General features: G+C 52.3%; 8 protein-coding genes, 3 long non-coding RNA genes and 1 pseudogene across 52 annotated transcripts; 7 read left to right on the forward strand and 5 right to left on the reverse strand.

Annotated features, from left to right (window-relative positions):
- Positions 1-2,052: 2,052 nt before the first annotated feature.
- LOC134735654 (short stature homeobox protein 2-like) lies at positions 2,053-55,796 on the forward strand (the record flags this gene model as incomplete). The annotated part of the gene is made up of 2 exons (XM_063632092.1): positions 2,053-2,288; positions 55,751-55,796. Coding segments are annotated over 2 exons (279 nt in total), but the record flags the coding sequence as incomplete, so codon positions are not given.
- Positions 55,797-59,063: 3,267 nt separating this feature from the next.
- On the forward strand, positions 59,064-113,732 carry GNB1 (G protein subunit beta 1). The gene is made up of 11 exons (XM_055261831.2): positions 59,064-59,419; positions 73,334-73,436; positions 81,535-81,573; positions 83,526-83,632; positions 92,438-92,501; positions 94,269-94,431; positions 105,657-105,723; positions 108,375-108,576; positions 109,712-109,928; positions 111,569-111,684; positions 111,953-113,732. The coding sequence occupies exons 2-10, from the start codon at positions 73,380-73,382 to the stop codon at positions 111,673-111,675; spliced, it is 1,023 nt and encodes a 340-aa protein (XP_055117806.1). The 5' UTR covers positions 59,064-59,419; positions 73,334-73,379; the 3' UTR covers positions 111,676-111,684; positions 111,953-113,732.
- LOC134735660 (uncharacterized) lies at positions 66,095-68,556 on the reverse strand. Its single transcript, XR_010118987.1, has 2 exons — positions 68,480-68,556; positions 66,095-66,763 (listed from the first exon to the last, which is right to left on the reverse strand). It is a non-coding gene; the product is annotated as an uncharacterized lncRNA (long non-coding RNA).
- A 5,028-nt stretch (positions 113,733-118,760) lies between the features above and the next one.
- NADK (NAD kinase) lies at positions 118,761-144,520 on the forward strand. Of its 10 annotated transcripts, XM_063632077.1 has the most exons (13): positions 118,761-118,930; positions 119,238-119,362; positions 129,699-129,917; positions 133,435-133,518; positions 138,251-138,380; positions 138,951-139,059; positions 139,215-139,300; positions 140,304-140,406; positions 141,049-141,203; positions 141,355-141,454; positions 141,530-141,687; positions 142,099-142,181; positions 142,692-144,520. In XM_063632077.1, exons 3-13 carry the CDS (start codon positions 129,739-129,741, stop codon positions 142,837-142,839), a joined length of 1,335 nt encoding a protein of 444 aa, XP_063488147.1. In that variant the 5' UTR covers positions 118,761-118,930; positions 119,238-119,362; positions 129,699-129,738; the 3' UTR covers positions 142,840-144,520. The 10 variants fall into 10 exon arrangements, with proteins under 10 accessions (XP_063488147.1, XP_055117793.1, XP_063488146.1 ...); XM_055261818.2 differs by having other exon boundaries at positions 118,767-119,362; XM_063632076.1 differs by lacking the exon at positions 118,761-118,930 and having other exon boundaries at positions 119,200-119,362; positions 141,530-141,714.
- A 6,653-nt stretch (positions 144,521-151,173) lies between these two features.
- On the forward strand, positions 151,174-190,771 carry SLC35E2B (solute carrier family 35 member E2B). Of its 5 annotated transcripts, none has more exons than XM_055261826.2 (10): positions 151,174-151,684; positions 152,689-153,095; positions 169,672-170,140; positions 170,319-170,454; positions 170,941-171,068; positions 174,863-174,983; positions 176,337-176,390; positions 176,749-176,821; positions 180,784-180,929; positions 185,266-190,771. In XM_055261826.2, the coding sequence occupies exons 3-10, from the start codon at positions 169,819-169,821 to the stop codon at positions 185,501-185,503; spliced, it is 1,218 nt and encodes a 405-aa protein (XP_055117801.1). In that variant the 5' UTR covers positions 151,174-151,684; positions 152,689-153,095; positions 169,672-169,818; the 3' UTR covers positions 185,504-190,771. The 5 variants fall into 5 exon arrangements, with proteins under 5 accessions (XP_055117801.1, XP_055117802.1, XP_055117800.1 ...); XM_055261827.2 differs by having other exon boundaries at positions 151,174-151,646; XM_055261825.2 differs by lacking the exon at positions 152,689-153,095.
- On the reverse strand, positions 172,084-174,643 carry LOC129472689 (small ribosomal subunit protein eS7-like; annotated as a pseudogene).
- LOC134735656 (uncharacterized) lies at positions 189,645-193,548 on the reverse strand. The gene is made up of 2 exons (XR_010118983.1): positions 193,358-193,548; positions 189,645-192,479 (listed from the first exon to the last, which is right to left on the reverse strand). It is a non-coding gene; the product is annotated as an uncharacterized lncRNA (long non-coding RNA).
- An 11-nt stretch (positions 193,549-193,559) lies between these two features.
- On the forward strand, positions 193,560-216,564 carry CDK11B (cyclin dependent kinase 11B). 18 transcript variants are annotated; one of them, XM_055261810.2, is made up of 20 exons: positions 193,560-193,858; positions 195,287-195,410; positions 197,584-197,699; positions 198,860-198,987; positions 201,164-201,302; positions 206,204-206,340; positions 209,307-209,429; positions 209,815-209,910; positions 209,996-210,154; positions 210,716-210,781; positions 211,368-211,558; positions 213,201-213,291; positions 213,910-214,031; positions 214,290-214,395; positions 214,602-214,723; positions 214,801-214,908; positions 215,003-215,119; positions 215,316-215,464; positions 215,672-215,861; positions 215,942-216,564. In XM_055261810.2, the coding sequence occupies exons 2-20, from the start codon at positions 195,300-195,302 to the stop codon at positions 216,032-216,034; spliced, it is 2,364 nt and encodes a 787-aa protein (XP_055117785.1). In that variant the 5' UTR covers positions 193,560-193,858; positions 195,287-195,299; the 3' UTR covers positions 216,035-216,564. The 18 variants fall into 18 exon arrangements, with proteins under 18 accessions (XP_055117785.1, XP_055117781.1, XP_055117783.1 ...); XM_055261806.2 differs by having other exon boundaries at positions 193,608-193,858; positions 209,307-209,468; XM_055261808.2 differs by having other exon boundaries at positions 193,608-193,858; positions 209,307-209,468; positions 211,383-211,558.
- Positions 216,565-217,125: 561 nt separating this feature from the next.
- On the reverse strand, positions 217,126-219,653 carry MMP23B (matrix metallopeptidase 23B). The gene is made up of 8 exons (XM_055261828.2): positions 219,407-219,653; positions 218,868-218,998; positions 218,661-218,800; positions 218,425-218,592; positions 217,863-218,027; positions 217,676-217,786; positions 217,447-217,573; positions 217,126-217,329 (listed from the first exon to the last, which is right to left on the reverse strand). The coding sequence occupies exons 1-8, from the start codon at positions 219,560-219,562 to the stop codon at positions 217,155-217,157; spliced, it is 1,173 nt and encodes a 390-aa protein (XP_055117803.1). The 5' UTR covers positions 219,563-219,653; the 3' UTR covers positions 217,126-217,154.
- Positions 219,654-221,167: 1,514 nt separating this feature from the next.
- MIB2 (MIB E3 ubiquitin protein ligase 2) lies at positions 221,168-236,427 on the reverse strand. 12 transcript variants are annotated; one of them, XM_063632045.1, is made up of 20 exons: positions 236,210-236,426; positions 235,229-235,335; positions 227,975-228,243; positions 227,729-227,900; positions 226,777-226,883; positions 226,479-226,673; positions 226,236-226,378; positions 226,011-226,106; positions 224,906-225,010; positions 224,639-224,801; positions 224,431-224,564; positions 224,194-224,342; positions 223,947-224,103; positions 223,609-223,769; positions 223,388-223,514; positions 223,065-223,298; positions 222,476-222,654; positions 222,221-222,402; positions 222,085-222,150; positions 221,168-221,482 (listed from the first exon to the last, which is right to left on the reverse strand). In XM_063632045.1, exons 1-20 carry the CDS (start codon positions 236,381-236,383, stop codon positions 221,244-221,246), a joined length of 3,159 nt encoding a protein of 1,052 aa, XP_063488115.1. In that variant the 5' UTR covers positions 236,384-236,426; the 3' UTR covers positions 221,168-221,243. The 12 variants fall into 12 exon arrangements, with proteins under 12 accessions (XP_063488115.1, XP_055117775.1, XP_055117776.1 ...); XM_055261800.2 differs by having other exon boundaries at positions 227,975-228,285; XM_055261801.2 differs by having other exon boundaries at positions 226,011-226,118; positions 236,210-236,425.
- Positions 236,428-236,449: 22 nt separating this feature from the next.
- LOC134735659 (uncharacterized) lies at positions 236,450-238,048 on the forward strand. The gene is made up of 2 exons (XR_010118986.1): positions 236,450-237,241; positions 237,401-238,048. It is a non-coding gene; the product is annotated as an uncharacterized lncRNA (long non-coding RNA).
- A 13,504-nt stretch (positions 238,049-251,552) lies between these two features.
- Positions 251,553-253,705, forward strand: FNDC10 (fibronectin type III domain containing 10). Its single transcript, XM_055261974.1, has one exon. It carries the CDS (start codon positions 251,689-251,691, stop codon positions 252,370-252,372), a length of 684 nt encoding a protein of 227 aa, XP_055117949.1. The 5' UTR covers positions 251,553-251,688; the 3' UTR covers positions 252,373-253,705.
- Positions 253,706-266,880: the final 13,175 nt, after the last annotated feature.

Here is a 266,880-nt window from a genome sequence, read left to right on the forward strand (position 1 = left end):
AAAAAGAAAAGAAAAAAAAAAACCCAAAATAAATAAAATAAAAATTAAAAAAATTTCACTGGGAATTCACTCCTTGCTCAACTGTACTAGGCAGGCAGGCGCCCCTGTGGGAGTGGGGCCTTGGTGGCCCAGTGGAGGTGAGAGGCCACACAGGGTGAGGAGAGGGTAGCATATGGTGGGTGGAAGCAAGGATGAGAGACTGGTTACACAGGAGATAATCAGAGCCAGGGTCCTCACTCCCAAAGCAGGAGGCCCCTCATTCGGAACAGGTTGAGCCCTGTAGTGTTGGCCTGGACTCAGAGTAAACACGTGGTGCCCAAGAAAAACAGACAAAAACGCCCATGAAATTGTGTGTATACATATGCGTGTGGGCACGTACATAGATGTGTTCCCTTGCTCCGCCAGCTGCAATGACACCCCAGTAGCAATGAGCACATCCGGAGCCAGATCCCGGGCTCTGCATGACATTCTCCCACAATGAACCAGGCTGCCAGCAGAAATAGCTGGGTTCAGGCTGGGGCAGGGAGAATACAACAGGGCCCTGGAGCATCTCGTGCCAGAAAGAAAGGGCTCCAGGAATGACGCGGACAGGTGAAGTGGGAGGGAGAGTGAAGGGTGGGACGGCGTGGGCTCCCTGTCTGGTGGAGGCTCCCCTAGGTAGGGGGAAGCGCCTGCGGGAGGGCAGGCGGCGGACGCATCTGGAAGTCGCACTTACTGTGTGTCCACTTTCTCACACAAGCACCATGCACACAAAACGAGAAGGAAAACGTCAGCTTAGAGATGCGGGTGGTGTCCCAGGGTGTGGAGAGAGTAGAAGGTGGGAAATAGGCGTTGGGGGTGGCATGGCCCCTTGAGGTTGTGGCCCTGGTTGAGGGGAGGCCCAGTGGATGAGGTTGGGTCTTTCTCCCCTTCAGCTGTGCTGGTGCAGGCCTGGAGGAAAACGGACGCCAGGTTTGGTGTGGAAGGGGAGCTCGGAGGGGATGAAGGCCCAGGCGGGTGGAAGGTGGTGGTTGAGGACCGGGGGGCAGGGCGCTGGCTGGGGAGGAGCAGAGTGAAGAAACCGGGGGTGAGGGGCGGCCGGAACTCAGCTGGAAAGACAGCAGGAGGCGGTGGGCACAGGGGCGGGTTCCATGGACGTTCTGGAGGCTTCTGAGGACACCAAGCCTGGAAGCCAGGACATGTGGACTTCTTGACTTCGTTCCCCTTCCTCACTTGGGGGTCTCCAGTCCCTGCTGTCCACTGCTCAGCGGCTCGGGAGGGGTCCGCGGCCTTCCCCCGACACTCCCGCCCACCGGCCCCCGCCCCTCCCAGGCGGCCCTGCCCGCAGCAGCGCGAGGAGCCACGGGGCGCTGCCCTTCTCCGCAGCCCGAGGACCACCTCACACGCACTGAGCCCAAGCGCGGGTCTCTGCCCGTCATCCCCGTCTGAGCTCGCCGCAGTCCCTGCTTGAGAGGCCGGGTGGCACCTGTGCCTGCCCGGGACCCCGATCTGCTAGCGAGGGCTGGTGCCTCCTCTGCAGGCAGCGATCTCGCCCGCGGTGCCCCCACCCGCCCCGTCCCTGGAGGGACCGCCCCCGCCCGCGGCCTTCCCTGCCCCTGCCCTGTCCCTTGAGTGCCCCCGCCCGCCGTTACCCCCCCTCGCCCCTAGAGGAGCCCCCGCCCACGGTTACCCAACCTTACCCTGTCCCCGGAGGGCTCCAAGCCCGCGTTCCCCCCGCCCCGTCCCAACTTCGAGGGCCCACTGCCCCGGTCCCCATCCCGCCCGGTCCCCGCAAGGCCGGGCCGCCGGGGGTCTCCCGGGGCAGCGGTCCCCGAAGGCAGCAGCACGGCCCCTTTAAGCCGCTCGGACACGCGCTCGGGGCCCGATGCGGTTTGGAAGCGCACAGGCGTGCGCGTGCCCGTCGGACCTGGCGAGCGCGCCCGACGCGCGGCGTGCGTGGTGACGCGAGCGCGTGGGGTTTCCCGAGGCTGCGGGCAGGGGCCCGCCGCGCCCATCCCGATGGCTGGAGGCGTCTGAGGGGCGGACGGAGGAGGAGGCGGCGGCGGCGGCGGAGGCGGCGGCGGAGGCGGCGGCGGCGGCGGCGGCGGCGGCGGGAGCGGGCGCGGGCGGCGAGTGGGGAGCGGGGCCCGGAGTGGAGCAGCCGCCGCGGCGGGACTGGACCGATCCTCGCCGGCGCGCACCTGCCCGCAGCGCCCGCGGAGCGCGCAGCGCGGCCCGAGCGCGACGACCTGCCGAGCGGCGGCCGAGGCTGCGGTGTGGGCGCGTCAGGCCGCGACGAGGGCGCTGAGGTGAGCGCGGCAGCCCCCAGCCCCGGACCCGGGTCCCATTCGTCCACTCGCCCGCCCTGGGGGCGCCCGCCCCGCCCCCACCCCACCCGCCGGCCGGGGCCGCGTCTTCCTCCTCCTCCCGGGTGCGGCGGGCGGCGTCCGAAGGCGGGGGCCGGGGGCTGGAGTCCGAGGTTCGGGTTGCAGGGTCGGGGTCGAGGGCGGGGTCTAGGGAGAGGAGCCGGGGTCCCAGGCCCAAGGCTGTGGGCCGAGTTTCGGCACCGGGGTGTGCGGGGCTGTGTGCGCCGCGGGCGCTTCCCGTGGCGGCGGCCGGGGCCCCGGGGGCGCGGGTCGGGCGGGGCCGGGCCCTGCGTGTGGAGCCGGACGTGGCGCTCGGGCCCGCGGCGCAAGAACAAAGGCCGGGCGGGCCTGCAGGCGGGGCGGTGTCGGCGGCCGGAGCCCCCGCGCGGGCCGCCTATCGGGGTGACTTTGAGGGCCGGGCGGCCGCGGGGTGCGAGCGCGCGGAAGGGAACAATGAAATGGGGAACCGGGCCGCGCCTCGCGGCCGGAGTGGGGATTTAAAGCGGAAGCCGGGCGCGGCGTCGGGAAATGGGAAAATAACGGTTTCGGCCCCTTTCGCTGTGCCGAGCCGCGGAGGCGGCCGCGCTCTGGCCTTGCCCTTCTCCTGCCGAGGCCCGGGTTTGGCCGGCGCCCACTGCGTGTCGACCCGGGGGTTGCGCAGACCCCGGCCCGGCCCCGCGAATGAATGGGCCCGTTGGCCGCGCCAAGATGGCGCTCCCGGAGCTGCCTTTGTGGGGCGGCCGCCGCCGCGCCGAGTTTCGGGGCCCGGTTTGCGATATTCCGAAGGCCCGAAGGTGGGGAAGAGGACAGGAAATACCACAAAGGCTGGGTGTCTTCCTTCTGCCTGGATCGGCTTTTCGGCTGGAAGCGGGATGGGGGTGGGGAGTGGGGAGCTCTGTTGAAAATTCCACAGGGCTGCCGGCTGAGGCTTTTGACTTTTAAGAACCTCCTATATTTTTTCTTGTGAATCGGTAGTTGATTCAAATGGTATTTTAACATTTTTTGTGTCCTTTAAATTACATGGTTAGCATACAGAAGCAGTATCAGCTTTGTTTGTTTAATTCATCTTCATGGAAGCCTTTTTCTTTTTTTTTTTTTTAAGAGATGGGATCTCTGTAAAAGAGATCCTGTTAACCAGGCTGGTCTCGAACTCTGGGGCTCAGGCGATCCTCCCGCCTCAGCCTCCCAAAGTGCTGGGATTAGAGGCCTTAGCCACCGTGCCTAGTCTGTCTTCATGGAAGCTTTTTGTTAGGATTGTGAAATGCGTTTACTGAAGGAAAACGCCGATGTTAAAATCTGTGTTTTGAAAAGGGAGTTGGTGTACATTTACAGTTAGGGTGTACAGTACTGGACTTATGGGTAAATAGTGTAGAAATCGTAACCTATGGTTTTCGTTTGGGGAGCATTGGTTCATTGTATTTTCATGTTGCTATCTGATAACAGTCTCAAATAGTATTAGATGATTAAGCAGTTGCTGGTGAGATTATTAAGAAAATATGAAGATTATTTTTCATGATTAGCAAATGGACGTATTAGTTTTGTGAAAAGTTCCAGTGAACTATGCATACTGAATAAGGTCTTTGGAGCAAGCATTGTTATTGATAAGGTTTTTGCATAAGTTATTTTCTAATCTGAAGTGATAGTCTTTTGGGAGAGGGAGGAGCTCTTTATTGAAAGTAAGGTTTTAATTTTCATGCTATTGAGATATATAGTCTATTCTGGATTCTTTGGGAAAGTATATATATCAAGAAAGTGAATAGGCGGTTCTTTCTTTGCTAACGCTGGGTGCGAGGCTGGGGATGGAGCTGGTGCCACTGACATGGAGACAGGTCTGAGAGCCTCCTAGGGTAGGACTGAGTGGTGGGTTTTGGCTTGGTTTATGGTAAGGCACAACTTTCTTTATTTTTTGAGATGGAGTTTCGCTCTTGTTGCCCAGGCTGGAGTGCAATGGCGCGATCTCGGCTCATTGCAACCTCCGCCCCCTGGTTTCAAGTGATTCTCCTGCCTCAGCCTCCCGAGTAGCTGGGATTACAGCTACCACCACCACACCTGGCTAATTTTTTGTATTTTTAGTAGAGATAGGGTTTCACTGTGTTGGCCAGGCTGGTCTCCAACTCCAGACCTCAGGTGATTCAAATCCCGCCTTGGTCTCCCAAAGTGCTGGGATTACGAGCGTGAGCCACCGCGCCCAGCCGGTAAGGCAGAACTTTCTAATGATTAGAGCTGCACAGAAATGAACTGCAACTGCAGGGTCCAGAGGCTGATCCTGTCAACCCTGGGGGAAGGCTGGACTGCAGGTGTTGGGCGGTGGTCCCAGGTTACGAGCATTTGGTTTCATCGGCACTGAAAGTGCTCCCCCCGCCCTGCCTTTTTTTTTTTTTTTTTTTTTTTTATGAGATTGAGAGTTTGGAAAACCAGTTAAATTCTGAGGTGCCTGTGCCCCCTCCCAGTTAAGTGTGCGCTGCCCAGGCCCAGTGTGAGGATGACATTTCATTTTCTGCGGGAACCTTTCAAGATGAGTCTTATAGAGGAAACTGTTCCAACATGAAATTTCAGCCTTGAATTGACTTTCTCAAAAGAGCACATCCACTGGCCAAAAGCTATTTCTCTCGCAAAATCTGAATTTATGACAGAGCCATAGTTACCTCATCAGAGAAGTACTGACAGTGCTCTTCAGTGATACCTTTAAAATATTTTTATTTTTCTTTGATATCTTCAGTTAATTCTGTTTTTTTGGTGGGTGGGAAAGTTGAAGTAAATTTTCTCAGATTTAATTTTAATCTTAGAAGATTCAAGAGGCTGCAGAATAGTGTGTGGTTTTTTTGTTTGTTTTTAAGAGTAAAACCCACTGGGTGTGGTGGCTCACGCCTGTAATCCCAGCACTTTGGGAGGTGGAGGTGGGCGGATCCCATGAGGCTGGGAGTTTGAGACCAGTCTGGCCAACATGGCGAAACCTCGTATCTACTAAAAATATAAAAATTAGCCGGCATGGTGGTGGGCGCCTGTAATCCCAGCTACTCGGGAGGCTTAGGCACGGGAATCGCTTGAACCCAGGAGGCAGGGGTTGCGGTGAGCCGAGATTGTGCCACTGCACTCCAGCCTGGGCGACAGAGTGAGACTGTGTCTCAAAAGAGTAAAACCTCTGTAAATCCTTTTGATGCCCAATGACTTTGATTTCAAAGCTTGTATCATCTAGGTAGATTTATATTGATCACTTGAGAAATAGAATTTGAGAAGTTAATTTATTTCTCAAAGGAGATGTTGTACTACCCTGCAAAAGTACCAGAGCTTTGTTCTCTTCCCTTTGCTTTGCTAAAAATTTCTGGGTCTTTTGGTTTATTTTATGTGTGTTGGTCCACTGGAAAAGTTGTAGCTTTGTAGCTAAAAACAGCTTTGATAAAAGGATGAAAAAGATCTTAAGGGCATCTCTAGACTCCTCTACCATCAGTTGACTTTTTGTACCTAATACTTTAATGAATAACATTGATATTATTTTAGAAGTGCAGTGTTGGCATTTATTATAGTTTCATCGTTGGATTGTTTTTCTCTGCCCAAAAGATTTGGCTCATGTTGGTTTCTAAATTGGATTACATTCTTACTGTCTGTGACTTTGGCTTTAGCATTAGTGGATTGGTAATAGATATTCTCAATTTTTAAATCTGGCTTGACCATATGGCAGGCCATGTTATTTTGAAACCCCTATTTAGTGTTTCAAAAATTTTTAGAAAATTTTAAACTGGTTTGACTGGGCGTGGTGGCTCACGCCTGTAATCCCAGCACTTTGGGAGGCTGAGGCAGGCGGATCTTGAGGTCAGGAGATCGAGACCACCCTGGCTAACACGGTGAAACCCCGTCTCTACTAAAAATACAAAAAATTAGCTGGGCGTGGTGCTGGGCGCCTGTAATGCTAGCTACTCAGGAGGCTGAGGCAGGAGAATGGCAGGAACCCAGGAGACGGAGCTTGCAGTGAGCCGAGATCGGCCACTGCACTCCAGTCTGGGCGACACAGTGAGACTCCGTCTCAAAAAATAAAAAAAAAAATTTTAAACTGGTTTACATTCTGATTTCAGGTTTGCATTTCTTTTTTTTTTTTTTTTTTTTTTTTCTTTTTTTTTTTTGAGACGGAGTCTCGCTCTGTCGCCCAGGCTGGAGTGCAGTGGCGCAATCTCGGCTCACTGCAAGCTCCGCCTCCCGGGTTCACGCCATTCTCCTGCCTCAGCCTCTCCAAGTAGCTGGGACTACAGGCGCCCGCCACCACGCCCGGCTAATTTTTTTGTATTTTTAGTAGAGACAGGGTTATCACCGTGGTCTCGATCTCCTGACCTCGTGATCCACCCGCCTCGGCCTCCCAAAGTGCTGGGATTACAAGCGTGAGCCACCGCGCCCGGCCAGGTTTGCATTTCTTAAGAGTGGTTGGAGAGATTATGAAGTAGACAATTCAGTTAAGTGTTTGGTTTAGGAACATAGAATGAGGAGATAAAATAAATTTAAAATGGAAACTATCAGAAATAGTTTATGAAACTGCAGTATTCAATATTACTGAAAGAAAAAGCAGGGCAAATGTATATGGGAGTGAGTGTGTATGAAGAGAGAGAGAAATGCAACATCACATCAGCTGCTCTGGGAGAGGGACAAGAGCACCACCTCTTTCAAAGCTATGCATTTTGTTCTAGAATTTTGATTGAGGAAATAGAGACAATCTATAGACATTTGAGTTTGCTAGTGGATTAGTGGAATGCTGAAAGCTTTTTTTTTTTTTTGAGACAGAGTCCCACTCAGCCACCCAGCCTGGAGTGCAGTGGCGCAATCTTGGCTCACTGCAACCACCGTCTCGCGGGTTCAAGTGATTCTGCAGTCTCAGCCTCCCAAGTAGCTGGCATTACAGGCACCTGCCATCAGGCCCAGATTACTTTTTAAAATTTTATTTTAGTAGAGACGGGGTTTCACCATGTTGGCCAGGCTGGTCTTGAACTCCTGACCTCAGGTGATCTGCCTGTCTGAGCCTCCCAAAGTTCTAGGATTACAGGTGTGAGCCACCGTGCCCTGCCAGAATGCTGAAAGCTTTTTTAAACCTTTTAGCCTCTTGTTCTTGTGGCAGTGCCTACCGTTGGGTGTCATGGTAATCAGTGGAAATTACTCCTAGCTTTCAATGGTAGAAAAGCTTTCTGTTTTATAGAGCAATGTTGCTTGCTTTCTTTTTTTTTTTTTTTTTTTTTTTTTTAAGATTAAGTGGGCCGGGCACGGTGGCTCACGCCTGTAACTGCAGCACTTTGGGAGGCTGACATGGGTGGATCACGAGGTCAGGAGATCGAGACCATCCTGGCTAACATGGTGAAACCCCGTCGCTACTAACAAATACAAAAAAAATTAGCTGAGTGTGGTGGCGGGCGCCTGTAGTCCCAGCTACTTGGGAGGCTGAGGCAGGAGAATGGCGTGAACCCAGGAGGCGGAGCTTGCAGTGAGCTGAGATCGTGCCACTGCACTCCAGCCTGGGCGACAAAGCGAGACCCCATTTCACACACACACACAAAGATTAAGTGAAAGTATTTCCTTATTTATGTCTTCTTAAATTAGAATCCTGAGGAAGACCCATTTTTTAAAAGCGTACTGATTTAAAAGACCAGATTAAGATTATCTAAGATAATTCCTTTTTTCTTTTTTTTTTGAGATGGAGTTTCCTTCTTGTTTCCCAGGCTGGAGCGCAATGGCGCTGTCCTGGCTCGCTGCAACTTCTGCCTCCCGGGTTCAAGTGATTCTCCTGCCTCAGCCTCCCAGGTAGCTGGGATTACAGGTGCCCGCCACCATGCCTGGCTAATTTTTGTAGTTTTAGTAGAGATGGGGTTTCACTATGTTGGCCAGGCTGGTCTCAAACTGCTGACCTCAAGTGATCCGCCCACCTCGCCTCCCAAAGCGCTGGGATTACAGGTGTGAGCCACTGCACCCAGCTTAATTTTTAAGTTTATTCTGTTGAACCTGTTTTGCCATTGATAAAATATTTTTATGATTTAATAATTTGTTGCTCCAAACTTACTAATGCATTTTATCAAGAGAGGACTTTATGTATTCATTCACCTATTAGAATTGGAATACTGGCCGGGCACGGTGGCTCACGCCTGTAATCCCAGCATTTTGAGAGGCCCAGGCGGGTGAATCACGAGGTCAGGAGATCGAGACCATCCTGGCTAACACAGTGAAACCCCGTCTCTACTAAAAATACAAAAAATTAGCTGGGCGTGGTGGCGGGCGCCTGTAGTCCCAGCTACTCAGGAGGCTGAGGCAGGAGAATGGTGTGAACCCGGGAGGCAGACCTCGCAGTGAGTGGAGATTGCGCCACTGCACTCCAGCCTAGGCGACAGAGCAAGGCTCCGTCTCTCAAAAAAAAAAGAATGGGAATACTAAGGGCATCAGTGGAATGTATTCTTGTTTACTGGTGGGTAATCATGTCTCCATGCATGTCTGTGGGCAGTCCTGTAGCACTTAGAAAATATATTCCTATGTTGATTACAGACACTCAACTTCTGCCGAGTGTTGTAGTTAATAAAACTTAAAAAATTCTGGGCTGGGTGTGGTGGCTCACGCCTGTAAACTGAACACTTTGGGAGGCCAAGGTCAGCGGATCACCTGAGGTCGGGAGTTCAAGACCAGCCTGACCAACATGGAGAAACGCTGTCTCTACTGAAAATACAAAATTAGGCCAGACGCGGTGGCTTACGCCTGTAATCCCAGCACTTTGGGAGGCCGAGGTGGGCGGATCACCTGAGGTCAGGAGTTCGAGATAAGCCTGGCCAACATGGAGAAACCCCTCTCTACTAAAAATACAAAAAATTAGCTAGGCATGGTGATGCATGTCTGTAATTCCAGCTACTCGGGCGGCTGAGGCAGGAGAATCGCTTGAACCCGGGAGGCGGAGGTTGCAGTGAGCCGAGATCGTGCCATTGCACTCCAGCCTGGGCAACAAGGGCGAAACTCCATCTCAAAAAAAAAAAAAAATAGGCCAGGCACGGTGGCTCACACTTGTAATCCCAGCACTTTGGGAGGCCGAAGTGGGCGGATCACGAGGTCAGGAGATCGAGACCACGGTGAAACCCCGTCTCTACTAAAAATACAAAAAATTAGCCGGGCGTGGTGGCGGGCGCCTGTAGTCCCAGCTACTCGGAGAGGCTGAGGCAGGAGAATGGCATGAACCCAGGAGGCGGAGCTTGCAGTGAGCCGAGATCGCGCCACTGCACTCCAGCCTGGGTGACAGAGTGAGACTCCGCCTCAAAAAAAAAAAAAAAAAAAAAAATTAGTCGGGCATGTTGGCACATGCCTATAATCTCAGCTACCCCGGAGGCCTAGGCAAGAGAATCGCTTGAACCTGGGAGGCGGAGGTTGCGGTGAGCCGAGATTGTGCCATTGTACCTCAGCCTGGGCAACAAGAGTGAAACTCTGTCAAAAAAATAAAAAATAAAAAAAAATAGGCCGGGCGCGGAGGCTCACGCTTGTAATCCCAGCACTTTGGGAGGCCGAGGCGGGCGGATCACGAGGTCAGGAGATCGAGACCACGGTGAAACCCCATCTGTACTAAAAAAATACAAAAAATTAGCCGGGTGTGGTGGCGGGCGCCTGTAGTCCCAGCTACTCGGAGAGGCTGAGGCAGGAGAATGGCGTGAACCCGGGAGGCGGAGCTTGCAGTGAGCCAAGATTGCGCCACAGCACTCCAGCCTGGGCGACAGAGCGAGACTCCGTCTCAAAAAAAAAAAAAAAAAATTCCGGACACTTTCTAATTAGATGAGCATATCAAAAGATTCTACAATAGGTTTCAGAAATTTTCTCATAGGAATTTTAAAATAATTCCTAAAATCTAGGGAGGGAGAGAAATTCAGTAGTTTTCAAAAGGATTGGCACTGTCTGAGTTAGAGCCCAGCTCAGCTCTGTCGCCTCACTGGCTGATTTGCAGTGTTAGGACTTTTATTCGCACTGAAAATCAAGATCAATTCAACTTCTGCCCTTCCACTCCACAGGAGCTTTCTGTCCTCCCTGAGCCTGCCTTAATTTAGGCCACCTGCAGTGTTAGGACTTCTGTGTCTGTCCTTACCTGTGAAACAGGCTCCTAGAGCCTCCTTCATGGGGTCATTGTGAGGATTAAATGAGTCCTGATGGGGGCACTGATAACAGCTCTGTGCAAGGATTAGCCATTTATGTTGCTGATGGCCTTGCTTTGTAAAAATTTCTTTTATGGCAAGGTTAAAAAATGTTATAAGATGACAGTTTACTGAGATTTTTCTTTTTTTCTCCATGGTTCCAGAAGAATATTAATTCAGGATGTGGAACATGCATATTAGCTATCTTTGCAAATCCCTGTCATTTATTTACTGCCTCACTTTCTGCTAAATCTCTCATATCCTTATCTTTTCTTGAAAGGTTTTCTTTTTTTTGAGACAGGGTTTTGCTGTGTCACTCAGGCTGGAGTGTGGAATGTGATGGTATGATCATGGCTCACTGCAGCGTGGATCTCCTGGGCTCATATGATCTTCCTGCCTCAGTCTCACAAGTAGCTAGGACCACGGGCACATGCCACCGTGCCCAGCTAATTATTGTTTGTAGAGACAGGCTGGTCTCCAACTCCTGGGTTCAAGTGTTCTCCTGCCTTAGCCTCCCCAAATGTTGGGATTATAGATGTGAGCCATAGTAACCTGATCTTAAAGGCTTTCCTTTACCTTTATAGAATAATCTTGAACTGTGCCTCATTTTTGAAAACTGGTAAGTTTATGTCCTTTTTTTTTTTTTTTTTTTTTTTGAGACGGAGTCTTGCCCTGTCACCCAGGCTAGAGTGCAGTGACGTGATCTTGGCTCACTGCAACCTCCACCTCCTGGGTTCAAACAATTCTCCTGCCTCAGCCTCCAGAGTAGCTGGGGTTACAGGCACCCACCGCCATGCCCAGCTGATTTTTGTGTTTTTAGTAGAGACGGGGTTTCACCATATTGGCCAGTCTGGTCTCAAACTCCTGACCTCATGATCTGCCTGCCTCGGCCTCCCTAAGTGCTGGGAATACAGGCATGAGCCACCACGCCCTGCCCATTTATGTTCATTTTTTAGATAATTCTCCTCCTCCCATTTATGAAGCTAGATTTTTTTGAATTTCACCAAAATTTGTTGATGTCCCTTGATTTGCTGACTAGGGACAATAATTAAATGTTTTCCACTTATTTTTATAAAAACCGTAATGGTGATTTGTTTAACAGATTTTTGTTTGTTTGTTTGTTTGTTTTTTTTTTTTGAGACGGAGTCTCGCTCTTTCACCCAGGCTGGAGTGCAGTGGCGCAATCTTGGCTCACTGCAGGCTCCGCCCACCGGGGTTCGCGCCATTCTCCGGCGTAGCTGGGACTACAGGCGCCCGCCACCTCGCCCGGCTAATTTCTTGTATTTTTAATAGAGACAGGGTTTCACCGTGTTAGCCAGGATGGTCTCGATCTCCTGACCTCATGATCCGCCTGCCTCGGCCTCCCAAAGTGCTGGGATTACAGGCGTGAGCCACCGCGCCCGGCTGTTTAACAGATGTTGACTTAGCACCTTCTCTCTCTCTCTTTTTTTTTTTTTTTTTTTTTTGAGATGGAGTCTTGCTCTGTCACCCAGCTGGAGTGCAATGGCACGATCTTGGCTCACTGCAACCTCCTCCTCCCGGGTTCAGGCGCTTCTCCTGCCTCAGCTTCCCAAATAGTTGGGATTACAGGTGCATGCCGCCACGCCTGGCTAATTTTTTTTGTATCTTAGTAGAGGTGGTGTTTCACTGTGTTGCCCATGCCGCTCTCGAACTCCTGAGCTCAGGCAATCCACCCGCCTTGGCCTTCCAAAGTGTTAGGATTACAGGCGTGAGCCACTGTGCCTGGCCCCAACTTAGCACCTTACTGGGTGCTGAGGCTGTGATCCATAATAGAAGGTATGTGATCCAGGGCCTTGCTGAATTCATGGTCTAATAGGGAGCCTGACACGCAGGCATAGAGTGGAGGGCAGTGGCTGTGGCTCCCAGGGACACCACCCTGTCTAGAGTTTAGTGGCAGCTTATAAAAAAGCTTTAAGTTGAGACCTGAATTGGAGTCTGTCTGGCAGGCAGGTGGGGATGGAGGGGAGGGGTGCATCTTAGGCTGATGAGATGGTGTGTTTTTCATCCGGCAACCAACTGGTCTCCTTCGCTGTCTCCAGCACCCCGCACAATGTTGTGTGCCAGGTGCTCAGTAATTATTTATCAAGCGCTTAAGAGCACAGCACATCCAGGGACGGAAGTTCCAAAGGGCTGGGAGAGTGGTTAGAACTGGAAGCCAAAAGGTTTAGAGCCTGGATAAAGAGCTTTTACCTTGAGGCCGGGCACAGTGGCTTATGCCTGTAATACCACCACTTTGGGAGGCCAGGGCGGGCAGATCACTTGAGGTCAGGAGTTTGAGACCAGCCTGGCCAACATGGTGAAACCTTGTCTCTACTAAACATATAAAAATTACTCAGGCTTGGTGGCGCACGCCTGTATTCTCAGCTACTCATTAGGCTGAGGCACAAGGATCGCTTGAATCCGGGAGGCGGAGGTTGCAGTGACCCAAGATCACCCTAGCCTGGGTGGCAGAGTGAGACTCAAAAAAAAGAAAAAAATGAACTTTTACCTCAAGAGCTCCAGGAAGCCTTGAAAGAGTTTTAAGGAGATCGATCTGATGGGGATCATTACTTGGTAGTTGAGCATAGAGTGCTCAGGGGAGGGAGGGGACTCTAGTCGGCAAAGCTGCTGTAGAAAAGGAAAGGGGTCAGGACCAGGGTGATGACTGATAAGACCTGGTGACCGAAGGGAAGGCAAGAGTGGCGAGAAAGATGTAAATGACCACAGGTTTCCGTCTGCCCTCGGGTGGCTGTGGGGCATGATGAGTTTAGTTTGTGCGTGTTGGGTTTGAGGACTCTCTGAGGCATTCTCATGTTTTGCATCGAGGGTACAGCAGGCCTTATACTTTCTCTTCCCTGTCCTTGGAAAACTGCTCCTGGCTGTGTGTTTGCACACAGTTCACTCCCTATCTCCATTCAGGCCTTTGTTCATGTATCCCTTTCTCCGAGGGTGTGCTCTGATCTCATTGATCTCTGCTGCTTTATCCCACTCTGTCTTCATAGCCTGATAATGCTCTTCTCACTTGTTCTAAGCTCCATGGACACAGGCAGTCTGGTTCACTGCAGACCAGCCCCTAAAACGGTACACAGTCATATGTTGACGTAGTGACTCCTGTACCTGTGAATGGGGAGCTCTGGAAGATAGGTCTGGATGGAGGCAGGCCTTTGAGAGTTAGCAACATTTGGGTGATGATTGAAGTCTTGGGAGCAGTGGTCACATAGAGCAGTGGTTCTCAAAGTGTGGTTGTGGACCCCTGGGGGCTCCTGAGACCGTTTCAGGAATTCACTTGGTCAGAACTATTTTCATAATCATATATTTTTTTTTTTGAGACGGAGTCTGGCTCTGTCGCCCAGGCTGGAGTGCAGTGGCGTGATCTCGGCTCACTGCAAACTCCGCCTCCCAGGTTCATGCCATTCTCCTGCCTCAGCCTCCTAAGTAGCTGGGACTACAGGCGCCCGCCACTGCACCTGGCTGATTTTTTGTATTTTTAGTAGAGACGGGGTTTCACTGTGTTAGGCAGGATGGTCTCAATCTCCTGACCTCGTGATCTGCCCGCCTCGGCCTCCCAAAATGCTGGGATTACAGGCGTGAGCCACCTCGCCCAGCCTAGAAAGTAGTTGTTCTTTATAAAAATGTTATGTATGGTAACATGCAGTGGGCTTATTTTCAAATGATAAACATTTTTAGGACATCTCAGTTTTAATTTATAGCATAGTAAATATTGATAGATCAAACCCTCATAAACAAAAGCCCCTGGGGTTCTTAATAGTTGAGGATGAGGCCGGGCGCGGTGGCTCACGCTTGTAATCCCAGCACTTTGGGAGGCCGAGGCGGGTGGATCACGAGGTCAGGAGATCGAGACCACGGTGAAACCCCGTCTCTACTAAAATTACAAAAAATTAGCCGGGCGTGGTGGCGGGCGCCTGTAGTCCCAGCTACTCGGAGAGGCTGAGGCAGGAGAATGGTGTGAACCCGGGAGGCGGAGCTTGCAGCGAGCCGAGATCGCGCCACTGCACTCCAGCCTGGGTGAGAGAGCGAGACTCCGTCTCAAAAAAAAAAAAAAAAAAAAAAAAGTTGGATGTAGAGGGGGCCTGAGCCAAAATATCTGAGCAGCACTGGTTTAGAGAGTGGGCCAGGCCCAGGGCACCTGTGGGGACCAGAGAAGTTCTCAGCTGGAGACGCACCCTGTCCCTGCCCCCGTGTGCAGTACTGTAGGATTGTGCCTTTTCCTGGGGAGGAGAACTGAAGAGATTTGTCAGAGGTGAAGACCCATTGGTGTAGCTTGAGAAGAGGCCCTTGTGTTAGGGATGTGCAGAGGAAGAGAAACACATAAAGGAGTGACCAAATGTTGGGAGACTCTCAGCACTAGTGTCGCGGAGCCCACAGAAGGTATTCTGAGAGCAGAGGGAATGGTCCGAAGTTGGACATGGATTCCTCAGTGGTAGAGATTGCTGAGGGCCAGTGAGTTCCAGTGGGGTGAAGAGAGTCTTCCAGGAAAGTAGTCGGAGAGACAAGTGTGGGGCTAGGGGAGGCTCTGTCTGCATGGATTTTAGATGGGAATACTGACAGGGCAGCGCCCATAAAGGGGAAGAGAGGAGAGATCTTTGGTAAAATGCGTATTCAGGGCCAAAGATGTGCCAAGGAGGGGCAGGTGATGGGCAGTGAATAAGAGATGCCAACTTGCCTTGGTGAGAGGAACGTTATGTATGCAACAGTGGAAAAGGCTGTGTGCCGAAAAAGATGGCGGACGAGTCTGCTGTAGGGCTCTAGGCGTTGCTAGTGCTTCCATGTTGAAAAGGATGGTCAAAATATTTGAGGAGAGAGTAGGAGGACGTGAGAAGACAAACCAGACAGACATCTGGGAAAAGAGGGTTCCAGGCAGGAGAAGCCCCAAGTCAGGGCTGTGCTTGGACTTGGAATTGAAATAAGTCCTGGAAAATTGGTTAATCCCCGCTTGGCATACATATTATGTAAAGTGTGTTGGGAGAGGTACTTGAAGGTTTTCCTGTTGAAATAAATTCCCTACAATCTTAGCCTTCCAGTCCCTGTGCCTGACACTCTCATGGCAGTTGGCGCACTTGGCATTTTGCCCTGTTGAAGATGCCTGTGCCATTAGCTTACATTTGTTGGGTATCTTTCTTGCACCAGGCACCATGCTGAGAACTATGCTATTACTGTGTGGTCCTCACATCAGCTCTGATAGGTGCTGTTAATAGCTCCATCTTACAGATGACTGGATCTACAGGGAGATTAGGCAGTTGGCCGTGGTGACAGTGAACTTGGTTCTTGGGTCATTGCTCCTGGAGCCTGTGCATTATAGACCTGCTGGTGTGAGCTCTTTCTCATTCATCTGAGAAGACTTCTGTGTCTGCATTTGCCTCTTCCTATGTTAGTAAAAGGAACATTTTTCCACTGGAAAACAGTTACCAACAGTTTTGTCAGTGGCTACTTCTATTATACCTTCAAACATGCCTAAATCGGCCGGGCATGGTGGCTCACGCTTGTAATCCCAGCACTTTGGGAGGCCGAGGCGGGCGGATCATGAGGTCAGGAGATTGAGACCACGGTGAAACCCCGTCTCTACTAAAAATACAAAAAATTAGCCGGGCGTGGTGGCGGGCGCCTGTAGTCCCAGCTACTCGGAGAGGCTGAGGCAGGAGAATGACATGAACCCAGGAGGCGGAGCTTGCAGTGAGCCGAGATCATGCCACTGCACTCCAGCCTGGGCGACAGAGCGAGACTCCGTCTCAAAAAAAAAAAAAAAAAAAAAAAAAATGCCTAAATCTTATATAACTCAACACCCAGTTAATCTTGCTATCTGTTCTAGCCATTCTTCTTGTTTTTCTCTCTTTAAACTCCCCAACAGGCAGTCTGTTTCCATTGCCTCCACCATCTATCCTATCCTCTTTCTCTGGAGATCTTGTTCCTGTTGTCTCAATTTTATTTTCAACTTTTTCATTTTGCTAATAAAAATATCTAAAATGTTCATTGTAGTAAATTAGGGGCTGGGCATGGTGGCCCATGCCTGTAATCTTAGCACTTTGGGAGGCTGAGGCAGGAGAATCACTTGAGGCCAGGAGTTTGAGACCAGCCTGGGCAACACAGCTAGACCCTGTCTCTATTTTTAAAAAAATAAATAAAATTTTATAAAAAGGGGAAATTAGGAACATAAAGCAAAAATCTGTAATCTCTCAATCAGGAAATAACCATGTAAGATTATTATATTTCTTCTAGTGTTTTGTATTTCTCATGCATGTGTGTATAGAGATGTTTTTCCTCGGATTGGGGGTCCCACTCTGTGTGTGTGTGTGTGTGTGTGTGTGTGTGTGTGTGTTTGAGACAGAATCTCACTTATTGCCCAGGCTGGAGTGCAGAGGCACGATCTCTGCTCATTGAAACCTCCACCTCCCCAGCTCAGGTGATTCTCCTGCCTCAGCCTCCTGAGTAGCTGGGATTACAGGCATATGCCACCATGCCTGGCTAGTTTTGTATTTTTAGTAGAGATGGGGTTTCACCATGTTGGTCAGGCTGGTCTCGAACTCCTGACCTCAAGTGATCCACCCACCTTGGCCTCTTGAAGTGCTGAGATTACAGGCATGAGCCACCACGCCCGGCCTGTATATATAGATTTTTAAAATTATGATTTTTCTACTTTGTAATTGTTTCCAGGTGTCATTCATCTTGGAAAACATGATTAGTAATTATGTAGATATCAGTGGTATTTCTTGTACCTGTATCCATGTGCTGGACATCCTGGTTCTGCCAACTCAGATTTGAGGTCTGGAGCAAGTTACTGAACGTCTCTACCTTAGTTTTCTTGTTTTACAGGATTGTTGTGAGGACTGAATGACATGCTACAAATAAAATTCTTAGCTTCAAGCCAAGCAAGACCTCAAAGTGTTAGCTACCAGTACCGCTACTACTGATGGTGTTTGACTCTTTGCCTTCATTCCTGAAATGCTTCTCCATTGACCAGGTGTGGTGGCTTATGCCTATGACCTTTATCACTTTGGGAGGCTGAGGTGGGAAGATTGAGACCAGCCTAGGCAACATAGACCCCATTTTTGCATGTGTGCGTGCTTGCTCACTGGCTCGTGCACGTGGGCGCGCATGCTCGCTGTCTTTCTCCGTCTCTCGTGTGGGCATGCGTGTCCTCTCTTTTGCTCTCTCTTTTTCTTAGCTGGGCCTGGTGGTGTACACCTGTAGTCCCAGCTATCCAGGAGGCTAAGGTGGGAGGATTGCTTGAACCCAGGAGTTTGAGGCTGCAGTGATCTGATTGTCCGACTGCACTCCAGCCCTGTCTCTTAAAAAAAAGAAAACAAGTCCTTCTCCAGGCTGATCTGTGCACTTGATTTCTACCCTTGTGGTTCTGGCTTAGTAGAGGTCTTCAGAAATGACACAGTTTCCTGTGGCTGCTGTAGCAAATCATCACAAGTTGGATGGCTCAAAATGAATTGATTCCCTCAGTTCTGGAAGACAGAAGTCTGAAATCAAGGTGTTGGCAGGGCCCCAGTGCTTCTGAAGGCTCCAAGGGAGGACCCTTCCTTTCCTCTTTCTGGCTTCTGGTGGGTGCCAACAGTGTGGCTTGTAGAGGAGTCACTCTCTACCTCTGTTTTACGTGGGCTTTTCTCAGTGTCTCTACTCTCCTTATAAGGACATAGTTATTAGATTAGGGCCACCCTAATTCAGTATGACCTCATTTTAACTTAACTAATCATACCTGGAAAGATGCTCCAAATAAGGTCACATTCCCAGGTTCCAGGTAGACATGAATTTTGGGGGGGACACTGTTGAACCTGTTACGGTTCCTAGAGCTTCATCCTTCGCCCCTTGTGTTTCTAGCTCTCTTGTGTTCCATGTCTTCCCATTCCCCTTGTGGCCAGCCTTGTGAAATGAAGTCTCTGTTGGAGGTTGAAGAAACTTATAAGATAATTTACATAGAAAAAGGGGCCAGATGCAGTGGCTCATGCCTGTAAGCTCAGCACTTTGGGAGGCCAAGATGAGAGGATCACTTGAGCCCAGGAGTTTGAGGCTGCAGTGAGCTATGATTGTGCCACTGCACTCCAACCTGGGTGACAGAGCAAGACCTCGCCTCTAAAACAAAACAAAATAGAAAAAGGTAAAGTGTCCTTGGCCAGGTGTGATGGCTCACACCTGTAATCCCAGCACTTTGGGAGGCCCCGGCGGGTGGATCACTTGAGGCCAAGAGTTTGAGACCAGCCTGGCCAACATGCCAAAACCCCATCTCTGCTAAAAATACAAAAGATTAGTGGGGTGTGGTGGTGCGCACCTGTAGACCCAGCTACTCGGGAGACTGAGGCATGAGAATCACTTGAACTGGAGAGGTTGCGGTTGCAATGAGCTGAGATCACACTACTACACTCCAGATTGGGAGGCAGAGCAAGACTTTGTCTCCAAAAAAAATAAAAATAAAATGTCTTATAAGCATGGGCCCCCAACTCCTGGGCCGTGGCCTGTTAGGAGCCGGGCTGCACGGCAGGTGAGAGGTGGGCAAGCAAGCATTCCCGCCTGAGCTCCACCTCCTGTCAGATCAGCAGCAGTGTTAGATTCTCATAGGAGCGTGAACCCCGTCGTGAACTGCACACGTGAGGGATGTAGGCTGTGCACTCCTTATGAGAATCTAATGCCTGATGATCTGAGGTGGAACAGTTCCATCCCGAAACCATCCCCTCTGTGTGTGGAAAAATTGTCCTTCACAAAACTGGTCCCTGGCCTCAAAAAGGTTGGGGACCGCTGCTATAAGGATTCTGGATGCTTCACAGAACGAAGCTCAGGAGGCACTTTTTTTTTTCTTTTTTGAGACAGGGTCTCACTCTTTGTCACCCAGGCTGGACTGCAGTGGCACCATCTCAGCTCACTGCATCCTCCGCCTCACAGGCTCAAGCAGTTCTCCTGTCTCAGCCTCCCGAGTAGCTGGGACTACAGGTGTGTGCCAGCATGCCCAGCTAATTTTTGTAATTTTTGTTTTTTTGGAGATGGAGTCTTGCTCTGCTTCCCAGGCTGGAGTGCAGTGGTGCAGGCTCGTCTCACTGCAACCTCTGCCTCCAAGGTTCAAGCACTTCTCCTGCCTCAGCCTCCCGAGTAGCTGGGGACTACAGGTGCACACCGCCATGCCCGGCTTTCTTTGTACTTTAGTAGAGACGGGGTTTCGCCATGTTGCCCAGGCTGGTCTCCAACTCCTGAGCTTAGGCAGTCCGCCCGCCTCGGCCTCCCAAAGTGCTAGGATTACAGACAGGCGTGAGCCACCGCACCCGGCCTAATTTTTGTATTTTTAGTAGAGACAGGGTTTTGCCATGTTGACCAGGCTGCTCTTGAATTCCTGGCCTCATGTGATCTGCCCGCCTCGGCCTCCCAGAGTGCTGGGATTACAAGCGTGAGCCACCGCATCTGGCCAGGAGGCGCGTTGTGTTTATACTTTGCTAGTCTTCTTTCTTTTGTGGGAACTGAAGAGTGTTGTCCTGGGTAGCTTCCCCAGGGATGGATCGAGGCTGCTGCTAGCATTTGTTTCACTGACTGTCCTTGGGAACCAGTAACCTAGATCAGAAGTCAATGAGAAGACATAAAGAATGCCTCCAAAGCAGGGAATCTTTCCTTCCCCTGTGAAAGAGGCAGGTATGTGTTCCCTCTTGTATTTAGTCCCCACGCTGCCTGCCTGGATACATTGGTGGTTGTCACAGCTGGGGTGTGCCACAGGGATCTTGCTCCACCATGGAGGATTGTCCAGTCCAGCACTCTCGGTGCCAAGTTTATTTAAGATGGAGTCTTGCTCTGTTGCCCAGGCTGGAGTGCAGTGGCACCATCTTGGCTCACTGCAACCTCCACCTCCCGGGTTCAAGCAATTCTTCTGCCTCAGCCGCCTGAGTAGCTGGGATTACAGGTGACCTGCCCACCTCGGCCTCCTGAAATGCTCAGATTGCAGGTGTGAGCCACTGCGCCTGGTCTCGGTGCCAAGTTTAAAAAGAGCATATTGCCATGGCCTTATATCAGTTATATACTCCTGGGTAACAAACTACCCCAAAATGAAGCGACTTAAAACAGTAACTCCTTGTTCATCATCATGTGGGGGTGTGGATGTGGGCAGGGCTCATCTCTGTTCACTGTGCTGGCCACACTAGCAAGGGCAATTAACAGTTGGTTGGCAGGTAGGCTGGCTTGTGCTTCGCATTGGCCTCACCCACGTGGGCTTTCAGCCAGGGTGTCTCTGATCTCCTCAGCCTGCCCCTCCAACAGTCTAGCTCAGGCTTCCTCCCATAGTGGCTGAATTCCATAAGGGCAGGAGCAGAGTTTGACAGGCTACTTGAGGACATGTTTAGAAGTCACAGTGTCACCTCTGTTGCATTCTCTTGCTTAATGCAAGTTATAAGGCCTAGCACAAGCCGGGAGCACTGCCTCATGCCTGTAATCCCAGCACTTTGGGAGGCCAAGGTGGGAGGATGGCTTGAGGCCAGGAGTTTGAAACCAGCCTGGACAACATAGTGAGACCGCATTTCTACCAAAAATGAAGAAAAAGAAAAAAGCAAGGCTTAGCACAGGCTTGGTCCTTGATGGTGGGACTTGCAGAAACCATGGCCATTTTTCATCACAGCCTTTCCTATACTGTGTGACCTCAAGAGCTGCCTGCTTTAGGATGCCCAGTTAATAATATGGTATCTGTGGGATAGAGTGAACTCTTTAACAAATATTTACCAAGTACTTACTTTGAGCAAGACACTGTGCTTGGTGATGGTTGAGTACTGAGAAGTTGCAGTTGATGGTTCATTCTCTGTGGGGAGATGGCGAACTGGAAGAAGCGAAGTTTGGGCCTGTGGTAGGTGCTATGAGCTGTTGGGTGGAGAGGGCACTTGGTTTAGGGTATTCAGAGAAGGCCTGAAGGATGAGAAGGAACCAGGTAGGCAAGGAGCCCCTATGCTTCAGGTGGAGAGGGCAGTGATTGCAGACGCCCTGCGGAAGGGACAGCGGGCGAAGCTCAGCACACAGAAGCAAAGTTGTAGGGCAGAGGTAGGGGTGGAAGCCAGGCCTTGGCCACACGGCCTCAGGCAGGTGCCAGAGGCCCAGTTTGCCCAGGACAGTCTTGATTTACACCGGGTGAGGGTCCTGGTGCAGATGATGCATTGTCTACAGTATCCACACTGGCAAAGAGATTGGATGTTTTCCTTGATGCAGTGGGAAGCCGTTGAAAGACTTTAAGCATCAAGTGACAAAAGGTGAATTTTTAAAAGATTGTTAAGGCTGGGTGTGGTGGTTTATGCTTATAGTCCTGACAGTTTGGGAGGTTGAGACAGGAAGATTGCTTGAGCCCAGGAGTTCGAGACTCTGTCTCTACTTAAAAGAAAAAATTAGCTGGGCATCGTGGCATGCACTTGTAGTTCCGGCTACTGGGGAGGCTGAGGAGGGAGCATTGCTTGAGCCCAGGAGTTGGAATTTGCAGCAGTGATCTATGATCACTCAACTGTACTCGAGTCTGGGCAACAGAGTGAGACCCTGTCTCAAAAACAAAAAAAGAAAAAAGATTGTTCAGATTGCTGAATGAAAAATGGATTGTTGGGGGCACAGATTGAGACAGAGGTCATTTTAAGGAGACTGTTGATGAGAAATAACGTGGTTTGGCTGAGGATGGAGATCAAGGAAATGGGAAGAAATGGGTGGTAGAGTCAGCCAGGTTGCTGATGCACCGGGTATAGGGGAGTAGGGAAAGGAAGGAAGCCAGGATGATTTCTGTGTTTGCTTTGCACATTTAGAGGGTGGTGATGTTGAGCACTGAGGGGAGGCAAGTCTGTTGGCTGTGCAGAGCCATGCCTTGAACATCTGAAGCTCAAAATGGGTATAGGGCAACTAAGTGCCAACTGCTGGCTAACAGCCTGTTGGCCTAGAGTCCAGTCTGGAAGTCTTGGTCTTTCTGTTCTTGCGATGGTTGGTGGAGGGGTTGTTAAAAGGAGAGGTGGGGTGCCCAGCTATTAGAGGTTAGATCGAGGAGACACGGAGAGGTGGGATGTGACAGTGTAGGGTGCATTTGAGGAGTCAGGTGAACGGGGGTGGGGAAGGGGTTCCTTAATTTTTTTTTTTTTTTTTTTTTTTTGAGACAGAGTCTCACTTTGTTGCCCTGACTGGAGTGCAGTAGCGCGATCTGGGCTTGCTGCAACCTCTGCCTCCTGGGTTCAAGCAATACTCCTGGTCAGCCTCCTGAGTAGCTGAGATTATAGGTATGTGTCACCACGCCTGGCTAATTTTTGTATTTTTAATAGAGACGGGGTTTCACCATGTTGGTCAGGCTGGTCTCTAATTCCTGGCCTTAAGTGATCCACCTGCCTCGGCCTTAATGTTATCCAAAATGCTGGGATTACAGGTGTGAGCCACTGTACCTGACCAAAGGTTCCTTACATTTAAGGACTGCAGGTGCTAGGTGGTCAGCCCTTTTGGTTTCACAGTAGGGAGTGAAAGCCAGATTGGAGTCAGTTGAAACATAGGAGATGGAAGAGGAGACCACCTGTGTAGATACGACTTCAAGAAGGTTGCTCTAGAGGGCTCAGAGAAGGAGCTCAGTAGTTGGAGGGTGATGTGGGCGACAGTGGAGAGTTCTGTTTTTATTTTATTTTATTTTTTATTTTTTTGAGATGGAGTCTCTGTCGCCCGGGCTGGAGTACAGTGGTGAAATCTTGGCTCACTCCACCTCCGGGTTCAAGCGATTCTCCTGCCTCAGCCTCCCGAGTAGTTGGGATGACAGGTGCTTGCCACCATGCCCAGCTAATTTTTTTTGTATTTTTAGTAGAGATGGGGTTTCACCCTGTTGGTCAGGCTGGTCTTTAACTCCTGACCTTGTGATCCACCTGCCTTGGCCTTCCAAAGTGCTGGGATTACAGACATGAGCCACGTTTTTCACTTTTTAAAACGAGAAAACATGACCGGGTGCGGTGTCTCATGCTTGTAATCCCAGCACTTTGGGAGGCCGAGGCGGGTGGATCGCTTGAGGCCAAGAGTTTAAGACCAGCCTGGCCAACATGGTGAAACCCCATCTCTACTAAAAATACAAAAATTAGCTAGGCGTGATGGTGGGCACCTGTAATCCCAGCTACTCGGGAGGCTGAGGCAGGAGAATCACTTAAACTCGGGAGGTAGAGGTTGCAGTGAGCCAAGATTGTGCCACTGCACTCCAGCCTGGGCAATAGAGCAAGACTCTGTCCCAAAAAAGCAGCTCTAAGGAGCTTGCAGGTGCCGCTGCTATTGCTGTTCCATGACCGCAGGGTGAGACCAAGCTAGCTTGATGTAGGTGGGAATCGGCTGGCAGAGGAAGTGGATGGCTTGGGGGTTCTCTCTAATCTATCTTTCTACTCACGGGCCTGGCTCATCATTGCTGCCAGCTATTAGGATTAAATTAAAATGGTCATGTGACCTTTTCTTTCAGCCGATTTTTGTGGCTTAAAAATTTGTTCTGCTCAGTATGCAGCTCTAGTCTAGTTAGCAATTTGGCTGTGACATGAAACACGTGATAGACCTATCTTTATTAACTCTCATGAGGTTAGACTGCAGTTTGAATTAGTATAAAATTGCCTTTTTTTTTTTTTTTTTTTCCCCGAGATGGAGTCTCGCTCTGTCACCCAGGCTGGAGTGCAGTGGCGCGATCTTGGCTCACTGCAACCTCTGCCTCCAGGGTTCAAGTGATTATCCTGCCTCAGCCTCCCAGTTAGCTGGGACTACAGGTGTGTGCCACCATGCCCGGCTCATTTTTGTATTTTTAGTAGAGACGGGGTTTCACCATGTTGGCCAGGCTGGTCTCGAACTCTTGACCTAAGGTAATCCACTCACCTCTGCCTCCCAAAGTGCTAAAATTGCTTTTTGTATCAGAAATGGGTTGAACTGGCTGGCTCTTAGCAGATGATTATATCTTACTGTAATTCCAGCAACACTAACATGCATAACAGTGCATAAGGAAGTGTCTGCTAAGCTCAGAATATTAGGTTTTGGAAAAGACAAAGCAATTCAGAAAGCTGAGTTTGATAGGGAGGGATTTGATTTTTCAACAAAACGGTCTGGCTATAGTGGCTCATAACTATAATCCCTGTAATTTCTGGATTTGGGGAGGTTGAGTTGCGAGGATCCCTTGAGGCCAGGAATTTGAGACCAGCCTGGGCAATGTAGTGAGACCCTGTCTCTACAAAAAGTTTAAAAAACAAAGTCTGGGCCAGGCACAGTGGCTCACGCTTGTAATCCCAGCACTTTGGGAGGCCGAGGCGGGTGGATCACCAGGTCAGGAGATTGAGACCACGGTGAAACCCCGTCTCTACTAAAAATACAAAAAAATTAGCCAGGCGTGGTGGTGGGCGCCTGTAGTCCCAGCTACTCGGAGAGGCTGAGGCAGGAGAATGGCGTGAACCCGGGAGGCAGAGCTTGCAGTGAGCCGAGATCACGCCACTGCACTCCAGCCTGGGTGACAGAGCAAGACTCCATCTCAAAAAAAAACAAAAACAAAAACAAAACAAAGGCTGGGTGTGGTGGCTCATGCCTGTAATCCCAGCACTTTGGAAGGCCGAGGCAGGCGGATCACAAGGTCAGGAGATTGAGACCATCCTGGCTAACGCGGTGAAACCCTGTCTCTACTAAAAATACAAAAAATTATCCGGGCATAGTGGCGGGCGCCTATAGTCCCAGCTACTTGGGAGGCTGAGGCGGAAGAATGGTGTGAATCCAGGAGGTGGAGTTTGCAGTGAGCCGAGATTGTGCCACTGCACTCCAGCCTGGGTGACAAAGCGAGACCCCATCTCAAAAAAAAAAAAAAAGTTTGAAAAACAAAATTAGCTGGGCATGGTGCCTGTAGTCCTAGCTACTGGGATGGCTGAGGCAGAAGGAGTTTGAGGTTACATTGAGCTATGATATGCCACTGTACTCCAGTCTGGGTGCCAGAGTGAGACCTTGTCTCAAAAAAGCAATAACAAAACCCCACAAACAAAAACAAAAGATTGTCTTTGGGCCTGGTACAGTGGCTCACGCCTGTAATCCTAGCACTTTGGGAGGCCAAGGCAGGCAGATCACTTGAGGTTCAGAGTTCGAGACCAGCCTGGCCAATATGGCGAAACCCCGTCTCTACTAAAAACAAAAATTAGCTGAGCATAGTGGTGAGTGCCTATAATCCCAGCTACTCAGGAGGCTGAGGCAGGAGAATCCCTTGAACCTAGGAGGTGGAGGTTGCAGTGAGCCTAGATTGTACCACTACACTCCAACCTGGGCGACGGAGTGAGATGTTGTCTCAAGAAAAAAAAAAAAAAGATTGTTTTTGAATCTGAAGACATAACAAAGCAGCATTACAAGTTGTGTTGTACAAGTGTGTTAGCGTAGGTAATCCTTGATAAATTGAATATAAATAGCTCTGAAGTTTTTATATATATTGACCTATTACAAAATCAGAGACTTTCTTTCGGGGTTGGGAGGGCAGTTTGAGGCTAATTGGGTCATCTGGAAGAAGAGGCAGAAAAGAGGAACCAGCTACATGATGAATAACTGTGATAAGACAAATAGGCTCCTCTACTGCCACCTCCTCGTTTTTTCCTGCTTACTATTTCTGTGGCTGTGATTGTTGGGATTCACGGGAGGAGAAAGCAGGGACAGTAGGAAAAGCTCCAGTTCCTGGTGGACCCTGTGTTGCTGTTGCTGCACCGCCTTTTCTCTGACTTCATCCCACCCACCTGAGAGACACTAAGGTGGGGGCTGAGGTCTGCCCTGTAATTAAGCTCTTGGGCATGAATTGTTAGCTGAAACAGACTGTCACTTTCTAGTGAAATTCTGTTTTTTGGATTCTTACAGAAGTCAGTAGTAAGTGTCTGAAATAATGAATGGTTAGATAACATAAAGGAGCAGTGGACTGACTAGAGCCTCTGGTCTTTGTAAGTTTGCGTTTCTTTTTTGTAAGTAACTTATTCTTGTTTTTTTTTTTTTTTTTTTTTGAGAAGGAGTCTTGCTCTGTTGCCCAGGCTGGAGTGCGGTGGTGTGATCTCAGCTCACTGCAAGCTCCACCTCCTGGGTACATGCCATTCTCCTGCCTCAGCCTCCCAGGTAGCTGGGACTACAGGTGCCCACCACCACACCAGCTAATTTTTTTGTATTTTTTTAGTAGAGACGGGGTTTCACCTTGTTAGCCAAGATGGTCTCGATCTCCTGACCTCGTGATCCTCCCACCTCGGCCTCCCAAAGTGCTGGGATTACAGGCGTGAGTCACCACGCCTGGCTGTAAATAACTTATTCTTTATAGAAATTAACTTTAGAAGATTTTTTGAGTTCTTAGGCAAATACATCAATGGCATTTGTTTCATGATTGTTAGGTCTAAAACTTTTTCACATTTTTTTCTTTTTTGAGATGGAGTCTCGCTCTGTCACCCAGGCTGGAGTGCAATTGCACAATCTCGGCTCACTGCAACCTCCGCCTCCTGGGTTCAAGCAATTCTCCTGCCTCAGCCTCCTGAGTAACTGGGATTACAGGTGCCCGCCACCACGCCTGGTTAATTTTTTTGTATTTTTAGTAGAGATGGGGTTTCACCATCTTGGCTAGGCTGGTCTTGAACTCCTGACCTCGTGATTCACCTGCCTCGGCCTCCCAAAGTGCTGGAATTACAGGCGTGAGCCACTGTGCCCGGCTGACTTTTTCACTTTTAAAAAGGGGAAAACATGTCCAGGCACGGTGTCTCATGTTTATAATCCCAGCACTTTGGGAGGCTGAGGCAGGTCAATTGCTTGAGGCCAGGAGTTTGAGACCAGCCTGGCCAACATGGTGAAACCCCGTCTCTACTAAAAATACAAAAATTGGTTGGATGTGGTGGCGCATGCCTGTAATCCCAGCTATGCGGGAGGCTGAGGCAGGAGAATTGCTTGAACCTGGGAGGCGGAGGTTGCAGCGAGCCGTGATCGCGCCGTTGCACTCCAGCCTGGGCAAAAAGAGTGAAACTCCGTCTCAAAAAAAAAAAAAAAAAAAAAAAAACTATATGAAGGAACCTTTAGATGCATTATTGAAGAGGTGAAAGAGAACTTGGATAGACATAAATACAGAACTTGAATGCAGTGTTCTTATATGCATGTGTTTGAATATTTTCAAGATGTCACTTGATTTGGAGAAGTAAATATTTGAGGAGAGTTCCAAAGAAAGAAAAGGGGGAACGTTTCCTAGTAGATTTTTTTATAAGTATTATAGGTAAGTGGAACAAAGCAGTCTAGATACTGATCTATAAATTAATGGGAATTTATGATTAATGTAGCATTTACAATTAGTTGGGAATGGATGGTTTGTCATGTAAAAGGTATTGGATCAACTGGCAATCCAGCTGTAGGTAGAGTTTCTTAGTATGACAGTAAGGCTATAAGCCATGAGAAGATATCTGCTTAAGTATTCAGAACATATCTACAGCAAAAGATGCCTGTTTGGGGACCTCTGAACTATAGTTCAAAGGCAGGCAAATTAGAAAAATGTTAGGAATATATATGATAAAGGGTTATTATTTTTAGTATAAAAGTAGCATTTCTAAAATAAATTGTTCCAGCAAGTCTATTTTTAGAAATGTATCCAAAGGAAGAAATAAGAGAATGCTTACTATAAAATTAGTTATAAAAGCAAAATATTTAAGACAGTCAGTGCTCAAAAACTCCCAGCTAGAATTTTTGGTATAAAAGCAAAAAATTGTCAGTAGCCACTAAAATATAAGCTCCGTGAGGGTAGAGAACTTCATGTTTTATTTCCTGATATATCCTCTGACAGTGCCTGGTACATAGTAGGTCTCAATAAATATTTGTTGTATGAATGCCTAGTCATGCTTGTCCAACCTGAGGCCTGTGGGCCGTATTGCAGCCCAACACAAATTTGTAAACTTTCTTAAAATTTTTTTTTTTTTGGTGGAGTTTCGCTCTTGCCAGGCTGGGATGAAGTGGCCTGATCTTGGCGCACTGCAACCTCCACCTCCCAGGTTCAAGCAATTCTCCCGCCTCAGCCTCCCAAGTAGCTGGGATTATAGGCGCCTACCACCACGTTTGGCTAATTTTTGTATTTTTAGTAGAGATGGGGTTTCGCCATGTTGGCCAGGCTGGTCTCGAACTCCTGACCTCAGGCAACCTGCCCACCTCAGCCTCCCAAAGTGCTGGGATTACAGGCGTGAGCCACTGCACTCGGCCTAGCATTGAGATTTTTTTTTTTTTTTTGAGACGGAGTCTCACTGTCGCCCAGGCTGGAGGGCAGTAGTGCGATCTTGGCTCACTGCAGGCTCCGCCTCCCGGGGTTCACGCCATTCTCCTGCCTCAGCCTCCCGAGTAGCTGGGACTACAGGCGCCCGCCACCTCACCTGGCTAATTTTTTGTATTTTTAATAGAGACGGGGTTTCACCGTGTTAGCCAAGATGATCTCGATCTCCTGACCTCGTGATCCGCCCGCCTTGGCCTCCTAAAGTGCTGGGATTACAGGCTTGAGCCACTGCGCCCGGCCGAGATTTTTTTAGCGATTTTTTTTTTTTTTTTTTTAAAGCTCATCAGCTATTACTAGTTAGTGTTAGTGTATTTTATGTGTGGCTCAAGACAATTCCTCCAATGTCGCCCAGGGAAGCCAAAAGATTGGACACCCCTGGATGAATCTAAATGTCCATCAATAGAGATTGGTTAAATTAAGGCAGACTTGGAATGACGTACTGTGCAGTTGTTAAAAAGATTTAAGGTGGCCTTTCTTTATTGGCATGGAGAGATGACCATAATACAGTAAATGGTTGGGCATTTTGAATATGTATAGTTCGAGAAATATGGTATCATTTGATTGACTTGTGAAAAATTATGCACATATGTATCAAAAAAAGTCTGGAAGACATCCCTGTGAAACGTGGTATCTCATGGAGTGAATGGAGGAAAGGAACATACTGTTTTAAGATACTGTTTTCTGGCTGGCGCAGTGGCTCACGCCTGTAATCTCAGCACTTTGAGAGACCAAGGCGGATGCATCACCTGAGGTCAGGAGTTTGAGACCAGCCTTACCAAGATGGTGAAATCCTGTCTCTCTACTAAATAGAAAAAATTAGCTGGCCGTGGTGGTGCATGCCTGTAATCCCAGCTACTTGGGAGGCCAAGGCAGGAGAATCAGTTGAACCTCAGAGGCGGAAGTTGCAGTGAGCCAACATTGCGCCACTGTGCTGCAGCCTGGGCAACAAGAGTGAAACTCTCAAAAAGAAAAAAAAATACTGTTTTCGAGATCAGGCGTGGTCTCAAAAAACAACAACCCCAAAAAAAAAAAAAAACTTTTCTCTTTATTTTTTGGAAAATTCGCCAAAGTCAGTGACAGAAAAAAGGAGGTATTTTTCATTTTGGAAGAAATGTGAAAGTAGATTATTTACATTTAAAAGTTTTAAAAGCTTTCTCAAAGTTAGCATGACTGAAATGAGCACATTACAGGAATTTGTTTAAATCTGCCTTTTTAGGTACTGTAGTCTGCTGTTTCATAGACCTTGTAGTCATGTTTTTTGCTGTATCTTGTCACTGGTTTTTGGATGCTGGTATTGTCAACATAACATAACTGTAATCCGATAGTTCTTTTTGAGATGGAGTCTCACTCTGTTGCCCAGGTTGGAGTGTGGTGGCACAATCTTGGCTCACTGCGACCTCTGCCTCCTGGGTTCAAGCGATTCTCCTGCCTCAGCCTCCCGAGTAGCTGGGACTACAGGCGCCCACCACCACGCCCGGCCAATGTTTTGTATTTTTAGTAGAGATGGGGTTTCACCGTGTTAACCAGGATGGTCTCGATCTCCTGACCTTGTGATCCGCCCGCCTCGGCCTCTTAAAGTGCTGGGATTACAGGCATGAGCCACAGTGCGTGGCCTGGTTTTGTTTTTGTTTGTTTGGTTTTTTTTTGAGATGGAGTCTCACTCTGTCATCCAGGCTGGAGTTCTGTGGCACAATCTCGGCTCACTGCCACCTCTGCCTCCCTGGTTCACGCCATTCTCCTGCCTCAGCTTACCAAGTAGCTGGGACTACAGGCACCTGCCACCACGCCCGGCTAATTTTTTGTATTTTTAGTAGAGATGGGGTTTTACCATGTTAGCCAGGATGGTCTCGATCTCCTGACCTTGTGATCCGCCTGCTTCAGGTTTCCAAAGTGCTGAGTGCATGAGCCACCGCGCCTGGCGTGGCCTGGTAGTTTTTATAACAGATACTAGATAGCAATACTCTTCATAACTCCGTACAAGGCAATCAGGCAAAACCAAAGGCCAAGTAAAATGTAATTGGTTAAGCTAATTGTAGCTGATGAAACCTTCACGTCTTGTAAAAGAGATGTGCATCAGCAGCTGTAAGTGAGCACTCTAAGATGCAGTGAGTAAAAGGTGTTGGGAGATGAGCAACTAAAATATAACCTCTTAGTTATAAATTGCAGAACGAAGAACTACTCAGAGTACAAACTTGTGGAAAAAGTCTTTCGTATACTGGGTTTTTCAGAGTTCTTTGGCAAGATTATATAGTTTGATTTAAAGACTCAAAAATGTACTTCCTGGGGTGCAGGAATGTCAGGTTTCTGTTAGGTGGGAACATGCTCCTCATGGCACAGAATTGGCTACATGAAGTTAACCTACAGGCCAGGTGGTAATCGACAAGATGGGTCGGCCAGAGGGAATAACTTGTGATGATAGTGGGAGAAGCCAGTATCATTGTGGCTGTTTTAACTACCTACTGTGTGCTAGGCCCTATGCTATGAGCCAGAAGTTGCCACGCTACAGCTTGCCATCTCTTTCTGTGGCCCAGGAGGTAAGAATAGTTCTTTTTTTTTTTTTTTTTTTTTTTTTTGAGACAGAGTCTTGCTCTGTCGCCCAGGCTAGAGTGCAGTGGCACGATCCTGGCTCACTGCAACCTCCGCCTCCCAAGCAACTCTCTGCCTCAGCCTCCTGAGTAGCTGGGATTACAGGTGCCTGCCACCACGCCTGGCTAATTTTTTTTGTATATTTAGTAGAGATGGGGTTTCACCATCTTGGCCAGGCTGATCTTGAACTCCTGACCTCATGATCCACCTGCCTCGGCCTCCCAAAGTGCTGGGATTACAGGTGTGAGCCACTGCTCCTGGCTGCCTGGCAAATTTTTTAAATTTTGTTTTTTTGTTTTGTAGAGACAGGGTCCAACTATGTTGCCCAAACTGGATCCACCCGCCCTGGCCTTCCAAAATTTTAGGATTACAGGCGTGAGCCAGTGTGCCTGGCCCAGACCCTCTTGTTTTCAGTCCCTGTGCAACACCACCTCCCACAGAAATACTGTTCTGTCCTATTCTTTAAAAAAATTTGTTATCAATTATGTGCTACCATATACTACACTGAGAGTGGGGATTCTGTGCTTAAGCATAGGTAGGTTTTCTGAATTTTTCCAACTTAAATCTCCTTTGGAATCTTACTGTGTGTGATATCTGAAATTTGGGTGTTTGCTCACTAAAAGAACCTTGGAAGGAGAATTCCTCTGTGGTGGTGTGCCGAAGATCTTAAAATGAGCTGTTTGTGGATGAAGAGTGAGTCCTGTGGGTTTTTGTTTTTTTATGTTCTTTTATAGTTAATAGACTAACAGCCTGTAGAAGGTGGTAGAACCTAAACACTGTAGGTTTAGCCATAGAAAGGCAGTTAGTTAGGTCTCCTAAGTAGACATTTCAGTAAAGGGCTTTGTTGACACTTTGCAATGTCTGGGGTGTATTTTCCCCACTCCCAAACCCCTTCTGTGGCAGCAGCCACGGTGGGCAAGGGATGACAGTGCTTTTCTGAATTGGCCAGGTTTCTTTGGGAGATGAGGCTCTAAAATCAGTCAAATTATCTCACATATTACTCAGGTTGGCTATAAATTGCATAACTTACATGATTGGGTGTTGTCATTTCTTTTCTTTTCTTTGTTTCTCTGTGGCCCTCACTGCTTCCATTTCTAGCCATCACCACCTCACAACTTGCCCATCTGAACCTCTGTTACTCATTTGTTTGGTTGGAAAACTTCTACAGCCCATTTGTAGACTTACGGCTGAAGAGGGGCAGTGACCAAGGATTCTGTTCATCCTGATGAACAGACGCCAGTGATGCTGTTCAGCACTCTGCAGCACCCAGGATGACCCCAGTGTCCACAGTGCTGAGGGTCAGACACATTCAGCCTGAGTCTAGCACTGTGCTCTTAGGTAGAGGGATGTGGCCTGGTGTGGGGCTGAACGAGGTTTGTTTTTCCCTCTTATGTGTGTATGGCAGTTATTTGTGTGGACTTCAGCACCACTGCAGTCCAAATTCAGCCACCTTGCCGCCTCCGTGGTATTTCCTAAGAGTCTCCAAGGTGTGATGCCTACGTGTAATACCTTACCGAGGAGCCCTCCTCAGCTTCCTTACCTTTCTGCTGGGTCTATTGGTTCTGCTTCCATACAAATAAAGTACTGGCCAGGTGTAGTGGATTGTGCCTGTAGTCCCAACACTTTGGGAGGTCAAGGCAGCCGATTGCTTGAGCCCAGGAGCTGGAGACCAGCCTAGGCAACATGGGGAAACCCCGTCTCTACAAAAATTAGGGGTCATCAGAGCACGGCTTGTAGTCCCAGCTACTTGGGATGCTGAAGTGGGAGGATTGCTTGAGTCCAGGAGGTCAAGTCTGCAGTGAGCCGTAATTGTGCCGCTCCAGCCTGCGCAACTGAACGAGGCTCTGTCTCAAAAAAAAAAAAAAAAGATTTAATAAAAATGAAATACTTTACACTACCGGGTAGTAGACTTAGGAAACTGATGGTGTGGCTCACTCAGTGGGGGGAGAAGTTAACGGGTGGACTTCTCACTTAGACAATTGTAATCATCTCCTAATTGACCTGACAAGCCTCTGAAGAGGAGGTCCCAGGAGTTACTTAGTGGCTCTTCATCCTCCAATTCATTGAACATGGGACTGCCATGTTGCTCTCCTAACACATACACTTTACTTATTTATTTATTTATTTGACAAGGTTTTACTCTGTTACCCAGGATGGAGTGCAGTGGCACAATCTCACTGCAACCTTCATCTCCTGGGTTCACATGATTGTCCTGCCTTAGCCTCCCGAGTAGCTGGGATTACAGGTGTGTGCCACCACGCCCGGCTTTTTTTTTTTTTTTTTTTTTTTTTTTTTTTGAGATGGAGTCTCACTCTCGCCCAGGCTGGAGTGCAGTGGTGCGATCTCAGCTCACTGCAACCTCCGTCCCCCGGGGCTCAAGCGATTCTTTTACCTCAGCCTACCAAGTAGCTGGGATTACAGGCGTGAGCCACTGCGCCCGGCCTCCCTTGAGGTTTTAAAGAGTACAGGCCAGTTATCCTGTAGGGCATCCCTCACTTTGGGTCTGGTGGCTGCCTCATGGAGGGATTCAGGTTTCGCATTTTGAGCTGAATACCCCAGAGATGTGTCCTGGGGCTTCTCTGGTGAATGTTTCCAGTGCTGTCTGTGTTGCTTGGAGGGTCCAGTTTGAGCTCTTACTGGAGCCTCAGCACCAGCTCTCTGTTTTAGCCACAGATTGAAGCCTCCTTCAGGGCTGCTTCCAGCTCTGACCTGTGTCTCTTACTTATATCCTTTCCTGCCCCTCCTTAACTCCTCCCCTACCACCAACCCCCAACCCCTTGAGGATATAAAATCTCTGAGATGTCTTTGTCTTCAAGGCTGCTTGCCAATCCTGCTTCCCTTGAGGGATGCCTTTCAATAAGCAGTTACTGAGTTCCTGCTGGTTTATTTTTTATTTTTGAGACAGTACACAGGGTCTTGCTCTGTCACTCAGGCTGGAGTGCAGTGGTGGGATCATAGCTTGCTGCAGCCTTGACCTCTGAGGCTCAGTGATCCTCCTACCTCAGCTACAGATGTGCAGCACCATGCCCAGTTAATTTTTTTATGTGTGGAGATGAGGACTCTTTATGTTGCCCAGACTGGGCTCTAAGTCCTGGCTTCCAGCAGTCTCCCTGCCTCAGCCTCCCACAATGTTGGGATTATAGGCATAAGCCACTGTGCCCAGCTGTGCTGGGTTTTGTTCTGAGACACAAAGATTGGGAAGTCAATTCCTTTTTTTTTTTTTTTTTTTTGTGAGATGGAGTCTCACTCTGTCGCCCAGGCTGGAGTGCAAGTGGCAGCATCTCGGCTTACTGCAACCTCTGCCTCCGAGGTTCAAGGGGTTCTCCTGTCTCAGCCTCCCAAGTAGCTGGGACTACAGGCTCGTGCCACCATGCCCAGCTAATTTTTGTATTTTTAGTAGACATGGAGTTTAGCCATGTTGGTCAGGCGGATCTCAAACTCCTGACCTCAAGCGATCTGTCCGGCTCGGCCTCCCAAAGTGTCAGTTCCCATTTTTGATGAGCGTGTAGTGTGTTAACAGCCTACTACAAAGTGGAGGGGCAGAGCAGTAGGTGAGGCTTTTGGGGTGGATTTAGATCTGAGCTGCAGTCTGGTCGGTTTGTGGGGACTCTTCCTCCCTCTTTTTTTGTTGTTGTTGGAGATGGAGTCTTGCTCTGTCGCCCAGGCTGGAGTGCAGTGGCGTGATCTTGGCTCACTGCAAGCTCCGCCTCCAAGGTTCACGCCAGTCTCCTGCCTCAGCCTCCCAAGTAGCTGGGACTACAGGTGCCCGCCACCATGACTGGCTAATTTTATTTTTTTTGGTATTTTTTATTTTTATTTATTTATTTTTATTTTTTGATTAATTTTTTCAACTTTTATTTTAGATTCAGGGTTGCATGTGCAGGTTTATTTCCTGGTTATGTTGCATGATGCTCAGGTTTGGGTATGAGTAATCCCATCACCCAGGTACTAAGCATAGTACCCAACAGTCAGTTTTCCAACTCTTGCCACCCTCTATCATGCCCCTAATAGTCCCCAGTGCCTATTTTTGCCATCTTTATGTCCACAAGTCCCTGATGTTTAGCTCCCACTTATAAATGAGAACATGTGGTATTCAGTTTTCTGTTCCTGTGTTAATTCACTTAGGATAATGGCCTCCAGCTGCATCCATGTTGCAGCAAAGGACATGCTTTCATTCCTTTTTATGGTTGCTATTTTTTACTTCTTGTTTACTTTTTTTGTTATACTTTAAGTTCTAGGGTACATGTGCACAACATGCAGGTTTGTTACATATGTATACATGTGCCATGTTGGTGTGCTGTACCTATTAACTGGTCATTTACATTTATGTTAAGTATATCTCCTAATGCTTTCCCTCCCCGCTCCCCCCACCCCACAACAAAAACTGAAAATGGATCCCTTCCTTACAACTTTTTTGTATTTTTAGTAGAGACCGGGTTTTACTGTGTTGGCCAGGATGGTCGGTCTTGATCTCTTGACCTCGTGATCCGCCCGCCTCGGCCTCCCAAAGTGCTGGGATTACAGGCATGAGCCACCGCGCCCAGCCTGCCTGCCTCTTCTTTCCCACCCCTCTCCCCCACCTCACTTCTCCTTCCTCTCCTCTTTTCTCTCCTTTAGTTTACCCTGCTCTCCCTTCCTTTCCATTTTCTTTCCTCCCCCACCTCTGCCAATCAGTCTCTGTTGGCGTCTCATCCCTGAGGGCAGATTCATGGCACCTTCATGTCTCCGGGTATTCACAGTGCCTTTAGGCCACAATACATATCTGAGATTCCCTTTATTGAATCTTTTTGTTTGCTTTAAGAGACGGGATCTCCCCATGTTTCCCAGGCTGGTCTCAAAGTGCTGGGATTACAGGCTCATGTGAGCCACCACGCCCAGCGCTTTATTGAATCTTTCCATCTAAACAGCTTAACTATTTATGTCCTAGGAAGTTAGGGTAGCCATTTGAAAACTAACACCCGTCGGGGCATGGTGGCTCATGCCTGTAAGCCCAGCACTTTGGGAGGCTCAGGCGAGTGGATCACTTGAGGTCAGGAGTTCGAGACCAGCCTGGCCAACATTGTGAAACCCTGTCTCTACTAATAATACAAAGATTAGCCGGGCTTGGTGGTGCATGCCTCTAATCTGGCTACTTGGGAGGCTGAGACAGGAGAATTGCTTGAACCTGAGTGGTGGAGGTTGCAGTGAGCTGAGATCGCGCTATTGCATTCCAGCCTGGGCAACAAGTGAAATTCTGCCTCCAAAAAAAAAAAAAAGGAATGAATACCCATAAATTGAAGGAAACTATATTTTATTTTTAAATAGCCACAATTGCTAATGGGTTGTACAGCTTCTCAAACTTCAGAATCAGATTGGACTCCGCCCCACCCCACCCCTTGTTTCCTGTTCCATGTTGATTTCATGCAGAGCTTGCTTTTTTATCACAGCAGCCACTGCAAACAGGGCTTTATTAGGATGTGACGTCATCGGGAAGGGTGTAGCGCCATCTGCTGTTGGAGCACGAACCCCCTCGAGCTGTGGCTCCCTTGGTGTCCAGCAGCTGCTGTTTTGCTGTGCTTCCCTTGGCTTTAAAATGTCTTTCGGTGTCCTCTGAGATGGCTGCAGTGTCCCTGGCATCTTGTCGTTTGTTTTGGGAGCTGAGGCTTTCATGGCTCACAGTCTGGGCTGGACTCACCACTGTGGTCTGGTGAGTGGGGGTACTGTATTCCCATGAGAAGGGGACCCACCCTCTGGAAGTACGTGGACAAGGGTGGAAGGAGGGATCTGTCCCTTTTTAAGAATCAAAATTAAGTCTTCGGGGTGCTGCCTGTCACCAGAGAGGAGGCCATAGGATGCCCAGGAAGAACCCAGGGATGGGGGACCACAAAGGGGCCTCTCCAACATGCATAATATGGCTTCTATGGTGCAAGTGGAATTTGTCATTCAAAAAAAATAAAATAGTTAAAAACAGACTTTTAGAAGACTGTTTTTCTTGACAGATGCGACAGATGAACTGAAAACAAATGACTTGTCAAAATAACAAGTGACTGCCTTTATTAGATGTCCATGATGATTCTGGCCATGGCCTTCTCTCCTGTTTTTGACATAGTAGGCAGCTAAGACAGTGGGGATATTCATGAATGCTTTTAAAGGAGAGAAAAATCACCAGTGACTGTGCAGTTGTGTTTTTATTTTGTGTGTTTTGGGGACTGGAATTGTTCTGGATTCTCCATTATGGATCCATGTGTGCTGCTTTATGGCATGTCCTCAGCTAGTGCAGTGCCAGAAGGAAGAATTGCAGTAGCCCCTGTACCCGTGGCCTTGTCTTTTGAGGTATGGCCTCTTAAAATATCACGGTACAGTACGAGAGAGACCACATTCCCATAACTTTTATTACGGTATGTTATGGTGGTTCTGCTTGATTATTAGTTGTTATTGTTAATTTCTTACTGTGCCTAATTTATAAATAAAACTTTGAGGCCGGGCGCGGTGGCTCACGCTTGTAATCCCAGCACTTTGGGAGGCCGAGGCGGGCGGATCACGAGGTCAGGAGCTCGAGACCACGGTGAAACCCCGTCTCTACTAAAAATACAAAAAAAAATTAGCCGGGCATGGTGGCGGGCGCCTGTAGTCCCAGCTACTCGGAGAGGCTGAGGCAGGAGAATGGCGTGAACCCGGGAGGCGGAGCTTGCAGTGAGCCGAGATTGCGCCACTGCACTCCAGCCTGGGCGACAGAGCAAGACTCCGTCTCAAAAAAAAAAAAAAAATGTTACAGGATTAAGTTCCTATCACTTGTATAGGAAAAAATACAGCATAAAGGAAAAAATGTAGTCTATATAACGTGTGGTACTATCCACAGTTTCTGGCATCCCCTGGGAGTCTTGGAGCATGTCCTTCTCAGATATGGGGGTACTGCTATATGTGCACATGTATTTTATTTTATTTTATTTTATATATTTTTTTGAGGCAGAGTCTTGTTCTGTCCCCCAGGCTGGAGTGCAGTGGCGTGATCTCGGCTCACTGCAAGCTCTGCCTCCCGGGTTCATGCCATTCTCCTGCCTCTGCCTCCCGAGTAGCTGGGACTACAGGTGCCCGCTACCATGCCCAGCTAATTTTTTTTTGTATTTTTAGTAGAGACAGGGTTTCACCGTGTTAGCCAGAATGGTCTCGATCTCCTGACCTCGTGATCCGCCCATCTCGGCCTCCCAAAGTGCCGGGATTACAGGAGTGAGCCATTGCGTCCGGCCTTTTTTTTTTTTGAGACGGAGTCTTGCTCTGTCGCCCAGGCTGGAGTGCAGTGGCGCAATCTCGGCTCACTGCAAGCTCAGCTTCCCGGGTTCACGCCATTCTCCTGCCTCAGCCTCTCTGAGTAGCTGGGACTACAGGCGCCCGCCACCACGCCCGGCTAATTTTTTGTATTTTTAGTAGAGACGGGGTTTCACCATGGTCTCGATCTCCTGACCTCGTGATCTGCCCGCCTCGGCCTCCCAAAGTGCTGGGATTACAAGCGTGAGCCACCGCGCCCGGCCGCGTCCGGCCTTATAAGTGCACATATAGAGAAGTTTGTTCTCGTGTTAAAGATATCGTCATTGTTTGGCCTACCCATGTTCCCTGCTCAGGCACTCCACCCATTGTCCCTTTGGCAAGGGCAGCTGCCCACAGGACTTGCTGTATCCTCCCCAGTTCCACAGTGCACCAGCCACCTGGCCTGTAGACAGTGAGGGAGTGAGTTGGTGCAGAGGAGACTCTGGAGACAGAGACATGGCTGACATTTGATGATTGCTGTGATGTGGAATCCTAGGACCCTGTACAAGATGACAGTGATTGGTTAAGAGAGAGATTCACAGAGGAGCAGAGAAAGCACACCAGAAGGAGAGAGAGAGGAGCCAGCCAGCCCTAAGAGCCATCTGAGACTGGGTTCTTGGTTCCTCTTTCCACTTTCTCGTTTCCAGTTTATCTTCCCTGGGACCTCTCATATTCTTCCTCTCCCCACTTCCCAGTGAGAGCCTTGGCTAAACTAGGTAGACTTTTGAAGTGAGGGTAAAGTGAAGTCAGGAGTAGTTTTAATTTTCCATTTCTAGAATTAACGATTTCCTAAAAGATGTAGTTAATACCAAATTTCCCATTAAGGGTTCTCATTAATAAGCAGGATTTTGAGACAAATGATTGGACAGCGAATTTAATTACCTGGTGAAAATATCTGAAGTGATTAAAATCATACTATGCTCTCCATGTACCTGGGCTCTTCTGAATGTCTTTACTGTATTACTGTTTTGTAGGATACTTCCCTCAGAAGAGTGAACAGTACAAGAGCCTTTTTCTTGGGCCTTCTGAATTAATAATATTTTTGATTTTAAATGAAATATCAACTGTTGTCAGAAATTAACATTCTTGGTTGTCCCAACATATCACCAAACTGTTAATTGCTACATTAGGTGGGATTGTGGAGGGGGAGAGAGGAACATTAAGAAATTCTAGGCCAAGCGCAGTGGCTCATGCCTGTAATCCCAGCACTTTGGGAGGCCAAGGCGGGCGGATCACAAGGTGAAGAGATGGAGACTATCCTGGCCAACATGGTGAAACCCCGTCTCTTCTGAAAATACAAAGGTTAGCTGGGCGTCCTGGCGCGTGCCTGTAGTCCCAGCTACTCGGGAGGCTGAGGCAGGAGCATCACCTGAACCCAGAAGGTGGAGGTTGCAGTGAGCTGAGATCACGCCCCTGCACTCCAGCCTGGCGACAGAGCGAGACTGTCTTAAGAAAGAAAGAAATTCCAGCCCAGTGCAGTGGCTTATGCCTGTAATCCCAGCACTTTGGGAGACCAAGGTGGGAGGATCGCTTGAGCCCAGGAGTTGAAGATCTGCCTGGGCAACATAGCAAGACCCCATGTCTAATTTAAAAAAAGAAAGCCCTATTCAGGAGGTTGTGGCAGGAGGATCACTTGAGGCTGAGAGTTTGAAAACAGCCTGGGCAATGTAGCGAGACCAGACCCATCTCTGAAAATATAAAAGTTAGCCAGGCGTGATGGCACATGCCTTTAGTCCCAGCTGCTCAGGAGATTGAGATAGGAGGATGCTTGAGCCCAGGAATTTGAGGCTGCAGTGAGCTATGATGGTACCACTGCACTCTAGCCTGGGTCACAGAGCAAGATCCCCATCTCTTAAAAAAGGAGAAGAAGAAGAAAGTCCATTGATTAAAAAAATTTGGGAGGCTGCTTTACGCCATGAGTCCTGAGAACACAGTGGTGAAAAGGTAAAGGGCCCTGCCCTGAGCTCCCCGCTTATCATCTTCCCCAGATCAGTGCTGTCAACTTCACTCTTAGGTTAAGAAGGTCATAGCATCTAGTTCTGTAGACAGTATATTGTCTCCTCCTTGAAATAGCCAAGGAAGCAAACACCAGGTGTCTCTTTTTCCCCAGGTTACTCTGATGGAAAACACTCACTGGAAAACAGTGGCTTAGTGTTTTTTCCTTTTATGGGAGTTATTTTTTTATTATTTTTTTTTTGGAGACGGAGTCTCGCTGTCGTCCAGGCTGGAGTGCAGTGGTGGGATTTCGGCTCACTGCAGGCTCCGCCCCCTAGGGTTCACGCCATTCTCCCACCTCAGCCTCTGGAGTAGCTGGGACTACAAGCGCCCGCCACCTCGCCCGGCTAATTTTTTTGTATTCTTAGTAGAGACGGGGTTTCACTATGTTAGCCAGAATGGTCTCGCTCTCCTGACCTCGTGATCCGCCTGCCTCAGCCTCCCAAAGTGCTGGGATTGCAGGCGTGAGCCACCGTGCCTGGCCGGGAGTTATTGTTTTGCTTGCTTTTTAAGTCATTGCTGGTTAACTTGGATGGAATTTGGGTTCTTTCTTTCTTCTTTTCTTTTCTTTTTTTTTTTTTTTTTTTTTGGACAGAGTCTTGCTGTGTCGCCCAGGCTGGAGTGCAGTGGGGGCGATCTCACCTCACTGCAGCCTCCACCTCCCCGGTTCAAGTGATTCTCTTGTCAGCCTCCCAAGTAACTGGGATTACAGGCGCCCACCACCACACTCAGCTATTTTTTTTTTTTTTTTTTGAGATAGGATCTTGCCCTGTTGCCCAGGCTGGAGTGCAGTGGAGTGATCTCGGCCCACTGTAACCTTTGCCTCCAGGGTTCAAGCGATTCTCCTGCCTCAGCCTCCCAAGTAGCTGGGATTACAGGTGACTGCCACTGCACCCAGCTAATTTTTGTATTTTTAGTAGAGACGGGGTTTTACCATCTTGGCCAGGCTGGTCTTGAACTCCCGACCTCGTGATCCACCTGCCTTGGACTCCCAAAGTGCTGGGATTACAGGCGTGAGCCACCACGCCCGGATGTATTTTTAGTAGAGACGGGGTTTCACCATGTTGGCCAGGCTGATCTTGAACTCCTGGCTTCAGGTGATCCGTCTGCCTCGGCCTCCCAAAGTGCTGGGATTACAGGTGTGAGCCACTGCACTTTTTAATTTTTTTAAGACATGACGTCTTACTATATTATCCAGTCTGGCCTCCAACTCCTGGGCTTAGGCAATCCTCCTTCCTCAGCCTCGCTAATAGTTGGGATTACAGGCATGAGTCAATGCGCCCAGTTTAAAAGCTTACTTAGGTAGGAATGTCTGGGACTAACAGGAGATGTATCTGTCTTCCTTAAAACAGGTTTTGTAGTGAGTCCCTCTTGCTGTGTTTCTGCTGCTTCATTGTGATCCCCTTCCTCTACCTTTTTTTTTATGACTGAGCTTTTGTACTGTCAGAGTTTAAGAGAAGGATAGCAGTTGGACTGAACATTCCAGGATGGAGACAATAAAGTTAATTTGTCTCTCATATTCAGAGGTAGAAGTGGCAGGCTTTGTCAGTGTTTCAGCAGGTAAGAAATCTTGACTAGTAGGAATAAGTCAGAATCTCAGGGACTCTTTATACCTGTTCACCCTCTCCTTGGGACCCCGCTCAGATTTCCCCACACCAGAGTGGCCTTCTCTGGCCACCTTCTAAGAGAGACCTCCCCCATCTCACCTGTTTCCCCTTCTTACGTAGTTTTATGTTTCCTTAGCAATGGATAGCAGTTGATGTATCAAAATAAAGACTTGCACCGTTCGCTTAATGCCTTCCTCGACCAACAAGCAAGTTCTGGAACAGCAAGTGCCGTGTCTTGTTTCCTGCGGACTCCCCTGAGCTGTGGTGCCTGGCACATGATTGGAGATGGGCAGGTCGTTGTTGAGTGAATGAATGAAGCCATACAAATACTAACCCCGATATTGAGGCCACTTTATTGTTAAATGTTTTATCAACAATTGAAACTTTTATCTCCTATTTTCATGTTGTTATATAATACGGCTATATATGTACTCAGACTCCAAGTAAATATTTGTGCTTACTTTACTCTGACCTAAACTGGTGCCTGGCACCAGAGTAGGCTCACAAAATGCTTTTCTCACAGTGACCACATAACAAACCTAGACGTTAGCTGAGGTTTACAGAGCACTGTGTCATTCTAAATAGCCTGAAGACATAGTTTCTATTATTCCTGTTTCCAGTTCTCTTTCTAAATCACAGATGATTTAGAATATGGGTTATAAAAACATTTCCAACTCAGGGTACTTTCTATATTTTGTAGTTTTTGCAGGAAATAAGCTAAGTTTTGGAAGCATGTCTTTTTTTCTTGCTTGGTGGGGAGATATTTTACCTTTAAAAATTGGCTCTCATTCTTTGAGGCAAAAATATGTTCATGTTTCTAGGATTTCTCTTTAAGAAACTAGTGGTCAGAGATCAGCAGAGACCACCAAAGTCGTCTGGGGTGTTTGTGCCCATGCGTTTGGCCCTTTCTAGGCTTACTTGACTCCCTGGGGAGGAGTACCTGGGAATACAGTCGGTAAGAGCTTTAAATTAGGCCAGGCTAAAAAGTTTGATTTTTTTCCGTAGGAGGAGTATTTGAAGACTTTTGAGCGGAGGAGTCGCATGTCAGAGCTGTCCTTCAGAAAGATAAATCAGGCAGTGCTGTTAAGGTGGATTGAAGTGGAAAAGAGGTGGGATAGAGACGCAGATTAGTAACGGGCCAGGCAAAGATGGTGAGCCATCAAGAGGCTGAAGCAGTGGGAGTGGAGCACAGGGGCAGGAGGGGAAAGGGATGGAACGGAGGCTTGAGTCTGTGCTGCAGGAGAGTTGGGAGGGACTGCCAGCGGGTTTGGAAAGGAAAGGGGTGCTGAGGCTTGCTTTACACTGGTGGAATCTGAAAGGATTGAGCCCTCAGAGCGCTGCAGTGCGTAGAGCTTTCTAGGAACTGGGGTACATTCAGGGAAAGGGATTAAGGAGTGGATCCTCGACTTGGGAGAAGAACCACAAAAGAACCAGTTGAGGGTTCAGAAGGGGGCATGATCGGGTGTGGCAGATGTGGAGCTGGGTTGGTGAGAGCAGGATGAGGGGCTGTTGCTGGCTCCTGAGTGTAGGGTAGGCCCATAAGTTGCACTCCACTTAGGGGCTGAGAACCTGTGTACATAGCAAGGCACACAAGACATTCACTTTTTTTTTTTTTTCCTTAAGAGACAGAGTCTCACTCTGTTGCCCAGGCTGACGTGCAGTGGCTCGCTGCTGCCTTGAACTCCTGGGTTCAACCAGTCCTCCCGTCTTAGCCTCTGGAGTAGCTAGGACTACAGGTATGCGCCACCATGCCAATTTTTTAAAAAAATACTTCGAGGCTGGGCACGGTGGCTGGAGCCTGTAATCCTAGCACTTTGGGAGACCAAGGCGGGCGGGTCACGAGGTCAGGAGATGGAGACCATCCTGGCTAACATGGTGAAAACCCGTCTCTACTAAAAATACAAAAAAAATTAGCCAGGCATGGTGGCGGGTGCCTGTAGTCCCAGCTACTTGGGAGGCTGAGAAACGAGAATGGTGTGAACCCGGGAGGCGGAGCTTGCAGTGAGCCGAGATGGCGCCACTGCACTCCAGCCTGGGCGACAGAGCAAGATGCCGTCTCAAAAAATTTTGAGAGGCAGGATCTTGCTATGTCGCCTAGGCTGGTCTGAAACTCCTGGCCTCAAGTGATCCCCCCTGGTATTACAGGCACGAGCCACCATGCCTGGCTCGTAACGTTTGGCATCTCTTTATATATTCAATCACAATATGTTGATTTTTTTTTTCCAGTAAAGTGAATGTCTCTTTATTTATTTTTTTGAGATGGAGTTTCGCTCTTGTTGCCCAGGCTGGAGTGCAATGGCGCTATCTTGGCTCACTGCAATCTCCGCCTCCTGGGTTCAAGCATTTCTCCTGCCTCAGCCTCCCAAGTAGCTGGGATTACAAGCATGTGCCACCACGCCTGGCTGATTTCATATTTTTAGTAGACATGGGGTTTCTTCGTGTTGGTCAGGCTGGTCTCAAACTCCTGACCTCAAGTGATCCGCCCACCTCAGCCTCCCAAAGTGCTGGGATTGCAGGCGTGAGCCACTGTGCCCGGCCGAATGTCTGTTTAACACTCACTCACTCTACTGCCAAAATAAAGTGAAGGCTTGTTCTCATGGCACCCTCCAAGACTGTTCGCATCTTCATGTGAAGCTGAACTTTCAGAAGAAGTTGTATGGCTCACTTTTCTGCCTTTGTTCTGTCCTCCTCTAGGTGTGAGTAGTGAGGTTTCCTCTTTGGCCAATATTTTTTTTAATTAAATTTAATTAATTAGTTAATTTTTGAGACACAGTCTTCCTTTGTTGCCCAGGCTGGAGTGCAGTGGCATGATCTCGGCTCACTACAACTTCTGCCTCCTGGGTTCAAGCGATTCTCCTGCCTCAGCCTCCTGAGTAGCTGGGATTACAGATGTGTGCCACCATGCCCTGCTAAGTTTTTTTTTTTTTTTTTGAGATGGAGTTTCGCTCTTGTTGCCTAGGCTGGAGTGCAATGGCACAATCTCGGCTCACTGCAACCTCCACCTCCCAGGTTCAAGTGATTCTCCTGCCTCATCCTCCCTAGTAGCTGGGATTACAGGCATGCACCACCACGCCTGGCTAATGTTGTATTTTTGTTTGTATTTATTTTATTTTATTTATTTTATTTTTTTTTTTGAGACGGAGTCTTGCTCTGTCGCCCAGAGACTGGAGTGCAGTGGCACGATCTCGGCTCACTGCAAGCTCCACCTCCCGGGTTCACTCCATTCTCCTGCCTCAGCCTCCCGAGTAGCTGGGACTACAGGTGCCCGCCACCACGCCTGGCTATTTTTTTGTATTTTTAGTAGAGACGGGGTTTCACCATGTTATCCAGGATAGTCTCGATCTCCTGACCTCATGATCTGCCCGCCTCGGCCTCCCAAAGTGCTGGGATTACAGGCGTGAGCCACCGTGCCTGGCCTAATTTTGTATTTTTAGTAGAGACGTGGTTTCTCCATGTTGGTCAGGATGGTTTCAAATCAAACTCCCTACCTCAGGTGATCCGTGCATCTCGGCCTCCCAGAGTGCTGAGAATTACAGGCGTGAGCCACCGCACCCAGCGCCCTGCTAATTTTTGTATTTCTAGTAGAGACGGGGTTTCACCATCTTGGTCAGGCTGGTCTCAAACTCCTGACCTTGTGATCCGCCCACTTTGGCCTCCCAAAGTGCTGGGATTACAAGTGTGAGCCACTGCGTCTGGCCGGCCAGTATTTTTTTGAGAAAAATACATGGTGCCACAAAGTTTAAGGCAGCCTTCCCTGAGGATTATAAAATCCAAACCCAACTAAAGACTAGATTGAATTAACCCCTCATCCCCACACACTAGTGGCTCAGACAAAAAGGTGTACCCAATTCTGGGTTTATTGAATATTGTCTAATATTCAATAAAAAAATTATGAGATACACAAAAAAGCGATTTCTTGTTAAGAGAGAAATAAATGGAAGCCAACTCAGAGATGACCCAGGTATTGGAACTGCCAGAGACTTCAAATGACTGTGATGGATTTGGTAAAAGATTGAGTTTGAGAAAGGTGTACAGCATGCATTATTTGTGAAAAGATCGAGAATTTCAGGAGGCAGAAACTCTAGAAAAAGTTAAATTGAAATGTTAGAGATTCTTTAAAAACATCATAGATGAATAATTTTTTCAGTGAGTTTGTCAGCAGATAGGAAAGAATCAGTGAAAATGAAGATAGGTCAATAGAAATCCAAAATGAAACAAGCAGAAAAAAATAAACCAGAACAAAAATAGCATTTAGGCTGGGTGCGGTGGCTCACACCTGTAATCCCAGCACATTGGGGAGGCCGAGGTGGGCGGATCACCTGAGGTCGGGAGTTCGAGACCAGCCTGATCAACATGAAGAAACACCATCTCTACTAAAAAAAAAAAAATTAGCGGGGTGTGATGGCGCATGCCTGGAATCCCAGCTACTCGATAGGCTGAGGCAGGAGAATTGCTTGAACCTGGGAGGCAGAGGTTGTGGTGAGCCAAGATCCCGCCATTGCACTCCAGCCTGGGCAACAAGAGAGAAACTCCATCTGAAAAAAAAAAAAAAAAAAATTAGCTGGGTGTGGTGGTGGGCGCCTGTAATCCCAGCTACTCAGGCTGAGGCAGGACAATCGCTTGAACATGGGGAGGGATTGCAGTGAGCCGAGATTGTGCCATTGTACTTCAGCCAATGTACAGAGCGAGACTCCATCTCAAACAAAAAAAAAAAGTGTTTAGTAGTTGTGAGACAATAGCAAACTGTCTAATATACAGATAATTGGAGCCCTAGGAAGAAAATGGGGCAGAAGAAATATTCAAAACTTTTTTTCTCTAAAAAAGTTTCTGTATGATAGCAACCTTCTATTGTATGCTTTAGTTTTAGTTCCTGTGCCATGAAAGGTCTGTGTCCTAAAGAAGTCAAGTGCAGTCTTGGGGAATGGGGACCTTCTGCCAGATTGCCCAGTGTCCACGTGTTTTTGGCACTGTTTCTACCTCATCGTTTGGCACCACTTTGGAAGTACTGACATCTGTCAAGGTGTCTTCTGTTAATTCCTCTGGTGTAGTGTCTAATAGCTCTTGGATTTCTCTAAGATCCACATGTTGAAGTCCTTACCCACCCCCCTACCCTTTTAAAAGCATATGCACAGTCTTTGCATGATTTCCTCGACTGGCTCTCATAAATCCTATGAGGTCAGGCGCAGCATCTGGACATCATCCTCTCCAGCAGGAATTGATTGTTTCAGGTTTCATGGCCTTCACAGCTTTTTCTGTAACAACCTTGGCATCTTCAGCGGGATAATCCTTCCAGACTTACACGATGTTCTGTCTATTGGGATTCTCTTATATAGCATTGACAATTCTTTCCGTAGAGTACTGTGTGTTATGAGCCTTAAAGGTCCTTATGACCCCCTAATCTAGAGGCTGAAGGAGAGGTGCTGTGTTTGGGGGCAAGTAGACCACTTTATTGCTATCAGTATTGAACTCACGGGGTTCTGAGTGGCCAGGGGCATTGTCCAATATCTAAAGAACTTTAAAAGGCAATCCCTTACTAGCAAAGTGTACTTCCTGACTGCAGGCAAAGAACATCGATGGAACCAATCCAGAAAAAGGGATTTTGTTGTCCCAGTCTTGTTCCACAACTAAGAGACTGGCAACTGGTGTTTATCTCATCCCCTTCAAGGTTCAGGGGTTACCAGCTTTATAGATAAGAGCAGTCCTGATCATAAACCCGGCTGCATTTGCACAAAGCAGTAGAGTTGGCCTGTCCCTGCCTGCCTTCACTGCTGGGTCTCACTTTTCTTCCTTACTAATAAGTGTCCTTTGTGGCAGTTTTTTCCAGAATAGGGCACTTTTGTCTTCGTTAAAAACCTATTCAGGAAGATTTTCTTTTCCTCAATGATTTTCTTCATGGCATCTGGGAACCCTGGTGCCTCTTGGTTGGCAGAAACTGCTCCTCCTGTTATCTTAACATTTTTTAAGCCAACCCTCTTTCTAAACTGATCAAGCCACCCTTTGCTGGCATTAAATTCTCTAGCTTTAAGTCCTTCACTTTCAGCTAGAACCAGTGGCTCATACCTATAATCCGAGCACTTTGGGAGGCCAAGGGAGGAGGATTGCTTGAGACCAGGAGTTCAAGACCAGCCTGGGTCACATAGTGAGACCCTCTCTCCATAAAGAAACAAAAAATTTAGTCACATGCAGTGTGGCACATGCCCGAATCCTTGCTACTTAGGGGGCTGAGGCAAGAGGATGGCTGTGCCCAGGAGTTCAAGGCTGCAGTGAGCTGTTCAAGGCTGTCACCCACTTGGGTGACAGTGAGACTCTTATTGATTGATTTTGAGATGGAGTCTCACTTTGTCTCCCAGCCTGGAGTGCAGTGGCATGATCTCTGCTCACTGCAACCTCCGTCTCCTGGGTTCAAGCAATTCGCCTGCCTCAGCCTCCCGAGTAGCTGAGATTACAGGTGCCAGCCACCACGCCTGGCTGATTTTTGTATTTTTAACAGAGATTGAGTTTCACCATGTTGGCCTGGCTGGTTTCGAACTCCTGAGCTTGGGTGATCCGCCTGCCTTGGCCTCCCAAACTGCTGAGATTACAGACATGAGCCACTGCGCCCAGCTAAATCTTACTCTTTCTATGTGTATTGGCATTCCTCTGTAAAGAAGAGCTTTGCTTTTCCTTTTTTTTTTTCTCTTTTATTTATATGTGATCATGTGCTTGTGTGTTCTTTTTTTAGATCCAGTAAGGTATATTCCATTACCATTGTTCGTCATGTTGACCCTCAGATTGTCCTAAATTTGGCCAGCAGACTTCCTTCAAGCTGGTGTGTTTTTGATATGTTCTTTTTAGTTTTCCTTGCTTTCAGATAGTCCGTGTTGTGCCTCCCTCCTCCAGTGTGAACCTTGCTCCCCAAATAACAACCATATCTTCGCTTATTTCGCTCTGGCATACATATCCATATTAATATTTTAAGCATTATTATTATTTTTATTTTATTTTATCATTAATTTTTTGAGACAGAGTCTCGCACTGTCACCCAGGCTGGAGTGCAGTGGCACGATCTCAGCTAACTGCAAGCTCCGCCTCCTGGGTTCATGCCATTCTCCTGCCTCAGCCTCCTGAGTAGCTGGGACTACAGGCGCCCGCCACCACATCCGGCTAATTTTTTGTATTTTTAGTAGAGATGAGGTTTCACCCTGTTAGTCAGGATGGTCTCCATCTCCTGACCTTGGGATCCGCCCGCCTCAGCCTCCCAAAGTGCTGGGATTACAGGCGTGAGCCACCATACCCGGCCTATTTTAAGCATTATTATGCCACCAATATGGCGCTTAAATTTCAGAACTCTCTTTGTCCTTAGAATATACCCCCATGTTTGTACAGTTAGAGTACTCTAAATTAACGTGATGTCTTTAGACCTTTTTTTGGTTGGTTGTGTTTTACAGGTATTGTCATCTTTTTATTGATACTGAACTCTAATTTTTGTTTGAAAGAAGGCATTTCTAGTTTGTTTTTATCCTGCTTATTAGTATAATCATATATAGTTGAAGATTATGATACAGAGTTGTCATTAAGTTCAGTATTATTTCACATTCTAGTTGTTCAGTGTGTTTTTGAATTAAAGAATTATTCGGAAGGGAGTTTACAGTAGTTTCTTACAAGCCCCTAGGCCTTTATGCAAAACTCTTGGGGCTGGATGTGTTCCAGAATTCAGACTTTTTCAGGGTTGAGAAAGATGCAGTGGTATGTATATTACATGTGCACCACACTTACAGCAAGGCTTTAATCAGATACTCCAAAGTTTGTAGTAAACATAAGACTGCTCACCCTGAATGTGAGAAAGGCTGCCTAATGCCCGTGTGTCCTATTCTGGTTTGGGGATCTCAGAATTGTAGATAACCAGTGGTGCACTTATGTGTGCTTCCTATCTTAGGATTATGTTGATAGAGAAGAAATTGTCCCCCACAAGTATACCTTTACTTGATTAGAAATATTAATGCAGCTTGTAGAGAAATTCTCTAGGTACGTCTCAAGGATTCAGTTTCTAGATTTTGAAAAATGCTGAAATAAAAGTATAAGTACTCAGATATATGTACAAAGAAGTCATATTAATATTTAATATTGCTAAATTAGCTTTATAGAGTCAGTTGATTTTATCAAGAGCCTTGAAAAAGTGCCTAATCTTTTTTTTTTTTTTTTTTTTTTTTTTTTGGAAACGGAGTCTCATTCTGCCACCAAGCCTGGAGTGCAGTGATGCAATCTTGGCTCACTGCAACCTCTCCCTCTCAGGATCAAGTGATTCTCCTGCCTCAGACTCTCGAGTAGCTGGGACTACAGGTGCATGCCACCGTGCCCAGCTAATTTTTTTATTTTTTAAATTTATTTATTTATTTTTTTTGAGATGGAGTCTCACTCTGTCACCCAGGCTGGAGTGCAGTGGCGTGATCTCAGCTCACTGCAAGTTCCGCCTCCCGAAGTCACGCCATTCTTCTGCCTCATCCTCTCGAGTAGCTGGGACTACAGGCACCCGCCACCACGCCCGGCTAATTTTTTGTATTTTTAGTAGAGACGGGGTTTCATCGAGTTAGCCGGGATGGTCTCGATCTCCTGACCTTGTGATCCGCCCGCCTCGGCCTCTCAAAGTGCTGAGATTACAGGCTTGAGCCACCGCACCCGGCCAGTAATTTTTGTATTTTTAATAGAGAGGGTTTCACCATGTTGGCCAGGCTGGTCTCGAACTCATGACCTCAGGTGATCCACCCGCCTCGGCTTCCCAAAGCACTGGGATTACAGGTGTGAGCCCAGCTCCTGATGTTCTTTAAGGGTAGCGCTACTGGTTTAGGGTTACATTATTGTGGGACCAGTAGTCCTGTCCTTAAGTGTGGGGTTCTATGAGCTGGATAGTCAGAAAAAGAGCATACATTTGGGTTATCTTGTTTTTAGCCAGAAATGGGTCCAGACAACTCTCCATGTGAGTCCAGGCTAAGGTGATTTGATAGCACTTTTAGCCCCTACTCCAATCTTGAGTCATGATTTGAGCCACAGGGCAATCTAGGCATTAAAATAGAGCAGCTGGGTGCGGTGCCGCATGCCTGCAGTCCCAGCACTGTGGAAGGCCGACCTGCAAGGATCATTTGAGCCCAGGAGTTCAAGACCAGCCTGCACAGTATGGCAAGACCCCATGTCTACAAATAATTTTTTTTTTTTAATTAGCTGGGCATGGTGGCGCACACCTGTGGTCCCAGCTACTCAGGAGGCTGAGGCAGGAGGATCACCTTAGCCCAGGAAGTCGAAGCTGCAGTGAGCCGTGATTGTGCCACCGTACTCCAGACCGGCTGACAGAGGGTGACCCTGTCTCAAAAAAATAATTAATAATGATAAAATAGAGCAGAATATGTGTAATTTTTTTTTAGTAGTATTTCTCTTCCTACCTGTCCCTTGATCTGGAAAGTACTTGAAAAGATTTATATTTAGTGGTTGAGATAATTGTGACAGTTAAAGAGTTCTCAACTGGGGTCAGTATTGCCCCTCAGGACGCCAGGTGGCTGTTACAGCTGGGGAAAGGAGCGCTACTGGCATGCTGCCAAATATCCTACTGGGGACACACACACACACACACACACCCCTGGGGACACACCCCCTGCCTAAAATGTTCATTGTGCTGAGGTTGAGACCCATGCTTTGAAGCTTGATTTGGTGGCACCTTTCAGGTGTGCTCATAGGACCTTGCCCCGGAGTGAGGCTTTGCTTCATGAAGTCTGGGGTAGTTTGCATTATTCACTGTTTACTCCTGTGTGCCCTAACTTTCACACCCAACGTTTTTTTCTGAGGTGAAATTCACATAACATAAAATTAAACCATTTTAAAGTGAATGATTCGGTGCCATTTAGTACATTTACAGTGTGTTGCAACCACCGTCTCTACCTAATTCCATGACATTTTCATCACCCCAAAAGGAAACCCTGTACTCGTTAAATAATTGTCCACTGCACACACATGTGCATGCACACGCACACACATGCAGCCCCTGGCAACCACCGCATTCTGTCTCTTTGGATTTGGGTGTTCTGGATATTTCACATAAATGGGGTTGTATATATGTGGCTTTTTGTGTATGGCATCTGTCACTTAGCATATTTGTGAGGTTTGTCTGTGTTCTAGCAGAGACAGGACCAGGACTTTTTTTTTTTTTTTTTTTGAGACGGAGTCTCGCTCTGTCGCCCAGGCTGGAGTGCAGTGGCTCAATCTCGGCTCACTGCAAGCTCCGCCTCCCGGGTTCACGCCATTCTCCTGCCTCAGCCTCCTGAGTAGCTGGGACTACAGGCGCCCGCCACCTCGCCCGGCTAATTTTTTTTTTTTTGTATTTTTAGTAGAGACGGGGTTTCAGCGTGGTCTCGATCTCCTGACCTTGTGATCCGCCCGCCTCGGCCTCCCAAAGTGCTGAGATTACAAGCGTGAGCCACCGCGCCCGGCCAGATGGAGTCTTGCTCTGTCACCCCGCCCAGGCTGGAGTGCGGGGAAGCGACCTCGGCTCACTGCAAGCTCCACCTCCCGAGTTCATGGCATTCTTCTGCCTCAGCCTCCAGAGTAGCTGCGACTACAGACGCCCACCACCATGCCCGGCTAATTTTTTGTATTTTTAGTAGAGATGGGGTTTCACTGTGTTAGCCAGTATGGTCTCAATCTGCTGACCTCATGATCCGCCAGCCTTGGCCTCCCAAAGTGCTAGGATTACAGGCATGAGCCACCACGCCCGGCAATTTTTGTACTTTTAGTAGAGACGGGGTGGCCAGGTTGGTCTTGAACTCCTGACCTCAGGTGATCCACCCACCTCACCTTCCCAAAGTGCTGGGATTACAGGCGTGAGCCACCACACTCGGCCTCCTTTATCTTTATAGCTGAATAATACTCCATTGTTTGGATAGACCACATTTTATTCATCCATTCATGCTCAGTGGATATTTGGGCTGTCTCCGCCTTCTTCTGGCTACTGAGTACTGCTGCTAAGAACATAATGTGTACGTGCATTGAGTCCCTGCTTTCAGTTCTTTTGGGAATATACCTAGGAGTAGAATTGCTGGGTTATGGGGTAATTCTGTGTTTAAGTTTTTGAGGAACTGCCAAACTGTTTTCCTTCCACACTCACTTTTACTGCCAGAAAAGTACGTGCTTGCTTGTACATAAGCAGCATAATTGCAAAACGAAACTACTTTAAGTAAATGAATTAGAATTCACAGTTCAACTGGGAGATATTTCAGTTTGTTGATTCATCTCCGGACTCCAGACTAGATGTCTGCATGTGAGTTTGCAGACTCACAAGACACTGAATTAATAGGCAGGTGGTGACCTGTGAAACCTCCACAAGTGGTCTTTTCACATAGTTTAATTTGAGGGAGTGATTACAAAAGCATCTTTAAATGTTCTGAAATCAGGCCAGGCTCAGTGGCTCGGGCCTGTAATCCCAACACTTTCGGAGGCTGAAACAGGCGGATTACGTGAGGTCAGGAGTTCGAGACCAGCCTGGCCAACGCAGTGAAACCCCATCTCTACTAATAAATAATAAAATATTAGCCGGGCATGGCGCGTGCCTGTAATCCTAGCTACTCAGGAGGCTCAGGCAGGAGAATCGCTGGAACCTGGGAGGCAGAGGTTGCAGTGAGCCAAGATCATGCCACTGCACTCCAGCCAGGGTGACAGAGTGAGAATCTGTCTCAAAAAATTAATAAATGTGGCCATGCACAGTGGCTTGTGCCTGTAATCCCAGCACTTTGGGAGGCCGAGGTGGGTGGATCATGAGGTCAGGAGATCGAGACCATACTGACCAACATGGTGAAAACCCGTCTCTACTAAAAATACAAAAGTTGGCTGGGCGTGGTGGCATGTGCCTATAATCACAGCTACTCGAGGCTGAGGCAGGAGAATCACTGGAACCAGTGAGTCGGAGGTTGCAGTGAACTGAGATCATGCCACTGCACTCCAGCCTGGTGACAGAGCGAGACTGCTGTCTCAAAAATAAAAAAAGTTCTGAAATCAGAAGAAATCTAGAATTGGACATATTTTCATTCCACCAGAAGTATGTCAAGAGGAGTCAGAAACCTCTCTTGTGATCTCTCTCACCATTCAAGCCACCTTCCTGGGCACCAGGGCCAGGCACTGGATGGGACCGTGTCAGCAGGAGAGGGACAGAGGGAGGGATTGGAAGTGTCCCAACATAGACTTGCCAGGACTCACAAAGTAGTTATTTAGTGGCTTCCTTGGTATTCAGATGAAATGCTCTCCACTGTCATGCCAAACAGGCAAAGTCTGGATTAAATTAATCTTCAGAATTTGTTGAATTGTATTAGTGTTGTGTGTGTGTGTGTGTATGTGTGTGTGTTTTGAGACAGAGTCTTGCAGTGTCGCCCAGGCTGGAGTGCAGCGGCACAATCTTGGCTCACTGCAATCTCCACCTCCCGTGTTCAAGCAATTCTCCTGCCTCAGCCTCCTGAGTAGCTGGGACTACAGGTGCCCGCCACTATGCTCGGCGAATTTTTTTGTATTTTTAGTAGAGATGAGGTTTCACCATATTGGCCAGGCTGGTCTCGAACTCTTTACCTTGTGATCCGCCCACCTTGGCCTCCCAAAGTGCTGGGATTACAGGCGGGAGCCACCGTACCTAGCTTTTTTTTTTTTTCTTTTTGAGATGGGGTCTTGCTCTGTTACCCAGGCTGGAGGGTAGTGGCGTGATCTCCGCTCACTGCAACCTCCACCTTCTGGGTTCAAGCGATTCTCCTGCCTCTGCTTCCCAAGTAGCTGGTATTACAGGTGCCTGCCATCACGCCTGGCTAATTTTTTTAATTTTTAGTAGAAACGGGTTTCGCCACGTTGACCAGACTGGTCTCGAACTCTTGACCTCAGGTGATGCGCCCGCCTCAGCCTCCCAAAGTGTTGGGATTACAGGTGTGAGCCACTGTGCCCAGCCTGTTTTGTGTTTTTGTTTTGAGACAGAGTCTTGCTCTGTCGCCTAGGCTGGAATGCAGTGGAATGATCTCGGTTCACTGCAACCTCTGCCTCTAGGGTTCAAGCAATTCTCCTGTCTAAGCCTCCCAAGTAACTGGGATTACAGGCTTGTGACACCATGCCTGGCTAATTTTTTTTTTTTTTTTGTATCTTTAGTGGAGATGGGGTTTCACCATGTTGGCCATGCTGGTCTCCAATTCCTGACCTCAGGTGATTTGCCTGCCTCAGCTTCTCAAAGTGCTGGGATTACAGGGGTTACCCACTGGGCCCGGCCTGCATTAGTTTTCAAATTGTTACTGTAATTTTTCTAGTAATAGGATTCTAACCTCTATCCCCATACTTTTCAGTTTAATTCAAGGTATTTTCCCTGGGGCATTTCTAAGGATTCTTAAAGAAATGGAGATCTGATTTCTTATTTTGTTCCCACGCTGAAAAACAAAATATGACAGTAGTGCTAAATAAAGCAATTTTGGGGGAGAAATAGTAATAGGGAAGGGTCAAATTTATGTGCTGTTGCATAAAATATAGCTACTAGCAAAATAGAATATTTTATTCACAACCTGAGTGCAATACAAATACAGCCTTTTCTGTTTGTTTCAGACAAGTTTACATGTATTGGAGACCAGACCAGAAGCCCTTCTGAATTAAGGTAATTTTGATATATTTGATCCTCATCAGTTTTAGAAAGACAATATATAAATTTCTTCAGAGTTTGTTTTTATAAATAGCTGGTGGGTTGGTTTTTTAAAGAGACAGTGTTTTGCCATGTTGCTCAGACTGGATTCTAACTCCTGGGGTCAAGGGGTTCTCTCACCTCAGCCTCCTGAGTAGGTGAGGCTATAGACATATGCCAGCATGCCTGGTCAATACCCTGGTTTTTGTTACAGTTTTTTTCTATCTCTTTTAAGCCAAAGTTGGTTTTCAAAACAATTTGATCCTCAAAAAAAGCTTCCATTTAGTGTCCCAGTGATGAGGATTTACCTTCTGAATGAGAGCGATACATTGCTAGCTTTTTTCGTTAGAAAGCAGGAGAGCCCTTTTTTCAAATCAAATCTTAGTCGAAATACCAATATATGGCTGGGCGCGGTGTCGGACGCCTGTAATCCCAGCACTTTGGGAGGTCAAGTCAGGTGGATCACGAGGTCAGGAGATCGAGACCATCCTGGCTAACACGGTGAAACCCTGTCTCTACTAAAAATACAAAAAATTAGCTGGGCGTGGTGGCAGGCGCCTGTAGTCCCAGCTACTCTGGAGGCTGAGTCAGGAGAATGACGTGAACCCAGGAGGCGGAGCTTGCAGTGAGCCGAGATTGCGCCACTGCACTCCAGCCTGTGGGACAGAGCGAGACTCTGTCTCAAAAAAAAAAAAAAAAAAAAGAAAAAAGTAAGGTGAACATGATTCAGGAAAAACAACAAAACAAAACAAAAAATCCTTTTTGTTTGTATAAAGTGGGAATAATGAAGCCATGTTCGTAGTTAGTGAGCCTAGGTGAGGGTACACAGTTTCTTTGCAACTCTTTGAAGTTTGAAATAATATTAAATTAAAAAGCAAAATTAAATTGAATAACAATTAGGGGCTGGAACAATTGGGTATTCTTTTTTTTCTTTTGAGACAGAGTCTTGCCCTGTTGCCCAGACTGAAGTGCAGTGGCGCAGTCTCAGCTCTCTGCAACCTCCCTCTCCCAGGTTCAAGCCATTCTCCTGTCTCAGCCTCCCAAGTAGCTGGGATTACAGGCGCTCACCACCATGCCCAGCTAATTTTTGTATTTTTAATAGAGACGGAGTTTCACCATGTTGGTCAGGCTGGTCTCGAACTCCTGACCTCAGGTGATCCACCCGCCTTGGCCTCCCAAAGCTGTGGGATTACAGGCGTGAGCCACCACGCCCAGTTATTCAATTGGATATTCTTATGCAAAAGGAGAACTTGACATCATGTACAGAAATTAACTCAGTCCAGGCAAGGTGGCTCACCTGTAATCCCAGCATTTTGGGAGGCCAAGGTGGGCAGATCACCAGGTCTGGAGATCGAGACCATCCTAGCCAACATGATGAAACCCTGTCTCTACTAAAATACAAAAAAAAAAAAAAATTAGCCACGTGTGGTGGCACACCCCTGTAGTCCAGCTACTCAGGAGGCTGAGGCAGGGGAATCGCTTGAACCCAGTAGGCAGAGGTTGCAGTGAGCTGAGATTGCGCCATTTTACTCCAGCCTGGCGACCGAGTGAGACTCCATGTCAAAAAGAAAAAAAAAGGCCGGGCGTGGTGGCTCACGCCTGTAGTCCCAGCACTTTGGGAGGCCAAGGCAGGCAGATCACGAGGTCAAGAGATCGAGACCGTCCTGGCTAACACGGTGAAACTCCGTCTCTACTAAAAATACAAAAAATTAGCTGGGCGTGGTGACAGGCACCTCAAGTCCCAGCTACTCGGGAGGCCGAGGCAGGAGAATGCCGTGAACCTGGGAGGCGGAGCTTGCAGTGAGCCAAGATGACGCCACTGCACTCCAGCCTGGGTGACAGAGCGAGACTTTGTCTGAAAAAAAAAAAAAAAAAAAAAAATTAACTCAATGGATCATATACCTAAATATAAAACCTAAAATTAGAAAAAATGAGATTTTGAATTAAGCAGTTTTTAGATGTGAGATCAAAGATACAATGCATAAAAGAAAACATTTATAAATTGAATTTGTTCAAAATTTAAAACTTCTGCTCCTTAGAAAACAGAGAACAAAAGACAAACCATAGTCTGGCAGAAAATACTAGCAAATGTGTTTTAGATGACTTGTATCCAGAATAGGTAAAGAACTCTCAAAACTCAATTTTGGCTGGGTACTATGGCTCACACCTGTAATCTCAGCACTTTGGGAGGAGGATTGCTTGAAGCCAGTCGTTCGATACCATCCTGGGCAATAAAGTGAGACTTGTCTCTTCAAAAAAAAAAAAAAACAAAAAAAAACAAAAAACAACTTAGCAGCTGTGCGTGGTGGCTCACACCTGTAATCCCAGCACTTTGGGAGGCCCAGGCAGGCAGATAGATCACCTGAGGTTGGGAGTTCGAGAACAACCTGGCTGACATGGCGAAACCCCATCTCTACTAAAAATACAAAAATTAGCTAGGTGTAGTGGTTTATGCCTATAATCCCAGCCACTTGAGAGACTGAGGCACGAGAATCACTTGAACCTGGGAGGTGGAGGTTGCAGTGAGTCCAGGTTGTGCAACTGCACTCCAGCCTGGGTGATAAAGCGAGACTCTGTCTCCGAAAAAAAAAAAATTTAGCCAGGCATCGTGTTGTGTGTCTGTAGCACCAGCTACTTGGGAGGCTGAGGTGGGAGGATCACTTGAGCCCGGGATGTTCAGGCTACAGTGAGTCGTGATCACACCACTGTAGTCCAGCCTGGACAACAGAGTGAGACCCTGTGTCAAAAAAAAAAAAACAAAAAGCAATATTGAGAAAACAGGTAACCCAATAAAAAAGAGGCAAGTGACTTGAACAAACACTTTACCAGAAAATGTATAGACAGCAATTAAGTACCTCAAAAGTTTAGCCATCAGCGAGATGCAGATTAAAACCACAGCCAAAGCCCCCATTTGAATGGCTGTGATACCCAACGTTGTTGGGGTGTGAGGAGCTGGGACTCTCCACATTGCTGATAGGATGTTGGGAATATGACCCAGCATAACCATTTTGAAAAGAGTTGTTTTTTTTGTTTGTTTTCTGCGTTTGTTTTTTTGAAATACGGTCTCACTCTGCCTCTTAGGCTGAAGTACAATGGTGTGATCATAGCTCACTGCATCCATGACCTCCTGGGCTCAAGTGATCTCTGGCCTCAGCTTCCTGAGTAGTTGGGACTATAGGCATGCACTACCACGCCTGGCTAATCTTTTTTTTTTTTCTTTTTTTAATTCTTGTAGAGACGGGGGTCTCAGTATGTTGCCCAGGCTGGTCTTCAATTCGTGGGCTCAAGTGATCCTCCTGCCTTGCCTCGGAAAGTGCTCAGATTATAGTCATGCGCCACTGCACCTGGCCTGGCATTTTCTTGGAATGTTCAACACACACCTGTAGTACGATCCAGCCATTCCACTCCAGGAGTCTGCCCAAGAGAAGTGAAAGCAGATGTTCTCATAAAGACTTGCACATGTAACAACATGCACAGATTTCAAAGTATCCCATCTATTTGATTAACTCCACTGTTAAAACTGGTTGCCACTGCTACCCATATTTTTTATTTCTGCAAAAGGGCCTACTTCACTGACTGGATGAAAAGTGTGGCAGGTGAGGCAGGAGGTAGTTTTCTGGCCATTACTTAAAATTTTTTCAGGGCAACAGTTTTATACCTGCTTTCATAGCAAGTCATATTTAGTAAGCATTTACTGTGTCAGTCATGGTTCTAAGGGCCTTGCATGGATTCTGATGGAATTGTCATAGCATGAGCTGTGGGGACTATTACTGTCCCCACTTTCAGACAAAAAAATGTAGGCAGAGAGAAGTTAGGAAACCTACTGGAGGCCACCTGGTGAGAAGAGATAGAGTCTGGGTTAGAACCTGGGGCTTCCAACTTTCCTGCCATGAAGCGTCACTCTGCTTCCAGCCAGGGCTGTCATACATCATTGGTTCTGCTTAAGTGGGCTGGACCTGCAAATGCCAATAAAAACACAGAAGTTTTTCTAGGAACAGAATTCTAACCCCCAACGCCAATTTGGTGTTGGGAAAGCAAATAGTATTCATTGTAGTTTGCAGTAGTAAATGTAAAAACAAAGATTATTTTTATATACTGGAGTGCAGATGGCATGGCACACAGCAGTCTTTCCCCAAACCTGAGGATTTCCAGGCCCCTCATAAAAGGTGCTTGGAGGCCGGATGCAGTGGCTCACGCCTGTAATCCCAACACTTTGGGAGGCCGAGGCAGGCGGATCATGAGGTCAGGAAATCAAGACCATCCTGGCCAACATGGTGAAACCCCGTCTCTAATAAAAATATAAAAAAATAGCAGGGCGTAGTGGCAGGCGCCTGTAGTTCCAGCTACTCGGGAGGCTGAGGCAGGAGAATGGCGTGAACCCAGGAGGCGGAGCTTGCAGTGAGCCGAGATCGCGCCACTGCACTCCAGCCTGGGCGACAGAGCGAGACTCCATCTCAAAAAAAAAAAAAAAAAGGTGCTTGGAGTTTAGCCTCCTCTGTTGTGTGCGCTGCATGATTGTCAGTTTCCCACCACCTTTCCCTGGTAGATCTGCCTTCTGGATGGATGCCATTCATTTCATGAGACTCCATCAGTTACATGTAAAGTTTGGCTTTGAAATGATCAAAGTGGGACTTCCTGTTTGGCCTCAACACGTTTGAAGATGTGTATCTATTGAATGATTTCCAATTGTCCTAGTATGTGCTAGATTTTGTGCTCCACCCTAAAAGCAAAAAGAGGCCATAGGCTAACAGGGTTAGAAAAGGGAGAGCAAAATGGGAAATCAGATGTTTTTTGTGATGCATGAGAAATAATAAGGCTTTGGGAGAGTCAGTAGCCACTTCCTGGGATTTCAGAGTTCCAAGGGTCGGAGGTAAGCTCTTAGCAGCTGTGCCTCACTGGCTCACCCCTGGCTGTTAGACCCCCTCCCTGGAGAATCGCCTTCTGAGGGCTTTGTGACCGCACACCATAGTTCCTGCTATTCCCCCAGTTGCCAGCGTCTGGTGGGTGAGTGAGCTCACTTGTGACTGGGATATGAAGATGATTCTAGGGAGTCTCTTAACTTAGTCCAGAAATCCTCCCTCCATTGCTTGCTTTCTCTCCTTTTTCCCTTGAAGTTTATTTGTTAAAGACAGACTAACCGACCTGTCTGGTCGTCTGTCCTGGAGTGTTTCCCAGGCCACTGTGTAGCACCATTGCCTCTGTGGGGTCATTGAACATGTTTGCCTGTCTTCTAGTTCTAGAGCTTTGGTCACATTCACTTTTTTGTTAAGATTACTTTATAGGCACAGGCAAAATCCTAAAAGTAAGATTTTTAAAATTGTTACCATTGCAAAAAATAGCACCTCAAACAAGAGCAGTTGTGTTATTTTTGCCCATCTGCCTGCTGCTCAAATGCTGGCCCATTAGCAAGGTCATGTCTAACAGCCATGCAAAGCAGCATCCTCCCTGCCCTCTCTGGCACGCTTCACCCGTTCAGTGCCGGTGTACGCTCCCAGCCTCTGTAACTCCACGTGGTTTACCTGTTAGTCATCTGTCTCCCTCAAACTAGAGTCCAGCCTGGTTCATGCTGCTCAGCACCGTGCTGAGGCTCTACAGTGCCTGTCGTGTTGGAGGGAGGGTCCGCGCCTGCGTTGATCTGCAGCTGCGTTAGTGGTCGTGTCCTTTATCAGTTGTGGTGGTGCCCTGTTCCCTTTATTCCTCACAGTATTGTTAGGAGCGGTGCGTAAGGGAAGCAGGGCCTGAGGACTTTCCGTTGCCCTTTGAATTCCCACAGTCTTAATTTTGGGAGATTGACCTGGACTTGGGAATGAAAGAAAAATGGAAAAGTGAGTGAAATTGGTTTAAATTCCCCATGCAAACTCCTCTCTCTCAAAATGCTGCTTCGTCTTGGAGGTGAGCTGTGATCCTTGTGTGGTTGGTCAAGTTTGCAAATTTCCTGCCCCTGTGTAAGACACTGGGGCCTCACTGGGGCCGGTTTGGACTTCGGAAGTTGTCCAAACCATCCAGAGATGCAGCCATCCAGTGCTGCACAGGAGGCTCAGGGTTGTGCAGCTGTCTGGTGACCAAGTGACTCAGGACTGCCCTGTTGCTGCTTGGTGGTGGAACCACATGTGTGCACTTTGGTGACCATGGTGCCTGTTGTCCTTGAGATTGTTAGTCAGAGGTACACATCATAGTTTAATCACTTTAAGACTGTCAGAGCACTTTCAGATTGGTTGTCTGATTTAATTTTCATTTTAGCCCTGTGATGTAGATAACACCATTCCCATTTTGAATTAAGCAGAACAGAGTAAAAAACAATTTAGTGAAAACATTATTCTTTGTATGTTGCAGAACCAGAACTTGAAATTATTTTTCAATATCTATACCCTATTTTGTCATTGGCAAACTTGCACCCTGAATGTCGTTATCAGTGACTGTGTAATATGGGGTCCTGAGGGCACCGCTGAGGTGCCCCTCCTAGACTCTCAGAGGTCTGGATGAGAGGCCTGGGCTGCTGCATTGCCATAAAGGGTAGAGGCACTACATGGAGCACGTTGCATTGCAAATATGAAATATTCTGACTTTAAAAATCATGCTAACACTTGACTCACAAAGATGTTCTAAAGTAGGGGCAGATCCCTTCACCTACTTGCTTTTAAGTTATTTAAATCTCTCTGAAAAGGATTTCCAAAACTGAAATTCTAAATAAAAGCCAATGGCAGATATGGGTCATCAGGAAGAATAGACATGAGACCTCAGCAGACCCTGTCTTAGTGGATTAGACGGGCAAGTTCTTGGAGTCAGCACAGCCAGAGCTTAGCCGTGACATTGGCACTGGAGGAGAGGAGCCCAGGCCAGGTAAACCTGATGGTGGGTGTTCTAGAAGGTTTTTGTGGACTAAGGATAGTGAAGAGAAAAACAAAAGCAATTAAATGTAAGTAAGACTTTTAAAATTTACATTTATTTTTTAATTTTCAAAGGAAGCTGCATCAATATTAAGTTTAGTAGAAAAACATGACTAATAATTATAACAAAAATGCTATTAGTCTTCTTAACTATCTTTCTTTAAAGTGAGTATATTTTTCTTTCTTTTTTTTTGAGACAAGGTCTCACTCCATTTGCCCAGGCTGGAGTGTAGTGGAGCAGTCACAGCTCACTGTAGCGTCAGTTTCCCAGGCTCAGGTGGATTCTCCCACTTCAGCCTCCCAAGTAGCTGGACTACAGGCGTGTGCCACTGCACCAGCTAATTTTTTGCATTTTTAATAGAGACCAGGTTTTTGCCATGTTGTTGCCCAGCCTGGTCTTGAAGTCCTGGGCTCAAGCCATCTTCCAGCCTCAGCCTCCCAAAGTGCTGGGACTATAGGCATGAGCCACCATGCCCACACCTATTTTAATTATAATAAAGCAGCTAAAATTACTACATGTGACGGGGTGCGTGTAATCCCAGCACTTTGGGAGGCCAAGGCAGGCAGATCACTTGAGGTCAGGAGTTCAAGACCAGCCTGGCCAACATGGCGAAACCCTGTCTCTACTAAAAATACAAAAAATTAGCCAGGTGTGGTGGTGCATGCCTGTAATCCCAGCTACTTGGGAAGCTGAGGAAGGAGAATCGCTTGAACTCAGGAGGTGGAGGTTGCAGTGAGCCGAGATCGAGCCATTGCACTCCAGCCTGGGCCTCAGAGCTAGACTCAGTCTCAAATAAAATAAAATAAAATAAAATAAAATAAAATAAAATAAAATAAAATAAAATAAAATAACTATATGCAAATTTATAGTTTTTCACTTAGTATATACTAAGCATTTTCCCAAATTATTACTGTCTTCATTATTGTTCTTAGCGATATGTTACAGTTCTTCCAGTAGCTATTTAGAGACAGGATCTTGCTCTGTTGCCCAGATTGGAGTGCAGTGGTGCTATCATAGCTCACTGCAGCCTTGAACTCCTGGGCTCAAGTCATCCTCCCACCTCAGCCTCCCAAGTAGGTAGAACTACAAGCACGTTCCACCATACCCAGCTAATTGTATCAAGTAATTTTTTTTTTTTGAGATAGAGCCTCATTCTGTCACCCAGGCTGGAGTGCAGTGGCACGATCTCCGCTCACTGCAGCCTCCGCCTCCCGGGTTCAAGCCGTTCTCCCATCTCAGCCTCCTGAGTATCTGGGATTACAGGCACACATCACCACACCTGGCTAATTGTTGTATTTTTTGGTAGAAATGGGGTTTCACCATGTTGGCCAGGCTGGTCTCGAACTCCTAACCTCAGGTGATCCACCTGCCTCAGCCTCTCAAAGTGCTGGGATTATAGGCTTGAGCCATTGCACCTGGCTGCATCAAGTAACTTTAAAAAGTTAACTTTAGGCTGGGTGTGGTGGCTCACGCATTAGGTTAGAGTCAGAGCTTTGGGAGGCCTAGGCAGGAGGATCCCTTGAAGCCAAGAGTTTGAGACCAGCCCGGGCAACATAGCAAGGCCTCGTCTCTACCAAAAATTTCAAAAATAGCTGGGTGTGATGGGTGGAGTCTGCTTGTAGTCCTGGCTACTCTGGAGGCTAAGGTAGAAGGATGGCTCGAACTGCAGTGAGCTATGATCATGCCGCTCACTTTACCCTGGGCAACAGTGTGAGAATCTCACAGAGATTTTTTTTTTAATGTAACATTAAGGCTGGGTGTGATGGCTCACTCTTGTAATCCCAGCACTTTGGGAGGCCGAGGCGGGTGGATCACGAGGTGAGGAGATCGAGACCACGGTGAAACCGTCTCTACTACAAATATAAAAAATTAGCCGGGCGTGGTGGCGGGCCAGGTAGTCCCAGCTACTCGGAGAGGCTGAGGCAGGAGAGTGGCATGAACCCGGGAGGCGGAGCTTGCAGTGAGCTGAGATCACACCAGTGCACTCCAGCCTGGGCGACAGAGCGATACTCCGTCTCAAAAAAAAAAAAAATTGTTTTATTGAAACTGAAAAGTATAAAGAAAAATATTTTTCTTTCTTCTAGGACCCCAGATTAGCCTCTGTTAACTTTGTGTGTGTGTGTGTGTGTGTTGGTGTGTAGGGGGGTTAGTAAGCAAACTATATTTGAAGAATAATGAGAAGAGTAAAAGCTGATAACCGGTTTCTCTGTCTCCAAAAACAACGCCATTAACATCTGGTGTGTCTAGAAAAAAGATGGCAGGCCGGGCACAGTGGCTCAGGCCTGTAATCCCAGCGCTTTGGGAGGCCGAGGTGGGCAGATCACCTGAGGTCAGGAGTTCAAGACCAGCCTGGCCAACATGATGAAACCCCGTCTCTACTAAAAATACAAAAAATTAGCCGGGTGTGGTGGCGCGTGCCTGTAGTCCCACCTACTCGGGAGGCTGAGGCAAAAGAATCGCTTGAACTCGGGAGGTGGAGGTTGCAGTGAGCCAGCACTGTACCACTGCACTCTAGACTCAGCAACAAGAGCAAAACTCCATCTCAAAAAAAAAAAAGAAAAAGAAAAAAGATGGCTTGCCCTGGCATTGGGGTTTGTCCATTTTGTACACACAAAAGCATCATGCTTTGTAACTGTTCGTTCTTGTTTCGTTCACTGTCTTCACGGTAAAGATGAACTAAGAGCCACTGGGAAGGCTGTTTATGGGAACCAGAAGGTTGTTTGCTTCCCTTAAGTTCGCTCTTCCTGGTACCTGGTGCCCTTGCAGCCCATGGGGAATGTGATGGTCATGTTTTCTCGTCTCTCCTGTCTCATCCCATCAGCCAGTTCACTGCTGTGCCTAAACTGCTGCACAGGGTATCTGTGGTGCGTGTCCACATAACAAAAAGATGGTACTGATCATTGAGTTTATCTCCAAAAATTTTTTTAAATCTGATTTTAGAAAATACATTTTTAGGCCGGGCATGATGGCTCATACCTGTAATCCCAGCATTTGGGAGGCCGAGGCGGGCGGATCACCTGAGGTCAGGAGTTCCTTACCAGCCTGGCCAACGTGGTGAAACCCCGTCTCTACTAAAAATACAAAAACTAGCCAAGCGTGGTAGCATGCGCCTGTAATTCCAGCTACTCGGGAGGCCGAGGCAAAAGAATCACTTGAACCTGGGAGGTAGAGGTTGCAGTGAGCAGAGATTGCGTCATTGCACTCCAGCCTGGGCGATAAGAGTGAAACTCCGTCTCAAAAAAGAAAAGAAAAGAAAATATATTTTTATCCTGGAGACTAGAGAATGTAATTTAAAAAAAAAATTGAAATGCCTGACAGTAGATTTCTCTTTTTTTTTATTAATTTTTTTTTTGCATACAAAAACAATAAACATTTTCTAAAAATACATACAAACAAAAAGATGCGTATCAAACATATTAGGAAGGTTGCACATGGGAAGTCGGGGAATAGAAATGGGGGTGGGAGTTAAAATAAATGAGAGAGGGACTTTATATGGATCAGTGATAATAACTCAATCCTCTATTTGACGAAGAAGAGGGAGAAGGAAGAGGAAGAAAAAGAAAGTGGGATAAAGGATCAGAAAGGGAGGAAAATAGAAAAAAATTAGAGTATGACTCCAGGGTAGACCTGTTTTGTTGTCATTGAGTTGGTTGGTTGGTTTGTCTGTTGTATTCTTCATGTTTCGCCAAGTTGGCCAGACTGATCTCGAACTCCTAGCCCGAAGTGATCAACCCGCCTCGCCCCCCAGAGTGCCGGGACCACAGGCGTGAGCCACCACGTCCAGCCCCCACATTGCTTCTGGCCTCCGTGGTAGACCTCCCAGACGGAGCGGCCAGGCAGAGGAGCTCCTCACTTCTACCCAGACACGGGGCGGCCGGGCAGAGGGGCTCCTCACTTCCCAGACGGGGCGGCCAGGCAGAGACGCTCCTCACTTCTTCCCAGACGATAGGTGGCCGGGCAGAGGCGCTCCTCACTTCCCAGACGATGGGTGGTCGGGCAGAGGCGCTCCTCACTTTCCAGACGATGGGTGGCCGGGCAGAGGCGCTCCTCACCTCCCAGACGATGGGTGGCCGGGCAGAGGCGCTCCTCACCTCCCAGACGGGGCGGCCGGGTAGAGGCGCTCCTCACTTCTTCCCGGACGGGGCGGCCGGGCAGAGGCGCTCCTCCCCTCTTCCCGGACGGGGCGGCCGGGCAGAGGCGCTCCTCACTTCCTCCCGGACGGGGCGGCCGGGCAGAGGCGCTCCTCACTTCTTCCCGGACGGGGCGGCCGGGCAGAGGCGCTCCTCACTTCCTCCCGGACGGGGCGGCCGGGCAGAGGCGCTCCTCACTTCCTCCCGGACGGGGCGGCCGGGCAGAGGCGCTCCTCACTTCCTCCCGGACGGGGCGGCCGGGCAGAGGCGCTCCTCACTTCCTCCCGGACGGGGCGGCCGGGCAGAGGCGCTCCTCACTTCCTCCCGGACGGGGCGGCCGGGCAGAGGCGCTCCTCACCTCCCAGACGGGGCGGCCGGGCAGAGGCGCTCCTCACTTCCCAGACGATGGGTGGCCGGGCAGAGGCGCTCCTCACTTCCCAGACGATGGGTGGCCGGGCAGAGGCGCTCCTCACTTCCCAGACGGGGTGGCTGGGCAGAGGCGCTCCTCACTTCCCAGACGGGGCGGCCGGGCAGAGGCGCTCCTCATCTCCCAGACGGTGGGTGGCCGGGCAGAGGCGCTCCTCACCTCCCAGACGGTGGGTGGCCGGGCAGAGGCGCTCCTCACCTCCCAGACGGTGGGTGGCCGGGCAGAGGCGCTCCTCACCTCCCAGACGGTGGGTGGCCGGGCAGAGGCGCTCCTCACCTCCCAGACGGTGGGTGGCCGGGCAGAGGCGCTCCTCACCTCCCAGACGGTGGGTGGCCGGGCAGAGGCGCTCCTCACTTCCCAGACGGTGGGTGGCCGGGCAGAGGCGCTCCTCACTTCCCAGACGGTGGGTGGCCGGGCAGAGGCGCTCCTCACTTCCCAGACAGGGCGGCCGGGCAGAGGCGCTCCTCACTTCCCAGACGGTGGGTGGCCGGGCAGAGGCGCTCCTCACTTCCCAGACGGTGGGTGGCCGGGCAGAGGCGCTCCTCACTTCCCAGACGGTGGGTGGCCGGGCAGAGGCGCTCCTCACTTCCCAGACGGGGCGGCCGGGCAGAGGCGCTCCTCACTTCCCAGACGGTGGGTGGCCGGGCAGAGGCGCTCCTCACTTCCCAGACGGGGCGGCCGGGCAGAGGCGCTCCTCACTTCCCAGACGGTGGGTGGCCGGGCAGAGGCGCTCCTCACTTCCCAGACGATGGGTGGCCGGGCAGAGGCACTCCTCACTTCTTCCCGGATGGGGCGGCCGGGCAGAGGCACTCCTCACTTCTTCCCGGATGGGGCGCCTGGGCAGAGGCGCTCCTCATTTCTTCCCGGACGGGGCGGCCGGGCAGAGGCGCTCCTCACTTCTTCCCGGACGGGGCGGCCGGGCAGAGGAGCTCCTCACTTCTTCCCGGATGGGGCGGCCGGGCAGAGGAGCTCCTCACTTCTTCCCGGACGGGGCGGCCGGGCAGAGGCGCTCCTCACTTCCCAGACGGGGCGGCCGGGCAGAGGCGCTCCTCACTTCTTCCCGGATGGGGCGGCCGGGCAGAGGCGCTCCTTACTTCTTCCCGGATGGGGCGCCCGGGCAGAGGCGCTCCTCATTTCTTCCCGGACGGGGCGGCCGGGCAGAGGCGCTCCTCACTTCCCAGACGGGGCGGCCGGGCAGAGGCGCTCCTCACTTCTTCCCGGACGGGGCAGCCGGGCAGAGGCGCTCCTCACTTCTTCCCGGACGGGGCGGCCGGGCAGAGGCGCTCCTCACTTCTTCCCGGACGGGGCGGCCGGGCAGAGGCGCTCCTCACCTCTTCCCGGATGGGGCGGCCGGGCAGAGGCGCTCCTCACCTCCCAGACGATGGGAGGCCGGGCAGAGGCGCTCCTCACTTCCCAGACGATGGGTGGCCGGGCAGAGGCGCTCCTCACTTCCCAGACGGGGTGGCCGGGCAGAGGCGCTCCTCACTTCCCAGACGGGGTGGCCGGGCAGAGGCGCTCCTCACTTCCCAGACGATGGGTGGCCGGGCAGAGGCGCTCCTCACTTCCCAGACGATGGGTGGCCGGGCAGAGGCACTCCTCACCTCCCAGACGGGGTGGCCGGGCAGAGGCGCTCCTCACCTCCCAGACGGTGGGTGGCCGGGCAGAGGCGCTCCTCACCTCCCAGACGGTGGGTGGCCGGGCAGAGGCGCTCCTCACCTCCCAGACGGTGGGTGGCCGGGCAGAGGCGCTCCTCACCTCCCAGACGGTGGGTGGCCGGGCAGAGGCGCTCCTCACCTCCCAGACGGTGGGTGGCCGGGCAGAGGCGCTCCTCACCTCCCAGACGGTGGGTGGCCGGGCAGAGGCGCTCCTCACCTCCCAGACGGTGGGTGGCCGGGCAGAGGCGCTCCTCACCTCCCAGACGGTGGGTGGCCGGGCAGAGGCGCTCCTCACTTCCCAGACGGTGGGTGGCCGGGCAGAGGCGCTCCTCACTTCCCAGACGGTGGGTGGCCGGGCAGAGGCGCTCCTCACTTCCCAGACGGTGGGTGGCCGGGCAGTGGCGCTCCTCACTTCCCAGACGGGGCGGCCGGGCAGAGGCGCTCCTCACTTCCCAGACGGGGCGGCCGGGCAGAGGCGCCCCTCACCTCCCAGACGGGGCGGCCGGGCAGAGGCGTTCCCCACCTTCCAGATGGGGCGGCGGCCGGGCAGGGGTTGCAATCCCAGCACCCTGGCAGGCCAAGGCAGGCGGCCGGGGGGTAGAGGCTGCCGCGAGGCCAGATCACGCCACCGCACTCCAGCCTGGGCAACACCGAGCACTGGGTGAGCGAGACTCCGTCTGTAGTCCCAGTACCTCGGGAGGCTGAGGCGGGCAGAGCACTCGGCGTCAGGAGCCGGCGACCAGCGTGGCCAAGATGGCGAACGCGTGCCTGCATCCAAAGGAGAAAAGGCAGGCAGCGGTGGCGCGCGCCGGCAGTCCCAGGCAGTCCGTGGCGCGGGTAGCAGCAAACCGAGTAGATTGCAGCCTGGGCCAGAGAGGGAAAGAAAGAAAGGAAAGAAAGAAAGAAAGAAAGAAAGAAAAAGAAAGGAAGGAAGGAAGGAAGGAAGGAAGGAAGGAAGGAAGGAAGGAATTTCTCATCACTTCTATGTGTGGACTGAAGAGGGTCTTATCAGGAAATTTATTTTTATTGCTAATAAAAATAGGAGTGTGTGTGTGTGTATACGTGTGTGTGTACACAGCGTTTTGCCATATTGCCCAGGCTGGTTGCAAACTGCTGGGTTCAAGCAGTCCTCCCGACTTGACCTCCTGAAGTGTTGGGATTATAGGTCACCATGCCCAGCCAGGAATACGCCTTTTTAAAAAAAATTGACAAACATAGGTTTTGAGTCTCTTAATTGAAACTCAAGTGTTGGCACAGGACAGTGCTATAATAATTTCTGCTATTAACTATGAAAAAGAAGTCCGTCTGGTTTTTTTCTCTTTGCATGTGACTAAAGATTAAAGTTAGCAAGTTTTGGCATTGCTACATAATTTCAGAAAATTTTGTGAGGTCACTAAGTTATATTGAGCTCATTTTAAAGATACTTAGATTTTTGGTAAATTTGTTTCTCTAGTCTCAAGCAATACAGCTGGGTGATTGTTGTGTACATGTTCTTGTGTAATATGTGAAAAGAACATCTAATTAAAAGCAGTATGTAAGATTTCAGGAGTTATCCCACCTAATGATGGAATTGGGGCCTTTACACCTCCACCCACCACCCTCCAGCCACAAGAAACACCTCTTTTTTTTGAGACAGAGTTTCGCTGTTGTTGCTCAGGCTGGAGTGCAATGGCGAGATCTCAGCTCACTGCAACCTCCACCTCCCAGGTTCAAGCGATTCTCCTGCCTCAGCCTCCCGAGTAGCTGGGATTACAGGCACGTACCACCACACCCGGCTAATTTTTGTATTTTTAGTAGAGGTGGGGTTTCACCATGTTAACCACGCTGGTCTCAAACTCCTGACCTCAGGTGATCCATTGTCCGCAGCCTCCCAAAGCGTCAGCCACCGCCCCCAGCCGGAACATCATTTTTGAAGCATCTCAGAATATGCGTTTCTCTTTCCCCAGATCCCAGGAGTTTGTTGTTTTTAGTCCCATATTATAAAAATTAGCTTTACTTTTTAGTGTTTAAATGATCAGAAACTGTGTGTGTTAACTAAAACAGTTTAATTTGGGGTACTTCATAATATTAACTTGTTTTCTTCATGTTGATTTTTGAAGGATTAAAGTAGCTTTACAGACTAAGAACAATTCTCTATTATGCGTGGGGGGTGCTGGTGAAATAAAACTACCCCCAACTGTAAAATTGTGTGCATAATATAATTTGATCATGTGTGAAATACAAGTGAGTAGTGTCAGGGCATGCAGAAAGAATGCAAAGCACAAGGCATCCAGACAGCTTCCATTTGAGACGCTACTCATCTTGTCCTGGCACTCTTACCATTTCACACATTAACATTCACAAATTGCAGTCCTAAGATTTATATGTGAAAACCAGGGAAAGAATTAACCAGTCTTATCCCTTAAGAATAAACTGCCCTTGAGGTGTGACCTTGTCCATACCTAATTCCAGTGATGCCCCATGTGTGCAGGGAGGCCTGAGGTATTTTTCCTCAGTGAAGCTTTCCTCATGATTAAAACATCCGTTTCAAATAATGCCTTTAGAAACAACTATTTGGTCAGAAATCTTTCTGACACTGTGTTGCCGTGCACCCTGCCTCCCCAGAGAGCAGTGGCAGCAGGACGCCTGGTTTGCGTGCTCATGTTATGGGGCATGCCTTGCAGGCCTTTCTTGTTCTGTGGACCGTAGACATCAAGTATCTATACTGTAGGTCATTCGAATTCCTGTATGCACACTAGGAAAGTTTACACTGGAAACTGACAGCTGAGCTGCTTAGGTCGTAGGATAATTTCCCACAGATGGGTTTTAATCTCAAGAAATTAACTGCTATCAATTAGATTTTGTTGTATATTAGCCTTTTGACTTTTACACAAAAGTTATAATGGTAAAATTGATCCTCTGTGTAATTTATGTAGGAAATTGAAGCGCTTGCATAAGCCGTGCTTGCATGTGAGAGCTAATTGTAAGGGATTAAAGACATTAGCAACTGTATCCTCAGCTTTGTTATACTTCAGTCATACTTATGATTAACAGCCAAGATCTTGGTCAGAAATGCAGCCTCCATTTATTATATTCTCTTGGGAAAATAAGTCTCTTGTTTAACAAGGTGATTTAGTTTTTACTCTGATTTCAGGAATATTGTCTAACATGAGTAGGGCGAGAAGGCAGGGCGGCTTGCACTGAGCCTAATTTAGCCTGCACCTATAAGGATCAAGGTGTTGTTTCTGAGCCTGCTGGGATCCCAGGGCTCACTTGGGTGGGAGAGTGGGTTGTCCCTGAGCCAAAAAACTGCTGGACACACCCTGTGTGCTCTTAGGATTGCCGTGCGAGCATCCTGACAGCTTTTGACCAGTAGCGGTTCATGGTTACTGAGATGAGGTGGCTTTGAGATTCTTGGTTGCCAGGTTGCCACTGACCCCATTCCCTGAAGTAACTTCCCCTAGGTCTTCATGCGATAGCTATCCTAAGTGTCAGGTTTTATTTTTTTTTATTTTGAGATGGAGTCTCGCTGTCACCCAGGCTGGAATGCAGTGGTGTGATTTTGGTTCACTGCAACCTCTGCCTCCCAGGTTCAAATGATTCTTCTACCTCAGCCTCCCAAGTAGCTGGGATTACAGGCGTGTGCCACCATGCCCAGCTAATTTTTGTATTTTTAGTAGAGACCGGGTTTCACCTTGGTTGCCAGACTGGTCTTGAACTCCTGACCTCAAGTGATCCACCCGCCTTGGCCTCCCAAGTGTTGGGATTACAGGCATGAGCCACCACACCTGGCCTAAATGTCAGTCTTATGTTCTTGGATTTATAGGGAAACCTATATTTTTTTTATGAAAAATGCTTAACAGATTTTTCATTTTATAACCCACCAGCATATGTTGAGTAGTATTTTAGACATTGTAATATTATGCAAAGCCAGTAAATAATCATAATTATATATTTTATTTACCTGGCCCTACTTAGGCATTTTATAAGTTCTGATGAATGCTGAAGAAAAGTTCTCTGATTTGTAATGAGACCATAGTTCTCAGACTTTCCTTTTTTTTTTTTTGAGACGGAGTCTTGCCCTGAAGCCCAGGCTGGAGTGCAGTGGCGCCATCTCGGCCCACTGCAAGCTCCGCCTCCCGGGTTCATGCCATTCTCCTGCCTCAGCCTCCCAAGTAGCTGGGATTACAGGCGCCTGCCACCATGCCCAGCTAATTTTTTTGTATTTTTAGTAGAGAAGGGGTTTGACCGTGTTAGCCAGGATGGTCTCGATCTCCTGACCTCATGATCTGCCCACCTCGGCCTCCCAAAGTGCTGGGATTACAGGCTTGAGCCACCGCGCCCGCCTTAAACTTTAAATTTACTTTTCTCACCTGCTTCATTAAATTATCCAACAGTTGTTTATTGATTGTGCTTGTCTTTCTGTTTCAGATCTCACATTCTTGGAGGTGGCATTGAAGAGCACTAAGATCAGAAGATGAGTGAGCTTGACCAGTTACGGCAGGAGGCCGAGCAACTTAAGAACCAGATTCGAGTATGTAGTGTGTGTGCTTGGGTTTTATTAATCATTTGAGTTTCAGGTTAGATGTTACTTGTTTTAGGAAAAATGGTTTACAGGATGACTTGTTCTATGTTTTATATTGAAATTGAATCTTAGTTGGCCCAGGATATACTAATTATAGATCTAGATACTTGGCCTAGTACATTGTTTTCAGGATTTTGCTTTCTGTGTACAATTTGTTATTTGAATATACACCAGATGTCTCTATAGAATTTATTAGTGTCTTTTGCATTCTTTATCATAACCTTGAAAACTTGTGATACTCTGGGCCACTGATCAGACTGTGATATCTACCTCCCTCCCCTGAATATTGGGGCTATTGACAGCAGAAAACTTGCTTAAAAGTAAGAGTATTAACAACAATAAAAAAAGTATTTCAGGTATATCTGGTGTATTTTTTCCTAATTTTGAAAGATCTTCCCTAGCGGTGATGATTGGAATCTACAGCTTCTGATAGAGCTAGATGGAGCAGATATATCTAAATCCAAGATAGAGGCCGGGTGCGGGGGCTCACACCTGGAATCCCAGCAGTTTGGGAGGCCGAGGCAGGTGGATCACCTGAGGTAGGGAGTTCGAGACCAGCCAGGGCAACATAGTGAAACCCCATCTCTACAAAAAATATAAAAATTAGCTGGGTGTGGTGGTGTGTGCCTGTAGTCCCAGCTACTCAGGAGGCTAAGGTCAGAGAATCCCTTGAACTTGGGAGGCAGAGGATTCAGTGAGCCGAGATTGTGCCACCGCACTCCAGCCTGGGCGTCAGAGCGAGACCCTGAAAAATAAAAAAAAATTGAAGATAAAAACAACCGTGTGTAAATAAACTGCACTGTAAAAAGAATACCTTTCACAGAATTCTAAAACATTAAATTCCAGTCTGTGACTGATATAGGATGTTAAATTGCAGAGTTCATAAACTTTTTTTTGAGAGAGAGTTTCGCTTTGTTGTGCCCAGGCTGGAGTGTAGTGGCGCAATCTCGTCTCACTGCAACCTCTGCCTCCTGGGTTCAAGCAATTCTCTTGCTGATAACTTTCTGAAAAGGGAAGAGCAGTAGGTCTAAATGGAATTCATTCTGCTCCTGCTACTTTTGTGAAGCAGTACTTCTAGTAAATATTTTATAGAGAAACATTTAATGCAAGTATATGTTTCCTTTCTGAAACTGCTGATGTGAAGAGTAAGAGAAAAAGAGGCAGACTTCTCAGGAAAAACCACGTCTTCAGTATGTTTTTAGGTTTTGTCTATTTGATGTAAGAGCTTTCTCTTGCTCTTGTTTGCTCTGTCAAGCTTTAGCTGTTCTTCAGAGTGTCACTGTACAGGAAGCTGATGACATTCAGTACATATCTCAATAACAGTTTATAAGCTGGGCATGGTCGTGCGTGCCTGTAGTCCAAGCTACTCAGGAGGATCACTGGACCCAGGAGGTTGAGGCTGTATAGTGAGCTGTGATCACGCCACTGCACTGCAGCCTAGGTGACAAAGTGACACCTTCTCAAAATACAGTAAAAATAAAAAACAACAGCTTATTTTTCTGACTCCAGTGCAAGGATGAAACCTAATATTTCCTTTTAAACGGTCAATTACATGTTTAGAAAGCTCACCAGGATTTGGAGAAAGAAACACCAACATAATTTTAGGCAACTTGTTCCTGAACTTGAGAAAAAATAATGGAATTCTCTGGGATTTACAGCCAAAGAGAAAACAAAATATCCTCTACTGTAAGAATTTTAAATCTTTTTTTTTTTTTTTTTTTTTTGAGACGGAGTCTCGCTCTGTCGCCCAGGCTGGAGTGCAGTGGCGCGATCTCGGCTCACTGCAAGCTCCGCCTCCCGGGTTCACGCCATTCTCCTGCCTCAGCCTCTCCGAGTAGCTGGGACTACAGGCGCCCGCCACCACGCCCGACTAATTTTTTTTTTGTATTTTTAGTAGAGACAGGGTTTCACCGTGGTCTGGATCTCCTGACCTCATGATCCGCCCGCCTCGGCCTCCCAAAGTGCTGGGATTACAAGCGTGAGCCACCGCACCCGGCCAGAATTTTAAATCTTAACATTTAAAAGATCTTACATAGGTTAATAGGGAAGACTTAGGTTTTTTTAATAGTTTGCTCCGATCAGACTTGTTTAACATGTCCCCTCCCCCAGAATTAATCAAATGTATTCTGAAATATTTAGTTTGATATAAAATTATTCTCTGAAATATCTATTTAAATAAAACCAAAAGGTATTCAAATTTTGCCTGATTTACTTAAGCTTTTGCAGTTCATTTTAAGTCAGCATGGTTGGCCGGGTGCGGTGGCTCACGCCTGTAATCCCAGCACTTTGGGAGGCCGAGGTGGGCGGATCACAAGGTCAGGAGATCGAGACCATCCTGGCTAACACGTTGAAACCCCGTCTCTACTTAAAAAAAAAAAAAATTAGCTGGGTGTGGTGGTGGGCGCCTGTAGTCCCAGCTACTTGGGAGGCTGAGGCAGGAGAATGGCGTGAACCCGGGAGGCGGAGCTTGCAGTGAGCTGAGATCACGCCACTGCACCTCCAGCCTGGGCAACAGAGCGAGACTCCGTCTCAAAAAAAAAAAAAAAGCATGGTTTTTGGCAAGTAAAAAAGAAAAGCAAACTGTTGTTATTTAATAATAATCTAATTGGGTTTTTGCTGGGGGAGGGGTTCAAAACACTCTCAGCTGTTTACCACCTGCTTTTGAGACTATATTTCTTCTTATAGAAATCAGATTTTTTTTTTTTTTTTTTTTTTTTTTTTTTTTTTTTTTGAGACAGAGTCTCACCCTGTTCCCCAGGCTGGAGTGCAGTGGCGCGATCTCAGGTCACTGCAAGCTCCTCCTCCGGAGTTCACACCATTCTCCTGCCTCGGCCTCCCGAGGAGCTGGGACTATAGGCGCCCACCACCACACCCGGCTAATTTTTTGTACTTTTAGTAGAGATGGGGTTTCACCATGTTAGCCAGGATGGTCTCGATCTCCTGACCTTGTGATCCGCCCACCTCGGCCTCCCAAAGTGCCGGGATTACAGGCGTGAGCCACCGCACCCGGCCTAGAAATCAGAATTTTAAAGTTTACCCTGAAAATGTCTTAAATAGTAGTGTGATTTGGCATATTTGAAGAAATTTTTTCTGACAGCTATAAGTTGTTCACAAATAGTGGACTTGGATCTACTCATAGCAGATGGAAAGAGCTTGTTTGGCACAGGTGAAAGACACCCAAATTTAAAAAATTAAGGCCAAAAGGAACTGTTGCACCTCCTCCTGAGGTTTGAACCCTGTCATTTTGTGAATTCCCCAGGGCCTTCTTGCACAGGGGGCTCCATCTTGGGCTGGCACAAATGTCACGTGACATTGCCCGCATGCTCTTGTTGCCACAAAAAAATGTAAAAAGAGGTCGGGCGCGGTGGCTCACGCCTGTAATCCCAGCACTTTGGGAGGCCGAGGCATGTGGCTCACGAGGTCAGGAGATTGATACCATCCTGGCTAACACGGTGAAACCCTGTCTCTACCAAAAAAAAAAATACAAAAAAAATTAGCCAGGTGTGGTAGTGGTGGGCGCCTGTAGTCCCAACTACTTGGGAGGCTGAGGCAGGGAATGACGTGAACCTGGGAGGCCGAGCTTGCAGTGAGGCGAGATCACGCCACTGCACACTCCAGCCTGGGAGACAGAGCGAGACTCCGTCTCAAAAAAATAAAAAAAAAAATAAAAAGAGAGACGGCTGGGCACCGTGGCTCATGCCGTTAATCCCAGTACTTTGGGACGCCAAGGCAGGAGGACTGCATGAGCCCAAAAGCTTGAGACCAGCGTTTGTAAGTTAGGAAGGCCCTGTCTCTTTAAAAAGAATAAAAAGAAACAGGTGGAATTAACCCTAACAGGGTTTTTTTCGTTTTTTTGTTAGTGTGTTTTGAGACAGGGTCTCTGTCAGTCATCCAAGCTGGAGAGCAGTGGTGCGATCACAGCTCACTCTAGCCTCCCGAGTAGCCGGGACTACAGGAGCGTGCTGCCACACCTGGCTGATTTTTTTCATTTTTGTAGAGACAGAGTCCACCATGTTGCCCAGGCTGGTCTCGAACTCCTGGGCTCAAGGGATCTTCCCACCTCAGCCTCCCAAAGTGCTGGCAGGTGTGAACCACCACGCCTGGCCCAACAAATTTTATCTAAGGCAGTATTATCTAAAATATTGATATTCAATATGTAATTAATACATTTTAATTGAGATATTTGACACCGTTTTTGTCCCAAGTGTCCTGGTTCCGTTTGCTGTGTGCAGCAGCCACATGCAGGGCATGGCTCCCATAGTGGGACGTTCACTAGGAGAGGCGCCTAGCTGCTTTGTCTCCGAAGTACCAGGAGCCGCGCTGTGTTAGTTCCTTTGCACGAGACAGGGACAGCAAAAGCTGTTGAAGTCCTTTTACCCCAAATGGGAAAGGAAGACTTATTTTTAAAATGTAGAACATTTTTTCCTGATTTCTCAAGGAATACACGCTTGTTAAAGGATACAGAGCATAGTGAATCCAACAAGAAATTGTAGATGATTCTGAAAGGGGTTGTTTTCTTTCTTAGATTTGTTTTTCAGCCAAAAGACCCTAAAGGATCTTGCATGCTCATTTTGATTATTATTGAGGAAACACAGGCTCTCAAAGGGATTCTGATTAAAACATGGTGTGCCTTAAAATACACAGAGTAGCTGATGGAGTAAGAAAAGCTCCACAGGATGCACAGGCTCAGATGTGTTCTGGAGCGGCATGCGCGCCAGTGCAAGGGAGCAGGGTCCATTCGTGTGAGAGGCAGCTGCAATGAATGCCCGGTCCAAAATGTTCAGTGACTCCACACTGAGCAGGGCCCAGGCTTTAATTTAGGATGAAACCCCAAAGTAAGTATGTTACTGTGTCATTTGACAAATCCAAAAAGGATGAGAAATCAACTGATTAATGGCTCGGATATGTTCATCTCTGGTTTAAGTGGGCATCATAATATGTATCTACAGGAGTCCATTAAACTGGAAATTAATCTGAAACAACTTGAAGACTTTATTCTTTGTTAAGCAGTTATAGAGCTTGTTTCCATTAAAAGACTTCTTCCTACAGTTTTAAAAGTTGAAGGTGTCTGTTCTGCAAAGTGCTGCACTCAGTTAAATAAGCTGGTTATTGGCTAAAATAAAGATTGAATTGAAGTTATCTGTGTTTTGTTTTTACAGTAATTTTTCCTTCTGTTTAACAGTAGTATCACCACAGTCTATTACATTGTACCTTAAGAAACTCATTTTAGTCATTGGACACTAACCGGGGGAAGTTGCTTAAATCTCATGTTTATTTTCTCCATTTTAAATTTTCTTATGATGTTTTAAAATCAAAGGCTATAACATCAACAAGAATAGTATTCAAAAACAAATACTAAACTCAGTACTTGCCAGGTAAAATTCATTGACAAAAGACTTTTGCTACTCTAAGTATTCTTCATCCCCCTTACTCCAAATGTTACTGCTTGCATAGAAATACTCGATTTTTGTGTGTGTGTCTTAATTATAAGCAGAATGACCAATAAAGAGCTTGACTAAAGATGAATTTGGAATGTATAAATTTGGGATATTTATAAGAATCTCAGTATATTTCCTTTTTTTTTTTGAAACAGAGTCTCGCTCTGTCACCCAGGCTAGAGTGCAGTGGTGTGATCTCAGCTCACTGCAACCTCCGCCTCCTGGGTTCAAGCGATTCTCCTGCCTCAGCCTCCCTGAATGGCTACGATTACAGGTGCCGGCCACCATGCCTGGTTAATTTTTGTATTTTTTGTAGGGATGGGGTTTCACCATGTTGGCCAGGCTTGTCTTGAACTCCTGACCTCAGGTGATCCATCCACCTCAGCCCCCTAAAGTGTTGAGATTACAGGCGTGAGCCACTGCGCTTGACCAATATATTTCCATATTATCAGTTTATAATATTCCCACAAGCTTCCTAAAGTAGAAATCATTTGCAGTGAGCAGTTTGCCCCAAAAGCCTGAACTGCTGGGAACTTGTCCTCCACCTCCCCCATGTGGGGCACTTGGACGCATGCCTGTAAGGGCTCCACGTGCCATTTGCCATTTTGAAAGTAGGTGTCAGATGACAGCATATAAACACATTTTTCTTACTAGAAAGTGTCAGCTGGGCCTGGTAGCTCTCCCCTATAATCCCAACACTTTGGGAGGCCAAGGGGGAAGGATCATTTGAGCCCAGGAGTTCAAGACCAGCCACAGGCAACATGACGAGAACCCCATCTCTACAAAAAAAAAAAAAAAAATTAGCTGGGCGTAGTGATGCATGCTTGTAGTCCCAGCTATTCAGGAGGCTGAGATGGGAGGGTCACCTGAGCCCAGGAGGTCGAGGCTGCAGTGAGCTGTGATGACATCACTGCACTCCAGGCTGGGCAACAGAGCCAGATCCTGTCATAAAAATACATACATACATAGTTTAAAAAAAAGAAAAAAGGCCGGGCGGGGTGGCTCACGCCTGTAATCTCAGCACTTTGGGAGGCTGAGGTGAGCGGATCACCTGAGGTCAGGAGTTCTAGACCAGCCTGGCCAACATGGTGAAACCTCATCTTTACTAAAAATACTAAATTAGCCGGTGTGGTGGCACACGCCTGTGGTCCCAGCTACTCAAGAGGCTGAGACAGGAAGAATCACTTGAACCTGGGAGGCAGAGGCTGCGGTGAGCTGAGATCGCAACACAGCACTCCCGCCTGGGCAAGACAGAGCAAGACTCTGTCTCAAAAAAAAAAAAAAAAAAAAAATTATACCAACACTCAAACCTGTTAGTCATTGTCTTATTTTCCTTTTTGTTATCTACCTTTCTATTTATAAATGTACATTCTCTTTTGAGATTTCCAGGTCTATTTTCCAGTAACTTTGATCCCTTAGTAATGAAGACACTTGAGTTAGCATTGGTGGATCCCTTCACAGTGCCAACCTGCATCCACAGGTCATTTGTAGATGAGCAACGAGAATAGCCAGAGAAGCTTATGTACATCTAATTGTCTGGCTCCAGGTCCCTTGCTCTTTTTCCATAGAATTTATTTATTTTTCTTTGTTTTATTTTATTATTATTTTTGTTTTTTTAAGATGGAATCCTGCTCTGTTTCCCAGACTGGAGTGCAGTGGCGCGGTCTCGGTTCCCTGCAACCTCTGCCTCCCGAGTTCAAGCAATTCTTCTGCCTCAGCCTCCTGAGTAGCTGGGATTGCAGGCATGCGCCACCACACCCAGCTAATTTTTGTATTTTTAGTAGAGATGGGGTTTCACCATGTTGGCCAGGCTGGTCTCGAACTCCTGACCTCAGGTGATCCACCCACCTCGGCCTCCCAAAGTGCTGGGATTATAGGTGTGAGCCACCGTGCCCAGCCTATTTTCCTTAAATTTTTAATTTTTATTTTTACTAGAGACAAGGTCTCACTTTGTTGCCCAGGCTGGTCTTGAACTCCTGGGTTCAAGTGATCCTCCTGCTTCAGCTTCCCAAAGTGCTAGGATTACAGACGTGAGACCGCGCCCTCCATAGAATTTAGAATTAATGATTGTTTATCTTGAAAACAAAGTACTTAGTTAATGCAATCTGAAGAAAAGTTTTTTTGGGCTGGATATCTGGTCCTTTTTAGACATCTTTTTTTTTTTTTTTTTTTTTTTTTTAAGTAGACTTTTTCTTTGGGCCACAGCCTTCTTGACCCCAGACGGGCTTTGTAAAAAGAGCAAGACGTGTGTGCCAGCCTGTGCAGCAGTGAGAGCACAGGCAGCACCAGGTCCCGGGTGTGTGGGTGCTGCCCCAGCTTGCAGTGTGAGCTCCTCGGTGCTGGCCACAGCTGTGGGGCCCCAGGAGTATTGTGCTGCAGGTCTTAGACAGATTTGGGTACCACTGGTTCTCTGTTCAGCGTGGCCTGGACAGTCCACAGATGGCAGTAGACCATGGAGTGTTGAGATGCAAGGAGACTCCGCCATTCTTTCACATTCTGCTTTCACTCCTGACAGCTTAGGAAAGCTCTCTTTGAAACTTTGGTATGTGTGGACCTAAGATTGACTGTATCTGAAAGGTTGCTAATTTCTCACTGTCCTTGCTTCCCAGGACGCCAGGAAAGCATGTGCAGATGCAACTCTCTCTCAGGTAAGAGCCCACTGAGTCACGCAGAGCCATCTGCCTGTGAGGAGGCTAGCACGGCACCCACACCTGGAGCCTCGGGAGGGCTCTGCTTGGATTCTCTCCTGCGCAGTGAGGATGCCAAGCCACTGCTTTTATTAAGAAGTCATTCTGATGGTAGGCATAGGAAATAGAGGGGCATTTTGAGATAAAAATGAGATATCTCAAGCCTTAAATAATTATCTACCTGTTACAGAGGGTAATAGTTGTAAAATATTGTTATTGTCTTAAGATATTTTGAAGCTCCTCTCCTTAACAGAATCTGCCTCAGAACTTCGATTTCTAATATCCAATTTGATAATACTTGAAAAAGTTAAACATAGAATTATTGTATGACTCAGCAGTTCTGCCATTAAATATATGCCCAACAGGATCGAACACTGCTTTTCAAACAAACATGTACATAGATGTTCATAGCAGCACCACTCACAATAGCCAAAATGTAGAAACAACCAAAATGTGCATAAATGAATGAGTGGAGAAACAAACTGTGGTGTCTCTGTGCCCTGGAGTATTATCAGCCATTAAATGGACCTCAGTACAGTCAGAGGCTACAACATGGATAAGCCCCATAAATATTACGATATGTGAGAAAAGCCAAACAGAAATGGCTATATATTGTGTGGTTCTATTTATATGAAATATCTAGAATAGTAAAATTCATTGAGACACAGTGGACTAGTGGCCAGCAGGGGTGTTAGGGGAGAGAGGGAGAGGAAGTGAAGAACAGGGAGTGAATGCCAAATCAATGTCTGGTCTCCTTTTGGAAGATGTTTTGGAACTAGATGGTGGCAGTGGTTGCACAACACTGGGAGTGTACTAAATGCCACTGAACTGTATACTTTAAAATGGTTAATTTGATGTTATGTGAATTTTACCTTATTAAAAAAATGAAGTCCATCCCAGCACTTTGGGAGGCCGAGGCAGGTGGATCACTTGAGGTCAGGAGTTCGACACCAGCCTGACCAACATGGTGAAACCCCATCTCTACTAAAATACAAAAATTAGCCAGGCGTGGTGGTGCACACCTGTAATCCCAGCTACTCAGGAGGCTGAGGCAGGAGAATCACTTGGACCCGGGAGGCAGAGGTTGCAGTGAGCAGAGATCGCACCACTGCACTCCAGCCTGGGAGACAGAGCAAGACTGCATCTCAAAAAAATAAAAACAAAAAATAAAAATAAAGTCCAAAATGTGAAAGAAAAACTATATTCATACTTCTGCTGAAGATGATTAAGTTTCTTACATTGTCTAAATGCTTTAGGGGATGCACTTTGAGGTTAAATTGCAAGTTAAAGAAAAAAAAAATTAGGCTACATAGAATTACCTGAATTTTAATTCTGAGAAGCACTTTGGACTGTCCATTTTTAAAAACCCACTGTTGTGATCCACTTACTCCGTTTGCCAACCTAAAACTCATTAACATCAGTGTCTATATGTAGGATGGGCTCAGCAGGTGTGTGTACAGCTAGTGCTCCAAGTGATGGTCGTGCAGAAGCAGGTGTCATGCAGGCCCACACATAGCCTGACATAGGAACCAGCTATTAAGTTGTGATGTGGGACATCTGTGTGCTGTCATAAGAAGAGTTTCGAGATATCAAAGAACTCAGAAACCTAGGAGGAGATGGTCCTGGATGGACAGGGAGAGGAGGAAGGAGGCAGGAAGGGAACAGCAAGTGCTTCAAGGCTGGCCATGTTCGTGTGCGTGCATTGGAGGGCAGGGCACACAGGTTCCTGATGACCAGTAAGAGGTACGGAAGGGGTTCGGTGCAGAATGCCACAGTGGAAGCCACTGGAGAACTGTGGGAAGGGCTGGGAAGAGGTAGGCACAGTGGGCGAGCCAACAGCCTTGACAAGGATGGGAGATCAGGAGAGTCGTTTAATCACAGATTTAATTTACAGAAATGTTTTTATTTTCAAGATCACAAACAACATCGACCCAGTGGGAAGAATCCAAATGCGCACGAGGAGGACACTGCGGGGGCACCTGGCCAAGATCTACGCCATGCACTGGGGCACAGACTCCAGGTAGGCGTGGGCATGAGCAGGACACTGCTTGATACATTCAGGGGCTGCTCTGTTTTCTTAGGGGAAAATTACCTGAACTCGTTTGCTGTGTCGTGCAGTGAAAAAATTAGGAAGTTGAATCAGAACTCTGGGCACGCAAGGTGCAGCATTCACAGGTGCATATTCCCTGTCCAGTTTTCCACTCCTGGGCTGAAAGGACACTGCCATTTCTTCACTGTCTGAATCACATTAATACAAGTTCTGATTTTTCTTTCTCCCTTCTCCTGTCTCTCAGTTTCTAGACCTCTGTCCTCCCAGTTCTACTGCATCCTACTTATGTGAACTTGGGGAAGTTACCTCTCTGTGCCTGTTTCTCAGGGCTGATTGGCCCTCGCCCTCTTGTGATTTCGGTGCCCTGGCTCAGGAAATCACAGAACCTTCTCCGAGGATCCTGAGGGATTAAGTGTATTGAGCCTTAGAACAGCATCGTGCTGTGTGTGCTTTGCTGCAGCAGACACATGGGAACGCGCTGTGAGCTCCTCTCACCATTCTCTGATCTGGCCTGTCTGCCCTGCCTTCCTTTGGTTTACCATCCCAAGAGATAATTCCCTTCATGGGCTCCTATTTTTTCTTTTCTTTTCTTTTCTTTTCTTTTCTTTTTTTTAAGACGGAGTCTCGCTGTGTCGCCCAGGCTGGAGTGCAGTGGCGCAATCTCGGCTCACTGCAAGCTCCGCCTCCTGGGTTCACGCCATTCTCCTGCCTCACCCTCCCGAGTGGCTGGGACTACAGGTGCCCACCACCATGCCTGGCTAATTTTTTTGTATTTTTAGTAGAGATGGGGTTTCACCGTGTTAGCCAGGATGGTCTGGCTCTCCTGACCTTGTGATCCACCCACCTCGGCCTCCCAAAGTGCTGGGGTTACAGGTGTGAGCCACTGCGCCCATTTTTTTTTTTTTTTTTTTTTTGAGACAGGGTCTCACTCTGTCAGTCATGCTGGAGTGCAGTGGTGTGATCATATCTCACTGCAGCCTCGACCTCCTAGGCTCCAGCAACCCTTCCTACTCAGCCTCCCAAGTGGTGTAGGCCACAGGCATGTGCCACCATGCCTGGCTAGTATTTTTTGGTTTTTTATAGAGACACGGTCTCCCTTTGTTGCTGACACTGGTCTCAAACTCCTGGCCCCTAGATCCTTCCACCTCAGCCTCCCAAAGTGCTGAGATTATAGTGTGAGCCACCACCACTTCTAGCCTATTTCTTGTGCTTTAAATTATACCCCTTGCCTCCCCACCAGGTATCTCACCTCCGTGACCCCACACTCTGATTTAGAGGCTATTACAAAGTCTTATTTGCTGCCTGTTCTATCCAAATAATTTAATAAAGTACTGTTTGATTTGTGTAACTGTGACATGCTCGTTCGAGCACCTGACATAATTTTTAACATGCCCTTCTTTGAGTAGTATTTCTTTGTATTCTGTTGTTAGCGTGGAATTTTCTGCTTGGCTTTTTCTTTGTTCGTGAAATTGTCCGCTTTAGAGCACAAACAGCTAGAGAACAAAAGATTCTATCTTTAGTTTGTTCTATATAGTATCCCATACAATTCCATATGCAAATGAGAGATCGCATGATGGTTCCAGTGACGGTAGGAGTCAGAATAAAAGTGGGAAGGGGGAGGGTGGGGAAGTGGGGAGATGATGTTCTGAGGGTACAGAGTTTTAGTTAGGAATACATTTTAGAAATGTGGCACACAGCACGGAGACTAGTTCATAATAACGTGTGTTTCAAAATTGTTAGTAGACTGTGTTCCTACCACAGAGCAAATGGGAAGTGATGGGTGTGTTGATGAGCTTGATTGATTTATTTCACAGTGTGGATATATATCAAAATATCACATTGCACTCCATAAATATACATATAATTACTTGTTAAAAATTGCTTTAATATTCAAAATAAATAAGTAACCAGGCACATTGGCTCATGCTTCTCATCCCAGCACTTTGGGAGACCAAGGCAGGCGAATGGCTTGAGCCCAGGAGTTCAAGATCAGCCTAGGTCACGTGGCGAGACCCCTTCTCTACAAAAAGTACAAAAATAAGTTAGTTGTTGTGGTGCGCACCTGGAGTCCCAGCTACTCAGGAGGCTGAGGTGGGAGGATCACTTGAACCCAGGAGTGAGGGAAGCAGAGCTTGCAGTGAGTCGAGATCACCCCACTGTGTTTCAGCCTGCATGACAGAGTGAGACCCTGTCTCTAAATAAATAAATAAGTAAGAATATACTTTGTGAATTCAAAGTTACTCCTTTAAAAAAATTAAAAAGAATTTTTTAAAAAGTGTTCTGGCCGGATGCAGTGGCGCATGCCTGTAATCCCAGCACTTTGGGTGGCCAAGGTGGGCGGATCACTTGAGGTCAGGAGTTCGAGACCAGCCTCCTGGCCAACATGGCAAAACCCCATCTCTACTAAAAATTTTAAAATTAGCTGGTCATGGTAGCTGTAGTCCCAGCTACTTGGAAGGCTGAGGCACACAGAGGTTACGGTGAGCCGAAATTGCACCACTGGGTGACAGGGTGACATTCTGACTCAAAAAAAAAAAAGAAAAAGAAAATGTTGGCTGGGCGCAGTGGCTCACTCTTGTAATCCCAGCACTTTGGGAGGCCGAGGCGGGCGGATCACGAGGTCAGGAGATCGAGACCACGGTGAAACCCCGTCTCTACCAAAAATACAAAAAAAATTAGCCGGGCGTGGTGGTGGGCACCTGTAGTCCCAGCTACTTGGAGAGGCTGAGGCAGGAGAATGGCGTGAACCCAGGAGGCGGAGCTTGCAGTGAGCCGAGATTGCGCCACTGCACTCCAGCCTGGGCGACAGAGCGAGACTCCGTCTCAAAAAAAAAAAAAAAAAAAAAAAAAGAAAATGTTGTTACTAGTCTATCTATGTTAGAATTTATTGTCAAAAGTAGATGGAAAACAAAACAGTATGTTACCTCTGGGGCCTTTCCTCCATGTGTCGTAACACTGATGTGCAGATTAGGCAGGTTAGTGGAGTAGACAGTGCTGTTGCTGGGCAGTGTTCAGGTACTCAGAGCACTGCACTGCCAAGTAATGTGTCTCCTTCACCAGCTGGGCTCTGGACTGGGTAGTCTGGAAGGGACGAGAGTGACCTGCAGGCAGGTGTGTTCAGGGATCGAAGAGATGGGTGTGTGAACCGAGCAGTGGAGGTGGGGCTGGGGGCTCAGGGTGGGTGGGGTGGGCGCCAGATCCTTACATGGGAGGCTTTATGTTCCGTCTGTCTCAAACACACTTTGTGCCTTGAAAGCCCCAGGATTAGAAGGAAGAAAAGCAAGGGCCGACAAAGCAGGACCAAGTTCAGAGTCATGGCCACCCTGTGAGCAAGGCGGTCTTCAGTGAGGCCTGTGGGAGGCTGGGGTGCCACATTGGTCCATGTTCTTGGACAGGGTGCTAGGTGCATGGCATTTGTTGTATAATTGCACAGTCATGAGAAAACCAAAATGATATTATGGAGAACCTCTGCTTTCCAGAGCCTTCTAGAGATTGCTTGTTCTAAATAGCTGTTTTTTTCTGGATAGGCCAGTGTTTGCCTCTTTAAGGTCCAAAAGAGGTTTTTTGGGGGGAGGGTGTGTGTGTGTGTGTGTATACATACATATCTATATCCTTGTTCCACAAGCCTTTTTTTTTTTTCCTTTAAGTTCTAGGGTACATGTGCACAATGTGCAGGTTTGTTACATAGGAATACATATGCCATGTTGGTTTGCTGCACCCGTTAACTCGTCATTTACATTAGGTATTTCTCCTAATGCTGTCCCTCCCCCTGCCCCCCACAGCATGACAGAGTGAGGAGGGTATATATTTTCTTTAATCTTCATATTTCCTGCCTTCATAAACAAATGTTCTATTGGTTAAGATTTTTTTCATGACTTAAAGCTATAATTTATGAATACCAGTTCTTTTTTTTTTTTTTTTTTTTTTGAGACGGAGTCTCGCTCTGTCACCCAGGCTGGAGTACAGTGGTGCGATCTTGGCTCACTGCAAGCTCTGCCTCCCAGGTTCACGCTATTCTCCTGCCTCAGCCTCCCAAGTAGCTGGGACTACAGGCACCCGCCACCACGCCCGGCTAATTTTTTTTTCTTTTTTTTTGAGACGGAGTCTTGCTCTTCCGCCCAGGCCAGACTAAAGTGGTGCTATCTCGGCTCACTGCGAGCTCCGCCTCCCGGGTTCATGCCATTCTCCTACCTCAGCCTCCTGAGTAGCTGGGATTACAGGCGCCCGCGACTGCACCCAGCTAATTTTTTGTATTTTTAGTAGAGACGGGGTTTCATCGTGTTAGCCAAGATGTTCTCGATCTCCTGACCTGGTGATCCACCCGCCTCAGCCTCCCAAAGTGCTGGGATTACAGGCGTGAGCCACTGTTTCTGGCCTATGAATACCATGTCTTTCACCGTGTTTGTTTGATTTATGGACACTCTGAAACAGTAGAAATGACTACTAATTTGTCTTTCTTTCTTTTTTTTTTTTTGAGACGGAGTCTCGCTGTCGCCCAGGCTAGAGGGCAGTGGTGCTATCTCAGCTCACTGCAAGCTCTGTCTTCTGGGTTAACGCCATTCTCCTGCGTCAGCCTCCCGAGTAGCTGGGACTACAGGCACCCACCACCACGCCCAGCTAATTTTTTTTGTTGTCTTTTTAGTAGAGACAGGATTTCACCATGTTAGCCAGGATGGTCTCGATCTCATGACCTCGTGATCCGCCCGCCTCGGCCTCCCAAAGTGCTGGGATTACAGGCGTGAGCCACCGTGCCTGGCCTAGTTTGTCTTTCAAAACTACATGAGGCTAGACGCGGTGGCTCACACCTGTAACCCCAGCACTTTGGGAGGCCAAGTCAGGTGGATCGCTTGAGTTCAGGAGTTCGAGACCAGCCTGGCCCACATGGTGAAACCCTGTCTCTACTAAAAATACAAAAATTAGCCAGGTGTGGTGGCGAGCGCCTGTAGTTTCAGCCACTCAAGAGGCTGAGGTGGGAGAATCACTTGAACCCAGGAGGTGGAGATTGCAGTGAGCCAAGATCACACCACTGCACTCCAGCCTGGGCAACAGAGTGAGACTCCATCTCAAAGAACGAAAAAAAAAAAAAAAAAAAAAAAAAAAAAATATATATATATATATATATATATATATATATATATATACATACACACACACACACACACATGCACATTGCAGTCCCGCCTGGGTGACGGATCAAGACTCTGCCTCAAAAAACAAAACAAAACACAAATAAAGCTACATGAGAGGCCAGGCACCATGGTTCACGCCTATAATCCCAGCACTTTGGGAGGCTGAGGCAGGTGGATCACCTGAGGTCAGGAGTTTGAGACCAGCCTGCCTAGTATGGTGAAACCCTGTCTCTGCCAAAAATAACAAAAGTTAACTAGGCTTGGTGGTGGGTGCCTGTGATCCCAGCTACTCAGGAGGCTGAGGCAGGATAATCGCTTGAACCCAGGAGGCAGAGGTTACAGTGAGCTGAGATTGCACCACTGCACTCCAACCTGGGTGACAGAGTGAGACTCTGTCTCAAAAAAACAAACAAAAAAGAAAACTACATGCGAGGCCCACAATGATTACTTGTTATGTATGTATGTATTAATGTATCAGATGTACATTTGTAATATGTTTATCAATATATTTGTACTAAAAGGCGACTTTTTTTTTTTGAGGCTGGGTCTTACTCTGTCGTCCAGGCTAGAATGCAGTGGTGCGATCCTAGCTTACTGAATTCAGCCTTGAACTGCTGTGCTCAAGCAATCCTCCTGCCTCAGCCTCCTGAGTAGCTGGTAGCACAGGTGCACATCACTGTGCCCAGCTAATTTTTAAAAAATATTTTTTGTGGGCCAGGCGCGGTGGCTCAAGCCTGTAATCCCAGCACTTTGGGAGGCTGAGGTGGGCGGATCATGAGGTCAGGAGATCGAGACCATCCTGGCTAACACGGTGAAACCTCATCTCTACTAAAAATACAAAAAAAAAAAATTAGCTGGGCGCGGTGACAGGTGCCTATAGTCCCAGCTATTCGGGAGGCTGAGGCGGGAGAATGGCATGAACCTGGGAGGCGGAGCTGGCAGTGAGCCGAGATCCTCCAGCCTGGGCGACAGAGCGAGACTCCGTCTCAAAAAATATATATTTTGTGGAGACAGCGTCTCCCTTTGTTGCCCATGTTGGTTTCAAACTCCTGGACTTAACCAATCCTCTTATCTCAGCCTCCCAAAGTGCTGGGGTTACAGGCATGAGCCACCACCCTCCCTCCTTTGAGTAAAATGAAGGGCATTAGGTGTTTTGATTTTTGGCAGCTACTTTCAGGGTCCTGGAGCCCTTTAGCTTGCTTCCTGGCCCTTGCCTCTATGTTCTAGGTGAGTGGCACCTCAGATAATTGATTTTTGAATAGGTAAAGGCACTACCAGGCAATGTGAACCCAACTCTCCAACAGCTCCCTGACCTGGGACTAGGAGGCATGTCTTCTCTCACCTTCTGGAGGATCAGTGGACAGCTTACGTGTCCCTAATCCCTCTGGAAGTCAGCAGTTATTAAGCTCTCTGACCGGGAGACCTCTGTAAAGGTGATCCTCCTAATCTAGGAGGATGAGCTGCTTTAGATCAACTCTGATACTCGACAGAAAGTCTCAGAAGGGCTGGGCAGAAATAGAGATAGAGAGCGAACTTTATACCATTACGTTGAAATAATTTTAAATGTTTAATATGTTGATGACAACCTGGATTGAGAAGTTTGCTTTAAGAATTGCATCTGAAGGCTGGGTGCGGTGGCTTACGCCTGTAATCCCGGCCCAGGTAGGCAGATTGAGCTCAGGAGTTCAAGACCAGCATGGCAAAACCCTGTCTCTACTAAAAATACAAAAAAGTAGCCAGGCATGGTGGTGCACACCTGTAATTCCAGCTACTGGGAAGGCTGACGCACGAGAATTGCTTGAACCTGGGAGGCAGAGGTTGGAGCGAGCTCCAGCCTGGGTGACAGAGTGAGACTCTGTCTCAAAAAAAAAAAAAAAAGAATTGCATCTGAAAAATAATAGGATGGGAGCCTGCACTTAGTTTTTAGTTCTGTGATGAATTTTGTAATAAAGTGCAGGTGAAAAGGTTTTTATTTGTTGTTAAACTCATTGACACCTTTGTAAAGAAAGTTAGTACTTAGTGTATCAAAACATCTAGTTTGATATTAAAAGTGTCAGAGTTATCAACAAAACTTGAGAGAGCGTTACTCCAGCTTTAGGTCAGCTTTAAGAAGCCACACGTTCACAGCCGAAATAGTTAAAACCTGCGTTTTGAGGCACTGTGGCTTATGCCTGTAATCCCAACACTTTGGGGGGCCAAGGCGGGCGGATCACTTGAGGCCAGGAGTTGGAGACCAGCCTGGCTAACATGGGGAAACCCCATGTCTTCTAAAAATACAAAAAGAATTAGCTGGGCGTGGTGGTGAGCGCCTGTAGTCCCAGCTACTCGGGAGACTGAAGCAGGAGAATGGCATGAACCCCGGAGGTGGAGCTTGCAGTGAGCTGAGATGGCGCCACTGCACTCCAGCCTGGGCCACGGAGCGAGATTCCGTCTCAAAAAAAAAAAAAAAGAAAAAATTCATGGTAGTTACTGGTCTCTGCTCCCGGACCATGCGCATTGATGCTGTTGTTTACCAAGCAGGTGAGGAGGGAACGCCTCCTTTGGTTTCTAGGAGACCTTGATTCCAATTTTAGCTCAGTCTGGGAAATTTCATGGGGTATATTTTGGGTGAGAAATGTTTCCTGAATTTGGAACGTCTAAAAGTGGTTTGTTCTTTCGTTTGTTTTTTTTTTTTTTTTCCAGTCAGGGTCTCGCTCTGTTGCCCAGGCTAGAGTGCAGTGGCACAATCTCGGCTCACTGCAACCTCCGCCTGCTGGGTTCAAGCAGTTCTCCCACCTCAGCCTCCTGAGTAGCTAGGATTACAGGCATGCACTACCATACCCAGCTATTTTTTTGTGTTTTTGTAGTGGTGACGGGATTTTACCATGCCGGCCATGCTAGTCTCAAACTCCTGTGATCCACCTACCTTGGCCTCCCAAAGTGTTGGGATTAAAGAGATGAGCCTCTAATTTGATTTGTAATGAAACCAAACAGAAGCACTTATGAAATGATGTCACCCTGTCTCAGCTGACAAAGGGAATGGGTGCCAGGGGTGATGTGGCCTGCATTCGGTTGGGGCCAGGCACTCTCCACTCTCAACTGTGGTCTGTGACAGTGTTTTTGTTCATGCTTTTAAAGTTGGTCTGACATTTAGAGCCTTCCGTTCCTTCCTTCCTTTCTTTTTTCTTTTCTCTTTTTTTTCTTTTCTTTTCTGTCTTTCTTTTCTTTCTTTTCAACAGAGTCTCGCTCTGTTGCCCAGGCTGGTGTCCAGTGGCATGATTTTGGCTCACTGTAATCTCCGCCTCCTAGGTTCAAGCGATTCTTCTGCCTCAGCCTCCCGAGTAGCTGGGATTACAGACACGCACTACCATGCCCGGCTAATTTTTGTATTTTTAGTAGAGACAGAGTTTCGCCATGTTGGCCAGGCTGGTCTTGAACTCCTGACCTCATGTGATCTGCCTGCCTCGGCCTCCCAAAGTGCTGGGATTACAGACGTGAGCTACTGTGCCCGACCAGAGATTTTTTTTCTTATAAATAAGTGGCTTTGTCTGAAGCACATGTAACATGGGAGCACATAAGTCACCAGAGTCTGGGTTTTAGTCTATTGCCCTTGTACACTTTCTGTGTTGTGCGGTACTGATAGGTTTGCTTTTGTCTGTCCCTCCAGGCTTCTCGTCAGTGCCTCGCAGGATGGTAAACTTATCATCTGGGACAGCTACACCACCAACAAGGTAGGGACTGGAAAATTCCCTTCCTTGGAAAACCAACCCAGGAAACAGGGTTTTAAGCTCTGGATTCATTTTTGTTAAATCACGTAATACAGGATAGGGAAGGCAGTAGCGGCAAGCTCTGTTTGTTAGTAGTGAAGTTGTGCAGGTGAGATAGAAGCTGAGTCACTTGCCGGCACCTGTGAGGGTCTCTTCCTCTGGACCAGGCACAGTTGTGCTGTTGTCCATCATCTCCTTACCAAGCTGGTGGGAGCTAAGGACCTTCTGTGTCTCTAGGAGACCTCAATTCCAGTTTTAGCAGAGTCTAGGAAGTTTCATGTTTTATTTATAGAGTGCAGAAGTATGGCTTTTCATTCAATTACTAGTTTTTAGAAGAGATCATCTGAAAGACATCATACTTTAAAGTGTAATTTATGTTATTTTCAAGACTTAATCCAAATTGTATTGTTTTGAATAAAAAGTATTGTCATTGGTCCAAACATATACGTAAAAGATGTAATTCAGTTTATTTTACTAGAGAATACTAAATGTGTATAAATGATTGCATTAATTATAGCAGATCTAAAACACTGGGAGAGATGTGGCAAGGTAGATTATAGGAATGTCCATTTTGGTTATTCCGTAAAAATCTTTTGTTTTCGGCTGGGTGCAGTGGCTCACACCTGTAATTCCAGCACTTTGGGAGGCTGAAGCAGGTGGATCACCTGAGATCAGGAGTTTGAGACCAGCCTAGCCAACATAGTGAAATCTCGTCTCTACTAAAAATACAAAAAATTAGCCAGGAGTGGTGGCAGGCGCCTGTAATCCCAGCTACTCAGGAGGCTGAAAGCAGGAGAATTGCTTGAACCCAGGAGGCAGAGGTTGCAGTGAGCCTAGATCACGCCACTGCACTCAAACCTGGGCAACAAGAGCGAAACTCCATCTTGAAAAAAAAATTTTTGTTTTCAAATAAGTTCATGGCCATTTGACAGAATAATGCAGTGTTTTCCTTCCAATATGTGTGGGTTTTTTTGTTTTGTTTTTTGTTTTGTTTTTTGTTTTTTTGTTTTTTTGTGATGGAGCATTGCTCTTACCGCCCTGGCTGGAGTGCAGTGGTGCGATCTCTGCTCACTGCAGCCTCCACCCTCCTGGTTCAAGCGACTCTCCTGCTTCAGCCTCCTTGAGTAGCTGGGATTACAGGCGCCCACCACCACACCCAGCTAATTTTTGTATTTTAGCACAGACGGGGTTTCACCAATTTGAGGCCAGGCTGGTCTCAAATTCCTGACCTCAGGTGATCCACCCGCCTTAGCCTCCCAAAGTGCTAGGATTACAGGCATGTGCCATCACGCCCGGCTAATTTTGGTATATTTAGTAGAGACATGGGGTTTCACCATGTTGGCTAGGCTGGTCTTGAACTCCTGACCTCAGGTGATCCACCCAACTTAGCCTCCCAAAGTGCTGGGATTACAGGCGTGAGTGACCGCACCCGGCCTAATAATGTGGTTTTGATGAGTGGGCAGCACTACTGTTAAGACCCCACCTAATCATAAGTTGTGACTTCAGTAAAACTGGATTGTGTGGATTGAATTTGAATCCCATGTGCAGCACTGGACTTCTCATTAAGTATGCTTCACCTGAGTGGCCACATATGGGAATCGCTCTCTAGATAATTTTGGCTCTTATTTTGTTCTGATACCTCCTTTGCAATGAAAGTTGGAGATGAGAAAATCCTAGTGTCAGTGTTTTTGAACATAAAGGTGTTTGCATCATCTGTCTTTCTGTCATTAGGTCCACGCCATCCCTCTGCGCTCCTCCTGGGTCATGACCTGTGCATATGCCCCTTCTGGGAACTATGTGGCCTGTGGTGGCCTGGATAACATTTGCTCCATTTACAATCTGAAAACTCGTGAGGGGAACGTGCGCGTGAGTCGTGAGCTGGCAGGACACACAGGTACCCGTCCTTGTTCATAACCTTCAAGTGACACAAGTTGTTTACCTGGGGTACATTATATGCTTTGGATACTCACTTTTTATCAATCATTTTTTAATTAATTAATTTTTTTTTTTTGAGGTGGAGTCTCCCTCTGTCGCCCAGGCTGGAGTGCAGTGGCGTGATCTCGGCTCACTGCAACCTCCGCCTCCTGGGTTCACGCCATTCTCCTGCCTCAGCCTCCTGAGTAGCTGGGACTACAGGCGCCCGCCACCACACCCGGCTAATTTCTTTCTTGTATTTTTTAGTAGAGACGGGGTTTCACCGTGTTAGCCAGGATGGTCTCGATCTCCTAACCTCGTGATCCACCCACCTCAGCCTCCCAAAGTGCTGGGATTACAGGCGTGAGCCACCATGCCCAGCCTTTTTTTTTTTTTTTTTTTTTTTTTAAGATAGAATCTCATTGTGTCACCCAGGCTGGAGTGCAGCAGCACATTCTTGGCTCACTGCAACCTCTGACTCCTGGGTTCAAGCGATTCTCCTGCCTCAGCCTCCGAAGTAGCTGGGACCACAGGTGTCCGCCACCATGCCCAGCTAATTTTTCTATTTTTAATAGAGGCGGGGTTTTGTTGTATTGGCCAGGGTGGTCTTGAACTCCTGACCTCGTTATCCGCCTGCCTTAGCCTCCCAAAGTGCTGGGATTATAGGCGTGAGCCGCCGCGCCCGGCCTTATGAATCATTAAATGAGACTGGTTCAAATAAAAGTCACAGTAATGGCCAGAAGTTTTCTGAAAATGAAACTAAAACCAAGCCTGATATGCCTTTACCAGTAAGAAACCTGTGGATTTGCGCTGGACATGGTGGCTCATGCCTGTAACTGCAACACTCTGGGAGGCCAAGGTAGGAGGATAGCTTGGAGCCAGGGGTTCGAGACCAGCTGGGGCAACAAAGCTAGACCCCTTCTCTACAAAAAATGAAAAACAGCCATGTACAGTGGCGCACACCTATGGTCCCAGCTCCTCGGGAGGATGGCTCAAGCCTGGGTGGTTGAGGCTGCAGGGAGCTATGATTGCACCACTGCACTCCAGGCTGGGCGAAAGCGAGACCCTGTCTCTGCAAATGAGGCAGAATAGAGCCTTGTGGCCTTAAGTGCTAGGTAGTCTATTACCTCACCAAGATTTTGTTTACTTGGCGACACTAATTCATCATGAAAGGCATACATTTGCTGAAAGAGGATGTCCTATTCTAATATTTTACCTCTCTGGCTGTATTATCTGTTCTCAGACATTTTATGCCCCAGTACTTTTTGATCACTCCGCCCACTTCACATGCAGCCAAAGAAATCAGTTCATGGAGTCACTAGTACTACAGTTGACACCCATTAAGCAGTCTGTTAAATAAGTTAATTTTGGCCAGATTACAAGTATAACCTTGTCCTTTGAAAGATAATGCCGCTGCTGTTGTTGATTTCTGTTCTCTGTTCTTTCCTGCCTTCTGCTTACTTTGGAGTTGCCTTCTTCTTAATTTTCCAGCTGCCTAAAGTAGATCTGTAGGCCACTGGTTTGCTTCCTTTTCAAATATAATCACTTAAAGTTTTAAATTTCCCTTTAAATTTCCCTCTAAGCATGGCTTTAGCTGCATCACACACATTTTTTTAATATTGTCTTTTTTTTTTTTTTTTTTTAAGATGGAGTCCCGCTCTGTCATCCAGGCTGTAGTACAGTGGTGCAATCTCAGCTCACTGAAACCTCAACCCACTGGGTTCAAGCGATTCTCCTGCCTCAGCCTCCCGAGTAGATTACAGGCGTGCCACCACCACGCCTGGCCAATTTTTGTATTTTTAGTAGAGATGGGGTTTTGCCGTGTTGGTCAGGCTGGTCTTGAACTCCTGACCGCAAGTGATCTGCCTGCCTCGGCCTCCCAAAGTGCTGAGATTACAGGCTTGAGCCACCACTCCCAGCCTATGTTGTCTTTTAATTATCATTCAGTGTGAAATTTTTAATATCCTTGTGAGTGCTTATTTGACTTATGGGTTATTTAGATGTATAATTTTATATATCTGAAGTTTTCTTAGTTATTGTTGATTTCTAATTAGTTGCCATTGTGCTTAAAGACACACTCGGTATCGTTTCAGTCCTTTGACATTTGAGGCTTGTTTTTAATGGAGCTGATGGTCTGTCATGGTGGCCGCGCTGTGTGCACTTGGGAATGATGTGTGTTTTTGTTGTATCTGGGCCTGATTTTCTACATACATGTTAATTAGAGCAAGATTTTTGGCATGTTCAAATCTTCTATATCTTTCTATGAAATGCTCATGCAGGGCTGTTAAAATGATGATGGATTTTCTAATCTTCCTGTTAATTCTGTCAATATGTGCTTCAGATATCTTGAGCTCTTTCAGTAGATGCCTTTACGTTTGTTGTCTCTTTGTGATTAATTGACCCTGTGACCCTGCTCTCGTGATGAACTGTTCCTTCTCACTCATAATGCTCTTTGTTGGGAACCGCTGCTTTTTCTGATACTAATATAGTCAGCCCTGCCTTCATGGGGGTCCTTTGAGCTTAACTGTGTCTTTGAAAATAGTCTGTTATAGACCTCACATCATTGTTGGGTCTTGGATTTTTCTGCCCGCCTTTGGAATATGCTTTTGCACATTTATATTTCTTACTGTAGCTCTGCTACTTTGCCACCTTTTTGTCCCTTCATTTTTGTTTTTTTGGTTGTTCCCTTCCTACCTTCCTTTGAGTTACTTGATTACAGGCCTGAGCCACCACGCCTGGCCTGGGTTACTTGATTTTTTAAGAAATCTATTTTACTCTGTCTGTGGGCTTTGTAGGTAAACCATTTTGCCTGATGTCTTAGTGGCGTCTTTAGGGATTACAGTGTACATTCGCAATGTCTCACGGTCCTCTAGTTACCATGGTACTAGTTGATAGGAAACGTAAGGAGCTCGGAGCCACACAGGCCTGCTGTCTGCCCTTCCTCACTCTTGTGGTTTTCATATGCATCACACCTGTGTGTGTTATTAGCTCCATGATGCGTTGTTGTATTCTTTAAACATTCTTAAGAAATTAGGGGTCTTACAATGTGAATAAATATGAAAAGCATGAAATAGGCCAGGCACGGTTGGCTCACGCCTGTAATCCCAGCACTTTGGGAGGCCGAGGCAAGCAGATCACCTGAGGCCAGGAGTTTGAGATCAGCCTGGCCAACATGACAAAACCCCGTGTCTACTAAAGATACAAAAAATTAGCCGAGCATGGTGGTATGCACTTGTAGTCCCAGCTGCTCAGGAGGCTGAAGCAGGAGAATCACTTGAACCTGGGAAGCAGAGGTTGCAGTGAGCTGAGATTGCGCCACTGCACTCCAGCCTGGGTGACAGAGTGAGACTCCATCTCAAAGAGAAAAGAATGAAATAAATCTACTCTGCCCTCCAGAGAGAGCTTCCGTGTCCAGTGCCCTTCCCGTTCTCCTGCAGAGGTGCCTTCTGCGGGCGTCCTGTCGGCCGGGAGCCCTACCCAGAACGTCATGGTTAATGCAGGTCTCAGGTCTGCTGCTAGCAAAGCACAAAAGCACTTAGTGTTCATTTCTCTAAGATTTATATTTTGCCTTTATTCTTGAAGGGTATTTTTGCTGGATATCTAGAATTATGAGTTGACTCTTTTTTTAATTTATTTTTCTTTTTTTTTTTTAGCAATCTAAAGATTTGTTTTGGTTTTTAGCAGTTTGCACATAGGTGTCTAGGTGTGATTTTCTTTGCATTTATTGCGCTTTGGCATGTTGAATCTATAAATTTGTCTTTCCCCAAATTTGGGAAGTTTTAGACCATGTCTTCAAATGCGTCCTCTGTCCTGAGTCCCTGCCCCTCTGTGCTGCAATACAAACGCATCTGTGCTGTCCCCGAGGCTCCGGGGGCTGGGGCTTATTCATCACTTTCCCACTTCTTCAGATTTGTTCCTTTTTGTGGTTGTTAGCACCGCTTACCTCCCTTTAACCTTTTTATTTCCATTCAAGTTCATGTACTTGCTACCTCTGATAAACTAAGGCTATCCAGCAGATTCTTTATGTCAGATATTCCTTCTGCAGTTCTAGAGTTTCTATTGCTTTTATTGAGAAATTTTTTATTTTCCTGCTGAGATTCTCTGTCCTTGTATAATAGCATGTTTTATTTTGCATCCACAAGGAGAGTTTAATAGCTGCCTTTAGAGTTCTTGTCTGCTGATCCCAGCATCTCATCTTCCTGAGGTTGGTCCTTGCGGATCTCTCCTCTGGATTCTGAGTGACATTTTGCTATTTTTTTAGTACATGTAGTAATTTCAAATTGTATACTGGACATTGTAAATGTTGTGTCATAGAGACTTTGTGTCGGGTTACGTTCTCCAGAACTAACTGATGTTTAGTTGCGTTGTATCAGGCAGTCTGTCTCTGTCTTTCTTGTGTGGCAGCAGCAGAAACCTCTGTTCAGCTTTTCTGCGCTGGCTGCATGCCTGTGCGCTTCTGGTGTCGGATATCTGGTCAGCTGTGTGTGTAGTTTGGGACTCCCTTTCTGTGGCTTTCTTCTTTGTAGTTGTTATCCTTTCGCTTTCTGGCTGTGGTTGCCCAGTAATCTGTCTACTGGCTCTTGAAGACCTTGGCCACAGGTCTTGTGTGTGAGGCTGTAGCCCTGGGGTTTTCACAGACAGTCCCTTCCTCAGGGAAAGCTCCTTAAGAACAAACCATGCCCTGCCTTTCGTTTCTCCCAGGGGAGACTCTTCCAGTTTCTACCTGCTCTTGTTTTCATGCTTTCAGGTGTTTGGTTTTGTATTTTGTGCAGTGCTTATAGTTGTTTCTGTGAGAAGGTAATGCCTACAGATAGGAGCCCCTGGCCATCGCTGGGAGTCCAGCCAGGCAGCTCACACCGACCCTGTAAACCACACAGCTCTGTCTGATGCAGCACCCTTTTTGGAAAGGTGTTCTCTATGTTCAGCAGTCCCTTCCCATGACCATCAGAGTCTGTGCATCTGTTTCCATTGGTAATCAAAGGTTGCTGGATTTAACACTGACTGTATTTGTCTTTGAAACTAAAGAAAGAAAAGCCAAAAATACTCAAGAAAATAAAAAAACTGGTATTAGTAGCAATATTTTAGAAATTTTATTTCCTTCATATTTCATGAAATTTTACTTCTAAGGAGTTGTGTTATTTAAAAAACACACACACATTTGGCCTCTTAAGAGTGTTTGTGAGTCTAGGTGACATAGGGAGACTTCGTCTCTACAAAAAATACAAAAACTAGCCAGATGTGGTGGCATGCACTTGTAGTCCCGGCTACTCGGGAGCCTGAGGCAGGAGAATCACTTGAACCCAGCAGGCAAGGTTGCAGTGAGCCAAGAGCGCACCACTACACTCCAGCCTGGGCAACAAGAGCGAAACTCTGTCTCCAAAAAAAGCTTATTTCCAGCCCTCTGATCCAGTCTCAGATTTTTTTTTTTTTTTTTTTTTTTTTTTTTTTTTTTTTTTTTGAGACGGAGTCTCGCTCTTTCACCCAGGCTGGAGTGCAGTGGCGCGATCTCGGCTCACTGCAGGCTCCGCCCCCTGGGGTTCACGCCATTCTCCTGCCTCAGCCTCCCGCGTAGCTGGGACTACAGGCGCCTGCCACCTCGCCCAGCTAATTTTTTGTATTTTTAGTAGAGACGGGGTTTCACCATGTTAGCCAGGATGGTCTTGATCTCCTGACCTTGTGATCCACCCGCCTCGGCCTCCCAAAGTGCTGGGATTACAGGCGTGAGCCACCGCGCCCGGCCTCCAGTCTCAGATTTTTATCAAAGCAGATCCCTAAGGGCCAATGCAGGGAGACTCAACGCTTGCTCTTAGAGCTTTGTTCTTTGCATACCTCTTGGATAGTGGAGACACGGCGGCCCTTTCCTGGATCATTCTGATCAAGATGGCTACAGATACATAAGCATTGATCAGAAGTCCAGCCCAAGGCCTTCATGATACAGCATGCACAGCTGTCAGTGACAGAGCCCACTGTGGTGGCCAAAACTTGAGATTTTTAGGCACAGTATCTTCATATAGTGAGAAGCAGAACATTTTCTATATTCATGAAAATAGTGGATTTTTTTCTGACGGGCCTCACAAGCTTGGACACAGAAGGGGATGTATGTTGTCTCCCCGTAAACCCTGCTTTAGGAGCCACAACAGGGCAGCTGGTGACTGGGATGCCTGCCTGAGGCTCACTGTCATCAGCCCCGGCATCTCGGCTGCACTGGTGGGCCTCACAGCCTCACACCATCATAGAGGCACTTGTGGTGCCCGGGCACTCCTCTGTGCACCCCTCTGAGCCTCACTTTCACATCTTCAAGTTACTTCCTCATCTCTTTCATTTTTCTTCTTACTGAACTTGAAGAAAAGACCTCTGCTCCCCATCTCTTGTGCACGCCTCGGTGCAGGGCTGGGCACCTTTCCCTCCAGGTCTAGGCTGAGCCTGTGCCTCACCAGCACAGTCTTGTTTTTGCTCCTTGGAGCCGATCCTGGGGCGGCATAGGTGCTCCTGAAACCACCTGTCAGAGGAGGACTAGTGAGGGGACTGGGCGTGGTCATGGCTGACTTCTTGGCATTTGCCCGCCTGCCTTTCAGTGTGTCCTGTGCTCCTCCCTTGGGTGGGGTCTCCTTGCCCCTGCTCCCAACAGGGATGTTCTCCAGGGTGCAGGCAGGAGAACTAAACCTTTCAAAAAGTGTGTTCATTGTAGAAATTTTGGAAAGGGGGCTGGGTGCGGTGGCTCATGCCTGTAATCTCAGCACTTTGGGAGGCTGAGGCGGGTGGATCACCTGATGTTAGGAGTGCAAGACCAGCCTGCCAACATGGCAAAACCCCATCTCTACTAAAAATACAAAAATTAGCTGGATGTGGGTGGCAGGTGCCTGTAGTCCCAGCTACATGGGAGGCTGAGGCAGGAGAAGTGCTGAACCGGGGAGGTGGAGGTTGCAGTGAGCAGAGATTGCACCACTGCACTCCAGCCTGGGTGACAGAGCGAGACTCCATCTCAAAAAAAAAAAAAAAAAAAAAAATTTTTGGAAAGGAACTTTGAGTCATCTTCTTTTATGTTGGGGGACCTATAATTCCATCCAGAATTACAGTATTATACAATACGTATGCATTAGTATTATACAGTATTATATAACTATAGCATTATACTGTCGTTCTGTAACTCAGGAGCTGTAGAGAGTTTCATGGTGTGGTACACTAATTTGTTCCTATTGTCAGACATTTAGGCAGTTCACAGTTTCCCACAATTTATTACAAACATTGCTGCAGCAAACACCATCCTTGTAGATGGATGGTTTCTCAAGCCCATCGTCCTGTTCTTGGGTAAGTTTCCTCACAGGGCTGCGTCTGGCCACGCTTGTGTGTCCGTCTTGGCTTTGCTGTCTTTGGGTCGGCAGCCATGCTGGGTAGAGCAGTGTGTTCACCCATGCTGTGCTCTTCCCAGAGCCTGGTGATCTGCTCCTTTCTAGACTCTAGACTCGCTCTATCCTTGAGACACCTCTGCTGACACCACATGCCCAGAAGCCCATCTTTCTCTTACGCTTCCACTCTCTGCCCTGCTTCTCTTCAAGCCACCCCTTCTCGCCTGGACTTTCACAGCCTTGTCCCTACAGCCAGTGGTCCCTATGAAACACAGGACAGCCCTTCACACCTACTGCCTATATGACCAGACCACTGCGAGGTCCCCAGGTCACGTTTCAGCTTCTGTTTGAGGCACTTGGTGCCACCTTTGTGCCCTTGCACCTCCTCACTGGGTGCACACTTTTGTTCAGGGTCTGTTTTCCCTGCCCCTCTGCAGGCTTCCAGAGGGTGGCAGCATAGGCCCCCGCACCAGGGGAGGAGGGGCGTGTTTTCACCTGAAGTGTCCCCCCACACATACCCAGGGAATTTGTTCAAATTCAATAATAACAGAAATAGTAACTGTCTCCATTTACTGAGAACTTCTTATGTGCACAGACAGCTCTGCTCCTCCCATCCGTTCCCCAGTTACATGGGGAGGCTGGGACTCTAAAAGAACTTACAGGAACTTTCACTGCTACTCAGCTGCCATGCTGACAGTGGAGCCCAGGTATTTCTGATTTCAGAGTCTGCAATCTTCACCACTCGTGGCCTCTTGGCCAGAAGGCCCTATGAGGCTTTCCTGGAAGAATGGGTTAGGCCTGGTCTCTGTGCACAGACTGGGCCTCATGGAGTGTGCTTGCACCCTGGGCACTGCACCACCCATCCTGCTCTCCAGCCTCACTGGACACACCTCACCCCCCAACCTGAACATGCACAGACACCCCATCCTGCTCTCCAGCCGCACTGGACACACCTCACCCCCCAACCTGAACATGCACAGACACTTAGAGTGGCCTCTGGTTAGGCAGAACCATCTAACATAATACATACCTCATAAGAAAAAGTCAAACATCTCATGTAAATTATTGGACACTCCTGAAAATGAAAACATAGAATAATTGTATGGGTATTTGGAGCATGGTTTTCCTACGAAATGCGTGTGTCTTTCAAACCATCATAAAGTCACAAAATTGTAAGGGGCCACGTGTGGCTTATACATTTGGTCATTCCCCTTGTCCTTCATAGTTCCTATCAGCTGATGCTTGTCCACATCATTTTATTGGCGCTTGAGAGCTGTGATTTTAGGGTTCAGTCTCTGGTTCTTGGAGTAAGAAGCTGATGGGTTCTGTGTAGCTTCACTACAGCCCGCACAGGGTAGGACAGAGAGGTCATCTTTGAGACCTATGAGGTCATGTTTTTTGTTTTTTGTTTTTTTGAGGCAGTCTCACTCTGTTGCCCAGGCTGGAGTGCACCGGCATGAACTTGGCTCACTGCAACCTCTGCTGCCTGGGTTCAAGTGATTCTCCTGCCTCAGCCTCTCGAGTAGCTGGGATTACAGACCCAGCGCCCACCACCACAGCTGGCTAATTTTTATATTTTTAGTAGAGACGGGGTTTCACCATGTTAGCCAGGCTGGTCTTGAACTCCTGACCTCAGCCTCCCAAAGTGCCGGGATTACAGTCGTGAGCCGCCGCATCCAGCCAGGGTCATGATTCTTTCATGCAGTAAACTTGGGAGTGCCTCCGTCTGGTCCCCTGTGTGAGATGCAGGCTGTGCTGAGGTCTCCATGACTCTTCTTTCCTGCCCTTCTGTGCTCACATTCAAACAGACTAAGTGCTACAAGGCTTGGTGGCATGGTCTGGATGAGCATCTGACGGGGTGGGGGTGCTTCCCTGAAGCAAGGGTGAGTGTGAACCAGGAAGCCAGTGGAGGAGGGCTCGGGTGGAGACCCCGGAGCACGACAGCGAGCTGCAGGGCACTACAGGGGCGCCAGGTATGCAAGGCTGTCCTCCTCTGAGCTGGACTTGGGTTCACCTTTGTGGTCCCTAGTGTCCCTGTGGTGTGGCCTCCAGGAAGTATTTGACCACGCGTGCTCTCGTAGGCACACAGTTGATATTTTGAGCTCTGTCATCTATGCATTTTTTTTTCTGTCAGAGCCAGTTTAATAATGTTTGTTGGCCAAGCATGGTGGCTCACGCCTGTAATCCTAGCACTTTGGGAAGCCGAGGCAGGTGGATCACAAGGTCAAGAGATCAAGACCATCCTGACTAACATGGTGAAACCCCGTCTGTACTAAAAATACAAAAAATAGCTGTGTGTGGTGGCGTGCATCTGTAGTCCCAGCTACTCGGGAGGCTGAGGCAGGAGAATCGCTTGACCTGGGAGGTGGAGGTTGCGGTGAGCCGAGATCGCATCACCGCACTCCAGCCTGGCAACAGCATGAGACTCCATCTCAAAAAAATAGTGATAATAATGTTTGTTATATAAATGCTTTGTTTTCTCTGTAATCTTACGCTTTCTACATTAAAACCCTCAGTGGGTTTCCTCTTTTTGTGCATTTTATTTTTGTTGTTTGCTGATTCACACAGTGTCACATGACTCCCTGTGGTGTAGTTGGGGGGAAGGCATTTCAGTAAACACTCAAATCTAAACAGGTGTCTCAAGAATCACCAGTGCCACTGGGACCCCTGAATCTTCAGATTAGAGCCAGTCTGTCACCAACCCTGGGCACACACTAACTGGTTTGTTGACCCTATGCTTTTAGTTCCACAGCAAATACCAGAACTGTGATCAATATACAAAAGAAATAATGGTCAACAAAAGTCATTAACAACTTGAACTGCTGGGTTCAAATGATTCTCCTGCCTCACCCTCCCAAGTAGCTGGGATTACAGGTGCCCGCCACCACACCTGACTAATTTTTGTGTTTTTAGTAGAGACCAGTCATGTGTGGATATTGCAGACTGATTTTTTGTTGTGCTTTTCCTCATTTTGAAAGTTGTTTAGGACGGGGCATCTTGGTGTGTCCTGCTCTAGCCTCTGATGCTTCCTTCCCAGTGGGAGTGGGTGGGAATACTCAGAGACACAGAATTGTGCCCACGCTGATGTGGGTGTCACAGCCGCTGTCCCCAAGAAAACCCACCCACACGTATTCACGAGCACCCCCGTGTCTGCAGTGTTGCTGCCATGCCGCTTTCCTGTTGCCTTCGTTATCCCTTCCATGACCCGCGGGCCCTTGCCACCCTGACCCTGTGGCCTCGCCGCCTCCTGCCCTGGCTGGACCCTCTGTTTGGATCCTCCTTCTCTGAGTCCACTCTCATCCTCCCTCCTCTCCTGGCTCCCATCTTGTGAGGCCTCTACCTTGTCCTCTTCCTTCCCCTAGCACTCCCTTTCCAATGTCCTCTTTCAGTGATTCTCATGCTCTGTCCCCACTGGAGCATGGGCTGTAGGAGAGAGAGCAGGAGGTGTCTGTTTTGTTAAGGCTGTATTCCAGGTGTCTGGATGATCGCCCTCCTGGGCACTGGAGTCAGCTTCCCCTGAATGAGTAAATAGCCGAGGGGTCCCCAGCCTTTGATGTGTCAAACACTAAAGCAGATGAAAGATGTGTGTGTTTCATGGGTGTGGTTTCTGCTCCTGCCCCCATCACGGAGCTGTGGGTCTCTGTGGGACGTGCTGTCCTGCCTGACCAGGCTCTCACCCTCACCAGCAGTGCGTGTGGACCTTCTGCTGTGTGCACAGATGGGAACAAAAGTTCACTAGCACGGTGCTGGTCTTACCTTAGACATAGAGCTTCCACCCGGCCGATGTGTTTCTCTATGTATGAGGCTGGATGCAAGGCCTGCTGGATTCAGCTCATCACTTAGGCCTGTTCTTTGCCAGGTTACCTGTCCTGCTGCCGATTCCTGGATGACAATCAGATCGTCACCAGCTCTGGAGACACCACATGGTAAGTACCTGACCCGGGGCAGGCAGTGCCTTGAGAACCCCACAGCCCCTGGCACATTCCTCTGTGAACATGGAGGAAATAAGGTTCTTGACATAATACTAGGCCATCTGTAATTTAAGTGGCCTTAAGATTTAAAACACATAGTAGCAATGTGTGAATTCATTATACTTTTTTTTTTTTTTTTTTTTTTTTTTTTTTTTTTTTTTTTGAGGTGGAGTTTTGCTCTTGTCACCCAGGCTGGAGTGCAATGGCTCAATCTTGGCTCTGCGACCTCCGCCTGCCGGGTTCAAATGATTCTCCTGCCTCATCCTCCTGAGTAGCTGGGATTACAGGCACCCGCCACCACGCCTGACTAATTTTTGTATTTTTAGTAGAGACCAGGTTTCACCACATTGGCCAGGCTGGTCCTGAACTCCTGACCTCAGGTGACCTGCCCACCTCGGCCTCCCAAAGTGCTGGGATTACAGGCGTGAGCCTCCATGCCCTGCCTCATTATACTTCTAATAAATTTACGAAGTTTAATTTTCAGCAGCTAAGAACTGAAGTATACATTTTTCTTTTTTTTTTCTTTTTTTTTTTTGAGACAGAGTCTCTCTCTGTCTCCAGGGTGGAGTGCACTGGCGTGATCTCGGCTCATTGCAACCTCCGCCTCCCGGGTTCAAGCAATTATCCTCTCTCAGCCTCCCAAGTAGCTGGGAACTACAGGTGCACGCCACCACACCCAGCTAATTTTTGTATTTTCAGTAGAGACGGGATTTCACCATGTTGGCCAGGATGGTCTCTATCTGTTGACCTCGTGATCCGCCTGCATCAGCCTCCGAAAGTGCTGGGATTACAGGCGTGAGCCACCATGCCTGGCCAACATAGATATTTTAACTACAATCAGGCTCAAAGTACCTGCTCTTCTTTTTTTTTCCCCTCTATATATTTGTACCTCCTTAGGTGATGATAGGTGGCAGTAGGGTGGGTTTTGATTGTCCCTTTCTGATAGCACCATGTCATTGTGAACAATGAGCACAGACTAAAAATAACAGACGTCACAATTCAAGTGATTCCATCAGACTTCATTTTTAGCGTTTTCACCTTACAGGTAAACGGAAGCCCACTTAAATGCTAGAATTTTTTCATTTGTGGCATCAAAGTACTAAATTAAATGTCCAGATAGTTATTTTATGAGAGTCATTTTAGACTTCAGCTGGCCATGTGAGTTTTTCTGGTCTTCTGAGGCATGATTTCATTTGGTGGCAGGAGCTGTGCCCAGCCCAGGGCACCGACCCCTAGTCACACAGTTGGTGGGGTTCACCGAGACATGGGCCCCTAACCAACTTGTCAGCAAAGCACCTGCGGTATTACAAGGTGTCCTCGTTGTATAAATTTCATAGATTTACAAAAGATTTGTCACGTAGATTGTCAATCTTGAGAAGACTTTATTTATTAGAAGATATTTTTAAAGCGCTTCTGTTCATTAATCTTTTTTTTTCAGACTCTTTTACGTATCTATCTTCCCTTCTGCAGTCAGTCCCTCAGGCGCTAGAGAGGAGGCGCCCTGTGCGGTGTCTGTTGAGATTGGCTAATTGGATTTGCATTGCCAGGCCCAGCCAGGCGTTCCTCTGAGGCTGACATGAACGGACAGTGCTCTCTGGTGTTGCCTTCCATGGGTCAAGGCACAGGAGAATAGTATGTTGGTGGGCATGTGACCCTCAGAGCTGTCCTTACACCTAAGCCAGGCTTCTGCTCTGTGCAGGGCTCTGTCAGCGTCTCACCTTTTGACAGCTTGTTTAGCAGAAACATGACAGAATACCAGGTATGGCCGAGGCGGGCGGATCACCTGAGGTCGGGAGTTCGAGACTAGCCTGACCAACATGGAGAAACCCCATCTCTACTAAAAATATCAAAAAAATTAGCCGGGCATGGTGGTGCATGCCTGTAATCCCAGCTACTGGAGAGGCTGAAGCAGGAGAATCGCTTGAACTCGGGAGGCGGAGGTTGTAGTGAGCCAAGAAAGTGCCATTGCACTCCAGCCTGGGCAACAAGAGTGAAATTCAGTCTCCCAAAAAAAAAAAAAAAAAAAAAAAAAGAATACCAGGTGTGATCACTGAGAACTCAGCTGCTCTCCTGTTTGTGATTCCAGGAAAGGGCAGGAGGACCTCAGAATTGCTGCGAGCCATTTGTTTACCTGGCATTGGCCTTCTCCTGCCCGCCTTTTCTAAGACCCTGTGGAGGGGAGGCCAAGGGAGGGCACAGAGGGAGCAGCCACAGATAGAGTCGCATCCCCCTCCGCCATCCAGGGCCTCCACATAGCTTTCTGCCACCCCTTCCATGTCCATCCATGACCAAAGAAGAGGCACAGCCTCAGTGTTGCTGCTTGGAAAGTGCCCCCGGCTCCGTTTGCTGGCATTTGAGTTGAGGTAGCGATCCCGTCATTCTGAAGCCCAGGCCCTGTGCTCATCTCTGTATAATTTTGCTTGCTTTGCTTTGTTTCCCTTCCAAAGTTGTATTACATTTAAATTTGTCTTTAAACAATTTACGTTTTTAAAGTAACAGTGCAGAGGCTCACTGTGGCCCTGGGTGGTTTGAAGGACAGACTGTCACATGACTAGCCACCCGAGAAGTTGAGGCTGATGTCCCCTTGTCGTTCGCTCCTGCTCCAGTGCCCTGTGGGACATTGAGACCGGCCAGCAGACGACCACGTTTACCGGACACACTGGAGATGTCATGAGCCTTTCTCTTGCTCCTGACACCAGACTGTTCGTCTCTGGTGCTTGTGATGCTTCAGCCAAACTCTGGGATGTGCGAGAAGGCATGTGCCGGCAGACCTTCACTGGCCACGAGTCTGACATCAATGCCATTTGCGTGAGTCTGGGTGAAGGTTGTGGGGTCGGGGCCTCTGCCGTCTCTGCTAGCCGTTCAGATTGCTCAATTTTAAACTTTTCTGGATTAGATGTTCTCCTTTCTGATCCTTATACAACCTCATCCACAGATGGGGATACAGAAAACTCCCGATGGGAAACTTCGCTGTGTTGACCGCTTGTCTCACAGATACTCACAGGGTGTCTGTTTTGTGCCAGTCCCCGTTCCCGCCTCTACAGCTGAGCAGTGGTTGGGATCCTGGAGGGGAAAGACAGTAAGATAACTCAGGCCACCAGTTACTGGTTACAGAGCCTTACTGGTCAGGGGCACAGCTAACCAGGGAACCTGCCCTCCTGTTTAGGACGCGGATGGCTAGGCAGTGTTTCCAGCCCCTGGCCTTGTGAGGAAACTTGGAAGGACGTATCTGTTGGTTGGATAGAGCTCTGTTGCAGTCCTGACCACTGCCTTGGTCAGCCCGCTTCCATCCTTCCTCCATGAGATTAGCCCTGATGGCTGGCAGCTACAGCAACATGCACACCTGTCAGTGATGACTACTTTCTCACTATCCTTTGGAATACATCTACTCTTTGGGGACAGTAATCACAGTGTCCAAGATCACAGTGTTTGTGTGCCTCCCCAGTGCAAATCCCGTCCCATCCCAGTCCCCTGTAGTTCCTGCCCCCTCCCCCCCGCCCTTTTTTTTTTTTTTTTTGAGACAGAGTTTTGCTCTTTTTGCCCAGGCTGGAGTGCAATGGTGCAATCTTGGCTCACCGCAACCTCCGCCGCCTCCCGGTTTCAAGCGATTCTCCTGCCTCAGCCTCTCGAGTAGCTGGGATTACAGGCGCACGCCACCACGCCCAGCTAATTTTGTATTTTTAATAGAGACGGGGTTTCTCTATGTTGGTCAGGCTGGTCTCAAACTCCCAATCTCAGGTGATCCACCCGCCTCAGCCTCCCAAAGTACTGGGATTACAGGTGTGAGCCACTGCACCCGGCCCATCCCTCTGTTCTTACCAGAGCACAGTCTTGCTGTTCTTTGCCTGCTGTGTTCTCTGCAGCCCTACCATTAAGCAGTCCATATTCCCAATGTTTCTTTCTGAGCGTTTACATGATGTCTTGATTTGCTTTCTCTTTCCAGTTCTTTCCAAATGGCAATGCATTTGCCACTGGCTCAGACGACGCCACCTGCAGGCTGTTTGACCTTCGTGCTGACCAGGAGCTCATGACTTACTCCCATGACAACATCATCTGCGGGATCACCTCTGTCTCCTTCTCCAAGAGCGGGCGCCTCCTCCTTGCTGGGTATGACGACTTCAACTGCAACGTCTGGGACGCACTCAAAGCCGACCGGGCAGGTACGTGGCCATGGGGCCTTTCTGTCTCTTCTGGACATTTACGTGGTATCTTTAGGGCAAACACAGAGTGGTTGCATAAGCTGCAGTGTTTTAGTATCGGTGGGACTGTGGCATGGCGTAGCAGGAGTGATAGTCGCAAACTGATGGCCCAGCTCTGACCCTCCAGGCAAGTGGACTCTGCGGAGCACCAGCAGATCTTCCCACGTGCGCAGGGGAGGGCTCTGGGGAGGGTCAGTGGGCAGGAGAGGGTCAGCTTTGCAGGCTCCAAGGCCCAGCCCCATGCTTTCCTCTCTGAACTCTGCTTCAGGGGGAGGAGTTCCATGCAGGGACACCTCTGGGTGCCATTACAGTTAACATGTCAAAGGCAAGCGTGTTATTGCCAGGTGTATTAAAATACTAGATGTACAAAAGATGAGGCTTCCTTACTAAAAATGGTCATTTGGGCATTTGAATTTGAGAACTGTTGACACTTACAGACTTAGATTCATTCGTCTCAGTACCTGGGAGGACAGAAGAAGGGAGCATGACTCCAGGTCTTGGCCCTTACTGGGGCTTCCTGCTTCCGGATGGGTGCCGCTCCCACCTCCTGGTTAAACACCCTTCTTTTTCTCCCCAGCCTGGGGGGACCAAAGTGGAGGCATTTCCAGCCAAGTCTCACAGTCACAGTGCTGTTGTAGGGCGGTGGAAGCTAGCCCAGGCTTTGGCAGAGCACACGCTGGCCCCTGTGCTCAGCTGTGTGGTGGCTGCAGGAGGTGGAGGACGGTGGCTGAAATGGGCCTTCAGATCCCCCTGGGAGGAAGTGGAGCTTCTGGCTGGTGATGATTCAAGCCAAGGTTATTGGGAGTGTTGACAGAAGGCTCCCTCACCATGTGACAGTGACAGTGACAGTGCCAGTGGTCTCAGCCACCATCGCTACTGCTGTGTTCTGTGCCTTGTGCTGGGCTCTAGGGATCACAGACGAAGGAAAAACAGCTCATGCCTCTAAGCTCCTGTGTTACAGATTGCTTTGAGATTGGGGTGGTTTTGAAATTTTTTTTTTTTTTTTTTGAGATGGAGTCTCACTGTGTCGCCCAGGCTGGAGAGCACTGGCACGATCTCGGCTCACTGCAAGCTCCGCCTCCCGGGTTCAAATTATTCTCCTACCCCAGCCTCCCGAGTAGCTGGGACTACGGCCCGCACCACCACGCCCTGCTAGTTTTTGTATTTTTAGTAGGAACGGGGTTTCACCATATTGGCCAGGCTGATCTCAAAGTCCTGACCTCATGATCTGCCTGCCTCAGCCTTCCTAAGTGCTGGGATTACAGGCCTGAGCCACTGCACCTCATGATGTTTTGATTTTTTTTATAGTGGCCTTTGCTTCTTTTTTTAAGTTTTATAAGTGAGTGCTGAGAAGTCAATGCCAGGGGCTCTGGATTTATTATTGATTGCGTGTGTGTGCATGCCTTTGAATTTTAACAAGGCTGGCCATATGCTGCAGTTTAATTCCCCACGTGGATGCAACTTTCCCTCCCTTCCTGGCCATGGGAGACTCTGGGTCTTGTCCCATGAGAGATGCACCATCCGCCCTCGTCACAACATGGCACACAGGTGAGATCAATGCCTCTGGGCTTTGGTGTGATTCTGCTGTTGTTTGCTCCCAGGTGTCTTGGCTGGGCATGACAACCGCGTCAGCTGCCTGGGTGTGACTGACGATGGCATGGCTGTGGCGACAGGGTCCTGGGATAGCTTCCTCAAGATCTGGAACTAACGCCAGTAGGTAATGCAGCAGCCCAAATGCCCTTCTCTGAGGAGAACTGTGCGTGTTTCTCATAGAACGTGTGAAGTTGTCATTAACGGTTTCTAGATAAATGTTGATGTAGCATTGATTTGGAATTGTGTTGTGGGAAACATTTACAGAAAGCTGAAGTCACGTGCCCTCAGCTGCAGACACGCATGCAGTGGTGGGAAGAGCAGTGACCTGACTGTGCGTCTGCACTTAGATTCTCTGCCTCTTTTCACATTTCTTTAAACTCTGTTTAAAACAGCATGTGGATGCCATGGAGACTGGAAGACCATTCCAACTTGGACGTGTTACCATGAAAGCATATCCTATCCAACCGTACTAACGTGGACACCCTACGCCTCCCCTCAGAACTTCAAAAGGGCAAGATCTTTTTTCCTTCACTTATTGCTGAAACCAAGAGCACAATTCCCATTAAGAGAAGGATCTCTGTGCTGTAAACTAAAACAAATTGTGCATTCCTTCCGGGGCCATCGTCTTTGTTTTCTTTTTTGTCTTGAATGAATTTTAAAAGGAAATATATAATAAAAATGTTAACCAGAAGGTAAACTTGAGTGTAATTGTCAGACAGACACACCTCTCCACTAGTTTATTTGAATTTTAGACCAGTGACCCTGTTTTGTGGCATTCACGCAAAACACGCTGAGGGCTTTGTTCATCTGGTCATCGTGTCCAAATTTCAGTCATGTTTGTAGCAAGATTTTGGAAGCATTCATATTTCCTTTTTAAAATGTATTCCTTTGTGTTCAACAGTTAATCAAAACCAGAGAGTCTAGGGCAGCCTCTCTGATGTTGTCAATGATGTAAATTTAGTCCCTGGTTTTTAATTTTCTGTCTAGTGTCACAGATCATTGTTGCACACAAACGTGGCATAGAAAAGAACATGTTCAGAAGCCATGGGGCCAAGCACATGCGGGGACGGTCTCAAATGCGTGATCAGAGAATCCTTCACCTTTGCTGAAAAGTGAGCTCAGATCCAGCACCATGTTCCTCCTGGCCCATCCTGTCTGTCTTCTCAGTTGAGTTTTTAATCTCACTTTGGGTTTCCTTTGTGAAGTTGGAGGGAAGTTTATAATAGCCTAACACTACCCCACCCCCAACTAGGAGGAACCTCTGTTTTCAAGAGAGATGCCTGTCCTGTGCTTGGATAGTCAGTCAATTATTCGTGTATGAAACAATGTACAAATCAATGTTTTGAAAATAATGATCTCAGACTTTCTAAGTTAAATTTTAAAAATTTTGATTGTTTGCCATATTGGGTGGGTTTACTCTTAGAATCGCATGCTGTAGAAATGCTCAAAAGTGCATATAGGACTCAGTCCTTAGGTGTTCTTTTTCTTTTAAGAAATAACCTCTTACAGTTGTAACCATTGCGGCTCTGTCCACTTCTCGTTGCTGCTCTGTGGCACATATCGGAAGCAGTACAGCGCGCGGCTCTACACGCTTGGGTAGTGGGATAAGTCACTGTTTTATTTCCTTAAAAAAAAAAAAGTTCTGTTGCAAACGACTGCTGTTGGATTCTGAGGGTGGGGAGGGAGAGAGGGAGGGTGGGGAGGGAGAGAGGGAGGGAGAGGGAGTGAAGAGCCTGCCCTCCTATATGGATTCTTCAGGGTCCTCCGCGTCTGTGGTGGCTCATTCCCATCACACACAGATTGTCCTGGTGTTCATTTCAAGGCCAGTGTTCAGCAGCAGCGTTTGGAAAGCAGGTTCTGTGGGACCCCCCGCCCCGCCCCCCGCACTCCTTCATAGCAGCAGTAGTGGCTTCTCCATCCTGTTTTCTGCAACATTCTATACAAAACTGTGCTGTGACCTTGCGGTAGGCCTGGATCTGGCAAAGAGAATACAAATGAAACCCCTTCTTTCTCTTTCCGTCCAACAACTCTGTAGAGCTCTCTGCACCCTTACCCCTTTCCACCTTTTGTATTTAATTTTAAAGTCAGTGTACTGCAAGGAAGCTGGATGCAAGATAGATACTATATTAAACTGTACTGTTATTTAAGATGTAATAAAGCAGTTTGACATGAGGGACTTTGGTGTGGTGATTATTTACGGGTCCATTTCCAGTTTGCGACACGCCCACTTCCCTAGGCTGTCCCTGTTGCTGTGAGGTCTGACGGGTCTGCTCATGCCAGGCAGTGCCGTGGCCGCCACCACGTCATAGAATCTATGAGTGGCACATTGGCTCCTCGGAGGGGTTCCTGGGAAGGTCCACCTCACAGGCCAGCAGAGCAGGGAGGTCCACCTGCCATCCCCCAGAGCCCTCCCCAGGCATAGGCCTTGCCCACAGCACCGTGGGAGTCTCCACAGGCGGCAGCCTTGCCTTTCTCCTCTGCCGTTTCCCTCCCTTAGAATGTCTGAGGATGTTACTCCAGAGACTAGCTTTCCTTGGGACTGAACTGAGTGTTCCTCTTGGTCTGAATATAAAGAACTGCATCTAGTAAGAAAAAAATGAGTACTGGCCATGGTAGTGTGGAAAACCACGACTGCATATGTCCCACATAGCCGCTCCTAGGCTCCGGAACCATCCACTTCCCTGCTTTCCAAACTGGTGATTTTTTAAAATCTTAAATAGGCAATACAAAATTAGCTGGGCATGGTGGCACATGCCTGTAATCCCAGCTACTCTGGAGGCTGAGGCAGGAGAATGGCATGAACCTGGGAAGGCAGAGTTTGCAGTGAGCCAAGATTGCACCACTGTACTGCAGCCTGGGTGAGAGAGCAAGGACTCCCTCTCAAAAAAAAAAAAAAGGTAACTTTTTAATTCCCGTGGCTCCAGCAGCTGGAACTTTTTTTTTTTCTTCCTGGAGGTGGAGTCTCGCTCTGTGGCCCAGGCTGGAGTGCAATGGCGCTATCTCAGCTCACTGCAACTTCTGCCTTCTGGGTTCAAGTGATTCTCCTGCTTCAGCCTCCCAAGTAGCTGGGATTACAGGCGCGTACCACGACACCCCGCTAATTTTTTTTTTTTTTTTTGAGACAGAGTTTTGCTCTTTTTTGCCCAGGCTGGAGTGCAATGGCAGGATCTCAGCTCACTGCAAACTCCCCCTCCCAGGTTCAAGCGATTCTCCTGCCTCAGCCTCCTAAGTAGCTGGGATTACAGGCACCTGCTACCATGCCCAGCTAATTTTTTGTATTTTTAGTAGAGACAGGGTTTCACCTGTTGGCCAGGATGGTCTCGATCTCTTGACCTCGTGATCCACCCACCTCAGCCTCCCAAAGTGCTGGGATTACAGGTGTGAGCCACCGCGCCTGGCCTAGATGCCTGGCTAATTTTTTGGGTTTTTTTTGTTTTTTTGAGATGGAGTCTCGCTCTGTCGCCCAGGCTGGAGTGCAGTGGCACGATCTTGGCTCACTGCAAGCTCCGCCTCCTGGGTTCACGCCATTCTTCTGGCTCAGCCTCCTGAGTAGCTGGGTCTACAGGTGCCTGCCACCACACCCAGCTAATTTTTAGTAGAGACGGGGTTTCACCGTGTTAGCCAGGATGGTCTCGATTTCCTGACCTTGTTATCCGCCCTCCTCAGCCTCCCAAAGTGCTGGGATTACAGGCTGAGCCACCACGCCCAGCCAAACTTTTTCCTAGTAAGTGAAGAAGGCTCTCAGCAGAAAGTACCTGTAGGCCCCCTCCTCCCCTGAGCACCAGAAAGCCCAGCAGCCCCTCTAGGCTGGCAGTCCCTGGGAGGAGAGGCTCCCATAGGGCACTTGGGATTCACGGAGCAGGGCCCAGCCACCTTTGTTGCTCCAGGCAGGGTGCTGGGTGTGTTTCTGACGCAACCAAGGGTGCCCATCTGCCACCACTGCAAGTGACAGTATGGCGCTGTCTCCCTGGTGGGGCGACCTGGTACTGTTTTAGGCTGCTGAAGTGGGTGTGATTGGCAGGCTGAATGGGGTGGGCTTGCCTGGCTTCATCATCCCCCACTTTTCCCTGAAATAAATCAGTTCTTCATAGACATGCAAGTTCTTCGCAAGCCCTAACCCTGCCAGCTGTCTTACAAAAACCCCATTTAAAATCGCTAGAGAGTTGAACTTGTCTTGGAGGCGTCAAAAGAAAAAAAAAATTAAAAATTAAATGCAGAGAGTACCTGAGGCTCTTTCCCTGCTGGCAGTTCCCGGGAGGGAGGGGATCCAGCAGCCAGGAGGCAGGGCGCCGGCCTGCAGTGGCCTATCTTGGTCCCTGCCCAGAGTAAAGGCCGAGCATCTCAGCAGGGCTGCCACACCCCCAACTCCACTTCCTCCCTTTGGGGATTCCTGTTGGCTTCTGTGTTCTAGCCTGGCACCCAGCAGACTGACGGAGCTGGCATGTGGGACCTGGGACCCTCTGGTGCCCGTTCCCCTTGGCTTTGGCCTGGAAGAGCCAGAGCTGAGGGGGGGCCCCTCCCTGGGGCGGCCTGCCTGTCCTTTGGCGAGCACGGAGGCCACTGCCCCACTTTCTTAGCAAAACAGGAAATGAAAACGGGCGCCAACAACGTGCACTTGGACAGCGGCACTAAGGCAGTGTGGAAAGAGGAGGATAATTCCACACTGGCTGAGTGACCTGCAATCATTTTCAAACTGTAGATTGCATCAGCCCAGCCACTGCAGGAGCAGCGCCCTTTGTCGCCAGCAGCCCCGCGGTGTGGAGGCCCCTGGCGCGCTTCCTGTGTCCGGGTCACCTGGCTTAGCCCCGCATGCGCGGGCGCACCTGTCGCAGGTGGACACAGGCAGTGGAGTGACCTGCAGCTTGCTCCGGCTGTGGGCTGTTCCTGCAGGGCCTCGGACCTCCTTTGACCAAGCGGCGCGGCCCTGTGCTCCATGTCCCAGGGATGGAGGTTCCCCACCTCAATTTTTCTCTAGCACGTGGCACGCACGTTCACACTTGAGCAGGACAAGGTTTCCATTCTGTCCCCTCCGTGTCACGCACCTAGCAGAGGCTGGCCCTCAGCAGGATGCGCGGGGAGGCGCGCTCTGCCCACGCGTAACGGGGACACTTCAGCGGCCTGGCGCGGCGCCCCGCCCCCAGCCGGCCCTGGGAGCCTGAGTGACTGGGGCCAATAGAAGGGCCGGCCCACAACCGAGCGCTCCCGGGAAAGGCCGCCCCGGCCCCTCCCACTACTCTCTGGCCTCGCCCTGTCCCCTATTCCCACCCCCCAGCTCCCTTTCCTCGCTGGGTGACCTTGAGCAAGTTACTTGGCCTCTCTGTGCCTCTGGCTCCCGCGTTAAAAATGTGGACAATAAACATACCAGGCTGTGGCCGGGCGCTGTGGCTCACGCCTGTAATCCCAACACTTTGGGAGGCCGAGGTGGACGGATTGCCTGAGATCAGGAGTTGAAGACCAGCCTGGCCAACATGATGAAACCCCGTCTCTGCTAAAAATACAAAAAATGAGCCGGGTTCAGTGGTGTGCGCCTGTAATTCCAGCTACTCTGGAGGCTGAGTCAGGAGAATCGCTTGAACCCCGGAGGCGGAGCTTGCAGTGAGCTGAGATCATGCCACTACACTAAAAAAAAAAAAAAAAAACCAGGCTGCTTGGTAAGGATCTTGTGAGGACGCAGGGAGTCCCAGTCCTGCCAGGTGGTTACTGTTGATGATCCCTGCCCACCCTAGGCTCTCACCACCTCAGGGTCCTGGGCCTTGCTGCTGCCTCTGCCTGAGAAACACTTGTCCCTGAGTACCTCGGTCAAAACTGTACCCCAACCCCTGCCTGCCCCCACCAATTCTGCTTCTTGCCCATCTGCCCCACTAGAAGGTGAACACCTGATGGACTTTGGTTTCCACTGTTGAATCCTCAGTGTGCCTGGCACATGGCTGGCGTCCTGGGGGAGAGGTTGCCCCTCGCCCCAAGCCAAGCCAAACAGGAGACTGTCATGTGAGCAGATCCAGACACTGGCCCCTGCAGACGCCCCTATCCTGGCTTTCAGCCTGGGCAGAGCCTGTGCCAGGTGCTGGCTGGAGGCTGGATGAGATGACCAGATAGCCTGCCACACTGATGTCCTTCACTGGGAGCCTCAGTCCCTCCCAGTCACCCTTTCCCCAGGCTCCCGGCCACTTACCCTTGTGGGTTCTGGGCAGACTTCGTTCACCCAGTTTACTGGAGCCAGGCCACCTGAAGTCAACTTCCCTCTCTCCTCAGCCTCCCCAGGAGCAACCTGTACCCCAGTGCAGCCCATCCTGCTCCATCCCTCATGGCCTCCATTCCCCCTTCTCCCTCCACCCTCCCCATCCCTGCTGGCCCCCAGAAGAGGATGGGTCCAGGTTTTGGGGGTTCTGAAGTAAACGACATAGGAGCCATCCTTTTTTTTTTTTTTTTTTTTTTTTTTGAGACAGAGTCTTGCTCTGTCACCCAGGCTGGAGTGCAGTGGCGCAATCTCGGCTCACTGCAAGCTCCGCCTCCTGGGTTCACACCATTCTCCTGCCTCAGCCTCTCCGAGTAGCTGGGACTACAGGCGCCCGCCACCACGCCCGGCTAATTTTTTTTTGTATTTTTAGTAGAGACGGGGTTTCACCGTGGTCTCGATCTCCTGACCTCGTGATCCACCCGCCTCGGCCTCCCAAAGTGCTGGGATTACAAGCGTGAGCCACCGCGCCTGGCCAGCCATCCTTAAAGAATACAAAAAACAATGCGAAATTATGTGAAGAGTCCACTGCCGCCTTGAGCAATGGCAGCCCTGGGGCTGAGGAAGGTCAGGGCAGGGGATGCCACCCACTGCTGCCCCATCCCCGGGGCCTGGTCAGGCAGGAGGGGGCCTTTCCTGACCCCCAATCCTTTGGAGGCAGACCCTCTTCCTGTGCACCATCTGGCAGAAGCCCCTATGACAGCCTTGGACCCTTCTGTTCCTGCTGTGGGGACATCTCTTCCCTTTGGTCTTAGCCCAAGCAAAACTGCCTCTAGGACCATTCTGGGTGCCCTAAGGGGCCTTCCCAGCTTTGGTCTTAGTTATTGCTGGTTAGGCCTGGGGTGAGGTGTGGGTGTGAGATCTTGGCCCCTGAATCTTCAGGGTCATATCTGGGGCCTGCCCTGAGAAATTGCACAACCTGTCAGCTGAAGGAAACCACAGCCCTGGTTTTGTTTTCTCATCTCTGAAACAGGGAAGCTCTCCTGCAGGCAGTGCCCAGGCCCAGGGTAGACAAAGGGTTTCCATGCCACAGACGGGGCAGCTGCTGGAGCTCCCTACACAGCGGGACACGCGAAGGGCACCTGCTGTGTGACCTGGGGCCCACGATAGTCACTGGATGCCTCTGCAGAAGCGGGTGACTGCCTCCACTCTAGAAGATTCTACTGAGGCCTGGCTCAGTGCCTGGCTTGTGTGTGCGCCATCTAGATCAAGCATTATTATGCTAATGATCATATCCAAAAACTCAGCTCAAGCATTATTATGTTAATGATCTTATCCCCCACTCCCCCTGCCAAAGAAAAAGAACTGGGCAGCTCAAGGCCGCTTCTGTGGGTGTGGCTGGTGGTCACTTCGAAACAGTTGGGTTTGCAAAATAACCCCGGGAGAAGTTACAGAGCTTAAGAAATCCCCCAAGTTCCCATGATCCTTGCTTCCCTTTGCAGTCGCCCTTGGTGCCCTGTACTTCACTGTGGTCCTGGACAGAAGAGCTGTGTTTTCCGGGAAGACTCGGCCAGGCCGTGTTCCGGGTCTCTGGATTCAAGTCCCAGGAGTCCTAACCAGAGAGCAGGTATGCGGGTGTGGGGAAGGGCTGCAGAGGACTCAGGTCCACACCGACCCTGGGCCAGGTGATCACACAGGAAGTATAAACAGGGACTGAACCTCAGAAAACAATAGCTGGGCCAGGTGCAGTGGCTTACGCCTATAATCCTAGTACTTTGGGAGGCCGAGGCGGGTGGAGTTTGAGACCCAGCCTGGGCAAAATGGCAAAACCTCATCTCTGAAAAAAAAAAAAAAATTATATATATATGAAGTAGCCGAGTGTGGACCTACCTGTAGTCCCAACTACTAGGGAAGCTGAGGTGGGAGGATCGCTTGCACCTGAGAGGTCAAGGCTGCAGTGAGCCGTGCGCCCGCCACTGGACTCCGGCCTGAGGAACGGAGTGAGACCCTATCTCAGAAAAACAAAACAATGTCTGGCACTTGGGGGGCCAGCAAGTTAGAGCAGCTGGTCGTGCATTGCCAGTTTACCTGACAGTGACCCGAGAGCTGAGAACTGGGTACAGGGCACATTGTTGGGATATTTGAGGCCTGAAGGCGCTGATGAGCAGCCACCAGTTCAGTAACTGCGCGCTGGGTGGGGCCCGCAGTTCCAACAAACACTACAAAGTCCGCTCCTGTGGCTTTGGCTGCCTCCCCCAACTCCCAGAGTCCTCCAGCCTTTGGGGTGCGCAAAACACCGCTCCCTGGTCCCCCTCGAGGTGCCCCAGGCCACCAGGTCCTCCCTCCATTGCCAGCCTTGGGAAGCGTAGACCCCTGAGGCCGTTCGTGGGCGTGCAAGGCGCACCTGGCCGCTAGAGGTGGGAGTGAGGCCGAGCGCGGTTCCCCCAGGCGCAGGGCCGCCCTCCCAGCCCCGACAGACAGCCCCGAGGGAGCGCAGCGCTGCCGCAGCTGCTCTAAGTTTCGGTTCCCAAATCCGCCTCGGCCCACACCGTGTCACAGCCTGGTAATTAGGGAAGCGGCGGCGGGCGGGGCCAGCTCCTGCGGGGCGCCTGCACTCCCCTGAGCCGGCCCACGTGGTCCGGGAGGTCCCGCCCGCAGTGGCGGTGAGTTGGGGGCGGGACGCCGGGCTGGGGCCACAAGGTCTGGGGCGCCTAGGCATAGACGTGGCGGGCGGACCCGGAGGCGCCCTCTGGACGCGGCAGGTGAGTGGGGACGGGAGCCGGGGGCCGCCCTCCTCGGGGCGCCGACCCCTGCCTACCCGAGTCGCGGACGCCCGCCCCTGTACCCGCTGCCCGCCTCCACTCCCTGGCCACCGTTCTCCACCGCGGTTCGCCCCTCTTCCCCACCGCCCGCCTCTTTCCCGCCACGCCTGCCGCCTCCCGCCTGCGCGCCAGTGGGACCGGGCAGACCCGCGGGACGGCCCACGTGCGCGGCGGCGCAGCAGGGCGCATGCGTGGCGGGTGCGCCTGCGCACTGGGCGGGCGCGGCGCATTGCTGCTCGGCGGCGCCGGCGCCGGCGTCCTGGCGGCCATGGGGCAACGGGCGGCCAGGCCGCCAAGGGCCAGGTAGCGACAGCTGGCGGCGGCGGGGCCTGCGGGCTCGGTCCGGCATGTAGACGCCCCCGCAGGCGCCCGCGGCAGCGAACGGTGAGTGAGCAGCCCCGGCCTGCGGTTCGCCCGGGGTCGCCCGCCGCCTGGGGTCATCGCTGCCCGCGAGCGCGCGGCCAGGCGGGGAGACACCAGGCCGGCCCCGCCCATCCAGCCTGCGGAGGAAGCCGTGGAAGTGCTGACGGGCCGCCGCTCCGTCCCGAACGGGGCGCCAGCACGGCCCAGGGCAAGGCTCGGCCTTGGGGACGGGTCTGAGGGAGGCCGCTGTCCGGCCTGGCTCTCCCGGGCGGGGAAGGTGGGGCCGTCCAGCCCGGACCGCGCTTGTCAGTCGCCGCTGCGTGGGCGGCCAGGTCCTCGGTATCCGGCCTTCCGTGGATGGTTTCAGCAAGCAGGAGGGATCTTTGACTCGTGAAAGCTTAGAGGGGCCCAAACCTAGTGGGAAAGTATGAATAAAGGATTCTATACAGCAGTATTGGCATGGAATTCTCTAAAAACACATCTTTGATTTAGTGTCCAGTACTTGCCAGAAAATTCCGATAGTCTATGGTGATGTTCCTACAGGCGGCTGCCATCCAGTAGCCCAGATGTCAGCACCAGCCTTGAGCTCTAGGTCGTCGTTTTCTTTCTTAATTGTGGGAACAGGGCGTGCCCAGCTCCGAAGGCCTGGTGGAGTTTTCCTTCCCAGGCCAAGGACCACCCGTACCCTCCCATCCCTCCTCCCCAAGCAATGAGATTCCTTTTGGCTTCGATTCCGAGTAACAAGTTATTTTTCCTTTCTTGTTTTGGAACACACTAAGTTTTACATTCAAAAGTTCATTATTCTTGGCTCTTGATGGGAATACATTTCAAAACTCTTCTTGTGTTCCATGTCTCTCTGACCGCCTTAGTTGGCCTGAAACTGACATATTTGCCTTAATAAGTTTTTTTTCCTTCTTATGTCATCTTGTCTAAGAAGTAAGTTACTTTAACATCTTGTTAGATAATTCCCTTCAAGTACTTATTCCCCTGAACATTGTCCTCTCAAGCCTCTGGAAATTTCCTGTCCCCTTGGAACTTCTCTGTAAGGCCTGTTTGTTCTCAGCAGTGTGACTTCACTGGGACTTTTGCAGCCACTTCATGGCGTTAGCACGCTGGTTCCAAGCTACTTGAGGAATCACAGGTGCCACCGCAGTACCCAACAAAATAGCTTCATCATTTGGAGGTGTCCCCTCGAGATGTTTCTGTGTGTATGTGTGTGTGTGTGTGTGTGTGTGTGTTAGAAACAGGGCCTCACTCTGTCCCCCCAGGCGTGTTTATAGTGGCATGATTATAGCTCACTGTAACCTCAAATTCCTGGGCTCAATCGATCCTCCCACCTCAGCCTCCTGAGTAGCTGAGATTACAGGTCTGCACCACCACACCTAGCTGATTTGTAAAATTTTTTGTAGAGATAGAGTCTCACTGTGTTATCCAGGCTGGTCTCAACCTCCTGGCCTCAAGAGATCCTCCTGCCTCCACTTCCCAAAGTGCTGATCTTACAGACGTGAGCCACTTTGACCAGTCTTTTTTTTTTTTTTTGAGACGGAGTCTAGCTTTGTTGCCCAGGCTGGAGTGCAGTGGCACAATCTCGGCTCACTGCAACCTCCGCCTCCTGGTTCAAGCGATTTTCCTGCCTCAGCCTCCCGAGTAGCTGGGATTACAGGCGCCCACCACCACGCCCAGCTAATTTTTGTATTTTTAGTAGAGACGGGGTTTCACTGTGGTGGCCAGGCTGGTCTCGAACTCCTGACCTCATGATCAGCCCACCTCGGCTTCCCAAAGTGCTGGGATTACAGGTGTGAGCCACCGCGTCATGTCTCACTTTGACCAGTCTTTTTGTTTGTTTTATTTGAACTCGGAGGTGGGTTTATGTTGCTTCAGTTGGCAGCCCGCTGTTTGGTTCCAAAACAGCGTTTTCTTCTTGAAACAACTGCTGTAAGCAGTTAGATTTCCAGGCTAGCACAAAAACCTGTTTGATTCATAAATGCTTATAGTGAGGGTGTCCCAGAAAGTTGGCCAAGTCAAGAGCAGTTCTTGTGGAGTGGAGGCGGTGAACAAATAGGGGGAAAGTGGCGCTTACGATGAAAACAGAAAACAATAGTTGATTTTATTGCGCTTCACGCTTGAGGAAATGTAGGTCTCACTTGGAGAATTAAGAGGCAGATGGGTGTTTGTGGGAGTTGACGGCCCTGCATCTGGATTACCTCCAGTCTGCAGGTGTGGTAGGATGACAGCAAGAGGGAGTGTTGAGCACACAAGCCCAGCACTTGGGGGAAGGCTGTGTCATGGCAGGAAGGTGGTATATACCTGTTGACAGTCACTGCCCAGCTTCAGGCGTTCTGGATAAGTGGATGTCAGTAATGCTTTAGCTTGTAACCCCAGGATTTCATTTCTACTCTCTGTGCTGGTGGCTTATCATTTGCAATCTTTCCTGGCCCACAATTGCAAAGGTCCTAGCATTAATGCATGGGAATGGGGAAGTGAATAAAATGTGTGTGTGTGTGCTTCAGACAGATGGTGAAAAGTGTTCAGAGAAAAAGCGAAATTGAGCCAGGTGGGATGTGAGGATGCCACGCACACTTTGTGCAACTGAAGAGGTGGGGTGATGCCTGGCCTTACCATTCAGAACTGCCCAGACCCCTGTTTTCTTCATCTGCCCCTGAGTAGGTGGAGCCACATCTAAAGAAGGCCCCCTTCAGACCTGTAATCTGCTTAGGTTTAATGAGATCACAGGGTCAAGCCCTGTGGTCACATGGCTGTAGCACTTTCCAGAAAGTCTTTCTCAGTTTGTATACTGCCAGTGTGCATGCCAGCACTGGGCATTATTTACCAGGGTGAGATGAGATGGGTAATTTAGTGGGCAGTAAGCTTTTTCCCACTCAGGGTTGAGGTTGAATGTTTCCCCATTTCTGTCACTAAATAAATTTTCCTTTTTCATTTAGTGTTTCAACAAATATTGATTGAGTTCTTACATGGGAACGAACTCATGTATATTATGTTTGTATTTGTGTGTGTGTGACTTTTGTTCATGTTCTTTGTACATTTATTTATTGGCATCTTAATGTTTTCCTTGCTATTTTGTATAAGTTGGTTATGAATATTTTCTTATTGTGCTCTAGTACTTTTTTCTAATAAAACTTCCTAATACAGAAGTTTTAATTTTTCTTTTTTTTTTTTTTTTTTTTTTTTTTGAGGCAGAGTCTCACTCTGTCGCCCAGGCTGGAGGGCAGTGGCGTGATCTCAGCTCACTGCAACCTCTGCCGCCTGGGTTCAAGCGATTCTCCTGCCTCAGCCTCCTGAGTAGCTGGGATGACAGGCGCCTGCCACCGCGCCTGGCTAATTTTTTTGTATTTTTAGTAGAGACGGAGTTTCACCATCTTGGCCAGGCTGGTGTTGAACTGCTGATCTCGTGATCCGCCCGCCTCTGCCTCCCAAAATGCTGGGATTACAGTCGTGAACCGCTGTGCCCTCCCTACAAAGGTTTTTTTTTTTTTTTTTTTTTTTTGAGACGGAGTCTCGCTCTGTCACCCAGGCACCCAGGCTGGAGTGCAGTGGCGCGATCTCAGCTCACTGCAAGCTCCGCCTCCCGGGTTCACGCCATTCTCCTGCCTCAGCCTCTCCTAGTAGCTGGGACTACAGGCGCCCGCCACCACGCCCGGCTAATTTTTTGTAATTTTAGTAGAGACGGGGTTTCACCGTGGTCTCGATCTCCTGACCTCGTGATCCACCCGCCTCGGCCTCCCAAAGTGCTGGGATTACAAGCGTGAGCCACCGCGCCCGGCCTAGGTTTTTTAAAATTAGATTCATGCTGTGAGGAATTTGAATGCACTTTGGTGCAACTAGCATTGTGTGTCCTTTTAAAACAGTTAACATACCAAACAAACAAATTAAATGTCAGTCCTGATTCGCCGTTGTCAAAAAAATACACTGGTGGCCGGGCGCAGTGGCTCACGCCTGTAATCCCAGCACTTTGGGAGGCCAAGGCAGGCAAATCATCTGAGGTCGGGAGTTTGAGACCAGCCTGACCAACATGGAGAAACCCCTCCATGTTGGAGAATTAAGAGGCAGGTCTCCACTAAAAATACAAAATTAGCTGGGAGTGGTGGCACACACCTGTAGTCCCAGCTACTTGGGAGGCTGAGGCAGGAGAGTCACTTGAACCTGGGAAGCAGAGTTTGCGGTGAGCCGAGATCACGCCACTGCACTCCAGCCTGGACAACATCAGTGAAGCTCCATCTCAAAAAAAAAAAAAAAAATACACTGGTTGTGGTATTGGAGATGCTTGTTAAATATGTGTATGTGTGTGTGTGTGTGTATATATATATATATATATATATGGGGAATTGCTTGAACCCTGGAGGCAGATATTGCAGTGAGCTGAGATTGTGCCATTGCACTCTAGCCTAGGGGACAAGAGCGAGACTTCGTCTGGGGAAAAAAAAGAAATAATCATAAACTAATTCATAGGAAGTTGTAAAAATAGTACAGAGAGACCCCTGTGCCCTTCACCAGCTCCCTCTGTGTTAACATCTTTTTTTTTTTTTTTTTTTTTTTTTTTTTGAGACGGAGTTTGGCTCTTGTTGCCCAGGCTGGAGTGCAGTGGCATGATCTCAGCTCACCGCAACCTCCCCCTCCCAGGTTCAAGTGATTCTCCTGCCTCAGCCTCCCGAGTAGCTGGGATTACAGGCATGCGCCACCACACTGGGCTGATTTTTTGTATTTTTAGTAGAGACGGGGTTTCTGCATGTTGGTCAGGTTGGTCTCAAACTCCCGACCTCAGGTGATCCGCCCGTCTCGGCCTCCGAAAGTGCTGGGATTACAGGCATGAGCCACCGTGTCCGGCTCTTGTGTTAACATCTTACACCTCCATATACCTCCATAGTACAATATCAAAACCAGGGAATTGAAATACTGCTAACTAAACTATGGACCTTATTCAGGTTTCACCAGTTCTACATGTGTGTATGTGTGTATGGCTCTGTTCAGTGTTACCTCATAAATTAATTATATAACCACCACCACTAGCAAGACACAGAACTGGTCTTGAACTCCTGAACTCAAGCAATCCTCCTGCCTCAGCCTCCCAAAGTGCTGGGATTACAGGCATGAGCCACCACACCCAACTGCATTTTAATTTTCTTAACAGTGTTTTGGCTAGGCACAGTGGCTCACACCTGTAATCCAATCACTTTATGATGCTGAGGCAGAGAGATTGCTTGAGCCCAGGAGTTCGAGGTCAGCCTGGGCAACATGGCAAAACCTCATCTCTACAAAAAAATACAAAAATTAGTCAGGCATGGTGGTGCATGCTTGTAGTCCCAGGTACTCAGGAGGCTGAGGTGGGAAGATTGAGCACAGTAGGTAGAGGCTACAGTGAGCCATGATTGCACCACTGTACTCCAGCCTGGGTACAGAGTAAGACCCTGCCTAAAACAGAAAAAAAAAAACAAAAATCAGGGTTCCATTAAGTATAAAAGATGTTAAACACCATTAAGACTTTTTCCAGCTGGGTGCAGTGGCTCACGCCTGTAATCCCAATACTCTGGAAGGCCAAGGTGGGAGGATCACTTGAGACCAGGAGTTTGAAACTAGCCTGTGCAACATAGGGAGACCCCATCTCCACCAAAAAAAAAAAAAAATTATTCAGGTGTGGTGGTGCATGCCTGTAATCCCAGCTACTTGGGAGGCTGAAGTGGGAGGATTGCTTGAGCCTGGGAGGTTGAGGCTGCAGTGAGCTGAGATCACACCACTGTACTCCAGCCTGGGCAACAGTGGGAGATCCTGTCTCACAAAAAGACAGAAAAAAAAAAATTTCCAACGCTTTCTTCTAAAAAGTTTTGTAGTTTTAGTCCTCACATTTAGGTATATAATCCATTTTGAGTTAATATTTGTATGTAGTATGAAGAAGTGGTTGGGCTTCATTCTTTTAGACGTGGCTGTCCAGTTGTTCAGAACTATTGGGTGAAAAGATTATCCTCATGTTGAATCACCTCAGCACCTGTCAAAAATTCACAGACTGCATGTGTGTGAGGGTCTGTGGTGTCTACCTTTGGGCTGGCCGTCCTGTTTCCTTGATGTGTATGTCCGTCTTGATGTTGCCACACTGTCTGGTTCCCGTAGTTTTTCAACAAGTCATGAACTTAGCCCTCCATGTTTGTTCTTGTTCAGTTTTTTCAGCTGGTCTAGATACTTTACATTTTCATGTGAATTTTATCAGCTTGTCCTTCCCTGTAGAGAAGTCTGCTTGGATTTTGATGGTTGTGTTTGGGTAACATTTGCAGATCAATTTGATGAGAACTAAGATCTCAATATTGAGTCCTCCAATCCATGAACATGGTGTCTCTCCATTTATTTAGGTTTCCTTTCATCTCTGTCAGCAATATATTGTAGTTTTCAGTGTGCAGTTCTGATATGTCTTTTGCCAAATATATCCCCACATATTTTATGTTTTTAATGCTATTATAGATCATATATTTATTTATTTATTTATTTATTTTTTAATTTTTTTTTTTAAGACGAAATTTCACTCTTGTTACCAAGGCTGCAATGCAGTCTCGGCTTACTGCAGCGTCCACCTCTCAGGTTCAAGCGATTCTCCTGCCTCAGCCTCCCAAATAGCTGGAGTTACAGGCATGCGCCACCATGCCTGCCTAATTTTTTATATTTAGTAGAGACAGGGTTTCACCATGTTGGTCAGGCTAGGTACAAACTCCTGACCTCAGGTGATCCACCCATCTCGGCCTCCCAAAGTGTTGGGATTACAGGCGTGAGCCACTGCACCCAGCCATAAATTATATTGTTGTTATTATTTTGAGACAGAGTCTCGCTCTGTCACCTAGGCTGGGGTGCAGTGGCGCCATCTCTGCTCACTGCAAGCTCCACCTCCCGGGTTCACGCCATTCTCCTGCCTCAGCCTCCTGAGTAGCTGGGACTACAGGCGCCGCCACCATGCCCAGCTAATTTTTTGTATTTTTAGTAGAGACACAGTTTCACTATGTTAGCCAGGATGGTCTCAATTTCCTGTTGTCTATTGCTAGTATATAGAAATACAATTGATTTTTGTGTATTGAATTTGCCTCCTGAAACCTTGCTGATAAACTCACTTATTTGTTTTTCTGCATAGAAATGTGATGTCATCTGCAAGTACAACTTCACTTGTTCCTTTTCTTATTTTGTTTGACAGACCTACATTCTATGCCAAACCTTTTCTGTCACTGTACCTTTTATTTTTTTCTTATGTTATTGCACTGGCTGTGGCCTCTAGCATAGTCCTCAGTAGGAGTAGTTACACCAGACATGTTTTTGTAGGTTCTGGTTTTCATTGAATTTTTCATGGTTTTTTTTCTTTTTTTCTTTTTTCTTTTTATTGAGGCAGAGTCTCACTCTGTCACCCAGGCTGGAGTGAGTGGTGCGACCTCAGCTCACTGCACCCTCCGCCTCGTGGGTTCAAGCAATTCTCCCGTTCTCCTTCCTCAGCCTCCCACGTAGCTGGAATTACAGGTGCCCACCACCACTCCAGGCTAATTTTTTTGTTTTTGGTTTTGGTTTTTTTTTGTTTGTTTGTTTGTTTTTTTTGAGTGCTGGGATTACAGGCGAGAGCCACCGCTCCCGGCCATTTTTTCATATTTTTAGTAGAGACAGGGTTTCACCGTGTTGGTCAGGCTGGTCTAAAATTCCTGACCTCAAATGATCCACCCGCCTCGGTTTCCCAAAGTGCTGGGATTACAGGTGTGAGCCACCGCACCTGGCCAGAGTCTTTCTTTTCTCAAGATAGGGTCTCGCTCATGGGCTACCACGCCCGGCTAATTTTTTTTTTCTGTAGAGAAGAGTTCAGAGTGGTCTTGAACCCCTGGCCTCAACTGATCCTCTCTCTTCAGCCTCCCAAAGTGCTGGGATTACAGGCAGGAGCCACCACACCTGGCCACAGTGTGACTTTCTATTTTGTTCTTTTTTAAAACAATTTTTTTTCTTAATATTACTTTACAAAAAAAACTTTGAGATGAAGTTTCACTCTAGTCGCCCAGGCTGGAGTGCAATGGCATGATCTCGACTTACTGCAGCCTCCACCTCCCGGGTTCAAGCGATTCTCCTGCCTCAGCCTACCGAGTAGCTAGGACTACAGGCGCCCACCACAGCTAATTTTTGTATTTTTAGTAGAGACGGGATTTCACCATATTGGTCAGGCTAGGCTGGTTTTGAACTCCTGGCCTCAGGTGATCTGCCTGCCTCCACCTCCCAAAGTGCTGGGATTGCAGGTATGAGCCACGGCACCCAGCCAAAAACCTGGAGTAGTTCTTAAATATCTTTGGGATGGAAACAGTCTATTTTCTTTTCTTTTTTTTTTTTTTTTTTTTTTTTTTTGAGATGGAGTCTCGCTCTGTCACCCAGGCTGGAGTGCAGTGGCGCGATCTCGGCTCACTGCAAGCTCCACCTCCCGGGTTCACGCCATTCTCCTGCCTCAGCCTCTCCTAGTAGCTGGGATTACAGGCGCCCGCCACCACGCCCGGCTAATTTTTTGTATTTTTGGTAGAGACGGGGTTTCACCGTGGTCTCGATCTCCTGACCTCGGGATCCGCCCGCCTCAGCCTCCCAAAGTGCTGGGATTACAAGCGTGAGCCACCGCGCCCGGCAGAAACAGTCTATTTTCAAAGTACTTTGGTAAATTGGACTTCAGCCACTTTTTCCCTTTGATGAAATGGAACATATATATGTGTAAATTATTATTGTTTCATACATATTTATTTACTTTATTTACATTATTTATTTTATTAAATTAAGGCATCAGTGTTTTTCTGACCGAAGTTCTCATTTCCTGACAATGGAAATGGAACAAGAAAAAATGACCATGAATAAGGAATTGAGTCCAGACGCGGCTGCGTACTGCTGCTCGGCCTGCCACGGTGACGAGACGTGGAGTTACAACCACCCTATCCGGGGCCGGGCCAAGTCTCGCAGCCTGTCTGCCTCGCCCGCCCTGGGGAGCACCAAGGAGTTCAGGTACAACCAGGAGGGATGGTTCCTCTTTTTTTTTCTCATCTGATTTCATAATACTCTTTCTTAAAACGATTATGAAGAATTCTCCTGAGTACTCTGTGTCGATGCATCCAGAAGGTGAGACTGGGTCCTTGCCCAGGTGAAGCTGTGCCCTTGAAGGGGGATCCTGGCCCGTGGACACCTGCCTGGCGCACATTCCCAGGTGCCAGCACAGGCGCAGGGTGCCATCGTGTTTCTTTATCTGTCTGTATCAGCACAGAACCATCTAACTGGTGCCCACGCTGACCCTTGATGTTAGACTGAAGCAAACTTAGAGAGGAAACTTTTTTTTTTTTTTTTTTTTTTTTTTTTTTTTTTTTTTTTTTTTTGAGACGGAGTCTCGCTCTGTCCCCAGGCTGGAGTGCAGTGATGCGATCTCGGCTCACTGCAAGCTCCACCTCCCGGGTTCACGCCATTATCCTGCCTCAGCCTCCCGAGTAGCTGGGACTACAGGTGTCCACCAACACGCCCGGCTAATATTTTATATTTTGAGTAGAGACGGGGTTTCACCGTGTTAGCCAGGATGGTCTTGATCTCCTGACCTCGTGATCCACCCGCCTCGGCCTCCCGAAGTGCTGGGATTACAGGCTTGAGCCACCGTGCCTGGCCGAGGAAACATTTTTTTTGAGACAGAGTCTCGCTCTGTCCCCCAAGCTGGAGTGCAGTGGCACAATCTTGGCTCACTGCAACCTCCGCCTCCTGGGTTCAAGCGATTCTCCTGCCTCATCCTCCCAAGAAGCTGGGATTACAGGCATGCACCACCATGCCCAGCTAATTTTTGTATTTTTGTAGAGACGGCGTTTCACCATGTTGGCCAGGCTGGTCTTGAACTCTTGACGTCAGGTGATCTGCCCATCTCAGCCTCCCAAAGTGCTGGGATTACAGGTGCGAGCCACTGCGCCCGGCCTGGAAACATTTGCTCTACAGAAGTCACTGGGGTGTGAGGGGACATCCCTCTTGGCTCTGCTTGTTTTGAGAGGCAAAGGCTGGGGGGTTCTGCACGGTGACGCAGCGCTGGTGGAGCCAGAGTCGTGAGTGTGGCCTTGGGCGGGCCCAGCCCTCTCACATTTTGGGCAAGTGGCTCCCTCCTGTGCCAAGAGTGCCCACAGCGCTCACCCTTGCACAATGCTGCTTGAGCAACAGTGCCCCGGGCTTTGCATGATGGTAGCCGTACAAGCACAGCTGTGATGGTGCCTGGGGATGTTGCTCTCGGTTCTGGAAACAGTAAATGTGGTGAGTTTTAGGTGGAAGCTTGCCAGAGCCAGCGCTGCCTAACACAAGGATCACAACTATCAAATGCAAGGGGGGCTTTTTGGTGAAAATAGTCTTAGAAAGCATGTTGTCTTACACAGTGAGATGGGAGAGCCTACAGCGCCTCTGACTCGGTGGCAGCAGTGGAGAAACAGGCTACTCCTACATTTTCTGTCTACAAAGTGACTGCCTGAGCCAGGAGGCTATGAGGCTGGTGGCTGCCTTCGCCCCACAGGCACCGCATCACCACTCAGCTTTCCTCGGATGCCTCGTTGTCAGTGGGGGTCGTTGTCCTGTACCTCCAGGCCACCCCAGCGCAGTGACTGCACGAACAGAATTGCTTTGGGTTTTTTTTTTTTTTCCTGTGGGTTCTTTGGCATAACGCACCATTTGTGTTTCATTCTGAACCTGATGACAGCAGCCCTGGGTCAGAGGTTGTCTCCATAGTGAGTGACAGGCGCCTTCAGGGTCAGGTCGGGGAGGAGGTAGCCAATACGTCCAAGCACAGCCTGTCCTTGGGAGGAAACATTAAATCCCAACACCCACTTTGAGAAACATAGTTTTCCGCGATAGTCTTTTCAGTTCTTAAGTAAAGTTCTTCTTTTGTAATGTACTTCCTTTTTTTTTTTTTTTTTTTTTTTTTTTTGATATGGAGTCTTGCCCTGTCGCCCAGGCTGGAGTGCACTGGTGTGATCTAGGCTCACTGCAAGCTCTGCCTCCTGAGTTCAAGTGATTCTCCTGCCTCAGCCTCCTGAGTAGCTGGGATTACAGGCATGTGCCACCATGCCTGGCTAATTTTTGTATTTTTAGTAGAGATGGAGTTTCACCATGTTGGCCAGGCTGGTCTCGAACTCCTGACTTGAGGTGATCCGCCCACCTCAGCCTCCCAAAGTGCTGGGATTACAGGCGTGAGCCACCATGCCCGGCTAATTTTTTGTATTTTTATGTAGAGACAGGGTTTTACTGTGTTGGCCAGGATGGTCGGTCTCGATCTCCTGCCTCGTGATCCACCGGCCTTGACCTCCCAAAGTGCTGGGATTACAGGCGTGAGTCACCGCGCCTGGCCTGTACATAACAATTTTTAAAAGGCCGAGGTAAACAAGTCCATGGCCACTGATGGCCACGCCTGTGTCACCTGTGGAGCAGCCCTTAGGGCACCACGGCTCTCCTGGGGTTGTCTGGCCCTGCAAGGCAGCGGAAAGCCGTGCTTCTGTGTTGGGACTTGAGGATTTTGTTGGGCCATTGCTTGGCCGGCTGTGTGCAAGTTTTCTGAGTGTGTGAAGGGACTGGGAGGCTCCTGGGCACCCAGGACGAGGGCAGCCTCAGCGCTGGACCCTGATGAGAGCAGGGGTCCTGACAGCATTCTCCCCAGGACACATGCAGCTGCCACAGCCCCTGGCTGGGTTATTTAACTGTGACCTGGTCATGTTTAAATCACTAGAAAAGTTGTTGAACTGTTCATCCAGCGTCTTTTATTCATTCATTCATTCATTCATTCATTCATTTTGAGACAGTTTCACTTTTTTCACCCAGGCTGGAGTGCAGTGGCTCTATCTCGGCTCACTGCAACCACCACCTCCTGGGTTCAAGCAGTTCTCCTGCCTCAGCCTCCTGAGTAGCTCAGACTGCAGGCACACGCCACCACGCCCAGCTAATTTTTCTTTTTTTAGTAAGGATGTGGGTTTCACCATGTTGGCCAGGCTGGTCTCAAACTCCTGACCTCACATGATCCGCCCGCCTTGGCCTCCCAAAGTGCTGAGATTACAAGTGTGAGCCACTGCACCCGGCCTACATCTTTTTTATTGACATGAGTTCAGAGTGAACATTTGTGCTAGAATTTTAATCTAGACGATTTAGAGATGAGATGTTGTCTAAGGTTTTGAGTCCCAAATGCAGATCTAGAGAGGGGTCCTGGGGAGACACTGAGGAATTCTGATCCCAGGCTGGCCCTGGCCCTGGCATTTTCCTTGTTTGGGCTGTAGCTCTCCCCGGCTTGGGTCATGATCTGAGGGGCGCGTGGGCACGCGTGCTCCTCACAGGTGCCGCTCCAGTGCAGCCATGGACCTGGGCAGAACCTTCCAAGGGCTGTTGTGCAGGCTGCTGGGCAGATGGAGTTGGCATCTTTCAAATTGCATGTATGCCTCAGAGTGTAACCTCCTCTATATCTGTGTCTGTCACTGCATGTCTGGTTTCAGGCCCTGGCGGCTCTGACACTGCCCTCTCCCCACAGGAGGACACGCTCTCTCCATGGGCCATGCCCGGTGACCACTTTTGGACCAAAGGCCTGCGTGCTGCAGAACCCCCAGACCATCATGTGAGTGCCGGGGGCCATGGGATGGGGGAGTCCTCGGGATGTGTGTGGAGTTGTGGGATCGCGGTGTTGAGGAAGATTCTAGCACTTCACGTGAGAAGTACGTTTTAGATCATTTAAACAAAAAGCCACATGAGTGTATTCCCTGAACCCCCTGAGTGCAGGCATCCGAGTGGGGGCTCCCCAGCCGTGGCTTTTCCAGTGGCTTTGAGAAAGTGGACGGCAGGCGAGCCGGGGCCTGGAGACCGAGTCACAGCCTGTGGGCACGGCTTCCACATGAGATCCTCAGGGATGCTTTTTTGTTTCTTTAAGAGGGAGTGAGAGCTCTGGGGTGGGTTGCGTTTGCTATTTGATAGTTCAGTTTGTCAACACATTCTGCCTGGAGGCCCGTCATAGTGTCTTAAGGGAAAAACACAACAGTGATGGATCTGATAGCTGTGCTTTATGTGTAAAGAATTATAATCCGGGTTAGGCGTGGTGGCTGACACCGCAGTCCCAGCACCGTGGGAGCCCGAAGCAAGCAGATCACTTGGGCCCAGGAGTTTGAGACCAGCCCGGGCAACATGGTGAAAGCCCATCCCTACAAAAAATACAAAAATTGGCCAGGCGCGGTGGCTCACACCTGTAATCCCAGCACTTTGGGAGGCCAAGGTGGGTGGATCACAAGGTCAGGAGTTCAAGACCAGCCTGGCCAGTATGGTGAAACCCCATCTCTACTAAAAGTACAAAAATTAGCCAAGCATGGTGGCGGGTGCCTATAATCCCAGCTACTTGGGAGGCTGAGACAGAGAACTGCGTGAACCCGGGAGGCGGAGGTTGCAGTGAGCCGAAGATCGCACCATTGCACTCTAGCCTGGGCGACAGAGCAAGACTCAGACTCAAAAAAAGAAAAATACAAAAATTAGTAGGCATGGTTGCACACACCTGTAGTCCCAGTTGCTGAGGAGGCTGGGGTGGGAGGATCACCTGAACCTGGGAGGTTGAGGTTGCAGGGAGCTGTGATTATGCAAAGTGCATTCCAGCCTGGGCAACAGAGCAAGACTGTCTCCAAAGAAAAAAGTGAGCACCCAGCTAGCCCTGAGAGTCGTATTCTGCACCTGGTAGACGTCCTTATCGCCCCTTCCCCAGAGAAGCCTTTGCTTCTGGGACTGATGCCTCAGCTCTCAGGCCTCTGTGCAGAACGGGCTCTCTTCAGGGCCTCCTTCACAGAGTCGCGGACGCTTTGCTTTCTGCAAGGGAGGACCATGCGGAAGGGCTGAGTGCTCCAGTGCGAGGGCTGCTGGGGCACTGTTGACCAGAAAGTGCAATGCGGCTGTGTGATACGGGGGTGGCCACTGCATGGCCCTTTGCTGACAGGCACCGGTGCCATGAAGGCTGGGGGCGCACAGCAGGGATGCGGCAGTATGCGTCCCAGGCAGGACGGGCGTTGGCCTTGCCGCTCCAGACGCTGAGGGAGCCCCTTAGGATGGAAGTGACTCGCACTCGTGCTTTTGAGGCCCAGCCCTTTGAATGCCACTGGTTCCTGGAGTGTCTGTGACCTGTCACTGCTGCCAAATGCCTGAGGCTGGGGGGCCTGACCCCTGTTTGCTTTCCCTTATCGAGTCCATCTGCAGATTCTGTCACTTTGATCCCAAAATATACAAGCAGCTCCCCTGCACTATTGCCCGGCTGCCCTCCACTGTGTGGACTCCTGATCGCTCGCCGCGGCCTCACCATCCCTTCCCTGCACAGCAGCCACGTGGGTGACCCAGAGCGCTCCACTGCCCTCCCGGCCCCGCCGTGGCTCTGTCCTGCCGTCCTGTGCTTGCTGTGTCCCTGGCACCCCACCGGTACTCTCCCCCGCTGCGTTGTGCCCTCCTTGTACTTCCTGGTCCTGGCAGAGCCGCTCCTTCGTCACTCGCATCTCAGCCTCTGCCTTCACCAGCCATCAGTCACTCGGGCCAGGGCGGGGTCACCGGACAGGTGCATGTTCTGCCTCAGCCCTCAGACCAGGGCGTACTCAGTGGTCCCTGAGCTGCCTGAGGTCAGACAGCCCCGCAGGAGGAAGCGGTGGGTTTGTGGGGAAGCCTTGAGGGGCATGCAGCTTTCTTGGCTCCCTCATGGGAGCATGCCCCCTCTGGGCTCTGTGTCTCTGGGATCATAACCTCCCGCTTCCCATCCCCACGGTGGAAGGGCAGGGCTTCCCATGCATCTGAACTTGTGTCTTCCCTGATAGTCCAGAGCAAGACCCTGTGGGGGGCTGGCGAGGAGGGCACTCGCTTCCTGTTTTGTTGTCCAGGGAACTGGTGGGCCTGTGTTGTGGTGGTACGTGAGTGCCCACGTGTCACAGTGTGTGTGGCCACCCATGTGTGAGACAGTCTCGGTTGGAGCTGGCCAGGCAGGCCAGGCTGTGGTCATGCTGGCTTCATGCCACCCCCTGCCCTCTCCATGCAATGCCCACAGCCGTGTGTGCCTGCAAGGGCTGGTGTCCTGCTTTGCAGGTGACCCAGGAAGGGCTGGTTTGTGGTCACGCAGAGTGGTGGGTGCCTGGGCCCGTGCATGACGCTGCTGCTAGTGGCTCTGGCTAGGCTCAGCTAAGCCTCAGGGCTGGAATGGGTGCAGGCCGGCCCACTGGGTCAGTGGTGACTGTGGGAAGGAGAGCAGGGGGAGCCATGTGCAGAGCGGGGGCTTTGCTGGCTGACCAGGTCAGAGGACTGTGAGCCACCTGCACGCCCTTGGGCCGGAGCCAAGCAGAGTGACACAGCGGGCTGGGAGGGAACGCCCTTCCACCTGACTGTGGCCTGAGGGTGCCTTCCCTGGGGCCCAGCCGGTTCCGCAGGCCTGAGCGGTGGCTGGCGCGGTGCTGGGGCAAGGCTGGAGGCTGGGTACTTGGCCAGGTCTGAGGCCACGGGAACAGAGGGCTTGGTCCTGCCCAGCTCAGTTAGGAGCAGGGAGCTGAAGTGTGGCCTCTTTGCTGCTGAACTGAGGACTTTTTTTCAGTAGGGATTAGGCAGGAGGACCATGTGACAAATGAGGAAACTGTTTTGTTTTGTTGGATTTTGTAAGTGTCGGAAGCTGTTTTGACTTAGTTGCTTTTACAACAGCTTTACCAAGTTGCATCACAATTGTGTTTTGCTTTGAGTTTTGAGTATGAAGAGCTTAGGCTTCTAGTGTGGGTGCACAGTCGGGACCATACCGATGGGGCGGCCGCGTGTTCGCCAAGCGTGGCCTGGATGCTGTGGACACACCGGCCGGCTCCCAGCAGGCAGGGGCCCCCTCGCGAGCCACGTGTGTGACCCAGCAGGTGCTGAGCTCATAGGGGATGGCATGAGTGACCCCACGCCTCCCAGTAATGCCTGCGCAGGGTGAGTGCTGACCAGCTTGCGAAGGTCACGAGCGATGGGCTGAGGTCTGTGGCCCTGTGGCTGCCATCGGCGTCTGTGTTATGGTTCTGGGGGTTGTTAGTGGGACGGTCACACTCCCAGAGAAGTCACTGCTGGGAAGAGGCATGGCAGGCAGCAGCTTTCTCGATTGGGCAACTTGGAACTAGCTGGCTGGCACAGTGGTATAAGAACTTGCCCTGGCTGGGCGCGGTGGCTCACGCCTGTAATCCCAGCACTTTGGGAGGCCGAGGCTGGCGGATCATGAGGTCAGGAGATCGAGACCATCCTGGCTAACACGGTGAAACCCTGTCTCTACTAAAAATACAAAAAATTAGCCGGGCGTGGTGGCACACACCTGTACTCCCAGCTACTCGGGAGGCTGAGGCAGGAGAATGGCGTGAACCCGGGAGGTGGAGCTTGCAGTGAGCCAAGATAGCGCCACTGCACTCCGGCCTGGGCGAAAGAGCGAGACTCCCTCTCAAAAAAAAAAAAAAGAACTTGCCCTGTGGGGCTGAGGACAGGTGGTGAGTGCTGACCACGGTGGCCAGCCCCGCCGTGCCCTCCCTTGGCTTCTGGGAACAGGAGTAGGCTCCGTGGTGTGTGTTCCCGGTTCTGGGTTGGGATGTTTTCTGTGACTAACGTGGTAATGGGAATCCCACCGGGGCGGGCCCTGCCTGTGGAGAAACACCGGGCACAGTGGTCGGGGTCGGAGCCAGCAAAGCGCAGGTGGCTATGTCAGGGCTGCCACAGACTTTTAAACCTGTGATTTTTACTGTGAGAGTGAGTGAGGTTAAAGTCCGTTCACGCAGGGAGGTAGTGAGCTGTGTGCAGGGCGGGAAGCGGGTCCTTGAGGGGTCCTGGGCTCACGTGGGGCCAGAAACCGTGTGCAGGGGATCCTAGGGACAGAGTCACCACGTCAGCTGGTTTGGGTTTTCGTGGGGGCCTGAGGAGGGCACTAAGCAAAGAGTGGCCCAGCCATAGGCTTCCGTGGTCATTTCTGCCCCTCCAGCGTCACTGAGGAGCCAGGCAGGCAGGTGGCTGGGGGCTGTGAAGGGCTGCGGTGCATGCAGTTGGATCAGCGTGGTGCCCGGGTGGGGGTTGTGGGCCTGAGCCTGCGTGTGATGGGCCAAGCAGGTGAGAGGTGGTCACTCCAGACCCTACTGACCCCTGACTTTGTCTCTGTGGCCAGGCCTCTGGCACCAGGTGGCTTGGGGGTGCCGGTGCAACCCTCGGCCCTGACCATGGCCACCGAGCACGTTTCCCTGGGAGGTGAAAACACCTTTTTAAAGATTTTTTTTTATTTTCTAAGTCATACACCTTTTCCACAAGAGGGAGATCGCAGCTGGTGTGAACTCTTTTCTCCTCCCCTACAGGCACATTCAGGACCCCGCGAGCCAGCGGCTGACGTGGAACAAGTCTCCGAAGAGTGTCCTTGTCATCAAGAAGATGAGAGATGCCAGCCTACTGCAGCCGTTCAAGGAGCTCTGCACGCACCTCATGGAGGCACGCGGGGCAGGGGGAAGGGGGCCTGGGGTGCACGTGGAGTTGGGGGGGCCTCCGTCCACATCACCGCCCTGTGAGACCACGGGAACCACCTCAAGTGCTGGGAAATGGCTGCTTGTCTGGAACTGGGGACTGAGCGGGGCTGGGTTTGTGTGTGCTGCCATGACAAGCACCAGACTGGGTGACCAACAATGAGCTGGATGGGCTCGTGGCCCTGGAGGCCGGGAAGTCCCAGATCAAGGGGCCGCATCTGGCGTGGGCCTTCCTGCCGTGTCTTCTCTGCAGAAGAGCAGGCATGGGGGTTGCGGCACACAAGAGCCAGGAAAGCCACTCCCGAAATAGCAGCCTTAGTCAATTCCTGAGAGGGAGCCCCCTCCACCCAGTCATCTCTTAAAGGTCCCGCTTCTTCATCCTGGTGCATTGGCGATGAAGTTTCAGTGTGAGCGTGGGAGGGGCGGGCATGCAGGCCACGATACCAGGTCTCTGATTACAGTGCCCGTGAGTCGGGAACCTCTGAGCAGGAGGGTGGGATCTGCAGGTGGAATGAGCAGGTTGGCACTTTGCTTCCAGGAGAACAATATGATCGTGTATGTGGAAAAGAAAGTGCTAGAAGACCCTGCCATCGCCAGCGATGAAAGCTTTGGGGCAGTGAAGAAGAAATTCTGTACCTTTCGAGAAGGTGGGCTGTCAGCAGCTCTGTCCTTGGTTTCTCCAGCACAGTTCCCCGCCCCATTGGAAGCCTCTGGCACTGTTGCCCTCATCATTGGTGTCTGCGCACTGCGCCACAGGCCACCGTGTGACAGCCTCTTCTTGGTTTTGCTTTGTGTTCCCTAGATTATGATGACATTTCCAATCAGATAGACTTCATCATCTGCCTGGGGGGAGACGGGACGCTGCTGTACGCTTCCTCGCTTTTCCAGGTGAAGCACTGACATTTCCAGACATGCACCAGGTTCTAGTCTAGGTGCCGCGTAACGAGGGGTCGCAGTCTAGGTGCCGCGTAACGAGGGGCTCGCAGTCTGGGTGCCGCGTAACGAGGGGCTCGCAATCTAGGTGCTGTGTAACGAAGGGCTAGCGAGCGCGGCTTCCATTACTTTTCACCCCTTTATACGAGAGCAGTCACCTAGAGCGGCCAGCACTGAGGCCCATGGTGGCAGCCCGGTGGGGCGCAATGGTGGGGCCAGGGGCAGTGTGGACACAGTGCTACGGCTGGGGGTGGCCAGAGCCTGCCTGGGACAGGAGGGAGTGGCGCAGGGTGGTGGGTCCTGGGAAACAACCTCGCCTACTGGCCCATCCCCTCTGGGCCTCCCTTGAGCTCCTCTTCCTGGTTTCTCGGCAGCACAGCTCTCCCCTGGGGCTGTAGGGCCACGCTGTGTGGGGGACCCTGGCTCTGCCCTTGGCCCGCTGCATGTTGGTGACACCACAAATGCCCGCAGCCCGCCCTGCTTTTCTCCTCATCTCCCCATTAGCACCTGTGGGGCGTGAGGCTCTGACCCCGAAGCTGCCGCCCACCCACCCCCGCTGGCTCCCCCACCCTCCGTGTCCGGGGGGCTCTGACCCCGAGGCTGCCTCCCATTCCCCCCCAACCCCAGCTGGCTCCCCCACCATGCCCAGGGGGGCTCTGACCCTGAGGCTGCCTCCCACCCACCCTTGCCAGCTCTCCTAGCCCTCTGTGCCCAGGGGGCTGCTCAGCCCTGCCACCTTTGTTTCTCACCAGCTCCCCACACCCACCTTGGCCCTGGTGGCCCGGCCCACCCTGGCCTGAGACGTCCCCCTCTGCTTGCCCACATGGCCAGTCCCTCCTGCAGAGGGTCAGGGGTACTGTCCCCACAGAGCTGGGTCCCTCCCAAGGTGCCGGTGGAAAGCCGGGTGGTGCAGGGGTGCACGGCGTGGGCGCTGAATGGCCTCTCCGTCGGCTCACAGGGCAGCGTCCCTCCGGTCATGGCCTTCCACCTGGGCTCCCTGGGCTTCCTGACCCCATTCAGCTTTGAGAACTTTCAGTCCCAAGTTACTCAGGTGATAGAGGGTGAGTTGGAATGTTCTGGAGCCCACAAGCAGCTCTGATCATGGCGCTGTTGTCTCGCGTGGTTGTGGGGGGTTTATTTTTATTTAATGATGCATGGAGCAACGTTTAAAGGTTTCTAGATTCAGGGATTTCTAAATCTTGAGTGGTTCAAACCTTTTTTACTAACACTGAGAAGTTTCAGCAGATCACAGGTTGAAGCTGCCATGTGTGTTGGGCAGAAGTGAGCTGATTCTCACTCTCAGAAGGCACAGAAGTGTCGGCCGGGCACAGTGGCTTACGCCTGTAATCCCAGCACTGTGGGAGGCCAAGGCGGGCGGATCACGAGGTCAAGAGATGAGACCATCCTGGCCAAAACAGTGAAACCCCGTCTCTACTAAAAATACAAAAATTAGCTGGGTGTGGTGGTGGACGCCCGTAGTTCCAGCTACTTGGGAGGCTGAGGCAGGAGAATCACTTGAACCTGGGAAGCAGAGGTTGCAGTGAGCCGAGATCGCACCACTGCATTCCAGCCTGGGTGACAGAGCGAGACTGCATCTCAAAATAAAAAGAAAAAGGCACAGAAGTGTCAACTTGGGAGAAGAAAGGGCCCCCGACCCCGCTGGCCTCCCTGATGCATGCCCTCTGACTCCCACCCGACCTCAGGGAACGCAGCTGTTGTTCTCCGGAGCCGGCTGAAGGTCAGGGTGGTGAAGGAGCTCCGGGAGAAGAAGACGGCCGTGCACAACGGGCTAGGTGAGAACGGCTCACAGGCTGCGGGCCTGGACATGGATGTCGGGAAGCAGGCCATGCAGTACCAGGTGAGTGGAGGCGCCTCGGCCTCAGGGGCCCAGGGTGGGGGGACTTAGGTCCCAGGGGTGAGGACCTTCCGGAGAGCCCAGCTGGGTGAGGGGTATCTGCAAGCTGTGTGGCACCCCCCGCCCTGAGTGTGCAATGCTGTTGCCCCTCCAGGTCCTGAATGAGGTGGTGATTGACAGAGGCCCCTCCTCCTACCTGTCCAACGTGGACGTCTACCTGGACGGACACCTTATCACCACGGTGCAGGGCGACGGTAAGGCCCGCGGCGCTGTCCTGGGGCCCTGAGCATCCCTCGGGCGGGAGTGACGCCTGCGCCTGTCCCTGTCAGGAGTGATCGTGTCCACCCCGACGGGCAGCACGGCGTATGCGGCCGCGGCCGGGGCCTCCATGATCCACCCCAACGTGCCGGCCATCATGATCACGCCCATCTGCCCCCACTCGCTGTCCTTCCGGCCCATCGTGGTCCCCGCAGGGGTCGAGCTGAAGGTCAGAGCCAACGACGCTCCTTTTCCGGTTTGTGAGTCATTTGACCCCGTGCAACACAAAGCCGGGACCTAGCACCCGACTCTGCCATGCTGGCTCCAGCCTCAGACGCGGCCTTGCCATCCTAGGGCCGTCCCAGGGCCATCCCGTGTCCCCTCAGATGTAAGCCCTCCCTTGCTGGTGCCCGAGATCTGTCCGTCAAGGTGCCCAGGGCCCGGGTCTGAGGGGCTTCCCGCCATTGTTGGTTTCTGGCGGTGCTGAGCTGGGACGGTGCCTGTAGGATGTGCACTCCACTGTCTGCAAGGCAGGGTCAGAACTGCCCAACCTTCGGCCTCTGGCGAGCACTTGGGGTGGATGGCTAGAAGCGTCCTCCCCACAGCTGGGGGCCCACACCTCTCCCTGCTTGACCCTCAGATCATGCTGTCACCTGAAGCAAGGAACACAGCATGGGTGTCCTTTGATGGACGGAAGAGACAAGAGATTCGCCATGGAGACAGGTGTGGGCTGCATGCCGGGCTGGGCACTGCCTGCCAACCTCCTCCCGCGGCCAGGCAGCACCTGCCCTCTTGGGGTTGGCCTGTAGACACAGCTTGTCCCCTAGAGCACCACAGGGCCTGAGTCCCTGGGTCTTGGAGCGTCACAGTCAGAGCACCCGTCCTGGGGGCAGCGGGTCACATACGGTGGCACATGCAGGCCTGGCCCCAGCAGAGGCCTGAGGGCGTCCCCCCTCGCACTGCTGCCCGCCCCTGCATGAGGGCTGCCCTCCTGGGACCTCACCCCTGAGGGCCCTGGGGCAGAGTTTGTCAGTTCCGTGCACCGTCCCCCCCAGGACCTGGGGTGGCTGTATCCCAGCACCCATGGAGCACCCCTCAAGCCTGCCTCGGGGAGGGGCTGCCCAGCCCCTCAGGAAAAGAGTCCCGGCCATTCCCAGGGAGGGAGGGAGGGTTCTTGGCCGGGGGTGGGCCTTTCTGGAAGCCCTGGCTCAGGCTGCTGCTCTCCTGTCCCAGCATCAGCATCACTACCTCATGCTACCCGCTCCCCTCCATCTGCGTGCGGGACCCCGTGAGCGACTGGTTTGAGAGCCTCGCCCAGTGCCTGCATTGGAACGTCCGGAAGAAGCAAGCCCACTTCGAGGAGGAGGAGGAGGAGGGCTAGGTCGAGCCCCTGTCCAGGCCCGAATCCTTCCGCTGCCCTCCAAGCGCCCTCTGGGGACAGACCAATCTGTGTGTGTCTGTGACCACCCCTGTCTCAATGGCACAGCCACTTCTTCCTGTAGCTGGGTTAGAGCCTGGGTCTGCCTTTTGTCCAGATCAGCTGTTTTTTTAACATTTTAAGTCTGACTTTTTTTGCATTTCTAAAGAAGCCTGAGAAATGGGCTGGGAGTGCTTCTGTCCCGCTGACACCCCCGGTGGGTCCCTGGAGCGCAGCCGCCAGCTGCCACAATTTCCATGCCAGGATATTTTTCCACAAATCCGTCGGTTGAAATTCAGAGGAGTCAGAATGACTCGACCTGTCCTTCAATGTTGAAAATAAATGTCTCAGCCAAAAACCTTCCTTGAGCTGCGATGCTTTTCCCCTTGGCCTGTGCCTCTTCCCCTAAAACTTCTGCAGGGAAACCCCTGGCGGAGGCGCCGTTGAAAGCATGGTCTTGCCAGTGGCTGGCAAGGTGGTTTTGTTCTGCTCAGTTTCTGGAGAGGGTTGGATGCGTCCCCTGCCATCCAGCCTCCCCGCTTGAGGCCAGCACTGAGTCTAGGACCCTCAGCGGGAGGGGGGCTGGCATCGCCAGTGACCCACACATTCCTCATGTAGCTTCTGCTCCCAGGAAGGTGGCTTAAATCCTGTATATACTTTTTAGAGATTCTTTTAAACTTTCTGAAGTGCTTATGTACATACTTTCTTGTACACACTTTTGTGAAGATTTCAAGGGGAAGGGAGTCGTCTGCCATTAAATGTTTACATTTGTGTTCTGCAAGACGCTGTCCTCAGGGACCATTCGGGGACCATTCTGTTCACTGCGATCTCGATGGTCTGGGAGACGGGGATTTCCGGGGCTAGTGATCGTGATCCCTTTTATTTTGCAACCGTAATGAGAACTTTTGACACTAACACAGCGAGGGGCTCAACACGCTGATTATTCTCCTGCCTCTCCCGTGAGTCTGCAGCCTGCCCAGCACCAGCAGCTGTGGAGCATGTGGGTGCTGCGTACCCCCGGGCCTGCGTCTTCCACAGGCACAGGTTTGTGGAGGCCGTGGTTGGAGCCTAGTGTCCTGGTTACTGCTGCCCGGGTGTCTGTTTTTGAGTAACTGCTCTCTGAGTTTTGCACATGAAGTCGCCCTCATCTGCTGGAGATTGATAGAAAAGGAAGGCACAAGACGTTCTCCTCTGCCCACGAGGAGCTTCCCACAGCCGCCTGGCCCAGCCTGGGCACGTTCTCCGAGGCATGTGTCTCCCTGCTCACCCTCGTCTGGGCACCTCAGCATCTGCGGACGTGAGCGTCCAAAAACTCAGAGTGTGATTCTGGGCAGTGGGCCTGGCTTGAAGTCCACCATGACCCTGGGCACAGGGGAAGCCCAGCCGTGAGCTTAGGAGGAGAGAGGGACCAGCGCCCAGCGTTAGGGCCGGAAGACAGCAGTGTTCAGAATTCCAGCTGCTCATCTGAACACAAAAGGTGTGAACTGAGCTCTAAAGCGGCGTGAGATGGGAATGATCTAGAAAACTGGATTTTTGAAGTAAATTTTAATGTTTCATATTAATTTCTTGAAAATTTATTAAATGTCATTGAAAGCCTTATTACGATTTTCAGATCCTTTCAATAAACAATACTTGTAGAAAATAAGCTGGGTTAATAACAGTTTTCTTCTGATGCCGTGTAACCAACATAGAGGGGTCGGGCAGGGTCACCCCCATTAAATCCTAGCCCCAAAATGCCCAACCACCGAGTGGGGGGCCGGCAGGGCATCCTCCCCAAGGGGCTGGGGGTGCCCCTGCCTCTTCTGGGCAAGGGGGGCAGTGCCCTAGCGGGGGTAGGGGTAGACAGAAGGGACTCAAACCCGAGGGGTGGTGTCGACTCGGGCAGGCTGTGTTGCTCCTGGAAGAGCCACTGGGACCAGGGGGATTGAGTCCCTGCATCCCCAGGGCCAGCAGGGCTGGAAGGGCCCCTCCATCCAGGCTGCCTAACTCAGGGGCAGCCACAAGCCAGGTGAGGACCCACTGGCCCCTGGGCCCAGCCTGGGCACCGACATCGGCCTCCCTCCAGTGACGTGGTCCTGCGCCCCCCAACCCCCCCACCCCGCACTGTCTCTGTTGTTCTAACAAGGCCCAGATGAATGTTGGTCAAGGCTTTGCCAGGAGCCTGTCTGCACTACACGCGTGCAAGTCCAGGAGAGACCAAAATGACCACCCTGTGGACACCTGCGCCTCCAGCACCCTGCCCCGTTTTGGGGACGTGAAAGCCTGGGCTGTGGGCCCCGCCCTACTGACCTGGAGCTGGTCTGCCTCCCCGGCCTGGAAGAGGCTATGGATCAAGCCTAACCTCGGCTTTGGGGAGCACAGAGGCCCCAAGACGTCCTCGGGGGCTGCTGGGCTTAGGCTCTGGGGCTTAGAAACCTTTTCAAGCCTGAAGCGGCGGCATCCAGGGTCCCTGCCGCCCAGTGCCAGCCTGGACCCTGGGCACCTCTGTGCTGGGCCCGGCACCCCCACCCTGCCTCCCACAGCCATGGTGTCTCCTCAGGTCAGGTCCAAAGGGGCTGCAGCCAGGCCCAAAGGCCCAGCCCAAGTCCCACGGCTCCTGCGGGGTCTGGGTGAGGCCTGCCCTGCTGGGAGCCCAGGAAGCTGCGACCCTGGAGCTGGAAGTCTGGTTGGGGGGTAGCAGGGTTGGGGGGTAGCAGGGTCGGGGGAGAGCAGGGTGGGGCGGGTACAGGGTAGAGGAGCCGGCTGGAGGAGCCCAGGGAAGGCTGGCGGTGCTGGGGATATAGGGGACTGCAGGAGCTGGTACATCACCGCATGGTTCAGCCGCTTTCAGCACATCCTGCCCCAGAAGGATCTCGGCCAGGGCATGGGCTGCCTTCAGGGTCTGGCAACACCAAGGAGCCAAGGTAGGCAGTAAACCAAGGCCACAACCTCCTTAGGAGCCTCCACAACCAGGGTGCGCAGCTGAAAGAGGAAGGAGGCCCCTGCGGAGAGCAGGGTGGGCAGGAGTGGGTGGCCAGGACAGGTGGTACCCAGTGAGGGGCGGTGGGGACCTGGGAGCCACAGAGGAGCCGGCTCAGCCACCCCTGTGCAGGAGGCACCTGGGGCCTGTGCTCAGGCCTCACCCAGGGCTGCCCTACACCCACATCCTGCTGACAAGCCCCCAGGACCAGCATCCCCACCCAGCTGCTCTGTGCAGAGGGGACAGGAGGCCAGACAAAAAGATGGACAAACACACACAGATTCACACACACACAAACAGACACACCGCACAGAAAAATACGCGTGGACACCACTGAGACACATGCAGGCACCACATACTCAAGAGACACACAGACACATCACACAGAAAAATATGCATGGACGCCAGAGACACACACACGCAACCACCACACACTCAGACACAAACACACCACACACAGACTCACGCAGACACACAGAGAAAAATACACATGGACACCACTGAGACACATAACACTCAGAGACACGCAGTGCACTCTGGGAAACAGGATGGTTCCTCCAAACCAGTGAAGGGCCCCGGAAAGCATGAGCAGCCCTGACATGTATGGAGGGTCCAAAGGCTGCGGGAACTTGCCCGTGAGTGACCTTGGCCTGGAGAACTCCCCGGCCTCAGTTTCCCCACTTGCTGATGAGGACAAATTGCAGGGGCATGAGCAGCTGCTGCTCCCCCATCCCTGGGCAGGTGGCTGAGTGGCCTGCAGGCTGGGTCTCCAGGCGGGGACCCTCCCCTCTTCCTCCCCACCCATGGGGCCTTGGCACAGACCCCACTCTCTGGGGCCTCTGTTCACACCCCACACTTCCCTGCTGTCCTGAACGCCCCTTGGGAAACTTCAGCTCCCCTGGGCCAGCAGGTCTCACCCTCCCTGCCCAGTGGGAGCCCAGACCCAGACTGAGGCTGGCTGGGGGACATGGAGGAGCCTGTGGGCCGGGGGAACCCAGAAGGGGGCAGGACAGAGCTAGCCGTGACCGCTTTCCTTCCTGCCTTCTAGAAGATCGTCTAGGACCTGAAGGCAGAGGAAAGGAATCCCACGGCCCGTGGGCCGCTCAGCCTGGGTAGACCCTGCCCCAAGGTCAGTAGACAACAGGGAGACCAAGGGAGGCTGTGTCGCAAGAGCAGCAAAACCTGGAAGGTCCCAGTGAGCCAGGGATGCACTTTGGAGGTGGAGTTTGCAGAGTGCCTGGACCCATCAGTCTCCCACACAGCGAGGGCGTCCTAACTGATTCCTACCAACTCCACATCATGTGATAGAAATTCATTAATATGCATAACAAATGACGACACGCAAGCAGGAAAACATTTGCAATAATACAGCAGGTCGATGTTCTCAATACAGACAAAGCTCATATAATTGACACAAAATATTAATAGAAAAATTGTCAAAGGGCAGAAACCGATGACTCAAGGAAGAATATAAATAACTAAGAAGTAAATGATCAATAATCAAACTAGAACATAATCAAAGAAATGTAAAATTATTAATACACTCCTCCCAGGCAAAACAGCAAAGAGAGGTGGGACATGGTGGCTCACGCCTGTAATCCCAACACTTTGGGAGACCGAGGTGGGAGGTCCTTCTGGGGAGAGGAAGAGAGGAAAGTGCCCAGGCTTCCCAGACACTATTCCAAAATCATTAAAACGCACACCCCAGGCCCAGCACGGTAACAGCCACCTGCAGACCCAGCTACTCGGGAGGCTGAGGCCAGAGAGTCCTGAGTTTGAGCCCAGCCTGGGCAAAGTAGCGAGATCCCCCATCTCGAAAATAAAATAAAATGCATGGTTCCTCATGAAATGTAAGGCTTTTTTTTTTTTTGAGACGGAGTCTCGCTCTGTCGCCCAGGCTGGAGTGCAGTGGCGCAATCTCGGCTCACTGCAAGCTCCGCCTCCCGGGTTCACGCCATTCTCCTGCCTCAGCCTCTCCGAGTAGCTGGGACTACAGGCGCCCGCCACCACGCCCGGCTAAATTTTTTGTATTTTTAGTAGAGACGGGGTTTCACCGTGGTCTCGATCTCCTGACCTCGTGATCCGCCCGCCTCAGCCTCCCAAAGTGCTGGGATTACAAGCGTGAGCCACCGCACCCAGCTAAAATGTAAGGCTTTGCTATAAAAATTTTGAGAGGCCAGGCGTGATGACTCACGCCTGTAATCCCAACACTTTGGGAGGCCAAGGCAGGTGGATCATGAGGTCAGGAGTTCAAGACCATCCTGGCTAACATGGTGAAACCCTGTCTCTACTAAAAATACAAAACAATAAGCCGGGCCTGGTGGCAGATGCCTGTAATCCCAGCTACTCGGGAGGCTAAGGCAGAGAATCGTTTGAACCCAGGAGGCAGAGGTTGCAGTGAGCCGAGATCGCGCCACTGCACTCCAGCCTGGGCGACAGAGTGAGACTCTGTCTCAAAAAAAATAAAAAACACTGGGTGTGCGGTGGCTCATGCCTGTAATCCCAGCACTTTGGGAGGCGGAGGCGGGCGGATCACAAGGTCAGGAGATGGAGAACATCTTGGCCAATATGGCGAAACCCTGTCTCTACTAAAAATACAAAAATTAGATGGGCATGATGGTGCACGTCTGTAATCCCAGCTACTCAGGAGGCTGAGGCAGGAGAATCACTTGAACCCGGGAGGCAGAGGTTGCAGTGAGCCTAGATCGCACCACTGCACTCCAGCCTGGGCAGTGAGAGCGAAACTCCATCTCAAAAAAAAAAAAAAGTATTTTTGGCCGGGCGCGGTGGCTCACGCTTGTAATCCCAGCACTTTGGGAGGCCGAGGCGGGCGGATCACGAGGTCAGGAGATCGAGACCACGGTGAAACCCCGTCTCTACTAAAAATACAAAAAATTAGCCGGGCGTGGTGGCGGGCGCCTGTAGTCCCAGCTACTCGGAGAGGCTGAGGCAGGAGAATGGCGTGAACCCGGGAGGCGGAGCTTGCAGTGAGCCGAGATTGGGCCACTGCACTCCAGCCTGGGCGACAGAGCAAGACTCCGTCTCAAAAAAAAAAAAAAAAGTACTTTTTATAAATTTGCTTTTGAAATAATTTGGATACTACAGCGACCCTGCTGACCACAATAGCCGAGACTGGTGGGCAAATCACCAGACATTTCTGGGTTTCCTGGAAAGTAGGAGAATCCACTTTGTAAACTGCTCTCAAATTTATAACTCCGTGTGGACAGTGAACTCAGGCACCAGGCAGATGGCACTCCACTGCGTTAATTTCACTTCTAAGTCTTTTATAATTTTCTTTCTTCTTTTTTTTTTTTTTTTTTTTGACGGAGTCTCACTCTGTCGCCAGGCTGGAGTGCAGTGGCCCAGTCTCGGCTAACTGCAAGCTCTGCCTCCTGAGTTCAAGCGATTCTCCTGCCTCAGCCCCTCCCAAGTAGCTGGGATTACAGGCACGCGCCACCACGCCCGGCTAATTTTTTTTGGTATTTTTTGTAAAGACGGGGTTTCACCGTGTTAGCCAGGATGGTCTCGATCTCCTGACCTCGTGATCAGCCCGCCTCGGCCTCCCAAAGTGCTGGGATTACAGGCGCGAGCCCACGCACCCAGTCTTTTTTTTAGCGGGGGGGGGGGGGACAAGGGTCTCACTCTGTTGCCCAGGCTGGAGTGTGGTGGTGTGATTCTAGCTCACTGCAGCCTCGACCTCCCAGGCTCAAGCCATCCTCCCACCTCAGCCTCCCGAGTGGCTGGGACCACATGCACCATCACCGCACCCTGACTGGCTCCCGGGGGCGCTCCGTGCCCCTCCTCCTGCCCCACTCCTCTGGGGACATCCCCACCAAAGACCCCGCGGGAGGAAACAGTCCCAGCCTCTGGTCCAACCCGGCTGCGGGCACCACGGGAAGGAGGCTGCCATCAGCCTCCTGAAGCTTTAGGAAGGTTCATACAACGGAAACAAAAACAAGTTAAAGTTTAACAAAACGTAAAAGTAAAATTTATTTATTTATGAGATGGAGTCTCGCACTGTCGCCCAGGCTGGAGAGCAGCGGCGCTATCTTGGCTCACTGCAACCTCCGCCTCCAAGGTTCAAGCGATTCTCCTGCCTCAGCCTCCCGAATAGCTGGGACTACAGACACGCGCCACGAGGCCTGGGTAATTTTTTTGCATTTTTAGTAGAGATGGGGGAGTTTCCCCATGTTGGCCAGGCTATCTCGAATTCCTGACCTCAGGCGATCCGCCCGCCTCAGCCTCTCAAAAGGCTGGGATTACAGGCGTGAGCCACCTCTCCCGAACAAAAGTAATCTGCTTTTTTCTTTTGAGAGGGAGTCTTGCTCTGTCGCCCAGGCTGGAGTGCAGTGGCGCTATCTCAGCTCACTGCAACCTCCGCCTCCCGGGTTCAGGTGATCCTCCTTCCTCAGTCTCCCAAGTAGCTGGGATTACAGGCGCCCGCGACCACGTCCGGCCAATTTTTGTATTTTTAGTACAGACGAGGTTTTACCATGTTGGCCATACCAGGCTGGTCTCAAGTTCCTGACCTCGTGATGCGCCGGCCTCGGCCTCCCAAAGTGTTGGGATTACAGGCCTGAGCCACCGTGCCCGGACCAAAAGTAATCTCTAAAAAGCCCTTTAGCCGTAACTTCATTCCTGAAAATTATCTGGGAAAGCAACGCTAGGAAAACGCTCGACGAAGTTCCAGAGCCGGGGGACCTCGAGGCCGCAGGTGCGCCCGGGGTGTCTTGCTCGGGACGTCCCCCAGCAGCCCCGACGCCAGCCTGGATGCGAAGGCCCCGCCCCGGAGCGCGCCACAAGCCAATCAGCGCCCTGAGGCGAGTCCTCACTCCGCGCGGAGGCCCCACCCCCGGCAGCTCCCGGCCCAGCTGCCGGAGCAGCTTTCCCTCAGGCTGGGTGGAGCGTGGCCACTTCCGCCAGGAGGCGCCTTTGTGTCTTCTAAGTTAAGCCTACTAAGTGGATTTCTTATTCCTTGAACCCAAACCTGGACAGTAAACCCTCCGGGGCTTAGAGGCCGCTGCCTCCACAGACTGGCCGATCCCGCCCTGAAGTGACGGTGGTGGAACAGCCCGGGCGGCCACGGGGTGGGTGGGAGCGCTGGTTCCCCCCCGTCTGCGTTCAGTAGAACGGCCCGGGCGGAACCAACGGGCCGCGGGGGTGCACTGAGCACGTCTTCCTCTCCGTCTGCCTGCAGTGGAACGGCCCAGGCGGAACCAACGGGCAGCCGCGGGGAGCACTCGGAGCGCCGTGTCCCTCCCCGTTTGGCTGCAGTGGAACGGCCCGGGATGGACCAACAGGCGGCCGCGGAGGGGCACTGGAAAGCTCCGTGTTACCCTAGAACTTAAAAAAAAAAAAAACTCCGTGTTTCCACCCCCGTCTGCCTGCAGTGGAAGGGCCCGAGCGGAACCAAAGGGGAAGGGGGCGCTGAGCGCGTGTTTTTCCTCCCGTCTGCCTGGAGTGGAACGGCCCGGGCGGAACCAACGGGCAGCCGCGGGGGCGTTGTCGGCCGTGGCGCGTTCCCCGGGCTCCTCGGCTCTGGGGCACTGAGGAGCCCGATGCCGGGTTCTGCGCGTCATTTCCGGTCCCGCGGGCGCCCTGTGAAGCCCACCTGGATCCGCCAGCCCTGTGCCACTCCCCAGTGCCGAGCTCGGAGCTCCCTCCGCGGCCTCGCGCCCGGCCCCTCCACCGCGAGCCTCTCAGGCCCCGCCCGCAAGCGTCCCTTTGTTGTGAAGAGGCCGGGGCCTAGACTGGGGCGCCCGAGCGCGGGGCCTAGCGCTATGCCTGCGGCGGAGACTGCATCAGGCTGTCGGTGGGTTCTGCTCGGTGATCGGTGCTGGGTCCTGCGAGGTCGGTGCTGCGTGCTGGGTGCTCGGTGCTGGGTGATGGGTGCCGGTACTGATGCTGAGTGTGCGGGCGTCCGGGGTCTCCCTGCCCGGATTCGCTCCTGGGGGTCCTTTCTTATGGCTGGCGCTGTGCGCGGAAAACGCCGGTGGAGTTTTCCGAGTTGGCTTTAAGCGTTTTCACGTCCGGGAGTCCACGGTGACCCCCACGCCCTGAAGCCCGGGAACGCGGTGTGCGTGGCCGCAAAAAACACACACACACACAAAAACACGCAAAAAACTAAAGCAAAACTCCCGACAGACGAGCCCCGTTCGGTGCCTTTTCTTTTTTTTTTTTTTTTTTTAATGGAGTGAAATCTGCTTTGCTCAGGAAGCCTGCAAATCACATTTTCAGGCCAAACGAGGCAGTATTTTAGAAAGGGTCGCTGAGGCAGGAGTAGGAAGGCTTTCCACTCCACTCACGCATTTTCAGTGTAGGCAAATCATAAAACGGAGGGCAGAACGAAAATGAGCGGATCTCGGAGTCCGGGCTGCGCTTCGTCCACATCGATAACAGATGTTTCCTGGTGAAGATGTGTAGGGCGCAGCGGGTCACCTGGGCGGGGGGGCACAGGGCGTCCCTCCACGGGGTGTCTTTGGCGTTGCGCACTTGTGTGGTCTCCAGCCTCCTGGATTTGGAAGCGGACTGTCCCCTGCAGCCTGAGCCTCTGCCAAGTGGTTTCCTTGGGAGGAACTCCCAGCGGGAGGTCTGAGTTCCCGGGCATGGTTTGAAGATTTGGGACACATTTTGCCTGAAATTCTCTGCTGGCCGTTTCAACCCACCTGGACTTCCTGACCAGGGGCACGGATTCTTAACCTCTGGTGCAGGGGCCTGGCTAGGACACGTCTGCACAGTTGGACGGGGTGCAAAATGACGCTTTGTCAGTAACCCGGCATTGAGATTCCTGTGGTGGGGCGAGCAGCTCCTATGGCTTTATCCCATTTTAAATCCAGGTTTTCTTTTCCTTCTAGTCCTCGGGCTCCACCCGGGGACTTGTGCCCAGACAGCGGAAGGGAAGGATGTCGCTTCTGAGATGAGGCTCGGAAAGGCCGGGTCTCCTGTCCTGGCTGCTCTCTCCCACTCCCTGACGAGCTTGCTGGATGAAAGCTCCTGTCAAGCTGTGGGGCGTCCTGTGGAGAAATTGGTTGGGGCCCTTTCCACCTGTAGCCAGCAAGGAACTGAACCCAGCCAGCGTCCACCTGAGTGAGCTCAGAGGTGGACCCCAGCCCCAGTTGAGCCTTCGGATGAGGTCACAGCCCTGGTCCATGATGTGACTGCAGCTTCAGGAGGGACCTTAAGCCAGAGGTGCCTGGCTAAACTTCCTGAGGATTCCTGCTCCACAGGAGCCGACATCAAAAGCATTTGTTGTTTTGAGGTGGTAAGTGTGGAATGACTGTTACAGGGCAGTAGAGAAGGAGCATGCACCCTTCCTGCTTCTTATTTGCCTTTTAGAAATTGTCCTCTGAATCGCTTGAACCTGGGAGGTGGAGGTTGCAGTGAGCTGAGATTGCGCCACTGCACTCCAGCCTGGGCAACAGGAGCAAAACTCCTTCTCCAAAAAAATAAATTCTTCTGTGTGAAATACGTTTTTTTTTTTTTTTCTTTTTTCTTTTTTGAGAAGAAGTCTCGCTCTTTCACCCAGGCTGGGGTGCAGTGGCACTATCTCGGCTCACTGCAGGCTCCGCCCCCTGGGGTTCACGCCATTCTCCTGCCTCAGCCTCCCGCGTAGCTGGGACTACAGGCACCTGCCACCTCGCCCGGCTAATTTTTTGTATTTTTAATAGAGACAGGGTTTCACTGTGTTAGCCAGGATGGTCTCGATCTCCTGACCTCGTGATCCGCCCGCCTCGGCCTCCCAAAGTGCTGGGATTACAGGCGTGAGCCACCGCACCCGGCCTTTTCTTTTGTTTTTAAGACAGAGTCTTGCTGTGTCACCCAGGCTGGAGCAGGCGAAGTCTCGGCTCACTGCAACCTCCACCTCCCAGGTTCAAGCGATTCTCCTGCCTCAGCCTCCTGAGTGGCTGGGATTACAGGCACCCACCACCATGCCTGGCTAATTTTTGTATTTTTAGTAGAGATGGAGTTTCATCATGTTGGCCAGGCTGGTTTCGAACTCCTGACCTCAGGTGATCTGCCTCACCTGATCAGGTGATTGGCTTCCCAAAGTGCTGGGATTACAGGGATAAGCCACCATGCCCTGCCAACGTTTCTTTCTTTTTTTTTTTTTTGCCTGTTTTTCTAATTGGTTTGTAGGAATTCTTTATACTTTCTGGATATTAATCCTTTGTCATGTTGCAAGTATCTTTTCCCAGGTTGTGGCTGTTGATTTCACTTTATGTTATGTATATACATATATTTTTTTTTTCTTTTTTTTTTTTTTTTGAGACAGAGTTTTGCTCTTATTGCCCAGGCTGGAGTGCAATGGCGTGATCTTGGCTCACCACAACCTCTCCCTCCCCTGTTCAAGTGATTCTCCTGCCTCAACCTCCTGAGCAGCTGGGGTTAAAGGCATGCACCACCACGCTGGCTAATTTTGTATTTTTAGTAGAGATAGGATTCTCCATGTTGGTCAGACTGATCTGGAACTCCCAACCTCAGGTGATCCGCCCACCTCAGCCTCCCAAAGTGCTGGGATTACAGGCGTGAGCCAAGTCTGGCCTTTTTTTTTTTTTTTTTTTTTGAGACAGGGTCTGGCCCTTTCGCCTAGGCTGGAGTGCAGTGGCGCAGTCTCGGCTTACTGCAACCTCTGCCTCCTGGGTTCAAGCAATTCTCCTGCCTCAGTCTCCCGAGTAGCTGGGATTACAGGTGCATACCATCACACCTGGTTAATTTTTGTATTTTTAATAGAAACAGTGTTTCACCATGTTGGTCAGGCTGGTCTCGAGCTCCTGACCTCAAGTGATCCACCCACCTTGGCCTCCCAAAGTGCTAGGATTACAGGCATGAGCCACTGCGCTCAGCCCACTTTGTGGTATACTTTGGTGAAACAATTCTTCATTTAGCCAAGTTTTTTTTTTTTTTTCCTGAGACGGAGTCTCGCTCTGTCGCCCAGGCTGGAGTGTAGTGGCGCAATCTCGGCTCACTGCAAGCTCCGCCTCCCGGGTTTACACCATTCTCCTGCCTCAGCCTCTCCAAGTAGCTGGGACTACAGGCGCCTGCCACCATGCCTGGCTAATTTTTTGTATTTTTTAGTAGAGACGGGGTTTCACCGTGGTCTCGATCTCCTGACCTCGTGATCCACCCGCCTCGGCCTCCCAAAGTGCTGGGATTACAAGCGTGAGCCACCGCACCTGGCCCACCTGACCCTTTTTTTAATGGGTCATGCTTTTGGGGTTTGGTTAGAGAAATTATTGTCCTACCCCAAACAGGGTCAGGAAGGCATTCTCTTACATTTTCCTAAGCATAAATTTTACACATTTAAGTTTATCATAAGTTTATCATAAGAGCAGGCCGCCTGGGTTCAAATCATGATGCTGCTGCTGTCTTTCCTTCGTGTGTCTCACATAGGTGATAACAGCACCTTCCCCAGAGGGCTATTGTGGGGATTCACTGCTGTGCAGAGTGTGCTTCGGACCCTCCAGCAGCACAGTCAGTGCTGTGTCAGTGTTACTAATTGTCGCCTTTTGTCTACTGATAATGGGATCAGAATCCAGTTTTTCCTTTCGCCTGGCAGCATGGACAACTGTCCTGGTATCATAGACTGAATAGTTTCCTTTTTCATCAATTCGTGGCGCCTCCATTTTGCGTACACCAGACGTGTTTCTTTTTTTTTTTTTTTTTTGAGACAGTCTCGCTCTGTCACCCAGTCTGGAGTACAGTGGTGCAATCTCAGCTCACTAAGCCTCCGTCTCCCAGGTTCAAGCGATCCTCGTGCCTCAGCCTCCTGAGTAGCTGGGACTACTGGTACCCGCCACCACGTCCAGCTAATTTTTGTATTTAGTAGTGTTTCACCATCTTGGCCAGGCTGGTCTCAAACTCCTGACCTCAGGTGATACGCCCGCCTCTGGCTCCCAAAGTGCTGCAATTACAGGCATGAGCCACTGCGCCTGGCTACATATGTTTATTCTGTTTTGTTTTGTTTTGTTTTTTGAGACAGGGTCTTACTCAATCGCCCAGGGTGGAGTGCAGGGGCACAATGTCGGCTCACTGAAAGCTCCACCTCCCGGGTTCACGCCATGCTCCTGTCTTAGCCTCAGTCTCCCGAGTAGCTGGGACTGCAGGCGCCCGCCACCACGCCCAGCTAATTTTTTTGTATTTTTAGTAGAGACGGGGTTTCACCTTGTTAGCCAGGTTAGTCTCGATCTCCTGACTTTGTGATCCGCCTGCCTTGGCCTCCCAAAGTGCTGGGATTACAGGCGTGAGCCACTGCGCCCGGCCTCGAGGTCCTTATTCTTTTGCATTTGTTTACCCGCCCAGCCCTGCACCAAGGTCTCAGACTGAACTAGAAGTCCTCAGTCTTCAGAGGACGGCTGCCGCCCCCTCCCCGCGCCTCCATCTCCTTGTAGGACGTGTTTATCTTCTACCCATCGTGCGTACATAGCTTTCCCTCTGTGATTCACACATGCTTCGTGTGTGCGTAGCTTTCCCTCTGTGATTCACACGTGCTTCCTGCGTGCGTAGCTTTCCCTGTGTGATTCACACATGCTTCGTGCGTGCATAGCTTTCCCTCTGTGATTCACACACGCTTCGTGCGTGCGTAGTTTTCCCTCTGTGATTCACACATGCTTCGTGTGTGCGTAGCTTTCCCTCTGTGATTCACACGTGCTTCGTGCGTGCGTAGCTTTCCCTCTGTGATTCACACGTGCTTCGTGCGTGCGTAGCTTTCCCTCTGTGATTCACACGTGCTTCCTGCGTGCGTAGCTTTCCCTCTGTGATTCACACATGCTTCGTGCATGCGTAGCTTTCCCTCTGTGATTGACATGTGCCTCATAGGGCTGGATCTATCCTGAGACTACATAGCCTCTTGTTTCTAAGCTTTTTTTTGGGGGGGACAGAGTCTCACTCTGTCGCCCAGGCTGGAGTGCAATGGTGCGATCTCCGCTCACTGCAGCCTCCGCTTCCTGGGTTCAAGCTATTCTCCTGGCTCAGCCTCCTGAGTAGCTGGGATTATAGGCATGCGCCATCATGCCCGGCTAATTTTTTGTAGTAGAAACAGGGTTTGACTGTGTTGGCCATGACGATCTCGATGTCCTGACCTTGTGATCCACCCACCTCAGCCTCCCAAAGTGCTGGGATGGCAGGTGTGAGCCAGCGCGCCCGGCCGTTTCTAAGCTTTTACTCGGTATTTTAGTGTCTCTTGGTGACTCGTCGTGATGATGGTGATGATTGTGATGGTTGTCAGATGGTGGCTTCTCATTCCGTCGCTCTGATGATCATGGATTGACTTTGTGCTGGGAAGAAAGACTTCCCCTCCTTTGCCATTCGTTCATCAGCATGGCCTTGTGGGCTGTTGTTTTACTGGGGGTTCTGATCCTTTACTGTGTTATTTACTCTGCCTTTCAAGCCCCCTCGGCCAGCCCTGAGTTCATTCCTGACGCACGAACTTTCGGCGCAGCTAACATGACAGCTCCTCTGGTGTCTTTTGCACCACAGCCCGAGAGTCAGTCATTTTTCAAAGAAGCCTGGTAGCTTTAGTGGAGAATGATATATATTATTATTTTTTTTTGTTTTGTTGTGTTGTGTTTTTTAGACAATCTCGCTCTTTGCCCAGCCTGGAGTACAGTGGTGCAATCTTGGTTCCCTGCAACCTCTGCTTCCCGGGTTCAAGCGATTCTCATGCCTCAGCCTCCTAAGTGGCTGGGATTACAGGCACCCGCCAGGACTAATTTTTTTTTTTTTTTTTTGAGATGGAGTCTCCCTCCGTCACCCAGGCTGGAGTGCAGTGGCCCGATCTAGGCTCACTGCAACCTCCGCCTCCCGGGTTCAAGAGATTCTCCTGCCTCAGCCTGCTAAGTAGCTGGGACTACAGGAGCTCGTCACCATGCCCAGCTAATTTTTTTTTGTATTTTTAGTAGAGATGGGGTTTTACTATGTTGGCCAGGCTAGTCTCAAACTCCTGACCTCGTAATCTGCCCGTCTCGGCCTCCCAAAGTGCTGGGATTACAGGTGTGAGCCACCGCACCCGGCCCAATTTTTTGGTTTTTTAGTAGAGACTAACTTTTTGTATTTTAGTAGAGACTAATTTTTGGTATTTTTAGTAGAGACAGGGTTTCGCCATGTTGCCCAGGCTAATCTAGAACTCCTGAGCTCGGGTAATCCGCCTGCCTCAGCCTCCCAAAGTGCTAGGATTATAGGCTTGAGCCACTGCGCCCAGCCCCTTTAGTGGAGAATGATATTTAGAAACCAAGGTTAGGGCTCTGGGAGCACGCTGTCCAGGTGTCGCTGTCTCTGGGCAGATGTGCTGTGTTGGGGTGTGTGTGTGCGTGTGTGTTGCCTGTCCACCCATCTGTTAAAGCCCGTGCACTCTGGCCCGATAGCACTATCACAGGCCAACACCACAGGGGTCATTCCATCCATCTTCCTTTCTTCTTCTTTTTATTTATTTATTTATTTATTTTTGAGACGGAGTCTCACTCTGTCACCCAGGCTGGAGTGCAGTGGCGCTATCTCGGCTCACTGCAAGCTCTGCCTCCCAGGTTCATGCCATTCTCCTGCCTGAGCCTCCCTAGTAGCTGGGACTACAGGTGCCTGTCACCACGCCGGGCTAATTTTTTTGTATTTTTAGTAGAGACGGGGTGTCACCGTGTTAGCCAGGATGGTCTCGATCTCCTGACCTCATGATCCGACCTCCTCGGACTCCCAAAGTGCTGGGATTACAGGCGTGAGCCTCCGCGCCTGGCCTTTTTATCTTTTTGAGACAGAGTCTCTGTCACCCAGGCTGGAGTGTGGTGGCATGATCTCGGCTCACGGCAACCTCCGTCTTCTAGGTTCAAGTGATTCTTTTGCCTCAGCCTCCCGAGTAGCTGGGATTACAGGTGCTCGCCACTGCACCCAGCTAACTTTTGTATTTCTACTAGGGATGGGGTTTCACCATGAACTCCTGACCTCAGGTGATCCACCCACCTCGGCCTCCCAGAGTGCTGGGATTATAGGTGTGAGTCACTGTGCCCAGCCTCTTTTTTTCATTTTTATTTTTATTTTTTCACGACAAGACTGCCTTGAAGGACTTCATTTCGTATTTGCATCTCGCTTCACTTACATTATGAAATCCGGCTCCCATCATCTACAAAATATTTATGTATTTGCCCAATCCAGAATTCTAACCCATGAGTCAGCAAAAAAAAAAAAAAAAAGAAAAGAAAAAAAAGAAAAGGGAGGCTGGGTGCAGTGGCTGACGCCTGTAAATCCCAGCACTTTGGGAGGCTGAGGTGGGCAGATCACGAGGTCAGGAGTTCGAGACCAGCCTGGCCAACATGGCAAAAACCCATCTCTACTAAAAATACATAATCAGCGGGGTGTGGTGGCACATGCCTGTAATCCCAGCTACCCGGGAGAATGAGGCAGGAGAATCACTTGAACCTGGGAGGCGGAGGTTGCAGTGAGCCAAGATCGTGCCATTGCACTCCAGCCTGGGCAACAAGAGTGAAACTCCATCTAAAAAATAAAAATACAAAAATTTGCTGGGCGTGGTGGCAGGTGCCTAATCCCAGCTACTCAGGAGGCTGAGGCAGGAGAATCACTTGAACCCGGGAGGTAGAGGTTGCAGTGAGCTGAGATCGCGCCATTGCACTCCAGCCTGGGCGACAGAGCGAGACTCCGTCTCAAAAAAAGAAAAGGGAAAAGGTGCTTAGAGCTCGGTATTTGTTTGGAGCTCCTGTGTCTGGAACTCCTTGTGTGTCTGGAGCTCCTTGGGTGTCTGGAGCCCTTGTGTCCATCACCTGCGCACCCACATCCAGCATCCATGCACCCGAGTTCCCGGGGCTTGTTCTGCTTCTCCCCTCAGGGTGATTGTGCCGTTCATTTGATCTGTGGTGTGGTGCGTGCATTCGTGTTCGTGTTCCATTTCAGAGACCCTTTCCCCCTACCCTTGTTGATTTAATTATTTTTGCTTTTTAAGCAAGCAGCATATTTTCATGGTTCCAGAAGTCAGACCTTGAGCCGCCCCCGCCTCACTGCACTGCACTCCTGCCTGCCCTGTCACTGAAGAGTCTCCTTATTCTTGGGTATATCCTTCTTGTATTTCTTTTTTCTTTTCTTTTCTTTTTTTTTTTTCTGAGACAAGGTCTCGCTGTGTCGCCCAGGCTGGAGTGCAGTGGTGAGATCACGGTCACTGCAGGCTCATCCTTCCAGACTCAAGCAGTCCCCCCACCTCAGCTGGGCCCACAGGCGCACACCACCATGCCCAGGCCTAATTTTCGTATTTTTTTTTGGTAGAGATGAAGTTTCGTCATATTACCCAGGCTGGTATTGAACTCCTGGGCTCAAGCGATCCTCCTGCCTCGGTCTCCCAAAGTGCTAGGATTACAAGCATCAACCAACACACCTGAGCAAAAAATGTTCCAACTTTTTTTTTTTTTTTTTTTTTGAGACAGAGTTTTTGCTCTTGTTGCCCAGGCTGGAGTGCAATGGCGCAATCTCGGCTCACTGCAACCTCTGCCTCCCAGGATCAAGTGATTCTCCTGCCTCAGCCTCCCAAGTAGCTGGGACTACAGGCATGCGCCTCCATGCCCGGCTAATTTTGTATTTTTAGTAGATATGGGGTTTCACCATGTTGGTCAGGCTGGTCTCGAACTCCTGACCTCAGGTGATCCACCCGCCTCGGCCTCCCAAAGTGCTGGGATTACAAACATGAGCCACCGCGCCCAGCCAAAATTTTCCAACTTTTTATTTTGAGAAATTTTTAGACTTCCAGAAGAGCTGCAGAAGTTACCCATATGCTTTTCTCTCCGCTTGCCCTGACGCAAAGACCCTAGGGAACCTCAGTGCCACTCACTGGCCAGCTGGCATCACGTGGCCCTGGTGACTCATCCATGGGCTGTGTGTTCAGCTTGGGCCGATCTCCTGCATCCATCGCCTCTCTGTGGCGTGAGTCACCCAGGATCCCACGTGGCATCCGGCTGTCCTGGGCCTTGGGCTCCACAAGTCCTCATCTTTCGTGGCCTGCAGATTTTTGGATTTGCCTGATGTCTTCTCATGGTTAGATGTGCAGTTACATATTTGGGGCAAGAAAACCTCGGTGGTGACGGAGCCTTCTCCCGGCGTCAGGTCAGGGAGAACAGGAAGTTGCTGTGTCTCCTGTCTGGTGACTTGGTGACTTTGGCCCCTTGGTGAAGGCAGCCTCTGCCAGTTTCTCCAGAGTGAAGTCATGCCTTCCCCTTTGTAATCAGCAAACGTCTTGTGGGGAAATCCCTGGAGAGGACACATGTCCATCCATGAGTTTTATGGCAGGTCCTGTTTCCTCTTTAGACATCTGTTTGATTCCATTCATACCCCAGGGACTGATCCTGTTTGGTTTTGTCCATGCCTGCGGAGCTCTTCCTGTCTGTTTTGGGACATGTCTACCTGATGTGTTCCTTCTGTCTGAGAGCCTCTGGCCTGGGCCTGGCAGCCTCCTGGGAGCTTCCAGGCCACTGCTCCTCCCCCACTGCCACCACTGAGCCTGTCGACCTTTGATCTTCGATCTTCTTCATTGATCTTTGTCTGTAAACATCCTCAGGCCTGACTTGTAGAAGTTTCTGTCCAGAGAGGAGTTGTTTCTCTGCCCACAGCTGGGTCCACTGCAGGCCCCCAGATTGGCCTGGCCACCCCAGGCTCGCTGGCCCAGCCCCACCTCTGGCTCCCCTCTCTTCTTGTTGGGAGGATGGTCCTGGGAGCCCCCCTCCGTCTCAAGCGTGCCGAGACCCCTTGTAGCCGCTGCCATCCAGGGTCCAGTTGTTGAGTTGGAGCTTCTGTGGAGCCGCTTGCCTGCTCCCCGTGAGGCAGGAGGTCCTGGTGAGGTTTCACTTCCACTATCCTGTTCTTTTTTTTTTTTTTTTTTTTTTTGAGATGGAGTTTCGTTCTTGTTACCCAGGCTGGAGTGCAATGGTGCGATCTCTGGTCACTGCAACCTCCGCCTCCCAGGTTTAAGCAATTCTCCTGCCTCAGCCTCCCGAGTAGCTGGGATTACAGGCATGCACCACCACGCCCGGCTAATTTTGTATTTTTTTTAGTAGAGACGGAGTTTCTTCATATTGGTCAGGCTGGTCTCGAACTCCCGACCTCAGGTGATCTGCCTGCCTTAGGCTCCCAAAATGCTGGGATTACAGGCGGGAGCCACTGCACCCGCTGGCTGTCCTGTTTTTTTTTTTTTTTTTTTGAGATGGAGTCTCGCTCTGTCGCCCAGGCTGGAGTGCAATGGCGCGATCAGCTCACTGCAAGCTCTGCCTCCCGGTTTCATGCCATTCTCCTGCCTCAGCCTGCCAAGTAGCTGGGACTACAGGTGCCCGCCACCACGCCCAGCTAATTTTTGTATTTTTAGTGGAGACGGGGTTTCACCATGTTGGCCAGGATGGTCTCGATCTCCTGACCTCGTGATCCGCCCGCCTTGGCTTCCCACAGTGCTGGGATTACAGGCGTAAGCGCCTGTGCCCCGCCTCCTGGGATTACAGGCTTGAGCCCCCGCGCCCGGCCTCCTGGGATGACAGGCGTGAACCCCCGAGCCCCGCCTCCTGGGATGACAGGCGTGAGCCCCCAAGCCCGGCCTCCTGGGATGACAGGTGTGAGCCGCCGCATCTGGCCTCCTGGGATGACAAGCAGGAGCCCCCGCCCCTGGCCTCCTGGGATGACAGGCATGAGCCCCCACGCCCGGCCCCTATTCTTAATTTCCAAGGCCAACTTGGGTTGTGGCTGGTCCCCACTTACCATGGTCTGAGTTGTGGTTTTCTGACTTTATGGTGGTGGGAAAGCCAAATGCCTTCAGCAGAAATGCTGCCCTGTGCTCACAGCTGTCCTCTCCTTCACTTCCGGTGGGGTTGTCTGAATTTCACGAGCTGCTCAGCGCGCTTATAGCCAGACTCTGCGTTAGGTGGCTTAGCCCAAGTGTCACTGATGTGGGTGTCAGTACGCGGAGGTGGATGAGGCACGCTAAGTGCCAAAGGACGGGCTGGGGGCTGTCTGTGGAGACATCAGTGGCCTTGAAAAGACAGTGCACTGGGGCAAGCGTCTCATGACGGCCGAGTGTCTACCCTGCGGCCCACGGATCTCCTGGGCTGTGCCCCAGACATGAGTGGACAGCAAGCGATCCTCCCTCCTTGGGCTCCCAAAGTACTGGGGTTCTAGGTGTGGGCCACCGCCGCTGGCCAAACATGAAGGTTTGACTTACAACTTTGTGGTCTCTGGTCTCTGGTCTGAACAGGCACCTGCACCTGGAGGACTCTGAGACCCAGATGTTTTGTACTTGTGCTCTGATATGAAATGTGTTTGGTCTTTGTTCCTGGTTCATGGCACAGAAGCTCCTCGAGGCCCTGGAATTTCCTGAGTGACAGGAGTGTTTCAGATCACACCGGAGCTTATGCTGATCACACCTGAGCTCATTCTGATGAGGCAGGGGGTGGGCCCCTGGAGAGTGGGGGTAGGGGTAGGGGGGACTGGTCGCCAGAAGACCAGGTGACCCCAGGATTGGAGGCTGGGAGCCTTCAGCCCCACCTGCCAATCTCAGGGACGCAGCAAGCGAAGGTGGAGATTAAAAGCTGTAAAAACCCGTGAATGAGATGAAAGAGTGGGATGGTCTTCGGATGGCAGTTTGCCAGGCGGTGCTGGGGGCAGGGGGTGGCGCCCAGAGAGGGCCTGAAACCCGGCGCCTGCCCAGGCCTTGCCTGCATGTCTCTGCATCCGGCTGCTCCTCTGTTTTCTTTTAACATAAGTGCTTTCCGCAGTTCTGTGGGCAGTCCTGTCAAACTCATTGATCCTGAGGAGGGTGTCGTGGGAACCCCGATTCATAGCCGCCGGTCAGAAGCACGGCCCACAGCCTGACCGGCCTCTGAGGAAGGCGCAGTCTTGTGGGATCCAGCCCTCGCCGTGGGGACCTGGCACTCCCTCCAGGGGGACGGCTTCGGGAGGGAATTGAACCAGAGGACACACAACTAGTGTCTGTGGAGAATTGCTCAACGTGGAAATAACCTACATCTCCTGTGGGAAGTGTTGTGTGGGAGTGCAGAGAAACTGTGCGTTCCTCACAGGACTCTTTGTTTGTTTGTTTATGTATTTGGAGACAGAGTCTTGCTCTGTCCCCCAGGCTGGAGTGCAATGTCTCGATGTCGGCTCACTGCGATTTCCACCTCCCGTGTTCAAGAAATTCTCCTGCCTCAACCTCTTGAGTAGGTGGGATTACAGGTGCCCACAACCACACCTGGCTAATTTTTGTAATTGCCCGGCCTCCCCCATGTAAACCTTGAACTCTTGGAACTACTTAGGAAGGACCCCGGGCTGTGATCTCTCACAACGACTTAGGGAGGACCCCAGACCCCCCGGCTGCTCAGCTGGGTTCCCCCGGGGCCCGTCCCCGAGATGAGAGAACCACGTGCTGGAATTCCCTGTCTTTCACTCTCAGGCACTTTCATGTTTTATTTCTACACGTGGCGCTTCCCACACAGCTGGCAGCGCGTGGTGGAGCCGAGTCATGCATTTCTGTCTGTGATTCGTCCCTCAGTCTTCCCCCGCTCCGGTGGGTTTGGACTTGGGGTCCACCTCTTTGATGCTGGGACTGAACCCCTCATTGCCATCGTAGCTTCAGCTCCGTCAATATGGTGTTTGTTTCTACTGTTGACAGGCACGTAGGTTGGAATTCTTTTGGTGTTTGCTTTGTCTTGTTTTGCTACTAACAAAAAATGCTGCATTAAACACCCACCTCCAAGACTTCTATGAGAAGGTGTGAAGAGCCCACCCATTTTCCCGGGACTACTTGGCCCTCTGTGACCCAAGTCAGCCTCGGTGAAGTGCTTTATTTTCTTGTTTTTCGTTGCTCCCTGTCACCTGCATGATCTTTGAAAGGTTGCACCCAGCCGGGCACGGTGGCTTATGCCTGTAATCCCAGTTCTATGGGAGGCCGAGGCAGGCGAATCACATGAGGTCAGGAGTTTGAGACCAACCTGGTGAAACGCTGTCCTTTTTTTTTTTTTTTTTTGAGACGGAGTCTTGCTCTGTTGCCCAGGCTGGAGTGCAGTGGTGTGATCTCAGCTCACTGCAAGCTCTGCCTCCCGGGTTCACGCCGTTCTCCTGCCTCGGCCTCCCGAGTAGCTGGGACTACAGGCGCCCACCACTGCGCCCGGCTAATTTTTTGTATTTTTAGTTGAGACAAGGTTTCACCGTGTTAGCCAGGATGGTCTCGATCTCCTGACCTTGTGATCCGCCCGCCTCGGCCTCCCAAAGTGCTGGGATTACAGGTGTGAGCCACCGCGCTCGGCCGAAACCCTGTCTCTTCTAAAAGTACAAAAATTAGCCAGGCTTGGTGGCGTGTGCCTGTAATTCCAGCTGCCCAAGAGGCTGAGGCATGAGAATCCCTTGAATCCAAGAGGTGGGGGCTACAGCGAGCTGAGATTGTGCCACTGCACTCTAGCCTGCGCGACAGAGTAAGACTCCCTCTCAAAAAAAAAAAAAAAAAAGGAAAGGAGGGCGGGCGCGGTGGCTCTCAGCACTTTGGGAGGCCTAGGTGGGCGGATGACGAGGTCAGGAGATCGAAACCATCCTGGCTAACATGGTGAAACCCTGTCTGTACTAAAAAAATACAAAAAAAAAAATTAGCCGGGCGTGGTGGTGGGCACCTGTAGTCCCAGCTACTCCAGAGGCTGAGGCAGGAGAATGGCATGAACCCGGGAGGCGGAGCTTGCAGTGAGCCGAGATCGCGCCATTGCACTCCAGCCTGGGCGACAGAGTGAGACTCTATCTCAAAAAAAGAAAAGAAAAGAAAGGTCTCACTAGACAGTTTCAGGGTGGAATCTGTTTGCATTTGTACCATCAGGAATTTCCAGCCTGGGAACAGTCAGTGACAGGAACGAACCGTGGGTCTCTGCAGGGGTGGCTCCCACACAGCAGCTCCTGCCTGGCTGCCCTTGAGTTGGCTGAGGAGCTAAGAACTTGGACTTTAGGATTCTGTGACTTCACTGGTCTGACGTGGAGCTCCCAGTGTTTGAATAAGAAGCGGCTGGGCATGGTGGCTCTACTAAAAGTACAAAAATTAGGCAGGTGTGGTGGCCAGCGCCTGTAATCCCAGTTACTCGGGAGGCTGAGGCAAGAGTATCACTTGAACCTGGGAGGTGGAGGTTGCAGTGAGCCGAAATTGTGCCACTAAACTCCAGCCTGGGAAACAGATTGAGATTCCGTCTAAAAAAAAAAAAGAAAAGAAGACTAAGCAGCCAGCCTCGGCCATTTACACAGGGACAGGTGTTTATGTGGGAGGAAGATTAGATATCGCCTCCTTCTGCGGCCTTGGGGCTGTGGGGACAGGGACGCTGGGGATGAGGACGGTTCATGGTAGTAAAGTCCTGCGGGAGTGGGAGGGGAGTGGAGGCCCCAGGACCACGTGGGCTCAACAGCAGGGACGGGACAGTCACCCAGACTGAGCCGGGGCAGGGCTGTGGGAGCACAGGTCGGTGTGACGTTGGCTGGGGCTCTGCATGCATGTCCCAGGGCTGAGCAGTTCCACTCCTGCACGTAGACGCAGACGAGGATGCTCCTAGTAGCCCGACCCAAGTGCTTCTTGCCAGAATGGGTCCATTTGTCCAGTGGGCTGCTGTGCAATGATCGGACGGAGAGCCCGCATCCCAGTGCAGCTGCACGGAGAGGCCTTTGTTTGCAGTTGGCTTCTTGTTTAAGCTCTTTTAATTTTTTTAACTTTTTTTAATTTTTAGAGGCAGGGTCTTGCTCTGTTGCCCAGGCTGGAGTTCAGTGGCACAATCACGGCTCACTGCAGCCTTGACCTCTTGTTCAAGCAGTCCTCCCACCCCAGCCTCCTAAGTAGTTAGGACTACAGACATGCACCACCATGCTCGGCTACATTACAATTTTTTTTTTTTGAGACAGAGTTTCGCTCTTGTTGCCCAGGCTGGAGTACAACGGTGTGATCTCGGCTCACCACAACCTCCGCCTCCCGGGCTCAAGCGATTCTCCTGCCTCAGCCTCCCAAGTAGCTGGGATTACAAGCGTCCACCACGCCCGGCTAATTGTGTATTTTTAGTAGAGACGGGGTTTCTCCATGTTGGTCAGGCTGGTCTTGAACTCCTGACCTCGTGATCCACCCGCCTTGGCCTCCCAAAGTGCTGGGATTACAGGTGTGAGCCACCGTGCCTGGCCCAGAACCTTAAGTTCTTGATGTACAGAGAACAGCAGCATCAGGGAAATGTGATTTCTGTTTTTTTGTTTCCACTAATTGTGAGCAAACATTAGGGTGGGGACTGGGCTGCTTGTGTGGGTCCCACAGGCTTCTTGGAGCACAGTGTCAGCAGAGAAGGGGAACCGGAGTCCTCATTGTGGGGAGCAGTTTTGCCTGGAATGCTGTGAGTTTCTCAGATGGAAACTAAGTGGACAGACTGTTCTGGCAAGAGGGAGATGCTTGCCTTTTGAATTCCAGGTTTGCCTCGATGTCAGGTGGGACGTGACTGGCGTCATCCGCACACGCCCAAGCCCACGTGCTCTTCATTGCTCCTGGAAGGGTTTCTTGAGCGTCGCCTCCTTGCCATGTAAATGAATTTGGTTTAGAAACTCGCTGGTGGTCACAGAGCCTGTGTAGCAGGTGCTGTGACAGCGTCCCCAGCCAGGGTGGTGCTGGCGCTGCGGCAGCCTTCGAGGTGGGAGGGAGAGGGCAGGGGCCGTGAGGCTTAGTGAGGTGGGGAGTGAGATCCAAGGCCTGCACCCCATGAGATCCACGGAGCCCTGTCCCGGGTGCTCTGTCCTTTCTTTCTGCCGCACCCTTTGTTCTTGGATTTTCACCTCAGGAAAGCCAGGTAACTGCTCCACCCCCAGCCAGGGCCCATCGGTCCGGGAAACGGGCACAAAGTCTCCTAGCTCCTTGGCTCAGGGCACAGCCAGTCCTAGCTCCAGGGAGGCTGCAGCCCATGGAGGTTTAGCTCCCGGCTTGTTGTCACCCCAGGCTAAGCAGTGAGACTGTGCTGCTGAACAGGAAGAAGGGAATGGTGTCTTTGTGGAGATCTGGCACTGTCAGTGGCCTAAGGAGTGGATGAGCCCTTTGTTATTCTGAGGCTATGGGAACTGGTGGAGGGGTTGGCCTCCTCACTGAGGCCTGGGGTGCCCTTGGAGGCAGCTGTCCTGGTGCACCAAGGGGTCATGGCACACATGGGTGGCCTGGGAGTGTCCGGGTGGCCCTGAGCTGGCGGTGTGATGGGCAGACGGGGAGACCTGGGTGCACAGACACACAGAGCAGGGGGAGGGGAGGGGAGAGGGGAAGGCTGCAGAGGCCCTGGCGTTGCCCCCACTGGGGAAAGGGCAGGAGCGCCTGTTCCCGGGTGTGGGGAGGCCGAGTTTCAGGCACCTCTGAGCACTGCTGGGCATGTGAGCTGGGGGAGAAGGCCAGCCTGAGCACCCGGGCGAGGTCTTGGCGGGGGAGGGGGTGGCGTGCATCCGTCAGTGTGAACACAGAATATTTATATACAGATGCAGCACGCACGCAAGTGCATAAACATAAACACAGAAGGAGGTCGTGAGTGAGGTGGGAACCCCAATTTCTGGGAGAAGCGAGACGAGGAGGGGTACTGGGTCGGGCAGCACGGCCGGCACCACACGCTCCCAGAGCGCGTTGGTGAGACAGGATGGGCGCCCCTTTAGATGCACAGCCGCCCCCAAAGTAGGAAGAGAAACCCAGGTGTGAGAAGCAGGAAATCGGGCTGCCTGAGCACTGGGATTGAGACCTGGGGGAGGTGGGGTCTCAGTGCTGCAGAGTCACAGTGGCGCCTGCGCAAAGCCCGAGGTGGGGGGAAGATTCCCACCGGCCCTCGGGAGGAAACGGGCTGTTCTGACCTTCCTGGAGCTCGTGGGAAGGGAGGGGGTGTCTCGCCCAGAAGCCACAGTCGCTTGAGCGTGAAGCAGGTGTAAGTGTGGTTTTATACCACGGAGTCTGTCTAGAAAGTAGCATGGAACTTTGGGAGGCCGAGGCGCACGGATCACGAGGTCAGGAGATCGAGAGCATCCTGGCTAACACGGTGAAACCCCGTCTCTACTAAAAAAAAAATACAAAAAATTAGCTGGGCGTGGTGGCGGGCGCCTGTAGTCCCAGCTACTCGGGAGCGTGAGGCAGAAGAATGGCGAGAACCTGGGAGGCGGAGCTTGCAGTGAGCTGAGATCGCGCCACTGCACTCCAGCCTGGGTGACAGAGCGAGACTCCGTCTGAAAAAAAAAAAAAAAGAAGAAAAAGAAAGTAGCATGGAATTAGTCCTGGGGGCACCCGGCAGTGGCAGCCACAAAGCCCATCGAGAAGGTGCAGCTGCCAGCCAGGGCGTGAAGGACCCACAGCCCCAGGTCTGCCAGGAAGACAGCCAAGTGTGTGCCAGGAGGCTGTCTCTCAAGAGCAAGGATCCACCAACACGCGCAGAGAAAAACGGGATTCAATTACTAAAAATCTTTGGACAGTGAACGATTGCATTTTTTTTTTTCTTGAGACAGTCTCACTCTGTCGCTGAGGCTGGAGTGCAGTGCTACCGTGTCAGCTCACTGCAACCTCCATCTCCTGGGTTCAAGCAATTCTCCTGCCTCAGTCTCCCGAGTAGCTGGGATTACAGGCGCCCGCCACCACGCCCTGCTAGTTTTTATATTTTTGGTAGAGACGGGGTTTCGCTTTGGCCAGGCTGGTCTCGAACTCCTGACCTCAGGTGATCCCCCGCCTTGGCCTCCCAAAGTGGTGGGATTACAGGTGTGAGCCACTGCGCCCAGCCCAGTTGCATTTTCAAAGTGATTTTAAATTGGCGGTTGAAACCTTTGAGGACATTAAATGTTCAAAACGGGTAATGTGTTTCCTTTTCTTAACGTTTTAGCGTCTGCTTCTGCGCTTTGCCTGGGAGAGGCCCTGGTGGCCTCGTTCCTGGCGCCCGGAGTCCCTGCTGCGGCCCCACCCCCGGGCGGTCACGGTGACCCATGCTGCCCAGCCTGGAGGTAAAATCGTTCATGGTAGTGGCTTCAGCATGTCGTCCTCGGTGAAAACCCCGGCACTGGAAGAGCTCGTTCCTGACTCCGAAGAGAAGCCGAAAGGCAGGTCGCCTCTCAGCTGGGGCTCTCTGTCCGGTCACCGAAGTGAGAAGATTGTTTTTGCCAAGAGTGACGGCGGCGCAGATGAGAACGTACTGACCGTCACCATCACAGAGACCACGGTCATCGAGTCAGACTTGGGTGTGTGGAGCTCGCGGGCGCTGCTGTACCTCACGCTGTGGTTCTTCTTCAGCTTCTGCACACTCTTCCTCAACAAGTACATCCTGTCCCTGCTGGGAGGCGAGCCCAGCATGCTAGGTAGGCAGCAGCTCGGGCAGGGTGGAAGCCGGCCGTCTGCCACCCCACAGGGAGCAGCCAGCAACCAGCCGGGAGGGCCGGGGGAGCCCAGGTCAGGATGGGAGCCCAGGGGTGGAGCCCGCTGCAGGCGCAGGAGGGGTGATTCTCCCTCTTGTCTTTGGCCCCCTCCCTCCCACAGGCGCGGTGCAGATGCTGTCCACCACGGTTATCGGGTGTGTGAAAACCCTCGTTCCTTGCTGTTTATATCAGCACAAGGCCCGGCTTTCCTACCCACCCAACTTCCTTATGACGATGCTGTTTGTGGGTCTGATGAGGTAAAGGATCTTCTGGTTTTGGTTGAGTGTCTCTTTTTCTTTAAATGTAAAGTCCCTCTCGTTACTAGAGCAGGGACTCTGCTGGCTGGTGAGTTTTCAGTGCTGACTTTATAAAAGCGTCAGGGCGGTCCAGATTTCAGGACACCAGATGAATGTGGCTTCGTGGCTCTCACTGCCACGTGTGTTCAGTCGGCTTCTTTCCGGGCTGGTGGGTCTCAGGACAGGGTCCCTCCTTGTCTCTGGGGCGTTTTCAAGGGGTGGCAGAAGTCACTTCACACTGAGCGCAGTGCCGTTTCCTGGGGGCTTGACCTAAAGCGTCACAGAAGCGGGTCCAGGCACCACGTTGGTGATGAGGAGGTGGGCGGAGAGGGGCCGACGTGCCCACCGACATGCCCACCGACCAAGCGAGCCCCTTGGAGAGCCTGCCCGGTGGGTGCAGGCAGACAGACTCATTCTAAGGTAATGGTGCTTTTGGCTCATTTTTAGGTTTGCAACTGTGGTTTTGGGTTTGGTCAGCCTGAAAAATGTCGCGGTTTCGTTTGCTGAGACGGTGAAGAGCTCCGCCCCCATCTTCACGGTGATCATGTCTCGGATGATTCTGGGGGAGTACACAGGTGAGGCCCCCGGGCCCCACCCCTCCGCCTGCGCCCCACCATCCCGGGCCTCCATCCGTGGTGCCCGTCTTTGCCGCCTGCCATGGGGCTCTTCCGGGAGGGCCACTCAGAGCAGTGCCCACACTGGCAGTGCCTTCACTTCTCTCCTGAAACGTTTTCCCCACAGTCACGTGTGCGGGGGTGTCTTGGAGCCTGTCATCTGCCAGGTGTTCTCACACTGGCATGCGGAGGTCAGGGCAGGGTTGTGCCTAACTGGGTGGGGCAACAGGTGGGAACTGGACAGATTCCTGGCAAGCAAGATTACTGCAGGTGCCAATCACTGACCTGAAGAGGACAGATGGGGGCCGCCTTTGGCCAGCACCACACTGGCGGCAGTGGCTCCTGGCCCGTGGGCTTGCCTGTGCCAGCACCCCACAGCTTCCCCAGCACCCGCCACCACAGGCCTCTCCTGGGCCCCAGCCCCTGACCTCAGCTGCAACCCAGGGTCCTGCCTCTCCCACCTCTTAATGACTCACAGGCGATTTCCAGCGACATGTCGGCCCCATGTCGCATACCCAGTGTGTGGCTGCATGAAAACCAGCGAGCGGCAGTGGCACCCACAGAGCGTGGCGTCTTGCACAGAGTGGGGGGGGTGCACACGTGTTCGCTTATTTAAGAAACGACAAGATCTTAAGGCCAAGGGAAGTGTCTGTCTGCCTTTGGGGACGGGAGGAGGCCGAGGGTCCAAGGCGGGGTTGGGCTTGCCCCACGTGCACTTGAGACCCGCACACACGGTTAGGTGATTATAACAAAATCAAAGCCTGAAAGTCAACTCCGTTTTTGTTGTTTTTTTTGTTTTTGAGACAGGGTCTTGCTCTGTCACCCAAGCTGAGTGCAGTGGCGAGGTCACGACTCACTGCAACCTCTGCCTCCCAGCTTAGGCGATCCTCCCACCTCAGCCTGTTGGGTAGCTGGGACCTCAGGCATGTGCCACCATGCCCAGCTAATTTTTGTATTTTGTGTGTTTTTTTGTTTTTTCACCGTGAATATACGTTAGTCATTTTTCTTAACAATTGAAACTTGGAACTCTGGGGATTCAGAATTAACAGCCTTGGCTGTGAGCTTCTTACTGACACCAGAAAAAGTTCAGACCTTGCGTTCCACATTGTTCTGCTGGGCTTTGTCTGAATGAACCCTTGTGAGCTGCTGTGTCCATTTCACGCGGATTCTCCTGCCCAGAATTTCACCTGGGAAGACCGAGTCCTCAAGGATTGAGACGTGCGCGGCTGTCGGAGCGTGGATCCTGGGACACTTTTGCTTATTTTTTGTACACGTTTTTTGAGTTGGTTTAGGCAGAATTTTCTTCTAAGCAATAGACAACATACTTACCAGTGAACTTTTTCGCCAATTCACTTACTAGCCAGACTTGGATGTTGTGGAATGATTTCAGTGGCAGAACAGGAACAAAGATTATGATAACTTTTTTTTTCTTTTTTTTTTTTTTTTGGACAGAGTCTCGCTCTCTCGCCCGGGCTGGAGTGCAGTGGCGCAGTCTTGGCTCACTGCAAGCTCCGCCTCCCGGGTTCACGCCATTCTCCTGCTTCAGCCTCCTGAGTAGCTGGGACTACAGGCGCCCACCACCCACCACCACATCCAGCTAATTTTTTGTATTTTTAGTAGATGGGTTTCACCCTGTTAGCCAGGATGGTCTCGATCTCCTGACCTTGTTGATCCGCTCGCCTCAGTCTCCCAAAGTGCTGGGATTACAGGTGTGAGCCACCACACCCAGCCCTCTTTTTTTTGAGATGGAGTCTCACTCTGTTGCCCAGGCTAGAGTGCAGTGGCACGATCTTGGCTCACTGCAGCCTCTGCCTCCCGGGTTCAAGCGATTCTCCTGCTTCAGCCTCCCGAGTAGCTGGGATTACAGGCGCCTGCCACCACACCCAGCTAATTTTTGTATTTTTAGTAGAGATGGGGTTTCACCACGTTGGCCACCCTGGTCTCGAGCTCCTGACCTTCTGATCTGCCCGCCTCAGCCTCCCACAGTGCTGGGATTCCAGGCGTGAGCTGCTACACTTGCCCACGATAACTTTCTGACCACCAACAACTTCAGTTTCCCTCGCTGCTGTAGTAATCAGCTCCCTGAGCTGAGCCTTGAGGTCCGAGTTCATCTCCAGCTCCAGAACCTGAGAAGCCGAGAACAGCAGGGCCAACCCTCAGTGCATGTATGAGCACCCCCGGCCTCATTTTTGTGTTTTTTATAGAGATAGGGTCTCACTATGTTGCCCAAGCTGGTCCTGAACTCCTTACCTCAAGTGATCCTCCTGCCTCGGCTTCCTAAAGTGCTGGGATTACAGCCATCAGCTGCCGCGTCCGGCTTTAAAAAGCAATCCAAAAAATCATAAAGAAAATGACACAGAGGAACCTTATTGCCCATCGAGCCATGCAAGAAAGGAGTCGTTTATTTCCAGCAAGTTTAAAATGTCGATTTGACCTCCAACCATGGTAGATAAGATGTTAGAAAACCAACTCTCTTGCTGACAACAATGAGAAAATCTTGATACCATTTAGCAAAAAGGAGTCTGTGGGGGAGGCGTTGGAGAGTGACAGAGCTGCCAGGGCCTGAGGCACCCAGCTTCCGGAGCCTCTGGCAGCCCAGAGAACTGACCCTGTCTTAAGGCACCACCCTCCCCGGTTCATTTGCTAATGGTTTCTGAGCAGAGCAGTCTCCTGGGGCTGGAGGGGCACAAGCTGGAATGGGCGCCCCACCATGGGGACCCCCAGACTCCAGACCTTCAGCTGAGATAGGAATCTGGTGCTGGATAAAGGCGTCTATGACACCCCAGCTGCATGTCAGCAGCAGCACGTCCTCCGTGAAGGGTGAAATGGCATTCACGGTCTCCAGTTTTCTCTACAATTTTCATAAATATTGTCTGTGATTCAACCAGTTTCCATCAGAGGACAAGACCAGGTGATGGCAAACGAGAGAACCCCCCTGTGGCTGGAGCCTCCCCACACGGAATCAGGTCCCTCTGCTACGCCAGGGTCTCGGCTGGGCCGCATCTGTGGGCTTCCCACGTTAACTTGACTCACGTTTCTTTTTCTTCTTTTGAGACAAGGTCTCACTCTTAACACCTGGGCTGGAGCGCAGTGGCGTGATCACAGCTCACTGCAGCCTCGGCCTCCCCTACGCAGGTGACCCTCCCACCTCAGCCTCCCCAGTATCTGGGACCACAGGCGTGTGCCACCACACCCAGCTAATTTTTGTATTGTTTGTAGAGGTGGGGGTCTCACCGTTGCTCAGCCCTGTTCTTGAACCCCTGGGCTCAAGTGATCCTCCTGCCTCAGCCTCCCAAAGTGCTGGGATTATAGGTGTGAGCTGTGTTTCGTAGATTTTTTAAAAATCGTTCACGTAAAAGTGTTTTGTTACATTTCAGAAGGAAACAGAAAAGCATAAACTCAATGTGGGCATTCCCCTCCCGGCCCACAGGCCCGCTTTCTCTGCAGTTCCCTGGGGACCATCTCCTTCACACTCACCGTTTCACAGGAGCGTTCACAGAATCAGGAAGGTGTCTGTGGCTCGCCCGCCCACTCATGCAGAGTGAAAGGCGCCACCTTTGCCGTGGGGACAGGGCTTGTTCGCAGACATGGACTTTGATTTGCTTTATCTCACAATGTGAAGAAACTGACAAGTATTGTTTTTGAATTGAAGGAAGCGTCCGTTCTTTCATAAGAGGGGATGGAAACAGCCTGGCCCTCGGGAGGGAGCTTCCGCCCGGTGGGTCAGCCACTCACAGTGGCTGTCCTCTCGCCAGGGCTGCTGGTCAACCTCTCCCTCATCCCAGTCATGGGCGGGCTGGCGTTGTGCACGGCCACTGAGATCAGCTTCAACGTCCTGGGGTTCTCAGCCGCACTGTCCACCAACATCATGGACTGGTGAGTCACAGAGAAGGGCGTGAGGGGGACGAGACCCGGTGCTCGCTCACCTGCATCTGCGTGTGCGGGTTCTCAGGTGAGCTGAGAATTCCTCCGGTGAGCCAAAGCAGGTGCGTCCGATGCTACCCTTTCCTGCAAAACAGCAGGTATCCCCGTAAGGTGAATTTCTCAAAAACAAGCCGCAATTTCAGGATGGACGGTCTTGATACTTAAAATGCTAACCATGGAGACGCGGTTAGCTGATAAATGCTGAAATGCGTGGCATACCCTCAGCAGTGTGTCTCGCTCGGTGTGTCTTCATGCAGCTGCCAGAGCAGGCACAGTCCCCCAGCGGCAGGTTCTGCCTGTTTGGGAGCTGCGTGGCTGCCAGGTCAGGCAGATCCTCTGCTTCCTTGGTGGCCGTCTGTGTCCTGATGTCACGATGGCAGAAAGGATGAGAGGCCGACTCCCACAGCGAGGACAGCGTGTTGCCGGGTCCCAGAGGAGAGGGCCCTGTTATTCATGTCTTTGTCACTCAGAGAAGAGCGGTGGACGCTGCACCTCAGGGGCTGTTCAGATTCACCCAGAATTGGGCATCCGCATCCCTGCCGTGCTGTTAATGGCCACACTCCAGCCCTGGCAAAACCTGCCCTTTGAGAATGACCGGCTTCTAGGCTTTTCCTGCTTTTGAGGAAAGAAAGGAAAAGACACCACCACTGGTGTCTGAGAGTTTATCATTATTACTAATAAGCAAAACAGGTTGTGGTGAGATTTTGAATAATATAGAAGTAAAAATAAAAATTTGTTAGGCCAGGCGCGGTGGCTCACGCTTGTAATCCCAGCACTTTGGGAGGCCGAGGCGGGCGGATCACGAGGTCAGGAGATCGAGACCACGGTGAAACCCCGTCTCTACTAAAAATACAAAAAGTTAGCCGGGCGTGGTGTCGGGCGCCTGTAGTCCCAGCTACTCGCAGAGGCTGAGGCAGGAGAATGGCGTGAACCCGGGATGCGGAGCTTGCAGTGAGCCGAGATCGTGCCACCACACTCCAGCCTGGGTGACAGAGTGAGACTCTGTCTCAAAAAAAAAAAAAAAAAAAAAAAAAATCTGTTGGGCGCAGTGGCTCACACCTGTAATCCCAGCACTTTGGGAGGCTGAGGCAGGTGGATCACGAGATGAGGAGTTGGAGACCAGCCTGGCCAACATGGTGAAACCCCATCTCTACTAAAAATACAAAAATTAGCCAGGCGTGGTGGAGGGCACCACTGAGGTCTGGTCATTGCTGCCATCGCTCCGTGTGAGCGCAGACACCTTGTCTCCCTGATGTTCCGTGCCAAGGACTAGTATTGATGCATAACCTCTTTTCTTTATTCTAGTTTGCAAAATGTTTTTTCAAAAAAGCTTCTCAGCGGGGACAAATACAGGTTCTCGTAAGTATTATTCTTCAGCGAAATCTCCAAGTCATAAGTCGAAGAGGACTTCTTGCCCACTGTAAGAGTCAGAACACCCCACAGACCTGACTCCCTTCCTGTCTGGCTTGGGTGGCCTTTACAAGTACCCTGTCTAAGCTCGGGAGGGACCCGCCTGTTTCTCAGCTGCTCCCTTGAGCCCCTCGGCCAGCCTGGTGTGCGTTTGCGCTTTCATTTCTGGGAAGCTGCAGCGGCCCTAGTCCTGCCTAGAGAGAATGAACGTGGTCTGGGGTGCCTGGGTGTTCTTGCTGTGAGGGAGCTGCATGTGAACACGGCCTCTCCTGACACGGGGGAGCCCAGCGTGTTCTGTCGCCCACAGGGCCCCGGAGCTGCAGTTCTACACCAGCGCCGCCGCGGTGGCCATGCTCGTCCCGGCCCGGGTCTTCTTCACGGTGGGTTTCAGACACAGGCGTCCCGTCCTTACTTGCCCGGCTGCCTTCTCCGGTGATTCAGGAGCAGAATGACTTCCGTTTCCAGGCCGTATGCTGGCTGGTCGGGCCCAGCTCCGCTGCGGGTCCTGCTTAGCTGAGTTGCCCTGGGAGCCACTCGGGGTTTGCAGCTCAGACTTTTGTGTGAAGACTTTTATTTTGTTTATTGTTTGTTTGTTTTGTTTTGATTCTTCATCATTCAACTTGAGAGGACTTTTAGGTTAGCTTAATTTCTTTTTTTTATTAGAAAAACTTTTTTTTTTTTTTTTGATAAGGAGTCTCGCTCTATATCCCAGGCTGGAGTGCAATGGCATGATCTCTGCTCACTGCCAAGTCTGCCTACCAGGCTCAAGTTATTCTCCTGCCTCAGCTTCCCAAGTAGCTGGGACTACAGGTGCGTGCCACTATGCCCAGGTAATTTTTTTTTTTTTTTTTTTTGAGACGAAGTCTCTCTCTTGTCGCCCAGGCTGGAGTACAGCCGTGTGATCTGGGCTCACTGCGGCCTCCGCCTCCGGGTTCAAGCGATTCTCCTGCCTCAGCCTCCCGAGTAGCTGGGATTACAGGCGCCTGCCACCACCATGCCTGACTAATTTTTTTATTTTTAGTAGAGATGGGGTTTCACCATGTTGGCCAGGCTGGTTTCAAACTCCTGACCTCAAGCAATCTGTCCGCCTTGGCCTCCCAAAGTGCTGGATTACAGGCATGAGCCACCGCGCCCGGCCAATTTTTTGCATTTTTAGTAGAGAGGGGGTTTCACCATGTTGGCCAGGCCAGTCTTGAACCCCTGACCTCGTGATCCACCCGCCTCGGCCTCCCAAAGTGCTGGGATTACAGGCATGAGCCACTGTGCCTGGCCGCCATTTTAACTATTTTTAAGTGTAAAGCTGAGTGGCCATCACCATCACCCATCTCCAGAACTCTTCATTTTGCAAAACTGAACCTCTACACTCTCATACTCCCCATTCTTATCCCCCAGCCCTGGTACCCGCATTCCACTTTCTGTCTCTGAATTTGACGACTCTAAGGACCTCATACAAGTGGAATCATATCACATCTGTCCTTCTGTGTCTGCTTGTCTCACACAGCGTGGTGTTTTTGGTGTTCTGAGGTTTACACGTGTTGTTGCATGTATCAGAGTTTCTTTCCTTTGTATTTTTTGAGACTGGGTCTTGCTGTGTCACTGAGGCTGCAGAGCACTGCAGCATCATAACTCACTGCAGCCACAGCCTTCCAGGCTCAAGTGATTCTCCTGCCTCAGCCTCACAAACAGCTGGGACAACAGGCATGCACCACACCTGGCTTATCTATTTATTTATTTATTTATTTATTTATTTATTTATTTTTATTGTTTGAAACGGAGTCTTGCTCTGTTACCCAGGCTGGAGCGCAGTGGGGCAATCTTGGCTCACTACAGCCTCCACCTCCCGGGTTCAAGCGATTCTCCTGCCTCAGCCTCCCGAGTAGTTGGGATTACAGGTGTGTGCCACCACTCTGGCTGATTTTTGTGTTTTTAGTAGAGACAGGGTTTCACTGCGTTGCCCATGTTGCAGTGGCGCGATCTGGGCTCACTGCAGGCTGGTCTTGAACTCCTGACCTCAAGTGATCTGCCCACCTCGGCCTCCCAAAGTGCTGGGATTACAGCTGTGAGCCACCGCATGCAGCCAAATTTTTTTTTTTTTTTTGAGACAGAGTCTTGCTCTGTCACCCAGGCTGGAGTGCAGTGGCGCGATCTCGGCTCACTGCAAGCTCCGCCTCCCGGGTTGACGCAATTCTCCTGCCTCAGCCTCCTTAGTAGCTGGGACTACAGGCGCCCCCCACCACGCCCGGCTAATTTTTTTGTATTTTTAGTAGAGACAGGGTTTCACCGTGTTAGCCAGGATGCTCTTGATCTCCTGACCTCGTGATCCGCCCGCCTCGGCCTCCCAAAGTGCTGGGAGTACAGGCGTGAGCCACCGCGCCCTGCCGCATGCAGCCATTTTTTTTATTTTTTGTATTGATAGAGTCTTACTGTATTGCCCAGGCTGGTCTCAGACTCCTGGGCTCAAGCTTCGGCTTCTCAAAGGTGGCTCCCACCTGGGATTACAGGCATGAGCCACTGCGTTCAGCCTTTTTTCCTTTTTTTTTTCTTTGAGACAGAGTCTCGCTCTGTCACCCAGGCTGGAGTGCAGTGGCGCAATCTTGGCTCACTGCAAGCTCCACCTCCTGGGTTTAGTTACACCATTCTCCTGCCTCAGCCTCCCGAATAGCTGGGACTACAGGTGCCCGCCACCACACTCGGCTAATTGTTTGTATTTTTAGTAGAGACAGGGTTTCACCATGTTAGCCAGGATGGTCTCGATCTCCTGACCTTTTGATCTGCCTGCCTTGGCCTCCCAAAGTGCTGGGACTACAGGCGTGAGCCACCGCACCTAGCCCCTTTTTTCCTTTTTAAGGTTGAATAATACTCCATTGTGTGGGTAAGACCACATTCTGTTTATTCATCCATCCATTGTGGGCTCTTTCTGCCTTTGGCAGTTACAAATAATTCTGTAGTGAACGTGGGTATGCAAATATCCCTTAGACCCTGCTTTCAATTCTGTTTTTTAGTATCATTTTTAATAATAGGTACCTCTTTATTAACTCATTAAATAACCAGATCTAGCAGTAAGCCTAATATCTGTGGTAATTTGATGTAGTGATGAGGGTAAATAGTATTTCAGGGTATCAGCAACAACTGCTAACAAGATATGAAAGTATCTGTAGGTTTTTTTTTTTTTTTTTTTGAGATGGGGTTTTACTCTTCATCACCCAGGCTGGAGTGCCGTGGTGTGATCTCGGCTCACTGCAACCTCCGCCTCCCGGGTTGAAGTGATTCTCCTGCCTCAGACTCCCAAGTAGCTGGGAATATGCGCCACCATGGCCTGCTAATTTTTGTATTTTTAGTAGAGACAGGATTTCACCATGTTGGTCAGGCTGGTCTCAAACTCCTGACCTCAGGTGATCCACCCGCCTTGGCCTCCCAAAGTGCTGGGATTACAGGCATGAGCCACTGCACCTGGCCTATTTGTAGTATTATTATAGTTTATTCCCAACATTCATAATTGAATGAAATGCTGAGTTTCAAGTGAAGGTTAGTAAAGATACAGATGCAGTTTTTTCCCAGTTGAGTTCATGGACCTTCTAAATGCAATTTGTAGACTTCCCTAGAGTCCCCGACACAGAGGGTTCTCTGGGTAAGATGCAGTTTCAAGTTCTGTTCTTATTGTGGTTTTCTGGATTTTAATCCATTAGCTGTCAAGGCTGACTGAGTTGGCCATTCTCCCTGCGAGGAAGTTGTGGTTGCCGGCCAGGGCCATCAGTTCTTGTGGGTGTATACCCAGCAGTGGAACTGCTGGATTACATAATAATTCTATGTTTAATTTTTTTTGTTTGTTTTGAGATGGAATCTCACTCTGTTGCCCAGGCTGGGGTGCAGTGGTACAATCTCAGCTCACTGCAACCTCTGCCTCCTGGGTTTGATTGTCCTGCCTCAGCCTCCCGAGTAGCTGGGATTACAGGCGCCCGCCACCACGCCTGGCTAGTTTATATATTTTTAGTAGAAACGAGGTTTCACCATGTTGGCCAGACTGGCCACACCCAGCCCCTCATTGGGGTTTCTGTTGCATTTTCCTGATGATGGTGATGTTCAGCCTCTTTCATGTGCTTGTTGTCCATTGGCATCAGCATGGTGAAAATTAATTAGCGCAAAAAGTAATAAAAACAGAAAGAAAAAAACAGAAAATGAATGAGTGCACAGTTCAGCTGTCCCCTCAAGGCGTTTTCAGAGCTGTCCTCAGTGGCAGCAGCTTTACCCAGTTTCTGGGCAGGAGTGACGCTGGGCGTTTTTGGTGGATGACTAGTGAATGGAAAATGGAAACCAATAGAGTATCCTTTTGTTTGCCACATAGGACGTCCCAGTGATCGGGAGGAGCGGGAAGAGCTTCAGCTACAACCAGGACGTGGTGTTGCTGCTTCTGACAGACGGAGTCCTGTTCCACCTTCAGAGCGTCACGGCCTACGCCCTTATGGGGAAAATCTCCCCTGTGACTTTCAGGTGAGCAGAGGAACTTTCCAAGAGTTGAGTGTGTCCAGGTTGTTTACAAAGGAGACTAGAAATCTAGGTTTTTTTTTTTTTTTTTTTTTTTTTTGAGACGGAGTCTCGCTCTGTCGCCCAGGCTGTGGCACAATCTCGGCTCACTGCAAGCTCCGCCTCCTGGGTTCACGCCATTCTCCTGCCTCAGCCTCTCCGAGTAGCTGGGACTACAGGCGCCCGCCACCACGCCCGGCTAATTTTTTTGTATTTTTAGTAGAGACAGGGTTTCACCGTGGTCTCAATCTCCTGACCTCATGATCCGCCCGCCTCGGCCTCCCAAAGTGCTGGGATTACAAGCATGAGCCACCATGCCCGGCCGAAATCTAGGTATTTTTATAAGGGACACGTGATTCTCTTCCACGGGGATGACTGCGGCTATGCACTGTAATTACTAGGCCATTTTATACCCATGCTGTTTGAAATACAAATGATAGGCCTGGCCCAGTGGCTCATGCCTGTAATCCCAGCACTTGGGAGGACAAGGCAAGTGGATCACTTGAGGTTAGGAGTTCAAGACCAGCCTGGTCAACATGGTGAAACCCCATCTCTACTAAAAATACAAAAATTAGCTGGGCGTGATGACGGGCACCTGTAATCCCAGCTACTCGGGAGGCTGAGGCAGGAGAATCACTTGAACCCGGGAGCCGGAGGTTACAGTGAGCCGAGATTGCGCCACTGCACTCCAACCTGGGAGCGAGACTTCATCTCAAAAAAAAAAAAAAAAAAGGAAGTGATAAACCATAAAATAAACCATAAACTGTGTGAAATAGGTTTTTAGGGAAATCTCCACTAGAAGTCTTTGCGTTTGAAGGTTTTTGAAATTGAGTGCTTTTCTGTCTAGAATAGCAGGGCACTTTGACTAGTCTTGTCTGCAGGAATGAAATGGTCTCTTCTGGGCTGTCCAGTGCAGGAACCACCGGCCACATACGGCTTCTGAGCACTTGAAATGTGGAAAATATAACAAGAACCAGATTCGGAATTTAAGCTGATTATTGTCGGTTTGAACTTCGACACCTGTGGCCACTGGTTCCTGTGCCGTGCAGCGCAGCTCTAGAAACGGGGAAGGATCCTTCAGCTTCTTTTTACTTCTGTAACTGGACAGATTGAATGAAGTTGCAATTTATTTATTTATGTATTTTATTTTAATTTTTGAGATGGAGTCTTGCTCTGTTGCCCAGGCTGGAGTGCAGTAGTGCAATCTCGACTCACTGCAAGCTCCGCCTCCCGGGTTCACACCATTCTCCTGCCTCAGCCTCCGGAGTAGCTGGGACTACAGGCGCCCGCCACCACGCCCGGCTAATTTTTTTTTTGTATTTTTTAGTAAAGACGAGGTTTCACTGTGTGAGCCAGGATGGTCTCGATCTCCTGAACTTGTGATCTGCCGGTTTCACTGTGTTAGCCAGGATGGTCTCGATCTCCTGACCTTGTGATCTGTCCGCCTTGGCCTCCCAAAGTGCTGGGATTACAGGCGTGAGCCACCGCACCAGGCCTATTTATTTTATTTTTCCCGAAACGGAGTCTTGCTCTGTCGCCCAGAGCTGGATTTCCGTGGTGTGATCTCAGCTCACTGCAACCTCCACCTCCCGGGTCTAAGCAATTCTCCTGCCTCAGCCTCCCAAGTAGCTGGGACTACAGGCATGCGCCTCCACGCCCAGCTAATTTTGTATTTTTAGTAGAGATGGGGTTTCACCATGTTGGCCAGGCTGGTCTCAAACTCCTTTTTTTTTTTTTTTTTTTAAATGTTTTTTCTTTTTTATTAATTTTTTTTGCATACAAAAACAATAAACATTTTCTAAAAATACATACAAACAAAAAGATGCATATCAAACATATTAGGAAGGTTGCACATGGGAAGTCGGGGAATAGAAATGGGGGGTGGGAGTTAAAACAAATGAGAGAGGGACTTTATATGGATCAGTGATAATAACTCAATCCTCTATTTGACAAAGAAGAGGGAGAAGGAAGAGGAAGAAAAAGAAAGTGGGATAAAGGATCAGAAAGGGAGGAAAATAGAAAAAATTAGAGTATGACTCCAGGGTAGACCTGTTTTGTTGTCACTGAGTTGGTTGGTTGGTTTGTCTGTTGTATTCTTCATGTTTCGCCAAGTTGGCCAGACTGGTCTCGAACTCCTAGCCCGAAGTGATCAACCCGCCTCGCCCCCCAGAGTGCCGGGACCACAGGCGTGAGCCACCACGTCCAGCCCCCACATTGCTTCTGGCCTCCGTGGTAGACCTCCCAGACGGAGCGGCCAGGCAGAGGAGCTCCTCACTTCTACCCAGACACGGGGCGGCCGGGCAGAGGAGCTCCTCACTTCCCAGACGGGGCGGCCAGGCAGAGACGCTCCTCACTTCTTCCCAGACGATAGGTGGCCGGGCAGAGGCGCTCCTCACTTCCCAGACGATGGGTGGCCGGGCAGAGGCGCTCCTCACTTCTTCCCGGACGGGGCAGCCGGGCAGAGGCGCTCCTCACTTCTTCCCGGACGGGGCGGCCGGGCAGAGGCGCTCCTCACTTCCCAGACGATGGGTGGCCGGGCAGAGGCACTCCTCATTTCCCAGATGGGGCAGCCGGGCAGAGGCGCTCCTCACTTTCCAGACGATGGGTGGCCGGGCAGAGGCGCTCCTCACCTCCCAGACGATGGGTGGCCAGGCAGAGGCGCTCCTCACCTCCCAGACGATGGGTGGCCGGGCAGAGGCGCTCCTCACCTCCCAGACGGGGCGGCCGGGCAGAGGCGCTCCTCACTTCTTCCTGGACGGGGCGGCCGGGCAGAGGCGCTCCTCACTTCCCAGACGATGGGTGGCCGGGCAGAGGCGCTCCTCACTTCTTCCCCGACGGGGCGGCCGGGCAGAGGCGCTCCTCACTTCCCAGACGATGGGTGGCCGGGCAGAGGCGCTCCTCACTTCTTCCCGGAAGGGGCGGCCGGGCAGAGGCGCTCCTCACTTCCCAGACGGGGCGGCCGGGCAGAGGCGCTCCTCACTTCCCAGACGATGGGTGGCCGGGCAGAGGCGCTCCTCACTTCCCAGACGGTGGGTGGCCGGGCAGAGGCGCTCCTCACTTCCCAGACGGTGGGTGGCCGGGCAGAGGCGCTCCTCACTTCCCAGACGGTGGGTGGCCGGGCAGAGGCGCTCCTCACTTCCCAGACGGTGGGTGGCCGGGCAGAGGCGCTCCCCACCTCCCAGATGGGGCGGCGGCCGGGCAGGGGCTGCAATCCCAGCACCCTGGTAGGCCAAGGCAGGCGGCTGGGGGGCAGAGGCTGCCGCGAGGCCAGACCACGCCACCGCACTCCAGCCCGGGCAACACCGAGCACTGGGTGAGCGAGACTCCGTCTGTAGTCCCAGTACCTCGGGAGGCTGAGGCGGGCAGAGCACTCGGCGTCAGGAGCTGGCGAGCAGCGTGGCCAAGATGGCGAACGCGTGCCTGCAGCGAAAAGAGAAAAGGCAGGCAGCGGTCGCGGGGGCCGGCAGTCGCAGGCAGTCCGCGGCGCGGGCAGCAGCAAGCGGAGTAGATTGTAGCCTGGGCCAGAGAGGGAAAGAGAAAGAAAGAAAGAAAGAAAAGGAAGGAAGGGAGGGAGGGAGGAAGGAAGGAAGGAAGGAAGGAAGGAAGGAAGGAAGGAAGGAAGGAAGGAAGCAAGCTAGCTCAAACTCCTGACTTCAGGCGATCCACCCACCTCGGCCTCCCACAGTGCTGGGATGACAGGCTGAGCCGTCACACCTGGTGATATTCTTGTTCTTTAGAGAGCAGGCTGAAGTACTCGGGTGAAACGTCGTGATACCTGTAATTTACTTAAAAATATTTCATCCGGGTGTGGTGGCTCTTGCCTATGATCCCAGCCCTGTGGGAGGCCCAGGTGGGAAGGTCACTGAGCCCAGGATTTGAAGAGCAGCCTGGGCTGCATAGTGAGACCCAACTCGACTGGATGAAGCTGATGAGGCGGATGTCATGAATTCCTGCATCTAGATCACAGGATGTGGCTCTTCCTTAGGTTTCTCCTCCTCTGCCTTTTTTAATAATGAAAAATACCCCTCAAAAAAGAAGGGACAAGGGAGCAAGTCCCGCACAAAGCTCCCAAACCCCTGGGCTGAGCTCACCACCACCCAGGTCCTGTTGAGCATCCCCGCCCCATCCTGGCCTCCAGACCCGGGGTCAGCCGAGCTGCTGGCCGCAGGCCTGATGTCACCGTGACCCTGAGTCCCCCCCCACCCCACCCCAGCCCCCAGGCCCAGGCTCAGCCAAGCTGCTGGCCACAGGCTGAGATGACCATGACCCTGAGCGCCCTTGCTGCCTCCCCTTGTCTCTGCAGCGTCGCCAGCACCGTGAAGCATGCCTTGTCCATCTGGCTCAGCGTAATCGTTTTTGGCAACAAGATCACCAGCTTGTCGGCCGTCGGCACAGCCCTGGTGACAGTTGGGGTCCTGCTCTACAACAAAGCCAGGCAACACCAGCAGGAGGTGCTGCAGAGCCTGGCTGCAGCCACCAGCCGGGCCCCAGAGGACATGGTGGAGCCGCTGCTTCCACAGGACCCCAGGCAGCATCCCTGAGAGCAGGAAGCTGCCAGCCGCTGCTGTCCTCATGACACTGCATCCCCCGGAAATGGGCAGGGACGCCCTCCTCCATGGTCCTGCTGGGGTGCAGGACACGGGAAGCTAAGTTGGCCATTGCTGCGGCTTTCTCGGTTTGTCAGTGAGGACCAGCAGAAACTCAAACTGGGGATTCCAGGTATCAGCTTCCTGGAGTAGAGACCAGACCAGTAGCTGACCGTTGTCAGCTGAGCCCATCCCCGTGTAATGTGAAAACAGCCTCTGACGCTCCCATGCTGGGGGTGCCCACTTCCTCTCTGGACGGCACCCCAGGGTCCACGGGAAGCCAGAGCTAGGTCCAGTGCCAACGAGAGCTGCTCCCTGCTACAGCCAAGAGAGCACTCAGCTTCCCACACCAGCCATCGAAGGCCCTTAGGCCCTGGACCGGCTGCAGACTGGCCCTGGGCATGAGGCCACACAGCAGGGCCGACAGGAGGGGACAGAGCACCCTGGAAGGGTCTCCTGCTGCCACAGTGGGCACTCAGAACTTCTCCCCACCTGACCCAGGGCTGTGGGCATCCTCAGACTATCCCAGAGGCATCGCAAGCCTCAAGCTTCAGCATTGCATGCTCAAGGGCTATGACCACGGAGGCCGTTCAGTCGCTTCTGTTCAGAGGAAGTCCCCCTACCTCTTCCACACCCTGCCCTCCTATCCCTTCCACACCCTGGGCTGCGTGAGCCCCCACCATTCCCCCAGAGGACACCCTGCCCTCCTATCCCTTCCACACCCTGGGCTGCGTGAGCCCCCACCCCGGGGTGCCCTGTCCGTCACCTTCCACATCCTGGGCTGCGTGAGCTCCCCAGTTTGGGGTGCCATGCCCATCACCTTCCACACCCTGGGCTACATGAGCCCCCCACTCTGGGGTGCCCCCTGCCCATCACTTTCCACACCCTGGGCTGCGTGAGCCCCTGCCGGCCTCCCCCCAGGGGGCACCCTGCCCCCCTACCCCTTCCCCACCCTGGGCTGCATGAGCTCCCCCCAACCCCAGGGCACCCTGCCCTCCTACCTGTGGTGGTTTCCAACCCTGAGGTTGAGGACAAACCTCTCTTGTTTAACTTAGGAGGAGATGTGTACATTCCTTTTCTTTTTTGGACTCCGAGTATCAGGCAGGCTGTTCTGAGGTCCCCATGGGCTGAGCCTGTCTGTCCTCCCTCAGAGCCCACTGTTCCTAATCTCCTCATCTAGCACTGTCCGGTTCCCCATGTGAGCCTCGGGCAGGAAACTGCAGTGTTGACGGTTTGGGTTACGTGGCGTTTACCTGGGCGCCGTCCTTGCTGAAAAAGGAAGCGTCCACACTGAATGTTTCTGGGGCACGTGGTGTGTGTCAGGCGCCCACCCCGTCCCACTCTCCCCAAGGGACAGTAGTACTGCATGCTGGGGCCACCAGCCAGCTCAACTCATCCTCCTCAGTGTCACGCACCCCCGAGGGCACAGGAGGCCTGAGGAGTGGCTACTGGAGCCATGTATTGGGCAGAGGCTTCTGACCATGTCTGAGCTCTTTACCCCCAATCTCGCAGCCGGCGGATTCCCATGCCCGGTGCAGCCTGTTGCCAGCCAGCCTTTGAGACCCAGAGCTCCAGGGCTTGTCAGAGGCAGCATGGGGCTCCAGTGGTCCCGAGTCTCATTTCCCTGCCTGCTCAGCCCCGAGTCTCATTTCCCTGCCTGCTCTTTAGGACTTTGGCACCCATGGTCACTTCACTGGTTTTCCATTTGGCTTCTCACCTGGGAAATACAAAAATAGCCCCTCGTAAAGATAAAATCGTTCAGAAACAGAGCAATAATTATGACTCATGAACTTCTACCTACTCGAAAAAGTCTGCCATGATGATGGACCGAAATGAGGCTTTTTAACCCATAAGTAACCTTTTTATTTTTTTGAGACAGTCTTGCTCTGTCACCCAGGCTGGAGTACAGTGGCATGATCTTGGCTCACTGCAGCCTCAACTTCCTGGGCTCAAGTGATCCTCCCACCTCAGCCTCCCATGTGGCTGGAACCACAGGCACATGCCACCATGCCTGGCTATTTTTTTGTTGAGCTGGACTCTCACTTTGTTGCCCCGGCTGGTCTTGAACTCCTCGGCTCAAGCAGTCCTTCCCACTGAGCCTCCCGTAGTGTTGGGAATAACAGGCGTGCACTGCTGCACCTGCTTCAGCCACTTGTATAAAACCGCTGACCTGTGTACGGAGGACAGGCCAGGTGTGTGCTCACAGCATTGCGAAGATGTATTGTCACGTGACTTTCCCCAGGTTTCCATTTCTCTTTTTCTTTTTCTTTTTTTTTGAGACGGAGTCTCGCTCTGTCGCCCAGGCTGGAGTGCAGTGGCATGATCTTGGCTCACTGCAAGCTCCGCCTCCCGGGTTCACGCCATTCTCTTGCCTCAGCCTCTCCGAGTAGCTGGGACTACACGCGCCCGCCACCACGCCCAGCTAATTTTTTGTATTTTTAGTAGAGACGGGGTTTCACCGTGGTCTCTATCTGCTGACCTCGTGATCCGCCGGCCTCGGCTTCCCAAAGTGCTGGGATTACAAGCGTGAGCCACCGTGCCCGGCCTCCATTTCTCTTTTTCTGCTTTCCTCAAAAACTAATAGAAGACCGGGTGTGGTGGCTCACGCCTCTAATCCCAGCACTTTGGGAGGCTGCAGCTGGTGGATCACAAGGTCAGGAGTTTGAGACCAGCCTGGCCAACGTGATGAAACCCTATCTCTACTAAAAATACAAAAATCAGCTGGGTGCGATGGTGGGTGCCTGTAATCCCAGCTACTCAGGAGGCTGAGGCAGGAGAATTGTTTGAACCCCGGAGGTGGAGGCTGCAGTGAGCCAAGATCGTGCCATTGCACTCCAGCCTGGCAACAGGGCGAGATTCCGTCTCAAAAAGAAACACTATTAGAAAATGCCCTGGAAGGCCGGGTGTGTGGCTCACGCCTGTAATCCCAGCACTTTGGGAGGCCGAGGTGGGTGGATCACGAGGTCAGGAGATCAAGACCATCCTGGCTAACACGGTGAAACCCCGTCTCTACTAAAAATACAAAAAAAAAAAAAAAATTAGCGGGGCGTGGTGGCGGGTGCCTGTAGTCCCATCTACTCCAGAAGCTGAGGCAGGAGAATGGTGTGAACCCGGGAGGTGGAACTTGGAGTGAGCCGAGATCCTGCCACTGCACTCCAGCCTGGGCGACAGAGCGAGACTGTCTCAAAAAAAAAAAAAAAAAAAAAAAAAATGCCCTGGAGGTGGCGGGGGGTTGTTGATTTGTGAGGACAGATTGAAAGCAACCCCCAGGGTGGCCTTGTCCACCTCCCCATCGAGAATGTGGCTGCCAGGCTTCCCTCTGGCCTCTTTGAAGATTGTGGTCTGGGATAAGGAGAAGTGCAGGCGCCTGGTTCTGAGCACCTTGGAATTTCCAGCCGCACATCCTCTGGTGCCCTCCCCTCCACCCTCACAAGGAGCTTCCATCCATTCTGTTTCGATTTTCTGTTTGTGGACCAGAAACAAACATTTTTCCAAATGATTAGCAAATAGGGTGATTTCCTGTGTAACGCTGCTCTGGGGCTTCTTCCTCATCGTGGCAGAAGGAGCCTGGAGCCCATGAGGTGGCCAGCACTGTGCCCTTGCTCAGTCGTGCTGTCCCCTCCCTCTCCCTCAGTCTCCTCTCCACGCCCAAGTCGGTTTCCAGCCGCTGGTCTTCATGGCATTCCTAGCACAGCCGGGCACCAAGAGGCAAAACCCAAGGCCTGGCTTGGCCATGTTAACGACTGTACAGACATATTTTTTAAAATAACTTTGTGTAACACTTTTCTTGAATAGTAAGTTCTTGTTGAACTGTCACAGATGTGCTTCTAGAAACGCACCGGGTGTTGTTACTTCCACTGGGTGTGTCCGTGGTCGAGGTCTGTGCCTTTGTAAACAAACAGAACACTTGAGCCACCTCCCGAATTGGGTCATCTGCTTCTGTACATTGATACTTAGAGATGTGCAGCTCTCTAACTTTCAAGGAAACTTCCCCTACTGAATGGCATAAAAAGGTTAAAAAAGAAAATCCGAGAGTCCCAATTCCCTGTATAACAGCATTAAGATAATCTGCCTGCCTAGAAAGATAACACTGTTGCACAACCCAAAATGTGTCTTTAATTTGTGAAAAATTACCATGGTGAGTCAGACAGTCATTTTAAAGAGCTGAACAGAGACTATCATCAGCAAATAGAACTCCGCTTTGTAGCTGCCTTTAAAATCCTTGTCCCAAAACCGGTGAGCTCTGCTTGCTGCTGCCACGCTCCTAGGTGATCACTCAGACAGGTCAGTGGAAATAACAGGCGAACAAGACAGCTTTTTACATGTGTCCAAAGGATGGCCTTTCGAAGGCCTGGAAGTATTTCACTGTTGGAAGAAGTAAACAAGAATGACATTCCAAATGGAAATAGAATTCTCTCTCTTGCCTTTGACCAACATGGTACTGAGGGGTTTATTCTTTCCCAATGTATGCACGTGCCCTGCTGGGGGCCCTACTTTATAGAATGAGAGCATCCGAGTTCCCCTAATGAATCTGGCTAGTTCTCTGTCTGGCTGAGGATACAGGAGTGGGATGTCCACGCTCAGATCCCTCAGACCACAGAAACCTTCAGTTTTGCTGTCTCTTAAGTATTTCCTCCAGTTTCCCTGCAGGCCCCTGATGTTTGAGTTTGATGGCTGCTGGATCCTCACTCAACGAAAACTCGGTTGGAAACTGTTCCAACTGGCAGTCCTTTTTTGTTTGTTGTTTTCCATTTCATTTCACTGTCATCTGAAAGTGGCTTTCAGCTGACTTGCTCATTTAGACTGTTCACGGAGTCTGAACCTGCCAATGTGGTGTTGGAGGCTCCACCTTGAAAAGGGCCAAAGTCAGGGCAACTTTCCCCATACGGGAAAACTTGGAAATTACGTCAACAGTCTACGTCACAGCCAAATTATATTTCCTTTATACCAAACAAAACTATGGAGAACTAAAAGTACATCATACAAGATGTTTATAGTGTTTTGTATGTGACCTATTTCAGTATTTATATAACTAAATTAGTGCTTTCTAGCAAACGGTTCTGTTAATTAGTGAGTCACTGTTAATTCTGCTGTGGTGATAAGTTGATACTGTGTAACTAATCCTGTGGATGCCTCCTGGTTATTTTTGTCTAAACTAAGCAGCCATGGTTGTAGCTGTCTATGATTCTTGCTCAGCAAAGTAAAATAAATGTTAAATATGGACTGCTTTGTTTTCTTCCTTGTGTAACTCTGCTGTTCATGCTACTAAAATGATCAAGGTTGGCATCTTACTGCCTACGCCAGTTTCTAGCAACCTAAAATGAGCAAGAGAAACCAATTCTCAAAAACAAGAGGCTGTTTGCAAACAGCAAAGGATTGCAATCCAGGGTCCGTCCACAGGCTCATCTGAGGGGCTGGGGCAAGGGCAAGCTTCTGCAGGCAGAAGGAAGTCCATGTAAGCTGTTCTGACACAAAGATCAGTGGCTACAGGAGCTTGTTGCGGTGGTGGCCTTTGTTCACCGGTGGGGCTGGCTGTTGCTAGCAGAGAGGGTCTTCACAGAAGTGGCTTAACCCAAAGTTCTGGTTGGGAAAGGCCTTTGTGGCAGCTCCCATTAAAAGCACAAGTGCGAGGCCACCCCCTCCTCGTGGCCCCCGGGGTCGATTTTGTTAGGGTTTGACGTGAGTGGCTGCATTTGTGCTCACAGATTTCACAAACGAAGGGTAAAATGGAGATTTTTGGCTGGCCACGGTGGCTCATGCCTGTAATTCCAGCACTTGGGGAGGCTGGTGGGCAGATCACTTTAGGTCAGGAGTTCAAGACCCACCTGGCCAACATGGCAAAACCCTGTCGCTACTAAAAATACAAAAGTTAGCCAGGTGTGGTGGTGCACGCCTATAATCCCAGCTACTCGAGAGGCTGAGGCAGGAGAATCACTTGAACACGGGAGGCAGGGGCTGCAGTTATCCAAAATTGTGCCACTGCACTCCAGCCTGGGTGACACAGCGAGACTTTTTATCAAAAAAAAAAAAAAGGTGCGGTGGCTCACGCCTGTAATCCCAGCACTTTGGGAGGCCAAAGCAGGCGGATCACGAGGTCAGAAGATCAAGACCATCCTGGCTAACACAGTGAAACCCCGTCTCAACTAAAAATTAAAAAAATTAGCCGGGCGTAGTGGTGGGCGCCTGCAGTCCCAGCTACTTGGGAGGCTGAGGGTCGCAGGAGAATGACATGAACCCGGGAGGTGGGGCTTGCAGTGAGCCGAGGTGGCGCCACTGCACTCCAGCCTGGGCAACAGAGCAAGACTGCGTCTCAAAAAAAGTAAAAATAAAAAAAAAATGGAGATTTCCCCAGTTACCAAGAACTCAGGAAGCAACATTAAGAGCTTGGGGGAGGCCGGGCGCAGTGGCTCACGCCTGTAATCCCAGCACTTTGGGAGGCAGAGACGATCACGAGGTCAGGAGATTGAGACCATCCTGGCTAACATGGTGAAACCCCGTCTCTACCCAAGATACAAAAAACAAAAAAATTTAGCCAGGCGTGGTGGCAGGCGTCTGTAGTCACAGCTACTCGGGAGCCTAAGGCGGGAGAATGGAGTGGAGGCGGGAGAATAGCATGAACCCAGGAGGCGCAACTTGCAGTGACCCGAGATCGCGCCACTGCACTCCAGCCTGGGCGACAGAGCGCGACTGTGTCTCAAAAAAATAAAAATAAAAAAAGAGCTTGGGTACACAAAGCAAGCAGCATTTCATTCCGGGATGAAAAACATTCCAACACCCATCTCCCTTCTTGTGCCCTTGTCAATTTCTTGCCACGTCTTTCATTTTCCCATTTCAGGCCCAGTAAATGCGGATGTTTATCTTCCATTGTTTCTTTCCTGAGATTCAGATGTCTAAAGCATTTTTCCGTGTCTTTTCAAGTCAAGAGGATAACCTGACATATGGAAAGGGAATTAATTACTCGTTTTATCCTCTTTTCCTGCAATGCTCTGAATCCATGGGTTTGGAGTGGGGCCCTGGGAGTTGGGGGAAGCACCATACCCAGTGAGTTTGCACTTTGAGGACCCACCGCTAGTGTTAGCTTCAAAATCACATTGTAAAAGGCCGGGCGCGGTGGCTCACGCCTGTAATCCCAGCACTTCAGGAGGACGAGGCGGAAGGATCACTTGAGCTCAGGAGTTCGAGACCAGCCTGGCCAATATGGCGAAACCTCGTCTATACCAAAAATATAAAAAATAGCCGGGCGGCCGGGCGCGGTGGCTCAAGCCTGTAATCCCAGCACTTTGGGAGGCCGAGGTGGGCGGATCACGAGGTCAGGAGATCGAGACCATCCTGGCTAACACAGTGAAACCCCATCTCTACTAAAAATACAAAAAATTAGCCGGACGTGTTGGCAGGCGCCTGTAGTCCCAGCTACTCGGGAGGCTGAGGCAGGAGAATGGCATGAACCCGGGAGGCGGAGCTTGCAGTGAGCCGAGATCGCGCCATTGCACTCCCGCCTGGGAGACAGAGCAAGACTCCGTCTCAAAAAAAAAAAAAAAAAAAAAAAAAAAAATAGCCGGGCGTGGTGGCGAGGGCCTGTGGTTCCAGCTACTCGGGAGGCTGAGGCAGGAAAATCCCTTGAACCCGGGAGGAGGCTGCAGTGAGCCGAGACGACGCCATTGCACTCCAGCCTGGGCGGCAGAGCGAGACTCCGACTCAAAAGTAAACACATAAATAAAATAAAATCACATCGTAAGAGCTCTCCGTGCCCTGATTTTGGGTAAGGTTCAGAGTTAAATTCCGAGATCGGCCTTTACAAGACACACAGACCTGAGGCGCCTCACGAGGTAACCAGCAGTTAAATGGAGCGCGCTCCACCCACCCGCCACTAGGAGTCTCAGCGATCAAGAGGGTGGAATGCGGGAGTCCAACGCTCGCAAGCCTTGCCACAGACGCGGGCTTCGCTACCGGAAAAGTCCCGGTCAGATTCCGGAAGCCGGCCACGCGTTCCGCGCAGGCGCAAACTGCTCCAAAAGTAGGCGTTGCTCACCCGGAGCCCCGATTCCTGCGTCACCAGCCCGCGCCGAAGTCGGAAGTGCGCTCACGGCGGTGTTTCTTCTGGAGTCCTGGACCTGAGCAAGCGCTGTTTCGTGCGTCATCATCCCGCGCAGACATAGGAAGTGCCGCACAGAGTTCTGGGCTGGAGGTCGGCTATTATATCATCATTACGCGCCAACACAGGAAGTGACGATACTTCTGGAGCGCGGCGGTTGCTGTTTCTTCTCTGGCTCCGGGACCGGCGGCGGCGGCGGCAGCGGCGGCGGCGTAGGGGTGAGTTCCGATTGGGCGGGCCAGCTGTGGGAGCGCAACGAGAACTGCGCACCGAGGTCTTTCTTCCGAGCAGGCCTCAGAGCGGGGCGGACCTGGGCCCAGGGGTGAGCCACACCCTCGCTTCCGCGGACAGTCTCATCCCGCCCGGAACTTCGGGTGGTGGAGGCGGCGGGTCCAAACGCTCTCTGGAGCCAACGTCTGCCAGGCTGAACCTCAAGTGTGCGGGACTGAACCCGAGGAAATAGCCCAGTGCCCGGGTCAGGTGGCCTTGTTCGTGAGCACATCTCGGAGCATCTCCCCGGTCTCAAGGTGCAGCTGTCCAGTGCGCTAATGGCTTCACGTAGTCCAAGTGGTCTTTCTAGCAGATTCTGACAGTAAAAGCAGTGTTTAATGAGTGGCAGGTCCTGAGTTAAGAGCCTTTAAACGGATAATCTTTAATCCACGATCGATACTATCACGTAGGTGTTGTTATTTTGGTTGTTCAGAAGACTAAACTGAGGTGAATTACGTTACTCAAGACCATACAAGAATGACAGAAACGAGATTTGATTTCAAGCGGTCGTTTTTGAGAACCCATCCCTCTTTTTTGTCGCCCATGCTGCAGTGCAGTGGCTGTTCACAAGCGCACTTCAGCCTGAAACTCCTGGGCTCAGTCGGTCCCCCATCTCAGCTTGCAGAGTACCTGGGACTACAGGCGCTCGCCACCTTGCCTTGGTTACAACTTATCCTTCTTTTTTTTTTTTTTCCCCCTCTTTTTGAGACAGGGTCTTGCTGGAGTGCAGTGATGCGATCTCGGCTCACTGGAACCTCCACCTTTCGGATTCAAGCGATTCTCCTGCCTCAGCCTCCCGAGTAGCTGGGATTACAGGCACCCGCCACCACGCCCAGCTAAGTTTTGTATCTTTAGTAGAGACAGGGTTTTCGCCATGTTGGACAGGCTGGTCTTGACCTCCTGACCTTGTGATCCACCCGCCTCAGCCTAAAACTTAACTTTTTTTTTTTTTTTTTTTTTTAAACCAAGTGTTACTTTATTATCCAGGCTGGAGTGCAGTGGCGCAATCTTGGCTCATTGCAGCCTTGACCTCTCTGATTGAAGTGATCCTCCTGCCTCTAGCTGCCTCCTTCCTGTAGCTAGGAATACAGGCACGCGCCACCACACTGGGCTAACTTTTGTATTTTTTGTAGAGACGAGGTTTTGCCATGTTGCCCAGGCTGGTCTTGAACTCCTGAGCTCAAGCGATCCGCCCGCCTTGGCCTCCCAAAGTGCTAGGGTTACCGTCTTGAGCCACTGCGCCGGGCACAACTTCTTATTCTTAATGAGAATTTATTCTGAATCCCTCAAAAGTGACTAGGTTGAAGTGTTAGAAACAACAGAGCACCATAGCTTGCTGTGTCCTGATGTAGGCTGAATTATTTTTCTTTTTGCAGTGTTTTAACTCAAATGGGTGATGAAAAGGACTCTTGGAAAGTGAAAACTTTAGATGAAATTCTTCAGGAAAAGAAACGAAGGAAGGAACAAGAGGAGAAAGCAGAGATAAAACGCTTAAAAAATGTAAGCCATGTTTTTTAAGTAAGTGGTTTTCTTAAAGGAGATTTAATTTCTTTGCCCTCATTTTTCCATTAGAACAACGCTTCTTCGGTGAAGTTCTTTTGTACTTCCAAATGTCGCAGGTGAGCCCAAAATCTATTCTAAAAATTAACAAAAACATTCAAGTATTCAGTTGACATTAAAGGCACATTTAACACACTAAAGTGGTATCTAGATTGAGCATACATGGAGAATAAAATATTTTGAATGTTAAGTCGTTAGCAAAACTGGACTAATTTTTCTCATTTCATTAGTATATTCATAATATTATCTCTAAGTATTTTTAATATAGTGGGAACTTGCCTTGACATTAATATAAATATTTTACATCTTTCTTGGTTTGCATAGTAATGTACTTAGGAAACCTTTTTAGTAATTTGGTAAGAGGCATTGGCAAAGTACCTCTTTTGGTAATATTTGTAGCATCATTTGGGATGTTTGTGAGTACAGGCATACCTTGCACTTCACTTTATTATGCTTCACAGATAATTCTAATTTTTCCATGTTAAAGGTTTGTAGCAACTCCGCATTGAGCATTTTTCCAATAGCATGTGCTCACTTTGAGACGGAGTCTCGCACTGTCACCCAGGGCCGGGTTCACACCATTCTTCTGCCTCATCCTCCTGAGTAGTTGGGACTACAGGGGCCCACCAACATGCCAAGCTAATTTTTTGTATTTTTTAGTAGAGATGGGGTCTCACCGTTTTAGCCAGGATGGTCTTCATCTCCTGTCCTCGTGATCCGCCCTCCTCGGCCTCCCAAAGTGCTGGGATTACAACAGGCATGAGCCTCCGCACCCAGCCTTTTTGTTTGTTTGTTTGTTTTTGTTTTTGAGACAGTCTTGCTCCATTGCCCAGGCTGGAGTGCAGTGGCATGATCTCAGCTCACTGCCACCTCTGCCTCCTGGGTTCAAGTGATTCTCCTGTCTCAGCCTCCCGAGCTGGGACTACAGGCGCCTGCCACCACACTCGGCTAATTTTTGTATTTTTAGTACAGACAGGCTTTCACCTTGTTGATCAGGCTGGTCTCGAACTCCTGACCTCAGGTGATTCACCTGCCTCAGCCTCCCAAAGTGCTGGGATTACAGGCGTGAGCCACCGTGCCCGGCCTAAACCAAACTTATATGCGTTGGGAAACCAAAAAATGTGTGCGACTCACTCTATTGTGGTGTTCTGGAGCCAAACCCAAATATCTCCAAGGGATGCCTGTACCATATGAGGTATCACAAAGTATTTGGTTTGCAAGATATGCCTTATGATTCATTTCTGGCTCATATAAGCAACTAACATACTTGGCATAGAATCTAATGTCCTTTGTCATATATGCTGTTTTTTAATTTCTCATTTCAGGTTTCAGATTACAGAGAGTTGTAATTTTAATGTGATGAAATTTGAATGAAAGTTTTTGTTTGTTTGTTTGTTTGTTTGTTTTTTCCCCAAGATGGAGTCTAACTCTGTCGCCCACGCTGGATTGCAGTGGTGTGATCTCGGGTCACTGCAATGTCTGCCTCCCGGGTTCAAGCAGTTCCTGTCACTACGCCCAGCTAATTTTTGTATTTTTAGTAGAGATGGGGTTTCACTGTGTTGTCCAGGCTGGTCTCGAGCTCCTGACCTCGTGATCCGCCTGCCTGGGCCTCCCAAAGTGCTGGGATTACAAGCCTGAGCCACCATGCCCGGCCAAAAGTTCTTTATATTTTCTTTTTTTTTTTTTTTTTGAGACAGAGTCTCGCTCTGTCGCCCAGGCTGGAGTGCAGTGGCGCAATCTCGGCTCACTGTAAGCTCTGCCTTCCAAGTTCACGCCATTCTCCTGCCTCAGCCTCTCCGAGTAGCTGGGACTACAGGTGCCCGCCACCACGCCCGGCTAATTTTTTTGTATTTTTAGTAGAGACGGGGTTTCACCGTGGTCTTGATCTCCTGACCTCGTGATCCGCCCGCCTCGGCCTCCCAAAGTGCTGGGATTACAAGTGTGAGCCACCGCGCCCGGCCTTCTTTATATTTTCTAACACTGGCTCATTCAGAGTATATATGAAAGTTTGTTCTTGGATGTTGCCCAGGTTTGATTATCATTAAAAATACTTTTATCTGTGAAGAAAAAAATATTTATAAAGAAAATGATTAACTTTCTCTTTGCTTCTTAGTCTGATGACCGGGATTCCAAGCGGGATTCCCTTGAGGAGGGGGAGCTGAGAGATCACCGCATGGAGATCACAATAAGGAACTCCCCGTATAGAAGAGAAGACTCTATGGAAGACAGGTGAGCGGATGTACAGATGTGCAAGACCAAGCTGTACACAGCCCTGGCCTGGCCGTTCCTTCCTAGGGTTATTGTGACAACTACGTGCTATTGTAACTATTAAGGTTTACTCTTTCCTAGGGTTACTGTGACAGGGCGTGTTGTTGTAGCTGTTCTACTATTGAGGTTTACTCTTTTCTAGGGTTACTGTGACCAGGCATGCTGTTGTAACTATTGAGGTTTACTCTTTCTTAGGGTTACTGTGACAGGGTGTGCTGTTGTACTATTAAGGTTTACTCTTTCCTAGGGTTACTGTGACATAGCATAACTATTGAGGTTTTTATGTCACAGTTGTGACTGAGTCTCAAGTGTTGTCTGTGGCCCTCCACACCCTTGCCCCTTCTTCCTGTAAAGAACTTTGCCATGTGTTAACACTGATTAATAAAATTTACTATATAGGATTTTGCACAGGCCAGGTGTGGTGGCTCACACTTGCAATCTCAGCACTTTCGGAGGCCAAGGCGGGCTGATCACCTGAGGTCAGGAGTTCGAGACCACTCTAGCCAACATGGTGAAACCCCATCTTAAAAGGAAAAAAAGGCCAGGTGCGGTGGCTCAGCCTATAATCCCAGCACTTTGGGAGCCCGAGGCGGGCGGATCACAAGGTCAGGAGATCGAGACCATCCTGGCTAACATGGTGAAACCCCATCTCTACTGAAAACACAGAAAATTACCCAGGCGTGATGGCAGGCGCCTGCAGTCCCAGCTACTGGGGAGGCTGACGCAGGAGAATGGTGTGAACCCAGGAGGCGGGGCTTGCAGTGAGCCAAGATCTCGCCACTGCTCGCCAGACAAAAATTAGCCGGGCGTGGTCGTGGGCGCCTGTAGTCCCAGCTACTTGGGAAGCTGAGGCAGGAGAATGGCATGAACCTGGGAAGGTAGAGATTGCAGTGAGCTGAGATCGCGCCACTACACTCCAGTCCGGGTGACAGAGCGAGACTCCATCAAAAAAAGAAAAGAAGATGCCTAAAGTTGGAGAATTAATGTAATTTTTTAAACGATGTTTCAGCTTTGTTCCTATCTGAATCATACATTTTTCTGGGTTGAAGAAACCTCATAATAGCCTGATGCTTCTTCGCACTTTCTCAAGCATGACGCAGTGCTGTTGTGTTTTATTTCAGGGGAGAAGAAGATGATTCTTTGGCCATCAAACCACCCCAGCAAATGTCTCGGAAAGAAAAAGCTCATCACAGAAAAGATGAAAAGAGAAAAGAGAAACGTAGGCATCGTAGCCATTCAGCAGAAGGGGGTACAGAAGCATTTCCTTTCTTTGACATCATGTTCAAATGTGGTTTCTTTCCTGTTCCTACTCTTCTGCCTTCCCCAGAGCACCACTGAAAAACCAGAGAAAGCAAACTCTAGCTGAAAGCATGCTGTGTCACAGACCGTTCAGAGGGGCTATAGAGAGCAAACTCTAGCTGAAAGCATGCATGTGTCACAGACTGAAAACCAGAGAGAGCAAACTCTAGCTGAAAGCGTGCGTGTGTCACAGACTGAAAACCAGAGAAAGCAAACTCTAGCTGAAACCGTGCATGTGTCACAGACCATTCAGAAGGGCTATAGAGAGCAAACTCTAGCTGAAAGCATGCGTGTGTCACAGACCAAAAACCAGAGAGAGCAAACTCTAGCTGAAAGCATGCGTGTGTCACAGACCAAAAACCAGAGAGAGCAAACTCTAGCTGAAAGTGTGCATGTGTCACAGACCATTCAGAATGGCTGGTCCATTTTTCCTCTGGGGTTTTCTCTCTCCCATTATATTGTTTGGGAGCAGTTTATTTACATTTAAAATGACCTTAATTCAACAAGTATAGGAGAAAAACACACCCCAAAATGGGTATTTGGTCAAGCCCAAAGAATAGGTTTGGCTTGAGCAGTTTTATCTCATACCAACATCCAGAGGTTCTTACGGGTGTTAGGAAAATTGGACCTGGAGCCTGATTTAAATCTCATTATTATAAATACACTTGATTAATTAATGTGGCTTCATTGCACAGTGTAGAAGCGCACTGATAGCAAAGCTTTGTTGTATAGTCTTTATGAAGAGTGATTTTTTTATTATAAAACTAATATTTTAATTATAGTTTATTCAGTATAGAAAATGTTTTAAAGACGAATATTACAATTTTGCTCTTCTGTGATAGCAGAATTGTTTTTCTTTTTTATTCATAATTAGATGCTTACTGCAGATAGTTTTCTATTTTCAAAGTTTTTTATTTAACATAAAATGATTATTCGGCTGGGTGCAGTGGCCCACACCTATAATCCCACCACTTTGGGAGGACAAGGATGGAGGATCACTTGAGCCCAGGAGTTCAAGACCAGCCTGGCCAATATAGTGAGACCCTGTCTCTTTTTTTTTTTTTTTTTTTTTGAGACGGAGTCTCGCTCTGTCACCCAGGCTGGAGTGCAGTGACGCGATTTCGGCTCACTTCAAGCTCCGCCTCCCGGGTTCACGCCATTCTCCTGCCTCAGCCTCCTGAGTAGCTGGGACTACAGGCGCCCATGACCACGCCCGGCTAATTTTTTTTGTATTTTTAGTAGAGACGGGGTTTTACCATATTAGCCAGGATGATCTCGATCTCCTGACCTCGTGATCCGCCCGCCTCAGCCTCCCAAAGTGCTGGGATTACAGGCGTGAGCCACCACGCCCGGCCGACCCTGTCTCTTTAAAAAAAAAAAAAAAAAAAAAAATTAGGATTACTTAACATTAACATCATTATTTAAATATTTAGTGTTCTTGATTTAATTTCTTTTTTTTTTTTTTTGAGATGGAGTCTCGCTTTGTCGCCCAGGCTGGAGTGCAGTGGCAAGATCTCGGCTCACTGCAAATTCCGTCTCCTGGATTCATGCCATTCTCCTGCCTCAGCCTCCCGAGTAGCTGGGACTACAGGTGCCCGCCACCAAGCCCAGCTAATTTTTTGTATTTTTAGTAGAGATGGGGTTTCACCATGTTAGCCAGGATGGTCTCGATCTCTTGACCTCGTGATCCACCCGCCTCGGCCTCCCAGAGTGCTGGGATTACAGGCGTGAGCCACTGCACCCGGCCTTAATTTCATTTTCATGTGGGTTTTTTTTTTTTTTTTTTTTGAGACGGAGTCTCACTCTTTTCCCCAGGCTGGAGTGCAGTGGCGTGATCTCTGTTCATTGCAACCTCCGCCTCCCGGGTTCAAGCGATTCTCCTGCCTCAGCCTCCCTTAGTAGCTGGGATTACAGGTGCCTGCCACCAAGCCGAACTAATTTTTGTATTTTTAGTAGAGATGGGGTTTCACTATGTTGGCCAGGATGGTCTTGACCTCCTGACCTCAGGTGACCCGCCCGCCTAAGCCTCCCAAAGTGCTAGGATTACAGGTGTAAGCCATCATGCCCGGCTTCATGTGAAATTTTTGAAGTGAGGTTTCTTTGCATGACACTTTATTTCTCATTAGGGAAGCATGCTAGAGTGAAAGAAAAAGAAAGAGAGCACGAACGTCGGAAACGACATCGAGAAGAACAGGATAAAGCTCGCCGGGAATGGGAAAGACAGAAGAGAAGGGAGATGGCAAGGGAGCATTCCAGGAGAGAAAGGTAAGCGGACTGGGTCAGTTGAGGACTTTAATTAAAGAGTTGTGGTGATGTGTACTGTCATAGCAACGAAGAAGAATTTGGCAATAGAAGTCACATTTGAGCCGGGTGTGGTGGCTCATGCCTGTAATCCCAGCACTTTGGGAGGCCGAGGTGGGCGGATCACGAGGTGAGGAGATGGAGACCATCCTGGCTAACATGGTGAAACCCGTCTCTACTAAAAAAAATACAGAAAATTAGCCGGGCATGGTGGTGGGCACCTGTAGTCCCAGCTACTCGGGAGGCTGAAGCAGGAGAATGGCGTGAACCCGGGAGGTGGAGCTTGCAGTGAGCCAAGATGGCGCCACTGCACCTCCAGCCTGGGCGACAGAGCGAGGCTCCGTCTCAAAAAAAAAAAAAAAAAAGTCACATTTGGTGCAGAAGTGTTAGACATGGAATGGAAACAGCACAGTGAACACTCGACGAGGCTGACCAAGAGAACTGTCCTGAGGGAGTGAGTTTTTACTGCATCTGGAAGTCAAGAACGGGTGTGATTTGATTGAGGGAAGACAATGAAGGGATCAGAAATCTGCACGTCCGGCCAGGCGCAGTGGCTCATGCCTGTAATCCTAGCACTTTAGGAGGCTGAGGTGGCAGGATCCCTTGAGCCTGGGAAGTCAAGGCTACAGAAAGCTGTGATTGCGCTACTGCACTCCAGCGTGGTTGACAGAGTGAGACTCTGTCTCAAAAAAAAAGAAGAAGGGAGATCCCAAAAACCTTGAAACAGTCTGGAAATCGGGACACTGGACTCCTAGGACTCCTGGCCATTAGTCTGTATGTTCATTCCCCTTTATAAGCCAAATTTTCAAGAAAGAACATCGGTGTAGCCCCTGATCTGTTCTGTGAACCAGGAAAAAGGCTATAGGCCAGGTGTGAGCAGGCCCATCTCTGCCTTCAGAGTGAGTCCAGAGAAAGCTTGCGAGCTGCTCCAGGAAGGGAGGAGTCTGAAGTGGAAGGGCATGGGCAGCAATGGTTGCCAGCAGCCAGGGTGGGTGCACAGCATGTAAAGATGAAGAGAGGGCGCTGGTTCTTGTTGATGCCAAAGGGTGTGGGAGACACTGAGGCCCAGGGGTCAAGGTCCGAGACCACTGTGGGGTGAGCAAGGTTTCAGTTGGCCTAGTTCCTGTTAATGTATGGCATTCATGTATGCCACGCCCTGTGCCAGACACTGAGTGTGCCTTGTCCCACGAGAGTAGAGCTTGGGATAGAAGTGGAGGTTGGTAGATGAAATTTGGGCTGTCATATTGATTTCCCAGAAGGTAAAGACAGGAGAGTGAAGGAGCAAAAATTGTTGGGGGCAGACTTTGGGTAGGGCTGATTCAGATCAGCCAATCCAGAACTGGGTGTGGTAGCATATGCTACTTGGGAGGCTAAGGCCAGAGGACCACATGAGGCCAGCCTGGGCAACGTAGGGAGACCTTGTCTCTGACAAAAAGGAAACTGATGAGGATAATCTGAGAAGCACTGATGCTTGAAAAACTGCCGAGCTGTGGGTGAAAGCAGTAAGAATCTGACCTTCTGGCCTGAGAGCTGCTCCCTTTACTGCCTCCACTCTGTGCTTGGGAAGCACAGAGGTTCCACTGGGACAGGGCAGCTGCAGGACCTGCAGTTTTTTTGCTGCCTTGGAAGGGGTTACTCCGTTTAGAGCAGTGGACAGTGGCCTTGCCCATCAGCATCCTCAGTGGAGGGAAGAAGAAAAGGCCAAGAGGTCTGCTAGAATGAAGTACAGTGTGGTTGGGAGCAGCTGTGATCTAGCCAAAGACATGCAGCAGAGACTGGAGAGAGCTCGAGCCGCCACCCACTCCCCACCAGCCCTGAGGATGCAGCTGTGTGAAAGGACCTAGCAGAAAATAGAAGCCGCCGCAGATGCGAATGAAGCCTGCACTTTCATTGTGCTCCCTGTCCACACACATCCATGGGCCAAGGAAGCCTTACTGTGGCTCGAGGTATTTCAGCCGAGCCTCTTTCCAGTGCTGGCTAATTGCTAAGCTGTGCAGACATGGTGGTGACCCCTAGGAAGCCAAGGTTGAAAATTAAAATAGGCATATGGGAAAGACCGGGGTGGCCGTAAGCTATGAGGGAGATGGATTTCACAGACAACCAGACAGGCCTCGGTAACACTCGCTCTTTCACCCAGGCTGGAGTGCAGTAGCACGATCTTGGCTCACTGCAGGCTCCGCCCCCCGGGGTTCACGCCATTCTCCTGCCTCAGCCTCCCGCGTATCTGGGACTACAGGCGCCCGCCACCTCGCCCGGCTAATTTTTTGTATTTTTAGTAGAGACGGGGTTTCACCGTGGTCTCGATCTCCTGACCTCGTGATCCGCCCACCTTGGCCTCCCAAAGTGCTGAGATTACAGGCGTGAGCCACCGCGCCCGGCCTTTTACAAATGTATTATCTAAAATACAAAGAAGTATGACAGTGTGACCCGTATTGAGGAAGAACATCATCAGTAGAAACTGTCTGAGTGTCCAGATGTTCAGTTTAGTAAAGGCTTGGAAACAACTTGTGGATGGAGCAGTAGAAATTATCCATTCTGAAGAACAGAGAGAAAAAAACAAGAAAAATGAACAGAGCCTCAGAAACCCTTGGTACAACATCTGCTGTACCAAAACACGTCGAATGGGGGTTCCAGGAGAGAGGAAAGATATTTTTTACAATAATGGTTAAAAACTTCCCAGATTTGAATTTTTAAAAAAGTCTGCACATTGAAGAGCACAGGAAGTTTGAACTAGAAGAAATACAAAGTCACATCATAGTCCAACTTGCGAAGGCCAAAGAGAAAATGTTGAAAGGCCTCAGAGAAGAATGACCCATCCCATGAAAGGGGAGCTTCAATACCGCCAGCCATTGACTTCTTAGAAACAGTGGAGGCCAGAAGGCAGTGGAGCGGCATATTCAGGCTGCTGAAAGAGGAGAACCGTCAGCCAGGAATCAACACCATTCTACACAAGTAAAAGGGAAAGAAAGACATTCCCTGAGAAGCAGAGACTGGTGAGATTCATTGCTGGCGAAACCTGCCTTAAAGGAAATACTAAAGGAAGACCTTCAAGTTGAATGGAAATGACACCAGACGGTAACTTGAATCCTCAGGAAAGAAGGACAGGCACTGCAGATAGCAAGTGTAGGTTGACATCAATATCCTATAAATATCTCTCCTCACATCTTAGGTTTTACTGGAACTATGATTGTATAAAATAATTACACTGTGTTGTCGTGGTATGTAACGTAAATGGACTGCACAAAGAAGACGGAATGAAGCTGTATTACAACAGTTTTATATTGGGCTAGTATTGTGAGGAATATTGTGATCCCTAGAGCAACCACTAAGAAAACAACTTTTTAAAAAGTACAAATAACAAATTAAAATGGTATGCTAAACATATGTAATTTAAAATCAAAAAGGGAAGAATAAAAAAGACACAGAACAAAGCCAGAAAAGTAAATCCAACCGTACGTGTAATTATATGACATGTGAAAGGTCTCTATGCCCCAAACAGACGGGGCAGATTATCAGATAGAAAAACAAGATCTAACTGTATGCTGTGTCTGCTAGAGAATGGGAAAAGACGCAGCGTACAAACATCAGCTCTCATAGGAGAGCTTGAATGGCTGTACTCACACCAGACAAAAAAGATGTTAAGAAATATTAGAAACCAGCCTGGCCAATATGGTGAAACCCCGTCTCTACTAAAAATACAAAAATCACCTGGGTGTGGTAGCGCACGCCTGTAATCCCAGCTACTTGGGAGGCTTAGGTATGAGAATCACTTGAACTCGTGAGATGGAGGGTGCAGTGAGCCGAGATCGCGCCGCTGCACTCCAGCCTGGGCGACAGAGCAAGACCCCGTCTCAAAAAAAAGCTTGAAACAACAAGGAGCAAGGGCTCCACAGCCACAAAAAGGCCAGCACAGCAGGAAGATGCAGCAGCGATACGTGTGAATGCATCTCACCACAGAGCCCAGAATCCTTGAAGCAGACACTGATTGAATGGAAAGAAATGGATCATTTATTAATAGAATTGGAAATGGCAGCCGGGCACGGTGGCTCGTGCCTGTAAACCCAACACTTTGGGAGGCCGAGGGAGGCCGAGGTGGGCAGATCATCTGAGGTCAGGAGTTTGAGACCAGCCTGGCCAACATGGTAAAGTAAAACCCTGTCTCTAGTAAAAATGCAAAAATTAGCCAAGCGTGCTGGTGGGCGCCTGTAACCCCAGCTACACAGGAGGCTGAGGCAGGAGAATCGCTTGAACCTGGGAGACAGGTTACAGTGAGCCGGGATTGCGCCATTGCACTACAAAAGAATTAAATTAGAAATTAACAGAAAGAAACCTGGGAAAATCTTCAAATGTTAGGAAATTTAACAACACAATTCTGAATAACCCATGGCTCATAGAAATAATCATAAGGAAAACAGAAAATATCTTGAACTAAATAAAAATGAAAACAACGTGGCCGTGTGCGGTGGCTCATGCCTGTAATCCCAGCACTGTGGGAGGCCGAGGCAGGCGGATCGCAAGGTCAGGAGTTCGAGACCATCCTGGCTAACATGGTGAAACCCTGTCTCTACTAAAAATACAAAAATTAGCCCGGCATAGTGGTGGGCGCCTGTAGTCCCAGCCACTCGGGAGGCTGAGGCAGGAGAATCGCTTGAACCCGGGAGGCAGAGGTTGCAGTGAGCCGAGATCGTGCCACCAGACTCCAGCCTGGGGGGGACAGATAGAGACTCCGTCTCAATAAAATAAAAAAATAAAGAAAAAAAAACTTCATGGATTGAACTACATGGAAAGCCAGTTTACAAATTTGGACAAAAACGCGATAAGCAAGCTTTCTGTTTAGGGGGAATGATGGTGTGTGCCTCTTGCAGGGACCGCTTGGAGCAGTTAGAAAGGAAGCGGGAGCGGGAGCGCAAGATGCGGGAGCAGCAGAAGGAGCAGCGGGAGCAGAAGGAGCGCGAGCGGCGGGCGGAGGAGCGGCGCAAGGAGCGGGAGGCCCGCAGGGAGGGTAGGCGGCGCGGTGGGCAGCTGTGCTCGGCGGGACGGGTGTCTGCTGCCCACTGGTGTTGCGCACTTGTTTTCACAGGCGAGTGCTTGGTTCCTGTGCTTGCTTTTTGCCCCTGCCTTTTATTTTTTTGGAGACAGAGTTTTGCTCTTGTCCCGCAGGCTGGAGTGCGGTGGCGCGATCTCAGCTCACAGCAACCTCTGCCTCCCGGGTTCAAGTGATTCTCCTGCCTCAGCCTCCCGAGTGGCAGGGATTACAGGCACCCGCCACGATGTTCAGCTAATTTTTTGTATTTGTAGTAGAGACAGGGTTTCACCGTGTTAGCCAGAATGGTCTCGATCTCCTGGCCTCGTGATCCGCCCGCCTCGGCCTCCCAAAGTGCTGGAATTACAGGTGTGAGCCACTGTGCCCAGCCAGTACAAGCTTTTATAGTCACCCACGTCCTCACCTCAATGGAGATCTTTATTTCTTCACCCAGCTTCTGGTTTCTGTCTGGTGTCCTTTCCTTACACCCCACACAACTCCCTGGAGCTTATTATTCTTCAGGGCAGGTCTAGGTCTAGTAGTAATGGACTCCCTCTGCTTTTGTTTATCTGGGAATATCCTCATTTCTCTCTCACCTTTGAAGGAAAGTTTGCTGGATACGTGGTTCTTGGTTGACAGTTTTGTTGTTGTTTTGAGACAGTGTCTTGTTCTGTCAAGACACTTGTTGTTGTTTTGAGACAGTGTCAGTTCTGTTGCCCAGGCTGGAGTGCAGTAGAGCGATCATAGGTCACTGCAACCTCGAACTCCTGGGCACAAGTAATCTTCCCACCTCAGCCTCCCGCGTAGCTGAGACCTACAGGGGTAGCGTGTGCCACCACACCCGGCTCATTTTTTAGTAGAAACAAGGTCTCCCTGTATTGCCCAGGCTGGTCTTGAATTCCTGGGCTCAAGGAACCCTCATGCCTAGCTGATAGTTTTTCCTTTTCACTGGGAATATTTCAGCCCATTGTCTTCTGGCCTCCAAAGTTTCTGATGAGAAATCTGATGATCTTATTGAAGATCCCTTGGATGCTTTAATCTGATGATCTCATTGAGGATCCCTTGGATGCTTTGAAGATTCTCTTTGCCTTTGGCTTTCAACTGTTTAATAATGGGTTTTCGTGTGGGTCTCTTGATTTTATTCTACCTGGAGCTCATTGAGCCTCTCTAATGTTTATATTCATGGTTTTCATCCAATGTGGGGGTTTTAAGGAATTCTTCAGATACCCTCTCTGCTCCTCTCCTCCTTCCTGGGCTCCCACAAGTCTGTTGGGGTCCCCGAGGCCGCTCAGCACTGCTCACTTCTCTTCAGTCTCTTCTGCTTTCTTTTCCTCAGACGACGTGATTTTATTGTTGTGTCTTCAGGCTCACCGGTTATTTCTTCTGCCTGTGAGTTTCTGTTGTGAATATTTACTTTTTAGTGTCTGTTGTGAGCATGTACTTATTGGCTCTGGAATTTCTCTCTGGTTTCTTGTTGGATCTTCTGTCTCTGTTGATATTTCTGTCCTGTTCACGTGTCATTTTCTTGACTTTCTCCAAATCTTTCTTTCGTTCTCTGAGGAGCTGAAGGTTAAGACAGTTCCCTAAAGTCTTTGTCTGGGGCATCTGCCGTCAGGTGATTTTCAGGAACCGTGTCTGTTGGCCTCTTTTTTTTCCCTCTGAATGGGACACACTCTCCTGTTTGTTTCTCTTGTGTTTTTCGTTTTTTTTTTCTTTTTTTCTTTTTTTTTTTTTTTTTGAGACAGAGTCTCACTCTGTCGCCAGGCTGGAGTGCAGTACAGTGGCACAATCTCGGCTCACTGCAACCTCTGTCTCCTGGGTTCAAGCAATTCTCTGCCTCAGCCTCCCCAGTAGCTGGGATTACAGGCGCCCGCCACCATGCCCGGCTAATGTTTTTGTGTTTTTAGTAGAGACGGGGTTTCACCATCTTGGCCAGGCTGGTATTGAACTCCTGATCTTGTGATCCACCCACCTCAGCCTCCCAAAGTGCTGGGATTACAGGCATGAGCCACCATGCCCGGCTCTCTTGTGTTTTTCTTAGTCAAAAAAAATGGACATTTGAAGCTCGTGATGTGATTCTTCCTGGTCCCCACTCAAGGGTGTGCACTTGTTTTGGTTGTGCTGGGCTGTGTCTGTGGGGTCTGCCTGTTGTGGAAACTCGGGGTCTACACGGGTCTTTTCTGAGCCTGAGCCTTTCCCTGGTCATGTGCAGCCACTTTTTGACGTTCCCGTCAATACAGTTGTTTTTAATGTTCTTGTCCTGAAGCGTCTGCCTCCTAAAGGGGGATAAGAGACAAATGAAGGGGGCAAAGGGGGACGTGGTGCTCATGCCCTGGAAGTACCTTCATCTTGGGGGTGGCCGTGGCTGCTGCCTCTTCATGCCTCTGGGGTGGGACACACAGTTGTCACACTGACCTCGGGTGTGTGTGTCCATCTGCCCACCTGGGTCCGGCGAGCTGCATGCAGGCTGCTGCCTGCCACTGTGGGGAGTGAGGTGGGAGCCACTAATGTGCGAAGCGGTGACGTTGATTAATGAATCACAATTTACTCTCCCAAGATTTCCCCTGAGGTTGCAAACCTTCAGTAGACTCCAGAGCACCTCAGTAGTTGCATAGGACTGATCCTGTGATGCAATTGTTGTCTAGGTGGGGAGACTGATTCCCAGTGCTTCCTACTCCATCTTTCCAGAATCTTCTCCCACCCCTTTTTGACCAGTGAAGATCAGTCTAGAAGGTCCACCTGGGTCCTCGGGCTCACGGCCTCCAAGTTGGAGCTTTTTCTCCCTGGGCTTCCTGGCCTCTGACCCTGATGCTGTCAGCGCCCCGTGCATGCTGTGGGTGTGTCTGCCAGGTGTGGGTGTGGGAGACGAGGCAGCTGTGCCAGGTGGGGCCTTTTGAGGAAGGCAGAGTTGCTAGTGCCGTCTCTCTCTCTGCTCTGCGCGCCAGTGTCTGCACATCACCGAACGATGAGAGAGGACTATAGCGACAAAGTGAAAGCCAGCCACTGGAGTCGCAGCCCACCTCGGCCGCCGCGGGAGCGGTTTGAGTTGGGAGACAGCCGGAAGCCAGGTGAGGCCAGGCCGGCGCCTGCGCAGAAGCCAGCACAGTGTGAGTCCTTTCTGGGGGATGTTTGGCATAAGTGTGTAAGATTCATTTAAAGCCCAGCTAAGTAACCGCTTCAGAAGAAAGTGAGAGATGTGCTGGCTGAAGTCTTCTCGTGTCGTGAGAGGGACTGTGAGTGTCTGTGTGCGGCCAGGACACAGGACGTGTGTTTATCCTCTGGGACATTCGCCACTGGCCCCATTAGAGAAGTGGCTTCCAGCGTCTGTGGATGAGCTGGTTTCATACCAAGCGAAGTTAATCATTATGCGAAAGGCACTAGTTTTGGGGTGGTGGTAGCTTGTTTGTTTAAAAACATTTCCCCAAATTCACCTTTAATGGTTTATTTCATAAGTAAAAGAAGAGAAAATGGAAGAAAGAGACCTGCTGTCCGACTTACAGGACATCAGCGACAGTGAGAGGAAGACCAGCTCGGCCGAGTCCTCGTCAGGTACCTGGAACCGCCTGGCCAAGGCCTTGACCACTGCTGCCCAGGAAGGCCCAGGTTCACCCTCTGCTCTGCTGTCTTTCTACAGTGGAATCAGGCTCAGGTTCTGAGGAGGAAGAGGAGGAGGAGGAAGAGGAGGAGGAGGAAGGGAGCACCAGTGAAGAATCAGAGGAGGAAGAGGAGGAAGAGGAAGAGGAGGAGGAGGAGACCGGCAGCAATTCTGAGGAGGTGTCAGAGCAGTCTGCCGGTGAGGCACCGCGATGACTGTGTGAGGTGTTGTGACTTCACTGTAGTGTTAGAAACTGCAGAGAAATAGCTGGCGGGCGGGGGAGTTGAAACTCCCTTCTATCTAGGACTCCCTCAGGACACCTCCACGTCGATTCTTTCTTTTTCTTTGTTTTTTTGAGACGGAATCTTGCTCTGTTGCCCAGGCTGGAGTGCAATGGCATGATCTTGGCTCACTGCAACCTCTGCCTCCTGGGTTCAGGTGATCCTCCCGCCTCAGCCTCCCAAGTAGCTAGGACTACAGGTGTGCGCCACCATGCCCGGATAATTTTTGTCGAGATGGGGTTTTTAGTCGAGACGGGGTTTCACCACATTGGCCAGGATGGTCTTGAACTCCTGACCTCAGGTGATGCACCCGCCTTGGCCTCCCAAAGTGCTGGGATTACAAGCGTGAGCCACTGCGCCCAGCCTCCACATCCGTTCTTGGGAACACTTGTTGCTTAGCTGAAGCGGAGCCCGCATCCTGCCTGTGGCAGCACTCACCCTGGTGCCGGTCTGAGCAGACGCCTCCTTTCTCTTGCAGAAGAAGTAAGTGAGGAAGAAATGAGTGAAGATGAAGAACGAGAAAACGAAAACCACCTCTTGGTTGGTAAGAGGCCACCCTGGAGATAGAGCCCCCTCCTTGTCTGTCTCCGAGTGCAGCAGCCCTCTCTTAAGACAGCTGGTCCTGCGAGGCGTGGGGCACACCAGGGGCTGGGAGGCCGCCTGATTCATTGGCCACTCAAGGCTGTGCCAGTGGGGCCTGCATTCCTCAGCGAGGCACAGTGCTGATCAAGGGCATCCTGAGTGCCCAGCTGGGCCGAGGAGCTGGGAAGCCCAGGCGCAGTTCCCCACAGGGGAGGCCCGTCAGATGGTGGCTCTGGGCCTGTCGCTGCAGAGCAGAGGCCTGGCCTGGCCTCCGTCAGGCAGTGAGGCTGTGTCCTCAGCCTGGGGGACATGGATTTGGGCTTGTCCCCCACATGACACCGCATGCCTCCTCCCAGCTCAGCATCCGGGCTCTGTCTCAGCCAAGCCTGCCAGCAACTCCTAGGCGTCGGTGCCCTGTGTCCACGGGAGGAGAGAGAGCCCAGCACCAGCACCTCCCAGCAGGACACGGGGCAGCCTTGCCACGCACTTCATGCCCCCGGGGCAGGGGGAGGTTCGTGATCCTTGCTTATTCCTAGCTTCGTAATTAGGTTCAACTTTTCCAGTTCCAGAGTCACGGTTTGACCGAGATTCCGGGGAAAGTGAAGAAGCAGAGGAAGAAGTGGGTGAGGGGACGCCGCAGAGCAGCGCCCTGACAGAGGGCGACTATGTGCCAGACTCCCCTGCCCTGTCGCCCATCGAGCTCAAGCAGGAGCTGCCCAAGTACCTGCCGGCCCTGCAGGTCAGGCCCTCCCTTCGCCCTGGGCCGTTGTCTGCATTGGCCATCGGAGTTACCACAGGGGCTGAGCGAAGCCTGGCCCCCGTGTTGGCATCTGTCGCCTCACAGGGCTGCTGGGCCCACTGGGGCAGTGATGGGCGGGCACAGCCACTGGCCCCTCGTGCTTCTAGGTCCTGCCTCTTTCTCATGCTGGACGTAACTGGGTGGACAGGGAGGTGCCCGCAGGGCTGCTCTGCGGCTTGAAAGGCAGGCAGCCTGGGCGTGCGGCCGCACTGCTGCCCGAGCAGTGCCCTCCACTTGACCCCCTGCGTGGGCGGGTTATGTAGGCAACAAGGCCTTGTTACCGGCATCTGTGCAGGGCTTGGATCGGGATCAGCTACGGGAGTCAGTGTAGATGTGTGGCCAGAAGCCTTTTGTTTAGGCAGCTGTCAATAAGGCGGGATATTGCTGGGAGCGACTTGGAAGGGACAGGCCTGAGAAGGTGCCAGTGGCCTCTGGGGCCTGGGAGACTGGCAGGGACTCGGCCTCCTCCTTGGTGCCTGTGGGTGGAGAGGTTCTCTCTGGCGTATGCAGCAGCCCTCTGTTGACTGTCCTATGCCTTGTGAGCTCCTCTGCCCCTTAGTGCTCCTGAGCATAGGCGTCGGGCCACAGGCCACCCCGAGTACGTGACATCCAGCCCTGGGCACCGGCCCCAAGGTACACCCAGGGGGAGGTGCCCTGGCATGGGGCATCATGCTGCACCTGGCAGGTAGTGCCCATCCTCAGTGTCATCCTGGTACAAGCAGGGGACACATCCAGTTTGACAGACTCTCAGGACGGCCTTTTTTTTTGGAGACTGGGTCTGTCTCTGTCACCCAGGCTGGAGTGGAGTGGCTTAATCATAGCTCACTGCAGCCTCCACCTCCCAGGCTCAAACAATCCTCCCATCTCAGCCTCCTGAGTAGCTGGAACTACAGGCGCAAGCCACCATGCCTGGCTAATTTTTTTATTTTGTAGAAAAGAGTTTTGGCCGGCACAGTGGCTCAGGCCTGTAATCCCAGCACTTTGGGAGGCCGAGGCGGTGGGCGGATCAGAGGTCAGGAGTTCGAGACCAGCCTAGCCAATATGGTGAAACCCCGTCTCTACTAAAAATACGAAAATTTGCCTGGCGTGATGGTGCGTACCTATAATCCCAGCTACTAGGGAGGCTGAGGCAGGAGAATCGCTTGAACCCAGGAGGTGGAGGTTGCAGTGAGCCGAGATCTCGCCATTGCACTCCAGCCTGGGTGACAGAGCGAGACTCCGTCTCAAAAAAAAAAAAAAAGAAAACAGAGTCTTGCTATGTTGGCCAGGCTGGTCTTGAACTCCTGGGCTCAAGCAATCCTGCCTTGCTCTCCCAAAGTGCTGGAATTACAGGCCTGAGCCCTCGCACCTGGCTGGGATGGCCTTTTGTTCGCACTGGTTTTGTTTGATAATAAAGTGTCAGATGGTTTTGCAAGGAAAGAGACTTTGAAAGAACTGAGCTACTCCCAGCCCCACCCTCGGCCCAGTCCCAAGGCTCTGCCCTGCACCCGCCCCGTGCCGGGTGTGCCGTGCCTGTGGACGCAGCCACCCTCCCTCCAGCTGGCATGGCCACTGAGACCTCACATAGGCGCTTCCTTCCCAGGGCTGCCGGAGCGTCGAGGAGTTCCAGTGCCTGAACAGGATCGAGGAGGGCACCTATGGAGTGGTCTACAGAGCAAAAGACAAGAAAACAGGTGGGTGGAGTCCCGGCTCACCCCACAAAGGCAAGGGGAAGTGGGGCAGGGGCTGGCTGCCCGAGAGCTGCAACTACACCAGGTCCCACCTCACCTGAGCAGCTACTGGAGGTTGGACCCCTCAGTGCCTCTAGAAGCCAGAGGTCAGCCTGGCCCTGGGGCTTTGCCACTTCCTTGCAGTAGCAGGTGGCGTGCCCCACAGGGCCGAGGCCCAGTACGTGGAGTGGTCTGTGCCAGGGCTGGTCTGCAGGTTTGCGTTCCCAGCGTCCCGCCCAAGTAGGTGTGTGAGCCGGGGACTCTGTTGGGGAGTCAGCCACTGGGATCCCAGGTGAGGCCGGCTCTGCTGGGGAAGTCAGCGTGGAGTCGGCGTGGCCACTGGGATCCCAGGTGGCTGTAGGTGGCTGTGTCTGTGGTGTGTTGAGAGTAGGAAGCCGTGGGTGTTGCCCAGACCTCAGCTGGGGTGTTCTCCTGGTGCCCACGTGCCGCCACCTAGAACGAGATCCCCCTCCGTGAAATGCTGACACTTTGGGCACTGCCTGCAGTCCTCACTGAACGAGTCCACTGTTGGTACTGTGGTTTTGAGAATGCCTTTCAGTGCCATCTGTGTTTTCTTCACAGATGAAATTGTGGCTCTAAAGCGGCTGAAGATGGAGAAGGAGAAGGAGGGCTTCCCGATCACGTCGCTGAGGGAGATCAACACCATCCTCAAGGCCCAGCATCCCAACATCGTCACTGTTAGAGTGAGCATGGCCCCACCGCGCCTGGCCCTAGGTGGAAGGCTTTTCCGACAGGGCCCCGTGCTGTTTTGGGGCCGGGTGCTTCCTACACTCCCCTGCGCTTAGTGGAGCCCTTCACAGACCACACAGAAGCAAGCATTTGCCTCCTGGGTGGCACCGGAGGTCCTTACTGTCCCTCAGCATCTGCGCCCGGGTTCAGGTGGTGGCGGGGGTGGGTGGGGGCCTGGAGGTGCCCAGCATCCACAGAGCCATGCCTTGCAGGAGATCGTGGTGGGCAGCAACATGGACAAGATCTACATTGTGATGAACTATGTGGAGCACGACCTCAAGAGCCTGATGGAGACCATGAAACAGCCCTTCCTGCCAGGTACAGCCGCACCCCAGGGGCCTCTCTGCGCACAAGTGGGGACAGTGTCCTGGTGACCCCCACGGTGGCACTGCTGCAGGGAGGGCCAGTTGCATCCACAGGGAAAGCCCTGAGAAGCCTCTGTTGCTGCCAAGGCGAGTGGGCCACCCTTAAGTGCCCTGGGCTGGGGGCAGCCGGGTCCACATGGGAGCCTGTCTCCCTCCCAGGGGAGGTGAAGACCCTGATGATCCAGCTGCTGCGGGGGGTGAAGCACCTGCACGACAACTGGATCCTGCACCGTGACCTCAAGACGTCCAACCTGCTGCTGAGCCACGCCGGCATCCTCAAGGTGAGTCCCCCTCCCGAGTGGCCCATCCCAGGGAGACCTGTCCGGGCCCACCCACAGCCGTCCATCTGTCCTTGCAGGTGGGTGACTTCGGGCTGGCACGGGAGTACGGATCCCCTCTGAAGGCCTACACCCCGGTCGTGGTGACCCTGTGGTACCGCGCCCCAGAGCTGCTGCTTGGTGCCAAGGTGAGTCCTGGGCGTCAGCCTCCCCTGCCCCCCATGCAGCCTCCCACAGCTTTGCAGGCCCTGGCCCTCCTGAACGCCTCTCCTGGCCTCTTAGGAATACTCCACGGCCGTGGACATGTGGTCAGTGGGCTGCATCTTCGGGGAGCTGCTGACTCAGAAGCCTCTGTTCCCCGGGAAGTCAGAAATTGATCAGATCAACAAAGTGTTCAAGGTGGGTCTGGGCCCTGCTGCAGGTGCACTGTGGGGTTGTGGAGGAGCTGCAGGAATGGGGCTGGGGGGCGCACAGGTGCTGGGTTGAGATGGGGACCAGGGCCACTGAGAGCCCTCCTGGTGGCTTCTCTGACGGGACACAGGTGCCAACACTGTGGGCTACTTGGCGTGGCTGTTGAAGCACCTCTGTCTTTCAGGATCTGGGGACCCCCAGTGAGAAAATCTGGCCCGGCTACAGCGAGCTCCCAGCAGTCAAGAAGATGACCTTCAGCGAACACCCCTACAACAACCTCCGGAAGCGCTTCGGGGCCCTGCTCTCAGACCAGGGCTTCGACCTCATGAACAAGTGAGCGCAGTGCAGCCGGGCGGCGGGAGGTCCCGAGCCATAGCGGTGGCTTCCCGGTCCGAGGCCCACCTGCTGGCTCACCACCTTCCAGAACCACTCTGGTGCCTGGCGCCCCATGCCCTGAGCCCCGTCCCAACACAGCCCATCTTTGGGGGACCCAGTGGAGCACACGAGCGCCTCCTGGGCCTCTGGCCCTCTTCCCCCCAGGTTCCTGACCTACTTCCCCGGGAGGAGGATCAGCGCTGAGGACGGCCTCAAGCACGAGTATTTCCGCGAGACCCCCCTCCCCATCGACCCCTCCATGTTCCCCACATGGCCTGCCAAGAGTGAGCAGCAGCGTGTGAAGCGGGGCACCAGCCCGAGGCCCCCTGAGGGAGGCCTGGGCTACAGCCAGCTGGTGAGGGGCCTGGCGGGTGTGGCGTGCCCACAGGTGGGGCTGGCTTGGGCAGGGTCCTCACGATAGCCGACTCGTCCCAGGGCGACGACGACCTGAAGGAGACGGGCTTCCACCTTACCACCACGAACCAAGGGGCCTCAGCCGCGGGCCCCGGCTTCAGCCTCAAGTTCTGAAGGTCAGAGTGGACCCCATCATGGGGAGAACTCAGCCGGGACCACAGGCGCAGCTACTGCGGCTGGAGCTGCGATGAGACTCAGAATTCGTCTTATTTTGTGCTCCATGTTTTGTTTTTGTATTTTGGTTTGTAAATTTGTAGAATTAAATCATTTTCCTTGTTGTGGAGGAAAGAGCTGTGTTTTCAGGTCTCCGTGCCTTGCCCAGGGAGGAGAGGGTGGGCATCTGCGGGTGCCCACTTGGGGCAGCACAAACCTCCACACACCCTCTCCCACTCCACACTCAGGGCTGGCTGGGCCGTGATTTGGAAAGGAGCTGGTGGGGCCGAGTCGATTGTTTAATCTTCCGAGCTGGAGACCTGTTTGTGTGTTGGGATGAGCGATGCCTTCTTGCCCCAACCCGCTCCTCCAGACCAGCCCTATCCACACGGGCCCCTGGCCCCCAGCCCCAGATGTGCCAGCAGCCTCAGCAGGTTTTTATACAACGTTGTTATGAGTTTTAAAATGTATTAAAATATTCTTCGAGGAAAGCTCCCCGTGTTCTTCTTTCAGTGGCCTGGGACCATGTGTGGGAGGGGAGACGCAGACCACCCAGCTCTAGGGGAAGAGGGTGGGGTGGGTGGCTGTGGCCTCTGACCCCACGTGGGCCAGTGTCTTCCCCAAGCAGGAGGGGTGCTCCTACCTCCTGGGGGGCCTCCACTCTGGCAAGGTGGTCCCCCACCCTGTGCCAGTCCTCCCAGCCCCCACCCACATCCCCTTGCAGAAGATCCTGGAGGCCCATCCCAGCCACGTCCTTCAGGAAGCCCCCCCTTGCCTCCCTCCCCCATCTCTGAGCAAATCCTAGACAGAACCCAGGCTTCTGGGGCTATCCCACGTGCTGCCCCTAGCACTAGGGTCACCGCTTGTCCCACTTTCGCAGGGGCCACCTTGGCAAAGCCCGTCCCGTCCTGTGCTGTACCTGTTGTCCGCTGTGCGGGGAAGCAGGGGGTGCCCGGCCCCGAGGACGCCCACCTCTCGGTGGACCAGGGGCTGGGGTGTCCACCTGCCCAGATTGGCTGCCCGCTGCCCTCCCAAGAATAGGCGAGGAGACATCAGACAGAAAGTGCTTTATCAGCCGGGCTCAGCCCCGCACACGGACCCGCCAGGAGTAGGTGGTCAGCACGCGCTGCTGGCGGCGCACCACGCAGGTGTAGGTGCCTTCGTTGACGGCGTTGGCGATGATGCTCAGGTGTGCCTCGCCCAGGGCCAGGTAGCCGGGGTAGGAGAACTCCAGGGGCTCCTGGTCCTTGTACCAGCTGCAGGGGGGCGGGGTGTCTCCTGCAGGCACAGCCCCCGCCGGCTGCCTGCCAGGCACCCCTGCCCCAGGGCCGCGGGGCTGCCCACCCTGAGGACCACCCGGCGCGCTCACTCACTACACTTTCCCTTTCTTGTGGAGGATCTTCTGGCCGCAGCGGAAGGTCACGTTCCTGCCCTCAGGCACCAGCCTGGTTTTGGTCCTGGGAGGGGGTGGGGTGGTGGCCACTGTGGGGAAGGGGAATTCTGCTCGGGGTGGGGAAAAGAGCCCCATCAGTGCCCCCTCAGCCCAGACCATAGCCAAGACCCAGCTCCCACGCAGCCCTGTCCTGGCCCTGTGGGCATCACCGTAGCAGAAGTCGCAGCTGCTGGGGCAGAGCCTCTTCATGAGCCGCCGGCGAGCGTCGCAGAAGCCTCTCCGCGCCCAGGACGCGCACACGAACAGCCTGTCCAGGCATCCTGCCGGGAGCGTGGGAAGCACGACTTGGCTCAGGACTGCCCGATCCCCGCCCTCCCGCCCGACAAACGGACTCACCGTAGAGCCGGTGCAGCCCCCACAGCTCGTCCTGGGACAACGCCTTCCAGCCGCGCAGCGTGGCGTTCAGGTGCATGAGCGCCCGGCCATGTTGTGAGTGCATCAGGCCCAGCGCGTGGCCGATCTCGTGGGCCGCCACGTGCACCAGGTCCGTGAGCCACACGCCTGCGGGCCCCGGGGGTCAACGCCTGGGAGCCCCGGGCCCAGCCCCGCCGCCCGTGGGCCAGCTCCCCGAGGCCCGGCACATCTGCTGGAGCGCAGCCGCAGAGCCGCCCTCGGCCGGCCGCAGCCACGGAAAGATAAGAATGTTCTAGGCCCAGGCGGTGAGCTCGGCCCCCAGGAATGCAGCTCCAGCTCCCGCTCCAGAGGCACAGGGGGATGGGAAAGGGAGTTCAGGGCTGCCGGGATTGGGGGCTCCCACGGGCTCCCCTCCTTGCCTGCTTGACTCCAGTAGCAGCCACCACCCCGGAAGGTCCCTCCTGCCTTCTGCCCCAAAGCCCGACCGCGGCAGCCCACTGTGCTGCAGAGAAGAGGCCTCCAGGAGGCCAGCCTGGACGGTCACCTTTCTTCCAGCTGTAGCGCGTGGGGCCCAGGACCCAGTACTCGCTATCGTCGAAGTGGATGCCGCCGTGCGGGGGGAAGAAGGCGTGGGCCAGCTCCCCCGTGGGGCCGTCGAAGCAGTGGTGCAGCGCGGAGACCAGGCAGTCCGTGTGGTTGATCGGGTAGAAGCCTGGGGGAAGCACAGGGCTGAGAGGCCGGGCGCGCACGGCCGAGCCGGGGCGAGGGGCGGGCGCCCACCTATCCGGAGGTCGCTGGGCTGCTCGGGGGCCACCTCGCGGAAGCTGAAGGGGGACACGTCGCTCCACATGCGGAAGGCGGCAGCCAGGGCCCGCCGCGTCTCCCGCGGGCTCAGTAGGTTCCGCGGGAAGGAGAGGATCCTGCAGGGAAAGTGAGCTCAGCTGGGGCCGACCGCGCCCCCTCCCCCAGGGCCAAGCCAGGGCGCACCTGTAGGTGAGGTTGAAGTGGTCCCAGCGCAGCCTGGCTGGAGTCAGCGTGTAGCGGCGTCTGCGGGGGGCCAGTGGGCCCGGGCCCCGGGTGGGGGGGCCCCCCGAAAGGCCCAGCGCAGCGACGTCTCCCTTCAGGGAAGAAAGCGTGCGTGGGAGGCACCGGTGACGGTCCCCAGGGCCAAAAACTGCCGCGGAAAATGGACTGGAAGGAAACGGCGGTGGGGGTGCCCAGGGCTGGGAGCGGGCGTGGCGGGTCCTGTCTGCCTGTAGTTTCGGGTCTCCTAACCTGAGCGCCCCGTTGCACTTCCCTGGGAACGCGGCCCAGTGGAGGGGAAGGGGCTGAATAGCAGGGCGCGGCCTCCCACCCCTCCCAACAACTGGACACAGGGGCGTCCAACCCTCCGACCTCGGGACGCACATCCGGACCTTCAAACACCCCACACACCTAGCACACGTCCTGCGGGCCCCCAGATAGACCAGACCCACAGACGTGAGAACCCCCCAACCCGACACCTGGCCTCCCCGCCCGCCGCTCACCTGCGCTGCGCTCCAGGCCGGCACCGCCGGGGCCCCCAGCCGGGCCAGCAGCACCAGCGCGGGGAGGAGGCACAGGGCGACCAGCGCGGCTCCAAGCCAGCGGCCCTCGACGCCGGCCCCCGGGGCCTCCGAGGGGACACGGGCCCCGCGGCCCATGGCAGACTTGCTGTGGGGCTCAGGGCCGCATGGGGCAGCACGGCGCGGGGGCCCGGGCCGCAGAGACGCCGGGGAGGATCCGGAGGGGAGGCAGTGGCTCGGCGGCTCGGGTTACAGCCCCGTGTGGTGGGGGGGAGGGAGACGGGGCGGGAAAGGGGGCAAGGCTGCCCCTGAAGGGAACCAGCTGGCCCGTCCGTTGGCCGAGCTGCCTGCTGCCTCCAGCCGGGGGCATGGGGACCCGCATCCCGTGGGCCAGGGGCAGAGGCCTGGGCATGGCCTGCTGGGCGGGGTCCTCGGAGGGGGGAGCGAAGAGGACCCCAGGCAGCCCGGGAAGGGCAGCGCCAGGGCTCCCGCTTAGGAAAGGGTGGCCAGGGGGGGTCCCCAAGCCCCCACTGCTGGGCAGTGAATGACCTTGTGGCTTTTTTCCCAAATGGAATCCCCAACAATCCCGAACCCCACATGAGCGGAGTCTCCATCCTGGCCCAGGCAGCTGAGCTGGGCCGCAGGGGACGCATTGCTCGCCTGACAGTGTCCCCGAGAGCTGGGAGGGGATGGCAGGATGGGGACGTGGCAGTGAGTATGGGGCGGCGGAGGGGGAGGCGGGGAGGGGGTGCGTGGGTAGGGAAGGGCCGCCAGGGGCGCCAGGTTGCGGGGCGGAGGGAGGGAACTTGCCGGGGTCTCCCGGGGAGCCGGGAAGGGGCGGGCCCTGGCTCGGGGGAACCCCTGTGGAGGGTAGCGCGTAAGGTGGAGGATGTGTGGCTCCTGAATCCCCAGCTAGGCCCCAGCAAAGGGGAGAGGGAGACGGGAGGGGGAACGGGAAGCGGAGCCAAGCGCCGGGCGTGGAGGTCTGGACCGGTCCTGATTGGGGGCAGGGGCGGGAGCGGGGAGCTCGGAGACTCAATGGATCGACGGGGCGGCCGGCGTCCAGGCGCGAGCGGTTCTGGGCTGGGACCGAGACCCGGCACCGGCGTCCCGCGGGGAGGGGGTGGGGGATTGGGCAGAGGAGCTGGAGATTCCAAGCCAGACCGGCCTGTGTCTGTCTCGTCCCTCCCCGTTTTCCGCGCCGGCCTCAGGCCCAGGGTGACGGCAGCCCGGCCAACGGGGTCAGCGCCAAGCAGCTGGCGGCGGCCGCGGGCGGTTCTTGGAAAGCGCGAGACGCTGGGCCCAGCCGCGTATTTGCTCCGACACCGCCCCCCCCGCCCCCCGCCCGCGTGCGCCCGGCCCCTTCCCCGGGTCCCAGACCATGCCTGGGACGGCCCCCCAACTCCCTGCTGGGACGGGACCCCACAGCCCTGAGGAGTGTCGGGCCTCTTGGGTCAGAGCGCGAGTCCCCGCGGCCGCCCCCAGGACGGAGGAGCGAGGGGGACCCGGGGGCAAACACAGGAGCCCCCGCCCCGTCGGACCCGTGCCTGGGGTACGTGGAGGCGGCCGTGCCCGCGCCTGGAGGGTGTCCTGGCCGGGAGGCCGCAGTCTGGGCGGGAGTCCGGACCCGAGAGCCTGGGGCGGGCGGGGCGGACCCAGGGAAGGGGGAGGCCCCCAGGCCCGCCCGCGTGTCCCGAGGGGAGGACCCCAGAGGCGCCCGGTCCCCCAGGCAGACAGCGGAGGCAACGTCCAAGAATCTTTTTATAAAACACAGGGCGGGGGCACGCGAAGGCAGCTCGGGCGTGACGGACGGCGCGGCTCACACGAAGATCTGGATGCGGTCGCGGATGGGCTGGCGGCAGATGGGGCAGGCGCTGAGCGCGGAGCCGCAGGGGGCGCATGCGCCGTGGCCGCACTGGAACACGAGGCGGATGTGGCTGTCGATGCAGATGGGGCAGGTGATACGTTCCTCCATCTGCCGGTAGCGGCTCTGCAGCTCCTCCACCAGCTGGCGCGGCGGGCCGGGGGCGGGGGGGGCGCTCGCCACCTCAGAGCCGTCTGCGGGGTGGGGGACGGGTGTGAGCTGGGAGGCCGGGTGGGGGAATGGCGGGGAGCAGGGAGCTGCGGACGGGCCACGGGGGGCGAGGCGGGGGGCGGGGTGTCACCTGGGACGGGTTGTGACCTAGAAGGGGAGCTGGTAGGGTGGGTGACTTGGAGGCAGAGCTGGGGCCCGGGTGCGGGCGGGCAGAATGTGAACCGTGGAAATCAGGCATAAGGTAGTATGCGGGCTGGAGTCAGGGCTACAGGTGGAATGTGACCTGGGACGGAGTGTGATGGGGAGGCGGTGCTCTGGGTGGGCTGTGATCTGGGGTGAGGCTATGGAGGGAGTGTGATTTGGGAGGGGCCCTGAAATTCAGCGGGGCTGGGGTGTGATCTGGGGAGGAGGGTGTTACCTTGAGGCGGGGCTATGGGCAGGGTGTGATCTGGAGCAGGCCATGACTCCAGCGGGGCTGGGGGCAGGGTGTGAGCCTTGGGAGGGCGGGGTGTGACCTGGTGAAGGGCCATGGGCGGAATTGTGGGAGGGGAGGGCGGGGGTGGGGGACGGGGACGCGCGGGCCACCAGCTGAGCAGGCGTGTTGGGGGCGCCGAGCCTCACCCACCTGGGCGCAGTTTCTTGCTGACGACCACCTGGCACCTGATGCACTTCTTCATTCTGCGCGCGCACTCTGCAGAGAGGAGTGCGCGGTTGGCTGGAGCCGTACTACCCGGGCCCCCCACCCCGGGGACCCCACTCACCCTCGCACACGGTGCGGTGCTGGCAGGGCGAGAACAGCACCAGCAGCGCCAGCTCGGAGCACACCAGGCACTCAGCGGCCTCGGGCCCCGGCGCGGCGCCCACGTGCAGGTTCGTCACGGTGTTGGGCGTCCCGAGCGTGTGCCTGGGGCCCGGGGCTGCGCCCCCGCCCGCCTGCCGCTCCCTGCAGGGGGAGGAGGCGGCTTGAGAGGGGCCCGGAGGCCGCGGGACGCCCTCCCCGCCGTCCACGGACTCACCGGAAGCGCTGGGCGCAGCCCTGAAGGGCCTTGAGCACGCGGCCCTCGGCGGCCAGGTCCAGCGGGCTCCGGCCGCGGTGGTTGGTGTAGCTCACGTCGGCGCCCTCCAGCGCCAGGAAGCATGCGACTGCCGCACCCACCGTCAGCTCCGCGCTGCCGGGGAGGCCTGAGGCCTGTAGCTAGGCGGCAGGACAGACGCCGGTGAGGGCCTGCGCCGGGGTAGGTCGGAGCGAGGCATCTCCTGGCACCCCGCAGCCCCAGCAGCCGGCGCCCCAGGTCTAAAATACAAGGCAGGGGCACCTCTTCCGGAACCCAGGTAGAACAGGCAGGAGGAGCACCCCGCTAGGTGAGCTCTGAGACCCGAAGCCCCACCTCTCCCCATCCCATGGGCACCACCCCTTTCCCAAGCTGCCTAGGGGTGCAGGCTGAAAGATCACATAGAACTTGGCTCCCGTCTGCTCCACCCACAGAACGCCTGGCTCCCTGGGCCATCACTGGAGGGTAAGGTGGACAGTGGCACAGGCCCTGCCCAGAGCCTGCAGCCGGCGCCACCGCAGCCTCTCCAACACCCCACGCCACACTTCCTCACCCTGGACAGCAGCTGCAAGGGCCCTGGGTCCCCCCCGGCCCCATCAGCCACCAGGGGCAGCAGCTGATGACGCTGCAGCGCCACGTGCAGGGCTGTGTCCCCCTCCTCGTCCTCGGCGTTGACACTGCACCCAGCGTCCACCAGTAGTGGCACCAGCCCCACGTGGGCCTGCTGCACGGCCAGATGCAGGGGAGACTGCAGCTTCCGGTTGCGCACATTCACATCACAGCGGCCCTAGGGAAGGGTGGGCACGGGCTCAGCCCAGGGACCCCAGTGGGCCTCCCGCTCCCTGGTCCTTGGGCAGGCCTGGGCCGCGTCCGCACCTCCCGGATGAGGATCTGGGCCACCTCGCGGTGGTTGTTGAGGGCGGCCAGGTGCAGCGCCGTGAAGCCGTCCTCCTTCTTGGCGTCCACCAGCTGCCGCGCCCGAGTCAGAATCTTTCTCACAGCTCTGTGGGAGCAGGGAGGTTGGTCTGGGACCTGGGACTGTCCCTAGGCAGCACAGCAAGAGGCTGGTTGCAGCTGTGTGCCCACCCCACACTCACAGCGCGTGGCCCTTGAGGGAGGCATGGTGCAGCAGGGTGAAACCCTGGCTGTTGGTGGCAGTGACATCGATGGTTGGCACCTCCGTGAGGACCTCGACGATGCCGCTGGCTCCAGTACCCGCTGAGATGGCGGAGTGCAGGGGCGTGTCCGAGTGGACGTCCTGCTGGGGCGGAGTCTGGTCACCTGGGGGTGACTTATGCTTGGGTCAAGAGCCAGGGCACCCAGGGAGCAGCACTCACGGGCAGGGGGCACCCAGGGAGCAGCACTCACGGGCAGGGGGCACCCAGGGAGCAGCACACATGGGCAGGGGGAACCCAGGCCAGGGAGCCGCACTCACGGGCAGGTTGACGTCACAGCCACGCTCACACAGGGCCCGCACCACCTCCAGGAAGCCCCTCTGCACGGCCACGTGCAGTGCTGTGCTCTGGGTGCTGTTGATGGCGTCCGCCCGGCCCCCAGCATTCAGGAGCACCCTGGCGGCCTCGGGCTGGTTCCTGACAGGAGAGGAAGTGGGAGAGGGAGGGCGCCGTGCCCAGTGGCTGGACACACAGGCTCAGCCCCGCCGGGCCCCTCCCAGGCCTCACCCCAGGGCTGCGTAGTGCAGCGCCGTGTTGCCCTCGTCGTCTGGCAGGTCCACACCTGCCCTGGCTTGTAGCAGCAGCCGTACCAACTCCACCTGGCCCAGGTAGGCAGCCATTTGCAGAGCGGTCCGGCCTTGGTTCTTGGTGTCCACCTGCCAGGAGAGCCAGCAGGTGAGTCCCCGGCCTTCGGCCCCTCACCCTCCGACTGGCCGGTATGGGAGGACGGGGGCGGGAGCTTGCCTGCTCTGGGCGCCTCCGCAGCAGGTCCAGAGCCCGGGCTGCGTTACCCAGCGCGACCTCCACCACCAGCCTTCCCGGGTGCTCTGGGTCACTCTTCTGGGCCCGAAGCTTGTCCAGGGCCACGCTCAGTGAGCCTGGGGGCAGGGCTGAGGTTAGCGGTGGCCAGGGGCAGCCCCACCTCCCACTGGCCGCCTGAGCTGTGCCGCACTTTTGTTCTCCCGGGCGCGCTCAGCCACATCCAGGTTGGCATCCTCCTCGGGCCTGTAGGCCACCAGGCAGGAGGGGCTGAAGGTCCACCGCTGACCAGCGACTGCTACACGCAGGTTCCCATCTCCAAACACTTTCACCACTTTTCCGACGCGGCCCAGGGCCTGCAGGCGGGGGAGGGGGTCACGGCAGGCTGCAGGTGTGGGGGCAGCGGCGGGTCACAGGAGGCTGCAGGTGTGGGGGCAGCGGGGATGGCAGGGGGACTCACAGGGGCCATGTCGTCTGTCCACTCGCCGTGCCCAGCCTGCAGCCGCTTCACTGTGTCAAGGTCGCCGATGACCCGGACCACGTCGCCCACCCAGAAGGAGTGGTGCTGAGCAACAAAGAAGGGCGTGAGGGGTCCCCCCAGCTGTGTGTGGCTGCCCAGGCTCATGGAACAGGAGGGCAACCTGCTGAGCTCCACGAGACAGGCAGGCCTGACTCGGCCCCGGCCCCTACCCCAAGCACTGCCAGAGGCTCTGGCTGGACGAGAGCCCCAGGTGTCCAAGGCAGCCCTGGGTGTCCCTAGCCCCAGAGCCATGGGAGGAGTGTCCAGGCAGACAGAAGCTGGCTCTGGGCAGGTGTGAAGCCGAGGTGGCTGGCCCTGGGAAGCTGTACGCTGACCAGCAGCAGGCAGCATGGCCAGGGCCCATGAGCCAGTGTGGGGGTGGGGCCCCAGGACCATGGGGTGCAGGGTGGGCCCACTCTGCCCCACCTGAGCCCTCATATGCAGGGAACTCACTCTACAAGCCCGTCTCATGACTCCCTTCGGCGCCTCCTCAAAGGTGCCTGGTATCCAGGACCCCAGATCCAGAGCTGAGCTCTGACGCTTTGCCCCAGGCCTGCCCCTCCCAGGGCCATCTAAGCTGCCACCACCACCACCTCCAGCCCCCTCCCTGCCATCCTGCTTCCCAGGCAGCCCTCACTATCTCCTCCACCACTCTAGGCCAAGCGTCCACCTCCCTGTCCTAACCAGCCACCCCCATCGGCCCCCATACAGCACTAACCAGGAGCATCTTAGCCCAGCTGCCTCCCTCCCGCCCACGAAGCTATCCTGCCTTCCTGGTGTCCTGGCACAAAGGGAAGCCCTAACCTGCCCATTCCAGCCGTACCAGCTCCCAGAGACATACCCTCCTCTGGGTCCCTTCACACCCAACCCCCTCTTCTCCTTGACCCCACCCACCTCCACCCACCAGTCCCTCCCCTTCCTTCAGGGCTGGGGGCTGGTGGGTACAGCTGGCACCCTAGTCCTGCCTGACCCCCCAAGGCCAAGTGGGTATGTGGAAGGGGTTAAAGAAGCAAACAGATGAGGCGCAGCCCAGCCCCCCAGGCACCTTGGTGAGCGCCCCGGGGTGGAAGGTCCAGCGCGTCTCGTGGTTGAACTGCACGCGCACGTCCCCTCGGTCCGTGATGCGATGCACGGTGCCCGTCTGTCCGATAAACTGTGGCGGGTCATGGAGCTGTGGCTGGGTCGGGCTGGACGCTTGGGGAGGAAGGGGCTGGGGGTCCGGAGGGCTGGAAGGGCAGGGCACACAGGGCTCCAAGGTGGGGCAGCTCACCTCCGCCATCCTGGGGTTCCAGCCGCCATGGCCTTCCTGCATTTCCCGCAGGATGTCAGTGTCCAGCAGACATTTGACCTTGTCCCCGTGCTGGAAGGGCTGGCTGTCAGCACTCACCCTGCGCTGCAGCTCGGCCGGCTTGCCTGGGGAGGGTGGCAGGCCAGGCCTCAGGCAGCAGCCCCTCCCCTCTGGGACTTCAGCCAAGGCAGGAGGGCTGACGGGGTCAGTGGGACAGCCTCATACCAAGCCTTGGGAGGTGGTCCTTGTAGTAGAAGCCGCCCGCTGCCTCGCCCACACACTTGAGGTCCACCTTGCCCTTGTGGCCCACACGGTACACGTTGGTGGTACCATCAGCCCACGTCACGCTGGCCACACTCCGGCCTGTCTCCACATCCCAGCCACGGATGTCCACCACACGGCCTGGTTTCCCTTCCCCTCCTGGGGAAAGAGTCCCCGCCAGCAGGCTAAGGCTGTGCCTTGAGACTGAGCCATGAGCCAGCCACAGCCCAGCCCTGACCCCTGCCCCTCTGCCTCCACTCACCATCCTGTGAGCCCCACTCCCAGTCGGGGCCTCGCACCACCTTCGCTCCCTGGAAGATGCCCCTTAGTGGGATCCTCGGGAGGCCCTGGCGGGGACTCAGTGTGACACTGCAAGAGGGTTCACAAATAAAGCTCTCGGAAGAAAACCTCCATCTCTTCCTGTCCTGAACCACTTGGGAGAGCGACACAGTGGAGCATGCCCCCTGTCCACCCAGCCTGCTGGGCTCCGCAGCCCCAGCTCTTGCCCGGGAATGGCCAGTCCAGCAGGTCAGCACCCTCCACACACTGCGAGGAAATGCCCCTGGGCTCAGGGGCCTGGAGCGAACCAGCAGACCACGTTCCTCCAGGGACTTCCCTGATGCCAGGCTGGGAAGGCACCCGGGCCCACCCTTGGCAAGACCTCTGGGTGCGGTCGCTTCATGCCTGCTGCCTCCCAGTGAGCTGGGGCACAGCCAGGCCCAGAGGTGGGCTCAGCATGTGGGAAGGGAGGAATGAGGAAAGCAGGCCTGGCCAACAGCACTCCCCAGACGACCACACCTCCCTCCACGTGCAGGGAGGGCCAGAGACAAGGGTGACAATGCAGGGGACGGGGTGACACCTCTGGCTGCCTTTGCCCCAAGCAGGCTAGATTCTCCCTGAGCTGATGCCTTCGGACCAGAGCGCAGCAGCCTCCAAGACAGCCCAGGGGCTGGCTCCAGGTATGGGCTGTCCTCCTGGAGGTCTCATGCTGCCCTGGGGGATGCTGGCTGCCTGATGGCCACTGCTGCCTGTAGAGCCACCCAGAGGCCACCCTCTGTGCCCCACCCATGGCACCATTGCTTAAGGCCACGGCTCTGGAGAGACTTGCTCCATCTCCCTGGGAGTGGTTAGGCAGCGCCCTCCCCGAAGGCCAAGGCCCCAGTGGCAAGGCCCGGGTACCCGCCGCACAGGAGCCGGTGCGGCCCGGGACTCACGGGCGCGAGTGAGCGGTCTCGTAGCGGTCGAAGGCGTGGGCGAGTTCGTGCTTGTTGTGCATGTAGCACTGCGTGCAGAGGTCGTAGTCCAGGCACACGCGGCACTTCCAGCGCATCCCCCGTAGCCCGTGCTTCTTGCAGCAGTCACAGATGATGTTGGGGTGCCGGACGCCTGGGGGTGGGATGGGGTCAGAGGGGCGTTCCCGCCCCCGGGTCCTGCCCGTCCCGCCTGCCCTTGGCGCGCACCGATCTGGGCGTTGTCGTAGAGCAGCAGGTCGTGTGCGCCCTGGTAGCCGGCGCGGTAGTTGGTGCGCGTGCCCTGGTCCCACTGCACGACCACTGTGCGGTCGGGTGTCGAGGGGCTGCCGTGGCGGCCAAGCTCCACCACCGTGCCCACGCCGCCCTCGCCGCCGTCCTGCTGGCCCCACTTCCAGTCCACGCCGCGCACCACCCGCATGCCCACCTGCACGCCCGCCTGGGGGTCTGGGTCCATGTTGGGCGGGGCTGCTCGGGACCTGTGGGCAGAGGGGTCCATGGTGGGCCGGGCTGCTCGGGACCTGTGGGTAGAGGGTATTCTCAGGCCACCACGGGACACTCCCGGTCAGAGTGGGCTCCGCGGGAGAGCAGAGGAGAGGCCCAAAGGGGCAGGCGGGCTGGTTCAAGCCCTAGGGCCCAAGGAGACCCGCAGTCTGGCACCAGGGAGGCTGGTGGGGAAGGTGGGCGCCGTGCCAGCCTGGCGCGGGACCTGCAAGGTGGTCTGGGCCCAGGGATCAGGGTGGTCTGGGCCCGGGGGCTTCATGAAAAGTTCACAAATAAAGCTCTTGGAAGAAAACCGCCATCTCTTCCCACAGCCAATTAACGAGCTGGACGCTGGACTTCACTAAAGTAAGAGCTGCCGTTCCCCAAGACACTCACATGGTTGGACGGGCAGTGGCATGTGAGCAGACACTGTGACACGCGTCCCTCAGAGGACTCGTGTCCATGCAGGGCGAGGAACTCCTATGATCCACATGAAAACATCAGACAACGCAACAGAAAAATGGCAAACACGACGCAGGCGCCGTACAAGACCAGCAGGCATCTGCCAGTGGGACCAGGAGGCATCTCTGTCCCCAGACACTGCTCCTGGGGGATGCCAGCTTTGGGCCCTGCACATCAGGGACAGTGCAGCGAGGCCACACAGCACCACAGAGCCTTCTCTGGAAAAGTGGCCCTGGCCAAGCCAGGCACTCACGACAGAGGCTGGATACTCGAGCAGAGTGGCCACGGGGTCCTGGGTCCTCAGTGGCCACGGGGTCCTGAAGCAGGGCTGAGTCCCAACCAAGCAGGGACCCACTCGCCACACAGAGCACAAGCCAGAGCTCACCAGCAGATGGTGGGAAGGAGCCAAGTGCAAACGCCATGCCAGGCGGCTCCATTTATACAAATGTGCAAATCCAGGCTGCTGGAGGCAAGGATGGAGCCAGCCACAGGGCTCGAGGCCCAGGACTGCTAATCCCCAGTCTGGGCGCTGACCCCCGAGAGCTCACTCTGCAGACTTGAGTCACTGTGGGCTGCCGCTCTCCACCATGCTGGGCTTCAGCACAGTCTCGTTAACAAGAAGAATGGATGTGAACATTAAGAGGGAAAATCAGAAGGTGGAGGCGACAGCTGGCTGTGATCACACCACTGCACTCCAGCCTGGCAGGAGATCAAGACCCTGTCTCAGGGAGGGGAGGGCCACCACTCATTTTTCACTAAACCACTAGGACCCCATGGCCAGGAAAGGAGGCAGCCCAGGAGCACTGCCTGAAGCAAAGGTGGGGGACACGGCAGTCCCAGGAGGCTGGAGGGACCCCTGAGGCTGGGTGGAAGTGGCTGAGGATGGGAGGGGGCCCTGCCAACTCCAGGACACAGGCCAGCCTGGGTCTCAACATGCCAGCCCTCCACCTGGGCAGCACTGCAGCCCAGCACTTTGCATCTCAGGCCAGTTCAGGAGACACCCTGGCCCAGGAGAGGCTGCAGGTGGGCAGTGAGGAGGGGCCACAGCAAAGCCCCCCACGCCTGCTCTGGCTCAGGGGCCTGAGCCCCACAGGTTGTCCCCCGAGCAAGGCCCGGTGAGGAGCCCAGCCCCACTCCGGAGACTGAGTCCAGTGCAGGGACTCCACCTGCAGGGCTGGGCTGCCGATCCGTGCCCCGGCTGCAAGTTGGAGCACAGGACTCCCTCTAATTCTCAGGGGCACAAACCTCCTGGCCAGCTTGGCCTCTCCAATGCTCCCTCCTCACCCTGCCCAGGACCGCGAGGGCTTCCACAGGAACAGGTGGATGTTTCAAAAGCACAGCTCTCCCTGTCAGTGACGGAGAGGAGCCCCTAGCCAGCAGCCGGGCTCTGCTTCTTCAGGGAAACCCCACATGGCCTCATCTGTCCAGAGGCCTCACCTGTTGGGTGACACTGCCTCCCTCACCTTGCACGAGACCCTGCCAAGATGTGCACCAAGGCCTGGGCCAGGGCAGACTCCAGCACCAGGGGCTTCTTTTTCCTGTGGCACCAGTGAGCCCCAGGCAAGGAGAGGGGTCCCGTGGGCAGCTCCACAGCCATCAGGGAAGGCGGCTGGCTCTGCCCTCCCCACAGCCTCCTGGCTGGGCCTCCGCATGATCAGCTTCCACAAGTGGCAGCCAGAGCAGCCCCACCTTGCCCTCGGAGCCAGGAGCCCAGCCACCACCCAGGGTGACCCACAGGCCCTCCCCATGGGCCCCTGTGGCACTATTTCCCTTGGCGGGGCCTCTGAGGGCAGCCCCCAGGAGGTGCACTGCTGCGTCCTGTTTGGCCAGGACCCCACCAGCTTCAGCTTTGACTGAATGGCTGCCTGAGTTAATGAAACAAGAACCAGAGATAATTTGTGCCAGGCTTCTGTGACAGCGGCAGCCCCCGTGTCCCGAGGACCCGCCCAGCACAGGCCGCTTCCAGCCATCCCAGCGCTGACTGTGCCTCACCCAGAGCATGTCCAGGTGGACACAGTTCCACCGGCCAGCCCAGCTCCATGGCCCCACCCTGGTCATGACCCTTGACTCTCCAGATCTCTGCAGACCCTCCCACCCCACTGGGGGCTGTCCTGGAGGGAGGTCACCCCCTCCTGCCCCAGCAGCTCCCCACTGTCTGCTCTGCCACCAGCTGGGGGCAGGCTCTGCAGGGTTCCTGCTCCCACGATCCACACACTGACCTCAGCTTTTGCCCATGGAGCACCCAAGAAGAGTGAGGCATGGCCTGGGCTGAGATCCCCCACTCCAGCCTCCTCTACACAGGGACCTTCGCTGCAGAATGGCACAGGCCAGGGAGGCCGACGCAGCAGTTTGCTGGCCGGGGGAGAAGTGAGAGGGGCACTGCTCCTTAGGGGTACAGGCCCCACCCCCTATCAGGCCATCCACCTCCACCAGATCCACATGCAACCTCCTCCTTGCCAGGATCCCACCAGAATTGGCCACAGCTGGGGTCACACTAAGCTGGGGCCTCCTCCCTGCCAAACACCTCCATTTAGCCAGAGCAGGGCTCATCACAGGCTGCCGCAGAACCGACTGGAGGTCTTTGCTAGCAGGGGACACGCATCTGCCGCGCCCCAAGATGGGCCTGGCAACCGAGATGAAGGACTTGGGACCGCAAAAAAGCCAATGCCATGAGCCCACACTGTGATCCTTCTGCAGCAGGGGGCGCCCTCTGTCTCTGCGCCCAGACTCTCAGCCACAGCCAGCTTAGCCCACACTGTGATCCTTCCGCAGCACGGGAGGTGCCCTCTGTCTCTGCGCCCAGATTCTCAGCCAGAGCCAGCCTGGCCCACACTGTGATCCTTCTGCACACGGGGGGTGCCCTCTGTCTCTGTGCCCAGACTCTCAGCCAGAGCCAGCCTAGCCTAGGCCAGCAGCCACACCTGCCCGACCCGCTGGCTGATGGACCCCAGCCATATGCCATTGGACCTTTCCAACAAGACAGGGGCAGGGCGCCCCATGTGTGAGCCAATGTGTCCTGTGCTTTGGCAAATCTTGCCCTTGGGAGGATGGGCAGAGGGCAGAGATGTCGGGGAGGTCACCAGCAGGGCCTCTGGGAATCAAGATCAAGCCTCAGTGGCCCCCACTTCACAGGGGCAGTGAGGTGGGGTGCCAAGGCCATCAGCCTGAGACAGGGTGGCCTGTGCCCCAGACTGGCACCTGTCTGCAGCATCCTGGTATTTTTAGCACAGCCAGGCAGCTCTCCAGCCCTGGCCCACAAACCCCCACCCTCCCAGAGGCCGTCCCTCATGGAAGCCCACCAGAGTTGGGGCACAATTGGGCTGAACACGGGCAGGGCTTCCTCCCTGGCCTCACTTCTTGTGCCTGGAACCAGCCCCCCACTTGCTGAGGGCTGCCCCAACAAGGGGGAGGAGCCTGGACAGGGAAGCTGGGTGCACGCTCCCACTCCACACCTCTCCCTGGGGACTGGGATGTGAGCACACAGGGGCCTATAGACCCAGCACCTCCTCATAGCCTCCCCTGCAGGGCCCCCACCCCAAGGGTCTGGGGTCTGTCCCACCTCCAAGGCAGTCCCTTCTGTCCAGCATGGCACTGCCCTGGAGTGGCCGCCTCATCTGAGCGGGGCCTCCAGCCATGCCTGCCCGCCCGCCGACCCTTCTGCGGCGCCAGTGTGCAGACAGACCACATGCAGGTGGCTCCCAGGCTCAGGAGCTCAGCATCCTGGACCCTCTGGAGGGGCCAGCAGCTTTTTTTTTTTTTTTTTTTTTGATACGTAATCTCGCTCTGTCGCCCAGGCTGGAGTGCGGTGGTGCAATCTCAGCTCACTGCAAGCTCCGCCTCCCAAGTTCACACCATTCTCCTGCCTCAGCCTCCCTAGTAGCTGGGACTACAGGCGCCCGCCACCACACCCGGCTAATTTTTGGTATTTTTTAGTAGAGACAGGGTTTCACCATGTTAGCCAGGATGGTCTCGATCTCCTGACCTTGTGATCCGCCCGCCTCGGCCTCCCAAAGTGCTGGGATTACAGGTGTGAGCCACTGCGCCCGGCCGCCAACAGCTTTTTAGGCTCTGCCGCCTTTCTCCTCAGCTCCTTCCTGCAGCTGCCTGCCTGGCTTCCTCACCATTGCCCCAGGGCCAGCAGTCACCCAAGACCACCTGCCATTGGGCTCCTGGCACCCCGGCCCCAGGGCTCAGTACCTGCCTCCGAAGGCCTCTTTAGGGGGTGTTTGTGGTGGGGGCAGGAGGCAGTAGTGAGACCCCCACAGGCAGGGAGGAGGGGCACCCCAGCCAGGACCCAGCACTTGTATCCCTCCATCTGAGTGGTCTCTCCTCAAAGGAGACACAGTGTACCTGCTTAGGGGCGGGAGGATCCAGCCCACCAGCGAGGGGCCTGCCCCATCCCCACTGTTCATGAGAGTTGGGGGCTGTGGGGTCGCACAAGCAGTCGGCCCATCTCAGAGGGAAGCTTGTGGACAAAAGGGCTCATCCCTTGGGCTTCCCTGACCATCCTGTCCTCCTGAGGCCATGGGACAGGTTCTGGGCTGGGTCTGGGTCAAGCTGACCCCGAGGGCACTGGCCACAGGCCCCATCCTCTGGGCAGGCCTGGGAGCAGGTGATGTGGGGCCAGCGCTTGGCACACCCGCTGCAGACCTCAGGTGAGGACTTCCCGGAGGCGGGTGAGGAACACATTAGGGGTAGGAGTGGAGTGGGCAGCCTGGAGATCAAGCCCTCTAGGACAGATGTTCCCCCAAGGGCCCCTCACTCCCTCTGCCTCCACCCTGGACCCGTCCAGTATCCATTCCTTCCTGGACAGCAGGAGGCCTCTGGGTTGCCCCCTCCTATTTTTCTGTTCTGAACCCACAAGGCTCCAGGTGCAGAGGAGGGACCCGTGGGACCTGATCACCCTGATCACCTGCCCACAGCGGTGAGCTCTGGGCCAGAGGCTGCTATGGAAAGTGCAGATGTCCAAGGCTAGCCCTGCCCTCACGCCAACCTGGCCAAGGTTTCCCAGAAAGACAAACCAGGGACAGCCACAGCCACAGCCCAGCACTGGTGGAGGGGCTCCAGGGAGCAGACCAGCAGACCACAGCTGTGGCCAGGCAGCCCCTGGTGTACATGGTTGTGGCCACTCCTGCTCCTCCTCTTGTAAACATACAGCCCAGGCTTCCGCTTCAGGATGCTGCCCCATAATGGGTATCTTCATCTCAGTCAGACATTTACTCAGAGGGTTACCAAATGTTTTTCCTTTGCCAGAAATGCTAGACTTTGCCATCTACCCACAGTTCACAGGCTGTGCCCCTGGCTGGCATCTGAACCCCGCCGAAGGCAGCTGCTCCCGATGTTTAAAATGATGGAGGCAGTCAGGGCATGAAGACTCAGGCGACAGATGTGCTTTGGCAAATCGGAACTTACCTCAGAGCACACACCAGGCTCGAGGCAGCATCCCAGGCATTTAATTGCTACTTCCTGGGTCACAGATTCGCTCAGCTACCAGGCTTTCCTGTTGGAAGCTAAAGCCACTGGAGACACAACACAGCAAACCAGACGGGCAGCCAGCAAGCCAGGCTGGAAAAAATGGCTTCTAAAGGCAGCATCACACATTCAGGATTTAGCGTCTTAACCACGCAAGCAGACACCGGGTCTGTTCTACTGCTTCTTAGTTTCTCTTTTTCACAGGAAACGGCAAGCTCTCAGAGGGCAGGAGAATTTCCGAACCATCAGTCAGGAGAGCGTAGGAGGAGACAGTTGCCTTATTGCAAATATTTTATTGGAGAAGCTTTAAAAGCCATAGAAACCAAATCCTACTTAGCGAGGAAGTTAGCAAATTGCCTTTATTCAGAAGAAGCAAGTTACATGGAACTGGGACTGGACATGAGACTGCCCTCCTCCTTGCACCTCCAGCTGTGCCTAATGACACCGAAATGCCGCTGGGTGTGGCACGCCACAGGCCATGGAGTAGCTCCAGCTAATGCAGATGGACATCCCAGGTGCCCCAGGGAAATCAGGCCCACCGAGTGGGATGAAGCCCTGAGGCGGGGAGGCCAGCATGGAGACACCTGCTGGGGGAAAGCCCACGAGCGCTGCGGCCACCTCCAATCCTGCCCATCTGGGTGGAGACCCACAGGCACCCTGCAGGCTGGGGTGTCATCCCACTCACTGCCCAGGGCTGCCCTCGGCCAGGAGAGAGCCACATTCAGACACTTGTTGCATGTGAAGCAACAGGCCAGGGTGGAACCGGACAGAGGGGTCCTTCCGGGAAGGGCCAGGCTTGCCGGCGCTCCTGCGCTGCGGCCGCTCTGCCCCAGTCCTGCAGGTGCCTATCAGGGGCCTGTCTGACACCTCTGCTTTTTTCCTCCATGGGTTCCGAACTCAGAGGGGAGACGCGGGATTACTCACCACTTCCCTCCACTCGCATGCATGCTCAGACACAAACACAGCCCCTCTGACGTGGCTTCCATGGAGCCCCAAGGTGGGAGCGCCAAGTGCAAACTATCAGGCCGCGGACGATCAAGAGCTCACCTGTCCGGCCGTCCAGTCGCCCGCCGGGCCGCCTTGAGGTTCCTGGGCTGCAGCTCTGATGCCTGGAGACTTTGGGACTGGCCTCTAGCCTCGCTGGGCTTCCAACTCTGTGGCCGAGGGGAGATGCCAAGATGCACAGTTAGCACCTCGACCTGCGGCTCGGTCTCCTGTATGCCCCCGGGGCTGCCCGCCGGCTCCAAGTCCACTCGGCCCCACAGTCGCGACACCCAGGGCCGCCGCCTGCCCGGCTGGGCTCCTTGGGGTCTGAGCGCGCAGGAGCCGCCAGCGCCAGGCCCGTAACTGCGTGCGCCTGGGATCTGGCGGCCGCGGCTCGCAGACGTCAGGAGGCTCCAGGACGCGCACGGGCGCCAGCGCAGGGGAACGGGCTGGCCAGGGGCGGGCACGGCGGGCACCCCCACCCGGAGCGCGCCCCGCCCCCTGTCATTCGTGCCCGTGGCTCGCGGAGGCCGCCCGGCCCTGTCTGCGGCCAGACCTTGCCAGGGCCGCGCAGTACCTGCCGACCCCAACTTGCCCGGACGTTTCCGTCCGGCCCGCTCCGCTCGGGGGCGCGGGACTGCCGGCCAGTCCGTCTGTCGGTCTGTCCCGGCGTGCGAGGCCACCCACCGGCCCCGACTGCTCAGCGGCGGCCAGGCCAGGCCAGAGCGCCGGCCGCGCGCCGCAACCCACCCGGCCCAGACAACGACCCCGGCGCCGACCCTAGCGCCGCGGGCCCCCGGCCGCGCGAGGCCTGACGGGAGCTGGAGTCCCGCGCAGGTGGCCGGACCACAACTCCCAGGAGGCCCCGCGGCGGCGCTGCGCGCGCAGCCCCAGCCTATCCCGTGCGGACCCTACGCCGAGTCCTGCCCGGGGCTGCTGGGCCAGCGGGAGTGGGACCGGGACGGCGCTCGCGTTCTGCCAGAGCGGAGCACGACTCGGGGGCAGTGCAGAGGCCCAGGGAAGTTGATCCGCGCCCGCACGCACCATCAGCCGAGAGGACGGCCCGCATCGCGCCAGTGACCCAGGAGCGACTTGGGGACGGCCTCGGGCTCCCAGGCCCTCCTGGGCCACCGAGCACTGAGGAGAGCGGCGGCTGGAAACTGTGGGACCCCAACGGCGGGAGTCTAGGGCCCTCCCCCGCTGGGGCGCCGCGGCCATGGCCACGCCCCCGCCTTGAGGATGGGCGGGACAAGCACGGGAAGTGCGTCACGCGGGAGCGTCGGCATTGCCTGCCCTGCGTGGCGCAGCTGGGGTCCGAGTGGCTTAGCCTCCGGGCGCCTGCGCAATGGCGGTCCGGAGACGCACTCGGTTGCCATAGAGACGGGGGCTTGGGAGCGACGTCGCGCTCGCTGGCACTGGCGGTACTTGCCGCGCCGCAGCCACCTCTTTCCGACTCCACCGGTGCGGGCCCGGTCCGGGGTTTTGAGTCACGCAGACCTGGACACAGCGAGAAACGGCAGTCCGGGCCCGTCCTCCCGCCCCGGGTTCTGCACCCCAGAGGCTGACGCTTGCTTCTCGCTTTCTCCTGAGAGAAGTCTCCGCGTTTCTAAACAATGCACTGCTAGTTTCTCATTTCTTTCTTTCTTTTTTTTTTTTTTGAGGCGCAGCCTCGCCCTATCGCCCAGGCTGAGTGCAATGGCGCGATCTCGGCTCATTGCAACCTCCGCCTCCAGGGTTTAAACTATTCTCCTGCCTCAGCCTCCGGAGCAGCTGGGACTAGCCACCACATACAGCTAATTTTTGTATTTTTAGTCGAGACGGGCTTTCACCATGTTGGCCAGGCTGATCTCAAACTCCTGACCTCGTGATCTGCCCTCCTAGGGCTCCCAACGTGCTGGGATTATAGGCCTCAGCCACCGCGCCCGGCCTCTCATTTCTTAATTGTAGATATTGCGTACTTCCGGAGAAGGGCCCTGAGAACCTGGCTGATCGTCCCCGCTGCACCCCTCACATGGTCCTTTTAGCTCCCAAACTGTCAACCTGAAAGGAAACCCAGAGGCAGGCTCTCCAGGACAAGTGAGTTAATCTGGGAATCGCAGGGGGTTGCAGCCTAGGGTGTTCGTGCCATGACAGATCATAGGCCTATCCGAGAGGGCCGGGCGAAGGGGAAAATACAGATGAGCTCACAAAAGTTGTTTTGTAACAAAAACCAGTGGTCGTGGGCGCTTGCTGCAGAAGTGGGCGTTAGCTCGTTGTTGGAGAGAGCCTTACCAGGCCGACGTCCTTGTGCAAGCTGCTTATCTGGAATACTGCAGTCCTGAGGAATTTTCCTGCAGTGAGTCCGGTTACAGGCAAACGTGCAGGACTTGCAGGAGCGTCTTGTGAGGAGGCCTGCTGCCAGTATTCCTGCATGAGAGCTCCGCCTTCGTGGCCTCCCGACTCCATTTGTTTAGGGATTGGTGGAAGTAGTTCCATTTTGGTACCTGCAACTTTCACAGCTGTCGTAATGAAATCAGGCTTAGCTCTTCATGATTGAGTACCTGCTGTTCACTGCTACTGTATAAAACCATGCCACAATTCCTGTACAATCTTTTTTTTCTTTTGAGTTGTTACCTAATATTTATACATACCTAGCTTTTTACTAACCCATGGCCAGTCTTTTTATCAAGTGCCCCAACGTTTTTGCCACATGCCATTTTCCAAAGGCTCAAACACATCCGTTGTGTCTGATTCTCCTGTTCCGACCTAGACCGATCACTTCCTGACCCTGCTGCACAGCTCTTACCTCGAGCTTTTCTCTGCTCTCATTCTTGAGACTCACTTTGCCTGTCTCCTTTCTTGAATTCCCTGTGTAAACGAAAAATAAAATCCTAAGCCCTCTACCAACTGTTTTTTGTTTTGTTTTGTATTTGAGACAGGGTCTTGCTCTGTTGCCCAGGCTGGAGTGCAGTGGCACTATCTTGGTTGACTGCAGCCTCTGCTTCCTGGATTCAAGTGATCCTCCCACCTCAGCCTCCTGAGTAGCTAGGACCACAGACATGCACCACCATGCCGGTTATTTTTAAATTTTTAGTAGAGACAGGGTGTCACCATGTTGCCCAGGCTGGTCTCAAACTCCTGGGCTATGCTATTTGCTCACCTCTGCCTTCTGAAGTGCTGGGATTGGCTGGGCGCGGTGGCTTCACGCCTGTAATTTCAGTACTTTAGGAGGCCGAGGAGGGTGGATCACTTGAGGTTAGGAGTTCATGACCAGTCTGACCAACATGGTGAAACCCTGTCTCTACTAAAAATACAAAAATACAGAAAAAAAAAAAAAATTAGCCAGGCATGGTGGTGCACGCCTGTAGTCCCAGCTACTTGGGAGGCTGAGGCAGGAGAATTGCTTGAACCCAGGAAGTGGAGGTTGCAGTGAGCTGAGATCGTGACACTGCACTCCAGCCTGGGGAACAGAGCAAGAATCCGTCTCAAAAAAAAAAAAGAGCCAGGCGTGGTGAATCATGCCTGTAATCCTAGCACTTTGGGAGGCCAAGGCAGGTGGATCATGAGGTCAGAAGATCGAGACCATCCTGGCCAACATGGTGAAACCCCGTCTCTACTAAAAATACAAAAATTAGCTGGGTGTGGTCGTGGGCACCTGTAATCCCAGCTACTCGGGAGGCTGAGCCAGGAGAATGGCTTGAACCCAGGAGGCGGAGGTTACAGTGAGCCAAGATCGCACCACTGTACTCCAGCCTGGTGAGAGAGGAAGACTCTGTCTCAAAAAAAAAAAAAAAAAAAACCGCCCGGGCACAGTGGCTCACACCTGTAATCCCAACACTTTGTGAGGCCAAGGTGGGAGGATCACCTGAGGCCAGGAGTTGGAGACCAGCCTGGCCAACATGGCGAAACCCCATCTCTACTAAAAATACAAAAACTATCCAGGCGTGGTGGTACTCGCCTGTAGTCCCAGCTACTCGGGAGGCTGAGGTAGGAGAATTGCTTGAACCCAGGAGGCAGAGGTTGTTGCAGTGAGCCAAGATCTGGCCACTGCACTCCAGCCTGGGTGACAGAGTGAGACTCCGTCTCAAAAACAAAAAAAAAGAAAGAAAAAACAAAGTGCTGGGATGTGAGCCACCGCACCCAGCCAGCCCTCCACCAACTGAGCAGATTCCCTCTTGGCCAAGGGGACCCCAGAGAAATTTTTAAAACTGAGTTTCCAGCCGGGTGGATCCACCTATAACCTATAAGCCCCCACTTCAAGATATCCCACCTTTTTAGGCCAAACCAACGTATACCTTCCATGTATGTATTTATGTCTTTGCTCGTAACTCCTGCCTTTCGAAAGTGTACAAAACCAAACTGTAAACCAACCACTTCTGAACCACTCACTGAAGGCTTCACGGATGTGTGTTTTCCTGGGGTCCACAGTCACTCATATTGGCTCAAAGTAAACCTCTTGAAAGTATTTTGTGAAGCTGGGCATGGTGGCTCATGCCTGTAATCCCAGCCCTCTGGGAGGCTGAGGTGATTGGATCACTTGAGCCCAGGACTTAGAGACCATCCTGGGCAACATGTTGAAATCCCATCTCTACAAAATATACAAAAATTAGCTGGGTGTGGTGGCACATGCCTATGGTTCCACCTACTCTGGGGGCTGCGGTGGGAGGATTGCTTGAGCCTGGGAAACGGAGGCTGCAGTGAGCTGAGATCACACCACTGCACTCTAACCTGGGCAACAGAATGAAGCCCTCTTTAAAAAAAAGAGCCCGGGTGCGGTGGCTCACGCCTGTAATCCCAGCACTTTGGGAGGCTGAGGCGGGCGGATCACGAGGTCAGGAGTTGGAGACCAGCCTGGCCAACATGGTGAAACCCCATCTCTACTAAAACTACAAAACTTAGGCTGGGCATGGTGGCTCATGCCTGTAATCCCAGCACTTTGAGAGGCCGAGGCGGGCGGATCATGAGGTCAGGAGTTTGAGACCAGCCTGACCAACATGGTGAAACCCCCATCTCTTACTAAAAACACAAAAATTAGCTGGGCGTGGTGGCACACGCCTATAATCCCAGTTACTCAGGAGACTGAGGCAGGAGAATCACTTGAATCCGGGACGCAGAGGCTGCAGTGAGCCAAGATCATGCTATTGCACTCCAGTCTGGGCAACAAGAGCAAAACTGTCTCAAAAAAAAAAAAAAAAAGACAAAGGAAAGAATGTCTTATTCAGAGTTTGGCTTTTCTGTTAACAGCTGTTTCCTGGAATCTGCGTCCTCCTCCTTCTGGCTTTACTCCTTTACTTTGCTGAAGTAAGACCCCTAGTAACTTCCTGGGAAGGGCCCATGTCTGGACAGTTGCTTATTCTACTGGAAGGCTCCCCAGAGCCCCTGCTTCCTCTCTGTGTCCTGCCTGAGAAGCACAGAGCCTGGGCCACTGCATGTTTTCCCTGCAGGCTTGAAGCCTGGCCAGGACCTTGAGTACTCTCAGTTACTCATGAACTAGGTTGTTTGAGACACTGAAAGATCAAATATGTTGCTAAATATGTGGAAACGAGAGTCACATTGATTAAATCCTCCTGTAAAACTCTCCACTCTAGTCCCTGGGTGCAGGCATTCCTAGGTGGAACCTCTCCATCTCTTGCTGTCAGCCTGAGGATGTGCTGCCTCCCTCTGTACATAAGTTCCCCGAACAAATGCTTTGGGCTGATCACCCTGGCGTTTAGTGCTTCTTTTCTTTGGGACCAACCAGCCCCACCTCAGGATGGTTTGAGGCAGTCCCTTGTTGGAACTTGCCTGCTACCACTTTTGGGGTGATTCTAGCTGTGGGCTGGAGGGATGAAACAGCAGAGTTGGCAGGATTCCAAAGAAACGGGCTGAGGGAACCAGAAGCAATGGGGAGACCCCCGGATGACCACAGGATCCCTGCAGCCTGCTTGCTTCACGCCATCTCCTTGTACAGCAGCCTTAGGATTAAAACTCTTTCTGCTGCAACCCGTGGTGTCGGCGTAGTGACGTTCCATGCATCAGGAAATGGGCCCGCTGTGGCCACAACAGCAGAGAGATGACTCTCCAAAGAGTTTATCCAGGAATGACAGGGAATTGCAGTTTGGGATATGCATGCTATGGCAGACCACAGGCACATCCAGAGAGGCAGGGACAGAGGAAGCTTCTAAAAAACAGAAAGGAGAAGCCCACCTAAGCTGCTTTGAAGCAAAGAGCATAGGTGACAGGGACTTTGTGTTAGTCCATTCTCACGGTGTTACGAGGAACTGCCTGAGACTGGGTAATTTATAAAGGAAAGAGGTTTAACTGACCCACAGTTCCACGTGGCTGGGGAAGCCTCAAGAAACAATCACGGCAGAAGGGGAAGTAAACACATCCTTCACATGGCTGCAGGAGAGAGACATGCTGAGCAAAGGGGAAAAGCCCCTTATAAAACTACCAGATATCCTGAGAACTCACTGTCACGAGAACAGCATGGGGGTAACTGCCCCCAGGATTCAATTACCTCCCACCAGGTCCCTCCCACGACACGTGGGGATTGTGGGAACTGCAAGAGGAGATTTGGGTGGGGACACAGGATGAAATTTGGGTGGGGACAAGGAGGGAGATTTGGGTGGGGACACGGGGAGATTTGGGTGGGGACACGGCCAAACCGTATCAGGCTTGTAGGAGTTGGCATTTGTCTGGAGGTGAAGCCGGCCCCTGTTAGGCAAGCGTCCTTGTGCATGCAGCTTAGCTGCAGTACTGTGGTTTTGAGAAATTCCTTAGTTTCTTTCCTGGCACACCTGGGAGAGCCCGTCCTTCGTAGCCTCTTGGCTCCATTTTTCAGGGTTTGACGTAAGTGACTCCATTTTGGTACTGGCCACTTTTGCACTGGATATCCACAGATAATGTCTTCCACGCTCAGGTCTGTCACTCCTGCAGGTGCAAGGCTGAGCTAACTGCCGCGTGTGTGGCCTTAGGCCCCTCGGCAGCCAGGACAATATGTTTTTTTTCTTTTTTTTTTTTGAGACAGAGTCTCATTCTGTCGCCCGGGCTGGGATACAATGGTGTGATCTCAGCTCACTGCAAGCTCCGCCTCCCGGGTTCAAGCGATTCTCCTGCCTCAGCCTCCTGAGGAGCTGAGATTACAGGAGCGCATTTTATATTTTTTTAAGTAGAGAGGGGTTTCGCTATGTTGGTCAGGCTGGTCTCAAACTCCTGACCTCAGGTGATTCACCTGCCTTGGCCCCCCAGAGTGATGGGATTACAGGCATGAGCCACTACGTCCAGCCTCCTTTCTTTTTTATTTTGAGACAGGGTCTCTATCGGCCAGGCTGGAGTGCGGTGGCGTGATCACAGCTCACTGCAGTTGTGACCTCCTGGGCCCAAGCCATCCTCCTACCTCCGCTTCTCGAGTAGCTGGGACTACAGCTGTGTGCCACCACACCCAGCTAATTTTTGTATTTTTTTTTTATAGAGATGGGGTTTTGCCATGTTGCCGAGGCTGGTCTTGAAATCCTGGGCTCAAGTGATCTGCCCGCCTTGGCCTCTCAAAGTGCTGGGATTACAGGCTTGAACCACCGCACTCGGCTGACAATGGTCTCGCTCTGTCACCCAGGCTGCAGTGCAGTGGAGAGATCTCAGCTCACTGCAATCTCTGCCTCCTGGGTTCAAGCAGTTTTCCTGCCTTAGCCTTCCCAGTAGCTGGGATTACAGGCATGTGCCACCACACCCAGCTAATTTTCTCCTTTCTTTTTTTTTCTTTTGAGACAGAGTTTCCTTCTTGTTGCCCAGGTGGGATTGCAGTAGCGCAATCTTGGCTCACTACAACCTCCACCTCCTGGGTTCAAGCGATTCTCCCACCTCAGCCTCCCAAGTAGTTGGGACTACAGGCATGCGTCACCACAACCAGCTAATTTTTGAATTTACTATTAATACAGATGGGGTTTCACCACGTTGGCCAGGCTGGTCTTGAACTCCTGACCTCAAGTGATCCACCTGCCTCAGCCTCCCTAAGTGCTGGGATTACAGACGTGAGCCACCGCACCTGGCCGGTACCTACTTTTTTTTTTTTTTTTCCAGACAGAGTCTCACTCTGTTGCCCAGGCTGGAGTGCAGTGGCACTATCTTGGCTCACTGCAACCTCCGTCTCCCAGGTTCAAGTGATTCTTCTGCCTCAGCCTCCAGAGTAGCTGGGACTACAGACGCATGCCAGCACGCCTGGCTAATTTTTTGTGTTTTTGTAGTAGAGACGGGGTTTCACCATATTGGCCTGGCTGGTCTTGAACTCCTGACCTCAAGTGATACACCCGCCTCGGCCTCCCATAGTGCTGGGATTACAGGCGTGAGCCACTGCATCCAGCCGGTACCTACTTTTTTTTTTTGAGACAGAGTCTCGCTCTGTCACCCAGGCTGGAGTGCAGTGGCACGATCTCGGCTCGCTGCAAGCTCCACCTCCTGGGTTCATGCCATCCTCCTGCCTCAGCCTCCTGAGTAGCTGGGACTACAGGCGCCCGCCACCATGCCCAGCTAATTTTTTTGTATTTTTTGTAGAGACGGGGTTTCACCATATTAGCCAGGCTGGTCTTGATCTCCTGACCTTGTGATCTGCCCGCCTCGGCCTCCCAAAGTGCTGGGATTACAGGCGTAAGCCACTGTGCCCGGCCACAGTTACCTACTTTTATAACGTATTTGTGGACCAGGTTTGGCCCCTGCATGAAAATCAAATGAATAAGTAAATCAATGACTATTTTCAGCAATATGGTAAGTCAGGTCACCTGAAAGATCTTCTCAATGAAACAATAAAAGATCTGTATAATGTGTTTTATTGGTATCATTATTATTTTTGAGACAGGGTCTCTGTCGCCCAGGTTGGAGTGCAGTGGCGTGATCACGGCTCACTGCAGCCTTGACCTCCCAGGCTCAAGCGATTCTCCTTCCTCAGCCTCCTGAGTAGCTGAGATTACAGGCTCGTGCCACCACACCCAGCTAATTTTTTTTTTTGGTACATTTTGTAGAGACGGGGTCTCACTGTGCTGCCCAGACTAGTCTCCAAATCCTGACATCAAGCGATCTGCCTGCCTCAGCCTCCCAAAGTGCAGGAATTACAGGCATGAGCTGCCGCACCCGGCCTATTTTTTAGAGATGGGGATCTTGTTCTGTTCCCCAGGCTGGAGTGCAGTGGTGCGATCATAGCTCACTGCAGCCTCAAACTCCTAGGCTCAAGGGATCCTCCCGCCTCAGCCTCCCAGGTAGTTGGGACTACGAGTGTGAGCCACTGTGCCTGGCAAACAATCTGTATAAAATATGGAAAGCACGGGAGGCTGAGGCAGGAGAATGGCTTGAACCTGGAAGGCAGAGGTTGCAGTGAGCCGAGATTGCACCACTGCACTCCAGTCTGGGTGACAGAGCAAGACTCCATCTAAACAAACATATATATTATATATATATAATTATATATATTCTACATATTATATATTATACATATATATCATACATATTATATATATTATACTATATAATATATTATGAAGATATATTATACATATGTTATACATATCATATATAATACATATATAATATATATTATACACATACATATTATACATATATAATACATATATATAATTATATATATATTATACATATACATGGAAAGCATTGTTTAAAATCCATGACTGAGCTGACACACAGTAAGGAAGTGAAGAGCAGCCTTGAAACAGAAAACCTGGAGCACAGAAGGAGGAGGCCTGAGGGGAGTGCACGCCAGGCTTGGACTCATGGAGGGATCCGTATTCTCTCCCATCTCTCCACCTGGCAGGGCCTCGACATTTTTGACTAACTGTATGACCCGTGAGTGAATTCTGCATGTTGATGCATTCAGCATGCGTTGTGGCTGTGCTTTGCAGAGGTGCCGGGGACACAGCAAGACTGCTGCCTGCCACAGGGAGCAGAGATGGGAAGGGATGCCAGCCACATGTGCTCAGAAAGGCCCAGGAGGCACTGGTGTGGACAGAGACAGAGACTCAGCTCTGCTTAAGAAGGAACCAAGGCCGGGCGTGGTGGCTCACGCCTGGAATCCCAGCACTTTGGGAGGCTGAGGTGGGCGGATCATCTGAGGTCAGGAGTTCAAGAGCAGCCTGGCTAAAATGGTGAAACCCCATCTCTACTACAAATACAAAATTAGCCAGGTGTGGTGGCAGGCGCCTGTAATCTCAGCTACTTGGGAGGCTAAGGCAGGAGAATCACTTGAACCCAGGAGACAGAGGCTGTAGTGAGCCAAGATCACGCCACTGCACTCCAGCCCGGGCAACAGAGTGAGACTCCGTCTCAAAAAAAAAAAAAAAAAAAAAGGAAATCAACAACATCATGACAGTTAGTGTAACTTTCCACCAAAGGAGAAGGGGAAGTTCCAGAACTTTCTTCCGGCTTCACAAAGAAGTCACACATATGCCTTTCAGGAGAGAGGCCACATTGGAGATTTTGAGGACAGAACGTTGCCAGTGGCAGAGGCCACTCCGAGTGCTAGAGTTAGCACGTGGCAGGTCCCACCTCAGAAGTCCAGCTGTGTAGAAAGCCCCTTTGAGCAAAGGGCAGGCCCAAGCATAGTTTAACAACATCAGAAAAGAGAGCAAGACAGGCTCCTCCGAATTCTCTGCTCCAGGTGGAGGGGGACCCTGTGAGTGCTCTCAGTGACCCCTGTGGAGATGTGGACAGCAGGGGCTGCTCACCTTTCTCCAGCAGCTGGTCACTAAGTAGGCTGGAGGCTGGAAGTTCCTGTTAACCTTCTAGAAAGACGGGCCTCCCTGAACTGGCAGGTTCCTGAAAAGAAAATGTTTTAAGAAAAAGAAAAAAAAATAGGCCTGCAGAGCTTAAGCACATCAAAGATTAGGGAACGGGCAGAGTAGAGCTTTTCCAAAGAACAGGATATGGTACCTGTGGCGGAAAAGAGGACCTAATGACACATGCAGCAGGAACGGGAGCACCACGGACATTCTGACGCCGTGGTGGAGCCCGCCGGAGCAGCCAGCGGGCAGGGGCCAGGCTGACCCCATGCCTGACCAGTCCAGCCCACACCTGACCAGCCAACCCCACACCTGAGCAGCCCATCCCACACCTGAGCAGCCCAGCCCACACCTGACCAGCCCACTCCACACCTGACCAGCCCAGCCCACACCTGACCAGCCCACCCCGTGCTTGGCCAGCTCACCCTAGTCCAGCCAGCTGACCCTGTGCTGAGCAGCATGACCCAATCCTCATCCTGCCTTCCCCATGGGCCCCGGTTGTCACTGGCTCCATATGGGGTCTTTGTACGAGAGCAGAAACAGACAGAACCTGGGTGAGCTTCACATGTGCCTTCTCGCTGATCCTTGGAAACAAGCAGATTCTACTTTGCTCACCACTCTTTCTTTCTGCTCAGTTTGATGCATTTTAGGCCAAAGCTGCCATCTTGCCAAGGCTCAGCCTCCTGGGCAGGTCCCTCCACTTCCAGGTTCCCTCCACAGGGTCTTGGAGCAGCAGAAGCCCCTCGGTGGGACCTGACTCTACTTTCTGGCCTCATGGGCCCTCTGAGCCTGTTTTCCTCTCTGCACCAGGGGACAGCCAGTGGTCAGTGGCCCTTTGGGCCTGGCTGCTGCCCCTCACCTGCCGACTCGCCACCTGTCTATACTAGAGGTCAGGTAGTCAAGGGGCGGGTTCCAGGCTAGGCTCACTTCCTATGTGACCTGGCCACCAAGAGGCATAGCTCCTTTCCTAAGTGGAAAGTATCTGAGCACCTGAGGGTCCGCTGTGAGCCCCGAGGGTCCACCGTGAGCCCTGAGGGTCCACTGTGAGGGCCTGAGGGTCCACTCTGAGCCCCGAGGGTCCACTGTGAGCTCTGAGGGTCTGCTGTGAGCCCCGAGGGTCCACTGTGCTCCAGCCCACTTGGGTCTAATGGAACCATTGGACCTGGAGAAACTGCCCAACCCCCATTGCTCAGAACTGGGTGGGCTGGGCTTCCTCAGGGGGACCCTGGAAGCCGGAGCTGCTCCATCCCTGCTCTACCAGGGAGAAAACAGAGGCCTGGGTGGTGGGGCTGTGGCTTCCGGTCTGCTGACCACCTGCCCTAGAAACATGCTTCAAAATGCTGCAGGCCAGGCTCATGCCGGTAATCCCAGCCCGGGCAGGAGAATCACTCCAGGCCAGGAGTGTGCGACCACCCTGGGCAACACAGGAGACTCTGTCGCTACCAAAAAAAAAAAAAAAAAAACCCAGCAGCAAAGAAAAGAAGCGAAACAAAAGAAAGGCCCAAAGGATGGGGGGTTAGTTGGCCAAAGGCTCTGGCAGGCACGAGCTCAGCTCTGGGGTACCTGTGTCTCATGGTAACAAGCAGCCAGCACTGCAGGAAACGGGCAGCTGCTGGGACAGAGTCCTCTCCACCCTCCCTGAAGGCCCTGGAAGATGGGGCTCCTCCCAGCTCTTGCAGCCACCGAGCCCTGGGCCTGGGGTCTGTGGGGCCCCTCAGCTTCCCCCCTCCACTGGCGATGCCGCTGTGGATGCTCTTGGGATGGGACCCAGGAGATCACCTCCTCCCCCAGCTCGGGCCACAGAGATGCCCGGGCCAAGGTGCCATCTGCTTCAGTGGTTGGGCTGAGGCACCTGCAGGCACTTGGACCCCGTCCTGCGAGAGCCCAGGGAGACTGAGGACAGCACTTGAGAAAGTCACCCCAGAGAGGGGCTTTCAGGTTCGGATCCCACTGAGGTCAGCATTTGGCCCGGGCTCCGAGCCCAGAATCTGGTGAGAATGGGGCACCCACTGAAGGTCACTCCTACCCAGCACCTGCGGAGACGCAGTGAGGGTGGGGGGCACCCGCCTCTCCACCAGGGGCTCTGTCCCCTCCCTGGAATTTTGGAGGCATGACCAGAGGTTGTGAAGGGCTCACAGGGGCACATTTCTGGAAGAGAAAGCGGTCACTACTGCTGGAGAAACAGGAGACCCACAGGGGCAGGAAAGGGTGGCTCCCGGGAGCCCTAAGGGAGACGTGTGTGCCAGGATGCTGAAGCTGGCACCCAGCTCCCAGGGTAAAGGGGCTGCTGGTCATGAGGGCCATGAGAAGCGGGTGACTGCTGCCCTGGAGCTCTTGTTCTCACAGCTCCTAAGCATTGGAGCCGTTCCCCAGGTCCCCACATGCTCAAATCCCAGCAGGCACCGTGCCAGCTGCAAGGCTCCATCAAGGCCGAGGCCAGGAGGACACCTTGTCCGGAAGCTTCCCTGCCCCCATATCTCCACTGTTGCTGGAGACTTCCATCGTTACTGGTCCAGCCTTCCCCTGCCAGGCAAAAGCATTTCTAACCGTCCTGGAGCTGGGGCAGTTGGAGAGAAGAGGGGTTCCCAGAGGGCGGCCTGCCTAGAGGGCCAGCAGCTTCCTTGCTACAGTGAGGACTGAGCCCTGGCCAGGGCTGCCCACGAGCCCCCATGGCCCAGTCACCTGTGTGGAGAGGAGATCAGGAGTGGCTGGGTGGGACCTCTGAGGGGTCCCCTGGACAGATACCCCTCCGGGGGCAGAAGTAGGGTCTGAGAGGACAGGGGACCCACTCATCAAGCAGGGACCACCTGGGCGGGTCTCAAGCTACGGCAGAGGATGGGCCAAACTGGGAAGCAGATGGACAGCATTTCAGAGACGATGTGATACTTCCAAGCAAGACAAGAAGCCAAAAACGTCTGATAGTTATTTTTCTGACACCTTCTATTTATGGAAATGATACTTACTATTCACGATCATGATCTGCTTTTAGAAAGCACTCTAGGTGAAAAAATGAACTCATTTAAAGAAAACATTTAGTGACTGTCAGGATGCTGGTGTGTGTACAAACAGCATTGGAGACGGCGCTCCAGGGGGGGAAGCGTGTGCGCCTGAAAGGCCACCGCTGCCCAAGTGCAGGTGCTAAGCAGAGGTCACTCCCTCCCCCTCCTCCTCGCTCCTCCCTGTCCCCTTCCCTCCTTCCTTCCTTAGGGTCGGCCCCAGCTGGACTTCACAATACCTGGCTCCCCATGGCTTAGCAGGAGGCCACGGGAAACAATGTTTTCCTCTCGCAAACTCGGTTTCTGCCACTCTGCTAGCAGCCCGAGGCTCCACTCTTTTCTCTGCTGGTCCCTCTTCCCTCGCCACTGGCCTCTCACCAGGAGCTCAGTCCCAGAACTACGTCTGCAACCACAGTCCCTAGCTAGAGGCCCGATGCAAGGCAGGCAGGACCGTCTTCATAGGGGTCTGCAGGGTCTGCAGCCACGACACCCTGGAACCCTCGGTTGCAATGTTGAGAAACCCTGTGTTTCGGTGTTGACGATGACTTTGCAGTCCAGGAGGTGGCTGGCTTCAGGTGAGGCGGGATCCAGATGCTGGAAGCAGCTGGGCCGGGCTGGTGTCCTGCCTCTCCCAAGGCTGGCTTCATTCTCCCGTTCTTCCCACCACCCACCTTCAGGGCCACAGCAGCTGGAATCCAACACCTGTCAGGGGCAGTCGTCCCTTTCACATGAGCTTCAGCAAAGGCCTTGAGGTTAAGGGGTCCAGCCTGGCTGGCCGGGCCCAGGTCATCTGCCAACTCCTAGGCAGGGGAGTGTCAACCCCACCCAAGCTCCCCATGACCTGAGGATGGATAAAGGTGGCTGCCCAGAGGGAAATGGAGGTGCTGCTACAAGAAGCTGGAATGGTCACGGCACAGGGTGAAGGCCCCAGCTGTCCTCAGGACAACATGCCAAGATAGTTGGGGGCCCCCCACCCCATACACTGTCATCCAGGCTCCTGCCCTGCCCCACTGCCCATGCCCTCACACCTGGGGGCTGGGGGGCTGAGGGGCTTCCACTGGAAACTGGTGGCAGTAGGCTGGCTGAACCCCTGGGGAGTTCTGGGCAAGGACGTGGGGGTCCCCTGAGTCACCATCACTCTCTGCTTCCCTGGGGCAGCCCCTGAGTCACCTCACGACACTGGGGCAAGAGTCAGAGCCCAAGGTCTGCCCTTCCTAAGCAGAGGTGGGAGCTGGGGGCAAGGGGCAGGGAGCGCCTCTCCCAAGGTCTCTGCCCCCAACCTCTCTGCGACAGGCACAGAGGCCTCAGCAGACCCTGCCAGCGGCCCAACAGGCTGGTGTAGGGCGTCAGGGCCCTCCATGCCGGGGACGGAGGTGCACCGTGACCGCAGTTGGTGGGGGCCTGACCACTGGGCCTGGGCTCTGGCAGAGCCCCTGAGATCCTGTGGGGGCCTGACCACTGCCCTGGGTTTTTCAAGATGACCATGAGTTCGTGAGGCTGGGAGGTGGGGGACTCCGTGGTGGGCGGAGACATGGCCATCCAGAGGTCAGGGACCAAGGACACCGTGAGCAGAATAGCCAGCCTCTCCTCACTCTTCCCCCAGGCAAGGAGAGCACAGGAAGGGGTTGCAGGAGCTCAGGGTCCAGTTGCCAGAGACCCCTCCCCACCCCTGCAGACCCAGAGCTGGCTCAGCGGAGGTGCCAGCCCAGCCTTAGGTGCACGGCTTGACTTCCTTTCCAGTCAGGGCAGGCCCGCCAGGCCGGGCCACGTCTGCATACACAGTCCCTGGCTGTAGTACTGGCCCTGGAGGGGTGTCCTGGTTGCTGGGTGATCTATGCAGGGATGGGAATGAGGGGCCGGGATCTTGGGGTGCGTCCCGCCTTCCCCTCCCCCGTCGGTGCCACCTACTCCCCCGCTGGATTCCCTTTGTCCAGCCCTGATCTCCCCGCAGCCATCGGGAGGGCCCCCCAGAGCGCATCTGGCGGAGGAGGGGAGGCAATGAGGCAGGGAAGGTCAGCGCCCTGCAGCTGCCTCCGCTGCCTGCGGAGCGAAGGGAGTTCTCATCTTGCTAAGTCTCGTCTGTCAGGCTTTCCTCCGGGTGGGCGCTGTCCGTCCTGAAAGGAACAGAAGCCGCAGGGCGAAGGAAATGCTCCGTGCTGGTCCCCACCCCATCGGTATGGGCAAGTACCCTGACTGCGCGGGTCCCCGCCGCGGGTCCAGGGCGGCCAGCGTTGGGGTGCAAGGCCCGGGGTCCTGCGCGTGCCAGACCGCTGCGCCCCCATCGTAAAGCACGAAGTCTCCGACTGGTGTGGCCACGAGCGGTCGCGGAGCTGCACGACGCGAAACGAAGCCGGCCACAGCCCGTGAGTTTCGGCTCGGAAAAGCCGCAAGGGTCCAAGGTGCGCTCACTAGGCGGGAAGCCGGGAGAGCGGCGGCCCTACCCGCACCCCGGCCCCTGCCCGCACCCCGCGCCCCTGCCCGCACCCTAGCCCCACCGGCACTCCGGCCGCCTCGCTGCGTCCCCCTCCTCCTCCCCACCCCAGATCCCCCGCACCCGCAGGCTGCGGCCCGGCGAGGGTTAAGGGGGGCGGGGCGAGGGGCGGCCCCGCCTCCGCCGCCGCGCCGGGTCCGAGCGCGCACGGGGCGCGGGGGCGGGTCGGAGCGGGCGGCGGCGGAGGGCGCGGCGCGCCGGGGATCGCGGGGAGCGGGCAGCGGGGACGGCGGCGGCGCGGCCCGCGTGACCCAGCGCCGCGCCCCGTGGCCCCGCCGCGCCCGGCCCAGCCGCAGGATGCGCGCCCCGCCGCTGCTGCTGCTGCTGGCCGCCTGCGCGCCGCCGCCCTGCGCCGCGGCCGCCCCGACGCCGCCGGGCTGGGAGCCGACCCCCGACGCGCCCTGGTGCCCCTACAAGGTTCTGCCCGAGGGCCCCGAGGCGGGCGGCGGGCGCCTGTGCTTCCGCAGCCCCGCGCGCGGCTTCCGCTGCCAGGCTCCGGGCTGCGCGCTGCACGCCCCGGCCGGCCGCTCCCTGCGCGCCAGCGTCCTGCGCAACCGCAGCGTCCTCCTGCAGTGGCGCCTGGCCCCGGCCGCCGCGCGCCGCGTGCGCGCCTTCGCGCTCAACTGCTCGTGGCGCGGCGCCTACACGCGCTTCCCGTGCGAGCGCGTGCTCCTCGGGGCCTCCTGCCGCGACTACCTGCTGCCCGACGTGCACGACGGCGTCCTCTACCGCCTGTGCCTGCAGCCGCTGCCGCTGCGTGCTGGGCCCGCCGCCGCCGCCGCGCCAGAGACCCCCGAGCCCGCCGAGTGCGTGGAGTTCACCGCCGAGCCGGCCGGCATGCAGGACATCGTGGTGGCCATGACGGCGGTGGGCGGCTCCATCTGCGTCATGCTGGTGGTCATCTGCCTGCTGGTGGCCTACATCACCGAGAACCTCATGCGCCCGGCCCTAGCGCGCCCCGGCCTGCGCAGACACCCCTGAAGGGCGAGGCCGCCTGCCCACCTGGGCGCCACCTGCCTGAGGGCGCCTGAGCTCCCAGGTCCTCCGCCCGCTCTCCTCTCCTCATTCCTGCTGCCTCCTTAATATCCCCGCGGAGGAGGACCTGCTGGCGACGGCTCCGGCACTTTGGCATCATCACACGCCCTTCCCAGCCGGGCGTCAGACTCCCAGACTCTGGCCCCGGATTGGACCCTGGGCTTGCGCTACTGTGCCAGCCGCATCCAGGGCTTTCCCCGCTCTCCACAGGCCTTCATAGAGGCGGCCAGGGCATGGAGCCCCTTCCAGCAAGAGCCATGGGCACTCCGGATCACCCTGCACCTCCATCCTGTGCCAAATTGTCCCAGACAGACCGTCGTCATTGCTCGGTCACTGTGCTTTGCAGGCCTGGGGCGCAGCTCTCCAAGCCTGTCCTGCCCCGCCCCACCCCACTGGGCTTAGGTTAGCTTCGTGCCTTAGTATCTCGGGCCCACTGCAGGAGCCAACACCCTCTGCTGTCCAGGGGGGGTCTGTGGCCCTGAGATTGGCCGGCCCCTCCATACATCTGGCCAGCGTCCCCTTGGAGACACCTTCACCCTCAAGCGCTGCAGAAGCATGAGGCGAGGGCCTGCAGCGCTCTGTACCGTTTAGGGTGTTGAACCAGCCGGGAGCCATGACATGGCAGGCCTGGCCCAGCGGCCAGGGTGAGTGTTCTCAGACCCCGGGTGGCTGGTGGTTCTCCCGGGCCGGGTACCCCTTTTGTGTGTGCGGCCTCTGACTAGGACCCTGTGGGAGTGGGGGCAGATGGCGGCCATCAACACTGGGTCCCAGGGCAGAAGCTTAGATACTAGCCTTGAGCAGCCCTACTTTCCACCGCGGCCTGGATCCCCAGCCTCAGCCGACCCAGGGGACCTTGGTGGCAACGGTGTGACTGACAGCACCACCCCTAGCCTTTGCATGCCCAGGGGTTGAGAGCCAGGATCCGGCCCGGACAATGCCACCCGCCATGGAAGAAAAGCTGACCCTGCCCACCTGCTGCAGACCCAGGCCCCGGGCCGAGGTTGCTTTCTGTGACGACCGCCTGGTGATGCTGGACACCAGGAGGGTTATGGCACTGCCCTCCCCTCCTGGAGCTCCTGGCACTGACCACCTGGACTTGACCTGGCTCCTCCTGGTCACTGGCCAAACACCCACCCTCACCCCAGCCACCCTGGGCCCTGGTTGGTGCCCCGTGACACCTGCAGCCCACCTCTGTGTCTTCGCTCCGCCCACCCCTGCGTGGCGCTGGTCAGGCGCAAACCTGGCTCAAGTGTCTAAATGTCCATCATCCTCAGACCAACAGTGCTCTCTGTGTGTTATTTGGGAGGGGGGAGGGAAGGAAAAAGTGGATTCCCCTTCTCCCCAGCTCCCCCGGGACCCTTGGGTATTGGCTGGTGGCTGGCCCTGAACCCTCTCCTGGCCTGGGTGGCATTGGCCCAGGCAGCGTGTGCGGCACGCTGCCTTGCAGTTCCTAGCAGGACAGGCAGGGTGCCTGCTGCTTGTCTCTGCACCTTCTTGTCCTGGGCCAGCTGTGTTGGCGGGGGATGGGGGAGGTGGTACCTATCGTGCTTAGAAATAGACCATTCCCACGGTGACCCACTTGAACTGTGACAGCCACAATTAGGCTGCTCCGGAGGGCCTCGCCTCCCTGCCTGGGCCTCCCTGTGCAGAGCTAGAGCTGAGGTGGGGACGGTGGGCAGAGGACAGCCTGGGGCTCCTGTGTGTTTCCTGGGCTGAATGCCACCCTCCCTCCCCCACAGCCTCTTCCAGGCTGTCCTTGAGGCACCTGCAGCCAGGGGTGACCCTGAGGAAGCAAAAACAGGCAGGGGGAGGGTGGGGGGGGAACGGGGAGGGGGAGGAGGAGCCCAGCTCTGAGGAGTGACTCATCCCAAGAGGGGGTGTGCAGCGATGTGTCTAGACGGCCTGGTGGGAGTGGGGGGCTTCCCGTTCCAGCCGCCTTCTGCCCTGGCCACCTGCGAGGGTGTTTCCATGTCTTCTACCAGCAAAGGCAGCGTCCAGGGAGCTGGGGCAGCATGGCTCCTTGGGGAGCGGCCAGAAAGTTTCGGAGGCTCCCTGGCCTGCGGCGGGATTCCGGCTTGTTTGTGAGCTTAGGCTCACACCGACTATAGCCACAGGCCTGTCCTGTCAGTTCTGGGGGTTTCTCAGAGGTCTGGAGTCCAGCTGAGGAGTCCAGCTGAGGGTTTGCAGAAGTGGCTTGAGCAGCCTGCAGGGCCCAGGGGACAAGCCTGGGAGTGGGCGTCCCTGCCGGGGGGGGAGTGTCTGCATCTGAGTTCATGGTCACTCGCACAGACTGCTCGTTCCCTAGCTGGCCACCTTCCCGGCTGGCCCCATTATCCTCCCAGAGGCATAGGGACCCCCAACCCCTCCCTCTGACCTGGTGCACCTGAAAGGTCAGTGGTGAACCTTCCAGTCCCCCCCCCCGAAGGTTCTTTCCTTCTGCTCCACCTGGAGGAGCCTCCTCCCCTCTCTCTGTCTGTCTGCATTCTCTCCCTCTCCTTCCCATGGATCTCTCTGTCTCTGGCTCTGTCTCTGTCTCTCTGTCTCTCTTCATCTCTCTCTGTCCCTATCTCTCTGTCCCTGTCTCCATCTCGCTCCATCTCTTTCTGTCTCTGTCTCTGTCTCTCTCTGCCTCTCTGTCTCTTTCTCTCTGCCTCTCTCTGTATCTGTCTCTGTCTCTCTCCATCTCTCTCTGTCCCTATCTCTCTGCCTCTCTCCCTCTCTCTGTCTCTCTGTGTCTCTGTCTCTCTGCCTCTCTGTCTCCATCTGTCTCTGTCTCTGCCTGTCTCCATCTCTCTTTGTCCCTGTCTATCTGCCTCTCTCTCTGTCTCTCTCCATCTCTTTCTGCCTCTCTCCGTCTCTATCGCTCTCTCTCTGTCTCTCTCTGCCTCTCTCCATCTCTCTGTCTCTCTCTATCTCTCTGTCTCTCTCTGCCTCTCTGTCTCTCTCCATGTCTCTCTGTCCCTGTCTTTCTCTGTCTCTGTCTGTCTCTGTCTCTCTGTCTCTGTCTCTCCCCGCTCTGCTCTCTCCGTGTCTCTCTGTCTCTCCCCACCCTGCTCTCTCTCTGGACCATGGCTCTCTGCTCTTCTTCAGACTTGGTGGCCCAGACTAGGTGGGGGAGGTGGGTGGATGTGGCTCTCAGCGCAGCAACCGCCATGTGCCGTGGAGCTGGAGGGCAGACGGCTCCACCTGACCTTTCTCGCTGGTGCCTGGAGGGATACGCTTTTCCAGTGTGGAGCGTAAGGGACCTGCCCTGACTCGGAAGCTGCCCCAGCTTCATCCTGGCTCATCCGTGCCTGCCCTTTGGGAGGCAGGAGCCTTTCAGTGCCTCCGTTGTGGAATGGAAACAGCCAGGTAGAGATGAGAACTGGAGCCATTGTTACTACAGCTTGAACTGCCCTGGGCCGAGACCCCTGGAGCCGCGTCCCAGCCCAACCCTGCTGAGACAAGATGCCCTTGAAGTTTTCACTTCGATCACTCGGGCCTCTCACGCCTTCTGTGTCCAAAACAGAACCCTAGGCCTCCCTGCTCACCTCCGGAGCCTGGCCCACAGCGATGGCCCCATCTTAGCCAACTGCAGGGCCCATAGCCATGGTGAGTACGGGAGCTGGAGGCCCTGCGTGGTCTGGATGCAGGCAGCCGGGCCCTGCTGTCTCCCCAGGTGCCCCAGGAGGGATGGGCTCTAGGCCTCCTGGGAGGAACAGAGGGCTGTGAGGCTGGTGGTTCCATGCTCGCTTAGGATGGGGGTCTTGACTACTGGATGGGGGTGCTCAGGAATGGCCAGGAGCTGCTGGAGACCCTGACCTGGCAGGTGCAGGATTTGGCCAGTCCAGCAAGTCCTGGGTACCTGGCACGAGGGCCTCTAGCCTTGACCCTAAGAAGGGAGCCCTTAGACGGCGTGAGGGGGCCCCTACTTTCCAATGGGCCAAAAGTCTGAAGGGTGGCAAGCACCCCCACTTTCTTTCCAGGCAGGACTGTGGCCTCTCCCAGGACTGTGGTGCCCATCCCTTGGGCTCTCCTTCTCCTTTGGACTTTATGGATCTTTTCCAAGTGGTATCATCAACAGTCACTTTTCTTTTTTTTTTCTTTTCTTTTTTTTTTTTTTTAAGAGATGGGAGATCTCACTGTGTTGCCCAAGCTGGTCTTGAACTCCTAAACTAAGTGATCCTCCCACCTCAGCCTCCCAAACTGCTGGGATTACAGGCCACTTTATGTTTTTTTTTTTGAAAGACTCATTCTGTCGCCCAGGCTGGAGTCAGTGGTGTGATCTCGGCTCACTGCAACCTCTGTCTCCCAGGTTCAAGTGATTCTCCTGCCTCAGCCTCCTGAGTAGCTGGCATTACAGGCGTGTGCCACCACACCCTGCTAATTTTGTTTTTTGTTTTTTTTTTTGAGACGGAGTCTCGCTCTGTCGCCCAGGCTGGAGTGCAGTGGCGTGATCTCGGCTGACTGCAAGCTCCGCCTCCCGGGTTCACACCATTCTCCTGCCTCAGCCTCCCAAGTAGCTGGGACTACAGGCGCCCGCCACCACACCTGGCTAATTTTTTTGTATTTTTAGTAGAGACGGGGTTTCACCGTGTTAGCCAAGATGGTCTTGATCTCCTGACCTCGTGATCCACCTGCCTCGGCCTCCCAAAGTGCTGAGATTACAGGTGTGAACCACTGCGCCCAGCCTTGTTTCTTTTCTTTTTTTTTTTTTTTTAATTGAGACAGAGTCTGGCTCTGTCGCCAGGCTGGAGTGCAGTGGCGCCATCTTGGCTCACTGCAAGCTCCGCCTCTCGAGTTCAAGTGATTCTCCTGCCTCAGCCTCCCAAGTAGCTGGGACTACAGGCCTGCGCCACCACGGCCGGCTAATTTTTTGTATTTTAGTAGAGACGGGGTTTCACCATGTTGGCCTGGCTGGTCTTGAACTCCTGACCTCAGGTGATCCGCCTGCCTCGGCCTCCTAAAGTGCTGGGATTACAGGTGTGAGCCACCACATTCGGCCTGTTTGTTTCATTTTCATTTATTTATTTATTTATTTTGAGACAGAGTATCACTCTGTCACCCAAGCTGGAGTGCAATGGCATGATCTTGGCTCACTGCAACCTTCGCCTCCTGGGTTCATGTGATTCTCCTGCCTCAGCCTCCCGAATAGCTAAGATTACAGGCATGCACCACCACGGCTGGCTAATTTTTGTATTTTTAGTAGAAACGGGGTTTCACCATTGTTGGCCAGGCTGGTCTCCAACTCCTGACTTCAGGTGATCCACCTGCCTTGGCCTCTCAAAGTGCTGGGATTACAGGCGTGAGCCACCATGCCCGGCCAGCTTCTCTTGGTGATCCTTGGGTTGTAGACGCATCAGCCCAGTCTGTGCCTCCATCCTCACAGGTTGATCTCTCTGCCTGTCTCCACCATCACTGTGTCCAGATCTCTCTCCTTTCTTTTATAAAGATACCTGTAATATTGGGAAAAACGAAGTGCTGTTTTCCTCTTCTCTCACTCAACAGTCCACACTTCTGTGTCCCAGGAGTGTGGGGTTTCCCACACCAAGGAGTTCTGTTTTTTTTGAGACGGAGTCTCGCTCTGTCGCCCAGGCTGGAGGGCAGTGGCGTGATCTCTGCTCACTGCAAGCTCCGCCTCCTGAGTTCATGCCATTCTCCTGCCTCAGCCTCCTAAGTAGCTGGGACTACAGGCACCCGCCACCTGGCTAATCCAAGGATTTCAGGAGCTGTGTGTCATGAAACAGGGAGGAAAAGCAATGCATGTTTCCCTGTGGCACAGCACCATTGACAGCAGGAGGGCCCTCACTAATTCAACATGACCTCATTTCATTTGATTACGCCTGCAAAGATCCCTATTTCCAAATAAGGTCACATTCGTAGTTAATGGGCTTCATCATATCCTGTGGACACAGTAGCTATGAGTCACTGTGGACACTGTGTCTCGAGACAGCGACAACTGTTTGGGCCAGTGGCACGGGCGTAAAAGAATTTACCGTCGGCCGGCCGAGTGCGGTGGCTCATGCCTGTAATCCCAGCACCTTGGGAGGCCGAGGCAGGCGGATCACCTGAGGTCAGGAGTTGGAGACCAACCAGCCTGGCCAACATGGTGAAACCCCGTCTCTACTAAAAATACAAAAATTAGCGGGACATGGTGGCAGGCACCTGTAGTCCCAGCTACTCTGGAGGGTGAGGCAGGAGAATCACTTGAACCTGGGAGGCAGAGGTTGCAGTGAGCCGAGATTGCGCCATTGCACTCCAGCCTGGGTGACCAAGTGAGACTCTGTCTCAAAAAAAAAAAAAAATTTACTAAGACAGTTGTAGGTAGAGAAAGGCAGATATGTTAGTGAAAGCAGGAAAATATGTTGCAAGGAGGCAATGGGCAGCCAGCAAGAGAAGCCAACTGCATGGACACAAAGGCTTGCTGGGCGTTTTATAGGGTGGCTCCTGGGCTGATGGCCAACGCCAAGGCAGCAGGGAGCTTCACCTGCGTTCTCCTGCCAGCCAGGGTGTTTGGTAATTTGAGGCGTTTGATGGTGAGCAGGAAGTTTGTGAGTCACATGCGTTACTTGTTCAGGAGGGCCATACAGAAAGGAAGAGCCACAGCCCATCTCCTTCCTGTCTTTGCATTCCCCTGCTCCCTCCAGCCCCACTCCTTTCCCCTAATTAGGGCCCCCCACACGGGATGCTTTAATTGCAGCTGCTGTGACTGAGGACCTCCGTTTTATATTTCAGTTAAACTTTTTTTTTTTTTTTTTGAGACGGAGTCTCTCTCTGTCGCCCAGGCTGGAGTGCAGTGGCGCGATCTCTGCTCACTGCTAGCTCCGCCTCGCGGGTTCTCGCCATTCTTCTGCCTCGACCTCCCAAGTAGCTGGGACTACAGGCACCCGCCACCACGCCCGGCTACTTTTTGTATTTTTAGTAGATATGGGGTTTGACCGTGTTAGCCAGGATGGTCTCGATCTCCTGACCTCGTGATCCGCCCGCCTGGCCTCCCAAAGTGCTGGGATTACAAGTGTGAGCCACCGTGCCTGGCCATTAAACTTAAGTTTAAACAACCTCTTATGTTCAGTGCACACTTTGTCAGACGGCACAGTTCTCAAAACTTTTTTTTTTTTTGAGACGGAGTCTCGCTCTGTCACTTAGGCTGTAGTGCAGTGTCGTGATCTCCGCTCACTGCAACCTCCGCCTCCCAGGTTCAAGCGATTCTCCTGCCTCAGTCTCCCGAGTAGCTGGGATTACAGGCAGCCGCCACCATGCCTAGCTAATTTTGGTATTTTTAGTAGAGACAGGGTTTCACCATGTTGACCAGGCTGGTCTCGAACTCCTGACCTCAGGTGATTCACCCACCTTGACCTCCCAGAGTGCTGGGATTACAGGCATGAGCCACCGCGCCCAGCCTACATTTCTTATTTCTAATGATTATGGATGCATAGTCGTTGTAGGTGGTGTAGGTCCTTTAGACTCTGTGTTCCGCACGTGAAATAGGTACACGTAGGGCAGGAGTGGGCGATGCCCTCATTTATCGCCCAGATGGCCACGCGCCCCACAAAGCCCTGCCTCCTCCTTTAGGCATCAACTCTCCCCCGATCCCTGTCACCCAAGGAAGCCCCAGGCATCCTTAAAGATTTCCAACACCTGGTTCTCAGCTTTTCTCTCTAAAATACCACAAAAGCAATGGTAGATGACTTCAGCACCCATGAAACGGTCCCCGACGCCCTGGTGTCTGAGTTTCTTGACCCCTTTCCAAGAAGGAGCCTGTTTTCCACCAGTGTCCGTGGTCCTTCCCGTCCTAGCTTTATTAAAAGCCACCTCCTGTAATCCCAGCACTTTGGGAGGCTGAGGCAGATGGATCACAAGGTCAGGAGATCGAGACTATCCTGGCTAACATGGTCAAACCTTGTCTCCACTAAAAATACAAAAAATTAGCCGGACGTGGTGGCGGGCGCCTGTAGTCCAGCTACTCGGGAGGCTGAGGCAGGAGAATTGGCGTGAACCTGGGAGGCGGAGCTTGCAGTGAGCCGAGATTGCGCAACTGCACTCCAGCCTGGGCCAGGGCGAGACTCTGTCTCAAAAAAAAAAATTTGTGGCTGGGTGCAGTGGCTCACGCCTGTAATCTCAGCACTTTGAGAGGCTGAGGCGAGTGGATCATGTGAGGTCTGGAGTCTGAGACCAGCCTGACCAACATGGAGAAACCCCATCTTTACTAAAAATACAAAATTAATTGGGCGTGGTGGCGCATGCCTGTAATCCCAGCTACTGGGGAGACTGAAGCAGCAGAATTGCTTGAACCCAGGAGGCAGAGGTTGTGGTGAGCTGAGATTGCGCCATTGCACTCCGGCCTGGGCAACAAGAGCGAAACTCCATCTTAAAAAAAAAAATTTTTTTTTGCTTTAGGGCAGTGGCAGTGGCAACGGCAACGGGGCTGTGTGCAGGAGGAGCATCGGGCAGGGTGGATGTGGGCTGGGGCAGCCCCGGGTCCCAGGCCCTGCAACGGTGTGCAGGGCGGGACTGTCCACTCCAGCTGCATTACCAGGTGCACAATGTGCCACTGAGCTGCTGCTCATCTGGCTGCCACCATCTGTGCTGGGCCCAGCCGAGATGCAGAACCTTGTGGACATGACCTAGGAAGACCCAGACAGTGTCCCCCACTGATGTCCTGGATCAAAGGGACCTAGGGCGGTGATTGCTTCTACTCCTTTGGGGGCTATTAGTGGCACGCAGCCTACCAGTAGCTGCAGCAAGGGCCATCCTGGACAAGCTTGTGCAATCCACCCTCTCGGACCTCATGGTGCACCTGGGGGTATCCACACCAGACCTGTAGGAGCAGTCCCCATGGCACTGACTGACACTTCTAAGAGCCCAGAAGATACATCTGGCCCCCAGTAGGCTGCGCTGGCTGAAGGGATAGCTGAGGTGCATTCTCTTTGCACTTGGTGGGGAGGGTCTGACTCTAGACACTTCCCAAACAGTAGGGAATAGAATTATCGTGGTTGGATAGACCAATTGTGTTCCATCTACTGAGACTGGCACACTGCCTCCTGAAATGAAAGTGGATCTCATTACCAAAGGAGAAATGAGGAACTGTGTATCATCAGCCTTTGCTGTGTAACAAACCATCCCCAAATCTGGCAGCTAAAAACGGGTCATGTATTTGTCCACAATTCTGTGGGTTGGCAATCTGCACTGGACTCACCTGGGGACCCTCATGGAGCTGTGGTCAGTTGTCACATCAGCTGTGCCTGCATGGTCTAGGACAGCCTGACTCACTTGTCTGGCAGGTGACAGGTTGTTGGTTGGGGTGACCTGGTTCTTTTCCATGTGGCCTGTCTAGCAGGCTGCTTCAGCCTTAGGGCTCCAGGAGAGTGAGAGTAGAAGCTGCAAGATTTCTTGGGTTCTGGGCCTGGAACTGGGGCTGGGACAGCATCAACTCTACTAAGTTCTTTTGATCAGAGCAAATCACAAGGCTTTGCTCTGATTCAAGAGATGAGAAAGAGACCATATGTCTTGATGAGAGGAACCACAAAGAATGTGTGGCCATTTTTCACCTAACGCAAATAACTTTGGGTGGGGAAATAACAATATTTATCTCTCTCAGGGGACCTCGCTCTGCCTAGTCTGAAGGCAAAAAGACACTGTCCTGGCCGTCAGGGTCTGGAGGAAGAGGTGTTGAGGCAGGGTGAGGCCTCTCCAAGGCTGGATCCACTATAGTAGGGGCACCATGTTTTCTGCACTGGTGGGATGGAGTTTTACTGGGTGGGACGTTCCAGAGGGGCTTCTGAAAGCCAAGAGTCCTGGGGGAAAGGGAGAGGTGGAGAAACATGTGAATACATAACCCCAAATCATTTGAAATGGGAAAAATGGTAAAATGAGGTTCTTTTAAATAATAAACCTCCTATACAAACTGTGATCCCCCAAATTTTGGTCTGTATCCTTCATTAGATCACCTATTTGGGCAAATAAAGTTTAGCCATGTGAACGTGTCCCATTTTGTCAGAAATATAATTATATAATTGGGATCCAATTGTCTGTTTTTTGTTGTTGTTGTTTTGAGATGAAGTCTCGCTCTGTCACCCAGGCTGGAGTCCAGTGACACGATCTTGGCTCACTGCAACTTCTGCCTCCCAGGTTCAAGCGATTTTCAGCCTCCTAAGTAGCTGGGATCACAGGCACGTGCCACCACTACACCCGGCTAAATTTTGTATTTTTAGTAGCGATGGGGTTTCAGTGTGTTAGCCAGGATGGTCTCCTGATCGTGATCCGGCTGCCTCGGCCTCCCAAAGTGCTGGGATTATAGGTGTGACCACCACACCCAGCCCCCAGGCTGTAAGTCTTTAATAAATAAGCTGGTTTTAAATTTGCTGTAAAATAAAATAGAAATGTCATAAAAATTAATTGGCAGCATACATTTTTGCCTGGGTTTACTCATTAGGCAGGATTGTATTTGTCTCCACCGGATGTTGTGAGGTCCAACAACTATAAAGTCAACCTAAAATAGGATGATTTTTTTTTTTTTTTGAGACAGAGTCTCACACTGTCACCCGGGCTGGAGTGCCATGGCACCATCTTGGCTCACTGCAACCTCCACCTCCTGGGTTCATTCGATTCTCCTGTCTCAGCCTCCTGAATAGCTGGGATTACAGGCGCACACCACCACACCAGGCTAATTTTTTTTATTTTTAGAAGAGACGGGGTTTCACCATGTTGGCCAGACTGATCTCGAACTCCTGACCTCGTGATTCGCCCACCTTAGCCTCCCAAAGTGCTGGGATTAGAGGTGTGAGCCATTGTGCTCAGCCTTTTTTTTTTTTTTTCTTTTTCTGAGATGGAGTCTCACTCTGTCGCCCAGGCTGGAGTGCAGTGGCATGATCTCGGCTCACTACAACCTCCGTTTCCTGGGTTCAAGTGATTCTGCCACTTCAGCCTCCCAAGTGGCTGGGATTACAGGTGCCCGCCACCACGCCCAGCTAATTTTTGTATTTTTAGTAGAGACGGGGTTTTGCCATGTTGGCCAGGCTGGTCTTGAACTCCTGACTTTAGGTGATCTGCCTGCCTTGGCCTCCCAAAGTGCTGGGATTACAGGTGTGATCCACCATGCTCGGTCTTAGAATGATCTTTTTTGTGTGTAATTATTTGATGAGTAAAACTAATTTGATATTGTTGGCTTAATGAAAAAGCTGTATCTTCTGAGTTATTGACAGCATACAGATGCATTTAAAATTCTGATTTAGGCTGGTATGGTGGCTCACGCCTGTAATCCCAGCACTTTGGGAGGCCGAGGCAGGCAGATCACGAGGTCAGGAGATCGAGACCATCCTGGCTAACATAGTGAAACCCCGTCTCTACTCAAAATACAAAAAATTGGCCAGGCGTGGTGGCGGGTGCCAACCCTGGAGGCTGAGGCAGGAGAATGGCGTGAACCTGGGAGGTGGAGCTTGCAGTGAGCCGAGATTGCGCCACTGCACTCCAGCCTGGGCGAATGAGCAAGACTCTGTCTCAAAAAAAAAAAAAAATTAAAAAAAAAAAAATTCTGATTTAGGCTGGGTATGGTGGCTCATACCTGTAATGCCAACACCTTGGGAGGCTGAGGTGGGAGGATGACTTGAGCCCAGGAATTCAAGATGAGCCCTGGAAACACAGCAAGACCTTGTCTCTAATGAAAATAAAAAATTAGCCAGGTAGAATGATGCATGGCTGTATTCCCAGCTACTTGAGAGGCTGAGGTGCGTGGATCACGTGAGCTTGGGAGTTTGAGGCTGCAGTGAGCCATGACCCCATCACTGTACTCAAGCTTGGGCAACAGAGCAAAACCCTGTCTCAAAAAAAATTTAATAGGCCGGGTGTGGTGGCTCACGCCTGTAATTCCAGCACTTTGGGAGGCCAAGGCAGGCAGATCACCTGACGTCAGGAGTTTGAAATCCGCCTGACCAAGATGGTGAAACCCTGTCTCTACTAAAAATACAAAAATTAGCCAGGCGTGGTGGTGGGCACCTGTAATCCCAGCTACTTGAGAGGACGAGGCAGGAGAATTGCTTGAACCCAGGAGGCAGAGGTTGCAGTGAGCTGAGATCGCACCACTGCACTCCAGCCTGGGTGACAGAGCAAGACTCCATCTCAAAAAAAAAAATTTAATATCCCTTTTAATAAACTCATGGCTGGGCATGGTGGCTCACGTCTGTAATCCCAGCACTGTGGGAGGTTGAGGTGGGTGGACCATGAAGTCAAGAGATTGAGCCCATCCTGGCCAACATGGTGAAACCCTGTCTCTACTAAAAATACAAAAATTAGCCAGGTGTGGTGCTGTGTGCCTGTAATCCCAGCCACTCGGGAGGCTGAGGCAGGAGAATCGCTTGAACCTGGGAGGTGGAGGTTGCAGTGAGCCGAGATCACGCCACTGCACTCCAGCCTGGTGACACAGCGAGATTCCATCTCAAAAAAAATTAATTTACACACACACACGTGTATATGTATGTATATATGTTATATATATTTGTGTGTGTGTGTGTGTGTGCACGCATATATGTAATTTTTTTTTTTTTTTGAGATGGAGTCTCGCTCTGTCGCCAGGCTGGAGTGCAGTGGCACGATCTCAGCTCACTGCAAGCTCCGCCTCCCAGGTTCATGCCATTCTCCTGCCTCAGCCTCCCAAGTAGCTGGGACTACAGGCACCCGCCACCACGCCTGGCTAATTTTTTGTATTTTTAGTAGAGATGGGGTTTCACCATGTTAGCCAGGATGGTGTTGATCTCCTGACCTCGTGATCCGCCCGCCTCGGCCTCCCAAGGTGTTGGGATTACAGGCGTGAGCCACAGCACCTGGCCTATATGTAATTTTTTAAATAGAGAGGGATCTAGCTATATTGACCAGTTTGGTCTCAAATTCCTGGTCTCAAGAGATTCTCTTGGCCAGGTGTAGTGGCTCACGCCTGTAATCCCAGCACTTCGGGAGGCCGAGGTGGGTGGATCACAAGGTCAGGAGATCAAGACCATCCTGGCTAACATGGTGAAACCCCGTCTCTACTAATAATACAAAAAAAAAAAAATTAGTCAGGCGCCTGTAGTTGCAGCTACTCTGAAGGCTGAGGCAGTAGAATGGCGTGAAACTGGGAGGTGGAGCTTGCAATGAGCCGAGATTGCACCACTGTACTCCAGCTGGGCGACAGAGCGAGATTCTGTCTAAAAAAAAAAAAGAGATTCTCTCACATTGGCCTCCCAAAGTGTTGGGATTACAAGTATCAGCCACTGTGCCAGGCCAAACTAGATACATTTTAAGGGACAAGTCTCATGCCTGATGCATGGGTCACACACAATGTTCACCAAACTGCTTGATGCCCTAACCAGAAACACCCAAACTTCAAACCCACAGAAGCTGATGTTTTCATGCTACAGACAGCTTTTCCCAAGACTTCGGAACAAGACTCCATATTATAATGAGACTCTTACTCCCCTTTGATTCTACTTTTTTCACTGGGCAGGATAATGGTGTCACAGGATCCTTAGAGTGTAACTTTTCCAGCCGGAAACCTCTGTGGCTGGGGCGCCTTTGCCTGAGTTTTGCTCAGGCCCACTGGCCCAATCCACCCACTCAGCCTGATAGGCTGCACTCAGCTGATGCTGCTGGCTCAGATCCCACACCTTCCAGGTGAGGAGCGGCAGGGGGTGTGTGAACAAGCACGGGGTCCAGTCACTGTGCACAGCCAGGTGTGCCAGCTGCAGTGGGGCAGGCAGCTCCAGGCACCAGCACAGGTGCCAGCTCTGTGCAAGTCTGTAGCTGGACCAGGTGTACTAGAAGTGGTTTCCACTGCAGGCACTGGGGAATGTGGTGGCTCCCAGAATCCTGGAGATACATGGAGCTGCAGAGCTCCAAGAGGGCGTTACACCCTGAGGGGGTGTCAGGGCCCCCAGCTCAGGGAGTCCCCGAGAGGGTGTCACAGCCAAGAGAGTGTCACGGCCCCTGCTCAGGGAGTCCCCAAAGAGGGTGTCATGGCCCCAGTTCAGGGAGTCCCCAAAAAGGGTGTCACGGCCCTGGCTCAGGGAGTCCCCAAAGAGGGTGTCATGGCCCGGGCTCAGGGAGTCCCCAAATCTGGGCTCCCTGAAGGGCCACAGCTCTCTTCTCTCCTTCTTGTTCCTCCCAATGTGGCAAGCAGGAGGCGTGTTTCAGCCCTGTTTGTATTACGGCTCTTTCAGTCCTGCTATTCAGCGGGTCCCATGTTCTCATCCAGGAAGAATGAGGTACGTGGACAACCGGAGGGTAAGCCAGAAAGAGAGGAGCTTCATTGAGCGACAGAACAGCTCTTAGGGGACCCGAAGTGAGTAGCTCCTTCCTGCAGGCAGGTCATCCCCACAAATCGAGGGGATCCCAAGTGGGCAGATCCTTCCCACAGCTGGTAGTCCTGACGTCTCTGAGTATGGCTGAGTCTGGGGTTTTTATGGGCTGCAGAAGGGAGAAAGTGTGTGCTGACGCCCATGGGCAGCC

Source organism: Symphalangus syndactylus, chromosome 22, assembly GCF_028878055.3.
Source record: "Symphalangus syndactylus isolate Jambi chromosome 22, NHGRI_mSymSyn1-v2.1_pri, whole genome shotgun sequence".
Taxonomy (NCBI): Eukaryota; Metazoa; Chordata; class Mammalia; order Primates; family Hylobatidae; genus Symphalangus; species Symphalangus syndactylus.

What these genes read in the sequence shown, in the direction of transcription:
- GNB1 (XM_055261831.2), top strand. Translation starts at nt 73,380, where the DNA reads ATGAGTGAGCTTGACCAGTTACGGCAGGAGGCCGAGCAACTTAAGAAC. An exon ending in TGAGCTGGCAGGACACACAG is followed by an intron (nt 94,432 to 105,656) that starts GTACCCGTCCTT and finishes GTTCTTTGCCAG; the next exon opens with GTTACCTGTCCTGCTGCCGA. An exon ending in AGCTCTGGAGACACCACATG is followed by an intron (nt 105,724 to 108,374) that starts GTAAGTACCTGA and finishes CTCCTGCTCCAG; the next exon opens with TGCCCTGTGGGACATTGAGA.
- NADK (XM_063632076.1), top strand. Translation starts at nt 129,739, where the DNA reads ATGGAAATGGAACAAGAAAAAATGACCATGAATAAGGAATTGAGTCCA. An exon ending in CACCACGGTGCAGGGCGACG is followed by an intron (nt 141,455 to 141,529) that starts GTAAGGCCCGCG and finishes TGTCCCTGTCAG; the next exon opens with GAGTGATCGTGTCCACCCCG. An exon ending in GAGATTCGCCATGGAGACAG is followed by an intron (nt 142,182 to 142,691) that starts GTGTGGGCTGCA and finishes CTCCTGTCCCAG; the next exon opens with CATCAGCATCACTACCTCAT.
- SLC35E2B (XM_055261826.2), top strand. Translation starts at nt 169,819, where the DNA reads ATGTCGTCCTCGGTGAAAACCCCGGCACTGGAAGAGCTCGTTCCTGAC. An exon ending in CTGTTTGTGGGTCTGATGAG is followed by an intron (nt 170,455 to 170,940) that starts GTAAAGGATCTT and finishes GCTCATTTTTAG; the next exon opens with GTTTGCAACTGTGGTTTTGG. An exon ending in TCCACCAACATCATGGACTG is followed by an intron (nt 174,984 to 176,336) that starts GTGAGTCACAGA and finishes TCTTTATTCTAG; the next exon opens with TTTGCAAAATGTTTTTTCAA.
- CDK11B (XM_055261806.2), top strand. Translation starts at nt 195,300, where the DNA reads ATGGGTGATGAAAAGGACTCTTGGAAAGTGAAAACTTTAGATGAAATT. An exon ending in GAAACAGCCCTTCCTGCCAG is followed by an intron (nt 214,396 to 214,601) that starts GTACAGCCGCAC and finishes TCTCCCTCCCAG; the next exon opens with GGGAGGTGAAGACCCTGATG. An exon ending in AGCTGCTGCTTGGTGCCAAG is followed by an intron (nt 214,909 to 215,002) that starts GTGAGTCCTGGG and finishes CTGGCCTCTTAG; the next exon opens with GAATACTCCACGGCCGTGGA.
- MMP23B (XM_055261828.2), bottom strand. Translation starts at nt 219,562, where the DNA reads ATGGGCCGCGGGGCCCGTGTCCCCTCGGAGGCCCCGGGGGCCGGCGTC. An exon ending in CAGCTGCGACTTCTGCTACG is followed by an intron (nt 217,574 to 217,675) that starts GTGATGCCCACA and finishes CACCCCGAGCAG; the next exon opens with AATTCCCCTTCCCCACAGTG. An exon ending in CACAAGAAAGGGAAAGTGTA is followed by an intron (nt 217,330 to 217,446) that starts GTGAGTGAGCGC and finishes GCCCCCCTGCAG; the next exon opens with CTGGTACAAGGACCAGGAGC.
- MIB2 (XM_055261797.2), bottom strand. Translation starts at nt 236,383, where the DNA reads ATGGCCGCGGCGCCCCAGCGGGGGAGGGCCCTAGACTCCCGCCGTTGG. An exon ending in CCCAGATCCTCATCCGGGAG is followed by an intron (nt 223,299 to 223,387) that starts GTGCGGACGCGG and finishes ACCCTTCCCTAG; the next exon opens with GGCCGCTGTGATGTGAATGT. An exon ending in CCTTGCAGCTGCTGTCCAGG is followed by an intron (nt 222,655 to 223,064) that starts GTGAGGAAGTGT and finishes CCTGCCGCCTAG; the next exon opens with CTACAGGCCTCAGGCCTCCC.
- FNDC10 (XM_055261974.1), top strand. Translation starts at nt 251,689, where the DNA reads ATGCGCGCCCCGCCGCTGCTGCTGCTGCTGGCCGCCTGCGCGCCGCCG.